At 55.8% G+C, this 213,258-nt stretch overlaps 60 protein-coding genes across 60 annotated transcripts in view; 38 read left to right on the forward strand and 22 right to left on the reverse strand.

Annotated features, from left to right (window-relative positions):
- Positions 1–79, forward strand: part of SPBR_00061 (CDC25 protein) — a gene marked incomplete at both ends in the record, with an annotated part of 4,030 nt that extends 3,951 nt beyond the window's left edge. The window contains one exon of the mRNA XM_040758381.1: positions 1–79. This exon is cut by the window's left edge and continues 12 nt beyond it. Coding sequence (XP_040618229.1) covers positions 1–79 — 79 coding nt within the window.
- Positions 80–737: 658 nt separating this feature from the next.
- Positions 738–2,171, forward strand: SPBR_00593 (uncharacterized protein; the record flags this gene model as incomplete). Its single annotated transcript, XM_040758912.1, has 1 exon — positions 738–2,171. The coding sequence occupies one exon, from the start codon at positions 738–740 to the stop codon at positions 2,169–2,171; it is 1,434 nt and encodes a 477-aa protein (XP_040618230.1).
- A 546-nt stretch (positions 2,172–2,717) lies between these two features.
- SPBR_00884 (ubiquitin-conjugating enzyme E2 H) lies at positions 2,718–3,659 on the reverse strand (the record flags this gene model as incomplete). Its single annotated transcript, XM_040759203.1, has 4 exons — positions 2,718–2,857; positions 2,924–3,258; positions 3,398–3,442; positions 3,619–3,659. The coding sequence occupies 4 exons, from the start codon at positions 3,657–3,659 to the stop codon at positions 2,718–2,720; spliced, it is 561 nt and encodes a 186-aa protein (XP_040618231.1).
- A 1,882-nt stretch (positions 3,660–5,541) lies between these two features.
- Positions 5,542–10,714, forward strand: SPBR_00029 (endoribonuclease Dicer; the record flags this gene model as incomplete). The annotated part of the gene is made up of 3 exons (XM_040758350.1): positions 5,542–6,127; positions 6,200–8,895; positions 8,969–10,714. The coding sequence occupies 3 exons, from the start codon at positions 5,542–5,544 to the stop codon at positions 10,712–10,714; spliced, it is 5,028 nt and encodes a 1,675-aa protein (XP_040618232.1).
- Positions 10,715–11,117: 403 nt separating this feature from the next.
- Positions 11,118–13,761, reverse strand: SPBR_09023 (uncharacterized protein; the record flags this gene model as incomplete). The annotated part of the gene is made up of 3 exons (XM_040767149.1): positions 11,118–12,334; positions 12,408–13,595; positions 13,653–13,761. The coding sequence occupies 3 exons, from the start codon at positions 13,759–13,761 to the stop codon at positions 11,118–11,120; spliced, it is 2,514 nt and encodes an 837-aa protein (XP_040618233.1).
- Positions 13,762–20,248: 6,487 nt separating this feature from the next.
- On the forward strand, positions 20,249–20,683 carry SPBR_09061 (uncharacterized protein; the record flags this gene model as incomplete). The annotated part of the gene is made up of 3 exons (XM_040767187.1): positions 20,249–20,333; positions 20,408–20,593; positions 20,667–20,683. 3 exons carry the CDS (start codon positions 20,249–20,251, stop codon positions 20,681–20,683), a joined length of 288 nt encoding a protein of 95 aa, XP_040618234.1.
- A 465-nt stretch (positions 20,684–21,148) lies between these two features.
- On the reverse strand, positions 21,149–21,943 carry SPBR_00955 (ubiquitin carboxyl-terminal hydrolase L3; the record flags this gene model as incomplete). Its single annotated transcript, XM_040759274.1, has 1 exon — positions 21,149–21,943. One exon carries the CDS (start codon positions 21,941–21,943, stop codon positions 21,149–21,151), a length of 795 nt encoding a protein of 264 aa, XP_040618235.1.
- Positions 21,944–24,988: 3,045 nt separating this feature from the next.
- On the forward strand, positions 24,989–26,917 carry SPBR_00370 (uncharacterized protein; the record flags this gene model as incomplete). The annotated part of the gene is made up of 1 exon (XM_040758689.1): positions 24,989–26,917. The coding sequence occupies one exon, from the start codon at positions 24,989–24,991 to the stop codon at positions 26,915–26,917; it is 1,929 nt and encodes a 642-aa protein (XP_040618236.1).
- Positions 26,918–27,342: 425 nt separating this feature from the next.
- SPBR_01165 (uncharacterized protein) lies at positions 27,343–27,570 on the forward strand (the record flags this gene model as incomplete). The annotated part of the gene is made up of 1 exon (XM_040759481.1): positions 27,343–27,570. The coding sequence occupies one exon, from the start codon at positions 27,343–27,345 to the stop codon at positions 27,568–27,570; it is 228 nt and encodes a 75-aa protein (XP_040618237.1).
- A 5,341-nt stretch (positions 27,571–32,911) lies between these two features.
- On the forward strand, positions 32,912–34,085 carry SPBR_00738 (chitinase; the record flags this gene model as incomplete). The annotated part of the gene is made up of 2 exons (XM_040759057.1): positions 32,912–33,085; positions 33,183–34,085. The coding sequence occupies 2 exons, from the start codon at positions 32,912–32,914 to the stop codon at positions 34,083–34,085; spliced, it is 1,077 nt and encodes a 358-aa protein (XP_040618238.1).
- Positions 34,086–36,540: 2,455 nt separating this feature from the next.
- SPBR_00174 (uncharacterized protein) lies at positions 36,541–39,335 on the forward strand (the record flags this gene model as incomplete). Its single annotated transcript, XM_040758494.1, has 2 exons — positions 36,541–36,583; positions 36,658–39,335. 2 exons carry the CDS (start codon positions 36,541–36,543, stop codon positions 39,333–39,335), a joined length of 2,721 nt encoding a protein of 906 aa, XP_040618239.1.
- A 952-nt stretch (positions 39,336–40,287) lies between these two features.
- Positions 40,288–42,528, forward strand: SPBR_00285 (heat shock 70kDa protein 1/8; the record flags this gene model as incomplete). Its single annotated transcript, XM_040758604.1, has 4 exons — positions 40,288–40,330; positions 40,489–40,666; positions 40,742–41,812; positions 41,976–42,528. The coding sequence occupies 4 exons, from the start codon at positions 40,288–40,290 to the stop codon at positions 42,526–42,528; spliced, it is 1,845 nt and encodes a 614-aa protein (XP_040618240.1).
- Positions 42,529–43,095: 567 nt separating this feature from the next.
- Positions 43,096–43,839, reverse strand: SPBR_00976 (uncharacterized protein; the record flags this gene model as incomplete). The annotated part of the gene is made up of 2 exons (XM_040759295.1): positions 43,096–43,733; positions 43,785–43,839. The coding sequence occupies 2 exons, from the start codon at positions 43,837–43,839 to the stop codon at positions 43,096–43,098; spliced, it is 693 nt and encodes a 230-aa protein (XP_040618241.1).
- Positions 43,840–45,387: 1,548 nt separating this feature from the next.
- SPBR_00092 (transcription elongation factor SPT5) lies at positions 45,388–48,968 on the reverse strand (the record flags this gene model as incomplete). The annotated part of the gene is made up of 3 exons (XM_040758412.1): positions 45,388–46,052; positions 46,128–48,399; positions 48,474–48,968. 3 exons carry the CDS (start codon positions 48,966–48,968, stop codon positions 45,388–45,390), a joined length of 3,432 nt encoding a protein of 1,143 aa, XP_040618242.1.
- A 1,034-nt stretch (positions 48,969–50,002) lies between these two features.
- Positions 50,003–52,939, forward strand: SPBR_00158 (uncharacterized protein; the record flags this gene model as incomplete). The annotated part of the gene is made up of 4 exons (XM_040758478.1): positions 50,003–50,861; positions 50,949–51,496; positions 51,995–52,768; positions 52,793–52,939. 4 exons carry the CDS (start codon positions 50,003–50,005, stop codon positions 52,937–52,939), a joined length of 2,328 nt encoding a protein of 775 aa, XP_040618243.1.
- A 1,051-nt stretch (positions 52,940–53,990) lies between these two features.
- SPBR_00468 (pyruvate kinase) lies at positions 53,991–55,680 on the reverse strand (the record flags this gene model as incomplete). Its single annotated transcript, XM_040758787.1, has 2 exons — positions 53,991–55,158; positions 55,265–55,680. The coding sequence occupies 2 exons, from the start codon at positions 55,678–55,680 to the stop codon at positions 53,991–53,993; spliced, it is 1,584 nt and encodes a 527-aa protein (XP_040618244.1).
- Positions 55,681–59,062: 3,382 nt separating this feature from the next.
- On the reverse strand, positions 59,063–61,363 carry SPBR_00272 (uncharacterized protein; the record flags this gene model as incomplete). Its single annotated transcript, XM_040758591.1, has 1 exon — positions 59,063–61,363. One exon carries the CDS (start codon positions 61,361–61,363, stop codon positions 59,063–59,065), a length of 2,301 nt encoding a protein of 766 aa, XP_040618245.1.
- A 784-nt stretch (positions 61,364–62,147) lies between these two features.
- On the forward strand, positions 62,148–66,024 carry SPBR_00069 (DNA mismatch repair protein MSH6; the record flags this gene model as incomplete). Its single annotated transcript, XM_040758389.1, has 3 exons — positions 62,148–62,576; positions 62,662–62,827; positions 62,891–66,024. 3 exons carry the CDS (start codon positions 62,148–62,150, stop codon positions 66,022–66,024), a joined length of 3,729 nt encoding a protein of 1,242 aa, XP_040618246.1.
- A 4,489-nt stretch (positions 66,025–70,513) lies between these two features.
- Positions 70,514–74,017, forward strand: SPBR_00101 (uncharacterized protein; the record flags this gene model as incomplete). Its single annotated transcript, XM_040758421.1, has 1 exon — positions 70,514–74,017. One exon carries the CDS (start codon positions 70,514–70,516, stop codon positions 74,015–74,017), a length of 3,504 nt encoding a protein of 1,167 aa, XP_040618247.1.
- A 2,873-nt stretch (positions 74,018–76,890) lies between these two features.
- Positions 76,891–78,732, forward strand: SPBR_00407 (Major Facilitator Superfamily protein; the record flags this gene model as incomplete). The annotated part of the gene is made up of 1 exon (XM_040758726.1): positions 76,891–78,732. The coding sequence occupies one exon, from the start codon at positions 76,891–76,893 to the stop codon at positions 78,730–78,732; it is 1,842 nt and encodes a 613-aa protein (XP_040618248.1).
- Positions 78,733–81,527: 2,795 nt separating this feature from the next.
- On the reverse strand, positions 81,528–84,715 carry SPBR_00127 (uncharacterized protein; the record flags this gene model as incomplete). Its single annotated transcript, XM_040758447.1, has 2 exons — positions 81,528–82,580; positions 83,015–84,715. 2 exons carry the CDS (start codon positions 84,713–84,715, stop codon positions 81,528–81,530), a joined length of 2,754 nt encoding a protein of 917 aa, XP_040618249.1.
- A 2,112-nt stretch (positions 84,716–86,827) lies between these two features.
- SPBR_00816 (4-hydroxyphenylpyruvate dioxygenase) lies at positions 86,828–87,871 on the forward strand (the record flags this gene model as incomplete). Its single annotated transcript, XM_040759135.1, has 1 exon — positions 86,828–87,871. The coding sequence occupies one exon, from the start codon at positions 86,828–86,830 to the stop codon at positions 87,869–87,871; it is 1,044 nt and encodes a 347-aa protein (XP_040618250.1).
- A 2,151-nt stretch (positions 87,872–90,022) lies between these two features.
- On the forward strand, positions 90,023–91,106 carry SPBR_00787 (uncharacterized protein; the record flags this gene model as incomplete). Its single annotated transcript, XM_040759106.1, has 2 exons — positions 90,023–90,041; positions 90,133–91,106. 2 exons carry the CDS (start codon positions 90,023–90,025, stop codon positions 91,104–91,106), a joined length of 993 nt encoding a protein of 330 aa, XP_040618251.1.
- Positions 91,107–91,284: 178 nt separating this feature from the next.
- Positions 91,285–92,592, reverse strand: SPBR_00658 (WD repeat protein; the record flags this gene model as incomplete). Its single annotated transcript, XM_040758977.1, has 1 exon — positions 91,285–92,592. One exon carries the CDS (start codon positions 92,590–92,592, stop codon positions 91,285–91,287), a length of 1,308 nt encoding a protein of 435 aa, XP_040618252.1.
- A 736-nt stretch (positions 92,593–93,328) lies between these two features.
- SPBR_00507 (uncharacterized protein) lies at positions 93,329–94,929 on the forward strand (the record flags this gene model as incomplete). The annotated part of the gene is made up of 2 exons (XM_040758826.1): positions 93,329–93,627; positions 93,711–94,929. The coding sequence occupies 2 exons, from the start codon at positions 93,329–93,331 to the stop codon at positions 94,927–94,929; spliced, it is 1,518 nt and encodes a 505-aa protein (XP_040618253.1).
- Positions 94,930–95,486: 557 nt separating this feature from the next.
- Positions 95,487–95,954, reverse strand: SPBR_01095 (uncharacterized protein; the record flags this gene model as incomplete). The annotated part of the gene is made up of 1 exon (XM_040759413.1): positions 95,487–95,954. The coding sequence occupies one exon, from the start codon at positions 95,952–95,954 to the stop codon at positions 95,487–95,489; it is 468 nt and encodes a 155-aa protein (XP_040618254.1).
- Positions 95,955–101,569: 5,615 nt separating this feature from the next.
- SPBR_00422 (nucleobase:cation symporter-2, NCS2 family) lies at positions 101,570–103,372 on the forward strand (the record flags this gene model as incomplete). Its single annotated transcript, XM_040758741.1, has 1 exon — positions 101,570–103,372. The coding sequence occupies one exon, from the start codon at positions 101,570–101,572 to the stop codon at positions 103,370–103,372; it is 1,803 nt and encodes a 600-aa protein (XP_040618255.1).
- A 719-nt stretch (positions 103,373–104,091) lies between these two features.
- SPBR_00844 (uncharacterized protein) lies at positions 104,092–105,087 on the forward strand (the record flags this gene model as incomplete). The annotated part of the gene is made up of 1 exon (XM_040759163.1): positions 104,092–105,087. One exon carries the CDS (start codon positions 104,092–104,094, stop codon positions 105,085–105,087), a length of 996 nt encoding a protein of 331 aa, XP_040618256.1.
- An 827-nt stretch (positions 105,088–105,914) lies between these two features.
- On the reverse strand, positions 105,915–106,731 carry SPBR_00939 (uncharacterized protein; the record flags this gene model as incomplete). Its single annotated transcript, XM_040759258.1, has 3 exons — positions 105,915–106,066; positions 106,128–106,328; positions 106,644–106,731. The coding sequence occupies 3 exons, from the start codon at positions 106,729–106,731 to the stop codon at positions 105,915–105,917; spliced, it is 441 nt and encodes a 146-aa protein (XP_040618257.1).
- A 58-nt stretch (positions 106,732–106,789) lies between these two features.
- On the forward strand, positions 106,790–109,948 carry SPBR_00131 (uncharacterized protein; the record flags this gene model as incomplete). Its single annotated transcript, XM_040758451.1, has 4 exons — positions 106,790–107,579; positions 107,647–107,742; positions 107,767–107,795; positions 108,143–109,948. 4 exons carry the CDS (start codon positions 106,790–106,792, stop codon positions 109,946–109,948), a joined length of 2,721 nt encoding a protein of 906 aa, XP_040618258.1.
- Positions 109,949–110,137: 189 nt separating this feature from the next.
- Positions 110,138–110,454, reverse strand: SPBR_01138 (uncharacterized protein; the record flags this gene model as incomplete). Its single annotated transcript, XM_040759455.1, has 2 exons — positions 110,138–110,332; positions 110,428–110,454. The coding sequence occupies 2 exons, from the start codon at positions 110,452–110,454 to the stop codon at positions 110,138–110,140; spliced, it is 222 nt and encodes a 73-aa protein (XP_040618259.1).
- Positions 110,455–111,321: 867 nt separating this feature from the next.
- SPBR_00532 (uncharacterized protein) lies at positions 111,322–112,864 on the reverse strand (the record flags this gene model as incomplete). The annotated part of the gene is made up of 2 exons (XM_040758851.1): positions 111,322–112,027; positions 112,059–112,864. The coding sequence occupies 2 exons, from the start codon at positions 112,862–112,864 to the stop codon at positions 111,322–111,324; spliced, it is 1,512 nt and encodes a 503-aa protein (XP_040618260.1).
- Positions 112,865–114,150: 1,286 nt separating this feature from the next.
- On the reverse strand, positions 114,151–116,106 carry SPBR_00365 (glucoamylase; the record flags this gene model as incomplete). Its single annotated transcript, XM_040758684.1, has 1 exon — positions 114,151–116,106. The coding sequence occupies one exon, from the start codon at positions 116,104–116,106 to the stop codon at positions 114,151–114,153; it is 1,956 nt and encodes a 651-aa protein (XP_040618261.1).
- A 2,472-nt stretch (positions 116,107–118,578) lies between these two features.
- SPBR_00404 (alpha-amylase) lies at positions 118,579–120,432 on the forward strand (the record flags this gene model as incomplete). Its single annotated transcript, XM_040758723.1, has 1 exon — positions 118,579–120,432. The coding sequence occupies one exon, from the start codon at positions 118,579–118,581 to the stop codon at positions 120,430–120,432; it is 1,854 nt and encodes a 617-aa protein (XP_040618262.1).
- A 192-nt stretch (positions 120,433–120,624) lies between these two features.
- SPBR_00877 (short chain dehydrogenase/reductase) lies at positions 120,625–121,570 on the reverse strand (the record flags this gene model as incomplete). Its single annotated transcript, XM_040759196.1, has 2 exons — positions 120,625–121,094; positions 121,159–121,570. 2 exons carry the CDS (start codon positions 121,568–121,570, stop codon positions 120,625–120,627), a joined length of 882 nt encoding a protein of 293 aa, XP_040618263.1.
- Positions 121,571–122,765: 1,195 nt separating this feature from the next.
- Positions 122,766–124,106, forward strand: SPBR_00646 (uncharacterized protein; the record flags this gene model as incomplete). Its single annotated transcript, XM_040758965.1, has 1 exon — positions 122,766–124,106. One exon carries the CDS (start codon positions 122,766–122,768, stop codon positions 124,104–124,106), a length of 1,341 nt encoding a protein of 446 aa, XP_040618264.1.
- A 1,150-nt stretch (positions 124,107–125,256) lies between these two features.
- SPBR_01148 (uncharacterized protein) lies at positions 125,257–125,547 on the forward strand (the record flags this gene model as incomplete). The annotated part of the gene is made up of 1 exon (XM_040759465.1): positions 125,257–125,547. One exon carries the CDS (start codon positions 125,257–125,259, stop codon positions 125,545–125,547), a length of 291 nt encoding a protein of 96 aa, XP_040618265.1.
- Positions 125,548–126,471: 924 nt separating this feature from the next.
- SPBR_00996 (uncharacterized protein) lies at positions 126,472–127,169 on the reverse strand (the record flags this gene model as incomplete). Its single annotated transcript, XM_040759315.1, has 2 exons — positions 126,472–127,050; positions 127,116–127,169. 2 exons carry the CDS (start codon positions 127,167–127,169, stop codon positions 126,472–126,474), a joined length of 633 nt encoding a protein of 210 aa, XP_040618266.1.
- Positions 127,170–129,135: 1,966 nt separating this feature from the next.
- Positions 129,136–129,945, forward strand: SPBR_00947 (esterase; the record flags this gene model as incomplete). Its single annotated transcript, XM_040759266.1, has 1 exon — positions 129,136–129,945. One exon carries the CDS (start codon positions 129,136–129,138, stop codon positions 129,943–129,945), a length of 810 nt encoding a protein of 269 aa, XP_040618267.1.
- A 3,027-nt stretch (positions 129,946–132,972) lies between these two features.
- On the reverse strand, positions 132,973–135,016 carry SPBR_00338 (Amidase family protein; the record flags this gene model as incomplete). Its single annotated transcript, XM_040758657.1, has 4 exons — positions 132,973–133,721; positions 133,899–134,755; positions 134,825–134,902; positions 134,961–135,016. The coding sequence occupies 4 exons, from the start codon at positions 135,014–135,016 to the stop codon at positions 132,973–132,975; spliced, it is 1,740 nt and encodes a 579-aa protein (XP_040618268.1).
- Positions 135,017–136,821: 1,805 nt separating this feature from the next.
- Positions 136,822–138,076, forward strand: SPBR_00690 (smr domain containing protein; the record flags this gene model as incomplete). The annotated part of the gene is made up of 2 exons (XM_040759009.1): positions 136,822–136,923; positions 136,988–138,076. 2 exons carry the CDS (start codon positions 136,822–136,824, stop codon positions 138,074–138,076), a joined length of 1,191 nt encoding a protein of 396 aa, XP_040618269.1.
- A 2,069-nt stretch (positions 138,077–140,145) lies between these two features.
- SPBR_00159 (C6 transcription factor) lies at positions 140,146–143,079 on the forward strand (the record flags this gene model as incomplete). The annotated part of the gene is made up of 3 exons (XM_040758479.1): positions 140,146–140,264; positions 140,438–142,823; positions 142,933–143,079. The coding sequence occupies 3 exons, from the start codon at positions 140,146–140,148 to the stop codon at positions 143,077–143,079; spliced, it is 2,652 nt and encodes an 883-aa protein (XP_040618270.1).
- Positions 143,080–146,058: 2,979 nt separating this feature from the next.
- Positions 146,059–147,063, forward strand: SPBR_00834 (uncharacterized protein; the record flags this gene model as incomplete). Its single annotated transcript, XM_040759153.1, has 1 exon — positions 146,059–147,063. One exon carries the CDS (start codon positions 146,059–146,061, stop codon positions 147,061–147,063), a length of 1,005 nt encoding a protein of 334 aa, XP_040618271.1.
- Positions 147,064–147,506: 443 nt separating this feature from the next.
- Positions 147,507–148,145, reverse strand: SPBR_01018 (uncharacterized protein; the record flags this gene model as incomplete). Its single annotated transcript, XM_040759337.1, has 1 exon — positions 147,507–148,145. One exon carries the CDS (start codon positions 148,143–148,145, stop codon positions 147,507–147,509), a length of 639 nt encoding a protein of 212 aa, XP_040618272.1.
- Positions 148,146–151,132: 2,987 nt separating this feature from the next.
- SPBR_00315 (uncharacterized protein) lies at positions 151,133–153,262 on the forward strand (the record flags this gene model as incomplete). Its single annotated transcript, XM_040758634.1, has 2 exons — positions 151,133–151,210; positions 151,319–153,262. 2 exons carry the CDS (start codon positions 151,133–151,135, stop codon positions 153,260–153,262), a joined length of 2,022 nt encoding a protein of 673 aa, XP_040618273.1.
- A 2,236-nt stretch (positions 153,263–155,498) lies between these two features.
- SPBR_00671 (branched-chain amino acid aminotransferase) lies at positions 155,499–156,779 on the forward strand (the record flags this gene model as incomplete). The annotated part of the gene is made up of 1 exon (XM_040758990.1): positions 155,499–156,779. The coding sequence occupies one exon, from the start codon at positions 155,499–155,501 to the stop codon at positions 156,777–156,779; it is 1,281 nt and encodes a 426-aa protein (XP_040618274.1).
- Positions 156,780–157,520: 741 nt separating this feature from the next.
- Positions 157,521–157,920, reverse strand: SPBR_01113 (NADH:ubiquinone oxidoreductase 11.6kD subunit; the record flags this gene model as incomplete). The annotated part of the gene is made up of 2 exons (XM_040759431.1): positions 157,521–157,605; positions 157,667–157,920. 2 exons carry the CDS (start codon positions 157,918–157,920, stop codon positions 157,521–157,523), a joined length of 339 nt encoding a protein of 112 aa, XP_040618275.1.
- A 1,204-nt stretch (positions 157,921–159,124) lies between these two features.
- SPBR_00627 (pantetheine-phosphate adenylyltransferase family protein) lies at positions 159,125–160,507 on the forward strand (the record flags this gene model as incomplete). The annotated part of the gene is made up of 1 exon (XM_040758946.1): positions 159,125–160,507. One exon carries the CDS (start codon positions 159,125–159,127, stop codon positions 160,505–160,507), a length of 1,383 nt encoding a protein of 460 aa, XP_040618276.1.
- A 513-nt stretch (positions 160,508–161,020) lies between these two features.
- SPBR_00015 (DNA replication ATP-dependent helicase Dna2) lies at positions 161,021–167,174 on the reverse strand (the record flags this gene model as incomplete). Its single annotated transcript, XM_040758336.1, has 5 exons — positions 161,021–164,074; positions 164,155–164,655; positions 164,723–164,818; positions 164,936–166,969; positions 167,034–167,174. The coding sequence occupies 5 exons, from the start codon at positions 167,172–167,174 to the stop codon at positions 161,021–161,023; spliced, it is 5,826 nt and encodes a 1,941-aa protein (XP_040618277.1).
- Positions 167,175–167,649: 475 nt separating this feature from the next.
- On the forward strand, positions 167,650–168,897 carry SPBR_00694 (uncharacterized protein; the record flags this gene model as incomplete). Its single annotated transcript, XM_040759013.1, has 1 exon — positions 167,650–168,897. One exon carries the CDS (start codon positions 167,650–167,652, stop codon positions 168,895–168,897), a length of 1,248 nt encoding a protein of 415 aa, XP_040618278.1.
- Positions 168,898–169,492: 595 nt separating this feature from the next.
- SPBR_00860 (2OG-Fe(II) oxygenase family oxidoreductase) lies at positions 169,493–170,467 on the forward strand (the record flags this gene model as incomplete). The annotated part of the gene is made up of 1 exon (XM_040759179.1): positions 169,493–170,467. One exon carries the CDS (start codon positions 169,493–169,495, stop codon positions 170,465–170,467), a length of 975 nt encoding a protein of 324 aa, XP_040618279.1.
- A 9,786-nt stretch (positions 170,468–180,253) lies between these two features.
- SPBR_00730 (uncharacterized protein) lies at positions 180,254–181,438 on the forward strand (the record flags this gene model as incomplete). Its single annotated transcript, XM_040759049.1, has 1 exon — positions 180,254–181,438. One exon carries the CDS (start codon positions 180,254–180,256, stop codon positions 181,436–181,438), a length of 1,185 nt encoding a protein of 394 aa, XP_040618280.1.
- A 3,024-nt stretch (positions 181,439–184,462) lies between these two features.
- On the forward strand, positions 184,463–186,649 carry SPBR_00297 (tyrosinase precursor; the record flags this gene model as incomplete). Its single annotated transcript, XM_040758616.1, has 4 exons — positions 184,463–184,686; positions 184,751–184,910; positions 184,976–185,398; positions 185,486–186,649. 4 exons carry the CDS (start codon positions 184,463–184,465, stop codon positions 186,647–186,649), a joined length of 1,971 nt encoding a protein of 656 aa, XP_040618281.1.
- A 5,881-nt stretch (positions 186,650–192,530) lies between these two features.
- On the forward strand, positions 192,531–192,932 carry SPBR_01112 (uncharacterized protein; the record flags this gene model as incomplete). The annotated part of the gene is made up of 1 exon (XM_040759430.1): positions 192,531–192,932. One exon carries the CDS (start codon positions 192,531–192,533, stop codon positions 192,930–192,932), a length of 402 nt encoding a protein of 133 aa, XP_040618282.1.
- A 712-nt stretch (positions 192,933–193,644) lies between these two features.
- Positions 193,645–195,525, forward strand: SPBR_00393 (c6 zinc finger domain containing protein; the record flags this gene model as incomplete). Its single annotated transcript, XM_040758712.1, has 1 exon — positions 193,645–195,525. The coding sequence occupies one exon, from the start codon at positions 193,645–193,647 to the stop codon at positions 195,523–195,525; it is 1,881 nt and encodes a 626-aa protein (XP_040618283.1).
- Positions 195,526–198,436: 2,911 nt separating this feature from the next.
- On the forward strand, positions 198,437–199,429 carry SPBR_00847 (uncharacterized protein; the record flags this gene model as incomplete). The annotated part of the gene is made up of 1 exon (XM_040759166.1): positions 198,437–199,429. One exon carries the CDS (start codon positions 198,437–198,439, stop codon positions 199,427–199,429), a length of 993 nt encoding a protein of 330 aa, XP_040618284.1.
- A 400-nt stretch (positions 199,430–199,829) lies between these two features.
- SPBR_00199 (mitochondrial ATP-dependent RNA helicase Suv3) lies at positions 199,830–202,470 on the reverse strand (the record flags this gene model as incomplete). The annotated part of the gene is made up of 2 exons (XM_040758519.1): positions 199,830–202,259; positions 202,417–202,470. 2 exons carry the CDS (start codon positions 202,468–202,470, stop codon positions 199,830–199,832), a joined length of 2,484 nt encoding a protein of 827 aa, XP_040618285.1.
- A 622-nt stretch (positions 202,471–203,092) lies between these two features.
- On the reverse strand, positions 203,093–204,746 carry SPBR_00483 (uncharacterized protein; the record flags this gene model as incomplete). The annotated part of the gene is made up of 5 exons (XM_040758802.1): positions 203,093–203,670; positions 203,738–204,050; positions 204,107–204,117; positions 204,353–204,532; positions 204,587–204,746. The coding sequence occupies 5 exons, from the start codon at positions 204,744–204,746 to the stop codon at positions 203,093–203,095; spliced, it is 1,242 nt and encodes a 413-aa protein (XP_040618286.1).
- A 1,679-nt stretch (positions 204,747–206,425) lies between these two features.
- Positions 206,426–209,503, forward strand: SPBR_00136 (fungal transcriptional regulatory protein; the record flags this gene model as incomplete). The annotated part of the gene is made up of 3 exons (XM_040758456.1): positions 206,426–207,021; positions 207,095–207,730; positions 207,805–209,503. 3 exons carry the CDS (start codon positions 206,426–206,428, stop codon positions 209,501–209,503), a joined length of 2,931 nt encoding a protein of 976 aa, XP_040618287.1.
- A 1,286-nt stretch (positions 209,504–210,789) lies between these two features.
- SPBR_00528 (glutamate-1-semialdehyde 2,1-aminomutase) lies at positions 210,790–212,338 on the forward strand (the record flags this gene model as incomplete). Its single annotated transcript, XM_040758847.1, has 2 exons — positions 210,790–211,590; positions 211,688–212,338. The coding sequence occupies 2 exons, from the start codon at positions 210,790–210,792 to the stop codon at positions 212,336–212,338; spliced, it is 1,452 nt and encodes a 483-aa protein (XP_040618288.1).
- Between the last annotated feature and the right edge of the window lie 920 nt (positions 212,339–213,258).

The raw sequence follows: 213,258 nt of genomic DNA on the forward strand, positions 1-213,258 counted from the left end.
TCTATACTCGTTGCCGGAGACGGACGAGTGGGGCATCGAGAGGAGAAAAAATGTACGCACGAGGGATGTGCAGATATGATGTTTTTATTGATACACATTTAGAGTTTTGCGATACCAGGATTTGGTTGGATTGAGTTTGGTTTCCGTATTTCTGTATTTCTGTATTTCTGTATTTCTCCATTTTTGATTTCTTCATTCTTGGTTTCTTCTTTCGGCATTTGATTTGACGTCGCTTTTCATCTGTTTCTTGACTTTGATCATTTTACGGTGACATTCTCTATACCGTGAAGGCTTGGCCTCAGCCGCGCCTACTCTCTTTCGAAATGTTCTGCTATTAAGGTTACGTATGGAGGTCACGGGCATGGGATAAGCGATAATATTTATTCATGTTCATCACATTAGGAGCGTCACCATCAATTCGTCGAATGCCAGACCTCGCCTCTATTGTCTGCGAATAGCTGACTAATATTTTTAGCGTCCTTCTATATCAAGCCTGCCAAATCGAGAGCGTCAGGCAGCCTGGCCCGTACTTCGTCGTTCTGCACTCTGTTACAACGGTTATCTTTTAACAGCACCGCATCGACGCGACGCACCACACACAACGGCCACCGCATGGAGCCGGATTGATCGAAACGACCTAGTTGGTTGGCGAGCGTGTTTCTGCTCGGGACGACGACCGCGACCATCACAACCAACCAGCCAAGCCGGCCGCGACAGCCTCACCCGCCACATCCATCATGCAGGGCTTCAACATGGGACGTTACGTCCCGCCCGACCAGGAGGGTATCGTCTCGGGCAACCGCCTTCTTGGCAACCGCGCGCAAAAGGCCAACGCAGCCGGCGTGCCTGTCGTGCGCTTCGAGATGCCCTTTGCAGTATGGTGCGACGGCTGTGAGGAGCGCACGATCGGCCGCGACGGCAAGACGCACCCCGTGCTCATCGGCCAGGGCGTCCGCTTCAATGCCGAGAAGCACAAGACGGGCAACTACTATTCGACGCCCATCTTTACGTTCCGCATGCGGCACCCGGCCTGTGGAAAATACATTGCCATTCGCACGGATCCGGCATCAACGTCGTACATTGTAGTCGAAGGGGGCCGCCGGCGGCGCGAGTACAGCGACGATGCAGACGAGGGCGGAGAGTTTCTGGACCCTGCTAGTGCTGCCGCGCGGTCGGCGGCCGCGTTGGCTGGTGTCGAGGGCGGCGATGCGGCCCACGGCAGTAGCAGCGAGCTGGACCGTCTCGACGCGTTTGACCGTCTTGAGCGGACCATTGTCCATCGCGCACCGGCTGCGCCAGGAAGTGCCAGCGACCCGGCACAGGGAGGGCCCATTAGCGGTCTCGATGCCGCTCGCCGCCTCGAGGCTCTGACGCGCAGCAATGCCCGCCAGTGGGACGACCCGTACGAACGCAACCGCGCCCTACGTGCGGCCTTCCGCGTCGGCCGCCATGCGCGCGAACAGGCCGCGGCCGACGACGAGGGCTTGCGGAAGCGGCTGGGCGGACTGAGCGAGGACCTGCATCTGCTGCCGGCCACGGAGGCAGACGCGCGGCATGCGGCGCTCATTGATTTTGGCAGCAAACCGACCGGCAGCGAGACGCCCAGTGCAGTAGCCGACCGGCGGACCCTGGCGCAGCCTCTCTTTGGGAACAAAGGAGGCGCCGCGGATGCGAAGAAGCAGCCGCGCGACCGTATCAGCAGCGCATCTGGCGGGTTGGCCCTTGTCAAATCAGCGTCGCTTTCCGCCTTGCCCTCGTCGGCTTCACCTGCACGGGCGTCCTCACGCAACCGGACCTATGCTCCGACCACAGAAGCGGCCAAGCGGCAGCGCTCGATCCGCGACCACCTGGCGTCCACGGTGCTGGCTAACACACGGCTGACGACGGATCCGTTTGTGGCCGCGCTGGCGGGCGGCAGCCAGAGCGATGCAGAAAAGACAAAACCGCCCATAAAAGGGCTCAAGGGCCTCAGGAAGAGCGCCACGGTGGCCGATCTCCGCCAAAGAGCAGAAACAGACTCAAAAACAGTGACAATGACTACTACACCGGAGAGCCAGCCGCCTCGACTAGGAGCAAAGAGGAAGCGTGGCGTGGAGGACGAGGAAGAGAAGGATGCTGAATCCAAGCCGAGCAAATTGGCAGCGGCGCTGGTGAGTTACGATTCAGATTAAGGGATGTAGCTCACGGTTTTACTGTATATAGAACACATATGATACCCTTATTATAGACAATTTGTTTTTGAAAGACATCTTTGGTGATTGTAATATGCTATCCTGAAAGAGGTCAACTATCTCAAGAAACACGAACCGACACAAAAAACAACATGCCAAAGACCGTATTTAGAGAGGCGATGGCGTAGATAAAATCAAACACAGGACAGCCAAACGAGGGAAAGCAGCGCCGCGAGCTGTCCTGGCGTCGCCTTTCCTGCCTGGGGCTGTACCTGTGAGACTTCTGGTTCAACACTAAAATCCTGCTGGTTCCCAATACCAGCACACATACGCCAGAAATATCAATCAAACAGAGGAGGAATAAACGCACAACACAATCAAAATGGAGAACAACAGGGGATGTGTAAATGTGGAATGGACAGTATACCGGCAAAACACCTGTTGACTGGAACAAAACAACGACAAAAGAACCAAAAACACGTCAATATGGGGTATTGGGCAAAGCTCGTCGGATGGATGCAACGACGCAGTAATATTTGATATTCATTATACGTCGTCCATCTGGCCGGCCGGCTCGTCTTCGTCGTCCTCGTCGAAGCTGCCGACCGAGGACATATCGTCGTCGTCTTCCGACTCGGCACCAGCCTCGTCAGCCGCCTCTTTACTAGCATACTTTTGGACATATTCTGGAAAAAGATGTTAGAAAGCCGTCCCGCTGCGGAATGACAGGTAGGTTTTGTTCCGCGACTCACCTTTCACCTTGATATCGTAGTTCTTGGGTTCCCGCATCAGCAGGGCAGCCGCTTCGCCGTTCAAAGGGTCTGTGGGGTTCGGGTACCGTAGCAGCTGCGGCAGGAACACCTCAAAAATGTTGATCATATCGTACATGGGCGACCACGTCTGGTTGATCACGTCCAAGCAGACGGAGCCCGACAGCTCGTCAATGTTCGGGTGGAAGATGCGGTTGACAAACCCGATGCTCGGCGACTTATACGGGTACTGGTCGGGAAGCTCGACATGCACCTTCCAAAGACCGCCTTCAAACGGCGTCTCCGCGGGACCCTTGAACCGGACATAGAACTCTTGCCTAGGGTGGGACGCACTCGGGTTAGAGAGGCAGATGTGAGACGAAATGAGGGGGATTATCGACGCTCGTGGCTCACACTAGACGCAGAAAACAAGGTTAGCAACTAGGAGCACAGGAACCAAAATCCAGGACCAAAGACGTACTGTTGTCATGCACCAGCGTGACTTCGTAGTCACTCATCAACCTTGGGTAGAATGTTAGTATATCGGAAACGTAGCAAAGGACCTAGCAAGGCGCTGGCGGAGAGGGTCGTGCGCACATCCTGTAGCGAAAGAGAGGTTCTGGTTAGCAAACGTCAAACAGGACAAAAAAAGAGAGGGCCGTATGCGAAGCTGTCGGACGGCCTGAGGGTGCACGAACTTCATGACATCCGTCTCGATGCGGCGGCGTGGACTACTCATCTTGGCGATTCGGCGGAACAACGGAAGAGCGAGGTGTGCGTGTGCGAGCGGGACTGGCTGGTGGAGTCTACGGAGGCCGGAAGCGTAAATCGTCGATCGGTTCGTGGATCACAGTCGTCGAGGAAGAGGCCGGAAAAGAGGCCGAGGAAGAGGTCGAAGAACAAAATGGTTGAGGAGAAGGCCGACGAGAAGGTCGAGGGAGCAACGCGAAATCGGATGTCGTGGGGAAGTGATTCAGATTACGTCCGTCGCCGGAGACATTCCACAAGACAAACGCAATGGGGATTGTGGCTCGAGTCGGGAGGCTGGCGTGTGCGGTGCAGAGAAAGATGCTGGGAGACCAAAAAGTTGAATCAAGTGAACAAATGTGTTGTAGAGGCGTTGGGAAACAAAGGTAATGTAGTGAGACGAAGTCACGCTGGCGAGAGGAAGGACCGGGTGGAGCAGGATAAGGCTCGAGGCGATAACGAGGGAAGGGGCGAAGGCTAGCTGGCGTTGTTGGATGATGCCACTCATGCGAGCACTGTACAGCAGGTGCGCTAATGCATAGTGGGGAGGGGTAGCGAGCGCAGCAGGATAATCACGGTTGAGAGACAGCACTGTGTCCAACTGGCGCGTGGGGCAATTTAGGCAGGAGTGCATCAGCTGGACAGCCTTTTCGGACGTCATTCAGTGGACCCACTCCTTCCACGTAAGGCAGTCCACGACACCTGTGCGGACACTGTGACAACACGGCGTTCAATAATCATGGCTTGGTGTGTCGTGACTGGGCTCTGTATGGATGACTCAGGTGGTATATACAGGATCAAACAAACAGGACGCAGACAATTTCATGCCGACAGTGTCGTTGGTTCATGTTTCGTGGAGAGGTCTTTCCTTTTCTGTTTGGCGATGTTTGCTGTTTGCTCTTTCCGCCAGAACATCAGAATTACGTCATTGCCGTTTCGGACGCGACAAACGGCTACTTCACGACTCGCAGGCTTTGGCAGGTAACGGTGACAAAGTGAAAGGCGGTAGACGGTTGAAAACACGGCAGAGTGAGAATGGTATCTTGGAGGCGGCAAAGTGAAGTATGACAGTTTGGGCTGTTGTAATTCAGTCGAGAGAAATATCAACAGCCATATTCTCTTTACGTCTTTTGGCAGGAGCGCACAGATGGTGTCGGGTCGCACTTTCTGTACCAACGACGGCACGTGCAAGTCACCGTATGACGGCGCAGCGCGTCACCATTCTGCATACAACCCGGTTGTAAAAGACAACGCCGGACATCGTGAGCTATCTTGCGGCCGGTTACACATTGACTCGGCTCAATATCTTGTCACGTAGCTGCGAGCTTCTGTTCACCGCAAAGTGGCGTCCAAAATCATTGGCGTCGCGACGCGGTTGTCACGCAGTTGCTGACAAGGCAGGTGCGACCGACAGCAGCTTGTTGTCGTTTGCTCCTGCTCACTTCAGCCTCTCACGGCTCTGACAAAGTGGCCGCTTCCTTCTGACATCCTGCGTCACGATTTCTTCAGTTCACACCAGAAAAGCTTCTGTAAACAAACGACCGCCTCCCATCGAGGCAAAGGGCAGGCCTTCATCGGCCTGCACTCTCGTCTCTCGCCTCCGAGGCCTGCTTCTTCAAACAGTGTTTGACAGGCAGGCCTCTAGTCTTTACTCTCAACTCATATGGTTCCCAAACCGAGCATCGGCAAACAGTCACAAAGCACACAAAACACACAAAGCACACAAAGCAGACAGTCTTGCATTCTCTCGATCCCTCGGTCTTGATATTTACAAACAGCTGCATAACCACGCCTGTCACTCTACCCCCAGTGAGCCTTCTGCGTTCTCGCCTCCTCAAACGACGCTCTTGGGTCGTACCTACAAACAAGGCGAGATGGCTCCCGCACCGCTGGGCAGTGGCGGCATCGACGATACCGGGACTTCAGACTTTTCGTTCGCATCGAGCTTCGTCTCCGACCAGCTCGCTCAGTTGGCAATGGCTGGGACGAAGCCCATGCCGAAGCCGCTGTCAGTCGTCTGCCCCAACATCATAGAAAGTGAGGATGCAGTCACGGCCAAACCGCTGCCGACCAATGCACACCATCCGCTGCCTGCGGATCTTGTGTCAGACGGAACCGCGTCCGGCGACGTTACCGACGACGACGAGGCGAACGGTGATGGGGAGGAGGAGGAGGAGGATCTGCCGGCCTTGGCGCCGGCTGCTGCGCAGGTGGCGTTCAGCCTCTCGCAGAAGAAGCGGGCCGACTACGATGCTTTCGACTCATGGCTGTCGCAGAATCGAGACAGCATCACCAAGACCACCAAAACAATGGCTGCGGCACTCTGCGACGAGGACAAGACGGCGGCTGCCCTCGTGCGCGAGTTTGAGAGCGCCAAGATCATCGAGAGTCCTCGCGACTACCAGATCGAGCTGTTTGAGAAGGCCAAGCAGAAGAACATCATCGCCGTTCTGGATACTGGTGAGTTGCAGTGTGCTCCGTTTGAATTTACTTTCTCTTGCATATTGGCTGGCCGCTAAATACCACACACAGGCTCCGGAAAGACGCTGATTGCGGCCCTTTTGCTTCGGCATATGATCGAACGCGAGCTTGACGACCGCGAAAACGGACGGCCCCATCGCGTTTCCTTCTTCCTGGTCGACAAGGTGGCCCTCGTCTTCCAGCAGCACGCCGTTCTCGAGTGCAACCTCAGCCAGCCCGTCGCCAAGTTTTCGGGCGACAAGTCAGATATGCGTTGGTCGTCCAAGGACTTTTGGGACGCGACACTCCAGGAGCACATGGTCATTGTGTGCACGGCTGACATTCTCCTCAAATGCCTCCACCACTCGTACATTTGCATGGACCAGATCAGCCTACTCATCTTTGACGAGGCCCACCATACAAAGAAGAACCACTCGTATGCGCGCATAATCAAGGACTTTTACCCCTTCCGGGACATCCCAGAGCGCGGCCGGCGGCCCAAGATCTTTGGCATGACCGCATCGCCTGTCGATGCGCGCACCAATGTCACGCAGGCTGCCCAAGAACTCGAAGCGTTGCTACATAGCGAGATTGCGACAATCGCCCATAACAATCTGCTGCACGACATTTCCAAGCCCAAGAAGGAGCGCATTGTGCACTACCACACGGCCCTGGTCCAACACGAGTCAAACCTCATGCGGCGGCTCCGGCAGCTCGTGGGCAACCACAAGCTCTTTGCTCGCAACTTCCAGTACGCGGACGCCAACCTCTCGGTGCTGGGGCCTTGGATCATCGACCGCTTTTGGCAGATCCTGTTCCGCACCGAGGAACTCGCTAAACAGGAGGCGAAGGCCGAGATTGAGAGGCAGCCCGACGCGGAGGGTGCGGGACGGAACCCCCTCAAGCTCGACGGTCTCGGCGACGAGCCCGTGCAGTACAACTCTAATGTGGTAGCTGTGCGGGACGCCAGTCGTTTCGTGGAGCTGTACCGCTTCATGCCGCCGAGTATGGCCCAGTTGTCGAACAAAGTTCAGCGGCTGCACGACGCCCTTTTTGACGTGTTCACGCGGTTCAGCGGTCAGAAGACGCGGTGCATCGTCTTTGTAGAGCAGCGCTACACAGCCACCCTTTTGGCTGACCTGTTCCAACAGGAGCAAATGAAGATCCCAAACCTTCGGACCGGCGTCTTGGTCGGCGGCGGATCCAAGGACATGGGCAAGAACACGTTCCGCACGCAGCTGCTGACCATCTCCAAGTTCAAGCGTGGCCAGGTCAACTGCCTCTTCGCGACATCCATTGCTGAGGAGGGCCTGGACATTCCAGACTGCAACCTTGTCATCCGCTTCGACCTATACCGCACCATGATCCAGTATATTCAGTCGCGCGGGCGAGCCCGGCACCAGGAGTCGACATACATCCACATGGCCGAGCTCGGCAACGTGGATCACCGCCGCCTGCTCGCGGAGAACAAGGCCAGCGAGAACAAGATGCGCGACTTTTGCAACGCGCTGCCGGAAAACCGCAAGCTGGAGGGAAATGATATTGACATGGACTACTTTTTGCGCGACAAGACAGACCAGCAAGTGTATGTTGTGCCGTCCACCCAGGCGAAGCTGACGTACCGGTCCAGTCTGGTCATCCTGGCCCAGTATGTGTCGACGCTCCCCGAGCCGAGCGAGGGAGTGCCGAAGCCCGAGTACTCTGTGTTTTGCACCGCCGACGGCTTCGTCTGCGAGGTGATGTTACCATCGTCTTCGCCCATCCGCCAGGCGACCGGCCGACCCCATAGCCGGAAGCAGGTCGCCAAGTGCGCGGCGGCCTTTGCCATGTGCCTCAAACTGTACGAAAAGAAGTACATTGACAAGCATCTGCACCCCATCTTTGCGTCCCGGCTGCCTGCCATGCGCAACGCGCGGCTGGCCGTCAGCTCCAAGAAGCAGGCCCAGTACACGATGCGCGTCAAGCCCGAGACATGGTCGGTCCTCGGCATGCCGACGCAGCTGTATGCTTCGATTCTCTCGCTCACCCACCCGGAATCCCTGGACCGTCCCTCACGCCCGCTCGTGTTCTTGTCTCGGCACAAGATGCCTCTGCTCCCCGAGTTCCCCTTGTTCTTTAGCAAAGGCCGGGCCTCGAAGGTCCGCTGCGTCCCCGTGGACATTCCTATGCAGCCTACCCCGAACGAGATGGAGGCGCTCGCTGCGTATACCCTTCGCGCATTCTATGATGTTTTCAGCAAGGAATACGAGGGCACGGCTAAGGACATGCCGTATTTCATTGCCCCGTACAGCGAGCCCACGCACGACGTCGTGCTGCGGGACAATAGCACCTGCCCTGATGGACGCTCGATCTTGGACTGGGCTAGCATCCACCACGTCGCCGCACAGATTGAGAGAATTACGTGCCAGGGCGACGAGCCCGATTCGTTTTTCGAAAACAAGTTTGTGTCGGACCCCTTTGACGGCTCGCGCAAGTTCTATTTGCGGCACGTGCGGCGCGATATGTCGGCGCTCGATCCGGTGCCCGAGGGTGCGCCGGCGCCAAAACACCGCGCTTGGAACCGGCCGGACACGGTGCGCAACATTTTAAACTACAGCGTGAGCCTGTGGTCCAAGTCGCGGGTCAACACGCCGATCCGGCAAGACCAGGTTGTTGTGGAGGCGGATATCATATACCAGCGCCGCAACCTGCTCGACGAGCGTGTGTTCCTCGACGATTTTGGACCTAGCCGGTGCTTTATTGTCCTGGATACACTTCGTATTTCGCCGGTATGTCCTTCCTGCCGCCCCTGCTGGCCGTGTAAGTTGTCTTTTTGTCGTTGTGCTTGTACTGACTCTATAGATCCCTGTTGATTCGATTTCCATGATTTTCAATTTGCCGCCCATCGTCCACCGCATTGAGTCGACGCTCATTGCGCTGGAGGCCGCGGCCGTGATTGGGTTGCCTAGTATCCACCCCGGCCTCGCACTGGAAGCGTGCACCAAAGACTGTGACGTTTCCGACGACGCGGGCGCGACCGAGACCGCCATTAACTTCCAGGCCGGCATGGGCCGCAACTACGAACGGCTCGAACTGCTGGGCGACTCGTTCCTAAAAATGGCCTCTACGATTGCACTCTACACGCTCGCCCCGGACAAGAATGAGTTTGAATACCACGTGGAGCGGATGTGCATGATCTGCAATAAGAACTTGTTCAACAATGCGCTCGAGATAGGGCTTGAGGAGTACATCCGCTCCAAAGAGTTTGACCGTGCTTGGTACCCGCCCGTTGTGGATGAGGCAGAGAAGCTAGCAGCAGAGGCGGCGGCCAAGACTGGCACACCCGACGAAAACGGCAAAACACCCACCGCACTGCACGGCTTGATTCTCAAGAAAGGAAGAAAGCAGCAAGAGGGTAGCTACCATGCGCTGAGTGACAAGAGCATTGCCGATGTGTGCGAGGCCATGATTGGCGCCGCCTACCTCACCACATACGAGGAGCGTGACTTTGATTTGGCCGTCCAGGCTGTGTCTGTTGTGGCCAAGAGCAAGTTCCACCCCATGAGAACCTACAAGGAGTACTTTGCAGCCTACGTCCTGCCGGAGTGGCAGACAGCACCCGCCACCGCCGCCCAGGTGCATATGGCCAAAGCCGTGGCGCGTGACGTTGGCTACACCTTTACGTACCCGCGCCTGCTGCGCTGCGCCGTCATGCATCCGTCGTACCCGCGCGTGTACGAGCAGCTGCCGAGCTACCAGCGCCTCGAATTCCTGGGCGACTCCCTTTTTGACATGGCCGCGGTCGATTACCTCTTCCACAAGTACCCGGACAAGGACCCGCAGTGGCTGACGGAGCACAAGATGGCCATGGTGTCGAACCAGTTCTTGGGGACGCTGAGCGTCACGCTCGGCTTCCACAAGCACCTGTTGTCGTTCACGGGCGACCTGCAGAAACAAATCATGGAATACGTGGCCAAGATCGAGGACGCGCGCGCGCGCGCCGAGGCCGAGGCCATCGCCGCCGGCAAGCCCAGCACCGCGTTTGCGCGCGACTACTGGGTGCACGTCACGCGGCCCATCAAGGTGCTGGCCGACGTGCTCGAGGCTTACATTGGCGCCATCTTTGTCGACTCGGGCTACGACTACTACGGCACCGTGCTGCCGTTTTTCCACCGCCACGTGCTGCCCTACTTTGAGGACATGGCGCTCTACGACACATTTGCCAACAAGCACCCCGTTACCTTTGCCGTCAATGTGCTGACGCAGCGCTTCGGCTGCCGTGACTGGCGCGCCGTCGTGCAAGAGACGCCCGACAACGAGGGCGATGGGTGCGTGACGTTTGCGACCAAGGTGGCCGCAGGCTTTCTGGTGCACGGCCGTGTGCTTGGCCACGGTATAGCAGAGAGTGGCCGGTACGCCAAGATTGCGGCTGCCAAGCAGGCACTGGCGAAACTGGACAGCCTGGGTGTCGAGGCGTTCCGGGCCCTGACTGGGTGCGACTGTCGTGTCGAGGCGGAAGCGGAAACCGTCGCCGAAGTCATGGCCCAGGAAGCTGAGGTCGGTGACAGTGACCGTGCTGCGGCAGCAGCAGCCTCTACTGCAGTGTGAGGAGGAAAGTGGTATGTTTTGAGAGAAGGGTAAAAGGTGGACGATCTGTTGTGCGAAAGCGATGCGCTGATTTTGAAGAGGAGGACTTATGTGTCGGTTTGGAAGCTGTTAAGATTAGGGAACAAGCAAAAGCAGCAAAAGCACGAAAAGCAGGAAAGAAAGCATGTAAAGCTTATATTCATAATATATCTCTAATAGGGGTATAGAAATGGCTAGCTGAACAATAACAGTGAAATCCAATACAAAGGAAATGTTGAGGGATGGGAAAACTCTAAAAGATGTCGTGAAAAAGAATAGAAAGTTGGCACATTAAACGAGTGTAGGCGTTTGTCGAAATCAAGCTGTGTCGTATGTCGTCATAAACCCACCCGCCTGCAAACCGCCAAGTACATGCAAGGACATGTCACTCGTCGTCGGAGTCGATGGCGTTCTCGTGGTAATCCGAGGCATCCACGACAAGCTCCGGAACGTTCGCAATGTCCAGCGCCGCATCGGAGTCCTCCCCGGTAGCGGTTGCAGGGACCACCTTCTGGCGCACGGCCTTGACATTGGCCTCCTGGACATTGGCCGTCGTCTTGTGGCTCTCGATGCTGATTGCCTTGACTCGGCCACGGCCACCGGTCTGCGAGACTATGCTTATCGTGGAGGCCCGCTTCTTGGATTTGGCATCCTTCCGCAGGCGAATGGCCGTCGCGACATCGACCTTTTCGAACCGCTCCTCCTCAATCACCTGCTCGCCCACGTTGTTACCGTGGCCGAGGTGGGGATTTGGGCGAGGGTTGTACATATGACTGTGGCTTCCGAGAGGTCCGTTGCCGTGGTGTGTATGGTTGGTCGTAGACGAGCCCAAGATTGCAGCCATACGTTTTGTCTCCACGCGCTTGGCAGGGCTCGCGGCCGGGCTCAACTCCTCGCGCGAGTGGGTCTTCCGGAGCCCAGTATCAGACGCTCCAGATGAGTGGCGCCTGCGTTGGCCGTGGTTGCTGTGGAGAGAGTCGTCGCTCGGCTTTTGCCGCAGATCATGCTTGCCGGCCGTCTGATGCGGTTCGCCGTATGCACGGAGGAAGTCCTCATTTTGCTTCAGAGAAATGAGGCGGGGACTCCGCACCAGAGCAATTGGTGCTGGGACCGCAAAGGCGTCCTCGAGACCAGGCAACTGGGTGCCCATTTTGCCATACCCGCCGCTGAAAAGAAGGTCCTCCTCGCTGCGTTTGGCCTGGCTGGCAATGAACGAGTCGTCGTCAGACGAGACGTAGTCGTCAATGTTGAACAGTGGCGACTGGAGAGCGACTAGAGGCTGGCTCTGGTTCGAATCGAGGTTTTGGCCCTGTCCCTTTCCAGCAGCGTCGCCGGTGGATGGTGGCCCAGTAGTGCTCAGGTCGATCGAGGTGCTCGTCGTGTGGCGCGACTGCGGGCGCCCGTACGTGGCCAAGCTCGAACTGGACGTTGTTGGGGCCGTTGATGTCATGGACCAATGGCGGATCGAGTTCGTCCGGGGGGTTTGGTCGTCCAGCTCGCCGGACTGGGACTGTGGCCGAGGTGTTGTGTTGCTGTTTGCAGGGGAGTATATCTCGCGAACACTTTCTCTGTTCATGCTGGGAGACCGGCTTCTTTTGATGACTTTCATTTGGGATTAGTATCAATTGTCACACAAATTCAACTGGACGCTACAGGTGCCTCTGCAGTGACTTACAAGGTGATGGGGCTGAATCACGGTTGATCAAGTCATCGTGCCAGTCCTCCTTGAAATTCCGCGCCTGTTCCTTGAGGTGATGCGGCAGGTTGGACAGATCTGGCGCGGTGTTGTGAGACTCAAGGGCTGGCTGCTGTGAACGTCGGACAGAGTGGCTGTTGTGCGCCGTTGCCGGGCGCTTGTTTGATGCCGTGAAAGCTGAGCTCGCCAATGACGCAGAAAGTCGAAACGACGTAGGTTGTGGCGAGAGAATTGGCTGGTTGTTGACTCCAAATCTGGGGCCGCCCTCAGCCTCACCCTGCTCGCTCTCCCATCCTGACACAAGGCCGTTTGCGTCCCGGGCGGACGCTGGCCGACTGCGCCTGTTCACTTTTCCATTCAGTAGTCGCTGGCTTTGGAGAGAGGCTTCGATATCAGCGAGGCTCGGGGTGCTGTACGTGCTGCCAGAGGATGCGTATGATGGGCGTTGCAAGGCGCGATTCTTTTCCGGAGACGCAGCAGACAGCCGAGGTGGAGAGTTTCCATGGCCAAGGACGGCCCGGTGCGAAGCATTTATGGGTTTGTACGAGAGTGCTGAGTTGAAGGAGCTTCGCTTCGTGATATGTGGCTCATGGGCACTGTCTTCGTCGCTTTCGTTGAACTTGGCCGAGCGATTCCAAGAAGAGAAAGGGCGGCGCCGATCGACCATGGAAATACGATACGCACTCTTCGGCCGGACTGCATAAAAGGCCTGCACCGGCTGGGAGTCTAGATCGCACCCGTTGACACCGATGTTGCGGTCTGCAACGTCCTCGCCATAGTCCCTTGTTCCCGCAGCCTTGACACGGGTGTGGAAATCGGCCGGCTTGAACTCGGACTGTGCATCCAGGAGATCGACGTGACCTTTCTGGCTGTTGTCGGTTCTTACTGATCTTGCAAGTTTGCTGCTGGAGACCGAGCTCTGCGGTCTGTGTGAGCGTGCCTGTGTTGGAATAGTCGTCCTGGGCGTGGCCGTTCGACTCGGGCTATCGTCGCTTCGGGAGCCCAAAACAACGGAAGCAGGTGCTGCACGATCCACGGAGAACGATGTCTGGGAGAGCGGCGATGAAGGATATTGACGCGGCCTCATGTCTCTTGAACCTGGGCTAGAGGCTGCATGGTTGCCATTGAGATTTGACGAGCTGACATTGGGAGACACGGTCCGCACATCTATTTGGCGTATTAGTAGAAAGACAAAACCTCATACAAAATAGAGTGTATACATACATCGAACGGGAGACTTTGATGAAACATTCCGCTCATATGTCGGAGCCCGTAGTTGCGGTTGATTCTTGTCAGAGTTGATTTTTCTGGCTAGCAAGGTCATGAAGCCCATGGCAGCGGTTGTTGGCCTGCCATAGGCGGCAGGCTGGCCAAGAGGGCAAGGTCACCGCTGCTCGCCGCTTCACTCGCCGGATCGATGTCACCAGGGAGCCAAGCGCTTCTGTGGGTGAGCGGTTCTAAGTGGTGAGAGCTGGAATGACCTGAGCTCTGGTAGGAAAAGAAATCAAATCAGTGCTGGCCAAATGACGAGAAGCGACAGAAAAGCTTGCGAAGTCCTGGAAATATATAACGATGACAAGTGAAGGTTAAAAAAAAAAAAAAAAAAAAAAAAAAAAAAAAAAAAAAAAATAAAAGAACCGAAAACATGAAGGCAAAAGAGTAAAGCAAGTGTGGGAGGGGGTGGGATAATAAATGGGAATATGTCAAAATGGGTGGGATCAACGACGGAAGTGGCTCTTTGGAACACTTACACGCAAGTGCTTCTCCATATGAAAAGGGCGTGGCTCTAGCCCCTGCTCAGCAAAAACAGCCGGGAAGCTGACTGGGAAAAAAGAAAGGGCGATTTGAATTAGTAGGCGGGTCAGTTTCTTCAGCTACGGAGTAGATTCCGTAGAGGGAGGGAACACTAGCTGACCGAAATGTGGGCAGGGTTAAGGAGAACCTCGAGCCAAGAATGTTGTAAAACGTTGGCGAGTCGAAGATGGTGTGCGGCCGAGGGGTCCATTGCGATGCAAGGTGTGTGCGTGCGCTGTTCTACTTCCAAACAATTTGGGCGCAGAGGTGGTGTAGGTCAAAAAGTCCGACTAGGATGCGTTGATTTGTCTCGCATCTGCACCTGTTGAACTTTGTACTGGAGCGAGGCATTTCGGCTATGGCAAAGGCCTCTCGCAGGTGTTGGCATCTGAGAAGAGAATACAAAATCAAACGCAAAGTACAAACGCCGGGCTGTCGACGACAGCGGCGGTATGGCCACTGGTAGATGCCCGAGAGCGTTTGAGAGCGTTTGTTGTCTCAGTGGCACCCCCGGATTCCCACCTCCCTATATAGAGTGGCTCCAGCTCATGTGGAGCGGCCAGGGCAGTGCAGCGTTGCTCGGTGTATGACGGCATGTTGTGTCGGCGCCAGCCAAAGCGCACGCGCATGCATGCAGATGCGCTCCACACCGGGATGATTTTCATTTCTTTCGTTTCCATGTTTGTTTGTCTTCCGTCCTGTCGTATTGCACCGGATCCATCTCGTCGGCGACAAGGACGTGTCTTCTGTGAACAAACGTCGAGGATACTCGCCCACCGCCTTGACCTGGTTTTCACCGCTGGTCTTGTTGCCCTTGTTGCCCTTGCAAGTATCTTAGTTGTTTCTTTTTCCCTTCGCGTCGCAGCTGTGGGAGCACACGGGATGAGCTTCCCGTTCGCGTAAACCAAACAAAGCACCAGCAAACGAGCAACCTCTGGCGAGGATAGGAATAGCCGCCATGTTCAACAAGATGGCCTCCTGCTCGCCAACACAGACTGAGTATAGGATACACACGCTTGTCATCGCGCTCAAATGCTGCGTGCAAATGTTTCCCAGGCCACAGATGCGAGATGACTTGGTACCAAGCGTGCACGTCTCGTTTGTTGCTGTACGGAGTGCTGACTCTTCTTTTTCTCGATGCTGACTGCCTCCCATTGGCGATGCACATGAATGTCAGCTCCGACGATTGGTATATTGTAATAATTCGTACAGGGCACATTTCTGTGTCGACGACAGTGTCATAAAGTACTTGGTTCGATTGCGTCCGGCGTTTCTTCTTTTTATTGCCCCCTTGACTTCTTTGTGCTCTGTCCCATTCCGTCAAGGATTGCAAACAGGGATCACCTGGCTTGGCGATAGCAGATAAGACGCTCAGGCACCGTATTTTTCTTGTCCTCTTTTTCTCCGTCCCGCTTTTCTTGTAGGCGGCTTAAGATTCTTTCATTTGCTCGTCTCTTCGTCTCAGGGTCTTTTTTTGGTCGAATCGGCAACTCGGGGAGGGCAAACCTTTTCCTATGTAGGAAAAAAGGAAGACGCAAACACCATGAAGGCAGAACACCCCCTGGCGTGCCCGACTCATAGGTCTCGCCGGCGAAAGAGAGTTAGGCCGACGACGATGCAGAAAAGGGGCACGAGCGTTGCTTTTCGTGTCCTTTGCTCGTTTTGGCCAAGCCGCTTGCCCGCCATCGCTCTTATGGGAAAGTCGATGACAAGAACTGCGGCCGTGCGGCCGCCAACTTGGGTCAGACGACGGCGACACTCTGACTGAAATGGGCCCCAACTGAGACAGGGCGACAAGTCGGAGGTTTGTCGAAAGCCAGGGACAATGCCGCGTGTGAGGAGACGAGAGACCTGTCGTGGCCCGGTGGAACACAGATGACGACGATCGTTTGGTGTTTCTGCGCTGAGTGCTTTGTGCACTGACAACCGCAAAATCCTCCGTGTATTACCAAGAGTGCATGGTCTGTCTCCTGTCTCGTCGCTTTGACAAACTTTGACTGGGGCACGGCTAGAGCTGTTTTGCCGTTCGCTCTTGCTAGGACTACGCATCGTGCCTTCTCCTTGACTTCCCTCCTCACCAAACGGGTTCTTTCCCTTTCTTTCACCTCTTTCATGTTCTCATGTCGTCTACGAATTACATGTACTCAACATATCCGCGCCTTCCCTGCCCCTGTCGGCCCCACTTCGTAGGATTTGTCTGCCCCAAATAGGCAATGGCGACCCAGCTGAGAGGTTGCTCGTTCCCAGGAAAAAAAGAAAGCTGAACACTAAATTCCGCTCGATCTTCAGCACTTGTTCCTTTTTGACGTTGTAGGCGAAATTGGAACAGTTCGATCCAAATGTGCCAACACAAACGTCGTTTGGACGTCGGTTGCCGATGCTCCGAATTGGCTCCGCCCAGATTCATACGTCGTTCTTTCCCTGTACGCAATCAACGTAGCATGCGGGAGGAACAGGGGCTTCCCCCATCCCTGTACGCATCCGAGTCTGGAGTGCCAATGGGCCTAGAATGGCAGTAATAACTGTGATTTAGGCGCGGCTGTTTCTTGTTCGGGTTGCGACTGCTTTTTTTGTCAACGCAGTTCTTGCGAGGAAGGCAGCAGGAGCGTATTGATATGTTTGCGTAGGTCCTTCCTGTTCTGTCTCTGACTTTGCTCTTGGAGGCCTGGACCTCTGTTAGCACTGCTAAACCGGACCTTTGCACCATTGACCAGGTCAAGATAAACCGGCTCAACTGGGTAAGCAAGGAATAGAATGGGAATAACAAATAAGTGGGTGATACAGGGCTTCGTTGCCAACTATTGTCAGCCCGAATTCGCACTCTGCACTGTTGTGCTTCTTTCCTGAAGTAGGAGGTAGCGTGCTGGGGATGGAGTGGGCCCCCAAGTACGCTAATAGTGTTCCGTGTATGCGGTAAGAGCGATGCAGAACAGCCATTGGTTGGTTCAAAAGGGAAGTACAGAGAACGAAGGTAGCCAGGAACGATGTATCTCTTCGGATCGAACAGAACGCTCACTAAAACGAAGATCGTTCAGGGGCATAAAAAGAAAGATCTAGGCAGGCAATGAGGCAATGATGAATTCCATCTCGATGAAGAGGAGCGCGCTAGGAGAACACAACACCCCGTGGCAAAAGGAACAGTTCGAATATTGGAGTATTTCTCTTTCCAACGAAAAAGCAATTACCGGAATTTGTAATGTTGACGCCAGAGAAGCAGCGGAGACAGGCGGAGAGAGGCGGAGACAGTGGGAGACTGTGCCTTCTAGAAAGAGCTTCTTTTCAATTCATCATCATCTTCTTCCACGACTGGCTGTGCCAATTTTCTACGACGTGTTTTTGCGCCTTCCCAGCATTGGCTTCCATGCAGAAGGGGGTTGAAGCTAATGCACTCCCCTCAACAGCGCATGGCCAGGTGGTAGTGGCCTGTATGGGGGTTCGTTCCTGCTACGATGTGACTGGACGCCGTGTGCGCTTTCCTCCCCTGCATTGGTGCCACATCTCGAAGAGGCAGGACCGGAAAGGTGTGGCGTTTCTACGCATAGCTCAAAGGGCAGTAAGGGGAACGCCGCGCCAGCTTGGGAAGGAGTTCAGCGAAAGACATGAGCAAAATGTCGGTACCATGACACCTCTCGACGGTCCAGGAAGGACATGCCCGTGTAGACTCAGCTCCATATCCATGTTCCCTCCCTGCATCTGCAGGGACAGGGCGAAAGCCACGGCTGAAAAGTGACCAGTTCTGCTGCGATGCGTGCTGCACCTGTTCCTTTTGACCGTCATCAATTTCGAAGGGAGCATATCAAGTCAACTAAGTCGCCCATCGACGCCCCTTGCCGAGAGCTTAATAGACGAGCGAGAAGAAGCTCACGATTTCAGTATACCCAATATCAAGCCGTGCCATGGCGGTATTTTTCATGCAAGGGACAGACATCCTGCAGGGTTTCAGCCGCAGCAACCTCTGCTGACCGAGCGGCCCAGCATGAACTGATATTCCCATGCGCGAGTCGACAAAGCAGGGACGATGGTCGAACGGCAGACGACCAGACGAGAGCCTGTCTCATCTAGGCTATTGAGACGTTCACGACAGCGGCGCGTCTCGGACAAACTCGTACGTGTGCGCAAAGCCATGTACGTGCGGTTCTCCGTTCCGATCGACTGGTCGGCTGGTCGGTAGTATGATCGCTTTTACACCCTGTTGATAGAGGCAGATCTGCCGTAGTGGATAAACTGCGAGAGACAGAGATGTGAAACGACAACTGAATTGGCAGCGGTACGAAAGGATAGAGCCCTCTTCTTAGAGCTGGTCTACGCGAAAAGAAACAAACGAACGAACAACCGAACAACCGAACAAGCGCAACTCGACATTGACGGGCTTCTTGAAGGCTGGTATCAGCGAGACTCGAACCAAGGCTACGATCCCGTCTGCAATACAACTCTGTCTGACCACCTCGCCGACCCGGTTCGTTAAATTGCACGACATTCGGTCCCTAATGCTTCCCAAACGGCAAGCTCTCCAAAAGGTCAGGGACTCCACCGTCGGTTCTCCCATCCATCCACTCGTGAGCTGGTGCACAAACAGATCCTCTGTGCGACAGCACATCGTCATACAGGGGGCTTCCTTGGTGTTATTGCATCGCTTGGGCCGTAAACGGACCCTGCCCCACGAAAGGGCGCCCCGAGCAAAGCCGTGGCCGGTTTTTGTATGTGCACGGTAGGATGGTCACCAGATCCATCCTTTCAACATTTCAACAAAATGTCTCTCTGTTTTATTTCTTCCCACCAACGGCTCTGCACGTTCGGACATCCTGCCTAGGCCCAGGTCCGTGCTAGTGTAGCAACTACCTGCATGCTTTCGACACTTCGAACCGGTCTGTTCTCTCCCCGTATAACATTTCACCATAGAGACACAAGAGATGGAGAGGCACTCGATTGGCATCTCAAATATATGGGCAGTCGACCAAAGCGAATGACCGGTTGGGGGAGACTGATCTTTTGCATGCCGGCACTCCAAGAAAGACACAAACGCCGCAAGAAGCTGCACAGGCCTGACCTACAGCCGAGCCGAGGCAGGTTCCCTGCGAACAAGAGCGGTCGCCGATATACAGGGAATGGACGTGCATCTTGTGGAGTACAAGAAATGGTGAGGAATGGTCGTGTTCCGGTCCTCTGGTGCATTTTCGACCTCTTGTTGACCGCTCACCGTATCCCATACGCCCGTCTTTTTCTCGTCCCGGTGGCTCGTTTTCGCGGGGCAATGCCGTGCCACCATACTGTTGGGTTTCGGGCAGGAGCCGTGGTACGAAGAGTCATGTGGCGCCTGTGCTGCTGACAATTGTCCGTGGTGGGCGGTGTTGTGTTTCTTGTATGATTCGAGACCAGGAAGTGTGTCCATTGAATCTGCCTGAGATACCAAAGGCCTGGCTCCAGCCATGCGAGAATGATGACCAGACGCTGCTCCTGAAAGGACCACCTGGCGAGGAAAGAGACGTAACCATGACTTCAGGAAGGAGCTGATGCCAATGGCTTATGACGTGATGCGAGTTGTCGTCGCGGGCCCTAACGTTCCTGCCAATTCAATATCGAACTCGACTGCCTAATAGAGAATATCTACATCAACAACGCCCAGAACAGAAGGTTAACAGAAGTCGATGGGAAGGAGAGACTGGCATTGTATCGGAAGGACAACAACAAGGTATGCAAGTAGCAGCTCGCGTTGTTTGTTTACAAGTTATAATTATGCTGGGAAGGACGCCTTGTCGGGTGACATCCAAGGTACTGGGCCTGCTCAAAGAATGATTTCCCTTTCGACACATATGCTCTCGACTTGTTTCCTTCATTTATTCTCTTTACCATCTGTTCCAGCTATCCCTTCTCGACCTTTTCATTTTCTCACTCGCAGTTACAGCAGACCTAAAGCGTTACGACTAACCCGCTTGCTGGCTCATTTCTCTCGGCCATCTTTTGTTTTCTTTCTCATTTTAATCTCGGGGCAGCACTCTACCGGGACTACTCGCCAAACTACCGCCAAGATGAGTTCCATCTCGCAGCTTGACGGCACTTGCTCGGCCACAGGTTGCAACTCCGATGGCCCTTCGGACGAGCCGTGCGACCAGTGTATGCGATTCTGTTTAGCTTGCCACTCTGCCACTCCCTATCATCAGCCGTACCATTCTAACAAATCCGTAAAGGCACAGCTGCTGTGCAGGCGCAGCCATCAATCAGCACCCCCGAAGATAAGGCCGTCGTCGAGACCAATCTTGAGTCTCCGAACGAGCCTGAGCCTCTTCCCACAAAGGTCGGAGGTATCCCTGACGAGCCCGCGGCCAAGAAGCTCAAGACCATAGCGAAGCAGTTTATGTTGAAGAAGACAAACTGTGCGTGGCTCTACAATACGCTGCAACGTCTGCTCCGCTTCTTGTTTGTGTCTTCCATACTAATGTCGTTCAGATTTTGGAACCTCTTGAGCGGCTGCAACGATCCTTTGAGCATACAGGGCTTCCGCGTGAGCTCAAGCGAGCGTGCCTTTGAATCTTGAAACAATGGAGGTGATACTCAATTGGGGAGAGATATGGATGAGACGAAGACGAGCAAAAAACCAGCAATGGCTGTCATCGTCAGTGCGACTGGGTCTGGTGGGCTGTGTGTCGGAAATGTCATTCCTTCATTTTCATGCATATTCTTGAAAGTCTCGCCACTTTGGCAGAACGAGTTCCTGTACCTAATAAACCGAATATCCCTTGCGCCGCAATAAAACCAAGCTGACTGGAGTCCGGCCGTGTCCTCGTCGATTTTGCTGCCGACATACATTTGCTGTGTTTTGCTTCCCTTTTCAGTCGACACATCCACGTCGTCAGCAACGCATCCCTGGTGCAAAGTTGCGTGTCCTTGGTCGCAACACTTGTTCCGTCGTTTGTTTCCTCTGTGCATCTCTAATCCAAGCTAGGGCCAAGAGCCACACAGCTGAAGCGCAAGTCGGCCGACTCGCGGGCCAAGAAGGCCAGCGGGCCCCACTCAAGGGCCTTCTCGGACAGCACATCGTCGTCGGCGCCGAGCTTGCCGCGTGAGATGGGGCCCTTGCGGCGGCCGTCGAGTTCCCACAAAGTACCATCGGCAGTACGGACAAAACAGACGTAGTGAAGGTCGATATCGTCACGCGCATCGGGAGCTGCGGTGGCACCGCCCGAAGCCGCCGTATGGTGCGCGTTGGCCAGCGCCTTGTCGGTCTCCAGCAGCTTGGAGCGCGCCGGCGGGTCCAGGTCGACCGCACGCTTCAGCAACGCATCCAGCGGCGTGCCGGCACCCACAAAATCACGCGCGGGGCCGTTGGCCGTCGCGTGCAGCAGGCCCATGACGCCGCACGCGTTGCGAATTGTCTGCCGGAACCACAGGACCGGCTCTTGGCTGCCGCGGCCCGTGTACACCTCGCGATCCGCATCCTCGGCCACGCGGTGCTTCTCGTATGCCTCTGAGATTGGGAACACCAGCAGCAGCGCCATGGCCGGCCGCGGCACAAACGCCAGCATGTCGGGCTCCGTCAAGCTAAACACGTCGTGCACGGCCAGCGTAGGGGCGACGCCGAGGTTGTGTAGAAGCTCCGTCATCAGCGGGGGGTTGGCCTCGAGCGGAATAAAGGCGTTTGGCGCATCGGGGCGCGTATCCGGCTCGTACGGCTCGGCGGGCACCGCGGGCGCAGGGGCAGCAGTCTGTCCGGTCTGGTCGGCCATGACGTCTGTTTTTGTCGAGAAGGGCACTGTTTTGGAGATGGAGATGTCGGGCCCGACTAACGCCGCTAGGTCGGCTAAGGTTCTAGCCGGGATATCGATAGAGATTGAAAGTGCAGATGTGTCTGGTATCGAGCAAGGAATGCTTTGTCGTGGATCTGTTTTTCGAGAATGTAGATGGCCGAGTGTGAGGCGTGAGGTCTCGGTGACGTTTGCAGGCGGTCGTTTAGCGAGGGTGGGGTTCAAGAAGCTGTTTGTAGGGCGTAGCGTGGTGTATGACCTCACATTCACAGGGCAGTCATATGGAGAACACACTTACCTCGTCAACGGCGCGGAAGCCTAGCCCAGGCTGCCCCAGCTTTTTGGACGTCACGCCGCTGCCCGTTACGCTGTGCTTTCCCCCAATCTTCTCCTTCCTGTTTGTGCATAATAAACCGTGGTCCTTGCTCTTTCCTTTAATGCGCTTCTTATGGACAGAAAAGGCAACCATGACGGGAAAGCACAAAGGGACACTTTTTTAAAAAAGGGGCAATCCACGAGGTTAATAAACCCAAACAATCGCGACAACCTTCAATCACACGAAGCAACTCGCCCAACGTGCCATCTGCATTGCATCTGCAGCCAGCCGTCACTTCAATTCCGGTATGCAGACGTTTTCCAGCATGTGATCTAAGGCGTGACCAAAAAGATGCACCCATCTTCCAGCTAGCAACCAGCACAGACACCTTCTTCTGGCCATGTCAAAAGGATGCGAAATCGTCATTCCGGGTCCAAACAAGATATGACCATGTGCAAACTGGAGGCCGCCGTGTATGTCGTATACGACAGCTATTTTGCTGTGGCAGAATCCAAGACAAAGACGCAACACGATAACGCGGTTGAAACAAAGAAACAGGCCTCCTTTCCTCTTGCATTTACGGCCACGGCGCGTTTCGCGTGTTCACGCAGTGGCCGACGTGCCAGGTTGCTACTTTGCCAGCCTCTCCCGAGACTTGCCTCCACTTGGCACGGCAAGGAAACGAATCCACCCATCCGTCAGCAAGAGGGTCCTTTGATTTTGATTTCCGCACCCAAAGATTTTCGACTCTGGCAAGGATCCTTTGTGGTCCGAGATGCTCATAGCGAGAGGCATCGAGGCATCCTTGTTGACATCCCTGTCAGCAATGTCTCGTAGGGCTTTTTCGGCCGTTGTCACGCTTTCAACTTCGTTCCTCGCCAAAATAATGTCGCAGCAAAATAGTGGTGCAAGGAATATTTACAACATATCGAGGCAGAGGGCGAATATCTATGTTGCGGACGAGCTCATTTTCTCCCTCCCCCCCTCCTCTCTCTCTCACACACACTGTCTGTTTCTCTACGGCTTACCCTTTTGATGTGGCTATTGTCCCGAAGCATAGTATCTTGTTCGTGGCAAGTATTGCGCTACCATACCGACTTTGCGGCGAGTGCTGTACTCCTTACGCAAATGACCCTTTGCTTCTGCAAAATTGTCCACTCGTACTCACCCAGCATACGTCCATTCGGGTTGATCGTACTCTGTGTGGGCCGCCGTTTACGTCTCGATGAAACACACTGTTTGCCGCCTCTCCTCTCTCCTAATTTGTCTTTTGGCCCCCTGCTACCATATTGCTGATCCGCCCTTCGTGACCAGCCCATGAGGTCGAATTGCAGAAAAAGTTGGAAATACCGCCTTGGCTCTTGTCGCTGGACATCATCAACGAGTGTCTTCGGGCTCACAAGCGCACAAGCAAAAGCTTAAGATATACGAAGTGGGTGTCCAGAGTGTTGTTAGTCGACTTCTTTATTTTATTTTTCGCCTTCTCAGCCCTAGGAAGCGGGAAGGGCAACAAGCGCACGCAGTGCCAAGGTCGAAGAATAGAGCCAGCCAAGTGAGCCGCGCCTCTGTCCCATCACCAAGGCCATAGACGCCATGTCGCAAACGCTGGAGCCGCTGGAGACGCTGGTGGTCGGCCAGGCCTTGTTCGATGCTTCGCCCAAAAGTGCCTCCCGCCAGTATTTTATTTTTATCCCACAGGATGGGGGCCACCAAGCTTGCATGTGTGGTGTGGGAACATTGCAGGAGTGGCTGAGTATTATTCTACTTCGTACTCCTTAACAAGTATGCTGCATACGTTTGACCATCTCATTTTGGCACTCTAAAATGAGGCTGGGGTCGGCTGGTCGGTTACTCTTGTGAAGAGAAAGGCCTGGCAGGCTCGCCAATGGTCCGAACGGCTTCGCGCTAACGATACGACAGATACGTTAAGGCACGTTCAAGCGGATCATTTCCGTTATGACCCAGGGAGTTGGCCGGGCCAAGGAAACACGCCGGTGACACGCTGCGCTGACGGTTTTTCAGCCCCAAATCCCAAATGCCAGACCTGTTTGCGAGAAATGGGGATCTGAACGTTTTCCACAAAGGCACTTTCAAATGTTCTCCGCTACTTTCGTCTACACTTAGATTTGTGCCATCTTTTTCCACTTTCCCCCCAGTCATTGTGAGTCTTGATTTGATTTTCTTTCTCCGACCCTGGCCCCCCGGCCAAGAAAAGAAAAGAAAACAGAAAAGATGTGTCCGCACATAACTCTTTTGGCACTCTAACAGTACCGGGATCCCGACCAAAACGTTGTACGGTGTATGTAGTATGCACGTTTTTTGTTTGCCAGGGGGGTCTGGACCGATGGGTCCAGGAGTGAGAATTTGGCGCGACTTTGTTGCATGGGAGTGGCCCTGGAAAATAGCCCGGGGCGATGCTTGTCGTGCACATCTGTTCGGTGTTGGGTTTGCCGATTTTGGTCTTCGCCTCTGCTTGTTTCCCTCGTTGCAACCCTACTGTGAGGGTCGGGGCCGGGACCGGGACCATGGTGTGCAAGGCTGCTCTGTCGAGTATCTTGTACGCCTGTGGGTTGAATCTGAGTTAAAAGGGAGGTGATGCCCATACATCCCATCGGGATGCGTGCAGTCTTTCGAACCTCGCCTCAAGCGTTTTCTCTTCCCCCCTCCCTGGCTCCCGTCTGACTCTCGACGAGCTCGCTACTTTCATCATCATGGCTGACACTTTCTACGGCTGGACGCCACCAGATGTAGATGCTGCACTGTTCAACGACTCAAACTGTGGCATCGCTGCACAATGGCTGTCCGCTGTTATCAACTCGCGCTACAACGACACCGACCTGAGCGACCCGCCACTTATGGCCACGTACCAATACATCACAGCGTTGGTTCCGAGCGGCGGCGAGCTGCCGACCTTTGGGCAGGTGGCCCAGTGGCTCGCTGTCGGTTCGGATAATTCGACTCTGTACGAAGCCATGGTGCAGTTCCCCTACGGCTACTGTCCCGCAGAAATGTGTGAGAAGCTCGTGTGGGATGGCGATGGCGACCTGGCGGGTGTTGGCGTCTTGGTGGTCTACTACTTGGCGGCGATGTTTTCCACCCTGTACTTTGTCTTGATTTCGTCGGACCAGTTTGAGCCATTCCGGGCGCTCGAGTACCACCACCGGCGCTGGAACTGGATCGTCGCCGCGTTTCACGAGACCGTGCAAGCGTTCCTCGACACTGGCCTCATCTTTAGCATCGCGATGCTGATAGCCAGCGTCTACCGGCACGGCTCGTCCCGCATGCACCCGGACAAGTCCCACTCCATCTACCAGCTCACCAACGCGACATACATTGGTATTTTCTCCATTTTCCCGCCGGTGCTGCTGCAGATTGTGTCGCCCAACCGGCGTCGGCGCCGCATCCGCGCGTTTCTGTGGCTTGTCGCCATCGTTTTGGCTGTCGTCCTCACGGCGCTCTACTACAGCCTGGAAACGAATGCGGACAAGGTCCTGAACCTGCTCGACCGCGAATCGGCCGTATCGGACTTTATTTGGGAGCTCAACTGCGAGCCGCTGGACCTGCGGCAAGGCCTGGACGATGCCTTGATCACGGCCCTCGTCATTCTGATTGTCAACTTCCTGCCCTGGGCCTACCACATCTTTGTGCCCCGCACGGTGCGCCACAGCATCCGCGACCGCTCTTGCATCGGCCGCCTCAACACGACCAAGCCGGGCCGCCACGGCCGCGACTGGTGGAAGTACGTGTTGACGATTGTGCGCACAACGGACGGCGCCATCTGCTGCTCGATGATGTGGGCGCTGTTGGGCCTCTTCACCAAGTACCGGAGCGTGGTGCTCAGCGTCATGGGCCCCGAGAACGCCAACACGGAGTGGAGCTTCGCACAGGTCTTTGCACTGGCGACGTGGGTGCCGGTGGCGATTGACCTGTGCACAATCTACATTTATGGCGCCAAGGAGGGCCTCGAGGGCAAGGTGTCGGAAAACTTCAAGGTGGTTGCGAACGACAACAACGACCGCAAGAGCTCGAACGGCGGCGGCGGCGGCGGCATCGATGGGCCCAACGACGTCGACTACAGCAACCTGGACCCGTATCAGATCGTGCCGGCGCAGACCAAAAGTGCTGCGACCAGCCACTACGACGCGGTCAGCAACGACACGCAGATGCAGTATGTTGGGTCGGGCGGCCAGTTTGCCGACGGCCAGTACAACAATGGGGTGTTTAGTAGCAACGACAACAGCAACAACAGCAACAACAGCAACAACACGGTGCCGTACGGCGGCAACATGAGCTACGACACCACACACTATGGTGCCGGCGGTGCGGGCAACGTCGTCGGGCAGTTCGCCCCGCAGCAGTACGCGCCACAGCAGTTCGCGCCGCAGTACGACCAGAGCATGACCAAGGAACCCATGGAAGAGGTTCAGCTGATGGGGCAGTATGTGCAGCCGATGCAGGCAGGGCAGCCAGTCCAGCAGGTGCAGCAAGTGCATCAAGTGCAGCAGGTGCAACCAGAGCAGTACCGCAGCAACACTGTGAGCTCGGTGCAGACGCACGGCAGTGGGCAGAGCACCCAGCCGGTGACGTATGAGTACATGCCCCAGGACCCGGCAGCGATGCACGGCGGCGTGCAGCAGTAGAGGGTATGTCGAGTCTCGATGCGTTCGCTGTTAACTGGACGCGTTCGTTTGTGCCAGGCGTTGCCATCATTTTTTGTTTACCTTGAGCCTTTCTCTTGTTCATAATACCCCCAATACACGAGCATCGATGCTTTTGCAACGGACATTGTTGAACGTGACGTGATGTCGACGGATACGACAGCATTCCGGAGACAGCGAAGACGCATATAAAGACGACGAGAGAGCTCCCGGGTTCCGTGTGAAATACAGTCAACGAGAACATTTATTTATTTTTACATTCAATCACGTTTGAAATCGGCCCGGCTCACGCCTTTCGATGACCTCTCCGTCCTCGGTTTCTTCCCGAGGTATATCGGCAGTGATGCTTGTCATGCCATCCGATCCCAACCACACGGCAGACGCCATAATACGTCGCAACGCATATCATGAAAATTATGGGCCTTTCACTGCGAGTTCGCCGAGGGAATTCAACGGCCGCGGGCGACTTTGAACGTGGTTTTAAGTATCACACGGCCTCGCGCTTTGGGCAGTCTACTGCCGGCGGCTGCATCGCCACGAAGCAACACATTGACGACGTCCACGGCGAGGCTCCGGCTTGGCCGGCAGCAAAAGCCAGTCTCGCTTTTGTCTTCACCCAGGCAAGCTGCTCGTAGCCTCGTTTCCTTCCTCTCCTGTCGCATTCTGCCATCGAAAACCTGGCTGGCCTGGATCGTTTCTTTCTGCCATGGCTGCTTGTGTTAATATTGAGTATACGTCGTACGCAGTGCTCGTCTTCCTAGGCTTTCGTGGGCCTCCCCTTCTTGTCGTTCTTTTTCATATTCTGCTCGAAACCCAGGCCCTGTCTTCTGCAGTCTATCTGTATCTAGAAAACACTGACGCCCGACACCCCTGACTGATGCTGTGATACTGACACCCATTTCCGTTTTCTTTCCGAACGTCGAGCTCCGCAGAATCTCCTGTTATGTCCATTCCTTGTTGTTTTTACGCCCCGAGCTCCCTTCATCCCGTATTTTCCTTGCCGTCTTCGTCCACGGCTTCTTTCGTCGCCTTCGATCTCTCCCTGTTGACATTTCGGTTTATATCTCTCGAGTCACCGTTGGCTTTCAGTTGTGTTTGAAGCATTCATCCCGGATCGATCCAGTACCTCGCTCGAGATCAATCTGGTCGAACAAGTCCGACGAGTCTTCCGATCAAATGCTCCCTTATACATCATCTCTGTTCTCATTGTGCAACTCTGTCCATCCTGACCTCAATATCCTGACCCGGCCCTTAAAACTGTCTCCGTCCCAGCCCCGGACAATGACTGCCTGATGAACGAAGAACGCACTCGGCACCGTTACACCGTGCTCGTGCCATGTCTCGTCACACCAATCTCCTGTCACCCAGTCCATCCCACTCTGTAGTTCGTCACACTCACTTTTGTCTCATCACACTGGATCCCAGTTCGTTCCGGCATCGTGAGCAACATGGTGCATGACTCGATGGGGAAATGGTGGCCAAGTCCAAAGGATCACGACGTATTGTTTTTTGCGGAGAATGGTGTTTGAACGTCCGTTTCTGTTTCTGTAATTCATCTTTATTTATTTTCACGTTATTTCTTTCTCATTCCCCGTCGTTCACCCCACGCTTCTGCTCACGTGCATACATTCCCCATGGGGCAGAATATATCCAGTTGGCAATGTTGACGAAGGAGTATTGTTTACATCACAGCTTGCAACGCAACTACAACGTTTTGGCATGTGGCGTGTTGGCGTCTTTCTTTTTATTTTATTTTATTTTATTTTATTTTATTTTATTTTATTTTATTTTATTTTATTTTATTTTATTTTATTTTATTTTATTTTGGTTGGCGGCACCGTGCTCGCGATGCTACGTCATGGCGCACCAATCGATCGGGGCGACCAGCCGAGATGTGTCCGTCCCAAACCAAAAAGGAATAATATAAAATAACAAAATAAAATAAGACATAACATAATAGGAAGGCGGATGCGAGAAAGTCTCCAAGACAGCGCTATGCCGCCGTCTGGTTTACAAAGCTGATTTTCTTCTACAAGACTGCTTCTCCCGTTACGTCGTGCCGTCTCAGTGGCTTGTCCATGCATGCCATCCCGCACTATGAAAGTTGGGGGCTAAAACGGAACGTTGTCGAAGAAAAAAGTGAGACAGGTAAAAAGAAAAAGAAAGAAAGGAAGAAGAAAAGAAGAAAAGAGCGGGGTTGGTCCGGCTCAATACAACAGCATGGGACAGCAAAGGGGCAGACAGGGACACGGACAGGGACTCGGCGGGGGGTCAGGTCCGACCGGCCCTTTTTTCTTTCGATTTGCGCCTATGCGCTGTTGCGTCAGAGGGAGGGGAGTGGAAAGTTTTTAGGCGTCAGAATCTCTCACTCTCTCTCTCTTATTTTATTTTATTTTATTTTAGTCCCTTTTTTCCATTACTATTCCTTCTTTCCTTTGCATCGTGGATTTCTCTGCTATTACCGAGAATGTTCTTGATTTCTAAAAGAGGTGTGATGTTTTCATTCCCGTTTACCTTTGCATCGTTCCTTGATTCTCCCGCAACGGTTTGACCCTTTTGTCTTCATCCCACCTCTTTGGCCTCCAAACCGACTAATGCAAAGCTTTGCCAACGCATCGGCGTCCATGCAGCCAATATGCAGCCAGCATGCAAGACGTCTGCAGCAGCAGATGCTGCAGCTAAATTCAAATAAGAATTGGCCCCCAGACCATATCCGTGGCAGCCTCCGCGACGTGCATAGGTCGGAGAAATGAAGTGCTCATAGGCTACAATTTTGTTTATGTTTATGTTTTTTTTTTTCCTTTTTTCTTAGGAAGAATAATAAAGAAACAAATAACAGCGCGGCAGCAGCCAACACAGAGATCGCGTATGACAACAAAACCGTGGTCGGTCATGCCGTGACTCCGCACTGTCCGTGCCTCTGGGTTAACGGTTGGAGAACTCTGAAGAGAAACGGGAAAAAAGAAGAAAAGAAATCACGAATCAAAATCGAAACACATGTGACATCGTGACAACACACCGCGGGATAATGCCACTGCTCGGCAACTTGACCGAAGACAAGTCTGGGCAACAGGGCCGTAAAAGAAAAGGACGAGAGACACAAAAAAAATAGTAGTCTTGAGCCTTGATCTTCCTCCTTTATTTGTTTTTATCTTCTTCTTGTCTTTTTGTCGCTCTCCTTTTTACCACCCCTCGTATTCCCTCTACTTGTCCTTTTCGTTGAGTGGCTGATCCCGCGTGTGCTTGTTGTGGTGTCGTGCCTTGTGGTGTCGTGCCTTGTGGTGTCGTTGGGTGGTGCCAAGTGTTCAAGACGCCCTTGCTTTCCCTTGGACCGTGCTGCCGAACCCGGCCACGACAAACAAACGCAACCCGGCAGGTGCCGCGATAGACGTAGAGCGCGGGACGAACTGGCCATGGGGCGTGCTGTTTGGGCAAATGGTAACACAAGACAAAGCAAAAGAATTGTGCACAGGTGGAAGACGTAGGACGCAAGGAAGAAGGACTGATTTAAAACGGCTTGGGAACGGGATCTGACCTGGGATCTGCAGTGGAGGAACATGTAGCGGTCAGAGTTGTACTGGCGGAGAAGATTAATTCGAACGGCTCGACTGAAGAGGCATTTTCCTTTTTTAATTTTTTTTGTTTTTCTTTCCATCCTTCTCGCTTCTTCTGTCTCACCATTCCGCGCCCGATCCACATGCCCCCGATGCCTGCCCAGTGGTTTCTTCCCAAACAACGACGGCGTCGGTGGATCGCATGGTCCGGGATCACTAGCGACCGTTGGGATGCTGGGACCGTCGAAAAAACACACGAGAAACTGCCCGTTAGCGGGATAGCGGGCCTTGGATGGACCAAGTTGGGTTCGTCTTTTGACCACACCTCGCCGCTCACCGACAAAACGGACAAGGACAGGGGAGCGAGAGAAAAGGCAAACGACACCAAGAACAAGGAAGACAATCAAGAAAATACGAAACAAAATAGACGTCGTCTTTAGGCAATTCATTCAAGGGGGCCGTAAAGGGCCCGCAGAGGCCCGCAGAGGCCCGCCAACAGCTGCGAGCAACACCATGTCACCATGTGGCCATTGCTCACGAGCGGCCTGTCAAAGTCCATTCATGTTGGCCGCGGCAGACGACGCGGCAGGCGACGTCTCGGCCACGGGTTGGCATTTGTACGAACAGAAGAGGGACAAGACGCCAAGCGGCGAGACGGCGGCAATGAATGCAACTGCAGCCTGTTCTTGGGCCGTGCGAGCCGAAGGCAGGCGGGCAGACAAGGCAGAAGAGGGGCAGGGAGAAGGAACGGAAAAGAGACACAAAAAAGAAGCATGGACAAGAGGCACAAAATAGAGGACGACAGCCCAAGACGCAGCGCGGGAAAATGACGGAAAGGCTGCCACGGTAGCATCCATGTCGTGTATGCTTCTATGCTTCTCTTTGTTGTATTTGTTTGTGTCCTCGTCATCGTGCAATCTGGCCTGTATCTGGCCTGTCCGTTGTTACGTGCATGTGAGGTGCATGCAGCAGAGTCTTGGGTTTCTTTGTGTTTTTTTTTTTTTTTTTTTTTTTTTTTTTTTTTTTTTTTCCGCATTGCTTATTTTGTCTTTCCTGTCCTTCTCTTGCTTTGCTCCGTCTGCGCAATGACATGCAGGGCCCACTACCCCGCCCGTTTACGACGTGGTGCGCGTTAGTGGGTTGGCCGCATCGTGCAGGCGTGAAGGAAAAGATAACCTTTGCCGTTATATGGAGCAATTACTGTCTTTCTACTCTGGACAAAAAATAAGAATAACCCGAACAAATCAAACCGAACCAAACTTTCGACCTTTAGTAGTTTGCCACGCGAGGATTGAAAGCTGTCAAACCGAGGCGGGTAAAAAATCGATAAAAATCGATAAAAAGAATAAAAACAAGTAAAAAACAATAAAAGAGAAATAAAAAAACAGAAATAAAAAAACAGAAATAAAAAAGGAGAGTGGACAGCTCACTCCTCAACGCAACCTAGCGCGTTAATAACTTGTTCGCAATCACTCACAACGCGAACACCTGCCTTTCTCCGGGCCCCCCTCCTCAAAGAACGGACTCTCAGATCCTCCGTGCATCTGTCCTTTGCGTCTCATACTGATATCCTCTTCCATGACCACTTTTTTCGTTCTTTTTTTCCTTGCTCCCCATTCCATAACCGTGGCATTTAGACAGTGTTTTCCGACGTATGGCCCTGTGCCCCATCATCGCGCCAAAGTCCAAAGCTCCACCAGAAGGACGGTCACCAAAACAATGTAATAAATTAGAGTCATTTTTTAATATTCATGTACTCTAGTTTTAATCCGTCTCGGTACCTCCACCGCGAGGCGACGTAGGCCCGGCTCCACCGTCTCGTCTCGTCCGCCAGCCGTCCTCGTGCCTTTTTGTCTGCCAGCCTGCTGTTTGTACCTGTGTGTCCTCGTCCCATTCGTCCAACTTCGTTTCGTATTTCCGTAACGGGCCATTTCCTGTGTAAGTGCTTTTTTCTTCTCTCTCTGTTCCTCTCTCTTCCCACCCCTCCACGGCCGCGAAACATCCACCCCTTCCCTTCCTGTCGTTTTTTATTTTTATTTTTTTATTTTATTTCCTCGTCTCTTCCTCCTGCGTTTTAAACTCTTTCGTTTCTCTTTCTCCGTTTCCTTCTCTCTCTTCCCTGCATTTTTATTTCCTGTTTCTCTTTTTTTAGTCTCAAACATCAACCCAACGGCCACCATGTGTTGGCGCAGCCCCCTGTCCGTCCGTTCCTTTTCTCTTCAGACCTTGCCGTACCGCGGCCTCGGGTAAGGGGACTGCATCTCTGCTCACCGACTGGGTGAGATACAAGGATATACAAGACCTGAAATAGAATATAAATACGAATACATACGATAAAGACGCATCACTTTGCATTCGACTCGAACTCGCCTCAACTTGCATCGATTCCGCATTCCTTCGCCAGACACCCCAACTGTTCACCATGTCCTCGTCTCGCAGACATCGGCCGAGCCGGTCGAACATTATGTTCACCAACGCCGTCTACTTTCCCAACTACGCGATCTATAACGGCGACACGCCCGCCCAGCTCAACTACAGCTGCATCAGCCTGGTCTACTACGCCTTTGCCAAAGTCAACGAGGCCGGGCATATCATGGTAGGTCTTGTCTTCCATCTGTTGTTTTGTTCCTTTTTTTAAAAAAAAAAATAAAAAATAAAAAGAACAAAAAAAAAGCTGACAATGTCGTGTCCAGCTGGGTGATGAATGGGCCGATGCCACGGTCGCTTGTGACGGCGCACACGGCGCTGTCGGCTCGTTGCTGCACCTCAAACAGCAACACCCTCACCTTCAGGTCGTTCTCTCCGTCGGCGGCAACGCCTCCACGCCCTTTTACCCGTCCGTCGCCGCCAGCCCCGTGTTACGAGACAACTTTGCCCGCTCTGCCCTCGGCCTGATCGAAGCCTCGGGCCTCGACGGCATCGACATCAGCTGGACCTTTCCGTCGGATCCCCAGCAGGCCGCCGACTTTGTGTCGCTGCTCGCCCAGATCCGCATGCACTTTGGCGAAGACCGCTACTACCTGACGGCCACGCTGCCCGCCAGCACCAACGACCTGGCCGCCTACGACCTCGTCCAGATCGCCAACTGCGTCGACCTCGTCAACCTCGCCGCCTACGACCTCTACGGCAGCTGGTCCCCCCGCGCCGGCCACCATGCGCAGCTGTATGCGGTCGGCAAGGACGAGCCCTCGGGCGCCTCGTCGGTGCAGTTCCTCATGGCCAACGGCATGCCCGCCAAGAAAATCCTCGTGGGTGTGCCCATGTACGGCCGCTCCTTTGTCGGGCCCAACACCACGGGTCCCGGCCACAAGTTTGTCAGCGTCGCCCCGGAGGGCAGCGACGGCACGTTTGAGTATCGCGACCTCCCGCGCCCGCAAACGCGCGAACACGTCGACAAACGCGTTGTGGCCGCCCAGTGCGTGGGCGGCGACGGCGGCTTTGTCAGCTACGACAACCCGGACACGGTGCGCATCAAGGCCGCCTTTTGCAAGCAAAAGTCGCTCGGCGGCATGTTTTACTGGGGCGCCCCGTTTGACAGCAAGGACAGCAAACGGAGTCTCATTGCGACGGGTTTCCGAACGCTTCATGGGTCGTGACGAAGTGGTGGGCTGGAAACATTATACATCTATAACAACGGAGCATGGGGTGTTGCATTTGGACTGGATAGCATTAGCATTTTTGGATTTATGTCCTTTTTTGGCATTTATTTGTTTTTTACAGAAGTCACATTACATTTTAACGACATTATGACCACTCTTTCTATTTCATAGCACTCCATAGCATTACATATCTTTGCATAGCAGCCATGGCATGAGCATACACGGGTGGATTGGGTTAGCACATATCTATCGTTTACGTTCCTATGTTGGGTGGTTGGTCAAATACATGTGCTTTTGCTCCTCTTCGTTTTCAGTCCTCTTTGCCTATTTTCCATTTGCGGACATGACAGCTGCGGGATGACGCCATAACCAACCAGCACCCCGAGACACTGGATCTCGCTCAGCGAATCGCTTACTGGAACGTCTTGTTTTTTTGTTGTGTTGATTTTACAGCATCTTACGATCGTGGCCATTTTCTTGTCGTTTTTCTTTTTCTTTTTCATTTACCGCGCCAGGCTCTGTTTGGCAGATCGAAAGACATTCGATGACAGACAAACGAGAATCTGACAACACATCGGCGGTGGCCAGTTGGGAGGGGGAACTTGATTTTGTTGGCAAGTCGCCGATATGAGCCGACAAAATGCCCCTCGTTTGCCAGGTTCGTTGGCAGGTTGCAGAAAAGGATGCGTCGCGGGATAAAATGGCTGGCAGGCTGGCTTGCACACTTGATCGGGCATATCTGCAGTCATCTCTGCGCTGCGCAATGTCCGTCCAGCTAGCGAGGCTAGCTACGAACTGCTACTACCACCCCTGGGCAGCCTAGGCAAGCATGTATGGTGTGCAGCGGGAAGTCTGACGCCGAGAAGGGAGGGGTGTAGAAACGAAAAAAAGAACAAAATAAAAAGTGAGGAAGTGCGTTGGCAGAAGAATACTTTTCTTTTGATGCCTGGTTCAACGGCCGATTAATTACCACGTCGGGCAACACGAGTCTCAGACAGGGTCAATCTTGGGCTTTTGTTTTCCTTGTCCTCTCAGAGCACAGAGCCTTTTCCTTTTCCTTTTTCCGTCTCACGTCGACGGGCGCAAACCTCGACCGCTCTTTTGAATTATGGTCACAGGACGAACGCTGCCTGTCTGTGCTCCGGAGCGACTACGGACACTACAGGGACTACTGTCGCTAATAGATGCAGCAGGTCGACGGCGTTTGCGTTTGCGTGCGCCTCGCGTCTGCGCGCCTGCGCTTTGAGCGGTGGGTTTGAGGTGGGTGTGGAGAACAAACGGCTGGGTGAAGACAGGAGAATCGGAGGAAGAGTCGGAAGAAGCAAAGGCGTTCGAGACAAAATCAGGCGAATTTCAACTGAAAAACAGCCCGGGCCGTTGTGTCTTCTTGTCTCTTCACTTCGCAGAGGAGACCATGTTCTTCTCTAGAATAGAGCTCTTGGATGGACCAGGACCAGCCTCCTTTGATTACTTTTAGGGAAAATAAATGAAAATACGGTGAAGACAGGACACGTAAAACAAGGCGCGACATCGATAACTTGGCGGTGGCTGCAATTTAGCGATTTAGTGTCGGAGTACGATTTATACCCGCCAAGGACAACTTCCTAAACAGGAAACTCTAGTTGTTCGTTGGGGACAAGCAGAGCTGCATCGAAAGAGTACAATGATTCCCTGTAGCGAACATCCTGTGGACTCTTGCGGTATAATGCGACTTAAGAAAGACAGCTGCGATGTTGTACGTTGCTTCTAACTTTCATGTATATTAATCTTTAATTGTATTTTAATTACAGCACAAAATAAACTATCCAAATTCAAAACGTAAACAATACAGCAATAAGCTGGTACTTGGTGGCAACATAATACTAGATAAATAATTAAGTAATTAACTACGCATGAGTTATCCTCTGGTGGCATGAGCAGAACTAAACCTGCCATAATGTCGTTGTTAGTTGTCAACTGGAGTCAATAACTTACACCGCCGGCCCACGTGATCCACCAGAATTGTGGCGTTCTGGGCCACCGCCTTCCCGTTTCAACAACACCCCTAAAGCTCTAGCAGTACGACATACCGTTGGCGGCAGGCGCGAAACACCGTCGTGGCTTCTGCGGCAGGTACGCCATCCGCGCCTTCCGTCCAAGAGCTCCAGACAGCTGCTTCGGACCACAGATCAACACATCCACGCATTCTGGCATCACTCTGGCATCATTCTGGTATCTACGACACAAGCAACGCCGGCAATCGCTGACAACTCGCCTTCCTATTCATCCGACGGCCTCGGCTACTGCTGCCCATCCGTCGTCCCTGGCACCTTACTCCCATTCCCGACCGCCGGCATCTCCACGCACCCGAGTCTCAAGCAGTGACGCTGGCCTTGATCACAGGCGAGCGGCAGTTGGCGCGGCCTCAAGTTGAAGGGGAAGGGCCAGGGCCCTTTCTGCACAACCGCCCACCATGAGCGGAAGCACAGCGGTCGAGCCGTCGTCACTCGACGCAGGTGAGTTGCTGCACGGCCACCGCACACCTCATCCAGTACTAAGCTGGGCTAACCTTTTTTTTTCTTGACCACAGCCGACTACGACCCGGTCGACCACCTCAACATGCTCTTCAGCCATCCGTCGACGCTCGGCTCGCTGTCGGCCGTGTCCCGGCGGCTCCGCACCCACAACGCTGACCTGGCCAGCACCATCGCCGCGCTCGAAACGGCCCAGGCTTACGCGCCGAACTCGTCGCTCGACCGCATGCAAACCGCCCAGGCCGAGCTGGCGTCGGTGTTTGCGCGCATCGAGGACGTCCGCCGCCGTGCCGTCCAGACCGAAGAGGACATCACCCACATGACAGCCGACATCAAGCGCCTCGACGGCACAAAACGCAACCTCACCGTGTCCATGACCGCCCTCAAGCGCCTGCAGATGCTCACCACCGCCTACGAGCAGCTGCGCACCCTCGCCCGCAGCCGCCAGTACCGCGAGTGCGCCGGCCTCCTGCAGGCCGTGCTGCAGCTCATGCGCCACTTTAACAGCTACCGGTCCATTGAACAGATCGCGGTGCTGAGTCGCGGCGTCGGCGATCTGCAGCGCGACCTTCTCGAGCAAGTCTGCGAGGACTTTGAGATGGCCTTTACCAAGGGCGAGGTGAGCGCCCGCCGCGGCATGCTCGTCGAGGCGTGCCTGGTCATGGACGCGCTCGGCGACCAGGCCCGCGCACGGCTCGTGACGTGGTATGTGAACACCGAGCTGCGCGAGTACCGCCAGGTCTTTCGCGGCAACGACGAGGCCGGCAACCTCGACAACATTGGCCGCCGCTACGCCTGGTTCCGCCGCATGATTGCCACCCACGAGGAGGAGCACGCCGCGCTCTTCCCGCCACACTGGCGCGTCAACGAGACGCTGGCCTCGAGTTTCTGCGACGGCACGCGCGACGACTTCAAAGGCATCTTGGAGAGGAGCATGCGCCGCCCCGACGGCGCCGGCAAGATTGATGTCAACCTGCTGCTGAGCTGCCTCCAAGAAACCCTTGATTTTGAGCAGTGGCTCGAGCGCCGCTTCGCCGCGCCGGCGGCCACCAGCGACAAGCAGCCGCGCGCGAGCATCGACACCCTGAGCTCCGCCGACGAGCGCACGCAGACGTTTATGGGGTCGATATCGGCGGCCTTTGAGCCCTATCTGAGCCTCTGGGTCGACTCGCAGGACCGCAGCCTCGCCGCCCTCATCCCGCGCTACCGCAGCCAGAGCCTGGTCGCTGCCGACGAAGAGTTTACGCCCGAGAGCATTGCGCCCTCCGCCCTCGACCTGTTCCACGTCTACAAGGTCACCCTGTCCCAGTGTGCCAAGCTCTCCACGGGCGAGCGGCTTCTGGACCTGTCCAAAATCCTGTCCAAATACTTGGACGAGTACGCCCAACAGGTGCTGCTGCACGCGCTGCGCTTGCCGACACAGGCGCCGCCGGCCGCCACCACCGCGCACCAGCAGCAGCAGCAGCACGCGGCCCTGCTCGCCGCGGCCGTGGCCGCGCCGCTCCACGATGTCGTGGTCGTGATGAACACGGCGGATTTCTGGAACAAGAACACGACGCAGCTCGAAGAGAACATCCGCAAGCGCATTGACGCCGAGCTGGCCGACCGCGTCGACCTGTCGGCGCAGGCGGACGCCTTCCTGGGCGTCGCCAGCAACGCCGTCCAGGCGCTCGTGCGCAAGGTCGAGGCCGACTGCGAGCCCGCGTGGCGCGAGATGCGCAACACCAACTGGAGCCGCATGGAGGGCGTCAGCGACCACAGCTCCTACGCATCCGAGCTCATCAAGATTGTCAACGAGCGCGCCAAGGCCATCCTGGGCGTCGTCGCCAAGCCCCAGTACGCCCGCGCCTTTTGCGACCACCTCGTCGAGTCGCTGGCGACTGCGTTTCTCGCCAACATTGTCCAGTGCCGGCCCGTCTCCGAGGTCGCCGCCGAGCAGATGCTGCTGGACAAGTACACGCTGACAAAGTCCTTTGAGAATCTGCTGGCCCACTTCCACACGTCGTCCGCCGGCACCCACAGCGCCGCCTCGGCCAGCTTCGCCAAGCGTGTCAGCACCACCATGGGCCGCGTCGACCCCCTGCTCAAGACGCTGCAGGTCCAGCCCTCGCCGCCCGAGGGTCTGGTCCAGGCCTACCTGATCCATGTGGCCGACCGCTCCGACTCCAACTTCCGCAAGATCCTCGACATCAAGGGCGTCCGCAAGCAGGACCAGCCCCACCTTCTCGAGCTCTTTGTCATCCACCGGGACAGCCCCAGCGCCACCGGCCGCCAGCTCGTGGCCAGCTCGGCGTTGTTGACGCCCCTGCTGAACCAGTCCGGCTTTGGCGGCTTTGGCGCCGGCGGCGCAGCATCGTCGTCTCTTCCTGCCGCCGCTGGCGCCTCCTCGGCTGTGGGTGTGGGCGGTGCCGCCACGCGCTTCGACGCGACCAGCCTCGGCGAGAAGCTGCTCAACGCCGCCCGCGACGCTGGTTCCAGCTCCGGTCTGGGCCTCGGCATTGTCAGCGGGGCCAACGGGCCCGCCACCGCTGGCGGCAGCAGTGGCAGTGGCCATGGTCTGACCGTCGCCAGCCCGTCAGACGGCGGGGCCCCTGAAAAGGCCACCATCAACGAAAACCTCAAAAACATTGGCAAGTTTTTCCGCCGCGACATTGGCGGCATCGGCGGTCTGGGCGCGCGCTTTGGCAAGCGGGACATTACACCCACCGGCCAGAGCGAGGATGGATCTAGGTAGCCTAGGTAGGCATCCGGGACAGCTAGGCGGTGCCTTTGTCGGTTCTTTTTGTATTGTATCAGTATCCAGCAAGCATAGAGCGTCTGTTTGAAATACCAATGGTTTACGAGACGGCGAAGCGGCCAACAAGGTGGAAGTGTGGCCTTGACGCGATATCACGTGATACGGACATGCGGTAGAGATCATCGCAACGGTTCAAAGTTGATGCCAGGACAAGCCATTTGACGATCATCGGTGTGTTGTAAGATATCAGTTCTCTAGCCGCTCACAAACGCCGACAAAGGCTCGTCGTGGTACTATTTGCGCAGCGCTCCGGGATCACGATTGAGATGCTGGTTTCGAATGCTCTTGGCACAATCACGTGCCGCCGCGTCGAGGGCGGTGAGGCTCACGGCTGTTGAAACAGTGGTACCCTGATGATGCCGTTCGCTCCTGCCACGATGGACAGGACCCCTACAAGCCAATCAGCGTCGGGTCGTGTCGGCCCATGGCCCGGCATTCGGACCTGAGCGTCTCTCTTTTTGCTCCCAACTCAGAAGGAACATTATTCTGCCGAGCACCGGCAGAAAAGCAGTGGGCGGTCAGGCTCAAACATTTTTTTGCCCCACGTTGCGGGACGAGAATGCAGAGAAAAAAACTGCTTTAGCTCCAAAAAGACAAAAGACGAAAAAAAAAAATTTGGAGGCGGCAAAGGACATTTGGTTTTGCTGGGCAACAAGCCAAAACGACAGAGAAAAAAAAGTTTCTGCTCTCCGCCAACCATCTTTTTGCACCCAGCAGAAACAGCAGGCAGTCTCAATTCCGTCCCCTCCCCCAGGTCCGACTTTTCATTCGGTTGATTCCTCCCTTTTTCTCACTCTTCTGATTTCTCCCTTCTTTCTCTCTCCCCTTCACCTCTCTTTTTTTTCCTTACTGAATTTCTCATCCAAATTCCTCTCAACCTCAAATCAAGATGGCCGAAGAAGTCTACGACGGTGCGATCGGTATCGATCTGGGTATGTTGTTTTTTGTTCTTGTCGTCGTCGCCACCGCTTTTCTCCCATCGTCGTCATCGACGACCCCAACCTCGTCCTGGACATCGACGTCTTGGTTGATATCGCTGGCAGGCATCCTCTCCGTCGTCGCTCGTCCACATCTAACTCGCTCTCCACAGGCACCACCTACTCGTGCGTTGCCACCTACGAGGGCAGCAATGTCGAGATCATTGCCAACGAGCAGGGTAGCTTCACCACCCCTTCGTTCGTGTCCTTCACCGAGGAGGAGCGCCTGATCGGCGAGGCCGCCAAGAACCAGGCGGCCATGAACCCGGCCAACACGGTCTTCGATGTCAAGTAGGTTCACACTGGATGCGGGTCGGTGGGGTATGCTGCTGTCCTGCCATCACATCCGCTAACACCCTGATTCAGGCGCCTGATCGGCCGGAGATTCGACGACCCGACCGTCAAGAAGGACGTTGAGTCGTGGCCTTTCAAGGTCATCGACGAGGAGGGCAACCCCAAGGTGCAGGTCGAGTACCTGGGCAGCACGCACACGTTCTCGCCGCAGGAGATCTCGGCCATGGTCCTGACCAAGATGAAGGAGATTGCCGAGGTCAAGATCGGCAAGAAGGTCGAGAAGGCTGTCATCACGGTCCCGGCCTACTTCAACGACAACCAGCGCCAGTCGACCAAGGACGCCGGTGCCATTGCGGGCCTCAACGTCCTGCGCATCATCAACGAGCCCACCGCCGCTGCCATTGCCTACGGTCTGGGCTCGGGCAAGTCCGCCAAGGAGCGCAACGTCCTGATCTACGATCTGGGCGGCGGCACGTTCGATGTCTCGCTGCTGAACATCCAGGGCGGCGTCTTCACCGTCAAGGCCACGGCGGGCGACACCCACCTGGGTGGCCAGGACTTTGACACCAACCTGCTCGACCACTGCAAGAAGGACTTTACGCGCAAGACGAAGAAGGACCTGGGCGGCGACGCCCGCGCCCTGCGCCGTCTGCGCACGGCGTGCGAGCGTGCCAAGCGCACGCTGTCCAGCGGCACCCAGGCCACCATCGAGATCGACTCGCTCTTTGACGGCGAGGACTTCTCGCTGCAGATCACCCGCGCCCGCTTCGAGGAGCTGAACAGCACCGCCTTCAAGGGCACCCTCGACCCCGTCGCCCAGGTCCTCAAGGACGCCGCCATCGAGAAGGGCGCCGTCGACGAGCTTGTCCTGGTCGGTGGCTCCACCCGCATCCCCCGCATCCAGAAGCTGCTGAGCGACTTCTTCAACGGCAAGAAGCTCGAGAAGAGCATCAACCCCGACGAGGCCGTCGCCTACGGCGCCGCCGTCCAGGCCGGCATCCTGTCGGGCAAGGCCACCTCGGCCGACACCGCCGACCTGCTGCTGCTCGATGTCGTCCCCCTGTCGCTGGGTGTCGCCATGGAGGGCAACATCTTTGCGCCCGTCGTGCCCCGCGGTACCACCGTGCCTACCCTGAAGAAGCGGTAAGTTCCTGCCTTTTCCTGTTCCCCCGTCCATGACCCACTTTTATCCGAAGTGACCCACTTTTCTATTTTGCAGCATAGCATCACGAATTTTGGGTTTTTTGCAATTCTGTCGACATTCCCCAGCTCCTTTCGTCGTTTCTAACTGCTTACAAATCAAAAGGTCATTCACTACGGTCTCAGACAACCAGGGACAAGTGAATTTCCCTGTCTATCAAGGCGAGCGCGTCAATTGCGAGGACAACACGTCGCTGGGCGAGTTTACGCTGGCGCCCATCCCGCCGATGCGCGCCGGTGAGCCGGCCCTGGAGGTCGTCTTCGAGGTGGACGTCAACGGTATCCTCAAGGTGACGGCCACGGAGAAGACGTCGGGCCGCAGTGCCAACATCACGATCAGCAACTCGGTTGGCAAGCTGTCGTCGACGGAGATTGAGAAGATGATTGGCGAGGCCGAGGAGTTCAAGACCAAGGACGAGGCGTTCAGCAAGCGCTTCGAGGCCAAGCAGCAGCTGGAGTCGTACATTAGCCGCGTCGAGGACATCGTCTCGGACCCGACCCTGTCGCTGAAGCTGCGGCGCGGCCAGAAGGACAAGATCGAGCAGTCCCTGAGCGAGGCCATGGCCCAGCTCGAGATTGAGGACTCGTCCGCCGAGGACCTGAAGAAGAAGGAGCTGGCCCTCAAGAGACTCGTCACCAAGGCCATGTCCCAGCGCTAAGCGCCGGGCCTTTGGAGCCTTTGTTGTAGAGTCGGACGGGGGCGTTGGAAGCAGTTGAAAGAAAAAAACAATGGCAAGAGGCAACAACCAGTGGACCGAAACGAAACGAACTTGGTGTTTTTTTTTTTTTTTTAGAATGGGAACCAAAATCCACACAAAAACGGAGCCAACTGATTTTTTTTACTAATGGCAAGTACCCAGGCCTGCACGGGAGAGGAAGACCAGAGACCAAGTCGGTTGGGGGACCGTCCGTGCGGTGCAAAAAGAAAGAAGAAAAAGAGGGAGTCGAAAAAAAAGTTGACCATGACTGGGCACAAACCACGACTGGAAAACATGTATCTTATGTCGGACACGTCTTTTTTTCTGTCTCATTTTCTTTTATATACGTCGGTGTGGGATATTTATTTGAATTTACACGCCTTACCTGTTGACTCGTGTATTGACGTGATTATATTGAATGATATTTGAATGATATTTGAATGATATTTGAATAATACACTTAGACTTAATGTTCGCTCATGAAGATATAGTCTCGTTCTTAAGGAAGTAACCAGGACCAATCCCCCCCTAACACGTCAGAGGTGCCGGGCCGGGAGGCTTGTAGTTTGTGGGTATCGGGTAGTAAATGTTGACCACCAGTCCGGGGTCGGTCGGCTTGTAGACGCCCGGAATCGACTGCAGCCCCGTCGGCACCGACCCGCTGCCGCCCGACACCGTGAGCTGAGCGCACGAAATGTACAGCTGCGCGCCGCCCACGGCACTTGCGCTGTGCAGGCCAATGTGCTCGACCCGCAGCAGATAGTCGCCGCTCGGGATGCACTTGGGAATCGTCACGTCCAGCACGGACTTGCCCTGCGACGGCCACGTCAGGGCGGTGCCCACGGTCGGGTAGTCCTGGTAGATCTTGAACCAGACCGGGCCCGCGCCGGTCATGGACGACGCCGTCTCGCCCTCGGGTGCCTTGGCCATCCAGAACGACAGCGGGCCCGGATGCGTCACGGACGTGGTGGCGACGTAGCTGAGCTTCTGGCCGGCGGTGACGTTGTATGTCTTGGCGCCCTCGCTGCCGGCGGCCAGCTGGTAGCAGGTCATGGCGGCCGAGGTGACGTCGGTGACGGGCCCATTGTTCTGGAAGTTGGTCGTCTTGCGGACGTTGACCCAGTCGCCGGTCTTGACGCCGTCGATGATGGTGTTTTTGAAAACATCTGCAATGTTAGCTGCAAGTCCGATCTCAGGCGCCTATGGTGCTGACGTACAGTGAGCCTCTGCGGCGACAGACGCCAGGAGGACGAGGGCTGCGGTGACCTTCATCGTTGCTGCTTCTGCGTCTTGACGAGAAAAAATGCGGACAAAATAAGAAAAGAGGATACGGCGACCGGACGACGTCAGATGCAGAGAAGAGAAAGGGGAAACGGTGGGCAGGAGGTACGGTTGGACTGATATTTAAATGAGAGGATACGAGAGTGCTCGGGCTGTGACCAGGATATTTTGCATATTGGTGGCTGAATCGCGGCCGCTTTCCTCCTCTTGGCCGACCCAGGAAAGAAAAGAAAAGAAAAAGAATAAATAAAGAGCCACTATGTACCGGATACTCTGGATAGGACGGCGTCATGGGACAGACAACAGTTCACCAGAGCCAGACTATATTAACTGTCATCCCCCAGGACTCGAGGTCGGACGTGATATAAAGAAACGGGATACAAGAAAGACGTGTCCGACATAAGATACATGTTTTCCAGTCGTGGTTTGTGCCCAGTCATGGTCAACTTTTTTTTCGACTCCCTCTTTTCAAGGACTCCGACACCGTGTGAAGGTTTTGAAATCTTTTGCAAATGGTTTGAAGGGGACATTGCCTCCACGATCCTCCGCGGACCCGTAAAGTAATATGGAGAGTCTGCCACGCACGCGAGAGCCTTGTTTATTTCGCCATGGGGACGGGTGTTGAGCAAATAATAATAAAGATAAGTAAATAAAATACACGGCAGATGGACCGGGGTAAAAGAAGGGTGCAAGAGGGCGCACCGCTCAGATGCTTTTGAAAACGGAGACCTACTATAGCCGGCTAAAAAGAAACGGAGCAAACTCGATATATCGATGGGGAACAGGAAGGGAACGAGAGTACGCGTGGTTTCGTGTCGTCTATGTGCGGAAGAGAGTACCGAATAAAGAAGTGTGACCAGAATATAAAAGAAACTGGAAGAGAGGCATACCCGTCATATAGTACTTTTTTCCAGGAGAGTATTCCTACGTGGGGTGAAGAACTACATGATCCCGGGGTAAATGATAGAGGCAGCAGACAGAAAAACGGATGTGGATAAACGAGCAAACCACAAACGAAAGAGCCAAGACGAAATCTCGGAACTCGGAACACTGAGTGCGTAATCAAATCGGGACAAACAGTTGACCCTGCATTATTCTCATAGAGACTGTGACAGAGTAGGTAATTCTATTTTCTATTCAGTTGTTTCGGTGCGTGATGCATTTTGGTGCACCTTTCCTTTTTTTCCTCCTTGAGACGGCACCGCCCTGTGCCCTTTGATAGAAGAGGGCAAGTAAATAAGTACAACGATAAAGCAATATGAATAAACGCCAGAGCTTTGAGAGAGAAGACAAGGAAAAAAAAGAGGAGGTGATGCAAAAACAGAGAAGAAAAAGATAAGTAAAGAAGAAAGCGGCGAGACCAACATTAAAAACGCAACGAAAAAGTAGAGACGCCCACTCAGCATACAAGCCACATTATCCTCCGTTCCGCTATCATCCCATTCACACAAGACCCATTTTATTGTCCCCTTCCACCCTCCCACCACGCGCGCCAATGCGCTACGCAGTCGTCTGCCACTCGCGTGCCGGCAACGCGCTCTAGTCGTCGTCGGCGTACCGCGGGCCGCTTGCAGCCGGCGTCTCGGGCGCGCCGCCATATGCGGCCGGCGTTGGCGCACCGTAGTAGCCGCCCCCAGCAGCGGGCGTCGGCGCACCCGCCGCGGGTGTGGGCGCCGAGTCTGCACCCCAGCCGCCCGCCCAGCCGCCGCCAGGCGTCGGTGCACTGAGAGCCGCACCCGGCGTAGGCGCACTGTAGGCACCGGGCGTCGGCGCGTTGAGCGCCCCGGGTGTCGGCGCACTCAAACCGGCACCAGGCGTCGGCGCATCGTATCCCGCGCCGGCGGACCCGCTGGCACCAGGGGTGTAGCCCCAGGAGTCGTTGCCGCTCGCGCCGGGCGTGGGTGCGGACACACCGTAGGCCGGCGTCTTGGAGCCCGAGCCCCATGCGTCGCTGCTGCTGCCGCCCCCGCTGCCGCTGCCGCCCCACGCAGGTGTCTTGGAACCATGGCCGAAGCCGTCATACGCCGGCGTCTTCGCACCCGAGTTCCAGGCAGGTGTGCGCGAGCCTGAGCCGTAGGCTGTCCGGCTGCCGTCGTACGGGTTGACCGTCCGCGAACCGTCGGCGGCCCAGGCGGGTGTGCGCGCACCAGCCGCGTCGTTGCGGTTCCATGCCGGTGTGTGTGAAGAAGCTGTCGTCATGTTAGCTGCCGGTGACGAGAACAACAGTGCAATTATACGAGTACAGCAAAATTCAGTAGCATGGTGTTTGCAAGACTTACCCTTGGCCATGCCCCAGGCCGGCGTCCGGTCGCCGAGACCGCCAGCCGCCGGTGTACGTCCGCCGCTCTCCCATGCCGGTGCAGGCAAGCCGTTTCTGCTGCTGCTGCCGCCGCGACCGAAGCCGCCCGCAGCACCGCCCCGGCCACCGCGGCTGTTGATATCAATGGCACGGCCCGTCAACTTGTCCTTGAAAATCAGGTCGGCCTTGGGCACCGTCACGATCTTGCTCTTGGTGTGCAGCTCCACGCGCGCGTGCAGGTCTGTCGTGTCCTTGACGATGCCCAGCAGGCCCTTGTAGCCGCCGCGGCGGATCGTCACGGTCTGGCCGAGCGCACGGTCACGGCCCATGACGCGCTGCGGCGCCTGCATGCTGCCGGGGCCGCCCTGGCCGTTGCGCTTCATCGCCGGGTTCATCGTGCTCAGGTCGGGCCCGCCGGCCGTCGCGCTCACACGGCCGCCCTTGGCCGCGACCGTGCTGACATTGCTGGCGCGCGCGACAAACACGCCGGCATCTTCCGTGGTCGAGTTGCTGTGCATAAACAGGTACGAGCGGTGGATGTGGATGATCTTGCCCTGGCGCTGCATGCCGCCGTACTCCTTGACGACATCGTCGAGGCGGATCTCGGAGCCGTTGCGGTCCGCCGCCACCGCCATCTTGTTCTTTGGCAGCAAGTTGCTAATCTGCGACGGCATAATCGTGCGCTTGTCGCCGTTCTGGTCGAGCGCCACCAGCGACTCCCGGTCGATCTTGATGATGCAGCCGACCGTCGACAGGTCCAGCTGCACGAGGTCCAGCAGCGAGTACTGGCCCAGCGCGCCCTGGCCGCCCGTGTCGCTGGCCTCGCGCAGGTCCTTGCTGAAGACGGTGATTTCCGTGTTGCTCTGGTCCGTCAGCAGCGTGACGCGGTCCTCGTCAATCTTGACCACCATGCCGACGTCGTCGCGGAAGCGCCCGCCAATGACCTTGACGTGGTCGCCCGCGCGGAACCGCTTGCGCAGGCCCTTGGTCGGCGCCTCGATCGTCGTGCCGCGCAGCTCGCCGTCCGTCACGTCAATCGTGACAATGTCGCCCACAATGTTGGCGGCGCGGCCGATGACGCCCTTTTGCTCGCCCTCGTAGACCTCGACGACGTCGCCCGGCACGTACGTCACGTTGGCGTTGCTGTCCTTGAGACTGGCGGCGAGCGCCTTGAGGTCCAGGTTCTCGGTGCCGTCCTCGGCGCCCAGCGCAAACTTGGTCACCTCCTCGAGCGTCGGGTTGACGTCCTTGACGACCAGCATCTGGAGCTTGACGTCCTTGGTCAGGAAGCCGTTCTCAAAGTAGTCGCCGTTGTACGTCCACGTGTTGGGCTGCGCGTGCGCCATGATGTTCTTGGGCCCGCGCTTGCGCGCCTCGACTTCGCTGAATAGCCGCTGCGGCGGGCGCGGGCCGGGCACGCCGGGGGGCCGCCGCGCCGCCTTACCGCCGTTGGCGCCCTTGACCGCCGCCAGCTGCTCGTCGCGCACGCCGTAGTCGAGGCGCGGAATGAAGCGCACGCGCGCCTCGAGGCCGTTCTCGGTGACGTCGAGCACCTGCGCCAGGTCGCCCGAGTACTTGAGCGGCCGCCGCAGACGCACCCACGCGCCGGGCTCGAGCGTCGGCGTCTTGGTCACGCGGAACAGGTCGGGCATGTCCTTGATCTCGACCAGGATCAGGTTGTTGCGCGGGTACACGTTGAGCATGCCGTCGAGCGCCGTCATAATGTCCGTCTGGCGCAGGGCTTCCACGTAAATGTAGCCCTTCATGACGGACTGCGCGCCGCCGCGCTCAAACGCCGCCGTGATGCCCAGCTCGTCCTTGGTGCCGAGGCGCTCCTCGATGCGCTTCATGATGGAGAAGACCACCTCGCGCTCCTTGCCTTCCTTGCACCGCACGGCCCAGATGCTCGGGTCTTCGACGCTCGGCAGGAGCAGGCGGCGCGGCACGACGGCAGAGTCGCCCAGGCCCTTGGCCGGGCGGCGGTTGCCGTAGCGCTGGCGCAGGATCTCGGCCTGCTTCTCGGCGTCCAGGCTCTGCTCGAGCTCGCGGCGGCGGTCGAGCTCGCGGTGGCGGCGGTCGTCGTTCATGCGGCCGCGCTCCTCGACGTCGTCGGGGTGGGCATTGTCGATGAAGTCTCCTATCTCTTCGCCCTCCTTTTCGTCGTCCTCGCCCTCGTCCTCGTCGTCGACCTCGGCTTCGATATCGAAGAAGGCGGCCCGGCTGTCGCGCTTATGACGCTTGCGGCGGTGCCTCTGGAGACAAAAAACACGTCAGCACTACTCGTTCCGTCATCTGCCGCTTTTCTTCCGCCCAGAGCATGTCTTACCGATGACTGGACATCGTCCTCGTCGTCCTCGTCTTCGTCTTCGTCTTCCTCGTCCTCTTCCTCATCCACCTCGTCATCCTCCTCGTCGTCGTCGTCGTCGTTGCGACTCCGCTTCTTTTCTCTCATGTCCGCGCCTTCGTCCTCGTCGTCGTCGTCGTCGTTGTCGTTGTCGTCGACGGATCGCCGCCGTGCACCAGGGTCTGCCTTGGCGTCGTCGCCGTCTGCTTTGACGCTGTTTCCATCGTTTTCTTCATCATCGTCGTCGTCCTGCCGGCGGCGTCGCCGCACATTACTGTCCTCTTCGTCTTCGTCGTCGTCATCCACCGCGCGCCGTGACGAGGATCCGTGGCGTGGTGCCGGGCTGGAGCTGCCAGCCTTGGGCTCAACGTCGCCGTCGTCGTCGCCCTCCTCGTCAGACATGTCGGCCGGCGCTGGGTTGAAGTTGTCGTCGTCCGACTCGGAGTCGCCGCCGTAGAGCAAGTCGCGGGTCGACATGGCGATGGCGTTGGTGTGGGAAGAACTGGAAGAACTGGAAGAAAGAAGAGGTCGAGGTAGAGAGGGTTCTCGGTGGCAGCGATGATGCAGAGGAAAGCATAAAAACTAAACAACGCTCAAAAGTGGCGGCAGGGAGAGACGAAAGTAGCTTGGGAAGAGAGACAAAATGGACCAATGTGGCCACAAAGTGGATGATATGAACAGGGCCGTGTCATCGACGGAAAGGGAAGACAAGGAGCGTCAATGAAGAAAACGGACGCGTCGCCTGATGAAAGCGTCGGCTCGTCCGCGGCTGTTGGCTGTCAGGTTCCTTTCAACGTTCTTTTCCGTTGCTGGCCTTTTGCTGTTTGGTAGTGTTTGTTTCCTCGAATGTGAGGTTGCCTCAAAGGCCTGGGCCGCAGCAGGAGCAGACTTTGGCGCGCCGCCCTGCACGCCTTCCCAGGGACGCTAGCGCAAGCTGTTGGTTGCTCCTGCCTCCCGGCTTCGACGAGAACGGCGCGGCATTAACGTTCTGCCGGGGCATCCGCCAGCCAATTAGAGTGGGTCCATCGCCAACGAGGAGCTGGCCTATGCATACATAAGCACAGTTGCAATTTTGCAGCGGCGTTCGGCTCTGTTACATAATCACGCCAAGACCTGCGAATGCCATGCCAGCCGCCAGCAACTGTTCCCTGTAATAACTACCCCACCAAAATAGGAAGCTTCCTGGTTGACAAAAGTGTCGGCCGGCTGCAGTGAACTGAGTCGACGACGTCGCATCTTGCGTCTCCACGAACGTATTTTCAGCGACTTGCGACGACCGCGGCGGCCATACTGCGGACTTTGTCGACCGGCTGCTTCTGTTGGGCCACGGGCAAGAGCCCCCCATTCGGCGACGGACGTTGGCGACGTTTTGATTTAACTCGGGACATTCTTTTGTCAGCATTTTCTCGACGACCATTGCTACGAAGCAGCTGTTTGCCATTCTCGATTCTGGTCGCCATCTTGGCACCTTTTCCCTTCTCTCCTCCTCCCCGCCCCTCACAGCCGCCACGATGAACGCGTCCGTTCCCAACGTGCTGCGGCCGGGCGGCTCCCGCAACACGCCGCTCGGTCTCGCAGACATTCGGCCGCGCGCCGACTCGAGCCTGTCGGACGGGTTCCCTGGTGGCTATGACCAGGCCAACGCCCAGCCGGGCAGCAGCAACTACCTGGCACCGTGGGCGCTGTATGCATTCGACTGGTGCAAGTGGCCATCGACGGGCAACGGCGCCGGCAAGCTGGCCATTGGCAGCTACCTCGAGGACGGGCACAACTTCATCCAGATCCTGGACACGCACGTCAGCCAGGCGCCGGCCGAGTCGTACCAGCCAGGCACGTCCAAGTACCAGCTGGAATTCACCAAGGTGGCCGAGGCCACGCACACGTATCCCGTGACGCGGCTGCTCTGGGAGCCGCCGTCTTCGCAGAAACAGTCCACCGACCTGTTGGCGACGTCGGGCGACCACCTGCGGCTGTGGTCGCTGCCCTCGGACACGCCGACGTCGGCGACCAGCAGCACGATTGGGCGGCGGGACGCGGGCACCACCAAGCTGACGCCGCTGGCGCTGCTGTCCAACTCCAAGACGCCCGATCACACGGCGCCGCTGACGTCGCTGGACTGGAACACGGTGTCGCCGAGCCTGATTATCACGTCGAGCATCGACACGACGTGCACCATCTGGGACATTCCGTCGCTCACCGCCAAGACGCAGCTGATTGCGCACGACAAGGAGGTGTACGACGTGCGCTTCTGCGCCGGCAGCATGGACGTGTTTGTCAGCTGCGGCCAGGACGGCAGCGTGCGCATGTTTGACTTGCGTAGTCTGGAGCACAGTACTATCATCTACGAGCCCACAGGCAAGGATGACCGCGGTAGGTGACTTCATTATGCTGGCTCTCTCAGGGATTTTTTTTTTTTTTTCTTTTTCTGGCATTGTTGCTAACTACGGCGACATGCAGACGCCCAAGGCGGTAGGATAAGTCCGACACTCGCCCAGCAGACCATGTCCAACCCGCCGCCGCTGCTGCGCCTCGCCACCTCGCCCCACGACACCCATCTGCTCGCCACGTTCGCCCAAGACTCGGACGTCATTCGCATCCTGGACGTCCGGCAACCTGGCCAGGCCCTGCTCGAGCTGCGCGGCCACGGCGGCTCGGTCAACTGCGTCGAGTGGTCGCCGCACCGCCGCGGGACGCTGGCGTCTGGCGGCGACGACTGCCAGGTGCTCATCTGGGACTTGCTGACCAACAACAGCTCGTTGCTGGCCGGCAGCAGCCTGGGCACCGGGGGCGGCAGCGGCGGCGGCAGCGGCAGCGGCAGCGGCACCATCAGCAGCAACAGCGCCGCCCCCGGTGCTCCTGGGAGCGGTGCGGCGCCGCCTGCGAACGGCGCGACACCGGCCGAGAACGCGCGGGCGCCCGTGGCGGCATGGCAGTGCGACTATGAGGTCGGCAACCTGGGCTGGGTCCCGCGGCTGGCCAACAGTGACGCCGGCGAGTGGCTGGGAGTGAGTGGCGGACGGGGCATCTGGGGTGTGCGCTTCTAAGAGGTCGGACGGCCGAACGTTTTGCATGTACGCGGCAAAATGGGGTGCGGGCGTTGTATAAGCGCAGCCCCCAATGGGAACCTCGGCGCGTGCTTTTCCTTTCCCGCCATTTTCTTTTCCTTTTTTGTTTTATTCTTAGATCAGAGCCTCTGTTTTTTTTCTGCCTAAACAACATTTTAAAAGCTGCAAACGGTCTTCAGCGTAGACGTGCATGATTGCTATCTATGTGCAGTTACATATGTACATACAGAGGACGCCAGTGCAAAGGCTACCTGCACCAGCCTACAGTCTCGCCTTGCCCGAGTCCTTGTCGTCGGCGCCGTCCACATCGACAATCGCCTTGCCCCAGACCCGCCTGTTGGCAATGTCCTGCAGCGCATCCGCCACCGCGCCCAGCCCCCGATACGGCCGATTATAGACCACTGGCTGAATCGTCCCCGCGGCAATGATGCCTTCTAGGCCGCGCCAGATCTGCTGGTTCTCGTCTGGGTCCCGCCGCAGCGACTCGCCGTACCGGTAGCCGATGATCGTCGCCTGCTTGAGGAGGACGCGGTTCATGGCCACCTGCTCGAGCGTCGTGTCGTCGCGCGCCGCAAATCCCACCACCAACACGCGGCCCCGGTGCGCCAGACACTTGAGACTCTCGCTCACGCGACCGACCGAGTCAAAGACCACATCGACCCCGCGAGCATCGGGCGTCGCGTCCAGCACACGCGCCCACCACGGCTTGCCCGACGCCGTGTCGGACGTGTCAATGACCACGTCGGCGACACAACGCTATGCCACGGCACACTTTTCCGGGCTCGATGCGACGGCAATGACGCGGCAGCGGCCATAGCCGCCGTTGGCGGGGACAGCGCGCGCGGCAATCTGGACGGCCATGCAGCCCAAGCCACCGGCGGCGCCGAGCACGAGCACCGTCTCGCCGGCATGCAGCTGGGCGCGCGTCACCAGGGCCCCGTAGGACACCGGAAGTGTGGCAGCCATGCCTGCGGCGGCGGTGTAGCTCCAGCCGTGCGGGATCGCGCTGAGTGCAGAGGCAGGGACGGCGATCTGCTCTGCATAGGCGCCGAGGGACGAGCCGAAGACGCGGTCACCGAGCCGGAAGGCGGCGCCAGGGCCGGTGCGCGGCGCATACATGACGGTGCCGGTGAACTCGAGGCCAAGGGTGAACGGCGGCGTCACATGGCGGCGGTTATTTTGGTGCCTCCCACGGGCCTAGAAGGAGACAGTGTCAGGTCTGCAGAGGAACCTTAGGAGCTGAACAAGGAGAAGGGAGCCTACATAGAGAGTGTCGACAAAGTTGACGCCGGCGGCTTTCACCTGCACGACCACCTCGTCCTCTTTGGGCACGGGCGGCGCTACGTCGGAGACGGCGACGTCGCCGAGGCTCTTAACTGTTAGACGGAAGACGACAAGACAGGGAGAGCTTTCTGGGGCAACGACGGTATCAACTAGCTCACGGACTTTGAGAAATTCGCGGATCTGGACCGCCTTCATGGTTGCTGTCGTGTGTTGGTCATGGGCGTCATCGTCGTCGGAAGGAATAAAAATCAATAATAAGGAAAGTAACTAAACAGGATCAGAGCCAAAGAGGGACAAGTCAACGGCCACGCGACAAAGGATGTTGACTTTCCGCGCTCGTGGAGTTCGACGTCAGGAAGCTCGGCTATCAATTTCCTCCGCACACATGACGCAGGGCCCAAGTCACTAACACGGCGACCATCACCGGCTATTCGCGCTACTGACACGCTGCAATAGATCGTATCAATAGCGAAATCGCCATGATTCTGTCCACCGCTTTGCATTGCACAAGTTTTCCAAAGACGAACACAGAACAACATTCACAACAACTTTTTAATTTTGCGCATCTCATATCTAGTCTAAAGGACGGAATCGGTAAGCATGCAAAGAGGCCACGACGCACACATATACGCATCTCCCGTGGAATGGGCCAGCCTGACTGGTCGTGTCGTCCCGACAGCAGCGGCAAGGGTTTTTTATGGGTTGTGTTTTGAATAAGAGGTAAATGAAATGCCGGCAGGACATAAGAACATGGGAAACAAGACAGCACAAAACAGGAAAATAGGAATATGGGAAATAGGAAAATAGGAACAAATGCAAGCCTTTCATCCCACCTCTTGACCCACGCGAGATACCAAGCAGAAAATGGCACTTCAAACATGTCAACAGCTTGACGGCATGACAGCATGACAACATAAAAGCCCCGACAATGACAAGGCGAACGGAACGGCACCATGGCAGCAGCCAGTCAGACATTGGACCGACAATCGGCGTCCGACGCGCGATGGAGTGGAAAGGCAACGGCAGTGGTTCGAGAGGCTCGAGCCATGGTGTACACCCTGTCAGGAAAGCACGATGAGGACGGCTCCAGGCTCATTCTCACCGCGGCACATCACATCAGTGTCTTTCCCATCCGATGTTGATGTTGCCTTCACTCCTGGCCAATGCCGAGGTGCTCAACGTCGGCCTTGACGATGCGCAGCGTGTTGGTGTTGCCGACACCGCCCTTCCAGCCCTGCACAACGACCACGGTGTCGCCCTTGGTCAGGACGTTGAGCTCAATGGCACGCTGCACGCCCCACTTGATGCGGCGGTCCACGTCCTCCTGCCAGTTGACCTCCTTGAAGTCAGGCTTGGCCTCCGGGAAGTAGAACGGGTACACGCCGCGGTACAGATGGCTGTACCGGGACGCAGACGGCTGGCGCGTCACCATGAAGATGGGGCACACGGGGCGGAACTTGGACAGCAGGCGTGCAGAGTCGCCCGACGTCGACAGAACGATAATGCCGCCGGCGTTCAGGTCCAGCGACGCCCGAACCGCGGCCATGGCGCACGACTCGGCAATGCTGACGGGGCGCTTGACAATCTGGCACAGCTCCTCAAAGTGGCTGACGTACGGGATCGTGTTCTCGGCCTTGAGGCAGGTGTCGCTCATCTCGCGCACCGCCTCCTGGGGGTAGCTGCCCTTGGCCGTCTCGCCCGACAGCATGACACAGTCGGCACCGTCCGTGACGGCGTTGCCGACGTCGCTGATCTCGGCGCGCGTCGGGCGGGGGTTCTTGATCATCGACTCCAGCATCTGCGTGGCGCAGATGACAGGCTTGCCGGCCATGTTGCACATGGCAATCAGCTTCTTCTGGGCCGCGAACACCTCGGCGGCGGGGATCTCGATACCCAGGTCACCACGGGCCACCATGACGCCGTCGGTCTCGGCCAGAATCTCGGGGAAGTTGTTCAAGCCCTGGCGGTTCTCGATCTTGGCAATGATCTGGATGTGCTTGCCATCGGGGCCAAGGACCTCGCGGATGTCCTTGATGTCCTGGGCGCGGCGAATAAACGACGCAAACACCATGTCGACGTTGTTCTTCACGCCGAAGCGCAGATCGTTCTTGTCCTTCTCGGACAGCGCTGGCAGGTCCACATCGGTGTTGGGCAGGTTGACACCCTTCTTGGACGAGATGAAGCCGTTGTTGCGCGCCTTGACCTTGATGGTCTTGTCGTCCACAACCTCCAGCACGTCAAAGGCCAGGACACCGTCGTCCACGTAGATCCTGCGGCCGGGCTTGACGACCTTGGTGATGTTCTTGTAGTCGACGTACCTGTATATTGTGGAGGGTGGGGGTCAGCCAGAGAACTGGTGGGGGTGCGTGACAAAATCGGACGAAGCTGGCGGGGAGGTCCCGCAAGCAGGAATGCATAGCTTACATGTTGGCCGTGTCACAGGCAGTGGCGTACTTGTCATCGGTGGTGAAGTTCATGACAGTGCCGGCGCTCAGTGGGAGGTCCTCGTCGTTCTTGGTGTTGCCAGTGCGGATCTCAGGACCCTTGGTGTCGAGGGCGATGGCAATCTGGCGGCCCGGCTGGCTGGCCTCGGCGGCGCGGGCATTGTCGATGACAGACTGGTGGTACTCGTAGCTGCCGTGAGAGAAGTTCATGCGAACGACGTTCAGGCCGGCCGAGCGCAGGCCGTTGATGGCCTCGACGGAGTTGGTCTTGGGGCCAATCGTGCAGATGATGGACGTCCGGCGGTAGTTCTTCTCAGGCTTGGCATCGGTGTTCAGACTGGCGAGCCAGTCAATGCGGCCGCCAAGCGACAGGTGGTCAAGAGCGCTGGCAACCATGGTTATGTTGGGCGCTTTGAAGGGAGCGGAAAAGGTGTTGATCTTGGTTTGGAAGACGAGAAAAAGGGCAGCGAAAAGAGGCACGACACGGTGGAAAGAGCGTCTTGCCGATTGCTTGTCTGTTGAAAAGGGGTAGAGCTTTTGTCAGTCGTTGAACTGCGCAGGACAGGAACAGTAGGGACGAATTTTTTTGCTGAGCTTTTTTTACTTTTTTTCTTCGTAATTAAGACGACGGCGGAGGGGTCAGCTAATCGCCAAGATCCACACCGCTGCAAGTAGCTAGTTTAGTTGCGGGAAGCTGCGTCAAGCGACAAAAGGCCCGTTTGGGGTGAGGGGAATTGGAGACTCACAGAATGCTGTTTGTGTTGGAATAGGAGGCGGAATAGGAGAGTGAGGAGAGAAAGGGAAGATGAAGCAAAAGAGGGAGAAGTGAGGGAAGAAAAGCAGGAGATGCGAAACATGAGGATAATCAGAAACGAGACAAGGCAGGAAGGCAATTGCCTGTTCGATAGAGGGATAAAAAAAGCATTGGGGAAAGTGCCTCAAGTCGCAGTGCAATCTCTCTGTCGCACCTTCCCCATCGCTCAATCCCTCGTTGTTGCTATTTCCCCATTCGGTGATTCGCCAGCCCTGCACCGAATTTCTTTTGCACGACGTCCGTGGTCCACAGATTACAACGGAGCTGTTCACCGTCGCTCCTTCCTCGTCCCGCTCATGATGACAGCCACTCAGCTGTCTTGCTTCACGACACTTGTTCGTTCTTGCCCTGCCAACTGGCTGTTGCCGGGCTCCAGGACTCATGGAGGGAAGGTCCGACCAGCCGCATTTGTTCTGCTGTGTCTCGCTCGCGGCCACTATTGTCTGGGCATTTGCCTCTGAAACCCGTCTTAGGCTTGATAAACAACGGTCCAAGGCGGCGTGGGCCGCTCGCGCCTGCGAAACACGCAGCAACGATTGGACAAATGGCAGGAGCTCGCTGGAAAACGCGGCGAAAATAATAACCCCTCAGTGCCGGCCGCACCTAATCAGGCAAGGCGTAGCGTCCAGCGCCTCAATGATCAGGACCTTTAGCAGTGTGTCCGAAGTAACTCGCGATACGATTTGGGAAAGAGCGAGCGCTTGCCAGTCCTCCAAGGCATTTGTTGAAAAGCACACAACAGACGCTGAACAGCGCTGGCGACCTCTCTGATTGACAGCGGAGGATCTGACATGGAGAAACAGTGTGGAGAATGCGCCAGACACCAACTGTGCACCTAAAAGGATCGATTAGAAGTGTTTGGCCTGGTATGAGGGGCATTCTGATAAGGCAGGAGACCAGGGGAGATAAGGGGGACTGATCAGGAACCAACCTGTTATCGTTGTATCGTCACGTGATGCTGCGCCACATTCTCCCCAGCCATTTCTTCGGTTCGGCCACTGCAGGAATGTCTCGTGCCTGTCTTAATAGTGGCTGCCTTCCCCTCCTCGGTTTCGCTGCCCGTTCCGATCTCTCCATCCTGCATCGCTCTTCCCCGATCTAAAGCAAGACGCACGGCGTTCGACTTACGTTTCTTGGCCGACAATAGAAGAGGCAGAAAAAAAGACAAATCGAGAAGGAACGCAAAATCTCCGAAAAGGAAGTAACGCTCGGAATCGCGAATTTGCGAAATTTCCAATCGCCAAACAAACCGAAAACACAAATCCTTGTGATCGCACGAGCAACCGCCTCAACTCGCTTGACCGACCTGTATTCGAATTTTCAAAGCCTTGTCCGCTCGCCCACCTGCAAAGATGGTGAGTTCCCACACCATGCTGTTGTCGACCCTTTCTTTTTTGCTTTTTTTGGCAGAAAAGGCAAAGCGCGGATTCGTGTTTCGGCTCTTCCGCCTTTTTGTTTTTTTGCTCTGCCGTCCCCGTGTCCGAAAGAGACGTCAAGAAAGCTTGCCTGGAACCTTTTCGCGGTCCTCTCGGGTTCTTCTTCTCTCTCACACTTTTCTTTTCTAGCTCCTCGACTTGCTGACGTTTGGTTTGTGGTCAAAGTTTGGCCGCCTCACCCATTACGCATTCGATGCGGTTCTCAGTACGTTTTGGTCCCGGGGCCGCCCCAGAACCCCAGAGGGAGGAGAGACAAAGGAAAGAAGGCGAGTGGACAGAGTACTTACCATTTTGACAGTTTCTGCCTTCCTGGCCGGCATGAAGCGCTCGACCGGCTTGACGTAAGCGAAGCACGACAGCTTTCCTTTTTCCTTTTTCCTTTTTGCGAAGATCCGTCGAGATCACAGTTGACTAACTTGTGTCCCTCTTCTTTCTGGGGGTCGCACTAGGCCCAGTATCAAGACGGACAAGATTGCTGGCGACAACAAGGAGATGAACAAGTGGATCAACAAGTACCTGGGCGTCGGTGAATGGGTCATGGACCAGTCCGTGGCGCTGGCCGGTTCGAGCAGCTGGTTCGAGCGGACACGGTAGATGTCCTTGAGACATATCGTGGGTGGTGGTGGTGCCGGACCTCCGATGACAGATAAAAAAAGAACGAACCAAACGACGATAACGATGGAATGCTGGAATGCTTTCTGATGCTCCCTTTTTTGTACTTCTTCGCCAGGGTTATGTCTGCATATTTGTTTCTCTTGCTCCCGCATACCGTTTTCTTTCTCTTCTCTCTTCTCTCTTCTCTCTTCTCTCTATTGTGATTTCCTGGTCGGTTTCGTGTGCCCGTCGTGGCTGGTGTGTTTCATCCTGTCACGGGACTTCCATTCGTCTCTGCTCATACCTTATTTTTTTGACCGAAGCCGCGCGGCCGTGGTTTTCCAATCCCCTCGAATTCTATTTTTTTGTTCTCCGTGTATAGGAACTGTGACAATATATTGAAATTGTAGCGGTTAATGACAAGTCTTTCGAAATATGAAATGTGTGCCTCTTGTGTTTGATCTTTAAGAAGGGGACAATATCGTGCGCCAACAACGACAAATTAGAGCGGGAAATGTGCATGAGATGAAGAACGAGTGCAAGAATGTTGCTTTCGTCGAGCAGATGGCATGTGGGCGTGTCATTTGTGGGCGCGTTCCTGGACTTTACCGAGCAGCAGCCGGCGCTGGACCCTTTTTTTGTTCCTTTTTGTCACCGTTACTTTCACGTGTAAGTCGGCACTAGACACAAAATCCACTGCGGAGTATGACAACTAATCGTCTCAATTTTGCAGATAAGTAGAAGATAAGTATCGCGAGCCGACTCAACGGCCTCCAACAGTTCTCATTAATATAAGTATATATCATAATACCGCCATGAAATCCAAAGATACCATCCAATGAAGAAATACAAATCCAAAACTCCATGCCAAATGGTCACAATAATAGACAGTTTAATCCTCCAAATAAGCTCGGGGTATACCGTCCTGCGACCGCTATGGCTCGTTATCATCGTCTGGGTGATGTTCTGATAGAAACTCGGGTGGAATCTCGTTCTCGCTGCTATCATCCTTGTCGTTGTGGCGGCTCTGGCTTCCGTTTGCGCTGTTCGATTCTTCGTCATGATCCTGCCCATGCTCTTCCGGAATAAGCAGCCCCGGCGGAACATCGTTGTCGTCGCTCTCCGACGCCGTATGGTAGCCGTCGCGATCATCGCCACCTCTTGCTGCCACAGCCGATCCATCGCTTACAGAGCGGGCCAGCCGGGGCGTGGCCGAGCTGTCCTCGAGGCCGTCCAGGACGAACCCCGGCGGCGTTGCAGACTTTGTCGTGCTTGGGCCAAGAGTGGCAATGAGCTGGCTATTGTCGGTGCTGGTCTGGTGATCTCCATCATCCTCTTCGTCCTCAATATCAAGGCCAGCATCGCGCAGCGACTGTCGCAGCAGATTTCGCGCCTCCTGAAAGGCCTCAAGCTCAGCCCCAATTGCGCAGATGAGTAGATTCCAGCCCTTGTCCTCCGCTCTCTCCACATGGCCACGCAGGCCCTTGATCACCGTCGCCATTGTCTGCAGCTGTTTTCGCATGCGCTCTTCCGGTGTCGGCGTTCTTGTCTTGCCCTTATCGGCGCCAACATCATCCTCGTCTATGTCGCTCGCCATTTCCCGGCGCAGATTGGCCTCAAAGTCGGACACGAGCTGGACAGCTTCCTGCCAGACTGCGCCACCTTCTTCGAGAGCAGCACGTTCCGACTCGACCTCGGCCTTGCGTCGCCCCAGAAGCCGGACCTCATTCTCCCACCAAAAACGTGCCATCTCGGCTGTGCGTCTCTCGGGGAGAAGGCGTAGAAATTCCAATCCGGCAGAAGCATCGATGTCTTCGTTGGTGTCGCCGTCGCCAAGCACATTGTCTCGCTCCTCTAGCCGGATACCGCCTTCTTGCGGGCGTTCGCTGTTCCCAGCATGTGCACCCAACGCGTCAATGTCGAGCGGTTGGATGGGCGGCCGGCGCAGCACTGCCGTCAGCTGTGCGTCCACGTCCTTGAGCGCACCGCGGTAGCCGCTGAGCCCGGACTCACGCTGGTTCACAGCGTCCTCAATGCGTCCCTCCAATGTTCTCTTGCGCTGCCGCAGCATGGTCAGCTGGTCCTCGAGCTCAGTGATCTGTTGGGTGGTGCTGGCATGTGCACTGCGCAAGGTGGCAAGCTCGCGCGTCAGTGGCTCGGCGTCGTCCGTCTCCAAGGACTGCAGCTCGCGTGCAATGTCGCTGCGGCGACTCGCTAGGCGGCGCAGATGGGCCAGAGCGCGCTTCCGTGCTTGCAGCGCCATCGTAAGCGACTCATCCTCTTCCGCCTTGAGGTCGGCCAGCAGCGAGATGCTGCGGGCGAGCCCTGCCCGCGCCGCCCGGAGGCCCAGCTTGCGTGGCTTGGGCTGGCGAACCGGTATGACGGCACCGGTCGGCGCGGCACGCTCGGTGGGCAGGCGGAGAGACCGGCCGGCAATGGACTCTGCAGTAGGCGTGTTGCTTCTGGTGTTGCTTCTGCTGCCTCTGCTACGCCCCCCACCGCCGCTTGAAGGGTCAGGGCTGGGACGCGGGTTTAGCGGTCCGCGGCCCAGTCCCGCCGACAGGCCCGACGACTGGACGTCCAAGAAGTGCTGTATCTCATTTTGGAGGGCACGCTCGCGGCGCTGCAGTATTGTCCATGTAGAGTCGCCGTCAAATTGCGTGCCATCGCGTCTGCGCTGCCTATTCCCGGCTGTCGTTTGTCGAGGTTCCAAGAGGACCGTGCTTGTTGGAAGCCGAATGGAAGACGCCGCTGTGGCGGTCTCTGCGCTGAGTTTGTTTCTGCTGTTGCCGCCACCGTGGCGCCGACCGTATTCAAGGGCGGATCCGCTGCTGCCTTCGACATCACGGAACATGAGAACGGATGTAGCAATGGGCGGCGGCGGACCCGCAAAGAGCGGGGGTTGCGTCGCCCGGCTGGCCGTTTGATCCTCGGCGTAGTCGTAGTTGCGCGGCCGGCGGGATGAAGCCCGCGATGAGGACGGCTGATCTCGGCAAGCATCCCGGTAGGCGAAAGCGACGGACGATGGGCCGGACTTGGAGGGGGGAGATCTGGGGAAGAAGTCGGGTGGTTCAGGATCAGATGCGGAGAAGAGGACAGACTGCGACGGGCGTGGTGAGAGCTGTTCGAGGTCGTACTCGCTTGGCTTGTGGCGCAGCGGTTTTGTGTGCAGTGGAAGCACGGGCGAGTCGTCGCGGGACAGCGAGAAGCGGGAGAGGAAAGACGAGTTAGCCATCTTGGTGTGCGAGTCGTCAACTTCAAGATAAAAAGGTGCGGTCGGAAAAGGACGCTGAAAATGAAACTGGTGATGTCAAGGTCGATTCTAACAACACACTTGCATGGACGGGGGCAGGAACAACAGGCACAGCGGCCGCCGTGTTGTGTCTGAAAATATGTTCTAAAACAACGCCATGCAATAACAAATGTTGGGTGTCCGCAGAGTGTACGACATAGTATTGTTGTCGTTCGTCCAGATGTGCTCAGATGATACCGTTGCCTGATGCAGGTGTCTCACAAGAGCACCTGCCATGTGCCAAAAGCTACACTCAGCACATGTTGCTGGGCACGGCAGGAGCTCTTGCGGGGCCTGTCCACAGCGGACGCGGGAAAGACCAAGTGGCAGGGGCTGGCCAGGCCCATATTTCATGTGACCACCCGCGAACGTGGTTTAAGTGCTGTCGCCCAGCGCGTTTGGTGGGGCCGAGCTTCACGCGTCGTTTTCTGCTCCGCTCAGGGACTGGAGATCCTCGACCGCGTCGTGTTTCCTCCACCCTTTTGACTTTCCCGACCAGCTGGCACACGACAGGACGAGCTGTGCCGTTGGTGACTTTGTTCTATCCATTCCTTCAAGACGAGCTGTTCAATCGAGCCAGCTTGTCGTTGTTCCTTCTTTTGCCGTTCTCATTTTCCTCGGATTTCTGTATCCTGTTTTCTTTCTTTCGTTTCTTTCATTCCATTCTTCAGATTGTCGTTCGCCGTTCTACACAGAATCCCCTTCACGCCCATCCGCCACCTCCAGCATGGCGGACGCTCGCACGCCGGCACGGCCGCCTGCCCGTAAGGCGGTGGCGCCGTCGACCGGCAAGCAACAGAGCATCCTCGGCTTCTTTGCAAAGACACCCTCGACTGTCCGCCCTTCGGCATCGAAGCCGCCTCGCAGTGCCACGGCTACCGCCGACGACGAAAACGAGGGCACGGCTCTCTCCTCGCCCTGCCTGCGTGAGACTAAGGCCAACCCTCGTGTGTCCTCGCGTGCCGCCCAGATCACGCCGCTGCCCAGCAGCGATCCTGCCGAGCCATCGAGCTCCCAGGAAAACGCGACCACCCCGTTGGACGCCTCGACCAAGGTACCCAAGACCGACGCCCTTCCGTCTCCATTTGCACCTGCTGAGACGGCACAGAAGTCGGCCAACCGTCTTGCAGTCCCGACTAGCAGTCCGACACGCAAGGTAGGTCAAGCGACGGAATTAGGATTTTATGTTTTATATTTTTTTATATTTTATTTTGGCTTTGGAACTCCTCTAACCCTCCCAGGCCCGGAAACAAATCAGTTATGCAGAGTCATCCGACGAAGACGATGATGTCTTTGTGGCCATGACTGCCAACCAACGGCGCAACCGCAATCGCACGCGGACGGTGGCAGACGACGACGAGGACTATGCGTCCGGCGGTGTTGAAGACGTTGCTGCAGATGAGGATGGTGTGTTATATTTGCTTCTGGCTTCTCAAAGTCAAAACCAAAGCCAACTGACAACTTTTTCAGATGATATGGCCGATTTTGTCGTATCCGATGAGGAATCGGATGCCCCGTCCAAGGCCAAGAAGCGCAAGCGGCCATCCAAGGCTGACGCGCCCCGAAAACGGCCAACACCCACGCCGACACCCGTCAAGGACGAGAATTACGATGATTTCGACGAGGAGCTCTTCAACGAGGTGCCCTCGACATCCACGGCACAGAAATGGCGCTTCGACCCCGACAATGTGCAGGCATCTGAGCCTGGGTCAACCGCAACAGCTTCTGCGCGCACGTCGACCACTGCAGCCTCGACTGCCAAGGCTGGTAAGGAGAAGGCGCACACCAAGGAGCCCGAGGACCGCTACACATGGCTCGCCAACGTCCGCGATATGGACAAGAACGAGCCGGGCCACCCCGACTTCGACAAAGGCACCATCTACATTCCGCCTAATGCGTGGCACAAATTTTCGCCTTTTGAGAAACAGTATTGGGAGATCAAGCAGAAGTTGTATGATACCATCCTCTTCTTCAAGAAGGGCAAGTTCTACGAGCTGTACGAGAATGACGCTACGATCGGCCACCAGCTGTTTGACTTTAAGATGACTGATCGCGTCAATATGCGAATGGTCGGTGTGCCTGAGAGCTCGCTCGACATCTGGGTCAATCAGTTCGTCTCCAAGGGCTACAAAGTCGCGCGTGTGGACCAGATGGAGTCCGCCCTCGGCAAGGAGATGCGCGAGCGCGGCGCCTCGTCCGTCCCAAAGAGCAAGCAGGACAAAATCATCCGCCGCGAGCTGGCCTGCGTCCTGACGCGTGGAACGCTTGTTGACGGCAGCATGCTGCAGGACGACATGGCCACCTATTGCGCTGCCATCAAGCAGTGCATGGTCGACGACAAACCCGTGTTTGGTGTTGCTTTTGTTGACGCTGCCACCGGCCAGTTCTTCTTGTCCGAGTTCGAGGACGACGTCGACCTAACCAAGTTCGAGACGTTTGTCGCCCAGACCGCGCCGCAGGAGCTGCTTCTCGAAAAGTCGCACCTGTCCACCAAGGCTCTGCGCATCCTCAAGAACAACACGACGCCCATGACCATTTGGAACTACCGCAAACCGGGTGCCGAGTTCTGGGACGACGAGATGACGCGACGTGAGCTCGAGAGCGGCGACTACTTTGTCGATGAAGAGGGCGCGGCCAAGGCACCCGCCGACTGGCCACAGAAGATGCAAGAGATGCGCGAGAAGCCCTTCCTCATGTCTGCCTTTGGTGCGCTGGTCAACTACCTGCGCGGCCTCAAGCTCGAACGCAACCTGCTGTCCCAGTCCAATTTTGAGTGGTACAATCCCATCCATCGTAACGGGACGTTGATCCTGGACGGCCAGACGCTCATCAACTTGGAGATTTTCGCCAACACCGTCAATGGCGGACCCGAGGGCACGCTCTTCAACCTGCTCAACCGGTGTATCACGCCGTTTGGCAAGCGCCTGTTCCGCAAGTGGGTATGCCACCCTCTGTGCAACATCCAGAAGATCAACGAGCGTCTCGACGCCGTCGACATGCTCAACGCCGACCGCACCCTACGTGACCAGTTCTCGGCCGAAATGAGCAAGATGCCCGACCTCGAGCGCCTCGGCTCGCGCATCCATGCAGGGGCTGTTCGCCCTGAGGACTTTGTGCGCGTCCTTGAAGGCTACGAGCACATTGAGTACACGACCAGCCTGCTGCGCGCCTTTAGTGGCGGCAACAGCATCGTGGACCAGCTTGTGGCCGCCATGCCTGACCTCAACGAACCGCTTGCGTACTGGAAGACGGCCTTTGACCGCAAGCGCGCCCGTGAGGAGAAGGTTCTGATCCCCGAACGTGGTATCGACGAGGACTTTGACACGTGCTGTGACACGATTGAGCGCATCAAAGGCGACCTGCACACTCTGCTCGACGAGCAAAAGAGCATGCTCAAGTGCCGCTCGCTCAAGTTCACCGATGTTGGCAAGGAAATCTACCAAGTCGAAGTGCCCAAGTCGATCAAGGTGCCCAAGACGTGGCGGCAGATGTCGGCCACGAGCGCGGTCAAGCGCTACTACTTTAATGAGCTGACGGATCTGGTGCGCGAGCTGCAGGAGGCCGAGGAGACGCGCCTGCAGATGGTCCGCGAGGTTGCGCTGCGCTTCTGTGCCCGTTTCGATGCCGACGCCGACATCTGGCTCGAGGCGACGCGCATCATTGCCCAGCTCGACTGCCTCATCAGCCTGGCCAAGGCTTCGTCCTCCATGGGCCAGCCGAGCTGCCGGCCCGTGTTCGTGGACGAGGATCGCAGCGTGGTCGAGTTTGAGGAGCTGCGCCACCCGTGCATGATCAACGCCGTCGACGACTTCATTCCCAACGACGTACGCCTCGGTGGTGACGCCGCCAAGATCAATCTGCTGACGGGTGCCAACGCGGCCGGCAAGTCGACCATTTTGAGAATGTCGTGCATTGCCGTCATTATGGCCCAGATCGGATGCTACGTCCCTGCCGTCGCCGCCCGCCTCACGCCCGTCGACCGCATCATGTCGCGCCTCGGCGCCAACGACAACATCTTTGCCGCGCAGTCCACGTTCTTTGTCGAGCTGTCTGAGACCAAGAAGATTCTGAGCGAGGCCACCCCGCGCTCGCTCGTCATTCTGGACGAGCTCGGCCGCGGCACGTCCTCTTACGACGGCGTCGCGGTTGCGCAGGCCGTGCTGCACCACGTTGCCAGCCACATTGGCTGTGTCGGCTTCTTCGCGACGCACTACCACTCGCTGGCCACCGAGTTCGAAAACCACCCGGAAATCCGCGCCAAGCGCATGCAGATCCATGTCGACGACGCCAACCGCCAGGTGACTTTCCTGTACAAGCTCGAAGACGGCGTCGCCGAGGGCTCGTTTGGTATGCACTGCGCTGCCATGTGCGGCATCCCCACCAAGGTCATCACGGACGCCGAGGTGGCCGCACGTGAGTGGGAGCATACGAGCCGCCTCAAGGACAGCTTGGACCGGGCCAAGACGGGCTGCTATATCCCGCTGGGCATCCTGAGCGACGTGGCGGCGCTGCTGCGGCCGGACGGCGAGGCGGCAGGGGCCAACGACAGGGCCATGGATCGGAACAGCGTTGAAGTGCTGCTGCAGGCCATTGAGGCTTTGTAAAGGTACAAGGGAAGTACTTGTTGTGTTATTATTATGGCGTTTTATATTCGGCACTCTGTGTCTTTATCACGTGGCGTTAACGGGCCCACAAGAGCGATTTGTTGTTTTATTTACTTTCATGGCGTCCTGTTGTTCATTTTTTCGCTGTCTAGCTACAGTGTGTTGTTGAGAGCAGTTGTCGTAAAAGGAGATTTAATGAAGAGCCTCATAAACAGCAAGCATTGGCAGTACCAGTTAAGCATTTGATATCATGACAGATTGTCCATATTGTAAATTCTCGCGTTACGAAGCATGATCTTGCTTGTTTTGATTTACTGTACTTTTTATGATTCCACGGTGACTTTCTTTTTTTTAAAAAAAAAAAAATTGCAACGTTCTAAAATGCTCTTAAATAACTCGCCTCCTGGTTTTGTCCCGAATCAATAAATTGTGTACAAATATGCACTAGGCGAACGAAGTAAAAACAACAATAACAGATAATCAAACAAGAATCAAAGCAATTATTCTCCCCACCTAACTACATGCTGCTTTAAGGCGTCCTAGATGTTCTCAACGAACGCCATGCTTTTTGTATTTTTGTACCCCGAAACTTTCCCAAGGCTGGGGCCCTGCTTTTGGCCAAGCCAGCCAGGCCTCCATGACCTTGATTATTGGTAGTGGACACAAAAGCCGTGGTCGGTGGTCAATCTTCGGCAATTCCCGGCAGCGACCGTGCTTAGATATGGAGTAGATCCTCCACAGACTGGGACTCTAGGCCAGGACCAGGTCATAGATTTGTCCCAGGCCTGTATGACGCGCACATGGAGAAGAGAAATCGAAGAAGGAACCCCTGGAGCCTGGACGAGGGACGTACGATTCCTAGAAATGAAGAGGATTGACTTGGGCCATTCTGTGTCAAGGAGTCCAGGGTGTAGTGACACCTTTCTCTGTCCCAGCCCGGTCTCGACTTGATTCTGGCAACGTAATCACCCGTATTTATGAACTTGCATGACGAAAATGCACTGCCTATTTCATGTGTATTGTATTTACTCCGTCCTGCCACGAAAGTTGAGATGCAATAAGATCGAGCCATTTCCACCGAATAAAAAACCCTCTCACTCTTCTCCTTTTCTTCGGTAAAACGAAGGAACTGTTCAAGCCAGCATTCTCTGGCCAGCTTAATGCGCGAAACATGGCCGCATTGAGGACGGCATAACTGTTTGTTAGTATCAGATTCTTTACCTAAGAGGTATTGGAGGTCTCTAGTTCAGACTATCGTGGGCCACGGCACTGACGATAGAGGATGGACAGCTTCATCGCACTTTTTATGACTACACCATATGATTCGTTATTTCCGTCTTTTGCCCCCGATGCTCCAACTGAGCACAAAGTTGTGGAAATCAGGCACACTATGAAGATATCAAAGTCAATTGTAAACCTATTCTAACATTGCCTCACGTCAAATGACACCTTCCTTCAATACAATGATGTCGTGAGCACCTTCCCGTATTGCATCCACTTCCTTCTCTTTTCTCTACGTGCATTCTTTCCCTATGTTCATTCTCATTGTGTCTCCTTCCCATTTCAACAGCTAAGTGGGGTCTTGAATGATGCCCCTGGTTGCTTCAGGAAAGTGCCAGTTGCAGAGTGTCGTTTGCTGCCTCGCTCCTTCTCTGTTAGATATGGTAAACCCCTTTCTTTTATCTTATCGCCCTGAATTTTCTCACTTCCCATGGTGTTCGTGTTTGTATTGCCGTTCTCCGTCTGTCGACAACATCGCCATTCGTCCGTCTTCTCGCCCCTTGCACCATCCGCTGCTCCCCTAACACGATAGCCAAACGGAGATATTCCCAACAAGGGATAACCAACGCCTTAACGCTTGGCGGCGGACGACCGTTCTCCCGGCGGCAACGGCAATGAAAACAAAGGTACGAACTACATGCACAGACATAGCCAACAGGTATGGTTTAGACACAATATTACAGACCTCATGCCACCAGTCTGACTGACAAGCATACTTTGGTACTCTTGTTGGCAGCTTGTCAATGCCAAGAAAGCTGATAGATCAACAAAGACATTGTCGACCTCGAATTTCTGTCACGGAGATATTTATTCGAAGGGAGACCTCGACTGCCACGACCAGCTGGAAGATCTGCTGGAACTGAAAGGGGTGAGGTGAGCGGGTGACTGGTATAAGCTGGCTCGGCTACGCCGCTGACCGCCGCGTATGATTACCGGCGTTATCAGAAGGAAGCAAAAAGAAAACATCGACACCAAGACGTGCAAAAACAGAAGCCACAAAATGAAAAGAAAGCAATTGACGACCGGCATTGGCCCGTGAGACATGCCTGATGAGGATGGTCCATTGCGGTGATGAACCACCAACTCTTCTCGCTTTTTGCTGCCCTTTGCCCATGGCATAGTCTGTTATCTGCCCAATGAGCGAGGCTGTCCCCAGCTTGTCGATAATGTGATTTGGGCTGCAGTTCGATTACAGCTTTGAATTGGAAAACAGCGACAGGGGCCTCACATTGGCCAGATCCGCCCATCTCAACGTCCTTATCGCAAACCACCCCCATAGCCTGCCCTTGTTGACCACGCTAGACAGGGGTCGTTTCCGTTTTGGCATCCACCGTCATGGGCACTAACACGGAATCCCAAGGCATCAAGCTCGAGTCCGGTTTGGTAGCTTGATGTGGGAACCTCTGATATGCACCTCACGCCCCACGAGTCTCTCTTATCACGTTGCGAAACATACCATGTACCTTCCTGTAAGTCAACCGCGACATCCCGGCAACACAGGCCAGACTTTCACATCTTGTCAGTCGTTTTTAGTTCTTTTCACAACCCCTGCGTCTGGAGTCTGGAGTCCGGAGATGTTGCGGTTTTTGCTCGTCGTCATTTTGCTTGACTCTCTTGAAATTTGTTTTTGTTTCGGGCGTTGCGGCTTCTAACGTCACGCGTGCCTCGATCCGCCTCTTTTTGCACTTACTTTCACGAGAATCACAAGTACTAACATAAACTGGTCCCTTCAGAGGCAGATCACGAAAACTTGCCTCATTATTGTCCACTTTTTATGTTTGAGACACGTAAGATATCTCTGATTTCACAACACGACATTACGGAGACACAACAATGACAACAGACTTACAGTCTTATGGCTGATATGCTTGCAGCTCGCTCGTGATCCTGAAAGATCAATCAGATACATATATCTTTCCTTTTCCCTTTCTCGAGGCTCAAGTTGTCGAGACACGGACGAGTGACGCGCTATCCAAGTCAACTACCGGTGACCTCAACTGAACTCGGTATCCGCAGCCGGCCGCAGACTCTTTCTAGACTTTAGGGGTATCGATACTCTTGCAGTAGCCCACTGTAAGGGGACGCAACCAAGCCAACGGAACACAACCCTGTCGACGCGAGTTCCCTGCGAAACACCTTGTGCGTTTCTGGAAAACCTCTGTGTTCCGTGAAGTAGTGGACAACCGACTTTCGTTCCTATTCCTCGAGCTCAGGTGTTGAATTTCACCACCTATTGGAGACTGTCCGACCACAAAACTTTGGATTGTGTACGCTGCATCTTTTCAGTACAACGGTTTTTGTGCTTGTGGTGCATCGAGAGGTAAGATTTCATTCTCCCAAACCAAGGCAACTCTCGTGCTTTTTCATCTCCCTAAAACATTGCTTGTCCATAACGTTGCTTTCTTTTTCCCTCCTTTCATTTTCTTGTCACAACACGCCCACACAAAACAGATTATACGCCCCTTGTCATGGACGACAGAGCTATTATTGGCCCCTGCCTACACTACCTGATCCATGCTGGACCCAAACAAACGAGTTTGCACTTTTCACCCCCCCAGATGAGACGAGAAGAAGACAAAAGCCTCCGTTTATTTACACAGTCTATGTATTTTGCGTCTCCACACACACTTGGACCCTACAAATGTACCCCCCACCATCTCCCTTTTCTCCTTGGGTCACTTGGCTGTGTTTGAGCACACCAATTTACGTGCAGGTCTTGCAACACCGTATGGTCTCTGAGGCTGATCTCGTCTTGAACCATACAAGCTTCTGTCATCGTTAAGGTCCCTAACGGTCGTTCTCGAAACTAGCAGTTTCCTTTTATTGTCCTAATTCCGCAACTCGCTTGTCGATCTCTCTTCACTTTCATACAGTCTGTACCACATTGCTCATGTCTGGCCTGACACTCGCTCACGAGCACCAGCACAGAATCTTCATTTGATACTGATACCGTGTTTAAAGACACAGAAGAGCATCCTTCTCAAAAATTCGCTTCCAACGCGGTTCTTCTTCGACAACACAAACACCACATAGCTGAGAAAGCCGCCCACCGGGTTTGCAGCATAACTCGGCCACCATGTCGGGTAGAAGCGCATATGTGCGCAAAAAGATCACGGAGACGAAGGCCAATGAAAAAAATACCATAGGCCGAGGCCGTGCACGGTCAACAACAAGTTCTGAAGATACGGCTACATTAAGTGACTACAACATGCCCATGCGGCAGAATACGGGAATCGGAACAACAAATGGGCGTTTTCTCAAATTCTCAGAGCCGATCCGTGCAAGCGAGCCGGTGGACTTCAGCCACATAGGTTACGGCCAACCTAGTACGGGCAGTCAGAACGGCAGCAGCGGGGACGACCGGAGAGACGGTGGGCAAGGACCACCGCTGCCGCGGCCACTGGACGATTTCGCCTATGCTCGCGCCCGGCGACCCAACATTCGAACGGAAGACGTTTCGGGCATCGAAAAGTCCGGTTTGCGCTCGGCCGTGGACAAAAAGAGCGACGACGTGCGCCGTGGACTTGTCAAGGCGTTTACTTTCGGCAAAAAGAACAAGAGCAATGACGAGAAAAATGGCAACCAATTCCGACCACCGTCAGCGGCCACCGTTCGGCCGCCCATGGGTAGCAGTGTCAACGAGAGCGACCTTGACCTGGCCATCGACGCCCACGACATGGGTCCTCGCGAAATGGGTCATCGGGATATGGGTCCTCGTGAGATGGGTAACAACGTCGGCAGCCTACATCAACAGATACAGCAACAACATCAACAAATGATGATGATGCAGGAGCGACACCGCCACCAGCAGCTACCACAGTCTCCAGTCGACAGTCAACCAGGAGGATGGGAAGGAGGGAGCCACCTATCACCTCCCCCGTCTAGTAAACTGCCTCCGCTTCCGCCAGCGTCTAACTCGGTTCCGATCAAGCGCTGGATAGGTTCTGGGCGGCCCGTCCAACGTTGGAACAAGCTGCGCAAAGACCCCGAGCTCTGGGACCCCAATGGTGATGTGCTTGTCTTCTTTGGTTACAAGGGCCAGCAACCGCGCCCTAACCCATCTTTCCGCCTGTCATCACACATCATTGAGGCGACCGAGTCCCGATTTCTCATCACACTTCTACGGGAAGGCTCGACAGAGGAAGACATCCAGCTGCCTCCATCACCTATTGGCGCGCCTCCCATGCTGCAACGGCACATGGCCAGTGGGGGAGGATCTGGAGGGCATCTCGGACCACATAGCCACGGACGCGGTCACGGCCAAGGCGGGTACGGCATGGGCCAGCCGACCCCACCAATATCTGAAGATGCTAGCTTGGTTGATGTTGACGGGCAAATTAGTTACGAGATGTACTTTCCGACACCACCCAACATGAACAAGGTCGACCAGCTACGGCACCACATCACAACGAGGAATATTTTTGCGCTCTTGTACCACGCTTCGCTTGTCGGCTTGTCGCTGTACCAGGCGCTTGCGGATCTCCACGCACGGCTAGAAGCGTACATGCCCCCAGAAATGGACAATGTTGGCACAATCATCAACTATCTTGGAGCGCGCGGCATCGACGACATTCGGAATGACCCGGAGAGCGCCATCTCACTTCTGGCTTGGTCCGAGAGCCCAGACGTGCGATGGGAAGAGGGCTGGCGTGAGAGCTTCCTACACAGCACGGGCATGTACGCAAGCCTCGAGAGCTGTGTCGACTTCAAGAACGTCACTCCGATTACGCGGGCACTCTTGGAGCGAGCCTGCCTGGAGACGCAGCTGCGGGTTCAAGCAGCGGAAGAGCGTCTAGCCGAGTTCCAGTTCGCTGATATGTGGCCACCTGCGCTAGCGATGACGGCCAGCTCCAGCGGCCCCGTCCAACCGAGCCCAGCAAAGGCTGCGGGCGACCGATTGCAAAAGTTCTTGCTGCAACATTACACACGGACGTACGGCCGCTGGCCACCGCTACCGCCATCCCCCACCGTAGCATCGCTGGGCGTCCCCGTGGATGCCGAAGACGATATTTGGCTTACACGAACAATAGCTCACGCCCTCCAAAAGGACTTTGCAGCATTGTACGACTACCTCGTGGATCGCGACATCGTTTGGGACGGCTCCGAAGCGCGGTCGGGTCGCAAGTGGATGCTTGTGTCGCAAAGCGGCAATAAGGCCTTCGAAGCCGACACATTGGATTTGCCGATGACCGACATGCTTGTTGAGTTCGACAACAAGCTGCGCTTCCCGCACATCCCACATCCGTTCCCGCTCGTGCCTGACTCCATCCCACCGAGTGCTCCGTCTTCAGGAAAAGAAAAAGGCAAAAAGGGCGATGCCACATCGACAGGGACGGGCAATCGGGCTGGCTCCGTCGAGCGGCGCGTGCAGCTCGCCTACACAGTGGCCACAAACATGTTGATTCTGGGCTCGGACTTTAATCAGTCGGACCTGATCGACGCCTTTTCCAAATTTGAAAAGATTGACCGCGTGGGTGAGGTAGACCCATTGACGGCCCGCCGCGGCCGCTGGGTGCTCATCTACGGCATTCTGCAGACACTTGCCTCTGTGTCAGTCGACGCGCTCAACATGCGCTACCGTGATGGCGTGTCATACCATTTGTCGCCGCGGCTCAAGGGCGCCAAGATGCCACCGTGGCGGACAACAGGTGGTGGTGGACTCGTCGGTTCGAGCGACGAAGCGGCACATGAACTATCGCACTGCTGGATCGTGCCACGTACGTGGAACACGGGCCACCAAGATAACCACGGTGGCCACAGCTCGGCTCATCAGAGCGGCAATGACGAGAGTTCGGCCGCCTCCTCAAGTGCATCGGGCAATAACAGTCCTGTTCGGCGGAACAGCATCATATTTGGCAGTAGCAACAGCAACGCTGGTGGTGGTTTCAACTTCCCGCGACCGCCTCCGGCGGACACACTCACGGTCCGCAGCGGCTCATCCGCGGGCTTTCACACTCCGCATGGCGGCCGGTCGGTGCGGTCCAGTACTTCACTTGGTCCGTCGAGCAATGCTGGTGGTGATGGTCTCGGCAGCGACTTGGCGCCTCCCTTTGGCGCTTTTGGCACCTACACGCAGTCGTCCCATGGCGGCGCGGCGACTGTTGTGTCGAGTACGAGCGCCATGTCCGATCTCTCCAGCAATACGCGACCGCGTAAGGGCAACGGACCCTCGTCCAAGATGGCCACAAGCCGCAGTGGCGTCAATGCAGGCGGCAGCGGCGGCGTCTATGGCGGCGCTAACCCCAACGTCAACATGAGCCTCAACATGGGCATGGGCATTGGTATCCCGACGGTCGAGGAGGCGGGGTGGCCTATGACCATAAGCAGTGGTGAGGCTACAGCGAGCAGTGGCAGTGGACGGCGCAACGCTCATGGCGGACCCCCTGTGCTGCCTGGTCTGAAGGGTATCCCCCACATGGCATCGTCTGGCAATGGTGGATTTATGCTGATGGACGAGTCTCAAGACGAGTCACACAGCAACTATACGACAGAAGGAAGCGGTAGCGAGCGGCGGCGGCGGCGACGACAAGACAAAGGTGGCCGCGAGGGACGAGATGGGCGCGACAGACGTGAAGGCTGGGGAGGAAGCAGCACACGCAGCAAGACCCGCACGCAGAGGCCACTCATGAACCAGGGCGACGAAGTTGGCAGCGTGGCGCCCGTGATCCGAGACTTTGATGCTCTGGATGTAATTGATGACCACGAGCCGTAGGTACGACGTCGATGATGTAGGCGATTGAAGTGAGGACATGGGATTTTTGACGCACTTTGGAAAGCTCTCTGATTTAGATCCCTTGGGAACAACTTTTACAGATTTTTGGTTTACACCTTTTGGATATATCTTATTTTCACCTGCTACATTTTGGATATTACTGATTTCTAAGAATGTGTGCCGTCACCAATTTCCTACTAACAGTCTCCTTAGCCAAAGTCAAATGCAAGAAGACCATCTCGAGCACAAGCCGAGCCGACCGCAGGAAGCACCGCATTGTGGCACGACATACAAACTCGAATGGAGATCGCAAAATCCTTTTAAAGTTAGTACAATTGGAATGATAATAGTTTCGTCAAGTATACTTTTAAATGTTCTACCTGAAATTAAACTAAAATTATTATTAATGACATATAAATTAAGTAATCCTATAACACAAGAACAAATGGATTTTATATTAGATTACCGGGTTAATTCTAGAAGCGCTCGGGATTATGGACTTATAGGTAGAGATATTCTGCAGATTCTTAGAGAAAGTGCTCTAGATGTAAATCGTGCTATGTGAAGAATTTATCATAAAAGTGTAAATGATCTACCTAGTTCGAGCCTTTGCATGCCCCCTGCTCTCACTACAGGCACGTCTTGTTGTTTCCTTGTTGGTCCCCAATCTGTTTCAGCTTCCCATCGCTTTTTCTTTCTCTGCCACGTCTTGGCAAGAAGAAGGCTGCTTTTGAGGTCCTCAAGCAAATGGCGAGGTCTTGCGGTGTCTTTCCCAAAGTAGAATTCGGCCGCCGGTTATCGCTCCCAACAGAGCCACCGCGAGTGTCAGCGGCATTTCTGGGCTCCCATGCTGTTTATTGTTCCTGGTTCTGACCTTTGATTTGCACAGCCCCCGATTCTCGACTATTCGCCTAGATTTTGCCAGACATGTTTGCCGTCTCGTGCATTGACTTTTGAGGACAAGCGAGGCCAACGACGAGTCATCGAGACACTCTCCATTCTCGTGTGGCCCAAGACCCATTCCCGATTTGAGTGAGAGGCCACGAATTTCACGAAATACTCCAACTGCCGCGCTCTTCCCACAGCTCAGTTGCCTCAAATTGTCTTCTGCACCTCTTTGCCGATCCACGGTCAGTCGGCCTTTCCAAATTCCCGACAGCCAGGTTTAGTACGACATACTCCGCATTCCTTGTGGGTGGTTCCCAAACTTGGACTACACTGTCATACCCTGTCGCATGCTTTCTTTGTGCCGCTGTGCCACACTGTCACCGATACTGGGTACTGCTGGGATCCTCCACTAATCGGCCACGATGGCTGGGTGTCATTCTCAAGACTTTCGGCTAGTTCCTTTCGCTCTTTTCGCCCTTTTCGCTCTTCCGTGTCTTGGCTGATACAGCCATGCACACCTTGCACAATGTTATTTTACATTTTCGGTGTTCATCGTCCGTTGTTCAGCGTCCGCTGTTCGGCCGTGTTCTGCTGGACAGAATTCAACCGAAATTAGGCGCTCCTGTAGTCTCCTGCTGGAGCAACTCGCGTGGGTCTGGCGCGCCCCTACTGCTCATGCTCATGAATCACGCTGCGGCGTCTGAACACTGACGCTACATTAACACTCAGTCACACACAGACGACTTTCACAACCCAAACTCGAAAGCAGCAAAGATAGGCGGCGACCGTCGTCCGTACTCCTCTGCCGCCGTAGGATTAGTGGTGAGCAAAAGACGGTGATAAACCAGAGCCGTCTCCTCATCTCGCATATCTCCTATTTCCCCACTCGGTATCCACCCGGATGCCCAGTTGCCGATGTGAATGACTCGTGGTTTTGGGGTCAACTTAGGGTGCTGATGGTTGAGTTGTGCACGAGTGGATACGAATTGTGCAGGACCTGGTCAACGGGTGGACCCTTTTTGTGCACAATTCATAACCCAGACTAACAGAGAACAGTGCACACGAAACGAACGAGGCCAAGCGACGTCTGGGCAAACAACCCCGAACTAATACGATTCGAAGAAGATGAAATCAAAACCGCGTCAAAAAGACACTTTACCCCAACGGCTGCTGTCTGTCTTCAGAAGTCAGCGGGACACCGGAGAGGCGGTTATGGCGGGACAACCTGCCATCATGCCCCTGTTTTCACTCTCTCATGTCTCTCGGGTGACGTTTTCGCTGGATTCATGTCCATTTCTCCTGTGAAATTTTACTGACTCGTCTCATGGCCGTGATGTTTGGGCATTTGTATCGCGGCGGGGACGATGTACCTGGGTGATCCGTTGCCTGGCGATTTGTTCCATTTTGTTTTCTTTTTCTTTTCCGTCTTTCCCCTTCTGTCTTCCTATCCGTTTGTTTCCCCTTTCGTGCTCTTATTTATCTCCTCCGCCTGCTTTGCACACTGGCCACCGTTCACATCTCGTCATTTCGGTAAGTTTCTCTCCGATGAAAATACTCCCTCTGTACGAAATACACATCCAGAAACACCCAGCTCGGACTTATTCCCCAGTCCTTTTTTTCTTGGTCCCTGGCACCTTCTGTCATCCCCCCCACCCCAGACTCTTCACTCAATCCGGCCGACAGTACTCGTGGTTTTGAACGTACTTATTCGCGGTGGTCCCCTTTAGTTCTCCGTGTCCCTTTCCGTCTACTTGACCTCTGTTTTGCCCTTTCAATTGCTTATTTTGGACCTGCCCTGGTTTTACCTTTCTTTGTTGTTCCTTTGACGCCGGACTTTTGGACCTTTGGACATTGGACATTTGTTTTTGATCTCGAGTAACCAGGTACTGGAACCGTTCGTGTACGTTATTAGCCTGCATAGCCTGTTTATGGCTTATATTATTGCGTGTTTACCATGTCGATTGCTAACAGCCACAGCCTTACCCATGGCTGAAGCAAGAGGTGCCGCCTCGCTGGCGAGTGACGACACAGCAGCGGCGCCACACACATTAGCACAAGCAGAGACTGCGTCGTCGAAATCGAGCAGCGCACTCGACAAAGAGACGGAAGCCGAAAAGGAGACTAGCCAAGATGACGAAAGAGACGAGGACAAACGCCGTGCACAAGAAATACGCGACCAGGAACTCGAGCAGCAGGCCGTCGACGAAGGCCACGACGCCGACATCCCCTCGAGCATAGGCTATGTCCTGGACGAGCGTGGCGAGGCGAAGCGCCGCAAGTCGATTGCCGACCGGAGCCGCCCGACGACAGCCAAGGGCGCATCCAAAGAGACGGCAACAGCTGTTGCTGACGCGGACGTGGAAAAGGGCTTGGCCGGTGACGCAAAGCCAGACGGCGACGCAAGCGGACAAGACGAAGAACAAGAACACGACCCGAACGTGGTCTGGTGGGACGGCCCCGACGACCCTCAGAATCCCTTCAACTGGCCCACCTGGCACAAGGCGCTCAACTGCACGCTCATCAGCGCGCTCACATTCGTCACGCCGCTCGCGTCGTCCATCTTTGCGCCGGGCGTGCCGGCCCTCATGGCCGAGTTCCACAGCGACAGCAACGAGCTGGCCGCCTTTGTCGTGTCCGTGTACGTGCTGGGCTTTGCCTTTGGCCCGCTGCTGATTGCGCCGCTGTCGGAGATTTACGGGCGCAACATTGTCTACCACGTCTGCAACGTGTGCTTCATTGCCTTTGTGGTCGGCTGCGCGCTGGCGCCGTCGCTCAACACCCTGATTGCATTCCGCTTTCTTTCCGGCGTCTTTGGCTCGTGCCCGCTCACCAACGGCGGCGGCTCCATTGCCGACATGGTCTCCCAAGAGCACCGCGGCGCCGCCATGGCCAGCTTCGCCGTCGGCCCGCTGCTGGGCCCCATCATCGGCCCCGTGGCCGGCGGGTTCCTGGCGAGTGCCAAGGGCTGGCGCTGGGTGTTTTGGCTGCTTGTCATACTCTCGGGCTTTCTGTCGGTCGTCTTCTTCTTCTCCATGCGCGAGACGTACGCGCCGCTGCTGCTCGAGCGCAAGGCCCGCCGTCTGCGCAAGGAGACGGGCAACCCGCTGCTGCGCAGCAAGCTCGATGCCGGGCTCACGTCGGCAGACTACTTTCAGCGCGGCATCTTCCGCCCGCTCAAGATGCTGGCCTTTTCGCCGATTGTGCTCATCTTTGCGCTGTACATGGCCGTCGTCTATGGGTACCTGTACCTCATGTTTACGTCCGTCACCGAAGTCTTCCAGTCCACCTACGGCTTCGGCACCAACACGGTCGGTCTCGTGTATCTGGGCCTCGGCGTGGGCTCCATGGCCGGCATGGTCTTTTTCAGCGCCATGTCCGACCGCTATACGCGGCGCATGGCCGCCAAGGAGGGCCAGGGCATGAAGCCCGAGTACCGCCTGCAGATGCTGCCCCTGGCGGCCGTTCTGCTGCCCATCGGTTTCTTCATTTACGGCTGGACCGCCGAGTACCACAAGCACTGGATCGCGCCCATTCTGGGCATGGTCGTCATTGGCTTTGCCAACCTGGTCATCTTTATGAGCCTGCAGCTGTACCTGGTGGACGCCTTCACCATCTACGCCGCCTCCGCCCTCGCCGCCAACACGGTTGTGCGCTCCATCGCCGGTGCCGTGTTGCCGCTGGCCGGCCTGCAAATGTACGCCAAACTGGGCCTGGGATGGGGCAACAGTCTGCTGGGGTTCATTGCCCTGGCTCTGGTGCCGGCGCCGTTCTTCATCAACAAGTACGGCGAGTACCTGCGCAAGCGCTTTGAGATTAAGGACTTGTAGTGGGCGGGGGGCCAGCCCATTCCTGTATTGCCATTCCTGCATTGCCTAGTTTCTCTTTGTCCGATTCCATCGTCGTCATGTTCTGTCTTTGATTGCATTGTTTGCGCATATACACCAGATAGACAGCATGGGACATAAAAAGCATGCATATTGTTTCATCGGCCTTTCGCCAGCTTTTCGTCAGATCCGCGTCGTCTCCTCCAGTGGCAGGCGCCCATATGTCTTATGCCTTGCGCCCCGACCGTCGATCTCTGGACTGAACAAATTCCGGTAAAATAAAATCAAGGGCTGAGTGATGGGCACCAGCAAATGGGCGATCGTAGCTGATGTGCGACTGGCCTATGCTCTCCAGAGTCGACGGAGAACGAGAAACCATGAGATCCGGGTCGACAAGTAAAGATGTAAAGATGCTGCACTGAAACATCTGGCAGGATCATCATCAGTGGAGTCCAACCGAAGAGCAACAAATGAGCAAGGTGTTTCTGCCACGTTCAGTGGATGTCTGTTTTGTTTGCACATCAATGTAAACAAGACGCGAAACTTTTGCCAACTCACAATCCCATGATCTGCTTTCTCTTTTATGGTGACGACGGTCACTTTTTTATCGTAGTTGAAAGATGGCCACCACGAAAGATAACACGTATTTATAGGATAAAAAGGACAAGACGGCACATGATGCAAGATGGGAGACTCTGAGGAAGAAAGGTAGCATAAGAAAAGACGAAATAAGCATTGCAAATATGGGCAGTCGTCATTTCGTCATTTCTCCAGAAACGTTGCTTCTTTTTGCGCCATTGTTATGCGCTTTTCGTCTTGTCCCGCGACCTTGTTCGCTCCTTTGATCTCGACAACACAACGGACTGCCGTTGACCGCCGTCTCAGTCTGTGTCTCGGATCGTGTTTGATCGGTGCCGTGGATGGCTCTTTTGGTTGTTGATCGACACGTGCCACTCGATTTGTGGCTTGGCGGGGTTTAGGGCGTGGCTGAATTCAGCAGGACTCGCCCAAGCTCACTTATACGGGTGCAGCCGCCGCTACGGTAGTCCGCCCGCGCGACGGGCCCTGTCGCCACTTGCGGCAGGCACTGTTGATGACCACCTACCAACTTTCGAAAGCCAGATTTGCTCCCTGACTTAAGCTTGTTTTGTTTTTAACCAGATTTTAAACCAGAATTCGACTGATTTTTGTATCCGCTGGCTGCTCCCTCCGCCGTCTTCCGCCAAGTCAATCGTTCTGGACCGAGAGGGGGAAAACCTTCCTAATTGTATTCACCCCCATTCAAGACAGCCAAAATGGCAGGCTTAGAAATGTCACATGTTCATAAAGCGACGCCGTATTGTACTCGCTTTCCCCATACTAGCACAAAAGCACTACGTGTCGTGTACGATTGCCACCTTACCATCGTTCTAGAAGGCCAGCATGGACTCATTGGCTCTGCTCCAAGCAACTTCTGCAGCTGCAACATTAGACGGCGTCTGCGATTTCCGTAGGCGAGGACGGGCCTCTTGCCGATTTATCAAAACACATCTTGACTCGGCCACTCTTGCACACTTTCCCCGTATTCTGCAACCTCACCTCTTCGGCTCAACCTTCTCTTGTTTCTCCGGCCCCTGTCATTGTGTCTGCATTGGCCACTTCAAGCACGTCGTCTCCCCCCTCCCCTGCTTGGCGTTCCTGAAACTGACATTAAAAGACAGCAGAGCACGTAATCATCTGACCAAAAGGTGCATGGGTGCCTCTCCAGCAGCCATTTACGTTTTAGCCAAGAAATGTAGTCATTAGTGTTGTGAGCTCCGTCTTTTTCATACTTTTTGTTCTTTAAACTCTTTGTCGGGCATGCTCTGCAGGTTATTTTATTTGCTATGTGTGCCTCGGTCTATGACTACAACATCGCAGCCACTGTACTGTCCTCGCCTACATATTCCAAAATCACGTCACAGTAAGCCGTCCGACACGGCAGGACACGCCTCCCCGTTTTCTGATGAGCCGTAATTGCACTCTGCACTCTGCATTCGGCTGTCTCAGTGGTCCAGATCGCGCAGCCTTGATGTCTGCGCTTTCCGGGTTGTTGGTACAGGCAGTCTGGGCCGTGTTTTAGCCTCACACCCCCTGGGCTGGGCCGCGCTCAGAGAGCCTCATTGTGCCTCTTTGGGTCGCACTGAACCGAATCGGGATGGCAAAGACGCAACATGCATTTCTGCCCCCCTTTGCCATGCTCTTCCGCCGGTCTTCCGATGTCAAAAAATCCAAAACCCAAAACCATCCCCTCCTTGACACACGCCCCGTTTTCTCTTTCTTTTTCATCCCAAGCGAAGCCCGCCAGCGATATCCCTGACGCTAGTCCAGGCTGCTGGCATTCGTCAAAAACAACACAAAAAACAGTCCAAAGTCAATCGTATGATCGTCATCCCACGGGGCTGTCGGTAATTCGGCTGTACTTGCGAAAACGGCCCCTGTCTTTCATTGTCGTGACCCATCCTGTCGTTTCCCTTTTGGGTTTCTCTTTGCCGCCAGCGTCAACTGCCTCGTCCACCATGGCGTTCGTGAGAAAACCAGTACTGTATATAAAGGTCATTTACCCGGCCATCATGTCTGCTCGTCTTTTTTGTTTTGTACCTCGTCTTCCTCAGCAACAACTTCTCTTTCACTTCAGTCTTTACCATAGTTCTGCGAACTAGTTTCCTTCTCTTCTTTAGTCGTTCTTTTCAACTTTTTGTCTGTACTTTACACTCTTCCCACCGCGAGCCGGTCTCTTCATTCTTTTACGCTTCTCGTTTAGTTTTATTCAAAATGCACTACCAGACATTGTTTGTGGCGGCCCTCGTGGCTGCCGCCGAGGCCCGCTTCGGCGAGGAATCGCGCCCTGTCGCCGCCATCGCCGCCCTTACCAACCGCGGCAAGCCCGGTGATGCCGGCACGCTCTCAGGCCAGGTGCCGGGCGTGTTGCTTGCGGGTGCCAACGCTTGCGCCAAGCTCACCCTGGCCGACACCATCATCACTACCCTGGGCAGCACGGCCGATGTGGTTTCCGCCGCCGCCGCACTCGTGGCCGCCGAGAAGAACTTCAACCCTTTCGCCGTGTCGATCCCTTCGCTGTGCTCCGACGTGACGCTCCCGGTCACCGAGGTCCTGCGCGGCATTGTCCCGCTGATCGACCCGGCCGTTGTCGGCAGCGACATTGAGAACGCCAATTCAGCCTCGTCGCTGCTCAACCCCTTTGCCGCCGGCGGTCTCAGTGTCGCCGATGTCGTTGCCGCTAATGGCTTCGCCAACTTTTCGACGCAGGCTGTCGATGGCTCGACGGGCGCCGCTGCCGTGTCAGTCACCGCCGCGTTGGTCACTGCGGCCTCGACCGCCACTGCCTCGGCCGCTGCCACTACCCTGGTGACGTCCGTCGTTGCTGCCTCGGCTTCCTCGGTTGCCTCCGTCGGCGCCGCAGGTGCTGCTTCGTCCACGGGCGCTGCTGGTCCCGTTGTCAACGGCGTGCAGCAGTCGACCATTGCCGGCCTCGACTTCGGCCTGTGCGTGCCCACAATCAAGTTCGAGGCTGGTCTCGACGGCCGCAAGGCCACCGAGTTCACCTTCCAGGCCATCGATCCTCTCGTCAACAAGGGCCAGGAGGAGGCACTGAACCCCAACATCATCACGAAGCGCATCTCGGACCAGCTGACCAACGTGTGCAACGCGAACCAGGCGGCCAAGGATGCGGCCAAGGCGGCCGTGGCGCAGATTTCGGCGCTGGGCACCAAGGACCAGTCGACGGCCGATGCCTGGAACACGGCCCTGGGCTTCGCGGGCACCAACACCAACCCCGACAATGCGCCCCAGCCTGGTCTGGTCGGCCACACCTAAACGAGTTGTTGAACGAATCGTGGCGGCTCGGTGTGAAGCGGGTTATGGCGTTTGGTTGGAGAGTTAGGGCAGGGTCTGCCGTGTTCTGTACTAGTACTGCGTCTCGCGTCTTGTGCCTCTTTGCGTGGTTTGACGACTTATGCCTCCCGAGAGCTCTGTACTTGTTCCGTTTCCTATGATGACTGGGGATATCGCGTTGACGGGCGTCTTTGTTTCGGCGTTTTTCTGCAGGGTTTTTGACTTCTTTCTTTTTTTTTCTTTTTTTCTTTCTTTTTTTTCTGTCTCTTAGAAATAACAGCAAATGGATATTCTTTGGATAGATCTCTTCGTCGCAAATGCTCTATTTGCACGACTAACCACGTAAATGAGCCAACCGTCTCTCCTCGGCGTGCTCTCGTGTCCTCGTCTGCTTCTCAATAATGGAGCATACTCTCATCAAGGACGCCTCATCGTACTTTCGGGCGATCGCTGAAACACCGTAAGGTACATTGGGCCCCGTCGCAACGAGCCGCCCTGTGTCATTGCGCTGAACTTTCGGGGAGTCGCGGTATCCGAGTGGCAAGGTAATTTGCGGGTGGCCCTCGCAAGCAGCAAAATAGTTGACGGCACTGGCGTTGGTAGGGAGCAGCAAAATGTCAACAGGTTCGTGGGTGTTGAAACCATGGGGCCGATCGGGCCCACCTTTGATGCCATCCAGTGCACCCTGAATGCCGCCCGGACCAGCGAAATAGGCCGCATTGGTCTTGGCAGCTTCAAATGCCGCGGAGTCGCGAGTGACGGCCTGGGTCTGCTCAAGACGCTCAATATTGCGGCGAGGAGGGCCGACGTCGTGGACAGCCTCCTCGACGATATTTTCTGGCTCCTCTTCTGTAGTGTCACCTGCCGAGTCGTCTCTCTTTTCGTCTGTCTCCTCATTCTCGCCATATTCCTCCTCCGGCGTCGACTTAATGAATGCGCACAGTGCCTTTACGCCATCAATATGATGCGGGTTGGCCGTCAGTGCGGCCAAGTATGCCGGCAGCGCATCATGAAACTCGCCTGCCATGTAGTTGGTCTTCTCCACGAGCGACAAGTTCTTGAAGCGGAGGAGGCCCGGCATTGTACAGTCGACGATTGTGACACCCTCTCGGGCCCGCAACGGAGCGACCACGCGGGTTTCGAACGCCTCGAGGATCGCAGACTTGATGCCCTGGAGTGCATCACGCGGAATTCCGATTCGGAGAGAGAGTGGCGCGTCTTCTTCAACGGCAGTAAGTTTTGGATGAAGTGGTGACTGCAGCCGTGCCTCGGGAATCTCGGCCGTCTTGGGATCATGCTCGTCGCGGCCCATCATCACATCCAGCATCAGTGCTGCGTCAGCCAAGGTCCGCGTCATCGGGCCCAGCGTATCCTGCTGCGGCGAGATAGGAACGACGGCGTCGCGCGACACCAGACCCGTTGTTGGCTTCAGGCCAACAATGTTGTTTTGCGTGGCCGGGCTGATAATGCTGCCGGACGTCTCTGTGCCCACGGCTAGCACGCAGTACCCCATGTCGACGGCCACGGCAGAGCCGCTGCTGCTCCCAGAGGGATCCTGTCTGGCATGGTACGCGCCGTACGTCTGCCCACCGCGGGCACTCCAGCCGCTGTCCGACGGTCGAGACCGGAAGTTGGCCCACTCAGAGCAGTTGGTCGTGCCCAGCAGCACGCACCCCGCATCGCGCAGACGAGTGACGGCCCTGTTTTCGCGCACGGGCTTGGCTCCCAGGAGGGCCAGCGACCCGGCTGTGGCTTCGAGTGCCGGCTCCGCAGTGGCGACATTGTCCTTGACGAGCAATGGGACGCCATGGAGAGGGCGCATCTTTTTCTCGCGCGCTGGGCCATCCAGGCCAGCCAGTTCCGCGTCGAGGTCTCGCGCAATGTTGAGTGCATTGGGGTTGATCTGCAGCACGGCGTGCAGTTCGCTGTCGAAACGAGCAATCTGGTTCAGATGGGCCTGGACGAGCTGCTCTGTCGTAAACGTGGCGGCGGAAAGGCCATCCAGAACCTGTTGGATCGTAAGGGACTTGAGCGGCGGGATATTGGCAGGTGATGGTCGGGCCAGGACAAGCGGTACAGAGGGCGCGGACCCCACGGATGTGGCGGCAGACATGATTGAGGAACAAGAGACAGAAAATAGAAAAATGAGAGTATGACAAGCGGGTGGCAGATGCCGTGTGTCCGTTCAAAGTGCTGCCGCACGCCGAGGCCCTGTGTCGTGCTATGGGCTTATCAGAGGCCGCGATGTCGTGAGAGACAAATATCTGTGCGTCTTACTGGACGACGATGAGCGTCTGACCGTTCGTCGTGATGCTGTGTTCCGTGAAGTGGTGGAAGTGTATGAAAAGTTGGGCTCCAGAGTTTGTTGGAGATGGTGGGTGAGTCGATGTCGTGACCAAGAGGGGTCGAGGTTGTTGAATTGTGAAGGGTCTGTGGCACACCGCCAAAGACAGCTCCGATCGGGCCGTCGTTGTACAGGCAGAGGTTGTATCACAAGAGGGAGCAATAAAGGAGGCCGAAGACGGGGACGTGAAAAGGGGAAAAAGGGACAAATCGACGGCGGCCCAACAAAAGACAAACTACACGAGCGGGACCGATAAGATCGGCAGGAGACAAAAGAGGAAGGCGTACGTTGCTGTGTACCGTTTATCGTCGGCGCATTGGGAAAGTACCATCCACGGACGGATGCCATTCAAGCGCAAAATATGGCAAGAAACATGCTAAATTTGGCGTTCCTGGCGCGGTGCCGCAGAAGGTGCAACCCGAGGGGCAGCCCAATACTTTCAAGTTTTAGTTGTTTCGGAAGTGGAAATGGGCTGGTCGCACAACACGGCAGGAACGAACGACATGCGGCAGAAACGCATGGAGGCAGACTTGGAGGCAGACTTGGAGGCAGACACAACGGAAGGTACGGCAGAAATTACAGTGGGTCACTATGCTGGTAACTACAGCAGGCAGTGCCGCTTTATGGGCGACCTCTTTGTCAGACATGCCAACAATTGAGATACATTTTGAGACGAACGCCTGGTAAACAAAGCGTTCACAGGATTCGCGACTGTTAATGGCCTGTCAAAATATGCAAGTAGCCTGTGGTACAGTGACTGCTGGTAGATTTTACACACGTCTATGATTGTGTACCATAGGATGCATTACACAAAAACGGCCGAAGGACGGACGGAATGCGTTGCAATGAAGAATTTTCACAGTATTGTTTTTACGGGTAGATCTAGTCGTCGTATCATTTATTCTATGACGAATATCAGGATAGATTCTCCTGTCTTTGATATTTTTAGATACTTCGCTTGGTGACTTGGCAATTTGAATTTCTTTCGTGGGTGATACTTTGTGCAACATCGTCATACTGTTTTCTTTTTGTCCATATATTTCTGCTTGTTGTATTCGACACGTTGTGTCCAAATTTCACTCGCCATGATAATTATTCAGCTCAAGATCAGAGCGTAGTTTGACGTACTTCTTACAGAAGTTTTGACCCATCTTTCCTGCTCCAAGTGCAAACAACCGCGTTGCTTGCAGGAAGGTAATGTTTCAATAACGAATCGACGGTTGAATAGTCTAACATCTGTACTTTTCCCCGTCTCTTTTCATGAGTTTTTTTTTAAAAAAAATAATAATAATGAGCATCTACATATTATTCTAGTACCTTCGGCTGCTCTTGCCTAACGCTGCACGCCATGTCGGTGCGCCGTCGCGCCTTCCTCATGTAGCCATCCAAGATGGGACGTGTTACATGCTGATAGACGGAAGGACAGGCACAACATACCTGCAAGGCAGGAACGATGCAGCATGAACGTCACGGGAACGTGGGCGAGGCAAAAAAGGGGTAACAGACCGGCTAAAAGAAGGGAACAGAAGCATCGGGTCCTGACCACAACGTCAACTCCACGCTGTGCCACAAAGCAAGTTATCTTTCACCGTCCGCGACGAGTTACCCTGACGATATTGCTGTCCAAAGAGGTAGGCCCACTCTCGTCGACAGTGTGTTCCGTTGACATCGATGGTGCTTTGCATCGTTGGTCGACATTGGTATATATTCAGAGATGCTCTCTTCTTTGATGCTGATTTTCTTTTCCGTTCCACACCTGCTCCTAATAGTCTCATGAGGTGCTCTCACTACCTTGGTCACCGAGTAGCTCAGACTAACCTATCCCCTCTCCCAGAGCCACAAAACAATATGGGTACCAGACAAGAGCTCCCCTCGTCCAAGATGCCTTGCCGTCTGTCCATCAGCACCTTGTCGCTGGGCCAAAGCTATGCAGGCCACTCGCTGGAGCAGCGGCTGGACCAGGCGTCACAACACGGCTACCAGGGCATTGAGCTGTTCTACGATGACCTGGAGTACATCGCCCAGACTCTGCCTCTGGTACCTCCGTCGTCGTTTACGACAGCTGACTCGACCGATATCCCGACCACGATTCTCATGGCGGCTCCTACGACGGCGCCGACCGACAGCCAACTGGTGCGTGCGGCAGCCCTCGTGCGGGCCCTGTGCGCCGAGCGCCGCCTGGCGGTCATCTGCCTGCAGCCCTTTCGCCACTTTGAAGGACTTGTCAGCCGAGACGCGCGTGCCCATCGGCTGGCGCAGCTGCGTCTTTGGTGCCGCCTTGCCGGGATTCTGCGGACGGACCTGATTCTCATTCCGTCCAACTTTTTGCCGGCCGGCCAGGTGACGGGCGAATTCAAGTTTATTGTGCAGGACCTGCGCGAGGCCGCCGAGATTGCCGCCGCCGCTACGCCACCGGTGCGGCTCTGCTATGAGGCTCTGGCATGGGGCACGCACATTGACACGTGGCAGGCCAGCTGGGAGGTCGCCCAGCAGGTCGACCGGCCCAACTTTGGGCTGTGCCTCGACACGTTCAACATTGCCGCGCGCGTCTACGCAGACCCGGCTGTTTCCGGCGGTGTGCAGCCCGACGGTCCGCTACGGTTGTCAGAGTCCATGAAAGAGCTCGCCGCCACCGTCAGCGTCGACCGTGTGTTTCTCGTGCAGATCGCCGACGGCGCCCGGCTGGCTGCGCCGCTCGTGCCGGGCCATCCGCTCTACGACGCAGATTCGCCGGCGCGCATGACGTGGTCGCGGCAGCACCGGTTGTTTTATGGCGAAGACGACCGCAGCGGATACCTGCCCGTCGACCAAGTGCTGGCCGCCATTCTGGGCGACCTCGGCTATCGCGGGTGGCTGAGCTTCGAACTCTTCAATCGGCGGACAAGCGGCACAGACGCGAGCGTGCCGGCAGAAATGGCGTGGTGAGGTGCGGCGTCATGGGCCAAACTGGTCGAGGACTTTGACCTGGAAACAGGCGGCAAGAGCAAAACGGGAACCCAGACGCTCAAGGAAGCCAAAGTTGTAGAGGAGAGCAGTGCGACCAAGAGCAAGGAAGGGGGTGCTGACGAATCCCCATCAAGCCGCAGTGGCAGTCAGCGCAAGTCGGTGATGCGGTTGTTGACTCTGTGTGGCCTGTGTCGGCCGGGCTGCGAAGAGTGATGCGGCCAAGAGGAGAGACAACATGCGTTGTTCTTTTATGGAATGATTATCGCGAGTAATACAAAACGGTGAAGACATGATACGGCATAATGTCGACGGTGGGATGGCAGTTGCATCACAGAAGTTGGACGTCAGTATTCAAAAATAACACTCCGCGTTCGGATCACATTTTGTTTCCTCCGCGTTTTGCTTCGGTTTTTTCGTTTCCTCGATGATCAAAGGAAACTGGGGGCAGAACAGCAAGTCATCTGTCATCTGGATTCCACAAAATGGGGGGTTGGGCCTTGCCAGGGTTGGTTCAAAGTGACGCTATATTGATGCGGCCTATAGCGGAACTTCCGCCATTGTTCCCGCCTTTCCATGCCCACGGCCGTGGCAACTTCTTGGGGCTCCAAGCCTTGCTCGCATTGTCTCTTTGTGTCCCTGTGTCTCTGTGTCTCTGTTGTTGGAGACACATGGTATGCTGGAAGGCGGACTGGACAGGGGCCCTGTGTGACCGGTCTGTTGGACAGAATTTTCTCGTGAATATGTTCACCGTAGGTCCCGGGAAACATGGACTCAAATGTTGAAAATGCGAGGATATAACATATTATTTCGAGGGACGGGATGATGCCAGAGGAGCACGAAAGACAAGAGCCGACCAAGGAGGAGGATGAACGGAAGGATTCTGCGTCTTCAAACCAGGTAAAAGAGACACCGGAAACGACGGGCGGTGTCGAATGAGATGTACGTAAAAATCAGAAACAAAAATGCAACCTCTTGTCCTTACTTCCTATCTTTTTTTGTCTTGTTCCAGCTCTTCGTTCACATGCTCAGTTTGATGTAGTATTGGGTCCTTCGCCTGCCCCTCCCCCTCCACGAACCAGAGAACCAGATAGAAAAGGGCGCGGACGCACATAATGTCATCTTGGGAGCGGAAAATGCAACGGTAAATTACCACATTGATCGGCGAGTTGATTTCAGTTGTCGAGACTTTGTATTCTCCGTTCACCACGGTATATATGGAGATCGTATGGAATCAACGTAAGAAATGCGCCATACAAAATGTTTCTGACTACAAGCAGCACTGATGACATCTGTTTGCTTGAGATCTGCCTCTGTTTCCGTCCCACCCTGCAGCTGTCCCTTCGCAGCCTAGTGCCGGTGGCCCGCGGATTCGGCCGGGAACAGACAATTTACAGACAATTCCATTGTCTGACGTTCTGACGACTGCTTTTGTCCCCAGGCGGTTCCCTGTTGCATCTCTTAGCAGACAAACGCAATAATGTGACGGTATATGCACAAGCATTACAAGCTACTCCTAGTTGGATCACCAGGAGCGGAGACGCGGCCGACTGGTGTTGGGGTCACAGCTTTGTTTCTCGTTCGGGCAACGCTTTTCGTGAAAAAGAGGGACGGTGTGGGCGAAGCGGAGAATGTAAGGTCAAGACAGGAAGAGGATGGCAAGGGTAGTCCGACATAGGAGAAGTCCGTAAGGGCGTGGGAACATGCAATGTGCTCGTCGTCTCCAGTTTTCTTCCGTTTTGCCTTTGCTTCGTTTTCTGCTCGTATTTCTTGGCTCAATGGGTTTCTGTCCCTCAGAATCCTTCCATTTCAAACTACATCACCAAGTGTCCCACTGCCGATACGGGCCTTTTCCAACTTCCACTTCTCCTCGTTGACTGGGTTTGCCCTTTGTTTCCATAGACACCGCCCTAGTCGCATACTCGATCTCACACTGGATCTCACATCGACTCATCGAGTCGCCTGTTTCCTCAATATCCACCCCGGATCGAGCCAAGATCAGCACTACCTCTGAGTGCGTGAATCCCCGGTGACAATCGTCGTCGACCAACGCGAGGCGGCACTTCCGCCGGGGAACATCAACCTCTCGGTTTAGAAGAAGGAGAGCACACGGTGCTTGACAATCCAGCAATCATGGCGACTGCTATTAAAGGTGCGTGCTTGCGTGCTGTGTCTGTGGACGTGGATGGACTCGAAAGCAAGTTTGTGCCGCATGGCCCTCACATATTCACACTCTCCTCCAGAAAATACACCACGCCCGCCGCCATCGGCGCCTGCACAGCCTTCCCTGCCGTCGCCCTTCAAATCAGCCGCCATGTCGCTCTATCCGCTGAACCACAGCGAGCTCTCCGCCGAGATCGAGCGCCTCGAGTGGAACCACCACAACGTGTTTGTCCCCATGTCGGGCAACACCGTCGTCGCACCCGAGGTCGACGCCTACTTGCAGGGCCTGGTCACGGCCCGCGCAGATGACCCTGCCTTTACTGGCCGGCCTCCCGTGTCAGTTGCTGACATCGGCACCGGAACCGGTGTCTGGCTCGTGGACCTGGCCAGCTCACTGCCACCAACGGCTCGCCTCGACGGATTCGACTTCAACACGTCCAAGTTCCGTCCGGCCGCGTCCCGCCCGCCCAATGTGCAGCTGCTCGAGGCGAACGCTACCGAGCCCTTTGCCGCTGAGCTCCAGGACAAGTACGACCTCGTGCACGTGCGCCTGCTGGTGCTTGGTCTCAAATCGTCCGACTGGCAGCCCCTCGCCGCCAACCTGCGCACGCTGTTGCGGCCTGGCGGCTACCTGGTGTGGGAGGAGATTGACGTCGAGCACTTTGCCGGGTTTCCGGAAGACTCGGAGCTGGCCGACGCGATGAGGCAGATGCTGCGTTTCTACAAGGCACGCAGCCACCAAGGCGGCAGCGCTACGTACCCCATCGGGCTGGACACGCTGCTGACGTCCGAGAACTTTGAGGACGCCCGCCAGGACGTGTTCAAGGCGTCTGACTTCTGGGACCACCCGACGCTGTTTGGCACAACAATGACGTCGCTGCACACCATTGCTGCGTCGTACATGCAGGGCATGGTGCACACGGGCGGCTTCGAGGATGTCCAGACCAAGGAGGACGCCGTGCGCAAGTCGGCTGCCGTCAAGGCAGCGCTGGATGCGAAGACGGCCAAGGCAGACTTTTGGTTCTGGCGCACAACGGCCCGGAAGCCGTTGTAGACGAGGCGTTTGTGAGGAGAAATTGTTGGGTATCATGTCGTTTTGGTATTGGAGTGGCATTGTCCGTCTCCTGCATATACATGCATAGACCTTGTATACAATGCATTTTATGACCCTCGTGCTCTTGATCGTGCTTGTTCCCGCTCGCGTACTCATCCCCATCGTACTAGCCGCGTACTCAATCCAGGCCGGGGAATGAGGCACGCTTTGCCTGTGGCTTGGCCTTACGGCCCTTCTTGTTCTTCTTCTTGCGACGCTTCGTCGGCTCACGATCCGAATCGTCGCTGTCCGAATCATCGTCGTCGTCGCTGTTGCTGTCGCTGTCGGCTGCGCGCTTTTTGTTGTTCTTGGGCTTGTCCTCGGCATCGCTACCGTCCGCCTCGTCGCCGTCTTTTTCGTCGTCCTCATCGTCATCATCGTCGCTTCCACCACCAACCCCACCGCCGTTGGCGTCCTTGTTCTCCTGCCAGATGCCCACGGTGTGCCCGCCCGACGTGACCAGCCGGCCCAGGCTGTCAAACCCCACAGCCGTCACGCCCTCCACCTCGTCGTGCATCAGCACCTGCCGCACCTCGCGGCTCCGCAGGTCCACTATGCTCACCGTGCCGTCGCCCGCGCCCACCACAACCGTCTGCCCGTTGCTCCACGGCACGCTGTCGGGCACCCGCACCACGGCGTCCAGGCTCTCACCGTCCTTTTGCTTGCGTCCGCCGGCCACGTAGAACCGCTCCTGCTGGTCGTCCCACGCACCCTTGTCCCACAGCGTCAGCACGCCGTCGCCCGTGCCCACGGCCACAACAGGGTTGCCGCGCAGGTTCTTGGGACCCAGCCCCCGCGGGATCATGGTCGAGCAGAGCAGCTCCGTGTCCTGGTCCTCGGACCGCGCGACAATGCCTGCGCGCAGGTCCGTCACGGCCAGCGTGCCGGCGCCAGTGCTGACCCACTGCTTGGGGTACCCCGAGGTGCTCTCGGCCGAGGGCGGCAGGGGCGTGATCGAGGTCACGTAGTCGTCGTGCGGCTTGTGTGTGCGGCTGGGCTTCGGCGCCACAGAGCCGTCCACCTTCAAATCGTAAATGTACAGGCACCCGTCGTCGGTGCCCAGCAGCAGCGTCTGCGGCGACAGGATGTGCATAATGGCAGGCGGGTCGAGACCGCCGTCGTGGCGTGGGGGAATGGCAAACTTGGACACGACCTTGCCGGTGAGCGGATCAAAGTGCTTGACGACGGCGTCGGCGCCCGCCGAGTACACCCACTTGCCGTCGACGCTGCACGCCAGGCTGCGGCAGCTGCCCTTGTGGCGCTTGGTCGTCCACAGCGGCTTGATCACGCCGGCCTTCTGGCCATTGTTGCCCGCACCTGCGTCGGGCAGCCGGTAGCACTCGACGCGGCCGTTGGAGAGGCCGACGGTCAAGAGTGGCTCGGTCGGGTGCAGCACTTGCGCGAACACATCTGCCGACAGCGGCAGCATGCAAAGGTTTTCGAGCATGTTGGGGGCGGGTAGTGTCGAGGATATATTATTGAGGCGAGGTTGGAGGACTCGAGGGTCGAGAGGACAATATGGTGACAGGGAAAAGAAGAAGAAAGGAGAAGAACAAAAAGAAAAAGAAATAAGAGGAACTGGCAAGAGCAACAACAAGGCAAGAGCTTTGGGCGTGGAGAGCCGCAGAAATTTCATTTGCCAATGGAGAGCATGTGACCCACTTATTCGCTAACGCTGTCGAACTGGGCAGCCACGATGAGTGAGCTGTATTTTCAGGTACAACAAGCTACGGCCACGACAAGCGCCAACAGACGGTGCGGGGATCGCCTGTCCCGTTACGGTGTAATACAGTACGACATACATAAGTAGTACAATTACCTTTGGGACGATTGGTTTGTATGGCTGGTATGACATAGTTGTGATTAGAAACGGTCTGAGAACGACGCTCTACATACGGCAGGCGCTGGCTGACGCGCGCCTTCCCTGTTGAACCGCGGCGTCCCCATAGTGGCGCGCATCTAGGACAACAGGGCAGGAACTTGGTTTGCTGCTGTTCGCGCCTTCCCGACAAGGTGAGACACCACCCACTGCCCTTCAACTCCAACACGCCATCTCCAACCCCAGAGTCGTTCCTTCCATCCAATGTGTCCGATGGAGTGTCGGTGGAGCCAGCCTCCAAAACATCGGACGCCGTCGCTTTCACTTTCACGTTAACCTACTAGACGCGCGTCTACAGAGCACAATGGAACAAATTACGCGGCACGGAGAGCCCAAGGTGACCTGGGAGGATACGGTGACTGATCGACTGATGCAAACAGAACCGGGACGTCTCGACGACCCTTTTATTGACGTGGCTGTCGAATCAGCTGCCCACACTCGCCACAGCATCCAAGAAGAAGCATCGCATCGGCCATCTACTTTCTCGCGCGGCACCATCATGTTTCTCAGTTTCTTTGCCGTTTTCCAGGTTCTGGCATTGCTGGCACGCGTGGGATCGGGCAAGGGGGTGCCGGAGCTGCGCAACGTGATGTACCTGACGGGGTGCGTGTTGGCTGCTCGTTTTTTTTTTTTTTTTTTGTCTTTTGCCCTTTGTGGGCTTGGTGGCATAGCTGACCCAAACATAGGCAGCATCCAAACATGCCGGTGCACTTGGCCGAGCAGCAGTCCATCACGCACGTGGCGCTGGCGTTTATGCCGTCGGGCCTGTTCAACCGCGACGACGACGACAGCGACCCGGACCGACCAGTGGAGTGGCCGCTCTTTACAACGGTCGACGCCACCCGCCGTCTGGTCAGCCCGACCACGAAAGTGCTCGTGGCCATTGGCGGCTGGGGCGACACGGCCGGGTTCGCACAGGCGGCACGCACAGCATCGGGCCGGCGGCGGTTCGCGCGCAATGTGGCGGCCATGGTAGCAGCGACGGGCGCCGACGGCGTGGACGTGGACTGGGAGTACCCCGGCGGCAACGGCGAAGACTACCGGCAGGTGCCCAACGACGAAAAAGCGTGGGAGATTGGCGCATACCCGCTCCTGCTCGGCGCGATACGGGCGGCCCTGGGCCCGGACAAGTTGCTGACGGCGGCTGTCCCTGGCAAGCCGGACGACATGCTGGCGTTTACGGCCGACACGGTCCCCGACATTCTGGCGAGCGTCGACTTCTTGAACGTCATGACATACGACCTGATGAACCGGCGCGACACGGTGGTGAAGCACCATTCGGGTGTGGCAGACAGCCTGGCGGCCGTAGACGCGTACGTGGCGGCCGGGTGCGACGCGTCGCAGATCAACCTGGGGCTGGCATACTATGTCAAGTACTACCGCACGGAGCATGCGGCGTGCGTGGAGCAGGTACACAAGACAGGCAGCGCGGTCGGGTGCCCCACGTTGTTGATGGAGGACCCGGACACGGGGGCCGATTTGGGTCGCGCGGGTGCGTTCTCATGGCACGACAAGGTGCCGGAAGACGTCAAAGACTCGTTCTCGCGGGCGCGGGCGCATGGGCACTACACGGAAGCAGGCGGTGGCGGGTTCGGGTACTGGGACGACGAGGAGGACCTGTGGTGGTCGTTTGACACGGCCGACACGATTGTGCAGCACAAGTTTCCACAGGTGCTGCAATCGCGGCAGCTCGGCGGGGTGTTTGCGTGGGGGCTGGGCGAGGATGGGCCCCAGTTCGACCGGTTTGCGGCGACATCTCGAGCGTGGAACAAGGTGCGCAACGGCGGGTGGGATGTCGACGTCGGTGGGAGTCCGCAAGACGCGCACGCGCGTAAGGGTAATGACAAGAAGAGCAAGAAGCGCAACGGCAACAGCAACAGCGGCGTGACTCGCGACGAGCTGTAGAACGGATCGTTTCCGGCGCTCGATCGGGTGACTGAGGGCGTGGACAAGCTGGTTGCGAGCGGGCGACAGCTGGTGACGTTTGTTGAGTGCACGTACCGCTCGATTGTGGACGTTATGGCGCGGACATCACGGTGAGAGCATGGGTTTCAACGGGTGGAATACGTGTGTATTGACTGCATATTAAGGCGTCCAAGGTTCTAGGTGTTAATGGTAAAGGTAATAAGGGTGGGCAAGGATAGTCAAAAAGGAACGTCGGGTATCGAAGAATTTAAAAACATGACATGCTCTTTAAGCAGACGCAAAGAGAGGAGAGAATGACGGACAAGGAGTGAAGCAACGCAGCAAACAAGAAACAGACAGCTCAAGCAAATCCAAAGAAATCAACAAATTCATAAATTAAACAGGGTATTCTGAAAAGTAGTTTGCCATCATAGTATTCGTTCCCATCGTCCAACAATCGGCTTCCTGTCTACCGCCGTCCGTCATCGGTGTTTTGTAAATGTCGTCAGTCAATTTTGCTTGTGCGTAGGTCGCCGTCCATTTATGCATTTATGCATTTAAACGCGTGCTGCGATGCCGCCCGTCTTGACGGTGTGGCCGCGCGAGCGCAGCGACTCGATGGTGTCCACGACGACCAGGACGCCGAACAGCGCCCACAGAAAGAAGCCAAAGGCAATTGCGGCCTCGAGGGAGCCGCAGTAGTGGTTGCCGCCGCAGTTCACAGGCCCCCCGACGTCGACGGCCAGGGCAATGCTGCCGGCGAACCAGAAGATCATGGTGATCCATTCGAGGGCGAGCGAGGCGAGGCGGTGGAAGACGCGGGTGAAGTAGAGCGGGGTGACGCCGACGTAGAGCAGGACGAGAATGGACCAGATGGCGTTGAAGAGCATAAAGTTGAGGATGGAGGGCGAGGTGGAGTAGCCGTCATGGTCAAAGAAGGAAACGAGGTACGCGGTGAGGCCGAGCTCGATGACGCCAAAGACAATGGCCGCGATGTGGACGATGCCAACGAAACCGTAAGCCATTTTGTCGGTGTTGAGTGTGTGTTGAGTGTTGAGTTGTGCGGAGTTGTGTAGACAGAAAGACAAAGAAATCTGGTTAAGTTGCAGACTGTTGAGGCGACTGGAGTTGGGAGTGAACAAAATCAGACACAGAAAAGGGAGCGACACCCAATCTACTTAAATTGTTCGCTGCGACGAACGTCCCTCACGTCACTCTCTGTGATTTTCACCGCAAACAAGGCCTTCATTTCGTCACACTCCTGTTTTGCAGGTTTGGTTGACGTCGTGGGTCGTCCACTGCCGATGACGTGGGTTATATGCAGCTTAATTCTGCATGTGGACGTGGTCTGTGCGCCTCTGGCCGCCAAAATAGAGTGGCCCCCATCGTAAAGTCACGACACGGCCCAATCCTGCTTTTTGGCGGTCGACAGAGTTGTCGTTATAGAGGGCGGGCTGAACTGCCGCTGGCCAACTGATCAACGGCTTAGAGTCTTAGTTGAATGTACAGAGCAAAGACTAAGTATTGACGTCTTACGTTGTCTCGTTGGTCGGTATTTTGATTTCTTTGGTTCCTACAACTTGCGGGCCTTCCCCTGCCTACCGGCCGTTTCACTCTGTTCTCATCGCATCCAATGAAAAGCAAATCGTAGCCAGTCTCTGAGTCTCTCTTACTTGCCTTGCGGTGTCCTGCAGGGGCTGCTGTCAATTTGAGGGCCGGCGGTGAGAATTGACTTCTGGCTGTGAGGTTCGCGATGCCCATCTTTCGTTGTTAGTATCCTGTTAAATGAGGACGACTGGCGACTTTTCGTAAGAAACGGTGATCAACACGCAAATCGAGATCTAGGGCGGCCTCAGGGCCTGTCTTCCTTCATCTTGTCTGCCTGACCACATGCATGACCGCCTGCATGAAAACCCAGTAGTAACCCTGGTGGAACCCACGTTGCAGCCTGACGTCATCACACCAATTTTCATCACAAAACCCAACCCAACCAATTTCCACCCATGATGCTTAACGAAACGCCACACCATAATGCAAGAAACGTGGGCATTGTGTGGCGGGCGTGTGCAGGCGGGCATGTGTAAATTAATTGCAAAGACAGATAGCAGTGTCAAGATCAGTGCCACCGCCCAGATCTGCGGATATGAGGACGGTGCATTGGCAGTAGGTGTCAAACAGCCTGATGGGAATGTATGAAACGCAAGAAAACATTTGTGCCACCTTTTTATGAATGTCGGATATGAAAGTTGAGCAAAATAATATAGTAGGCAATGTAGATTGAGTATAATCACAAAAGTTCATGATTAAATAAGGGAAGAAATGAGAGTACGAACATTAAATTGATTTCCTAAGCAGGCCACGGCCGCCTCTAAGCTGATTGCCCCTTGCCAAGGATGAAGGGCCATGTCGCCTGGGAGGATGTCGAGCAGTTTTGAATTACGCTTGCTTGAGCTATCTAGAGTTTAAGAAAGATGATTCGCTCGCTCCCATTTTATATTTGCATCTTTCTCGTAACTTTCTGTCCTGCTTGTCTCCTCGCAGATAGCTTCGCACAGCTTGGGAATGCTGCGTTAGTGACACTGGGTATCACTCAAGGGAGGAAGGGGAGCCATGAAGACTCACTTTGTCAAATGGTGTAACAGGCAGTGTATCTACCTTGGAGGGGGCACCTACCCTGTGGATGGCTGGCAAGGAAATTCGGGATATTCCACAGCTGGACCCGTTTTGTTTCGCCTGAAAATGCCTCCCAACGTTGCTGACAAGCTCCGGTATTCACAGCGTTTGCCGAAGCTGAGCTACCAAAGGTGCATATTATAACGGCCAACGACAAAAGGTTCAACAGTAATTAACGGGCAGCGAACACCGACGAGGATCACGTTTAAAAGGTACGACGGCAAATACGGGGTAGGAGTACTCATTCGTCCCGCTCGATGCAACTGTGCAACTGCTTTAAGGTTATCAACTAGACTCTTTACTTCTAACATGCCTCGGCTATTGATCTAAGCGTCTTTAGTGGGATCAGCAAATATAAATACGTCGTACAGCCATGCAGTATCAACACATGTTTGATCCTGGCAAACATTTGTCTAAGCAAGTTTACTTGAAGCCAAAATCGCCCCATATAACAAAGTTCGACCTATATGAAATCATGGTGTTGCATCTCAAAATATTCCGTACCGGAGAATACACGGGATCAAATTATGAGCCAACAATCGAGACATTATGACGATTATGATGAATTTACTGAGGATGCTGTGTTGGACACCGTTGCGGATCTGATGCGGTGGCCCAGCTTCTACATAAACTCTACACTAGTACCTCATGGTTGCACTCCTTCTATCGTGGCCAATACTCGTAGATCAAAGATAAAAGACAAAATATGATCATATATCATGACTCGCAAACATCTTACTTTACCATCGGTAGGCTCAAGTGAGAATAGAGATGGCAAACATGAAATTGCAAATGATAAAACAGCTCTTACCACCCCTCCCCCGGTTGGTATCCTCTTACAGACGGGGGATCACGCGACGTCAGAGGCTGACGATGATGTTTTTCTTCTTGGTCAGCATTTCCATTGTCCATGCTTCGCTAATACGACTCACAAACTTCTTCCAATCGCGAATATCTGCCAGTAGTTGTAAAGACATAGTATTTTTATAGATACCCCGAGCGGCTGGAGACGGGCTATGCATGTCTTACATGTGGAATGTATTCCCCCCTTCAACACAAGTCACGCAGGTGCCAACTCTGGTCGCACATAATAGGGGCAGTATTCGATGCTTTGCAGAATAAGATGGAAACAACAAAATTTGAAAGAATTGGAATGACTCTACCTTTGCATCCTTTATTCGTCCTAGTTTTACGTCCACTACATCGAGGGAAGAGCTTCATCTAGGACTTGACCAAAGCCATCAGTCCGGCACGCGACCACGCGCAATTTTCGTTCCGGTGCTTCTCGCCGCGAGTGCCGCAGATAGAAAAGCATGAACACTGCGCCGTACTGCAGCGTATTACGCCGTGAGACGACAATAGACGAAACCTACCTAACCCCGCGCGCCTGGAAAGGACTACTTATGCATTCGGCACCACACCATGTTTTTCGTGCCAACACAAACCCCTCTCCCCTCCGCAGATCCCACGCAGCTAGAGAACCGCTGCTGAGGGGAAAGGGGCGGAGGCGGCCAATGCCGTTATTCGAGTCGCGCAAGCGGCCGGTCCCCGACAGCTATTTTGTCTGCTTCTCTGCGTCGAAGGAACGTGCGCGGCAGGCTGAGGCGGTGATCAATTCTTTTGAGAGGAGACAACAGGGGTGATGGGTGGCAGGGACAGCTTTCAGAGCTATGGAGGTGAAGACGATGATATGAAGGAAAGGTCGAGAATGGACGAGACAATGTACATAACGGCGAGGTGCATCTCCAGGCGTAGCTGAAAGACAAAACGGGTTGATAATCTCCAATGTTAGCCGGCACCCGCAAGCCCGCCTTATGGCTTATCGTGTGGATTAAGACGGAGACCAGGAGAGCGAACGTGAAGAGGAGACATTGAAAAGTGCACTAACACATGGCACTGAACAGAGCTCCAAACGCCCCTTTTGCCAATGGTGGCGCCCGGATGTCGCTTGCTTAGCCTTATCTATGGGGAATGAGAGTCCAACCAGACAGCTCCACCCTCTCTCTTCCAACGGCGGGGGACCATACCCGACGAACGGAGTCGATGCAAAGATAGAATTTTTAATCAATGTATCTTATCTCGACCCTTTTTTGTGGGTGGGCGTTGTCCCAGTTCAGCATGGAGCGACTTGTGGTCCTGTTCTTATCAGTGGTATCTGACCGCAATGGTCTCCATGCTTGTAGTCTCGGCGTTTTGAGATTCTGCATTAGAGTTCACCTAAAGCGTGTCGTCACTGTGTGTTTTAGAGGAAAGAAGACCATAACATAGATGGCATTTTCAACATAATTATTTGTTATTGGCAACGAGCATGATATCCCTCGTCCTGGACTTTCGGTTGCCCACTTTGTTGTCAAACCTTGTCGGGGCGAGACGGCTGCAAGACAAATACACAAAGTTATTTCTTCTGTGCACACGCAGCGTGAATTTCTTGTCGTCGTAGTGCCCATGTCTCGAAGGCTTCACACTTTGTTGCGTGGGTATCCGCCAACGTGGACGATTTTGCTACCGCTCTCCATGTTTCCGTCTCTCTTTAATCGGGACGTTGTAGTGTTCATCACATTACTCGATCGTATCGAGTCAAGAATATAAATCAAAACGAAAAGAGGCTAGTAGCCCTGGCCGTACCCACACACACCAAAACAGAAAACGAAAGCGACTGAGACGGGGAACCCAGCGCTCCAGCTCACCTGCGGAGTATGTCGTAGACCCCGACTTTGTTGACATTGGTCCTAGACAGCATGCTGGGGCTTCAGCTTATATTTAGAGTCTCCCAGAAAATCATGCCGCGTCTAGTCCCTCTGCAGACAGCCACACGACGCTGAATGAACGACATGGCCGACTTCCGTACCACATAGCAGGTAATATGGCGCGTTTTCCGCCAGAGACGGCGATCATCAACTGTATGCCAAGGCTAGACGGTAAACAAACTTGGCCACCACGCCGTGCGGGAAAGAACAACGACGACCAAGCCATGACAATACTTTTGCGAGAGATGATTCGAGGTCACTTATACAACGAGGACACGTGACGGGTGAACAATCTGATGGACTGCAAAACAGTCGACAGCAAAGTCGAAAATACTCCGTTCTCAGAAGGAGAAGCCGGCACCCGGTTTCAATGCATTCTGTCCGGGGCCGTGCTTGTGCAATCCGCTCACCTCCTCCAGCGCGAGGCTGCACCCCATCACCATCTTCTTGTTGTCCTGTCGTTTGCTCTTGTGCTAGCGTTTTGCTCAGTCGTTTGTATGTGTAATTGTTTTGAGTCCGTTTTGACTCTGTAGGCCCCATTCTTTCTGATAGAGAAGTGGAGACCGCCCGTTCCTTCCGTTATGTGTGTGGCAAGTGCGACCCGACTGCCCTCCGGCCCCAGGGCAGTCGCCCCGCAAGTCCAAGCCTTTAGCTTCTTTCCTTTCTTGTGCTTTGGTTTGCTGGTGATAATGACACATGCTTGTGAGAATGAAAAACCTTGGCCCATTGACGCTTGGCAGATCATAAAATCTGGAGGACCTCGCGACGAGACCGAGCACCATCTAGAGTCCCAGCTCAATTCAATCCGTTGCATCCCGGATTGCCATTGTCGTCTTGCGTCGCACATATAAAACACGCTCCTGGCCGCCGCCTCTTGACGAAAGGCGGAAACCGGAAGGCACGACGATCGTCTCTCTCATTAACAAGCATCGCTCCTTCCCCGCATCCGTCGGCCCTGAATCGAGCGCCACGTTCACACATTTACACCCTGATATCCTCGCTTTCCTAATCGGGTCATTCCTCGGTCGTTCCTACTTTCGACTCGTTCTCGCACGTCCCTCTTCGTCTCTTTCCGGTTCTTCTTCTCGTCTTCTCTTTCCTTTTCAGATCCTCTTCTTCTCCTTCCCTTTCCTCTTCCTCTTCTCTTCTCCTCTTTCCTTTCCCGTCCTCATCCTTCTTTCTCCATCACACATCACCAATTTCACCCAACAAACTTCACAATGGATGAAGATCAGGGCCCGTCCCAAATCGCGCCGACCGAGGGCCGCCGCGGTGTCGGCGCAAAGATCAGCAGTGCCGCCCGCACCGCCAAGCACACCCTCTTCACACGCGATGGCCTGCTCGGCGACTACGACTATGCATTTCTCTTCCGGCCCAACCTGCCCTTTATGAAGAGGTCCAAAATGGCCTCGCCCTTCTTCGGCCTCCACGACAGAATGCCCGTTGTGCTCGCCGTCCTGCTTGGCCTGCAGCACTCCTTGGCCATGCTGGCTGGTGTCATCACGCCGCCTATCATCATGGCCGGTGCCGCCGGCGGCAACTTGGTCGCCGAGCAGCAGCAGTACCTCGTCTCGACCGCCCTCATTGTGTCCGGCATTCTGTCGCTCGTCCAAATCACCCGCTTCAAGGTCCGCGGCACGCCCTACTACATCGGCACCGGCTTGATCTCGGTCGTCGGCATCTCCTTTGCCATCATCCCCGTCGCCGAGGGCGCCTTCAAGCAGATGTACGCCAACGGCTTCTGCCCGTCTGCCGAGGACGGCACCCCGTTGCCCTGCCCCGATGGCTACGGCGCCCTCCTCGGCACGGCTGCCATCACCGCCCTTATCGAGATCCTCATTTCTTTCATTCCCTCCAAGACCATGCTGCGCATCTTCCCACCCATCGTCACCGGCCCCACCGTCATGCTCATCGGCATCTCTCTGATTCAGTCGGCCTTCCAGGGCTGGGCTGGCGGCTCGGGTCTCTGCAGCGCCGCCGACCCCATCGACTTTTACAAGCTGTGCCCCGACATCACCGCCCCCCACGCCTTGCCCTGGGGCAGCGCCGAGTATATCGGCCTCGGCTTCTCTGTCTTTGTCAGCATCATTCTGTGCGAGCGCTTCGGCTCGCCCATCATGAAGTCCACCTCGGTCGTCTGGGGCCTGCTTGTCGGCTGCATCATCGCCGCCGCCTGCGGCTACTTTGACCGCTCCGGCGTCGACGCGGCCCCCGTCGCCTCGTTTGTGTGGGTCCACACCTTCAAGCTGCAGCTCTACGCCCCGCTCGTCCTGCCCATGCTCGCCGTCTACATCATCTGCGCCTGCGAGGCCATTGGCGACGTGACGGCGTCGTGTGACGTCTCGCGCATCGAGGTGTCTGGCCCCATCTACGAGAGCCGCATCCAGGGCGGCGTCTTGGCGGATGGCCTGAACGGCGTGCTGGCCGCGCTCATGACCATTACCCCCGTCACCACGTTTGCCCAGAACAACGGCGTCATTGCTCTGACGCGCTGCGCCAACCGCAAGGCCGGCTACTGCTGCTGCGCGTTCCTCGTCATCATGGGCGTCTTCTCCAAGTTTGCCGCCGCCCTCGTCGCCATTCCCAGCTCCGTCATTGGCGGCATGACGACCTTTTTGTTCTGCTCCGTCGCCGTCTCCGGTATCGCCATCATCACCCGCGGCGTGCCCTTCAACCGCCGCAACCGCTTCGTTCTGACCACCGGCCTGGCGCTGGGCTACGGCGCCACCCTCGTGCCCACCTGGTTCTCCAACGTCTTCACTTACTCCGGCGGCAACAAGTCGCTCACCTCCTTCCTCGACGCCATCGTCCTCGTCCTGGAGACTGGATTTGCCGTCACCGCCCTCGTCTGCATGCTGCTCAACCTGATCCTGCCCGAGGAGATTGACGATGTGAACGAGAGCCACATCCCTGCGGACATGCCCGAGCCGGAGGTCGTCATTGCCGCCGTCCACCACCCGACCCCTTCGGCCTCGGGCCACAACAATGCCACGACTACAAAGGGCGACGAGAAGCAGGCCTAAAATCAGCGAAATTTCCTTTTTGGTTGCTGTTTTTTGTTTCATTTTGCATAGTTTGGATGACATGATTGTTTTTGAAGAGTTTGAGTTCGCTGGTGACCTCCTCTGACATGAACGTTTGTTTTGGTTACGATTGTTTGGCCGTTTTCATTTTCTGGGAGATACCTTTTTGTGTGAAAACAAGATTTGCGCGTTTGGAACTGGACCTGTTGACCTTTTGGACTTTTAACTTCATACACATGCTAGCTTGCAAACTTATTTATTCATCTGTTGTGTACGGTGCACGGAGTCTTTTTGGTGGTTACCACAGAGCGATCTTAATTTTCACCGGGTTTAATTGGCCTTGGCGCCACTGTTGCGGCGCAAAGTTAGAGCCAGGGGACAAGAGGGCTCTCTGCCTCAACGGCGCACCATCGTCGTGAGAAGTCTCGAAAAAAAGCCAATGAAGACAGACGCACTGCAATACCTCCTTATCTTTTTTTTTCGACGCTGGATAAATCCCGGACATTCAGGCAGTCTTCTTTTTCAACAAAACAAACGTAAGGCTTGGTCCCAATTTAAACGCATCCTACGCCAAGATCGTTTTTGCCCACCCATACTTGGCGTGTCAGAGCCGACCCCTTTGTCGGCCAAGCTGTATTATGACTGTTGTTGTCATTCCCCCGAACGCCCACCACACTTTAAACTGGACAAACATCTTTTTTCGGAAGACGACGTACATCATGCGGTTCTCGCCAATATCAATATCACCAGTGATGTTGTTCGCCGTCCTCACAGGCCTCGCCGGTTTGGTCGGCACCGCCCAAGCCAGTGTGTCCAACCGCACTGTCCAACCCGTTCAGCCCGCCCAGCCCGTTGACATCACCCTTGCCTACCCGCGCAGCGAGGCATACAACACCCTTGGCCGTATCCCCATTGTCTTCTCCATCTCCAATCCGCAGTACGCCATCTGGCTCAACCCGCGCATCGACTTTGCCATTGGCAAGTACGGCGGTGACTATCCATTCGAGGGCCAGTGTCCCGTCTACGCCGACACCCGCAACTTTACCGTCGACCTCTCCAGAGTCAACCTGACGGACCCGGCTACGCCCGACCCCTTGTACGTCTACGCCTTTTGGGAGTGCCTTGACTACGAGGTCGGCGAGTGGTACTTTTCCTGGACCGTCCGCACAGGCCGTGCCCCCGACAATGCCACCGACTTCCAGTACAACAACAGCGTCACCGACACGGGCGGGTTTGTGTTTGCCACCGTGCACAGCGGCGGGCGCACCATGGACCTCGTCGAGAACACGAGCAACACGTCTTGCGACAGTGTGCCCTACGAGCACGACTTTCTCGTCGCGGCCATCGCCGAGGGCTCCTGCAACGGATCCATCACAGATTGGCCGGGCTGCGCCGTGGTCGCCAACGACACGGGCGCGTCCATTGCGGCCGCTGTGCCCCCACCTCCGTCCAGCAGCATCTGTGGCGGCAGCATCAGTGCGTCCATTGCCGAGACGATCAACAACACGCCGCGGTTTATGGGCACGTGCCCCGTGCTGCCCATTGCTCACATCGATTGCCCGCCCTCGTTGACAGTCCAGGACATGGGCACGGCAGCGCTGCCGTCGGCAACCCAGCCCGGAAGCAAATCGGGCGCCGTACCAAGAATGCCGCTAGACGTCCTCGGTACAATGGCGGTTGCCGTCGTAGCGGTTGCTCTCCGTGAGGCTGTATAGTAGGTTAGAATTGTGTGGTGCGGTGTACATAATAGACCAAAAGTCTCTAATGTTAGTACATGATCAAATGTACGTTTACGGACATGCTTTTCCCTCAAAGTAAGAGTCTGTACATTTGACACAATACGTCGTACATGGCAGCGCCATTAGATGGATCTCACCAAATATCCTTCCGTCATACCGCTCTGATCATTCGTATTCTTTGATTTCCCGAGTCCTCGAACCGCTGATGCTTACCAGTCTCGCCGCGAGTTGCAGGTTCTGTGAGGAGTGACATTCCCACTATCAGACGGTTGGGTGCCGGTGCGGAGTCTCCGTGAAGGAGGTGTTGATAGTGAAGGGGATAGAGAGATGGAGAAAGATTAGAAGCATAGGTGAGAAGACAATGAGTGTTACAAATACAGGAGGATTGTATCGATGAACGTGTTGCAAACGGAAAGAACGAGAGTGTCTTACGTCAACAAACAGAGTCAAGAAGGGAAAGAACGAACGCTACGGAGTTCGTGTACCAATTGGGCTGCACATATTTATTCACCCGTCCCTCTCCTTGCCATCCATACATTGGGATACCAATTTAGATATAAAGCCAAAAAAGAAGAAAAAAAGAATTTAATAAATACCATTTGGACTTGAAATAATAAAAAGAATTATCTTTGTTGGCTTTCAATGTCGACACGTGATTAACAAAATTGGCTGGAAAAAGCTTAGTGAGAGTCAGGGGTAGGCGCAATCCGCGGTTGCGAGAAAGAGCGACCGCGTTCTGCGAAACGCGTCCGTCGAAAGCCGCTCACTTTGGCTTCACAATTCGCTGACCTCACTCTCAACAACTATCCAGCCTCCTTAGCCTCCACCTTGCCCTGCGCCCAACGCTGCAACAGGCGTTGCAGGCCTCGCACCAAACTAAGCCGCATCGCTTTGTCTGCATGCGTTGCACTGCCGTTGGACTGCACTGGCGGCGCCAGCAGCTTGCAGTGTTCAGCTGCGGATTAACAAACAGTCAGAGACAACGGCTGTTCCGACGCCTGTTTCGATGTCTCTACTAACGCCAGCCTCTATACACGTCCCGATGCCAGAGTTGCCGCGAACAACTGCCCCAGCGACAGCATCGGCCTCCGCGGGCGTAATGGACAGTGTGCTGCCGGCCTTGAGCGACCGACGATCCTCGACATCGACCGTCCTCAAACATCCCTCCCCAGTTGCATCAGCCTCTAAACCAGCCACGCTGCCCGCTACCCATCTAGCTGGGCACGCTGTCACAGGGCCAGCTGTCACAGGGCAAGCACAAACAATGGCAGCACCAAGCAGTGCCACCTCCACCAGCCACACACGTCATCGCGTACCTTTGCCTTCCGATGCAGCAAGCAATGCCCCAAGCGGACATGGAGTCGCCCATCCCCCCATGGGCCTGTTCAAACACGCGGCCATACCACATACGGACGAACCTCAACAGCTAGAAGCCGCTACCACCACACGTCCGGCTGTACTACCACTCAAAGACCCGGCCGCTGAAAAGGAGGTGCATAAGAATCCTCTTCCGCAGAACAAACAGAGCACACTCCGCGTCACGACTGTATCACCAGCTGCACCCCCGGTTCTGGCATCCTTGACCAAGGCGAGCCCGTCTCCCATATCCCCCAGTGCCATCTCCTCTGGTCTCCAGTCTGCAAGTAATGGCCATGCCAGCCCACGCCTCGCATATAAAATGAAGCGAACCGGCCGCCCTGGCATTCTACCGCCCAATTTAATGTACTCGACTGGATCGAGGACACCCCCTACGTCTTCGGGCTCGACGCCCACGCGCACACCTACGGACACGCCGCCAAAATCGTTCCGAGACGGCCTTGGTATCAAGACACAGCCACCGCCGCTGCCGCAATCAAGACTGTCTGCGCCCACCGACCCCAAGCCGGCTTTTGTTGAGAGTGACCTGGTATCCAATGCATCGAGTCCACCACGTCGTGTAGCTCGACAGCAGAATAATGCCGCAGAATTTCTGGATGGCCCAACCAATCGGACTGGGGTCAACGGGCTTAGGCGGCGCCGAGAGTCGGCCGTGGAGCCGGCAGAGCCTCCACAGAAACGTGCCAAGTCTGCCCACAGCTCCTCTTCCAGATCCAACTCTCGGAGGCCATCGTCAGACTCGGAGGATCTCGTCGAGACTGCGCCTACGTTGACAATCTCGCTCTCCTCGGGCCCGGACTCCCCAAAATCTTCTGAGCTTTTGGTTGACAATGTCAACTCCACGGATTCTTCTGACAGTGACATTGAAGAAGTCAGCGGCCAGGCAGATGTTGCTGACGTCGAAGCAGACAAGGACATCGTCAACCTGAGTTCCGGGCAAGACTCGGATGCAGGAGGCAGCTCTTCTGATGAGGACGACCTCTCCGACTCTATCGACGTCGGCCCCGAGGACGCTGCTACCGTGTTGTCGTCTGAATCCCCAGCATCGTACTCGTTGACGCCCAGCGGCCGCGCTTATAACAAATATCTGGGTAACTTGCTACAGTACGACTTGTCGAACCGCGCTATTGCGTATCGCTAACACTTTGTTCATTTCAGACAAGGACGGAACCATGCATGGGACAAAAGGAGCTCTCATCCCCGATGGCTACGAGCTGTGGCGAAACCGAACGACACCGTGGATCTGCCCCGTCCGTACGTGCCGGAAACTCTTTCCAGAACTGGTCAGCATGGGTGGCCATTTTTCGGTACGTTGCAGAATACAGATTTGCTTCTTTTTCGTGTCAACCAGTCAACTGACCGTGTTTGTATTGGTGTCCGGCTCCAGCGAGGGCATAGAGCAACCAATTTGAACGACAATCTGGACGTCACATTGACTGTAGTTAAGCAAGTGTCAACCAAATCCGAACGCCTCGGTGCCCGCGTTGTCTCGCGAGAGGCGCCCACAAAGCTTGAACCCCTGGCCAAACCCTTGGTGTCGGAATCAGCTAAGAGAAGTAGGTTTGGCAGAGAAAAGGTTTCAGCAACGAAAGCTCACCACAAGGAGACACTCGATAGTGAGGTGGCTGTTTTATCAAACGGTATCGCCGCGCAGCGACCGTCAAAGAAGTCACCGACGGCGCCGGCAAAGCGTCCAACAACGGAGCTTCTGGTGTCAGCGTCTGGCCGGGAGTACGCCAAAACCATAGATGGTGACCTTGGTTTTGGCGTACTCTTTCCGGATGGTTACTCCAAGAGCTCTGTTCCGGATATGCCGTGGCTGTGTCCGGTCCGTGACTGTCAACGTGTTTTTCAGAAGATTGTCAACCTGGGGGGACATTTTACGCGGAAACACCGGCATACGCTCTTCAACGACAACAGAGACGGCACACTGTCCAAGGTTGGCGTCCATACCCATATGAGAGCGTTTATTGTGTCCACCAATAAGCGACCTGCGGTCGAACTGGAGCCTCTGGCGCCGCAGGTACCCGCGGGCGCTCAGGCCAAGACCGATGCCTTTGCTCTGTCGCACTCTTTGCCATCCAAATCCCCGAGACTAAGTGTCCTTTCCAAAAGCGCGGTCCGAACCGACGGTCCACCTCCGGGGCCCGACGATTTTGCGATTCCGCGTCCGGTCGACCCGCAGGCGACATGGGAGTACCTGCAGCCCTTTCTGGCGCCGGCGCTCCGACACCCTGCACCGCCCAAATCGGGCTACAGCAGCCTATTTCTGGCGGCCCAGCGGGTGCGCGACATTAAGTGGAACGAGCGGCGTGTTGTGCCCGTGGGCGGACACACGACGGCGAGCATTGCGTCGGCGTTGATCCAAATGAGCGGTGACTGGGTGCCCAACCCGTGCGACTACTGCCGGTCGGGCCAGGGACTCTATGACGGCTGCATTATTGCGAGCAGCAAGGGCACGGCGGACATGAATGTGGCCTTTTCCAAGTGTGCCAACTGTGTTGAGCGGCGCAACAAAATGCCGTGCAGCTTGCGCCCGACTTTCCAGCCGCGGTTCGCCAAGCTGTTTCCGCACCTCGACTACGACGCGGCATATCGCTATGCGCGGTCGGGCAATTTCGGATTCAGCGAGACCATGGCGGTGTCGCAGCCGCAGCGCTTGAAGGCGGACACGGCGGGCATTGTGCGCCGTGAGAGGGGGTTGGCGACCAAGGCAGGCGGCGGCGGCGGCGGCGGCGGAGCGGACAGCGGTCCTGACCCGGCGTCGAGTGATGACGAACCTCTGGCGCGTGGGGTGCCCCACCGCGCTGGACAAACGGCGCCGCCTGCACGAGTGGCCGGTTTCCAGCAGCACGAGCCAAACCAGCTTCGACTCGACCGCCGCGACCGCCGCCGCTCGGGCCACGTTGCCGATAAGGAGGTCGACGTGTTGCCAACAGGGCAAACAGCAACGTCGTCGTCGTCGTCATTGTCTTCGTCGTCAACGGCTCTGTCCCGACCGCACACGAACACCGCCAGCAGTAGCAGACTCGCGACGACCAGCAGCGACTCGGCGTTGATGGTTGCCGGCAACGTGCAGCCGGGTGGACCCGACGCACTGGAGATGGAGGACTGGGAGGTGGCGCCCGGGCGGGTGCAGAGCAAGGCGCACGAGAACATTGCCTTTTCCAATGCGTACCTGACGTCAAACCAGATGGTCCCGATCGACCACAACATGTCGTACCGCGTGGAGGTAGTGCGGCCGGGGCAGTTGGTATCGTTCAACGCCGACGAGAGGGCGATACGGATGTGCATGTTGGCAGCAGGCAAGCTGCGCGTGGTGGTGGGCGACGACCGCTTTGTCATGGGTCCCAACGGTATGTTTCGGGTCAAGCCGGGCACGTCGTTTGGCGTGGAGAACCGGCAGTACATTGACGCGTATCTGCATATTACGGCGTGGAACAACATTGCAGATGCATAAGCTATTTTGATGGGTGGTCTGAGACAGGGGAAGTGGTCCATTGATTGAGCCAATGGAGCATGAGATATACCCCTTATGGCGTGGCATGGTGTAATGACGTTTTTCATTTACAATGCACGACATCGTTTACAGCTCTGGCGTTTCAAGGACTGCAATTATTTTATTATTTATCAAAGTCTGTGTTGGCGACTACCTCTCCCTACTTTGTATTCTCGCCGACACTCGCCTTCGTTTCGACCCAGCCGTCGCCGAGGCCGCAGAGTCGGCACGCAGCGACGCGGCCAGGGCGTCGCCCTTCTCCATGTCCCGGTCGCCGACGAAAAGATGAGCGCCGGCCGTGTAGGCCATCGTGACAAAAGCGCCGCCAATGCCCTGTGCGCCGTCCTGATGTGTCAGTCGGCGGCGTCATACTATTTCCTGAGATTTTGTTATCCACATACCGGTCAGAACAATGCCTTGCCCTTGATCTTGGCCAGGACCTCGTCTGGCACGGTGATGTCGGCCATCGTTGCTGAGGTCGGTTCGATGGTGTGTAGGACAGGGATGTGTATATATAAGCGGACGACGGCAGTTGAGGCAGCGGCTGAGGCAACTGGCGTAGACTGTGTACAACGTGTGACGGAGAAACAAGAAGGGCGGCACAACTCGAGATCAGCAGCTGGGCACGCCTGTCATCTGTGATATAGGATCGACACCAACCTCATCTCCTGCCCGCCTTCGTCTGTCAATCCATTTCTCCAAAAGCCGCGGGCAGTCTACATCCTGTGCCGTCCAAAGCTGTCCCAGAGGTGGGATCATGCGGCCTCATAGACGGTACTCTGCAGCCTGGAAGTTCGGAGTTGTGTCTTCCCCAGGGACATTCCAGGAATTCCATCGTTGGGGCCAAGGCTGGTCTGCTGGTAATGAGATCCTCAAGAAAGGGGCAAACGGAGGAACGGGGAGCAAAGACACCATTGGCCGTCCGGCGCCGACTAGTCATGTCTGGGGAAGTGTGAGGAGGGGCGGGCGAGTCGACGCTTGGCGAAGATATGACGATTGTCTGGCGATTCTCCTGCTTCGATCTTTCGCCTTCCTCCTGCTGTGACCGACGGTTCTCCGTACTCCACTTACCCGCAATATGTATGCCTACTTCTGTCATAATCGGAGATGCAATAATGCGAATGAACACCAACACAATTCTAAACGGCAGTCACGACGCGTCAGGCAGGAACGCTTGTAAACGACGGCAAACTATAAGAAGGTAAGGGGAAAGAACGAATGGCTTGTTTAGCTGCTCTTTCTGTATTCGGCCAATCTGCATTCTGGGCCAAATTATGTTGTTTTTCGTCTCAAAACACCGCCAACTATCAAAAACAATCCATTGCCATCAACGATCAACGGTCCGAGTTCAGATCAAGAGAGACGAGGGAGCGTATCATGACATCGACGGACATATAGGTTTTCCCGCTCATTGCGCTTGTCGTACCATCGCCACCGTTTTTGCTTTCATCCAAAACTCCGTCTTCGAACCGACTGTTCAACAGCCCGTCACCAATATCCTCATCATCCCCGTCGTTGTCTCTGTTTCCGTCATCGACGTTGTCCCCTGCAACAGTCTGTGTGATTGCCGTCGCTGAATCCGCCTGCCAAAACGGTCGCCGTCCCCGCCGCTCTCGGATCTGCTCGATGGCGTCCTTGCGCACGTCCTCAATGAACCGGTTCAGCAGCGTCTGCTGCTCTTTGAAGCCCGGATGGGCGACACCGCCCACCAGCAGCGGTGGGCCCCATTTGAGATACACCTTGTTGTGGCAGTCCGGCACGACGGGCCGCAGCGGGTGGTGCCGGAAGTACAAGTGACAACAGTAGCAGGCGGCCTTGCTGCAGCCAATGTAGCGGTCGCCGTTGTCTGCCCAGACCAGTCGCTGGGCATGGAAATGCTCGAGAACCTGAACCTCGGAATGGACGCCCGGTGCTTTGAACGATTCGTCGTCCAGCTGCATCCGCTGAGTGAGCTGGTGCTTCTGCTCCAGCTTCTGGAGGCCGGCTGTGAGCTCGGCGAGCAGCTCCGTGTCGTCACTTTTGCACATGCGCACGGCAATGCTTTCCAGAAGCGAGCGGTGTGTGGCAGGACCGGCCCGAGATGGAGGTGGGAGAGGCCCGGTATGGGGCGCTATCGCCAACCGGCAGCGCTTGAATGTGGAATGGGTTGAGCAACATGTCCTCGACATCCATCACGCCGACGACAAGCCGGGCGTGGACACGGATGTGGTTTGCCAGGCGACCTATGTAATGGTACGCCTGGGAAAAGCACTGGAGGGACGATTGCGCCGAATGCGGCTGGTCCTGCTGCATCTGTGCAAGCGCCTTGAGTGTCTGCATTTCGGCCGATTTGCGCTTGTCGTACGCCAGACGGCACAAGTCCAGACCGGCAACGACAGCACCGAGCGCGCCAGTCGACTGATTGAACTGCTGCAGCCACCCGGCGAGAGCCTTTTCTTGCCCGGAAAAAGTACCGCCCACCAAACTCGTCGTGCAGTTGTTGATGGCGCTGCGCAGCAGTGCGCATGTCTTCTTGATCTTGGACAGTGCGTTGGCTGTGCAGTATGCGGTGATCTCTTTAGAAGCTGTCTCCAACAGGGCTGTGCTGCTGTTGCCCGAACTGACAGTGCACGCATCGCCTCCCTTTTCGTGCTCGCACAAAAATGCAAGATCATCGCGAAACTGCCGGTGGATGTGCTGTGTTGTGATTGGCGAGGGCAGGGCGGCAGATGCCGTTTGTCCCCCGCGGACGGGATCGAGGGCGTGTAAGAGCTTGAGCGGCTCGTACATTCGATTGATGAGCTTTTCATACGGGCCAGCATGCGCCCTAGGCCCGACACCGGCCAGATTCTGCGACGATCCGGACCGGACTCTCCGGGTATTCGTTCTGGGAGGCATAATGGAATTGGTACAAAAAGTTGGCCGATTGAAGAAAACAGCAGCAAACTCCATTCGACATCTATTCCGGACTATATATATTTGTCGACAAACCAATTTTTGTCGACGGGGACAAGGCTTCCTATCGACTACATTCAATCGAGTGCGGCCCCTTGGCAGCGCGCCCGTCGAGTACAGTCGCCTCCATGGAGCAGCCTTGCCATCAGGTCGCTGCGTTACTGTGAGGATCTCGGTGTTTGGTTCATGTCGATCGCTCCTTTTTGATATAAACAACAACCGGCGGTGCTCCAGGCCTGCAGTTGGCTCAGACACAGTGTCCAGCTGGCATCCAGTTTGACCAGGTCTGCCTACCCCTCGAAGGTGGCCGTTTCGCCGGGCGCCAAATTCGTGCCCGCGGCCACAAGGCTGCGATGTGAGACGAGGTTGAGCAGAGGCGTCAGGCCATGCATGCGTTTATGCACAAGCGACATGTGACATGTGGCGCGATTCTGTTGGTATTCGCTCATTGACAGGCAAATATTCTGCTTCTTTGGCACACCTTCTCACTATTCTCTTCGCGACGTACGAGTGTCCCTGTCTGTCGACGCCACTTTCTCTTGCAGTTCCTGGTGCTAAGGCTGTCCTGCTTCGTACACGTCCCACGTTCTCTGGCAAGTGACCAGCTTACTGCTCTAAGAACCTTCATATACGAGCCGGAGCTGCCTCGGCCAAGTATCGTGTTGTTCCCAAAGGTCTACCAGTGCAGGTCGATGTGTAACGCACCCGGGCCGGCCGTACAAACTGCCACAGATACCTGCCCTGATAGCGCCTTCCCTGGCCCCTTGTTTGTCGCACTACCTTTTTGTTTACTTTTGCCCCTTTTTTATTACAACAATGTCATGTGCTACGCGAAGATTTTCACCTATTGGCTCGTTCACGTCAAAATGACAGAAATTGTTCTGCGACACCGCGACACTGCGACACACGCATCTATGTCCATGGCATGTGAATGAAATGCACAATATATTGGAAATATGTACAATCGAAGCGAAGTACCCCGATGACAAACAGCCACGAAGAGAAATGAGTCAAGAAAAGAAAGAAGACTCCAAGACAAGTTGAAAGGAAGGAAAACAGAAAACAGAAAGATAAAAAGCAGGCCCAAAGAAACGTAAAAAAGCACAACACAATCTCACCCACCTTTTGGTATTTCCCATCGCTCTCCAGCACCACTTCACGCCATTATCATTTCCCACATTTATCCTTGTCCGCACATTTTCCTCAATACAAATCCACCCATCCAATGTTCATCGCCAAGTGTCGTTTTCCGTGGCCGTGGCGGTGTTGCAGCCCTTGGGCACGGTGTAGGAGCGGTTAGGGTCGCTCTCCCAGACAACAGAGCCGTCGGCCTCCTTGCGGATGTACTTGTACTGGAACGTGGTGCCGGCGGGCAGGTTGAGGGTGACGAACCACTTGTGGTCGCTCGACGTGTAGTCGGCCGCGCTCAAGGCAATGGCGCTGCTGGTGTCCCAGTTGCCGAGGGCAGAGAGGGAGCCCGTCAAGAAGACGCTCTCGCCGTAGCTCGTGGTGGCGATCTCGTTGAAGGTGACGGCGACAGCCGTCGGGGTGGTACAAGCAGTGGTGGAAGTGGTCGAGGTGGCACCGCCCGTGCCGGACGACGTCACGGTGCCGCTGGTCAGGCTGGACGGCCACGATCCGACGGCGGCCGTGCTGTACGAGCCAGACACCGACGTCGCAGAGCAGACAGAGGGCACGCCGGAGGCAGACGTCTCGCCCCAGGGCGGCGGGACGACGGAGTCGCGGCGCATTTTGGCCGTCAGCAGCGCGGCGTAGGACCAGGTCAGGTCGCGGGCGGACAGCGGCGAGCCGGACGACTTGTCGTACTGCTCCGACAAGGACCCGTTGGCCATGGCGTACGTTTCCACGATACTGACGTAGCCGTCGGCGTAGGTCTTGGCAGCAGCAACAATGGAGGCATAGGCGGTGGACGTGGCGCCGTAGGTGCCGACGGCAGCGCTGCTGTAGAGGTCCTTGAAGAAGGCGAGCGAGGTGCTGTCGATCGTCAGGGAGCCGATGCGGTTCCAGGTGTACAGGGCGTCGTACAGCTGCTCCGCGGCAGCGAGCGTGGTCAGGTACCAGGGGTTGCCGTTGTAGTACGAGTCCTCGGGATAGCGGCCGACGGCAACAGCAACACCCTCAGCCTTGCCAGAGTTGAGCGCGTAGACGGAGCGGAACGAGTCGGTGTAGACCTTGTGGTTGGCAAGAGCGCGCGAGGAGCAGGGCTGGAAGGTGGCGTCGTCGCAGGCGGCGGTCGGGTCGAAGGCGTGGATGCTGGCGAGGACCGTGTTGGCATCCTTACCGGTGCGGCCGCCACCAACGTTGGCGTTCATGTAGCTGCCGGTCCAGAAGGACTGCATATAGCACAGAATCTGGGGCGCAATGGCGGTGCAGCTCGTGCACGAGGACCCGACGCGGGTGGCAAAGGCGCTGCCCTCGACCAGAGCGCGGTGCTGGGCGGACACGGTGAAGAAGGACGAGCCGCTGACCTCCTCCCAGAGATCGTAGCCGGTCTGGTTCCAGTACTGGGCGACGTAGGCCAGATCGTTGCGAACGACGGGCCAGACATTGGCAGCAGCATAGCTGGCGTAGCCGTTGTCGAGCAGCCAGTTGCCAAAGCCGACGAGCGCAGTGGCACGCAGGGCAGGGCCGTCACGCTGGGGGCGGCCCCAGGAACCAGTGAAGGCGGTCTCGTCGACGTTGAACTTGGGCTCGCCAAGACCGGAGCCGTCGGACAACTGGCCCGACGGGTTGGAGACGGTCTGGAGGGTCGCCTGGCTGTCGATGTAGTGCGTAATGGCGGACTGGACGCTGGCGTCGCCGTTGCGGAAGAGCTCGGTAAGCGTCTTCATGACAAGTGCAGCATCACGACTCCACGTGTAGTAGTCTGTAGAGAACGGCGGAGGCATTAGCAGAGGGACAAGTACGTGATCAACAAGGGGAGGCGGCGGTGACATACAGTCGGGGTTGGACGTGCTCGGCGAGGCAATGACAATGCCCGACTTGGCGCTGGCGGCGTACTGGCCAGAACTGCCAATGTTGCTAAGAATGCGTTCGACGGCGACGGCGGCCTCGGAGTCCAGCCAGGTGCCGACGTCTGCGCGGGGGTCAACGCGCGGCGGGGCACCTAGGACGGTCCGAGCGAGGGTCAAGGCCGCCACGGCCCAGGAACGGAGGGACGGCATTGCGAGCGTGGGGGCCGAGGAAACGGGAGAGCAGTCAAAGACAAGAAGGCAGCTGAGGGCAAACAAAAGAAGGAGGGCGCAAAGAGAAACGCGCTTTGCACGGCGGAGGCCAACGACGAGCGTTGGTGGTGCGAGGGGAGCGAATGAAAGTGGTGAGGCGGATGGGGGTGGAGAGAATGGGTGGTGAAGCGATCGACCATGGCCGTCTGCCTCCTTTATAGAAATCATGACATCTTGGGACGCTGCTGTTGGCAGGGGGAAGCTGTCAGCTCGCGATGACGCCGGTGGGTTTGACGGGCTCTTGCCCAATGTGGCAGACGAGTGCAATGCAGGTGCTTGGGAAGGCGCGCGGCACACGATGCGTGGTCTGTGAGGAAAGAGCGCCGGGGTAAGTACCGTGGCGTCAAAGGAAGGATCGAACTTGAGCGCACTGGGCTATTGACGACATCACGGCACCGAAGACGGGCCTTTCCCCACACGTTCCACACCACCTCGAGGAAAGACCGGCCCTACCAGACTCCGCACTTGCCCTCTGCACTCCGCACTTTGTGGAGAGCAGCGAACGCAGTTCCTGCATTTTCACGTGTTTTGCATCGGACGAAAAGTAAAAAAAGAAAAAAAGAAAAAAAAAAAATATAGACGACAACAAAAGGCATAATGGCTGGTACGGGCTGCCCCAGATGGAATCTGCCGGCTGTCTGTACCGTCACTGGCATCTGCTCTGCCCTGGCTAGCGGTGGAGATTGGTGGTGTGGACATTGTTATTTTGATTGTATTTCTGTCTCTTTGTCCCCTTTCTTTGCTAAGGAGCATAATGCATAATGCCTCATGTACTCCGTAGAGTTGTATCTCTACTTTATCCTTGTCCATATTAGCATGTATTCTATATATTCTTGGTCTCCAGACGTGGTCCATGGGGTAGTATTCCGTGCATTTATTGTTCGTTTACTTTTTTTTGCATTTTGTTTCTCTGCTTTCCTAAATTCTCTCTTATTATTTCCACTTCGTCCATAGCCCTCCTTCATCATCTACTTCTTTCGGGCCGTTCGTGGACCGATCGAAAAGGCAGCAAGACCCCTGTCTTCTCGTCCGCATTTATCACGGCCCACTCGTCTTTCATCTTGCAAGACTGCCAAAGTAGACAAAGCCGTGGAAATAGTCGAAATAGGAATAGGCAAAGTACGTCATATTGCCGTAGTCAGATAGCGCATGTTGGCTGTCGATCCCCGATTCATCTCGTACGGCCGGCGCTATTGTGGCCACCGTCGCTCTGGACCTCCGGGTGCTTCGCGTGAAGCGCTCGTTTGCACGTACTCTGCAGTTTGCAGTCCTGACTTATCCCCTCTCGCTAAGCGGTCGACTGCATCTGTCAGCGGCGCATCATGCAGCGACTGCCGGCGTCACCGCGGCGCCGAACCGGCCGATGCAGATGCGGAGGAAGGCTCAGGAGGGTGTCTTGGGGCAGACGCTTCCCATGTCTCAGGTCCCCAGGTCCAAGATTAACACGTGCATGTGGAGTATTGCCTCTGTACGTTGCATGTCGCCTTTTTGACCCAAATGAGGTTCATCCCGGGGTAGCATCAAGAGATGGCAAAGTACGGCCGGTGCCGTTCACCGTTTTGAATATGGTGCTTGAAAACCGCGCACCATTCATGTGCAGGGCGAGGAACGACGTGCGCCGTACATGTACGTCGTTCTTCCGTATTCGCACAAAGTTTGAAGCGACCCCGGCCTGCGACGTACATATCCGTCCAAGGGCCGACACTACGAAATGCTGCCGAGGCGATGCGACTCTACGGCTGCACGTCGCAGTGGCCCAACCAAAAAAGCATGGGCCAAAAGCGAGCAATGGTTCAAGATGGGCAGCGTGTCATGCAGAGTGCAATCTACAAAGGCGTGGTTTGGCCTTTCTTTTTCCTTTGTCTATTTGTCTATTTGTCTATTTGTCTATTTGCGCTGTATGCCACAATTCAACCTTCCCTGTATTCTGGCAGGCGCTGTCACTTGTGCATAAACTTCGGCCAATTGTGCCTGTCAACAGACCAGTCTCGCCGAGGCGCTGGCGACTGTTTGTGACGATCACAGCAGGACTGACCAATGGCCTTACAAATATCCCTGGCCACCTGGTTAGTGCGGCCGATTGCAGACGATCGAGGGACCACAGTGAGCTCTCAGTGGCTTCAGACGACTGCTGTTGACTTGAAACAAAGTTTCGACGGTGGGGCCCGCCGTCCTGTAACCTCCGTCATTTTCTGTACAACATACTGAGTGGTTGTGCCTCGTCTCTTTCTCTTTCCTATTAAGGAGAGGCCTTGGCGGCTATTGTCGACTTACACTACGATGTACTTATTAACCTATAAATCTTATACTGACTTATAGCTCTGTCGTCTTTGGGAATCCACTGCAAAGTCGAAATATCGACTTTGTTTTCCTCTCTCTTCCACATCACCCTTCTACTCCACCCCCATCAGCATGAAATTCTCCATTGCGTCCCTTCTCTTGCTGGGTCTCTTCCGTGGCGCCGCTGGCCTGTCGCCGGCCGAATGGCGCCAGCAGTCCATCTATTTTCTGCTGACGGACCGGTTCGCGCGCACCGACCAGAGCACGACGGCGGCGTGCGACACGAGCGCCCGCGTCTACTGCGGCGGCAGCTGGCAGGGCGTGGTCAGCCAGCTGGACTACATCCAGGGCATGGGCTTCACGGCGGTGTGGATCACGCCCGTGACGGGGCAGTTCTACGAGGACACGGGCGACGGCACGTCGTACCACGGCTACTGGCAGCAGGACATTTACGCGCTCAATCCCAACTACGGGACCGCCGCCGACCTCAGGGCGCTGTCCGACGCGCTGCACGCGCGCGGCATGTACCTGATGGTGGACGTCGTGGCCAACCACATGGGCTACGACGGGGCCGGCACGGGCGTCGACTACAGCGTGTTCACGCCCTTTGACAGCGCGAGCTACTTCCACGCGTACTGCGAGATTTCCAACTACGACGACCAGGCCAATGTCGAGGACTGCTGGCTGGGCGACACCACCGTCGCGCTGCCGGACCTCGACACCACGCTCCCGAGCGTGCAGACGCTGTGGTACGACTGGGTCCGGGGCCTGGTGGCCAACTACACCATCGACGGCCTGCGCATCGACACCGTCAAGCACGTCCAGACGTCCTTCTGGCCCGGGTACAACGACGCAGCCGGCGTCTACTGCGTCGGCGAGGTGTTTGACGGCGATCCGGCCTACACGTGCCCCTACCAGGCGGTGCTGGACGGCGTCCTCAACTACCCGCTGTACTACCCGCTGCTGGCGGCGTTCCAGTCGGCGTCGTCCTCCGGCATCGGCGCCCTCTACAGCATGATCTCCTCCATTGCTGCCGACTGCGCCGACCCGACGCTGCTGGGCAACTTTGTCGAGAACCACGACAACCCGCGCTTCGCGTCCTACACGAGCGACTATGCGCTGGCCCAGAACGCGCTCTCGTTCCTGTTCCTGGCCGACGGCATCCCCATCGTCTACGCCGGCCAGGAGCAGCACTACAGCGGCGGCGGCGACCCGGCGAACCGCGAGGCGACGTGGCTGTCGGGCTACGCGCAGACGTCGACGCTCTACAAGCACATTGCCACCACGAACGCCATCCGCGCGCTGCTCATCAGCGCCTCGTCCGGCAGCTGGGCCACGACGGCCAACAAGGCCGTCTATCAAGACAGCACCACCATCGGCATGGTCAAGGGCGGCGTGCTGACGGTGCTGAGCAATCTGGGCGCGTCGGGCGCGTCGTACACGCTGACGGTGACCGGCACGGGCTTGGCGGCCGGCACAGCGCTCGTCGAGCTGTACTCGTGTGCCACCGCGACGGTCAGCAGCTCCGGCAGCGTTGCCGTGCCAATGGCGTCGGGCCAGCCGCGCGTTCTCGTGCCAGCGTCGTGGGTGAGCAGTGGTAGCCTGTGTGGTGGGACGGGCACCAAGACGACGACGGCATCGACCACGACCACGGCGAGCTGCACCGCCGCCACGGCCCTCTCCGTCGTTTTTGACGAGCTCGTCGCCACGTCCTACGGCGAAGCCGTGTTCTTGTCTGGCTCCATTGCGCAGCTCGGCGGCTGGGACACGTCGAGTGCCGTCGCCCTTAGCGCCAGTGCCTATACGTCGTCTAACCCGCTGTGGGCCACGACCGTCAGCCTGCCGGTGGGAACGACGTTTCAATACAAGTTTGTCAAGAAGGAGTCGGACGGCAGCGTCGTCTGGGAGAGCGACCCGAACCGGTCGTACACGGTGCCGGCCGGTTGTGCAGGGGGGACTGTGACTGTGTCGACAAGCTGGAGATAGTCTGCATCGGCATGGTGTGGGACGAGTTTATTTTCTTTCTTTTGTTCATGTATGACGATTTCTGATTTCATTTCGGGGCCTTTTCTTGTAGGTCGTCCGTTCTTGTCTTCTCATGTACTTATTTGTCCAACGTTTGTATATACACACCAGATTGACTGCTTTCTGCGCACATCGTCGCCACTAGCGATTCGTCTAGGCATAGCCCAGATTCCAGAAATTGTTAATGTTGGCCTCCGAATCCGCGTCGACAAACTCGGGTGCCGCCCGGAACGTCACGTTCTCGCCGTGAATCTCGGCCACGCCGCCGGACAGCTCGCTCCCTGTCAAAATCTCGTTCACGCCCTTGGTCAGGGTCGTCATCGGCGTCATCTTCATCGCCTTGAAGAGGTCCTTGTTCGGCGCAATGTTCGTCTCGAGCACGGCGGGCGCCAGCCCAAAGATCTCAATGGCCGCCCGTTCGAGCGGCTGTGCCAAGGAGCGCACAAGGCCAATGACGCCGTTCTTGCTGGCGGCATAGATGGGGGCAACGGGGAACGGGTACAGACCGGCATTCGATGCCGTGCAAATAATGCGCCCGCGGGAGGCGGCCCAGCGCTTGCCGTAGACGGCAGGTGTGTTTTTCTTCATGTAATGTGTCGCGAGTTTGATGGCTCCATTGTTTCCTTTGTTAGCAAGTTCAACGAGGGCTATTTTTCCGCCACGCGCGCATCCTCGCCCCGCACGTACTAAAAATGGTGCCGACCAGATTCACATTCAACGTTCGCATCGATGGTTCCGAGGGCTCGCCCGGCTCGTCCTCGTCCTCGTCCTTCATGGCTTCTGCCACCAACGGCGACTCGCCGTTCTCCGAGATGCCCGCGTTGGCCATGACCACGTCGATGCGGCCGCCACACGCGTCGTACACGTGCCGGAACGCCGCCGCCTGGCTGACCCACGAGGCAACGTCGCATTCGAGAAACGACACCTGCGTCGAGCCAGAACTGGCCGCCTTGAGCTCGGCAACGGCTTCGCCGCCACTCGTCTTGTTGACATCCAGCACGGCCACGTGCCCGTACTGCTGGTCGACAAAGTAGCGTGCCATGGCCCGGCCGATGCCGCTGGCGCCGCCAGTGACGACGGCAACCCGGGAGGTGTTCATAGGGAGGACTGGGGAGGACGGGGGAGGGAGGTCGTTGGTGGTCGGCCTCTGAGGTTTGCAATAGACGAAATCGAAGTCGATGTTTTTCAAACGAAGGAAGAACCAGTGCTGAATGGTAGGATCAGGAGAGGAAGGAGCAAAGGAGCAATTGACAAACAGGGACGCGAAACAATTAAAGGAAAGAGCGCAATATGAAAGACGAGGAAGCTGCGAGCGGCGATTTTACACAACGTGTCTCTGCTGCTCGAATGACCTCCTCACTCCTTTGCTGCAGTGTTTTACACCCGTATTCCTGCCTCCGATGCAGCGACTACAGTGCTAATTCATCTGCCGTTGGCGCTAGCGACTGTATAAGTGGTTTTTGCGGGGCAGTGGTCGGCTATTCAGTGCTGTCAAGGCAAATGTCGTCTTTCACATTTGTTTTCTCTCGCAGACAACGACAAAGTTATACCACTACAGCGGCCATGACGCGCAGGCGGAAGAGAATCTTCATAAGATAATAAGATGACAAGTGTTTTTTATCATATAGTTTGGTTTTATTTGCCATATAAGATCCTCAAATTCCTTGATGTGTATCCAATAGTTGGCCTGAAAAGAAAGTGTGGGCAGCTGTATTAACAACTGTTTGTTCCCATTTCTGCGTTGTAGCTTGGTCTGGCTGTGAGGCCTAGAAACCTCAGTTTAACAAAGCTCAGGGCCTTTTATTGTAATTGTCCCTTTATGTCCCGCAGTACGCCAGAAAGCTTGTGTGACTGCATGTCACGTCGTCTCGAAACCAGCAGTCCCATATCGTAAGATAGGAAGCAACCGTTGGTACAGTCGTAGCCGTTAAGAAGAAATGGTCCCTTATCACTGTCAACCTGCCAATTGAAAGGCATATACTATTTATTGTCTTAGTTTAGTTACTGCACGGTTATCTGGAAGAACACTTTTGTCGCAACAGCGTGCCGCGTCTTACGTTTTTTTTTTTTGTTCAGGCACATTCGAGACAATCCTACCCGGTTTCTGGGTTGCCTGGATCCACGTTTTCGCGGCAGAGATCGCACGGGATGTCTTCCTGTGGTTGAGTTTCATTTTTGCCTTGTTCTTCTCATCTCTCCGCTATTCCAGTCGGTGCCTTCCTTCTCTGGCCCTCGTTCAGCTGAACCGCCGCTCCTTCCTCGTTTCTCGTCGTTTATGCCCCCTCTGTCCCAAAATGGAACACGTTACATTGGCGAGGCAGTCGCGCCTGCAAGCACGACTGTCAGCCGTTACGAGCACGCCGACAGCAGCTTCCTCGCCGTCTCACTCCGCACTTGCCTTATGCAATGCAACGTCTACGCCCATTCCTCGCACCACAAAAGACGCCGGCGATGGTCCAAGCGACGATCGTCAGAACCAGAACCACGGCGAGGACAGGCACACAGCCTCCACCCCAAGCGCCACGTCTCTGCCGTCGACGGCGGGGACGACGACATCGCCTGACATGGTCCGCCAACCTCGACGAGAGGCATTAACCATTAAAGACGACGATGGCCGGTTGAGACGAAAGGGAGGCCCGGCGCCAGTGGCTGCTTCGACGACACAACGCGCATTCTTGGTCCTGGGCCTCCCTCTGCGCATCCCACACCGACAGAGCCGGATTCTCCGCATGGCCTTCTTCTCACTGGCGGCCGTCTGGGCCCTGTGGTCGCTGCTTTTGCTGTTGTCCGGCCGGCAACAAGCACTGGCTATTCCAACACAAGGACACAGTGACGACCACCACAGTCACGGCCACGACAGCCACAAATTCTACACGACTCGTCCGTGCAAGGCGGCCACGTTTGCCAGCGTCCTGCCCAGCTTCGCCGCTGTCGAGCGTGTCGACACAGTCGCGGCCAACGGCAACTACGGCGAGGGTGCAGCCGACCTGGGCTTTCCCAGCAACGCCACTCTGCTTCCGCCTCTCTGCGCCGTCACCGTTGCCGTGCACAACGGCTCGTCCAACTATCGTCTCGCCCTCTTCTTGCCAACGGCCACCAACTGGAACGGCCGGCTGATGACGATTGGCAGCTACTCGTTTGCGGGCGGCATCAACTGGCCCAACATGGGCGAGGCGCCGCACTACGGGTTTGCGACGCTGGCGACCGACGGTGGACACAACTCGTCGCAGAGCGATCTGGACTGGGCGCCGACGACACCGGCGAAGCTGGCCGACTGGGGCTACCGGGCCTTGCACGGGACGGTCGCCCTCGGCAAGATTTTGGTCGAGACCTACTATAGCGACACTCGCATCGCGTACTCGTACTACAGTGGGTGCTCCACCGGCGGCCGACAGGGCCTCAAAGAAATCCAAATCAGCCCGGACAGCTTTGACGGCGCGCTTGTGGGCGCGCCGGCCTGGGGCACGTCACGGCTGATGCCGTGGCTGACCCGTATTGGCGCTGCAAACTTGCCCGACGACGGCGCCAACCACATCGACCTGTCCGACTTTGCGGTGCTGGCGGCGGCCGCACTGAAGCAGTGCGACCACCTGGATGGGCACAACGACTCCATCATCAGCCGGCCCGAGGCGTGAGTGCTGGACTGGGCACCCATCACCTGTGGCAATGCCGCCGTACCGCCCGGCGAGCCGTGCCTCACGCCGGCTCAGGTCAAGACGGCGCGGTACCTGTATGCAGACGCCTTCACGGCACCGGGCGACTTCATCCACAGCGGCTACTCGCTGGGGTCGGAGGACCAGTGGTACGTCTACCTGGCCTTTGGCGACGCGAGCGACTTTGACACACGCTACGAGCGCTTCTGGCTTTACAACGACACCACCTGGAATTGGACCCTATACAGCGACCAGGTATTTTACGATTCGCTCCGGCTCAACCTGGGCAATGCCTCGGCCGACGACTACGACATCTCGGCCTACCGCAACCGAGGCGGCAAGGTGCTGATGTACCAGGGGCTAGCAGACGGCATCATTATGCCACGCATGACCACATATTACTACAATCAGACGATGAAGGCGATGAACTTGACGTTGGCGACGGCGTTGGACAGACGAGACGAGACGGGTGAGACAGGTGACCGCCACCCACACCACAAGGACACAAATCCTCCCATCCAGGACTTCTTCCGCTACATCCAGGTCCCGGGCATGCAGCACTGCTTCGCCTCCCCGGACGAGGTGGCCGCCCCATGGATGTTTGCCGGTCCGGGCCAGGCCACCCTCTTGTCCCAGGATTACAGCTTCGGCCCGGGATGGGGCGTCCCCAACCAGCCGGCCAGTGCCGCCCACGACGCTGTCCTGGCCCTCATGGCCTGGGTGGAGAATGCAGTCGCGCCGACGAGTATTGTGGCCAGCGTCTGGAACCCAGACGGAACCGTCAACCGGACCCGTCCACTCTGTGTGTACCCGCAGGAAGCCGTGTACGGCGGAAAGGGGAGTCTTAATGTGGCAGCCAACTGGAGCTGCAAGTGAGAGAAAGCAGGGAACAAGAAAGAATCTGAAGATACGTGAATGATAATGATCGGAATCGTTACTAATGAACATGCATTGGGTTGCTTACATTCTTCGCGAACCTCTGCAGGCGATTGCACATTGTTTCCTCGTCCTCGCTCTGATGCACCCTCGCACTTAGCCCACAGTCATTGCATAGCTCCGTGTTGCCGACGACCACGAGGTCCAGCTGTGCCCGTCCGAGTAGCCCATCCGGAATTCGTATGTCGTGTGCCCAATGACAGTCTCGACCGTCGCCGTCTCGCCCGCCGGCACATCTGGTATGAGTGTCGTCACAGTCTGTGTCGTAACCATTGTCACCACTGTGGCTGGGATCCACATCGGGTGTGTTACAGACGTCTGTGTGGAGGACCAGACGACGGTGTGTATTGCCGGTATGCCTGCGGTTGCGGGAGTCACTGACTCGACAGCGGTTTCGACGGCCGTGACGGCCGGTCCTGGGTTGGGGTGGCCGGTTACGATGGCCAGGCTGGCCAAGAGCAAGAAGAGGGGGCTGCTAGGTGTGTAATGCATAGTGAATGTTGGCGTGCAATGGACTGTTGGTTTTATACGAAAACAGCACTGGACACGGCCGAGGGCAGAAAGAAAATGAAATTCTTTGGTATACGCAGAACATTACGAAGATGTCGACGAGGCGACACGGAACTTTTAAGCCAATCTCCTACAACTGGGTATCTCTTAATTAAGAGATCCTGCGGTTAAGTGAACGGATATACAAGCAGCGTCATACGTGGTCATTGATGGTCTGTAGTATCCAGGATTGATGAATTTACCCGGTACAACCTGCCTCATTAGGATGCGTAATAGGATGGTCTAGATACCTTGTATTAATCACCGCTTGTGAACTATTGAATCAGTCGTCTCTCGCGTAAGAGAAACTATCGTGATTTAAATATAGTGCTCATGGTGACGTTGATGGCGTCGCGAGTGTTGGCATTTTGACACTTGCGTTGGCCTTGGAGGTGGCAATTCAACTGTTACAGTTTCTTTGACATTTAAAAGGGCATATTCACATAGTCAACTGCATCAACAAGTATCCTATCAGGTCGGTCACCATTGCGGTGACGTCTCATTGCGATATCTATGACCATAATCCTCCCAATGTTCCTTGCAGCGCACTGCCAAATATCACGAAACCAAAAACGCAAAAATAAAAAAGCCACACAGCAAAAAACCAACAATAATACAAAATATATCCCACTCACAAAGACCAATCCAAGCCAAAATAGCAAACAAATTTCGTCAAATCATACTTACATGGAACTTCGTTATGTTGCGTCTGCGTCTCCACTAAGAAACAACCGCCGCCATGACGCTTCAAACTGGCGTCTGCTGTTTAAAGACATTCGATTTCCTCTTCTTTGTTCGCACTTTTCATCTGTCACCCACTTGTCTGACCTTGCGGCTCTGTTCCTCGCCCTTCAATCCCTCCTCAAACGTACATCCGCTGGTGCGAGTGCGAGCTGCGCCGGCTGTGGCCGCTTCCACTCCGCGGGCGCGACCCGCCACGGCTGCGGTGGCGGCGCACGGTCGTCGTCTCCGTCACCACACGCCGGTCGTGCTCCTTGCGGCTCAGCTTGCCACCGTGCATCCAGGCGAGGACGGCAGTGAAGAAGAAGAAGACAATGTTCATGATGCCCAGGGCAAAGCTGGTCTTGAGCACGGCGCAGGGCGTGTTGGAGCCCAGGACATTGATGCCCTGGCTGGTCAGCGTCAGCAGGCTGCGGGCGTGCTTGAGCCATTCGTCGGTGCTCGCGACGTGGTAGCAGTTGGCGTCGGTGATGAAGCGCAGCTGGTAGACAGCGCCAATGAGCGCTCCCACAAACGCGAGGTCGACGAGCGAGACAAAGTGGGAGTTGCTGCTGCTGCGGTGGTAGCTGAAAAGCGTGACAATGGTCCAGACGACGCCGAGAACGGACACGATAAAGAGGACGAGGATGTAGTTGGGGGTGAGTTCGTTTTCGTTGATGTAGGCGTGGATGAACCAGGACAGCATGCCCATGATGGGAATCTACAACAAACAATTAGACGGGAATGGCAACCATCACTATGCCATTGTCAGGATGCAAAACTCACCAGAGTGAGAATCTGTGCAAAGCGCCAAAAGGCGAAGAAGATGGCGAACAACATGGTGACACAGGCCGATGCGGCAAGGCGACGAGCTCACGGCGTGTAAAGCGCACAAGAGAACGAAATGTCGATTCTGCTACGCAGACCTGCGGGTCAGATGGGATGCGACGCGTGATCCTGCAGCGAGCTGCGACGGGAGGTCACACACTCTCAATCGTTGGAACTTGTCGTTTGTTGTATTTTGTTGTCTTTTATATCTCGTCAACGAAAGGAATGCGGGTACGGGGTATTAGAGGCAAGGTTATCGATCGGGCGGGAAGAGGAATGTGCGCCGTTGAGCGGATCGGAATGGTGGCCAGCGAGCGAGTTGCGGTTGAAGGTGAAGAATCGACCGTTGGAGAAGTAAAGAGTTGCAGGAGAGAGAGAAGAGGGTGAAGATTTCGAGGTACACCAAAAAAGGCCTGTAACACTTGACGCCAAGATGACGAAGGTCTATCCACAGTTCCTTCCTGTTTTCGCTCGATAGGGTGGCTGGGAGGGGAAAGAGCGACCCGGATACGGGCGGGAGACGATGGACGGTGTACAAAGTAAAGTGCGCAAGGTCGCCTCTTCGCTCCTGCCCCCCAAAACGACCCCAAGGAAGCAAGGAAACGGCCTCGATCCAGCCACCTTCGCACCTTCCCAATATTACGCCTATTATGCAGCCATCTTTGCACCCCGTGACAGTGCCCAATAATACGTGCAGCCTGCGCACTTGGGTGCATAAGTGCTTGCAGAAGCTTACACGACGGCCGAGAGGAGGGGGGCCTGACGACGCTTTCCGCAAAACGGCAGCATGTTTTGATTCCCACGTGTGCTGCGTCTGCACTTGTCAGTGCACGTTTGGAGGGGTGGCTGGGCTGGCTGGACAACGGCAGGTGGGGGTTTTCAGTCGAGAGACCTGGCCAATCAGGTGTGACTATGTGGGGTTGCCTTTTACGGACGAGGGAAGGTCCGGTCCACAAGCAGAAGCCCGACAGAGTGGCCCGTGCAGCCGATAAGATAAGCTTGAAGCCTCCAATTCTTCCCGATGACAAACAAGCCGACAGCAGATCGGAAAAGCCGACACCAATTGGTCAGTATGGTCGGCGGCCGAATTGTCGACGGCACAAGATACCATGGCTCCGGGTGAGCTGCAAACGTACAAGGTGCGGCGGCTGGACGAGATACGACAGATGTAATAGCACTGCCTTTGCGTGTCCTGTTTCTAAAAAATCTACGGCTTTAATTTTGCGTGATTTTTAAAATTTAAAGGAACAGGACCGTCAAAAAAATCGGCAAAATAAGCGAAATCCGTCGTATTAGTATTCTCTGGTTCTTCTAATGGTTTCAAGAATCGACAATTGGATACCGATCCTAACAGCCTTCCTTCCCGATGCTATCGAGCCGCCACTGACAAACCGTCGGATTTGGAGTTAACGCCGCTGGTACTTTGTAACAAGGATGACAAAAAAGGAAACTGGGTTGAGCAGAATCCCGCAGGATTGACCCATCGACTTACATCAGTCGTTGGCGTCGGGAATGGCGTTAAACCAGGGGCTTAACGACGGCCTTCGACGATGCCACCAAAAAAGTCTTACCAAATCTCAACGGGAGCTCTAGGAACACTAAAAGCACTGCCATGGGGATCTCGAGTTAGCCCTGTCGGAGTTGAGGTTGTCGGAGTTGAGGCAGCAGCTGAGGGTCAAGCAACACGGCAGCAAACTGACAAAGACGGGCGATGTCTGACCAACGGGGGCAGAGACCCATGTGTATGTTGACAATGGTTCAGTTCTTCCCACGGAATTATTTGCCACGGACTTTGCTTATCGACGGGATTCTTTGGTATAAAAGAAGGAGGATGTCGAGGTCGAGCTGAGTACGAAAAGACTCATGTCATCAACACACTCGAGCACTCTCTCCATCAACATTCCAGAAATTCAATCAGACACCCCTTTCTCTTCAGATCTGTGCAATCCTCACATTGCCTTTCAACCAACGCTTCAACATGGCCTTGTCCGAGTGCTGCGTCAAGAGTTTCGTTTGGGAAGGCACCCCTGAGGGCCGCGTTGGCAAGATCGCAGGCGGCCAATACAATGCCTACATCGCCGGCAAGAGCTCTTCTGCTGCCGTCCTCTTCATCCACGACGTCTATGGCTGGGAAAACCCCAACGCCCGTCTCATGGCCGACCACTATGCCCGGCAGACTGGCGTGACCGTCTATGTGCCCGACTTCTTCCACGGCGAGGTCCTCCGCCGCTCCGACCACCCAGAGCTCGCGGACGCCGAGTTCCTGAAGCAGCATGTCCTGCCGTTCGTCGGCCGCCACCCTCGTGACGCCCGCGACAAGGACGTCTTTACCGTGGCCCGCGCCCTGCGCCGTGAGCACGGCCACGACAGACTCGCCGCCATTGGTTTCTGTTATGGCGGCTGGGCCGTGATGCGTCTGGGCGCCAAGCCCGAGGACCAGCCCGAGGACGAGGACAAGGATGCCAAGCCCATTGAGGGGCCCCTCGTCCAAGCCGTGTCCACGGCGCACCCGTCGCTCGTCACCGAGCGGGACCTGGCCGGCGTGGCTGTGCCCCTGCAGATTTTGGCGCCCGAGATCGATCAGTTGTACACCCCGGCCCTGAAGCAGTTCACCTTTGACGTGACGGCCAAAAACGGCATCCCTCTGGACTACCTGCACTTCCCTGGCGTCGCACACGGCAGTCTGATGCGCAGCAACCAGAAGTCCCCCGAAGCGCGCAAGGTTGTGGAGCGCGCACAGCACGCCGCCATCAACTTCTTTAAACTGAACCTGGGCCTGATCCATTAAGTGGACAGTGGGGGGTTAGTATTCTTCCAATCAGCCTAATCAACCATTGGTAGTTGTAGACGCTGTGGGAAGCGGAGGCTAGGAGGGGACGCTATACTGTTCAGTACCTGACGGATAAACGTTCCATGTCTGGATGAATGCCTTGGGGAGTATTGCTAGAGTTCGGTTTTAATTTCTCATAATATCGTCATTTCATTGCGAGACTTGATAAACAAAATAGTCAATAAATCCCTTTCAAATACAATTCTAAACTCACTTGGCAAGAACATGACAAAGCCACCATGGCGATTGGAATTGGTAGCCACGGTTTGCCGAAAGCCTATGTTTTGGTGGCTGTTTTGAGTCAAGTGTTCGGTGTAAAGGCAGACACAAGAAAATGCTGGAAAGATACACCGTGCGATAGTCGCTTTGATGAGACGCCATTTCCTGGACCGTGGGAGGACAATATTCTCGCCGCGGCAACACGCACAATCACTCCAAGATCGGTCGTCGAGACACTGACAAAAACAGTGAACGGTGACGTAATACCGGCTTCGCGTGCGCCTTACGACCCGACCAAGGTGCCTCTCGTACTCGCCGGCAATGGCTCACAGGTTGTCTTTGATTTCGGTCAAGAGGTCGGTGGTCTGGTGACGTTGATATACACCGTTAGCAGAAATGACGAAATAAACATTGGGGGTGACGACGACGACGACGACGACGACGCGGAGAACCGGGATCACAGAACGCGCAACGCACCACAATCACGCAAAGCACGCATCGGCCTTGCATTTTCCGAGTCGAGCACCTTCATCGGCCAGTGGTCCGACGCTTCAAACGGCGCATTTCAAGGGCCCGATGGTGCGATTTATGCCGAAATTGATGAACCGGGCGAGACCACTTACAACATGCCAGACGCCTCACTCCGGGGCGGATTCCGGTACCTCACCGTGTTTCTCGAGGCCGAAGGTGATGGCAACGCCGACCTTGTGGTTGCTTTCCACAACGTCACGCTTGACATCGCATTCCAACCCACCTGGTCCAACCTGCGCGCCTACCAGGGCTATTTTGACTGTGACGACCCGCTTCTCAACCGCATTTGGTATGCCGGCGCGTACACGCTGCAGACCAACGCCGTGCCGCCGACGACAGGGCGTCGTGTACCCTTTTTGAAAACAGGGTGGGCCAACGACGGCCTGTTGGGACCTGGTCATACCATCTTGGTGGACGGCGCCAAGAGAGACCGCGCTGTGTGGCCCGGCGACATGGGCGTGGCGGTGCCGTCACTATTTGTGAGCACTGGCGATATGGAGTGAGTCTTACGTGCAGTGGTTGGCAGCCAGAATCGGAGTGCTCCATCCAGCTAATGCAACTAGGAGCGTCAAGAATGCCCTGCAAACCATGTATGACAATCAGGTAAGAGCATAACGTCCTCTAGCCTCCATTTTGTGCATCTTGGACAGACTGACAAGGAGTACAGAACCCCGACGGCTCGTTCCCTGAGGCCGGCCCGCCGCTGCTACAACAAGGAAGCGATACGTACCATATGTGGACCATGATCGGGACGTACAACTATCTTTTGTACACCAACGACACGACTTTCTTGGCACGTAACTGGGCAGGCTACCAGCGGGCTATGTCGTTCATCACGGCGAAGCAGGTCCAGGTTGACGGCAAACGGGGGCTGCTGAATGTCACTGGCGTGCGTGACTGGGCGCGACTCAACGTCGGCGGCAACATGACGGAGGCACAAGTGATTCTGTACCAGACGCTGACGACGGGCGCACAGCTGGGAACTTGGCTGGGGACGAATGCAACTGCAAACACGAGCACTGTCTGGACAGCCGCCGCTGAGCATCTTCGAAACATAACTCTGGCTACCTGCTACGACCCACAGGTCGGCCTTTTCCGCGACAATGCTTTACCCTGCTCGAAAATTTATCCACAGGATGCCAATGCACTGGCCCTTGCGTTCGGTATGACCAGCAGCAGTGTCCCGGCCGTTTCCTACAACGTGGACACATTCTCGGTGAACATTTCCAACAACCTTGTCCGCAACTGGCGACCTGCTGCCAATTCGTATCCCGTCACGCCCGAGCTTCCTGGTCATGTGTCGCCGTTTATCTCATCATGGGAGGTTCGCGGTCACTTCCTGGCGCGTGAGACAGACCGCGCCTTAAAACTGGTGCGCTCTGTTTGGGGTGGCTACCTCGACCGGCTCGACGGCAGCCAGAGTTCTTTAGTCGAGGGTCTTGTGATAGATCCTGGAAGCGAGGGACTCTCTTTTGGTTATCGATGGAACCGCGGGTACGGCGGCGCACACAATGACACTGCCGTCGCAGCGAGCTATACGAGCCACAGCCACGGCTGGTCGGCCGGACCGACAAGTGCACTCACCGAATTTGTGCTGGGTTTGTCTGTGACGGGCGTTGCAGGATTGACGTGGCAGTTTGCGCCCCAGATGAGCGGTCGTGGCAGCGGGACGAAGGGAATCGGTCGCGCAGAAGGCGGGTTCATCACGCCGCTGGGAAAGTTCCAGGCGAGTTGGGTGTGCAGCTGTTTCGCCAGCGGCACTTGTGATGATATTGGGAAGAGCGACAACTCCTTTGAGGCAACTGTAAACACACCACAAAATACGTCGGGCATCATCATCCTTCCAATTACTGGAATCGTCGAGGAAGATGCAATGAAAAGTGGAGCTGCCGTCAGAGTGGTTTTAAATAACTTTGTGATACAAAACCCTCAGATAGAAGATGTGGGAAACAGGGGGAAAGGCAAAGCGAGCGTGGCTGTTCTGCACGTTCAAGGGGGAAGTAACACTGTAAAGATATCTCGGGTATTAGATTAACACAAAATAGACAACGTTGGAGAAGACCGTCTTTGTCTATCTTTAGCCAAGGCGGGCTTGAACAGTTGGCAACGAACGAAAATAAACAGAAAATCATCGAGAGCAAATAAAAGCAGTTGTCTTGCATGGGATATCTCCGACCTCTTATCCGCCAACTTCGGGTATCGTTCGTTTGAATTTCCAAACCGTCGGAGGATAGTTCACTCGCTGGCGTTGGACTTGGATTTCTGCGCCGTGCCAATGACGTCCACCCAGTTAGGGGCCCGTACATTGCGTTCCGCTGAAATGACCTCGGCATCCAAGCCGAGCCGCAGCAGGTCTGTCTCAGTGGCCCACTCACTCGTGGCCATAATACCGACCGGCACCTTGCCCACGACATCGGGGCCGGCGATGGTACCCGCATTTGGCTGGCCCTCCGGAACAGCATAGCCGGCCGGGAAGCTAATCGACGGAAGACCGCAAAAGTTGGCGAGCCAGACGTACTCCATGGTGCGGATTGTCGTGTCGCCGTCGCTAATACCCCAGTGGTTCTCGTTGGTGTTTCGGACTGGCCAGCCAGCGCAGCTTGTCGTCGGCGTCATGATGACCATGCCAGGGTATTTGTGCCACAGGTGGGAGAGGTGATTGACAAGCAAGCGGCGTAGTTTTTGAGCAAGCAGGTGGTCCGTGGACGGTGTCGTCCGGCCGAGCGCGAGGAGAATTCGGTTGGCCGTGGTCAAGTTGCCGTACTCGGGCAAAAGGCCGGCAGCGTCAGTCAGCACAGTTAAGGCGTGCGCTGTTTGACCCTCGATAAGGTAAGGGATCTCAATGTCCACTGTCTCGTAGCCGTGCTCCCGGACCAAGCGGTCAATGTAGCTCAGACAGAGTTCGCGCACAACAGAATCGGCACGCTCGAACCATGCGCGAGGAATGCCCAAAGTGCGCTGAGATGTCGCAGAAGAATGCACGACTGATAGTGAAGAGGGATATGACGGTTGGGCACGGTCAAGAAGAACAGATGGCGGTGGCACCGGTGGAAAAATGGACGTAGGGTGTGGTTGGCCCAGGACAGAATAAACAGTCGCCAGTGTTCGCAAATCTCCGGCGAGGGGTCCAAGACACGCGCACGTCATGCAGTGATTCTGACCAGGTTTGAAGGATAGGCGACCGTGGGTCGGCTTGAGACCGTACACGGAGCAGAAAGAGGCTGGAATCCGGATGCTTCCGCCGCCGTCGCTGCCGAGAGCGAAGGGGATGAGACCGGACGCTACGGCATATCCACAGCCAGACGAACTGCCGCCAGTGTAGTACTTGGGGTTGTAAGGATTCGGTGGTGTGCCGTAGTTGGTGTTGTTACCTGGTGTGTCCAGCCCAAACTCGACCATGTGCAGAGACCCAATAATGACACAGCCGGCCTCTTTTAACTTGCGGACCGACCAACAGTCAATACTTCCGTCTTCGAATTGGTCGCTCGTGTAGTCGTTGACGGAACCGAGGCACGATTTGTACCCGTCCATATCGTACTCGTTCTTGACGGCGGTCGGCACGCCGTCGAGAGGGCCGAGGGACTTCTTCTTGCGGTACCGGAGCGTGGAGGCTTCGGCAGCTTTGAGAACGAGCTCCTCTCTCGATTGGAAAAAGGCAACCTGGTGCGGTCCAGGCTCCTCGCCGGCAGAACTTTCCTTTTTGCGAATCAGTGGCAACAGGCTCCGAGCCACGTCTGTCGGAGTCAGCTTTCCAGAGAGGTAGAGATTGTGGTAGTCCTCCGCCGTGTAGTATCTTGTAGACGGGTACTTGTCTGCGGCCGGGACGGGAAGAGATGCTGGCAAAGTCAAGTCAAGGCGGCTATCTTTTGTCCATTCTGGCGCGCCCGGGTCCGGCAAAGGCACAATAGTTGGCTCATAAAAGGGCTCGTAGTCTTGAATATCCGCAAAGATCTTTCTGAGCGAGCCAAAGCCAGCATTCAACCAGACAAAATAGCGCACAAAGCCGAGCCATTCCATGCTGCAATTGGTTGTCAGTTTTATGTCGTGAACAGTGGGAGGTTACAAGTACGTGAGCACTGGTTCTTACATGTAAGCGCAGACGACCAAGATCGGGCCCCGAAGCGCGGGATTGGATTTTCGACCATTGAAGTAGGGCACATCCGGGCTTGAAGAGCGTTTAGTACAGATCCCATATCATGATCTTGGTAGGGGCCAAAACATACCCTTTGATCGGCTCCGGGTAGTTGAAATAGCCCCGGCGTTTACTGTCGGGATCCATGATAGGGCTAGTTGCTGGTCACCGGCGGCGGTTAAAGTTCTGGGCGATCGATGAGAACTGTCAAAAGGCCACAAACTACTGTAGCAAAATCGAGAGTTGTGAGAAACGAGAGTGGTGGGAGAAATGCCCTGGACAGTATTTGAAAGAAAGTGGGAAGTGGGAAATGGAGGCAGATAAATATCACGCGGTGGATGCAGGGCTGTGGAGGGCCAGTGGCCGAGCGATTGCGGTGACAATCTCTCGCGGCAATCCCTGGCCAAGGGCGCTCTGCTGTGCGAAAAAGAAAAAAACGAGATGGCGACGATATGAAGTGTAAAAAGGAGGAGTAAAGCGATCCGCAAAAAGATGCACAGAAGAGCTGCAGTTGACTTCCTGCCTCGTATGACACACGTGTTAAAGAGGGCAAGAACGATCATGTACTCAAGCTGGCAGTTTTGGTATGCGCGAGGGGAAGGTGGCTTCGTGCACGTCGTAGCAACGTGCATTCCTTCCGGTACCGCCAATCTGGTGGAGCAAAGCGATATGGCGCCTGCCCTGTGAGCATATTGAGTCTGCTTGCGGCTCTGGTGAGGCAAGTGCGATCAAGCGGTGACGAGTGGCCACCAGTACGAGCATCAAGTGAGCTCCAGTGAAGGTGGACTCCATTGGAGCCTGGCAGCAAATACATGGGTAGCTGAAAGCTGAGCTTTGAGCTGCTGATGTTCCTTGTTTTACGTTACCGTTGCAGATCTGCTTCTGCGAGCCGAACAAACCAAAGCGCCGTGGAGCGGCTTGGGCCTCTACAGATTTTGTACTTTTAAACAAGCAGCCATTTTGCTTCATTGCTCTTTCCGTTTGCAACATCCTTCCCTTCTCCGACCGCTACTTGCTGGCTCCCTGGTGCTGTCGAACGCCGGAACAGCCGGCACTGTAACTGTAAGCAGTAATCTTAGCACTGGACGTTCTGTGTCCACTGCTTTGCACACTACACTTAAAGCGCACTGCATGTAAGGCTAGGCTGTTCTCCAGACTGCCGCTTTCACATGCATCCACTTCGGCAGTCTGCTGCTGTCCCAATTCGCGGTCAGGGGTGAAAACAAGGCGGCAGAGGTTCCGAAAATGCTGCCTTGAGTGGCTGCGACGTAGGAAGGCCGCTGAAAGGAGGCGGTTGTTTTACAAACCCGAGAGGCCGACGACTCTTGGCTGCAGTGACAAAACTGTAAGATAGGTAAGGTCTGTTCTCTGCGATGCACTAAAGAAACCCCGCTATGCCTTTGTAGCGACCGTAATCCACTGAAATGGAGACACGCCTTTAACGGCTCGGCTTGTCAACAAGTTTACGCTGCCCCATTTGCAAGATGGTTTAATGTCTGTTTGTGTTTGGGGGATGGGGGCGTATTACTACACCATTCACCAACAGGACCGAATGACAGGAGTGGATCCAAGAGAGCTGGTCGAGGGTGCTGTTTGAGGACCTCCGTTGTTGGTGAGAACAGAATCGACTACACGTTTGCACGTGACTCTCTGCAAACAAATTAGGCAAACCCCCGCCTAAACAAACTTCAGCCTTGTGCATCGTCGTCCATCCAATATTGCACTTCGCACCAACAGAACCGGATCTTCGTTTGTCAGAGGACACCTGGTTTTTATACGCCCGCACTCATTATTATTTTTACCTAGCAGCTTTATTTCGTCAAGATGTCTATTACGCCGACTACACGCGACCAGCACCACGTTCCAGAAACCCCTTAAATACCTGTCTTGTCCAGTCTGACTTTTGATAAGAGGCTGCTTGTGACTGCGCGGTCGGATAACTCCCAGACTCCATGGCTAGACAGAAGAAGAAAAAGAAGAGCCCCCCGGCTCTACCACCTGCACAACCTGAGCTTGTGGAGAAATCGCCTGCCGAACTTCAAGCAGAGCTTGTGGTATGCTGCTGCTGCTCTATTTCCGTTTTCGACAAACTGCAATTTCACGCTGACGCACGTATAGGAAAAATACAGCGAGTTTTTAGACGAATCGCTCATCATTCTGATTTTCAACGAGCAGGGCTTCGAAAAGGCAGACAAGGCTCTTGCTTCCCTTGCAGAAAATGTCTTTGCCGAGGAAGCCACCGGCTTCGACTCGAGCGGCCTTCAGGGCATAGCCGCCATCGACGAGACCCATGACACCTCCGGAGCTTCGTCTTACCACACGACGGCTGAGGACCCGAGCCCGCCGAGCCAAGTGACGTCCGTATTTGGCAACGGGTCTGGTTCCATGTCCGACTCACAATCCACTCCGCTGTCGCCTGACAGCGGTGCGCTCGACGACTGGCGTGCCGTTGCCAACGACTTGCCCGCCGATGGAACGAGCACGCTCACTGTCCTTCGAGATGCGTTCCCGACGGTAAAGGAATCGGATATCAGGAAAGCCCTCAAGGAAAGCGGCGATGACGTGGACAGAGCGTCCGATGTCCTGCTCAACTTGGAGCATCTCATTGAGACAGGCCAGCGTCCCAAGGGGATCGATGCCTTCGCCGTCGACGACGTTGCCGCCGAGTGGAACCAGAACAAGAAGAGCAAGAAGCGGGACGCGAACTTCGCGTGGCCAAAGAACAGTCACGAGAAACGGCTACACGTTAACTACAAGCTCACGCCGGCGGGCTTCGACGGCGTGTATGAAATCGACGACGGGAAAACGGCCGCTCCGAAGCGCGGCTCATCCAAGCCGTTCTGGGACACCACGGCACGCGAACGACGCCAAGGAGATGACGAGCGCGCACTCTATGACAAAATAGTTGACGAACAAAGCAAGGGCGATAATATCGTCGATCTCCACAATGTTCCTGTGAAGCATGGCATTCACATCGCCCTGGAACGCACCCGCTATTGGTGGGCGCATTTGGGCGAAGACCGCATCCGCAAGGCGCAAGACCACCCGTTTCGCATCGTCACGGGCATCGGGCTGCACAGCCCCGAAGGTTATTCTCGGATGTACAGCGACGTCGAGAGAGCTCTCAAGAACGAGGGCTGGAAGTTCAATGACGGCTATGGCTACTACGATATCAGAGGCAAAACGGCCAAAGAAAGGGCGTCGTAGAGCAGACGAACTTGTTGATTCCGTTTCTGCATGCTGACGATACTGACGACGTCATGTAATAAACGACCTTGATTTTGTTTTGTCAAGCGAGTTGGAGAGCAAACTGGAGCATTGCAATGCGTTGTTTCCAGAGACCGCGGACCAGGGCTTTTTATACCACTAAGCGAAGCCGTCATCACCCAGCGTGTTGTCCTGTCTTGTGTGTTCTAGGTTTTTTCCACATGTTATCTGGTCTCGGATTTAAGCAGGACAACATATACCATCCATCTTTCAGCAAAAACTCAAGCAGATGCCATACCAAGACAACATACATAAATAAATTCGTGTAGTAAAAAGCTTGGTTTCGTCACGTGGACCGCAGGCGAGGCCGCTAACGCCCGATTTGACCCCTATCAGCACTAAAGGTGCAACATTAGAACGAAAAGTGACTCACAGTTTTATTGCGGGGCAATCCTCCTTTGCGGAGTTCTGGATTATTAACACTGCAAAACAGCCAAAAAACGGCCAAAAACGGCCCAAAAAAGCGCCGACTGGGCCTGTGCCAACGTCATAACCCTGTTTTTAAGCTTTGCTGTGACCTGTAACACGGGGATGCCCACTGAGCCGCTCCTTCCATTCCCCACCACCACCGCCCACCGTCGACACCAAAGACAGACTTCCTATTTTGGTCTGAAAGGGCAACGTGGGCCTGGATGCCTGGCGAGCCAAGAGCGCTGGCTACCTGGGTCGTGCTTACCTTGTCACGGTGCATCGCAGTATCTTGGTTTAACAGTGCGTCGGTGGTAGCGGTCGCGGCTTCTGTGCAAGCCCCCTTTCTGCCAAATCCTCGGCCGAGGAAGTGGTGCATTCCCACTGTTCGCACCTGCCACCTACCATGCCACCCCGTAGGACTTTACGCGTGTCGATGGCTGTGTGATGCGAGGGAAGGAACGCCCAAGATAAGACGGCCAGTCAGCACAGCATGACCTAATTATCTGGGCGCTTCCAGGCTGTCGTTCATTTTCTAGTTGTTGTTAGTGCCATTCTGTCGCTTCCTTCTCTTGTCTCCAGTTAAGTCCGACCCTTTGACGTCGTATGCCCGTCGAGACGAAGGAAGAGAGAAGGCGAGACGATCGCAGCTGCCACCGCCAGATCAGGAAAATTCCTTCTTGTTCTTGCCCTTTTTGGTTCTTTCCAATTCTTTCGCCTTTTCACCAACTCTCCTTCCTCGTTTTCCATCGTCTTCCGTCAATCGAACTGTTTCCTTTGTCGATTCTTCGACCCGCCTCTACCGCGCCTTCCTCGCTACGACCACCGCTAAAACCAACGACCTCCGATTTCTTCTGAACCCCATCAGCATTGTCGGCATCCTCCCTCCTCAGCATTTCGCACCCTACATTCCGCATTCCTCTTTTCTTAGAAATATTTGTATTTTCTTGGACTTTTTTCGTATTCTTCGCATTCTCCATCCTGCCTTTGCACGCGCAGTCAATTGCGCATCGTTGCATCGTTTGCATCGCATCTTCGTGAGCGCGGGGTTTGGCCCTGACGTTTCATAAGCTGTTCAAACTCTCCACGTTTGGCCAAGTTAACTTTCTCTCGTCTTCACGACTTCTTTGTTCTTCGCATCGTGCGTTTTGACCCAAGTACATCGCCTTTCTCAATTCTTAACACTTCGACCCTTCGCCGTTACGCTTCCATTTCGCTGCATACCCGGACTGATTCGTCGCGCAAATCCTTGCGCGTAATCAAGACTGCTGTCGATAGGGAAATTGTCCGGGACGACGACGAACGACCTATACGCAGTACTCGAAATACCTTTGGTGTCGCTGGGCGTGCTCTGGGAAGCGAGCTCGCCTAGTTTCTTCAGTCCAAGGCAGAGCTCTCTCGCGTCTGCCTGCCCCGTGGCAAGCCCGCCTGGTTTGGCTTTGCAATCTTTTCCAAGAAATATCGCAGAGCAGACCTCGTTGCATGAGAAACGAGAGACCGTCACACCGCATCAAGTGGAGGTAGAATCCTTTCCGCATAACAAATTCCTCGCGCCTTGACGATATTTCCACCACACCAGACGCACCGCCAACCCGACAATCATGTCTCCCACCTCTCAGTCGACCCCTTCGTCGAGCGGTCGGTCACCCGAAGAGCAGTTCCGGGTTGTGCGCAAGAGAAATCGGGTACCCCTGAGCTGCTACCCGTGCCGAACCAAGAAGTATGTACCCATGTGCTTGATTTGTCTTGCTTTTCTATTTTTATTTTTTGGTGTTGCTGTTCATATTGACTGAATCAATGCTGACCAGATTCTTAGATTGTAATTATATTTTTTTTTCCAGTTTATCGTGTGTGGCATAGCCGATGTGCCGGAAAGACTAACAGCTAGTGTAGGAAGTGTGATAGAGGTCACCCGTGCAGCAATTGCGTTAAGCGCGATGGCGACAGCGCGTCGACATGCACTTACGCGGCGCCCGTGAATCGCAAGAAGAATCAGGCTGCATCAGCAAGCCCGGACGACATGCAGAACCGCATTGACAGACTAGAAAATTTAGTCTTGTCTTTGATGCACACTGGAAACGGAGTGGACGCAGCGACTGCCGCATCTGCAGCTAGCATTGTCCCAGGTGTCAGCGCTGCGAACTCAGTATCACGCACCGACAGCATATCATCAGCACCCAAGGACACGGGCAGCAGCCAGCCACAAGACGATATGGACGATGAGAGCGACGTGGACGATGGCCTGGCGACCTCGCTTGGTGTCCTGAAGGTCGACACAGATCGTGGCAAGTCCATGTACATCGGCCAGGAGCACTGGCACACGATTCTGTCCGACATTGCTGAGGTAAAGAACTACTTTGTCATGCACCGCAAAGATCTCGAGAAGAGCTACGAGCGGGTGCTCCAGAGCAAACCCGCCACCGCCAGAGAAGCACCGACATTCTTACTTGGAGCTGAGGCAACGACGGAGGGTGATCTCCGCGCAGAGCTACCCCCAAAATCGACCGTTCTCACCCTCTGCGGCCGTTACTTCAACTCGATGGACAACGCCGTGAACATCATCCACGCGCCTACTTTCAATGCACAGCTACGCAGCCACTGGCAGAATCCCTCAAAAACGCCAATCATGTGGCTCGGCCTATTATATTCAGTCATGTGCCTGGCCATGCTGAGCTACCACAAGGTGGGCGACGAGCCACCTGAGTGGAAGGGCCACGCTATGGAGCTCGCCTCGCTGTTCCGTGTGCGCACGGTCCAGTGTCTTACGACGGCGGACTACACCAAGCCTGTCGAGTATACGGTAGAGACCATGATTCTCTATGTGTTCGGCGAGTACTCCTCCCGCTGGGACGCTGATCTCGGCCTCTGGCTGATCGGCTCTCTGATTACGAGAGTGGCTTTCCGCATGGGATACCACCGGGACGCCAAATGGTTCCCATCCATTACGCCCTTCCAAGCCGAAATGCGCAGAAGGACATGGGCCCTGGTGCGGATGTGCGACGTTATGTTCTCCCACCAAGTGTCGCTGCCCAACATGATCTACGATCACGATTGTGACACGCAGCTCCCACTGAACATTTTCGACGAGGAGTTTGGTCCTAACACCAAAGTGCTCCCACCTTCCCGACCCAACTCGGAGCCCACACCCATTGCCTACATGATTGCCAAGGTCAAGCTGTGTCTGGAGCTGGGTAACATTCTCCAGGCAACGACGCGCGTTGGCAAGCCCGTTCCGTACGAAGAAATTCTCCGGTACGACGCCCGCCTCCGTGAGATCAAGGAAGAGATTCCCTCTCACCTCAAGCTGCAGCCCCTGGAGGGCTCGCAAGACCCTCTGACTCTCATCATTGCTCGGTTCAACATTGATAGTCTGTACCAGAAGATCATGTGTCTGCTGCATCGCAAATACCTATCTCGGGCGAGACAGAATCCACGGTATGCCCACTCGAGACGGAGCGCGATCGAAGCCTCGATGGAAACACTGCACCACCTGCAAACACTCAACAAGGAGTCGCAGGCCAACGGACGGCTGCGGTCTATCAAGTGGTATGTCGCGTCCATTGCGACCAAGGACTTCCTGTTGCCAGCTATGCTTGTAGCACTGGAGGTTCGTTACGACAACCTGGCCAGCAAGGACGGCCAAGAAGAAGACGGTTTCTGGACGCGCGAACAGCGCGCCGACATGATTAACATGCTCACCTCGACCAAAGAAATTTGGCGGCCTCTGGCCGATGGCTCGATGGAGGCCTACAAAGCCTACAACATCATCCGCATCGTCTTGGAGAAGATTGGAACGACGCCAACGACAGGCCCGCGTCCTACAGAAGCATTTGTGACGTCCGGCGTCTGCTCCGTCGATCCCCCTTCGGCCACCAAGTCCACTCCGTCCGACAACTCCGTACAGGTCGACACCCCCCTCACCGATCCGGTCATGGACCAGACTGACATGATGGCCCCGCTGAACATGATGTCTGGGACGATTCCCGGTTTCGAGAGTGCGTCTACGACGACCTCCCCATCCACCGCTGCCAATACGGCTGCTATCAACACGGCTGCCACCAATTCCATGTTTGGTTCGATGCCAGCGCCTGGTGGAACGGCGTTCAACACCATTGACCCGACGCTCTCGGCAGCCATCGATGGTGGCTTGACCGCGACCGATCTGAATGGAGACATGATGAGCTCCATGGCTGGCTTTAACATGTTCAGCCAGGCGATGGGCAGTGGTGTGCCAAACATTATGGATGACGCCATGGACTTTACGACCAACTTTGACTGGGTAAGCAAGACTTGATTAAATCAGAATACCTTGTTGCCTGCCCCAGCTGTTACTTTCTTGGCCATCGTCACTAACTTCATGATAGGATACACTTCAATCATACGCACAGAGCGGTCCATTTGCCGCTGGCGACCAGACCTTCCAGTTCTTCAGCAGCACGGATCAGCCTCTTGGAACGAACGTGGCTAGCGACGGCACCGGAAACACCTTTAACTACAGCGGCACCGACATGCCGGGCTCCGGTCCGTCTACGTGAGAGCATTCTTTGACTGGGGGCTATGGCGAATGCCGGGCTACAGACAGCATGGGTAGGGTCACAAGTGCTCTAGAGCCCATGGCTGTAGGTTTGTTTGTTATGTCTGTATTGGCCCAATGGGCTTGATATTTAATTTTGGGTCTTGGATTGAACTACATTGGTCTGGTTGACCTTGCGAGATACAAAAAAGACACTTGCACCGGACGGTATGCCAAGTGGCACAAGTTTGGCTTTGGGATCATTTATATTTCACGTTTGCTTTTTTTTTTTTGGACATCACCCCCAGTGTATTATTGGGAACTCTTGGATTGTTATGTATGAGTCAATGGGTTATTTGTTACGAGGATTGCACGGTGGGCAATAAAACAACAGCCCACCACGACGAAATAGCCTTACATTCTCAACTCAATTCAGTTTATAAGCTGCTCACAGCCGATACCAGTCCCATGTCCACACTTTATTCACTGTCGTCTTCGATCCGAGTCTTGGGCCCGACTCTCACAATCTAGCTCATCCTCTACTTTTATATATAGCTCACCTGCGAGCGAGACGCACAAGATGATGTTTGCAGCAAAGCATCTCGACCTTCTTCATCATATGCGTGTCCTGTGCCAAGGATGGGTCATCTGGCAATTCTGCTGCGAATCCCAAAATCATTACTCGACGACACAAGGCATTTGTTCTGTCATTGTTGGTCTCATCTCTCGGGAAAAAAACCCACATTTCCGCGGCTCGGCAGCTACCAGTCCGCCTAGCTTTCTACCTTTCCCCTCGCCTCAGCCGTTGACCTCGCCGCATATGGTAGGCTACACTTACCCGCTTCCCCTTTCTGTCATCCCATTTTGTCCAATTTGTGGTTTCAATATCTATCGGAACATTCACCGTCAGATCCGCTCGCAAGAGCCTGCTCTCCTTGCTTTTCAGGGAATATTAGCAAAGAGTCGTCGATACGACGTCAAGACCAAGGCCTTAGCCAGACAAGGTGATCGGTCCCAGACCTTTCCAGATATTTGTTATTTCTCCCCAGGCAATCCCAAATCCAACCGCCTCTCTCCGCAGTGCATAACTTTGCTTTACTTTCTACCCGTCTTTTCTCATTGTTCCGCCAGAGATGGACAATCGAGGAAATAATCCGCAATATTACTACACGTGTGCTATCATATCCGAGCAAAATATTCCGGTACCCATTTGTCCGCATCTTGGTCAATGCTTAGCATGGACCATCAGCGAAAAATATTGTCGACGATCGACGACTACTACCTACTCACGTGGAAGTGCGACCTGAACCGAAATGCCAACGGAGCAAGCAATGATCGGCAGAGAGTCAAAGGACATTGTGCTGGTTTTGGCAATTTGCCTGCTCCTATTAATATCCAAAGGCTCCATCGTTCTCCTCCGTGCACGGTGCACTAGGCAAAGATCTCTTTTGTAACTCCCGGATTTCCGTTCCACTAACAAATACTTCCCCAGTTCAGGTCATAATGATCGAGAGAGATTAACCCCACAGCTACGCAATCTCAACCGAGGGGTGCAGCAAGAGGACATGGTGTGGCACAAAGATCATCTAGCCGAGAGGGCATCAATTCCGTGTCGGCAGAATACACATCCCGAACGATGTCGTCTGCTTGTTCAGTGCCAGCACCAAGCAGAAAATCACAAAGAAGCCGTTTCTTCCAGTGCAAGTAAGTTCCATTTCCTCCCTTGACCATCACGAGCAAGTCCAATGCGAATAGCAAGAAGCGATACTAATGCCATGTCTACCTCTTCACGCTTCTGGACATACCCTTGTCGCTGCTGCTAGTAGATACAGCCTTTTCCCACCACAATCGAGACGAGGTAACCGCCTGTCTGGTAGCGGCAGGCCAGGTTGCCAGTCCGTATGCAGGCAGGCCACCCTCCAAGGCCTCCTTCGTGGCACACCCCTTTCACAATCGGTGTCGTTGTTATCCAACTGCATGTACAATGGAAGCCTGCTCACCGTGCTGGCTAGAGCTTTCAAATACGGTGTGTGATTGCTTTGTTTGCCTCCCCAAATTCGACAACTTTCTCTTTTATGATTTGCATTCGTGCAACGTGCAAACAGAAATCGAAAACGCTCCTCCCACCAAGCACGTACCGGAATGGAGGGCATGGAGGCTTTTAGCCTTCTCCTGTTTCGGTATGTTGCTCCTGCTCTGTCATTCTTTAACACTCCCTCTATTCCACTCACTTTCTGCCCTAGCCCAGCGGTATATTTATCTCGGCAATCTATCACTTATTGACGTCTTGGTTCCTTCCTGCCCCCCTCAATTGTTCCGTCTTGGGCCCAATATGAGAATTGTTGGCTCCGTGCTTCTAAGTTCGACGCAGTTGGCCGCGGGTTCTCTCGGCCAACGACGTCAATTAACGTGCCCCTGCACAGCGGTCTCTTTCTCTTTCTTTTTTAATCCATTGTATACTTGAACATGCAGCCGAGGGAATGGAGAGGGGGTGCTGGTGACAGGGGCCAGGCAAGCAAGAAAGCAGCTCATCTACAATACTTTGGCCCAGTGATAACTAGGCTGTAGACGTCTTCATCTGGCTGACATCATGCCGATAGACTCGGCATGCTTTCTCCCACCCTGTCTTTCTTTTGGTGTTTTTATTCTGTCCCCTGCCTCTTCCCTTTCTTTTTCCTCATCCTCTCCTGATCCCCCCGGCCTCTCTCACTCTTCTTCTGTGTACTTTAATTCTGTGATTCTTTGCCTCGTCCCGTCGCTTCGGTTTAAAATTCCCGTTGCATCCAGTCTTTTCTGCATCTCTCCTTGCCTGCTAGCATCAACTAGTTGTGCTGCCTTGATCTGCAGTTTGGTATCAGTGCGGATCAAGTGTTGTTGTTTTTTCTTTCTTTCCTTTATTTTTTGAGTGGACTTTCCTCTGGACTCTGCTCTGGACTCTGCTCTTGAATCCACCGTCTTTTGTTACCGGAACGTCTGCCATTCCTTTAAAACCACCATCACGATGCGGTGGACCTCATTCACTCTCGGTGCCACCCTGGCACTTTCTGGCACGGTGTACGGCAGCTATGGCTCCAACATGATGCTCGATGGAGCAGTTGGTGGCATGTTCCAGCGTCATGACGCCGGCCAGCCGGATGCCGCTTCGGTTCTCGAGGGCCGCCAGGCCGCCGCGGGCCGCTGTGGTGCCGACGGCGGCAACGCCAAGTGCCCGACAGGCCAGTGCTGCTCGCAGTGGGGCTACTGTGGTGTGGGTGGCGAGTTCTGCAACCCGATTGCACTCTGCCAGTCCGCCTTTGGCTCGTGCCTCGGTGCCTCGCAGTCGGCCACGGCCGCTCCACCGCCTGTGACGACCACAAAGCCGGCATCCCCGCCGCCTGTGACGACCACGAGTGCGGCATCTCCGCCGCCCGTGACGACCACGAGTGCGGCTCCTCCGCCACCCAAGACGACGACGACCCCGGCCAGCCCGCCGCCGTCGACCAGTGCGAAGCCGCCGCCACCGGCCTCGACGTCGCCCGTGCCGCCCGGCACACTGGTGCCCAGTACCAACGGCATGTGCGGCAACAGCACGACTTGCGCGGGTTCGGGACACGGGTCGTGCTGCAGCCAGTTCTTCTACTGCGGCGACGGCATCGACTTCTGCGGCACGGGCTGCCAGTCCAAGTTTGGACTGTGCTTTGGCGGCGTCGCGCCGCCGGTCTCGTCCGCAAGCAGCGTCGCGGGCAGGCCGACGACGAGCGCCTCGGCCACGCCCAAGCCCAGCGCCACAAGCGCCACAAGCTCTGCGGCCGCCGCGCCACCGGCCTCGTCGACGTCTGCTGCGGCCCTGCCGCCCGGCGTGTCGGTGACGACCGACGGCTCGTGTGGCAATGGCAAGACGTGCAAGGGCTCGACGTTTGGGGAGTGCTGTTCGCAGTTTGGCTTCTGCGGCACGGGCGACCAGTTTTGTCCTGCCATTGTGGCCTGCCAACCGGAATGGGGTCGCTGCGACCCAGCGACGGCCTAGGCAGTATTACGATACTGAAGGTTCAGGATTTGCGTGAACGTTTTGCGATATAGAGGAGAGGCAACAAGGGGATATGCAGTGGTTGGTATCAAAGAGCAAGGGCGGTTGTTTGAATGGGCTCATCGGCCATTAAAGGAAGACAAATATTGTGTGCCACTGCTTATTTACAAGGAATACAAGTCAAGTTCAGGGTAGAGAAGCGTCTCTGCAAAGTTTAATGCAATTCGTATTTTCTTTTGATACGTTTTGATATGTTTTGTAATTTCAAGTGCGCTTTTCTAGAAATAAACTTGGCTTTGTAGCAAAGGGGGGAAAATAAATGAGACAAATACACCGTCAGGTGTGGAAGAAGTGAAAAAGTGTAGAAGTGAAATAGGTATAAAAATACAACAGAATGAAAATAATGGCAACTGTCTAAAGCAGTGCAATCTCTTTACCGCCTCCTATAAGCCAAACGCTTTCTGTGCAGTGTGCCAGTAATCCAGGCGTTCGCTCGTCATGGGGGCACCCACACAGCCCATGTAAGCAACGAAGCCGTCGTCCGTGTTTGTCTGCAGCTGGCTGCGGATGCCGGCGCACTGGCTCGACAGAAACCAGGCGCCGGAGCCGAAGTTGTAGTCGTCGACGGTCAGGAGAGCCAGGACGGCGTCTGGGTCACCGTTGGCCGCGGCCACGCCCGATGCCAGCTCGGGGATCGCGGCGGCGTACTTGGCATTGTAGGCAGGGGACTGCATGTTGCTGGTGCCTTTGCCCGCGACCTTGGGGAACTCGGAGTGACGGTAGCGGAGCTCACCCGACTCCACGGCGACGAGGGCAAGGACGGCGGCAATTTCGGGGGCGGTGGTGATGCCCCACTTGACCATGGCACTGATAAAGTACGGCGCGGCTTGGACGTTGGTGGCGCACTGGTCCGAATAGTCGGCGTTGGCGCACGACAACGACTTGGGCATGACGGAGCCGACGATGGAGGCGGCAGTGGCATCGCGCCGGATGAAGCTGTGCACACCGGGGTCGGGGGTGGGAAGAGCAGCAACAAGGCCGGCGCAGAACGCCGCGAAGACGGTAAGGCGTGAGACGATCATATTTGCGTGGCTGTAGAATGTGAGATCAGATGAGGCGAGGCAAAGTGAAAGATGACAGATGGGCCAAGCGCGAAAAGATGTAAGAATCGAGACTGGGTATCAAAATGCGTTTCCGCGTTCGGGAAAGATGTGATGTAGGTCGCACGGTCGTAGGTCGTAAATATGGGATGCTAAGGTGATGGTGAACAAAGATGGGTGTTCGTGATGTTTGTTCTTTCTGTCTGTCAGTGGCAAAGTGGCCAGCAAATAGGAAGACCAGTGAATAATGAATTGATAGGACGACCAGCGAAAATTCGAGCAGTGAAGCAAAGAGTGAAAAAGGTGCAACGACGGGCAAAGAACCTATTGTTGCGTCAAGCTGGTGAACCAAGTGTTGTATCAAACAAAAATGAAGGGAAGACGGCACGAGACCAGCGTTGAATAAAGTGAATGAGAAGTAGAATGCACAAAGAAGATGACCGAGCTGGCGACAGAAGAGAGTAAAGAGAGAAGAAAAGAAAGAAAATACGCAAAGAAGAGCAGACGGCCGAGAATAAGAGGACGAGAGCGTACGGCCATTCAAGGCGAAACGAAACAAAAAGGACGTGCCCCTGTCGTCTGTTCTTTTGTCGCCATTCTTTGTCTTTTCCCCGGTAGGGATCGCCAGTGTCGTGTCCTCCTCTCTCCTGCCTATGTTCCTTTGTTTCTCTGGTGTGCCTTGCATAGACTTGCAGGCTTTTCTGCGAGGACGTCCTCACCCCTGGCCAGATTGTCCGCAGCAAATGGAGTCCTCAATGCATGACTGGCCAGACAGCTGAATGGACGCCCCCGTATTACCCGTTTTGGCACCGGCCTGGTCACCCGTGCCATTTTGTGCCGCCTCTCTTTGCGCTGTCCTGCTTTTGTTTCTTGTGTTTCTTGTTTCTTTTGTTTCCTTGCTCTTCTCTCTGCCGTCCGTTGTTTGTGTTAAGAATCCAAGGAAGATGGACGAAACTGAGGAGCTGACGAGACCATAATAGCTCCAAGAAACCAAGGAAACCAGGCGGCGCCAAAGCTCACCGACTCTGCGAGACCTGTGCCAGACAACAAAACGATGCGGACAGCAAGAGACGAGATGGGGTAGAGACGGGCCAGACAAAGGACGCTGCTCGTATTGTCCGTCGAATTGACAGGTCAGTCGTTGCGCCGCCGTCTCTTCTGCCCTGTCGTCCCACTGCCCATTCACAGGCCGTCGCTCGTCTCCCCACAAACATCGCTTCTCCATCGCTCACCATTCTCCGCTGTCTGGTTCCTTGTCGATCATCGTCGACCAACCAGCCCTGCAGGAACAAGCTTTGCGCAGGGGGTGAATGGAGGGAGGCGTTTGTGTGTCTTTTGCGTGTATGCGGCCTCCCATAGGCCGGCGCTGGCCTCTGTCTTGGGTGGTAGTGCGTTTCAACTTTTATGTCTTGGTCTGCAGACACGGCGCGAATGTGTTTCGAAGCAATTGCCATCAGCCCCTATTCTTTACAGGCCGCTCTTGCCTACTTACCCCCTGAAGCCACTCCTTCCTAAACAAGTCGCTCTGCGTGCCAGTAGCCCCTGAGTTCTGGGTCCTGAGTGGTCCGTCTTTTAGGGCGTGGTGCCCTGCTAGTGACCTGAGGTCAGCGCCTCCTGCCTCGTCTTGACGCTGTGTTCTGGTGGCCTTCCCGTTTCGGAAAGAGCCGCAAACAGAAGCAACTACGGATGGTAGCAAATACTTCGTACAACATACATTCGTACAATAGCAAGGATATCCGCGAGTGTGACATGACAAGAAGGCAATTCGCGAGACGCAGTAAGCTTATTTGGAGTGAATAAAAGACGTATTCGTCGAGTTGATTGTGCGAGTTATTTGCATGCTGTTGGCCGTCTCAGTTTTGGCAGGCGGTGAACTACGGTAGCTCCTTCCCTAGCTTTAAATCGTGACCCCACTCATTTTCCAGCAAAAGCAGTCCCAATGGAACCTTCAAAATTTCACTCTTTTCCTTCCTTTCTTTCTTCTTCCTATTTTTTCTCCCTCACGGCAAGAAACGCAAAACCATCACCAAAAATGACAACCCGAGTTTACCTTCAACCCCGTGACACCTAAGCGAGACAAAAGCGTGCCTTCGACAAGCAATGTTTTATTTGGACGACCGCAAACCGAGCCGGGCAGTAAAAGAGAAGACAAACGACCACGAGACAATACGCGAATGACGACGCAAAATTGGTCATACGGAGACTCGCGGAGTGACAGCCGATGCCAGGATGTCAGGATGCTATCTGCTCGCCCATCCATTGCTTTCGGCCCGCGTCAGATCCAATTGTCTTCTGTCGCGGGGGAACAAGGCTTCCCCTGTTTTGCCAAGAGAGTGTGGTCTGGTTTTCCTTCTGGTGTTCCTTTTTCATTTTGCCTGGTTTCGGTCGGTCTCTCGTTACGCTCATCTCTCTGCGGTCTCGCCCTCGACTTGGTATCCTGCCCTTGTCTCGCGCGTCGTTGGGAGTGGCCGAGTTCCTTGTTGGTTTTGCTTCTTGCTGCAATACCGCCAGCGTCCCCCACCGGCTTCGGCCGACTGGGGACAACCCTCACAAAGGGGGAGTGCTTTTGTTCTTCACAAAAAGTTGACTCTTCCGACGGCTGGCGCAGATCAGACCTTATTCCTCATCCATTCTCGTTTTGAGAACGAGGAGCCTTCTACCCGTTGCTGGGCGCCCGACCGTGACATGAGATCGTTTTGCATCTTGCCTGATCGGTCGGGAATCAGTTGTGGTTACATTCTTGCAAACTGTGACAAGCGGTGACGATGGTGCGACGATGCCGTGTAAACGATGATGCCACGATTGTGAATAGGACTGCAAATTGTGTGTGAAGCAAAAACGCTTGACAACGCTTGACAACGCTTGCGAATATGCAAAGTCTATAACCCAAACGTACTGTCCCAATGTCCCTACCCTACAGCAAACTCTCGTACTTGTCGAGGCCCGTCTTGCCTGGCTGCGTCGCCATCATGCCATTTGTGTTGTTGCTGCTGTTGGCATTGGCCATGGAGTTCATGGAGTTCATCCCCATCCCTACCCCGTTCTTGGTATTTGACGACATCATGCTGTTCATACTACCCATGCTGCCCGTGGTGTTCATAGACCCCATCGAGTTCATGCTACCCAGGCCCGGACGGTTGTAGTTGGGCGTGTAGTTGGGCGTCGACGCGGTCGTCGTGGTCGGTGTCATGGATGCCATCGAGCCCATGCCTGGTGGTGGCGGCAGACTAAATCCGGAGCTCGGCGGCTTGGCCGCTGCAGACGATGCACCCGTCCCGGGCGGTGGCGACAGGGAGAAGCTGGACGAGGTCGTCGCCGCGGGTGAGCTCCATGCGTTGCCACTGTTCATGCTGCCGCTGCCGGCGCCCCAGCTGATGCCGCTCGTCGTAGCAGGAGGTGATGTCGTGGCGGGCAGCGACGGCGTCATGGCCGACCATGCGGGTGCACTGTTGATGGCCGTGCTGCCGGCCGAGGTCGTGGTTGGGTTCAAGGGCCGGGCCGGCAGCGCTTTCGAGAACTGTGTCGACGAGGGCGTCATGGCAGCAAAGCTATTGAGGTCCGGCGTCACGGTGCGGAACGCCGGCTGCTGTTGTGGTTTTGGGGCTGGTGGTGCTTGTGCGGTTGTCGGCGTCGGCGTGGGTGTGGACCACGAAAACGCGGGTGCTGTGGAGGCAGCGGCCGACGCAGTGGCCCGTGGTGTCGTGCTTCGGTTACCGCCGAGGTTCGGCGACGGTCGTCTGGCGCTCGCTGCTGGTGCCGCGTCCCAGCCGCCGTCCATCAAGGCATCGCCAACCAGGCCACCTGTCTTGCCCTTGACCAGCCGCTCAAAGTCGTCTTCCACATCGCCGCCGCCGCCGCCGCCGACGTCAAAGGCGGAACCGCCGATCCCGGCACCAAACGACGAGAACTCGTCCATGAGGGCAGCGTTGCCGTTCAAAGAGGAGTGGGCGGCAGCCGCGTCGACGCCTGACAGTTCCTGCAGCTTGCGCACCTGCTCGTCCTCGACGCGTGACGACAGCGTCTTGATCAGCTTCATAAACGCCTGGAACTGCTTCAGGTTCAGGAGCGGGCCCAGGCTCATGGTCCACAGCACAGGCAAAAGCTCAAACGCGACAAAGTCGGCGTCGACGATGCCCCCAACGACACGCAAGACGTTCAGAGCCTCCATCATCACGGCCGGCTCTTTGGTCTTGATGCCCTTGATCAGTGGCACAATCTTTTCCTGCATGGTGTACTTGTCGAGCGCCGTCGACGTGGACGTGCCGCGCTTGGGCTCGCTGCCGCTCAGCCCGTCGAGGCCGTCGCCGCCGCCCAGCTCTGTGCTGTCGGGCGAACCGCCACACAGAATGACAAATGCCTGCAGACCGCGGATTTTAATAGCCAGGCTGCTCGTCTTGCTAAAGATGGCAGCCACGACGGGGAACAGCTCGTGCTTGATCGTGCTAAAGTCAAGCACGGGGAGCATGGCCGGCACACTGCGCAGCGCCGCGTCAACAACCGCCGGCGTGGGCGAGTCGAGCGCCGTCGCAACGATGGGCAAGACGTCGTCTTTGAATTCCTTGCCGGTCGTGTTGTCTGTGATGATCGCCAGCCGGTCCAGCACGACCATGAGGCTTGCATCGCGCGACGGGTCGCGCTCTTGCGCTGTGTTCTTGTGGTTGGCGTTGCCGCCGGCGGCGGCGGCCGCCGCCGCTCCAGGCACCAAAAAGTGCTCCTTGAGACACGGCAGCACGCGGTCGGAAAAGACGCGCTTGGCCGACGGCAGCAGCTCCACAATCCTAAACACATTCTGCAAAATCTGTGGCGCCAGCTCGCGGTCCTTCATCTCGTCGAGCAGGGCAGGCAGCACCTTCTTTTCCATGACCGACTTGGGGAACGACGGCAGCACCTTGTTGAGCCCGCGCATAAACGACGACTTTTCACCGTGCGTCTTGGCCGGAAAGGCGTCCAGGAACCGAATGGTCGACACCAGGATGTTGTCAAAGTACTCGCTCGTCTGGAACTCCTTTGCCGTGAGACGCTGCGCGGGTCGCCGTGCAATCAGGCGCGGCAGCACGTGCACAGCCAGCTCGCGTGGCAGCGGTCGTGACGACAGGTAGTTGTTGGTATTGGAGGGCACACCGCCCGCGGACGCGAAGGCGCGCTTGTACGAGGAGACACTCGCGTGCGCCTCGATGGGTGAACGGTGCGGCGAGTTGTAGAGCGCGACGCACAACAGGCCCAGCGAGAACATGTCGGCCGAGGGCGTCAGGTTGTTGTCGAGCACGAGGTCGGGCGATGCGTAGTCGAGGTTCAGCTGGACCGACTTGGGCAGCCGAGCATCCATGTTGAGGATCTCGTGCACGCTGACGGGCGGAAACGACGCCGACGGCCCTGCGGCGCCAATCTCGGCCGGCCCGCAAAACGCCAGCCCGCTGATCTTCCAGTCCGACTTGGCGTTGACCAGCACGGCGTCGGGTGTCAGGTTGCCGTGCACGAGCCCGGCGTTTTCGTGCAAGAATTCGAGTGCCTTGCCCAGCTGCAGCAGGCCCTTTTGGATCTCGAGCTCGTCAATTTCGATTTCCCGCCGCCGCCGCACGCCGTCGGCGTCTTCTGTGACGTACCGGCTGGCGCGGGACCGCCCGCTGCTGCCGTGTGCGCCCTCCTGCTCGTCCTTTTCTTGCAGCAGGCTGGTGAGCGACGCTGTCACGGCCTCGGTGGCGAACTGCAGCCCGCCGCCGCGCGTGTCCTCGACGGGCTCGACCAGCTCCAGGATGCTCGGGTGCCGTAAACGCGCCAGCGAAGACGCTTCCCGTTTCAGTCGCTCGACCACCTCGTCGGCCGCCTTCTTGAAAGCGGCGGCCCCCGAGCGGCCAAGCGAGCTGGCGTGTGCGTCGAGAGACTTGCGGTCAAAGACAAAGACCGAGTAGGCCTTGCCAGTTGACTTTTTCTTGGCATCGTAGATCTTCCACGGGCCGGCGGCCGAAGTGGGCGTGGCAGCGACGGTATAGCCGCTGTTGATTGTCGACGAGATCGACTTGAAGGCCGAGGTGAACATTGCGGCTGCGAGTGTGTTTTGCGTGTTCGTGTGTCTATGTGAGTCGTCTACTAAAGAAGCGGATGCGGTCAGAGCAGAGATGTTATGATACGGCGCGGTCGACGTGCGGGCCCGTCATGACGGGGGCCGATGGAGGAGGAGCTGGAAGTGTCGAGAGCGTATCGTGTGCGATGATCTGGATCAATCAGGGCAGCTTGCGAGCGAGAGTGCGGCCGTCGTTGTGGTCCGACGACGGCAATCGAAGACGAACGTCGAAATGTCGAAATGTCGATCGAAGCTCGGATGATATGCAGGACAGGGGTTAGGCTGGGCTGTGTGGAGCGCGACGGGAGAGGCAATTGTTGTTCGAGGACGACGGAGGGCCACTGGGAGAATGAATGTACGAAGGCTTGCGACGGCACGGCGGAGTATGTGTCGGGGGAGCTCGAGGCGTGAGGTTACGCGTCGAAAATGCAAAAGTTCAAAGAGCAACGTTGAGGTTGGAGAAGCTGATGAAACTGTGGATCTGGAGACGGGACGAAAGCGTAAGGTGCGAACGTGCTAGTGGGTCGAATTAGGGAAGGAGCATGGCAGAAACGCTGCTACCTAATTTGGGTGCGTGTCTAGGCCGTCGACAGCGTTGGCATTGAATGTGCACAGTTGTCTGGAACGAGAGAACGAAGAATATAAAGCAGACCTTCATAAATCCGCAAGGATAACGCTATCAGCTCCAAGTCCATCCTTTCTTCGCTATGAGCAGTGCTTGATGCGCCTTGCCGTGTCTCGCCGTGCCGCCTGTTGAGTCCCACGTGATGACACACGTGACCATAAGTCCGACAGGCGCCTAGACCCCTGACTGCCCTGAACCGGCGGCACTGGTCCCCTGTATGACTCCGATCAGGCTCCGATGGCCGCTCCAACGGTGGGGAAGAATCGAAAGGCGTGAGAAGAGCGAGCGCGAAAGCCGCACACAGACATTCGGGGCGAGATATGTTGCTCCGAACGCCAGGCCGCCTCTGACTCCCCCTCCATCTGGTATCTCTTGCTCGTGCCTTCGGTCTCAGACGGCTTGTTGCGGATCAATTGCAGTCGACTCATTCTTAGACCGAGTTTCTTGGCTGCTCTACTTTCGTTTTTTTTTTTTTTTCTTTTTTTCTTTTTTTTTTTCTTTTCCGTATATTATCTTCCCCACGTCGTCTCTCACATTTGTTTCGTCTCCCGACCCTCTCTCCCAGCTCCCAGGACCTCAGACGCTCCGGACTCTTTCAGACCATCTCCCCTCTTGCCATCTCCTCTCCTCCATTCTCTTTACATTCACAATGATGCGTCCAGCACTTCGCCGGCTTGGCTTCGCCTCGGCGTCCATCTCTGCCGCCTCGTCGTCCTCGGCTCGGCCATTACTCTCCCGCACCGCCGCCCGGCCACTTCCACTTCTCCTTCAGCAGAGACAGTACGGCTTCAAGCCGTCCGCAGCCTCGACGTCGCAGCCGCAAGATGTGGACCCGGCCAGCCTTACCATCACCGAGACCACGACGCCTGGTCAGCTCGAAAAGCCCGAGGACCTCGTGTTCGGTCGTGCCTTTTCCGACCACATGCTCACGATGGAGTGGAACAAGGACGACGGCTGGCTGGCGCCGCAGATCACGCCGTACCAGAACCTGTCGCTCGACCCGGCCACGTGTGTGTTCCACTACGCCTTTGAGTGCTTCGAGGGCATGAAGGCCTACAAGGACAGCCAGGGCCGCGTCCGCCTCTTCCGGCCGGACAAGAACATGGAGCGCTTCAACAAGTCGGCCGCGCGCATCGCCCTGCCCACCTTCTCGCCGACGGCGCTGATCGAGCTGATTGCCCGCTACGCCAAGCTGGAGTCGCGCTTCATCCCGGCCGCGCGCGGCTACTCGCTGTACCTGCGCCCGACCATGATCGGCACGCAGAAGACGCTCGGTGTCGGCCCGCCCGGCTCCGCCCTGCTCTACGTGATTGCCTCGCCCGTCGGGCCCTACTACCCGACGGGCTTCAAGGCCATCTCGCTCGAGGCGACCGACTATGCCGTGCGCGCGTGGCCCGGCGGCGTCGGCGACAAGAAGCTGGGCGCCAACTACGCGCCGTGCATTGTGCCGCAGCGCGAGGCCATGAGCCGCGGCTTCCAGCAGAACCTGTGGCTGTTTGGCGAGGAGGAGTACGTCACCGAGGTCGGCACCATGAACTTTTTCGTGGCGCTGCGCAACAAGGAGACGGGCGCCAAGGAGCTCGTGACGGCGCCGCTGGACGGCACCATCCTGGAGGGCGTGACGCGCGACTCGGTGCTGGCGCTGGCGCGCGAGCGCCTGCAGCCCGAGGGCTGGACCGTCTCGGAGCGCAAGTACACGATGCAGGAGCTGGCGACGGCGTCGGCCGAGGGCCGCCTGATTGAGGCCTTTGGCGCGGGCACGGCGGCCATTGTGAGCCCCGTGCGGTCCATCAGCTGGCACGGCCAGCTGGTCGACTGCGGCCTCAAGGACCACGAGGAGTCGGGCGCCGTGACCACGCGCATGAAGAACTGGATCGAGGGCATCCAGTACGGCGAGGAGGAGCACGAGTGGAGCTATCTTTGCGAGTAGTGCGAGCCTGGTTGGTGGCGATGCGATGCGTTGGGATGATCATTTTATAGCGTTCACAGCCACGTTGATAGAGAATGAAAGTATAGTACATGATGAATGTAAAGACAAGTCTCCGTGGGTGACGACTGTTTTAAATGGTGTAATCGACACAACAGAACAGCCCACCGCGGAGACATGGAGTGACACGGCATAAGCACGGTCGTGTCTCACCCAATTGTGACTACATCGGCGAGAGAGCATGGAGATATAAACACGGCTGACAATGCACAGCGCGCACAGTTGACGTCGATGGCGATGGTGTTAAAGCGAAATGTAAATGAGATGATAAAAGACAACATGAAACGTCAAATATACACACGTTGGCAGCCATTCACTGTCGATGGCCACGTCTCTTTCCGGCAGGAAATAACAAAAGAAAGAAACAACGCATATATATGCAAAGATGCCTCCGAGGGAAGAGAGAGGTAGAGAGAGAGAAAGAGAAAGAGAGCAAGATCCGGTAAGAGCAAATCTAATCTCATTCGTCGTCTTTCCCCCAGCCCTTTGCCTGTCCTGTTCCAATGGCCCTATTGTCCTCCTCTAAAATGGTTGGTAGGTGTGGAAAACGAAAAGCAGGTTCTAAAGTCTTTGTTTTGTTGTTTGATTATCGGTCACGGCCGCGAGCCGCAGCGTAACCGCCTCGCGATTCACAGGCGCCCCGGGCGGTGACACGTCCTTCTTCACCGTTCCTCTTTACAGGCTTTACTTGGCCCGCGGGAACGGATCCTGCAGGATGCCCTCGGCCTCTAACCGCCGCCGCGCCTCCTCGAGCGCCCAGGTTTGTATCCTAGCAAAAGGGTTAGCGTGGCACTCGCATTCGCGGACGTATCGTGGGCCGGGAGACATACGAGGTGTCCGGCTTGAAGGGCACGATGCATGCAAACACCAGCAGGCTACCGCAGAAGCCCCAGAACATGGGCTTCTCCCACCCCTCGTTCTTGTACTTCTCGCCCGGCTTGACGCCAAACAGCCACCCGCCCGGCGGGTCGTACTGCGAGCCGTGGCCGCCCGGTCGCCGCGCCGTGCTGGCAAACGTCCGCCGTGCTGTTGTAGAAGCTGTGGAAGCGACGGCGCGCTTGGCCGCGCCGGCTGCGAACGACATCGTCTATGTATGTGTGTGTCGAAGCCGTATCAGAACGAATGAACTCGGAGACGCCGTTTTGCCGTCAATGGTCAGACCGTGCGTGCTGTCGGAGTCGATGGGGGTAGACGTGAGGTGATGAGGGTTTTTCGCTTTTCCGGTGTCGGTGAGCCGGATTGAGGCGTCGGAAAGTGTCAAACAACAACGAATGAGCGGAGATGGTATGCAAGGCGGTCAATTGAATGACTGCAGCGCGGGGACGGTGTGGTGTTGCGTCGTTGGCAAAGGGGACGGAGCCGTGAAGGGATGGTGGATGCTCAGATGCCTCTGCTTTGCCGAAGACGAGGAGAAACCAAAGAGGCGAGGTAGTCACTTTTGGCGGTGCTCGAAAAAACCGCTATGCTCCTGGCTCTAGGCTCTGTAGTGCTGAGGGGGCAGGTACGAAGTGCTCCTGCTCGCGGGAATCTTCGGAACCAATGTCGGGCCGGACGTGTCAATCTTGACCCACACGTGATATCGGCTCCAGCGAATCAAATCAGTTATATTTGCCAGCGCCCATGGTCACGTGTGAAGCGAACTACTTCTGCCTCAGGCAGTCTCTACTCATATAACCAAGGGATAGAAAGGAAGAGGCGAGGAGCATTTCTGAACACACGAAATACATCCAGTCTGAGAAATGCGAGTCGATCAGATCTTGCGTTTCTGGTTTCCACCTGCAACATACCAGCAGTGACCTGTTGTTGCGTGGGCTGACGCCTCCAAAACGCAAATCGAGCCAACCAAATGCAGCCAATCCAACGACTATATCCAACTAACAACAGACGGAGTGCAAGCTAACCCCGTCATAGACACCGTTGCGTACCCACTCAGTCCGACCTCCGTTGTCGATCATCGACGAGCAAGCAGCGCGAGGTCAGACATCCCGAAGCATCACGCCTCATCCCGCAGCAACGCGAGACGAGATGTCAGAAGGGCAAAGCAGCCAAGAAACGACAAGAAAGGACATCCAAACAAGCGCTGAGCAGCCACTGCATACCGTCGGTGGCTATTGTGGCGCGTGCACTGCACACTCTGCCACGATTTGACCCTTGGCAGTCGCTCATTCCATTGCTCTCCGACTTGCTAGAGTTTGGACTGTTTTCAGTAGTGCATCGTCACTTGTCATATACCCTCGTCATTGACATTTCATCGTTGCCTCGACACAGTGCAACAAAGTACCGCCGCCATGGCGCACAGCAACCTTCCGTCGCTGCTGCTACTGCCGTCGCCACCCGAGCCGGCCAGCCAGGCTGCTCTGGGCGCCGCGTATCGGCCGCCGCTCGAGATGGCCCTGGCCAAGACCAAGAGCGCCGCCCGGGCGACCACGCTCATCGTCGCCGTCGCCTTTCCGTTCGTGGGCGGGCCCTCGCAAGACAGCAAGCGGTTCGCCTGGCCGGATGCCCAGTCGCTTCTGGCCGGCCTGTACACAATCGTGGCCGTGCTGTGCGAGAAGCTGCGCATTGGAACCGACGTCGACGGCGGGCCTGGCTCGGTGGACACGCGCGTGGTGCTGCTGGACCACGACCGCGAGCGGCGGTTCCCCGAGTACATGCCCATCATTGAGCCGAACAACACGGTGCTCGTGGACCTGCCCTCGTTCGCCTCGGCGTATCACCCCTGGAACAAGATTTTCTACCCGCAAAGCGAGGCCGGCCTGCACTTGAGCAACCAGTACCTCAAGTTTGCGCAGCTGGTGCACAAGACGACCGACGACCAGGTTGTTCCGGTGGACGGCGGCCTGACGCTGCGTGTTGGCGCCACCACGGCGAGGACGGGGACGTCGTCCGGCCTCACGTCGGGCACCATCACACCGTCGCACATTATCCACATCCCCACGCCCCTGCACAAGACGGTGTGCCTCGGCGGGACGTTTGACTACCTGCACCCGGGGCACAAGCTGCTCTTGACGGCCGGCGCGCTGCTGCTGGACGTTCCGCTGCCCATGTCGAGCGGACCGTGCGAGTACATCATCGGCGTCACGGGCGACGAGCTGCTCAAGAACAAAAAGTTCGCCGAGTACGTGCAGCCGTGGGACGAGCGCGCGCGCAACGTCATCAACTTCTTGGCGACCGTCTTGAACCTGTCACGCGACGGCTGGGAGGAGAAGATTGGGCCCGAGATCGACGAAAAGGACGGCACCTTCACGGCCACCTTCCGCAACGAGTCCATTGTCGTGCAGTGTGTGCGCATCCACGACGCGTTTGGGCCGACGGTGGAACGGCAGGACATTACGAGCCTCGTGGTGTCGGGCGAGACGCGGTCGGGCGGCCGGGCCGTCAACGAGAAGCGCGCAGCGCGGGGCTGGCTACCGCTGGAGACGTTTGTGGTGGACGTGCTGAGTGCGGACGAGGCCGTGGCCGAGATGGCCGCTGCGGCCGACGAGTCGGCGTCCGGAAGGGAAGCAACCGCTGCCGCCGAGAACTTTGACTCCAAGATCAGCAGTACCGCTATACGGCAGCAGAGAGCCGAGGCCGCCGCCGCCGCCGCCGTGATCGCAACAACCACAGCGGCTGCAGTGGTGGCTACGGCAGAGACTACGGCGCAGACAGCAGCATCACAGACCGCATGAATGATGAGAAAAGATGCTCAACCCGCAAACACATGTTTGATTTCTTGGCTGTTTTTGACCCAAAATGTTTACGCTTACGATTCAACGAAATTGGCACTTCAATCCTATGGGAATACGCTGCAAAATTGTATATAGTTAATGATGAGCTCAAAATGATACACGACACTGTGACGTTCACAAACGACTCAAGAACTGGGCCAGTCTTGTATACGACGTCGTAATGCCTTTCGGCGCGATCAGTGGAGTCTCTTTACGACGGCTTTAGGCACTCTACTCATCCGACACTGACGAAGCATGCATCTTTACAGCTGTTGTGTCAATATATGGCTTTGTTTTCCAAAATAAGGCTAATCCAGACTGAAGAAACATACTCAAACCGACAAATGAACGCCATCCAATCCTGTGCAATGCTGAACCGTCCGTTTGTGCCTCTGCCCATGATTTGTTTACTTTGCCAAGAAGAAATAAAAACGAAAAGAAAAAGCCCACAGCACAATAGAGCACCGATCCCAATCATGTTGGATGCTTTCCGCCCATCATGTCATTCAGAATGCCCTGCAGCACGGGCCGTCCTTTCAGCAGGGCCTCTTTATCCCTGCCGACCCGCTTGCCGGGCTGCAGAAGCCCTGGTCGCGCGTTTTCTTTGCCGGCGGACGGAACGATGCCCTGCCGACTTGGTGGTTTTGCGGTCGCCGGACCGACCTTTTTGAACGGTTTCTGTGCTTGTATCCGCGCCACAGGTTGCGGCGGCACAGACCGCGTCGTCTGGTTGTAGTTGTCGTCCTTGCCGGGGAAGCGCGCGCCGCCGCCATAGCCCATCATGCCCTTCTCGGCTCCAAGGGACGCGCCCAGAGAGGCCGATGCCGCCTGGGTCGCCGGCAGCTCTTCAAACAGGTGGTTGTCGAGCGCGTCGGCAGGCAGGTCGTAGATCCAGCGGCGCTCTTCCATCAGACGCACAAAGCGCGCCAGCATCTCCTCGCCGGTCTCGCCATTGTGCAAGTCTCTGTCCATCCGCTCCTTCTTGTCTTTCCTGTCCCTCTCCACACAGCCGGTGCCCTGGAGCGTGCTGCGGCTGCCGACGACCAGCAGCTTGGTCTTGGCCCGCGTAAACGCCACATTGACGCGGCGCCAGTCCTTGAGCAGATCGCCGATGCTGCAGGACTCGTTGCTGCGCACGAGCGAGAGGACAATGACCTCCTTGTCGCGGCCCTGGAACCGGTCGGCCGTGTGCATTTCAATGTCGCTGCCCCTGGCCTTGACGCCGCGCAGCTGGTGCTTCAGCAGGGCCAGCTGCGAGCGGTAGTGCGTCATCACACCAATCTCCGACGCAGGGACCCCGACCGTCAGCAGCGCCTCGACGAGCTGCGTCACCAGGCGCGCCTCGCACGGGTTGACAATGCGATTGCCCTTGGCCTCTTCGCGGCTGCCGTCGATCGAGTCCGTATTGACAAAGGCCACGCGCGTCTCCGGCCGCACGAGATCGCGCAGCCAGCAGGCCGCGCTGCCGCCCATGGCGCAAAAGCTGCTGCCGGGCGTCAGGCGCGCCATGGAGCTGGCGTTGTGATGGTGCTGGTGCAGGCGCGCCATGTCGGGCACATGCAGGGTGCGCGTCCGCAGCGCCTCGGTGCCGCACTTGAGGCGCCCCTGGTAGATCAGCGTGTTGCTCAGCGCCATAATGTCTTCGCTCATGCGGTACTGGTGCTCCAGATTCACCACCGAGTCGGGGTGCGTGTCCGACAGCAGCTTGAACAGCGAAATGTCCAGCCCGCCCACGCGCGCCTCCTCGTTCTGCACCAGCGGCGGCAGCTGGTTGTGGTCGCCCACGAGCACAAACGTGCGCGCCATGCGGATGGGGCCCAGGCAGATGGGCAGCGTAATCTGGCTGGCCTCGTCGACAATGCAGTAGTCGAACATGCGCTCGTTGAAGAGGGCGTGCCCAATACCCAGGCACGACGTCGCCACGATCGGCGTGTCGTGCCACGCCGCGCGGATGTCTTCGAGACTCGCCTTGGGCTCGGCCGCCAGGATGGCAAAGTCGCGCACGTCGGGGTGCACCTTGGACGGGGCGCCGAGGCGCAGGATGGGCGTCTGCGCGTGGCGCAGTTTCAGCAAGATGTTGTCGACGGCCGTGTGCGTGTACGAGGTCAGCAGCACGCTCTTGCCCTGGCTGACGAGGGCGCGTATAATGTGTGCAATCGTCGTCGTCTTGCCCGTGCCCGGCATGCCCAGCACGAGGGCGTAGTCCTGGGCGCTCATGACCTTGGCTATGGCGCGCTTCTGGTCAACGTTGAGCGCATCGGTGCCGTCGCCGTCGTCCAGCACGTACTGTGTAGGGGCCGCTTTGAAGCGCGGCGGAACGAGGTCGACAACGAGCTGGCGAATCTCGCGCAGGCCGACGCGGTGGCCCGCCATGATCTGCACAATGTTGTTGCGCACGGTGGACATGCCTTGGCTGAACTCGTCCTTGTCCACGCGGTAGCGGACGGCATGCGCATTGTTGCTGCCGTTGCGGTCGTTGCCCAGCCGCGAGCGCCCGCCATAGTTCTCCTCGATACCGATTCGCTTCCTTGGCCCGGCGCCCGCCTCCATGATCCCCGCAAAGACTTGGTTCATCTTCTCGTTGAAGCCGGCTTCACGGATGCGGGCGTTGTGTAGGCGGCGGTCGACGGCGACGTCCATGCGCTGCTTGCGAATGGCCATGACAAACCCAATGGCGAGCGCAAAGTGGCCGTCCTCGTCCGATACAACAATGGGGTCACCGACGGCCAGCTGCGAGTCCATAAACGAAAAGCCCGGCGTCGGGTGCTCCTTGACCAATGTGTAGTGGAACCGGTTGACCTTGCTGCTGCCGGCCTCCTCGTACGCGGAGCCCTGCTCAATGATGACGTCGGCAAAGCAGCGCCCGAGCTTCTCGCGCTCGGCGCTGACCATGGTCCACAGCTCGCGGCGGACCTTGAGGCCGACCATTTCCTCTTTGGTGAGCAGGTCTTCCCACTTCAAGAAGAAGTCGCGGTGCTTCGGCGTGAGGTGGCCGACAATCTCGTTGAACTTGTCCCCCATGCCGCTGGTCTCGGCGGTGCCTTCGTCGGCGAGCTTGTGGTAGACGAAGCACGAGGTCTGGGCGAAACAGCGGCCGCAGGCGTTGCGATTGCGCAGCATGTCCGGCAACTGGACGCTGCTCTCGCGGATGTGGCAGGCAAGCTCGTTGCGCTTCATGATCATGTGGCGCAGTTCGTTGCGGACGGCCGGGATACGCATCATCTGCGAGTTTTCTGTATAGTAAAGAATGCCGTACACAATCTCAATGTCATAGCGGTCGGACAGCAACAGGTTGTACAGCACGGTCTGTGCCTGGTGCGCCGCCGTGGCGTTGCGGCCCGTCTTGAGCTCAAAGGGCACCGTGAGGGTCTTGCTGTCACTGCCGGCGTTCATGGTGACTTGGACGGTGGCATCGATGTTGCCCTTGAGGCCGTACATGGGCGACCAGACGTGCTCCTCGACATCTAGCAGCTTGCTCACACACATGTTAACTTTTTCGCCATTACGGCCTGCAGCATTTGCACCGGGCTGTCACGAGTTAGATTGGTCTCGTAATCAAATTCCGCGCCGTATTTCCTCACATTCACACAGGCACAGGCACGACGTACCTTTGGCTTCGGTGCCACAAAGAGCTCGGCCCAGCACTGCAGCTCGCGGGTGCGGGTTAAGAGATACTCGCGGGCCGTGGGCACGTCAAGCTTGACAATGTAGAGATCCTCGAGGTGCTTTTGGATGGCGGAGTCGATGGCAGTGCGCAAAAAGGGGCCCGTCCACTGGTTGCTCATGAGTGCCTCCTGGAAGATCTCGTGCAGCAGCGTGCCGTAGACGAGGGGCGGGCTGGCGTCGCTGGCCGACTTGACGCGGTCCTTGAGGACGGCACGACGCGTGCAGTCAAAGGACTCGGCAACGTTGGTGGCAGAAACAAGCTGGTCCGGGTGCAGGATGAGCATACCGTGGTCGTTGTCGACAACGCACATGCCGGTCGCGTCAAACTCGCCGAGGACATGGACGTAGGCCTTGACGGCGGCCGGTGTGTCAAACCAGTCGCCGCGCAGATGCACGGCGCGCATCGAGCCTGACCGGTCACCGTCTGCCTGCACAACGAGTATCTGAAAGTGTCAGCGCGGGTCGGAAGACGCAAGTAGGGTTTTCAGGTGTTTCAGCAAGGCCAGGTACCTTTTCTTGGCATAGCCTCTCTCGCTCGTCATGGTACGACGAAATGAGCACGTTGGTTACAAGATATCGCTGAATGGCCTTGCGCTTGTGGCTGGACTACAGAGAGAGAGAGAGAGACAGGTCTTAGTACACAGGACGTAAGAAAGAACCAAAGCAGTCATTCCATCATATCCATATACTCTATCGGGCCATTCTATGAGGGTGGCATCATACGCTTTGTGTGTTGGCCCAGGGCGTAACGGCTGTGGACGCTGGGCCGGCGCGGCTGGCTGCTTGGGTGGCAGCAAGTTCAGCGGCCTCGAAATCAAAGTCTTCCCCAAAGTCGTCGCCGCCAAACATGTCCTCCATGTCAGCCACTCCTGGTTGGGCTGAAGGCGCAGCGGCAGGCGCCGGCTTGGTGTAGGCGGCATTGGTGTCGACGGTGTCGTCGGCCCGGGGTATTGAGCTTGTGAGGTCAATGGGTTGTTGCTGTTGGTTCTTCTTGGTCGTAGCGTTCTCTGCAGCGGCCACGGCGGTAAATACGTCGTCATCGAGGCCGTCGCCCAGGTCGCCAAACTCGTCCTCAGCACCGGTATCGGCCATTCTTGCGGCAACTACCTTCGTTTCCGTATCGGATCGCTTGGGGGGCGCCAGACTAGCATCGATCTCGGCCAGCATGTCGTCGTCAAAGAGGTTGTCATCAAGGTCGTCAAAGTCGTCAAAGACATCGTTGCCGTAGTCGGACACGTTGTCTTTGGTCTTGGTTTCTGTCCATTTTGTCATTTCTCTTGCGTCCGTTGTTTCTGTTGGTTCAGTTGTGGCAGGCTTGCCGTTGGACTCTGTATCTGGAATACTGGGATCTTTCTCCCGAGAAGCGTCGTCGTTGACAGTAAGGGAAAGCCGGTGAAGAGACACGGGTGAGGCAGGCCTGACAGGTGGCTCTGCGTCGACCATATCGACCGTATCGACCTGGTCTGCCAGCTCGTCTTCTGCCAGTGCCTCTTCTTGCCGTGATGGAGGCGGTGGTGCTGATACTTGTTGCCGGCTCGGTGGGCGTGATTCTTGTGGTACGGATGGTTGCCGTGGTTGTGGAATCGTCCCGCGTGGGCTTGGCGCAGCACCCAGGTCGTTGCCGTCTGTCTTTCGCCGCTTTGTTGTTGGTGTCGTCAACGTGTTACAGCTCATGGAGCGTCGCAAGCCGGCCGCAGTTCGTGGTGATGGTCCGTTTGCTGCAGGCTGGTTGGCCGGCCGTTCCAGCCCAATTCTTGACGAGTCAGCGCCCGGGGTCTCGCTACGCACAGTCAATCGCCCGACCTCGGTCCGGTGCCGTGCCAGCCCGTTGCGTCTCTGCGGGAAGCGGGCCTCGAGTGCCAGGTTGGCCGTCGTGGCCGAAGCCATCACCTCCTTGAACTTTTGCACATTCTCGGCAACCCTTTTGGAGCGCGAGTTGGTGGGCGACGAGGGCGGGCTGCAGCTGCGCGGACGCTTGGTGCCCTGCTTCTGTTTGGCGGCAGCGACGGCGGCAGCGACAGGAGAGGGATCATGGTTCTGGCCGGTCACCCAGGACAGCTTGGCGTCGGGCGAGATACCGAGAGACTCGCGGATCTTGGGGGTGTCGGGCGTGCCAACGAGCTCCTGCCAAGCAAAGCGGGCCCGGGGTGTGCGGACGTGGATGCTCAAGAACTCGGGCGTGGCAGCAACCGTGGGCGTGATTTTGCTCGGCTGTGTGCTGGGGAGGTCACCGGTGGCTGAGGCCGTGGCCCCGTTGGTCGTACCATCCTTGCCATCTTTTGCAATGGCGTTTTCCTTGTCCAAGTCTGGCGGTGTGGATGTTGCTACCGATGCCGCGTCTCCTGGTCGTATCGAACTGGGCTTTGTCTGGCTTGCTTGTCGCGGCTGGCTCCCCTTCCGGCTGTCTCGCTGGCTATCTCGCCGGCCTGCCTTCTGGCTGGCCTTCTTCGAGGCCGTATCTGGCGCCATCGCGGCAGCTTGGATCTCGTCAACCTCTATCGCCTGCACGGGGTCTCCTTTCGTGTTGGCTGCGTTGATGACGGGCTTGTCGACGTCGACAGACTTCTCTGCAGCCGTCTTCGCTTTCGCCGTCTTCTTTTTCTTCTCACGAAACTGGAACTTCTTCAGCTTGTTCTTGGTCGTCTCGGACACCTCAATGGGCGGCGGAGGTGGTAGTGGCAACGGCGGAGGATATGGAGGAGGATTCGGCCGTGGAGCGTGCGAGACTCGATTCCATGGCCGGTTGCCGTAGTGTTTCTGTCGGTTAGTTTAGTCCCCATGCGTGTGGTCGTCCAGTCGATTCTCAAACCAATCCACTCACATAAGGTCTGTTCATGTATGGCAACAAAGCTCGCTGGACAAAGCAGCGGACTCGCCAGGCAGCATTGGTCGGACGGGAGGCTGGATTGGTGGGCCGTGTGAGGTCGGCATGCGGTAGTGCGTGTTGTGGTGGATGCAGCATGGCCTCTGCTATTCGCCCACGGTGTGATTGTGTGGGCTGCGACTGTGTGGATTGTGTGGCCGTGTGCATTTTGCCGTACAAATACAGAGAACGACAGTGGAACGCGATTCGACGCGTCGGTGTTGCCAGGGAGCTGTGTGTCCGTACCCCACAACGCGTCGATGTCGCGGTGGGTCCTTCCTGACACAGACGTTGACAGCCGTTGTGTGACCGTGGCTGGTGCTTGTGGCGCGCTCGCACGTGATGCGAAATGCTTTCGCCGGAGCTGAGGGAGTGTAGCTGGACGGGAATGATCTCATCACCCCGCTAGCTAATGCCAGCTTTTTAGAGCTCTTTAGTGATCGCCACCTGTTTCTCAGCTTCAACACCTGCGTGCGCATTCGACGCCAACTCCTCTCACACCCACCACCAGCACCTCTTCCAACTCAATTGGCAACGGCTGGCTAGTCTCCAGCTACGGTCACTCCCACCCACAATGGCCAACAACCGCAGCGGAGAGGGCCCCGTCGACCTCAATGCCGACCCCAACGCCCTCGGCAGCATCCACGTCAAATCCGTCAAGGAGGCCGCCGCGCTCTCGCAGTACCTCCCCATCCGCTGGGACGAGCTGCCTAAGCTTCCGTTTTATAGCAGGCTGGTCGGCTACGACGACAGCTGGTACCGGGCCACGATTGCCATGTCCGTGATCGGCATGCGCTCGCGTGCCCAGCGCATGCTCAGCCAGGAGGAGGTGCAGATCCTCGCCAACATGACGGCCGGGCTGACAACGACAATGTCCTACGAGTTCCCCGTGATGCTGGGCACCTCCATATTCCTAGAACGCCGCACGCGGCCGACGTTTGGCTTCCCCTTTTACAAGCCGAAAGAAGGGTTCGACCCCAATGTGTTCCCGACCAAGACGTCGCGCCTCATCGAGGGCCCGATGGCGCGGACGGCCTGGCACGTGTTCCGCTTCAGTATGTATGCTGCGGCGTCGCACTTTATGCTGCGCACGGCCTTCTTTGCGTACGGCACGGTGGCCAACTCGTACGTCTTTGACAGGGACCCGCGGTTGGCGAATTTGCGGACGAGCCTCAAGTCCGCGCTCGCTGCGAAACGAGGTCCGGATTCCATCCTCAAGACCGCAGAGCGCGCCGCAAGCGCTACGGCGGGGGCGCGCCAGGCTCTTGAGACGCGCGGGCGGGATCAGGAAGCGCAGCAGCGCGGCGTGCTGCCAGACCAGCAGCAGCAGCAGTACCAGCAATACCAGCAATACCAGCAATACCAGAGTCCGCCACAGCAGCAGCAACAGCAACAACCGCAGACACAAAGCTACGACGACTATAGCGCCGGTCCCGACGACGACTTTTACGACGACGCTTCGCCCGTGTCACCGGCCGAGCAGCGCCGCAGGAGCAGCTGGAAGCAGCAGCCGACGTCGGGGACGGGCGAAGGCACCGCCTGGGACCGCCTGCGCTCACCGGGACATGCGGGTGAGAAGCCCACGGCCATTTCGCAGTCGCCGCCGGGACAGTACGGTTGGGAGGCGTTGCGCAAGGGCAAATCGCCGCCACAGCCTCCGAGCAAACAAGACAACAGCAACCGGCCGACGACGGGCGACTACACGTTCAACGAAGACGAAGAGGAGAAGTCGTATGCGCGCAATCAGGCGCAGAAGGACTTTGACGCCATGCTAGAGAAGGAGCGTCAGGGTGAGAGCGACAGGCCTAGTCGACGGTGGTAGGGAACGGTAGCAGGCCGTTCGGTGTTGGGTGTCTCACAACTCAGTCAATTTGTCAGTCCAGCCAGAGTGCTGGCGAATCATCGTTGTACGGTAAACGTGCCGTTGTATAGCAGAATTGTATGAGTATCGTCAAATAGTTTCACTGGTGGTGCATCCGACCTGTGTAATATTCAAGTGTCTCAAGGGAACACAACATGTAAAGCCGAGAAATCAGCGAAATATCGGCAGCCTCCGCCAACTGATAAGCGCCAAGCCATCACGGCTATTGGCTGGCTGCAGTAGTGGCCTCTCCGCAAGGGGCCGTCTTACACGGATAAGGGTACTTGTACGTCGTTTTATCTTCAACATCGAGCGTTGTGCACGAACGTGAACGGGACGCCAACCACCCGACGACATCTTGAAATGGTCGCATGGCCTCTACTAGCACGGGCAGGTTCGGCATCACAAGCAGTCTTATCTTCCCAAAACGTTAGGTGTCGTCGGCGGTGGCCACCACGAGCGCCTCCGGGACTAGGTACAAAAGACAACGAAGATCAATCAACTTTATATACAAAGGAAAAGGGGACAACTTTCGCAATCGTTAGCTCGAAACAAAATGCCTTTCCATATCCCTACCATCGATATTGCGCCGTTCCTGGCGGATCCCACGTCCGAGGCCTCCGCCCAGGTCGTCGCCGACGTACGCACCGCCTGCATGGCCACCGGCTTCTTCTCCCTCGTCGGCCATAATGTGCCCCGCGACCTGCAGCAGAGACTTCTCGCCGCTTCGGCCAAGTTGTTTGCCCTCCCGCTGGAGACAAAAAAGACACTGCGGCCGCCAATCGGGTCGGCGCTGCTCAACCGCGGCTACGAACTCATCGGCGCTCAAGTGCTGCAGGAAGGCGCCCTGCCCGACCTGAAAGAGGGTTTCTTTATTGGCCAAGACATTCCGTATGGCGATCCCCGCGCCCACAAGCACCCGCTCCTCATGGGCGCCAATGTCTTTCCCGCCGACGCCGATAATTTTGACGAGGCCACGTTGCGCGAGCCGGCCGAGGCATACTACACGGCCGTCCTGCGGCTGGCGCGCACCGTACTCGCCGTTCTGGCCCGCGGCCTGCCCTACGGCGACGACGTATTCGCCGAGTTCGTGGCCAATGACCCGGTGTGCAACCTGCGCCTGCTGCACTACCCGCCACAGCGCAGCGAGGACGCCCGGCAGCTGGGTGCTGGCGCACACACCGACTTTGGCGCCGTGACGCTGCTCTACCAGGACGGATCAGGCGGCCTCGAGGTACTCGACGCAGCGACGGGTGACTGGGTGGCGGTGGCGCCCAACGCGGATGCGTACGTGGTCAACGTGGGCGACATGCTGAGCCTCTGGACCAAGAACGTCTACAAGAGCAATGTGCACCGGGTGATCAACCGGGGCTCGACAGACCGCTACTCGATTCCCTTTTTCGTCGACGGCAACCTCGACACAAAACTGGCTCCGTTGGACGGCAGTGCGCCGCTAGATGGCGGCGATGTGCTGACAGCAGAGCAGCACCTGCTGAAGCGGCTGGGCAAAAGCTACAGCATAACGGTATAGAAGTAATGCAGCTTGAATCATTTTTGTGTTTTTCGTGAGGGGATAGGGTATCACATACTTCTAATGAAGATCACCTTTGAGGCCCGTCTTGTGAGAGATGTTGAAAATCACAGGGTCTCGAATACCTGCGAGTCAGTAAATGCAATCTAACTTTCCCACTAAACTTCCGATCCAAAGTGTATTGGTTATCGAATATGAAGCCGACACATTTGCGAATAGTTTCTGCAGGGCAGAACAAGTGATGCAACATCGGGATGTCCTGGCCGACAACGGACTACATGGATTATTGCCTTTGCCGCTTGTCGCGAGAGTCGTTTGTAATTACCGGAAACGCAGGAGATGCTCCCAGCGCAGAAAAAAGAGGAGAGGTCGTCTTCCGTTGCGTGGTTTCGACCACGTAATGAGAATCAGACTGCCCTGCGATGCCGGCACGCGTCACCGTACCTGATCGTACAGGGGAGACGAAAATCAAGACAATAAAGTGCCGAAAGAAATGCCAAACAACAACTATCCCAGAAAGGGACAACAGTTTAGGAGAGGTCGGTGATTTAGGGTGATTGGAGAGGAAGAAAAGTCGCAGTTTGGTTGATGTTCAGGGGTATTTTGTCATGTCATATTTTGGGTCGGTCGCTCTTTCTGTACTTTACAATCTTTTCTACCCAGTCGTTGCTGCCGTCTGTCCAAATGCTCTTGCCCTTTCCGCTTTTTCATTTTTGTCTTCGTTGCCCCTGTTTGGACACTCTCGACTGTCTTCCGTTTTAGGAAAGAGCGGGCATGACTCTCTCCAACGACCCCCATTCTCACCTTAACCGTCTCTGCTTCTCTCGCCACCTTTCTGATTTGCCAACCTTTCTCTCGTCGTCCACCCCCACGAGAGGCAAATTATCGTCACTTCACGCCGACGAAGACGCCGTATGCAGGTGCGCGCGCATCCTGAGTGGCTGCATTCTTCCGAAGACCTCACCGGCGTGACCAGACCCAAGCTACCCACGTTTTTCATATGTAAGTCATCACAGTCGACTCTTACGTACTCGCTTCACACCCCGAGCAACTAGGCCAGGGAATCTCTAACACAGCTGTGAGCCTCCCCCAATCCACCCGAAGAGGCTAGACGCACATTCCAACCAGGTCGAAGGGCGGGCGACACATACCGCTTCAGTGAGCGGCTTGGTGGCGTCGGCAACGTACTTTGCTCAGGGCACATCCTTCTCAAGCTTCTGGTGTCGTGGTTTGTGGCAAACATCCGTGGGGGAAACTCAGGAAGTTTCGGGAAAGAAGGATCCAGCCTTGACAATGGCTTTCTTTGGCATTCTAGTTGGGGGGGGGGGGGCTTGACGGCGACATGAGGGCTGGTTGACGCCGTTCAAAACGGAGGTGAAGTCGATCATCGTGGAATGAGCGAGATGTTTACTTCTGCTATCATAAACAGCTTCATCAGCGTCGACCGCTTCCCATGGGCAGCCCTCTTTCATCCCTCGGGATGTCAGCTTGACAATCGACAAGTCCACCACTGGCCACTTTCCGTGTATCGACGTTAGTGTTGACCACCATCCGACCTACACCCCAAGCTGTTTCGTCTGGATCCGGCAACCGCACCAGCCAGCGGCATCTCTCTCCGCCCGCTTTGCTAATCCCACACCCTTCTATCACGCTGGTCCTTCGGGTCAGGCTGTGCGTTGAGCCAAACCTCGGGCCAGCGTCCAGTGTCTAAAGTGGCCAAAATCTCCGAACGACACAATGTCTGCCGACACAGTGTCTCTGTCGCGTGACCACCATCGACTTCCGATCTCAGTGTCATCCCAGCCACGATCGCCACCATAGGTCGGATACATGCTCGCTCATAATCTGTGTTATGCTTTTACTTACACGGCACACCTACCGATCGACAGATGCAGGACCAGAGGCAGGTGATGCGACTGTACATGTACGCCGCCCGCGAAGATCATGTCGATGTTGTGCATGGCGGGGGCTCAATCGCTGATATGGTCGAGCGCCATCCATGCTCTGCAGCCCTCTCTGTCTCTCGACTTTGACGCGAGGAGCCAGCACTCGCATGCTTCTCGGAGACTCGCCATGTCCTCCAGCTATCCCTCCTGGCGCCGTCTCTTTGCCACTTTGCCACTCAAGCCAACTCGACCAATACCATCGAGTCTAAGGCAGGTACTCCATGACATGGACACATTGCAACCTGTTTGACACGACCACGCTGCGACGAATGTACATTCAATACAAAGTATATCAATATTTCGTGCCCAAGCCGCGTCTCGGGCCCATCCGTTCTTGTGTGGCAGCCACGAGATTTGTGATATGCCCAAGAAGGAACAACGACATATACCGGCGTGTTCACGGCTGGCCGGTTCGTTCTCGTTCTACAGCATTTTTGGGGAAATTCTTGGTTCCCATGCATTGCAGAGTTCGCCTTCATTTCCCTAAAGGCGTGGAGACGGACGTCTGGTGATGTCTTGCTGCAACCAACACGTGTTGTGTGCAGTCTGGCTAGTTGTGGGAGTGCATCGGATGAAGTTTTGGTAGAACCGGGCGTTGTCCTCGTCGTTATGAGAGAACTGACTTTTGCGTATGCAGTCTCACTCAACGTCCGAACCACAAGGCTCAACTTGAAGCTCCTCATGATCCTCTCGCTCCTCTCGCTCCTCTCGCTCCTCTTACTTCCCTCGCACCTCACATCCACCCAAGCAACCATCATCAGTACGCCAGCGCATTGCGATACATCCACGCCCCTAGGCAATATTCGGGCAGACCTCCTCGGGGCCCGACGACCCTCCTGTCGACGACAGAAGCCAAGCCCATAGCGAACCCCTCGTCAGCAGTTCGTACCTTGTACGTCGTAAGTCGTAGCGTCAGGAGGGCAGGTCCAGATTGCGGGGTGCAGGACAAGCGTGCACTTGCGTGCATGAGGGGGATGCCAACCCAAGTGGTGTCCACAAGAGGGAATGGAAGGGACGAAGTAGGCAAAATATGAGGGATGGGAGGTAGCGAAGAGGCGGCTGCGCGATTACGGATACATGGTGCCTTTCGAAGTGCACCACGCTGGACGCAACTGGGACAGGTATAAGGAACAGGTGGCCATGGCACCACTCTCGCCGGTATAATCGGGAGAAGCTGTTAACAGTTTATTGTCTTTGTGTGCGGTTTCTCCGAGACCAGGCCAGCCGGGAAGCATACAGAGACAGGGTGTTTTCTTGGGTCGGTCGATATCCGATCGTGTCACCGGATGTGGGTATATTGAGTATGGTCCTTGTCAGGAGGCCTGGATGAGAACACTTTTTAGGATGGACCTGGACTGCGCAAACCCGTTACTATTTCCATCTGGCGAAGTCTGGAATCCGTGACCTTTTTTTTTCAAAGCGTTCTCGTGTCCCCATTTGAAGCGGACCTGCGGCGCAGTAGTAATAAAAGGACGTTATAAGCATCACGAGATTCGCAAACTTTGAACCCATTGATTGCTCTTAGTTAGTCTGACGCATCCTCCTTCCTCGCCCATCTTCCATAATCCATCAAATCCATCAGCTCTCTTGAACGGCGTCTTTCGAGCGGAAGTAACAAATCTACTACATACGTGGGTGGTTAATGTAAAAAATGCAATGGTGGAGGGGCGGGAAATGGAAAGGGAAAAAGGACATCAGTCAACCTTCTTCATTTCCCGGACGTGGGGAAACGAAAATCTGGGGCAGCACCCGGTAAAGAAAGAGGGGTTGTGCGAGACGCTTGTCGTGACATATGATAACGCGTCTAATGCACAACGTTGTTGCGTCCTGCCTTGGTCAGACACGCTTCCGACAATACCAAGAGACTAATGTCGAGAGCGTCTCCTTCACGTTTGATAGATTGCAGCCGCAGTCAATACCTATTTTGAGAGCGAGTCCTTCAAAGCTTGCAGGATGCAGGATCACAAGAAAGGAGGGCCGAATTCATGATGACGGATGGAAACGGAAGTCGACAGCGTCGATCTCGGGCATCATGGTGGCTTGGAGAAAGGTTTGTCGAATTCAGCTGCAGCTGGCCAGCTTTAGCCGGAGGAAGCATAACGAGGATATACAGGAAAGTCAGAAAAGTCGGGGGTAGTATCACCACGAACGAAGTAAAAACAGCCGCCAGGAAATGTCAAAGGAAGTCAGACAACAAAACTCGGCCTAATACGAAGTCGATCGGAGACGTGCAGGAGCGAGCCTAATATTACAACATTCCCCATACATCGATGCATCGACATATGTACATCGTTGACTGGTCCAGGCGTGAATGGAGTCCTGGTCTGCTTGTCTTCTTTGTCCTCTCCATGACTCTTGGTCGTTGGCGGCCAGAGTCGTGTTCGATGGCCGTTGTAACCCAATATCGGATAGCCGCGACTTGCGTCGTAACAGTTGGGCACACACGAAGAGTGTCGACAAAAAAAGAGTCAAAATCAAACAGTCAGACAATGGATGGATACTGCAAGGAATCACGCGTGAAACATAAAGTGGATGGGGATACATGTGGAGTGAGATGTGTGCAAAGCAAAAAAAGCTGGAGCAGAACAACGCTGTCACTCTCCACCATTTACATCTTGCTGTGGTTTTTTCTGTTCACTATTTCCAATCTCGGCCCGTTCGCGTAACTGTAGCCGACATCTGCCTACCATATGACAAGAAGGGGAAGTCTATCTAAAAAAAAAAGTGCAAACGTCAAAAGGGGAAATCATATCGTTGAGAGTCAAATTCGTCGAAAGAGGGGTTTCGGGTGCAGATGGGCTCGCTTCGAGGCCAGTGGAGGCTCAGGCACACGAGACAGTGGTCATCTTCCCCATCCTATCGGATCCCTGTCACATTTGGAACAAAAAAAAAACACGAAAAGCTCCCGGCTGGGAGGCAAACAGTGCCAAAATAGTGTGGGGGTTAGGCCCATTGGAGAGCTTGGAGATGACAGGGATGAGACAGGGAGACAGGGAACAATAATCAAAGGCAGCCTGTGTTTCCGCCTCTTGTGGTTCGAGCTTTGAATACTTGGTATCTTCTGTTGCATTGACCGAAGGAGAGGACGAAGACATTCGCAATGTTGTAGAACATCGCTTTTTCCTTTCCCTATTTTACCCGTTCGTTGTATTTTTTTTTTTTTTTTTTTTTTTTTTGTTCGTCTCGAAATGCCCCGTGCAAGCATGTCTACTGGCTGTACAGATACTGTCACGCGCTCGACAATCCACATAAATTCTGCTTCTCCATAAAAGCAAACGTACACTATCTGTCGTGGACCCTAAGTTACTGAACCTATGAGCGAGCTGATATTTAAAAGGAAATCTTGCAAAGTAATGCCCTGGCGGTCTGCCACATTACCTCCGCCAATCCCAACTTTCCCCGATGCCCCTGTCAGTTTAGAAAGCAGAGAAGCTGACCCCCGCATAGCTCAAAAGAAAAGTCTGGTGTCTGTGCTCACTACACCCTTTCTGGACAAGATGAGAGGCACGTCAGGCATTGTAACGGTGATACAACGTCTGGTCTGAAGTTTCGTTTTCTGATTTAAGCCCACTGCAATTTTACAGGAAAGCTGGGCACGGCCATCGCACCCAGAAAAGAACCAGAGAAAATATTTAGGGAAACCTCCCAAGCAAGAAAGGGGGACGGTGTGTGGCAAATCCAGGACCATGACCTTGGGACTGGGATGCCTGAAAATAAGAAACGATTTTTTTTTAAAAAAAAAAATAAGACATAAAAAAAAGGGCTTAGATCAAAGTACCGACGCAGACTGGGGCTTTGCCTCCTTGTTTGTGACATGTTTTCTTGCATTTTCTTTTTTCCACCACTGACACGATTGTTCCAGAGTAAGTTGTACGACTGTTGTCTTCTTCTGTTTTCGTTGTCCTTCACGGCAAACTCCGACTCGTCTTAAAAAAAGTTACTGCAGTGGGTAGTTTTGCTACTTTAGCCTTTTGCCCTACTGCACTCTATACATTCCACCCTCGCAAGCTTCGAAGACAGCGAACAAAGGTTCGTCATGGCTGGATTTTTTTTTTCTTTGTATTATATATATATATATATATATATATATGTGTGTGTGTGTGTGTGTGTGTAAACAGAGCAGTCCATCTGTCTCCGGAGATACACCGGGTTAGAGTAGCAAGCACAAACAAGTACCCATCTGATGGTCTCTCATTTTCCGTTTGCGGAGCCCTCTTGGGTCTGTTTCCGAGGGGCGTTTACTTCATGGGGCTTAATGGGACATTTTGGCGATCGGACTCGCTGTTGAGAGGCACAAGAAAACAAAGGTAAGAAAAGGGGTGAAAGTGGACGGAAAAGGTACAGGGCGAGTTCCGCGAGTCCATGATATTCATAACTGTTTCCAAACACAATTTGACTCCACAGTCGGAAAGCGTATGTGGGCAAGTAAATAACCAAAAGTGGTCACCGGGCCTCTCATTACCAGAGTAAGCGGAACGCCTCGCCATTGTGCGGAGCACATTAGGACGTATCCGACAAAAGAAAGCGGCCCAGGCCACTTAACGATGTGTCTGAATCTTCTCCGGTCTGCTCTTCAAACGTTCTCATGAAGAAGCTTAGTCCGATACGTAGCGGTGGTGTACGTTAAGACGAAGGAAATAGTAATAAATAAAGTAGAAAATAAAAACAAGGCCATGTTAATATCAAACTCGATGTGGCTTTGACCGGTTCAATAATACATCGTACAACGTATCTTACTCGCTCACTGCTTCTATGATTATCTTTTCTTTTTCCAGACAAGTATTTGCACGAGTGCCCGAATGCAGACCTCATATTTGTGTTTTTTTCTGCTTCTTTAAGTATGCTTTCTTTTTCCTACTCCGATGTATCACTGTGTCTCCTGTAAGAAGCGGTGTACAGGGGGCCGTGACAGACTAACAAAATGACGCCCGGTCCATGCTTTTATGTCAAAAATGCTTCTTCCTGATCGGACAAGGTTGGGCCTTGCGGAACGAAAGTGCCACGTTGTGCTTACACGCCCCATACTGAAGCGAATTTCAAGTATATATACATGACAAGGCTTGTAGAATGAAACTGAAGCTTGCATTGTTGACGACTTGATACGACAAACCAGAAGCGTCGATAAGAATAGCACGATTATGGGATGGGAGAAAAGGGAAGGCAATTCTTCTAGTGATACAACAGAGTACAACATACAAGTACTCTAGAAGCCACCAGCGTCCTGTCTATCTTGACCCTGGTTCAAATGCCGGCATCCAGTCCCTGTCCCCAACGTTGTTCATGGGTCTGCGAGTAATGAGAATGGCAGCCTTCGGATGATCATCTTGTTTCTGCCTTCTTCTCCTTATCCGTCAACTGTGGCCGCGTCTGCCGCATACGTCGTACACATTTGCGCATAACCCTGGTCGCGTTTTCCTCAACCGACCACCGGGTTGTGTGCAAGAGAAAAGAACAAAGACAACGGACGGCAACATTTATGCTCCTAGAAGAGAACTGCGAACTGCACATTGCGTAGAAAAACAGACCCAACTGTGCCCGTTTGTTTCACGACATAAGTGGTTCTTTCCCATTTTGATAAACGTAGCACTTTCCTTTCTACTTTTTCGGAGCCCTCTTCTTTCTGTTGGCGGCCTCGTTCCTGCCAATTTCGTCACATGGCCATGCCCTGATGGGCTTGGCACACGCGTCTCGGCGGCGTCGGGCAGGCAAACACACGATCCTGCAGGCCTTTCCTTCTTTTTCCTTTCCTATTTTTGTTTCTTTTCTTCTTCTTTTTTCCCCCTTCATTTCTTTCGCGTTTTTTTGTGATCGTTCCCCAAGCCGTAAAGTATTTCGTACTTGCCTTGCTCTGATCCGTTCCCTTCCAGGGCTGGTCTTTCCCATTCTCATGGCTTATTGTGTCCAAGGAAAGAGCCAGAAACAACAGGTCCAACAAGGAGGAAAGAGCGAACAGAACAAGTCGAATTTATTTCCCCTCCTGGGCTAGCGTTGGTAACATGAACATGACCAATGTTGGTTCCTTCCCAATTCTGCCAAAACAAAAACGCAACACTTATTTCGTGCGTCATCTGCAACTGCCACTATCATCTTTCGTGACCCTTCGCTCCTGCATCTTGTTGTTCATTGCTCCTGAAGTTTTCTTCCGATGGTCAATTCCGAAAACAAACCCGTATTTTCCTCCCTTTCCTCCCCTTCCTCCATTTCCCCTCCTCCGTCGATCCGATGTTCCTTTTACTTTTCCGCCTCCTTTTCTGACCATTTTCGCTTCAATTCAATTCCACAGCATCTGGGTTCTCGCACGCCCCGTCGCCTCGCATTGCCCCGGTATTGTCGTCTTCGCATCATATGGCCACGCTAACCCCCACACAGAACCACATTAATTCTGTCCTGGGCCTCGCCCCTGTCGCCTCCAATATCCACTCTCCAGAGGACCTCTTGGACGGTTCCGCTTCAATGAGACAGACGCAACAGGAGGCTGTCCTGTCCTGCTCTCAGCCAGCTAGACCAATACGAGCTCTGGACTGCACTCCGCCGCCAGCTACTTCTTCTGCTCATCGCCTTGCCCGGTGCCGAATGAACACTTCCTCGAAACAACACACCCACTCATTCCACCTAGTCCAACCTCCTTCGCAAAGCCCCAAAATTTTGTCCTCCTGACACACTCTTACACCGGCTTTGCATTCTTGTGTGTTTGTTTTCAGCGCCTTCACGCACACTCACTCGATAATCTGGCCTGTCATGTCGTCATACGTGCAAAACAACCCGAGGACAACCCGGAAGAAAACAGGACGAAAACGAAGGCGAAAGACCAACGAGCAGACGACAAGGTGACCAGTAACAAGAGCCACAGCATCGCCCTCGTCACCGCTTGTCCTCTCTTCCAAGCATCGCGTCCCACAGCTGTCCCTCGTTGTCCGCTATTGCTGCCTCTCCTTTCAACTCCCCTCTGCCACCCCCATCTACACCCCATTTGACCAACGGTACCCCTGGCTTCATCTTGATCACCGCCCTCCTTCTTATCCAACGTTGCTTCACCAGCTTGTCTGTTTTAGGCCAAGCTCTGACCCTTAATCGGAGACACTGACGAGTCAAAAACCTCGACATGAATATAATCACCGAAAAGACACAGGGCAGGAAGAAAATATTGCAAGACTGTCCGCGTGGTTTGCCGATTCATCATCCATCCTGTCCCAAACCCGGGCGGCGGATCCACAGGGCTGGGAGAGAGGTGCGCCAGTGCCACGACCAGTTCTTCGAGGCCTGGCCATGATTTGGGATCCCTTTTTGCAAATCTTGATTTGTTTTTATGTCGGACTCTAATATGTTTTTTTTCTTCTCTTTTTTCATGGTCCTACTGCGCTACTGCGCTACTGCGCCTTTCGTTTGGATTTCTCCATCGTCTTTTTCTGCCCACTTTTCTTCTTTCCACTTCCTCTCTCCTTACAAGCACCAGTTATCGACAAGCGTCAGTTGCTAGTTTCGTACTCTTGTTCCATACACACCCCCCCCCCCCCCTTCGGCTGGGCCACACGTCTCTTCTTCCCTCGTTGCTATTTTATTTATATTTATGTCTTTCTTTGTCTACTCAATTTAAACTGCGCTACCTTCTACTTCCTCTCTCGTCACTTGCACGAGTAGTCCAAGTATTTATCTTGAACACATCCCCCATCACTCTCTCTTTGAAACACTCGTCGTCCACTTTCACTTTTCTATCTCCCCCGAGTGCATTCGAGATACACATCAATTTTCCAAGAACAAAGCTCTCCGTTCTCCTTTTTCCTCCTCCTCTCATCCCCCTCATCTCGTTACCATCTCTCTTCCATATTCACACGCAAGCATCATGTCACCTCACAACGATGCTCCCTCGCCAGCTGGCAGTTACACAGCTGGCTTTACTCGCTTCGGTCCACGGATCCCGGCTGCGGTAGCATCATCTGGCCTGCGGCTAAGTGGCTTCGTGGACTCAACTGCTACCAACTCGTCGCCACTCAGCAGCTCCTTTGACAGCCGATCGTCTCTCGATGACGGCGACGTTGTTGTTGACAACTTTCACAACAGCAAGCGCCGCTTGTTGCCGGGCGTCTACGTCCCCACTATGTGCTTCTTCGACCCAGTCACCGAGAATGTTGACACGGACACCATCGCACAGCACGCTGTGCGTCTTGCACGGACTGGTGTCATGGGCCTGGCCACCCAGGGTTCCAATGGCGAGGCCGTGCACTTAACCCACGCGGAGCGCCGCCTCGTCACGAAGACTACCCGTGTGGCGCTTGACTCGGCTGGATTTGCACACATGCCCATCATTGTGGGTTGCGGTACGCAGAGCACGCGAGAGACCATTGAGCTGTGCCGGGATGCCTGGGCCTCAGGCGGCGACTTCGCCCTGGTGCTGCCACCATCCTACTACGCCCCGCTCTTTGCACCATCGTCACAGACCATTCTGGACTACTTCTGCGCCGTTGCGGACGCGTCGCCGATCCCCTTGCTGATTTACAACTTCCCCGGTGCCGTCAATGGCATGGATCTGTCTTCCGACATTATTGTGAAACTCGCCGCGCACCCCAACATCGTGGGCGTCAAGCTGACGTGCGGCAACACGGGCAAGCTGAACCGAGTGGCCGCGGCGACGCGGAAGATGTTCCCTAAGAAGGAGGGTTCCGGGAGCGATGACGCTCCCGAGTTCCTTGTTCTTGGCGGCTCGGCCGACTTCACCGTCCAGACACTGGTTGCTGGTGGCCACGGCATCCTGGCCGGCCTGGCAAACATTGCGCCCAAGGCCTGCGTCAAGACCATCGAACTGTTCAACAAGGGCCGTCTGGCCGAGGCTCAGGCCATGCAAGAGACTCTGTCGCAGGGCGACTGGACGGCAATCCAGGGCGGTGTTGTCGGTGTCAAGGCCGGTCTCGAGGCATGGAGCGGGTACGGCGGCTATGCGCGTAGCCCACTGCCGAAGCCCACAGCAGACCAGTCCAAGCAGTGGAAAGAGGGCTTCCGGGACCTGGTGCTGCTAGAGAAGTCTCTGTAGAGCGGACGCTATGGGGCGACAAAAAAGCTTGAAAAGGTGAATGATATGATGATTGAAGATATGCAAAGGAGCTTTCACTGCTGCGACCGAAAATTGATGGGATTGAAACGACAACACGATAGACGCGACTTATACAGTTTGGTTTTGGTACACGAAGGAGTTATCAGGATACAAGAGCCGTCCTGGCTCTTATGACGTTTTGTTCTGGCATCATACCATGATACTTACTTTTTACATTCCTAATATTATTTTGTACAATTTTGGATACGACCTGCTTGCCATCCTCTTTGAAACAAGAACTTTTATTGTCCCCCTTAAACCGATTGCTGCCCTGAAAGTTGCTCGATTATCATTGCCATAATAGCCGTCCATTTAAAAGGCCATTATCTTTCCTTTGAGAGTCTCCCCTTTCAGTGCATTCTGCACCTCCCTCGACTTGCTTCTGTGCCACGTCCCACAACAGTCGCACAACCGTCGAGTACGAATCGGATCTCTATGCTGGACTCTTCATCGGGTGTGTCCTCTTTTTGTCTCTTTTCCTCAATCTTGTTTTCTCGTTCGATTACAACCTTAATATGGTCCCGACCGAACATGGTCACCGAGACAAGGCGGGAACAGAGCAGCTCGGAAAGATCCAAAGCAAGACAAGGCGGGCACTCCGTTCAATACATTTGCCAGGCCACTGAATGGATTTCAAAGGGCCTCTGGGCTTGCCTTCTCACCCTCTTGCACTTTTCTTGGAACCCACTCACTCGCATACGTTCATGAACTGACTTCAGATGAAAGAGAACGAGAAAGCCACAGGTGAGTGCCACGTCTCCTCGGTTCGCCTCTTTTGTACCGTTTTGTCCCTTGAAGGTTGCCAACTGTCATCCAATTTGTTGTCGGTGTCCACCGCGTCTGTGGCGTCCTGCAAACGACGTTTTGTGTTGCTGCTTCCAATCTCTCTGACGATGGCCCTCGAATGGCCTGGAAAAAACTGCCGCCAATGTTCAGCCTCACGGAGAAGGACAATCAGTGGTGTACAAAAGAACAGGGAGAGACAATTGCTCTCGAAATCCGGCTCTTGTTTCTATTTTGGTCGTTCTAGGAGCAAACTAGAGAGACAAAAGACCAGGCACAAGACCAAGAAAATGACAAGGACATGGGCGATAATGAGAGACGAAACAACGCACACGGCTTCCAGGATGACGCCTGCTTTCCTTGCGTGTTCCAGACCAGGGGCAGACAACAACAATGCGGCGCGTATCTCTGTCTTCTGCTGTCGCCCGTTCCGTATCCAAATACGGCGGTCGTACAACGCCAGTTTCACAACATAAAGGTTGGAGAACAACAGAGGCAAGACACAGAAGAAGCTGAAGCATCGAGCACAATTCTTGTGTCGAGCCCAATAGGGGAATGGTTCGTATTCCAATGCATTTCCCACCCTCCGTTTCCAAGTCCCATTTTGCTTTTCACACAGTCAGCTTGTGTCTTCCAGAGTGCTTCTTTTCATCTTTCCACCATACCTTTGCATGGATATTAGGGAGCAAAACGAAAACTAAATATGACAGCTAATTGTAACTGGTTAGGATAGAAGACATACTTCTAAATAGGCACGCTCGAGGATGAGAGCATTGGCAACTTGGCTTCTCTCGCATTCCTTGCACAATGCCTTGTACCTTTATTCTATGATTAATTTGTCCTACACCGGGGAGCATATATACAGAGGTAGTGCATTGCAATGTGGCGTTTTTATGCGCTGTCCCATATCAAGGCGATGTAAGTTGAGGTCACAGAGATACGCCTTCGAGACAGACTCAGGTATGAGACAGACCAGGACAGGTCAGAGACAAAACCACAGAGAGGAGACGGAGACAAAAAATCCACGAGCGACGATTTTGACTAGAGAAAGGTTGTCGGAAAATAACGCCCTGGATCCGTCCATGAGTATGAGGTTCGAGATTGTTCGAGAGCTTAGAGAGCTTCTAGAACATCCTGCTGAGATCGGCAGCTGCTTGTTGACTTTGTCAATGTCGAGTTACGTCTTTTCATCCAGCCAATTCCTACAATTTTGGAGCTCTTTCTCGCTCAGTCCACTGTCGACCGCCTCCGCCACCATACATATCGGCAGATACGCATTTTGTTATGCTCTAGCTTTGTATTCCACACCATTTCTGGCTGCAACCCCATACAATCTACTACCACCGAAACCACCAGTATGCAGCTGCAGAGTCCATCTGCACATGCTGCGAGTGTTTTGTGCGTAAAGCGTAATGCGGATGGACGCAGGACGCAGGACGCAGGAGCACAGCAAGTATGCAGGACACTTCAAAGAGCACACAGGAACACATGGAACGGGCCGTCTCCAAGCACAGGGACGCCGTGTTTCTGGTCTCAGTGGCTTTCAGTTGAGCAAGATGGCAGAGTGTTGCCTGGCCTGCGTATTCCTGGGCTGGGTGTAACGAGCCGAAGAGGAGCCTCACTTTTGGAGTTTGGAGAGCCTGTCGTTTGTCTTTGGTGTTTTTTTTTCGGTGTGTTGCCGTGTGGTCGGTCGTATTGACTCTGTACAATCCCCTGGAAGCCACAGGGTAGTCAATATTGAATAAAGTTTGTATTCCCACTTGTGGTGACGCAAGACGGGGATTACAACATGAAGCATGAAAAGAGCAATTAGACCACCGCTGAAGCTGAACAAAGCGGGCTGGAGACATGTAAAGGAAAGACAAACGATGGCCGGAAGTGCTTGTATGCGAAGACGGGCAATATGCATATATAAAACACATAAAGCATCTAAAACCTATAAATCATATAAATATACAAGTACGCCGTCGACAGTCGTGTCCCTCGAGTTTGTCTTTGGGCCAGATGAGCAGATGGAGGGAGAGCTTTGAACGACAAACCGGTCCGCACCTAGTCACTCGTTTTTTGTCCCCGTCTTCAATCACCGTCTCTCTCCTCTTTCCTCTCTCTCCACGGAACTCTCGTTCATGTCCAACTAACGTGTAACGTGTCGTCCCTTTGCTTGTTGGCCCAACCACCACCATGCGTCTTCCGTCCATCTCCATCTCGTCATTCGGGCGGCCGCTCTTGGCAGTGGCCCTTTCATCCTGGCTGTTGTCTGAGCTTCTGCCAGCGGCAACGGCGCAGTCCTCAGCCACGCCTCCGGGCATCGTCGTCGGCGTCTCAAACGGCATCAACAACAGCACAGGCCAGAGACCCTCACGCATCAACATCAACGACCTCTACAATGAAGCAGGTCCACATTGGTTAGTTGGGAGGGAAACGCTGGCATCGGTGTCGTCGAATGTTGACCGCTGACCGACTCGATAGGGATCTCTACGTCCAGGCGTTGGACATGTTCCAGCGGGACGACATGACCGAGATCGAGTCGTACTACCAGATAGCAGGCATCCACGGACTCCCATTCCTGCCATGGAACGGCGTCAACCAGACCACCGGTGGTGCCAACTCGGGATATTGTCCCCATGGCGTATGTTGTATCTCTCCCCATTCGTCCTCGTCGTTCATTGCAGCCAGGGCCACTGACGTGCACAGCAAACAACCTTCATTAGCTGGCACCGCCCCTACCTCGCCCTTTTTGAACAGATCCTCGCCCGCCATGTCCTCAAGGCCGCCAAGCAGTACCCAGTCGAGACCGTCGACGCCTACACGGCCGCCGCCCAGACGTTCCGCATCCCCTACTGGGACTGGGCCCAGGACGCCAGCCTGCCGCCCGCCGTGGTGGGCCCGACCGTCAACTTTAACGGCCCCGCGGGTCCAGCCACCATGCGCAACCCCCTCGTCAGTTTCCAGTTCCCTAATTTCCCGTTCCACGGCGGCGGCTTCGGCGGGTCGCTGGCGCAGTTTAACGAGACGAAGCGGTGCACGACGGTGTCGGGCGCGGCGGCGGGTGTGAGCGACGAGGACCAGGCGAATAGTGTGATGGGGATTGACGGCGGACAGTTGCAAGATAAAGTGGTGAGTAGTTCAGCGAGTGGGATCCGGAGCGAAGCGAGGACTAAGAAGCAGGGGACAGAAGCGAGAAACACAGCTGACGTTCTCTAGTATGCCGTCTTTACACACAGCACGACATTCGAGGCAATGGCGACCATGTCCAACGCAGGCGCCAGCTTCGAGGAGCCGCACAACGTGGTGCACAACGACATTGCCTGCTTCTCCGTGGCCGGCCACTCGGGCCACATGGGCGACCTCAACTGGTCGGGCTTCGACCCCATCTTCATGCTGCACCATGCCAACGTAGACCGCCTCTACGCCATGTGGCAGGCCATTAACTTCAACGACCCCGTCTTCACCACCAGCCAGCACGGCAACGCCCTGTACGGCACGCCCAGCGGGCCCGTGACAGCCAACAGCCCACTGAAGCCGTTCATGGGTCCGTCTGTTGCGGGCGACAGCAGCAGTCCGTTGGTTTTCTATACCAGCAGATCCGTCGAGGCCATGGCCGTTTTTGGGTACACCTATCCAGAAATCGACGATTGGTCGCTGGCGCCTGCCGACCTGGCCAACTCGGTGCGCAGTTCCGTCAACAACTTGTACGGGCCGGGGGCGAGCGGTGTTGCGGCGAGTAGGAAATCGAAGAGAGAGGCAGCGAGCGCTAGTCGTCTCGGGTGGTGGAAACTGCCGCATATCCGCCGGGTGCGTGCCGCCACGAACGACAACAAGGGCAGCACCATCGATCCCACCGCCGCCGTCACTACCGCTGCAGCCGCTGCTTTGCACCCGGCCACCGTCATCCCCAATGCCCGCGCCCTCAGCACGAACGACTACAGCATCGAAGTCAGCGTCGACCGCGCCCAGCTGCCGTTGCCCTGCACCATCGAGCTGCACCTCAATGGCCAAGGTGGCGGCAAAACCAAAGCCGGCCACCACCGCGACACCACCCGCATCGGCAGCACCAGCATCCTGTCCATGCCCCAAACCGGCACCAGCTACTCGGTGACGCCGGTACGTCGCACGCTTGTCCACGAGGCCACGCGGCGGACGCCGCCTGCAGTCTTCAACAACAACGACGATGTCCTCGCCAGACTCCGCGGCATCAGTGTCGTCATTAAGACGCCCGAAGGCCGCGCCGTGCTCGTGTCCTCGGTCCCAAGTCTGAACATAATCGTGCAGCAGCGCAGCTACACACCCATGTCGGCCGACAATCTGTTCCCAAAGTACGGGCCCGTGACATCCTACTCGGTGAAGCCGCTAGATCTGGAGGTGTAGGCGGGTAGGGTGGCGCCGCGGTCTTCATGAGAAATCCATTTGGTTTTGTTCGTAAATTGTGCCTCGTTACCTATGGATTGATCATCGTTCTGCTTTGTTGTATGGTAGTTCCTTTTCTTATATCCAATGTGTGTTCGTCATTTTCTTTTGTCGATATCGTCATAGGTTGCCGATGATATGCACTAAACTTGTCAAGTAAAACAAAGGGCGGTATGAACTGTTGTATAAATTGCAAGGCTCGTTGTTCTTAAGTACCACTTGGCTGAGGTTGGTCGCCGATTACCATCGTATCCAGCTTGGATAGATGGTAATATGGATTCAAGTCAGGTTTTGCTGCATCTTCATTGACCCGAGAAATGACACACTGGCAACTAAACTGGTCGTAATGGCGATGCCTTCACTGGTTGACGACTCGTGTCTGAACCAAAAATATAATAGAGCAAGTGCACGCCGACATCGAGAGAGATCTTGGGGGCTGCTCGACGTTTTGTATTAAGCCTGAACAGGTCCGGCTTAGACAAAAGAGGGGCAGCCAGGCAGAAGAAAAGAGACAATACCGACGTCGAAGAAAAACTGTCTGAAAAGGGGGCACGAGACCTTCTCTAGCCAGCCACGATGCCGACGAAGTGCACGGGCACGGCATAGCTGACGAGACGAAGCGAGGGGTGGGCTGGGACAGACACGATCTCGCATGTCTTGTCTGCCACGATGTTGGACGCAGGCCGTTGGCGGGTACCTACGGTCAGCCAAACCGAAGCATCGTGACCTTCTCCTCTTTCCCCTCACGCACGGCATGTCTCTCGCTCGCCTCCTCTCTTCCTCCCACGTGGAGCCGTACACGCGGGGGTCCCCAGGAACAGAATTAGCGTCCACTTGGGAGCGTGCGGCGAAAAATGAAACTAGACAAGCCAAAAAAAAAAGAGAAACGAAAGAAAAACAAGTAAACACACAAGACGCAAGCACGAGACCAGATACACGAACCGGTGTCAATCGGCCGCATCCAGTATTGGCCATTGCTCGGCCATCTGCACAACGTCAACTCACGTGCGTGGTCGTGCATGCCATTCCTGGTCGATGTGCAGTGCCATTGGGCTCAGCAGTGCTCTGCGTCTTGTCGCCCACCCTCTCGGCCTCGGAGCTCCGTCCTTCTCACCGTCTCAACCGATGCGGCTCGTATCTTATCTCGGGCATGGGAAGACGTTCGTCTTTCTTCTTTGTCATGCCCTTGAGAAACGCTTCATTGACAACTGGGGCCGACTGACAAATCGACTTGCCTCGATAAACTCGACTTGGCAGCGCAATTAAAAATTGACGTGTCGAGCCAAATGCAGGCCAGGTGGTTCGCCAGAAACCGCAGTTCCCTGCCATTGCATGCGTTTTGCATTTGCAGGACGGGCTGCGAGACCAGTCTTCGACACCTTTTTTTCGTTCTTTTTTTCCATTTCTTGTCGAGCCTGACGTCTGCATTCGGGTTAATGGGCAACGCTGCGTCCGTATCCATCTCGACAACAGCCTCTCTCCCGAAACATTGCCGCAACGGCCACTCCTTCGCCCACCAGTCTACCTTTTAGTCGGTCCCCCACTGCATAAAAAGGGTGTGTCGGCCTTGCTTCACGACTGGAGACCCCACAGTCCCACCGCTACCCCCGTTTTCCCATTTGCCTCTTCTGCTTCCAAGCTGCCCGGCGACAGTGCGGCACTCTAACTGGGCGACAGAAGGAGCACTTGCGTTGGCCCGAACCAGGAATATACCTTCATTCTCCGTTCTGTACAGCGCACCGGTGCACGTTATTCGAGTCAACGTTGCTGATCAGCTCACCTTTCGCTTGTCACGACAGCCGCAGGTATTTTTCCGTGGCTTTTCTGCAAATTCAGGGGTTGTATCTAGTCGCGGACTGCTCCGGTCATACTTTCGGATTCTCGTTCGTGTGTTCTTGTCGTCGTGAAGCGGTATTGTTGCCTCTCGCTGGCAATTTGCTTGTTGTGCACACGACAAATTGGCCCCTGTCGCCTGGAGAATCCACGCCCGTTTTCCCCACCACTGTCTTTCCCTCTTGCACGTGCGCAAAAGGCCCGCTATGATGTCAATAAATCTGGTCCATCCAGAAGGCTGCGATTACGGTGCATGACTAGACCCCTCCTTCCCTTTTCTGCGCCGCGGCGTGTCGTGCGCTGTGACTCGCTGCGTGCCTTGCGGCTCGCACTTTCCTTACGTTAAATCGTTTGGTTGTCGAAATGGGTCCCGCCTACAGATAAACATGCTGCTGGAGGAAGGAGCCAGGGAGCGAATGCGTCGCTCGCGCATGCTGTCCTTCCTTAGCATTTTATGTGGTAATAGTCCCTGGGTAGTGCCTGCCGTCATAGCGAAGAGCTGACCCGCCCTTTGGGTTGGAAGCGCAGCGATACATCTATTCGTGCGTGTGTTCCACACAGCATAAAGTACCACGCTAGACCGTGTCATACTAACGGGCTCCGCAACAAGAGTGCAACCACGGCCGGGAAATCAGGGTATTCCATTGCCTGCAGGGGCGCAACTGCCTGCAGTTTGTCTGCACTTTTGGCTGCACTTGCCTTCGCTGGCCTCCCTGGGGGCAATCCCAGGGAAGCTGCTACCCGCAACTTTCCGGACGCAGAATTGTTCGCCATAATGTCGTGCCTCCGGTGCACTGCAATAATGTCGTGTGTCCCATGCTGTCCGTACCGGACTTGCGGGCTTAACAGTTTGGTATTTGGTCGGCGGTGCCCAGCCTACCCCGGAGTTTAGGTGCTGCAGAGCATCTGAACGCGGAGGTCGAGAGCAACAGAGGTATTACGGAGTAGAGTCACAGCCAAGGCTCTTGCCTTTGCGCCGTCCAATAAGAGGCCGTCCTTTCCCAATTAACGTCAGTTTCGGGCTCTTTCCAACGCTTTTGTGACGCTGCCAGGCAGTTGGCTCTTTCCCCATATTGCCCCTCCGAGCACCCTCCTGGTTTCCTATTATGTATTTCTTGATGCTCACAAAACGCGATAAGACCCGTTTTTCTTTCTTTTCTGTTATGTTTGCATTTCATCCCTTATCAGTACCAAGACTCGCAAGACACTAACAACGGACGACGGACCCAGACCAGGGGCCCCTGTCGCACCTGCCTCGCTGCCATATCCAGCGTGCGACCAGACTCAGCACAGCCGCGCAAGGAAGGAGCGTTTGCCATCTCAATCAATACTGTGCGTATGTCGCTGGGCATCGATCACGGAAGGTGCCACCAGTGTGCCTGTGTACAGAATACTCGTACGGCTGTCTTTTATTATCACGTAATATCTTCTCTTTTCACAAGGTAGCAGCAAAGGGCGCGCTTGCCAAAAAAGGGTTGTTGCAAGAACAAAGGACGGGCAGGAAGCCAGCCTCGGATGACTTCCCCAAGAAAGAGGGGACCGGCTACAACTTAGCATCAAAAAACACAACCACCACATTGTCATCCAAAGGACTTCTTACTGCGTTACTTGCAAGAATTATCACGACCCCTGCGACAAACCTCACAGCATCTCCGCCCCCCCGAAACAATCGACGTTGCCCAGATATCTCTCAAGCCGTGCAAAACAGCCGCGCTAGCTTCGGGTCTGTTTGTCCACAGGCCCCACACTGACGAAAAAGAAAGAGGCTGCCACGCCCTACAACGACAACCCCCAAAAAAGGTTCAAGGGATGAAATGGGCGGAAAACACGAGAGGCACTCGAGAGGCAGTTTGCAAACAGAAGAAAAGCAAGGCACGGCCAGTGTCCCAGTCGACGTCACGAGAGGATCCCCATCGACTGACAACGGTGGTCTGACCCGGCGGATCTGACTCAACTCCAAGATCCAAAGGCGTCACCCACCACCGGCGCGACAGTCCCAGTGCCTTTGCTGCCATCAAACTTTCCCCAGGACAAAAGGACTAAAGAGAGGAGAGGGCAAAAGGCACCAACACGGCCACTACCCGTTCGCACTACCAGATCTCTGGACCAATCCAAGAACCGGCATCTCGCTTTCTAGATTGCTGGATCTGCTTATTTCTGACAAGTCTGTTCGCCGCCGGCCCTATTTTTTTGTCCTTGTCAACCTGCATTGCGCATCTTCATCCCCAACCCTCTTTCTTTCTTCAAGTGTTCCTATTCTGACAAAACCCTCGTTGTCCCCGGGTCTCCAACTGCTTCATCCCCCGTCTTGTACTCCTTTCACACCCCTCTCCCATTGCTCCCCACCTTTTGCAGTTTCTACTTCCCATCCGGTACGATATCGCTATCTTTGCTTTTTTTTTTTCTCGTCTCATTTCGGTGGCCGTTGTGCTTTATGTTTTTGCTCGTCTCGTCTACAACGTCGTTCATTCGTCAGCTCCTTGGCCCTGGTCATCAGCTTCAATGAGGGCGTAGGACACCTTCCCACCAACAAAACACCTTTGCTGTTCGAGACGCATTCCGTTATTCTTTGATATCACCCACAGCCAAATGACGCCGATAAGCCAAGCTTATCTCGTCCTCGCCTCCATCGTCACCTAACTGGCCCTCTCCTGCCCGCCGCCACTCTTCCTGTTGTCATCGTTTCACCGTCTCTTGGATATTCATCACCAAACGGCATCTTGTCACGGCCTCCTTTATCTCTCTTGCTGGCTCCTACGTCATTCGCACTGTTTCTTTAAGAGACACTTGTCCAATTCAACCGTACATTCACCGTCCCACCCCCGCGGGTGCCTCTTCGTTTTCGGGTCCTCCGTAGCTTTCATCACGACCACGACAAATTGCCGTTGGTCAACTTCCTATCTATCCCCACGGGTGAAAGAGACGAAGGCACATCGCGCAGGGACGTCCCAGGGACGTTTTAATCGAAGCTGCGACGAGGCCCGATCCAGGTACTCAACGGTGTTCCGCTCACCCGCCATTCGACCAGCAAAAAACGAGAGAGGGACGCTATCTACAACCTACAAAATCACACACGCCCGTGGGTTCCACAGTGCTCTCATCTCCTTTCACGACTATCCATCAAGTTGCACTGACGCACGGCCACCTTCGCATTAACTCTTTGCTCTGAGCCACTCACGTCTCTTTCTTGGACCGGGGCCCTTATCTCTCACCACCCGGGGTGCGGTGCACGACACAGTAGGCGAGTCAGCGGCAGCTTTCTTTTCGTTTGATCTGTACAAGTCTTATCATCTGCCGCAAGTGGATTGGACCACAGCCTGTCCACCTTCTTTCTGGTCTTCCCCATACGGACAGGTCTACTTGCCTCATTGGGGTCAGAAGAGGCACACATAGTGCACTTATGTTCACGGAACCAGCCGCACCCCCAGCCTTTGCATCTCTCTTCGTCTTGTTCGATTCAGCAGCTTTTGCTGTCCAGCAAAGCACTTGAACGTTACGCCCGGCTTCATTGTATAAGGCAGCCGAATGTCACTTGTCCGTTGTACGTGAATACCAGCAGAAAGACTCAGCACCCTGTACGACATTCAAGCAGGCGAAGAGACACAAAACCAGGGTGTGAGCCCAAGATTGGAGCACTTCCGTCCCTTTATCACTGTTGATCTAGGGTGTATTACTGTCTTCTGCTGTCCTTATCAGTTGGGCCTGGACGCATCGACACCATCCCCTATCTACACACCCCTTATCCCATATTCCATCCCATCCAACCCCAACACTCTGGGAGAAGCCACCGTTTTCACAATTGAAGCCTTTGTTCGGGATCGCCTCCAGGCCTCCCTTCAAAGCACAAAGCACACTTTATTACCCACACCACCTTTACGAACCGCCCCCTTTCCCCGTCTTGCGCGGACGACATATCGCCGTTCGCTTCAGTGCTTTTACGGGGTAAACCGGCTGTATCTGGGTCTGAGTCCCGCGTATCTTAACTCCTAAGACCTCTTTTACTGGCACCATGTCCAACCCAAGCGCCATGGCCAGGACGGCGCCAATTCCCATTGCTCCAAAACCGTCCTCTTCTTCTACAACTTCCGATACTGTCGGCCGTGCCACAGGCTTCTCTGGTCTGCGCCGCTCTCTGCCCCCTAGCCGCCAAGGCAGCATCAACGTCGACTCCTATCCGGCCAGCCTCGCCGGCCTAGACTCGCCGGACTCCGACTCACCCCGGAACAACTACGCCACCATCCCGTGCGAGGCCTGCCAACGACGGAGGATCCGGTGCGTCATGAGCGAAGACGATGACGTATGCATCTCGTGCCAGGTCAACAGCATCGAATGCTCCCACACCGGAAGTCCCCAGCCTCGCAAGAGAAAACTGGGTGGAGATTTAGACGATATCAGTAGCAAACGAGGGTAAGTCAGAAGTGTCTTTGAATATCGAACTTGAATAACTCGTCACCCTCGTCCCACCGTTCCTTTCCACGTCTGCCATTACAGGCAAGGAGGCTCGTGCAAAATCTCATACCGGATTAAGGAGGGCTTGCCCCTTTCATATCCCCTACTTGTGGTCTTGAGAAGTCCGGCCCCCTATCACTGAAGAAACCCCCATTCAAACCCTCAAATGCGTCCCCCCCCCCCCCCCCCCCGTCCCTCGCCCCTCCCCCACCCCAGTAGCCTTGTCTTGTATTTTGCGGATTCCTCCATGTCAAGTACAGAACATGACTCCGCGCGAGAGATACGTTTGTTTTATTTTTACAATTTGTGCCACGTCTTCGTATTGCATTTTTTATTTGCAAACGAATTCGCGTTTCCTCTTCAACTCTGTCGTTTTGTGGCTCCGTGCGGTCAGATTTGGCTGCATCTGCGTCCCACCAAAAAACGCGCGCTTTATAGGCGGTTATAGTGGACAGGTGGACACGTCTGTTGGTACAGCGTCGGCGTGGCAGAGTTCTCGTCATTCGCAATGTCGATGGAGTAGTACAGGATGTATACAGGCTCCTTTATGACGTACGGAACATATATACTGACGATATCTGTTGGCAATTAGGTCAGGAAGATATGATAACAGACGGCGTCGCCAACACGGCAGTCTGTCCAGCACCGCCGTGAGCAACTCGCTCATCGAGGACATGGCCAACTTTGGCGACGTGACCATGCTTAAACGCACGCTTGGTCTGCAGCAAGACCGTTACTCCCAGTACATTGGACCAACCACCGACTTTGAGCCCTCACTCATCAATCTCTCTTCTTTTGATCCTCACGATGAGAGTCTGTTGTCGCGTGGCACTCTGCGAAAGGTTAGCGATGTCGAGACTTTCCTGTTGTTACCCGACCAGAATACACCAGGATTCGAGCACATCAACGAAGATATCGACGAGATCGAGCGTATCGTCGCACCAAACGGTCGGCGACTCGTCGACCTCTACTTCCGCGTCGTTCATCCGAGCTTTCCGATCATCCAAAAGACGGTGTTTTACGAAAAGTACGAAAACGCACTTCGCGACATACAACCGGCCCTTCTTGCTGCTATCTATATCCTCGCAATCAACTGGTGGGATCTGGACGAGGAGCTGTCCAACCAGGTCCGCCCCGATGTCCCTGAACTCGAGCGGCTTGTCCGCACAACACTGGCCGACTCGATGTTCCGCCCCAAGCTGTCCACGGTGCAGGCTGGCCTGTTGCTGTCACAGCGGCCCGAGGGTGACCAATGGGCGCCGACAGCCCAGCTGGTGGCGATTGCCCAGGAGCTCGGTCTGCACTTGGACTGCACGAACTGGAAGATCCCGCCCTGGGAGCGCGGGTCGCGGAAACGACTTGCGTGGGCGCTGTATATGCAGGACAAATGGGGTGCACTCGTCCACGGCCGACCGTCGCACATTTTTGCCAACAACTGGGCCGTGAAGCAGCTGCTGCCCAACGATTTCCAGGATGTTGAGTGGGACGAAGACGATACGGAGGAGCGCATCGAGATCGAGCGCGGTCGCACGTTGTTTGTGCAAATGGTGCAGCTGACACAGGTCATGGCGGAGATCCTCGATACGTTTTATACGCTGCAGGCGATGGAGAGCGTGACGGCTGCCGGCCCACAGGGCACGCAGCTCGTGTTGACACTCGCCAAGCCGATCCAGTTGAAGTTGAAGGAATGGTACTCGGCGCTGCCGGCGGCCGTGCGCATGGACTCGTCGGTGTCCGCAGGCGGATCGACAAACATCAGCGGGCTCCGCCTGTCCAGCATTGGCTACCTCCACTTGGCGTACTTTGCAGCCGAGATTACCCTGCATCGCCGCATCATCCGATCCATGACGTCGCCGGTCGACTCGCAGTCCAGCACACCGCAACTGGCTTCGTCTCCGACTATGCTGTCGAACAGCAGCAGCGCCGCTAATCTGACGGCGAGTGTCGGCGGTGCTGAGCCGTACGTGCAGCACATCTGTCGCTCGGCCGCCAAAGCACGCCTCATCTCGGCCATGGATTTTGTCAACCGTCTCACCCCAAGCCATCTACGTGCGTTCTGGTACTTTGCTTCCAAGACCAACTTTGCTCTGATCGGTACCTTTGGTAGTTTGCTATGGGCCACGTCTCCGGGCCGCGAAGAGGCCGACTGGTATCGCCGGCGGCTAGGCGAGTACCGGTGGACGTTGTCCGTCAGCTCCAAGCCTGGCGAGGGCAAGGGTCTGACCAACTTTGCCATGGGCATGCTCGATATCAGCACCGGCCTGCTTAAGACGCTTCCCGAGAAGCCGAGTTTCAGCCGCAGCGCCAGCGTTGTCGATATGGACGCGGCCCGCCGCCAGAGCATCCTGGCTCTGGGTGTCGGCACGGGCGGTCTCGGCAGCGGTGCAACAAGTAGTTCGTTTGGCGGCGGTGGCGGATACGGCAACAGCTTCAGCGGTCTCCACAGCACGGACGCGAGCAACGCGCAAAGCCCCAAGAGCTCCGATGATGATAGCAGCGACGAGGGCGACTACGCCAATTTTGGCCCGTCGGGTATGGCGAACATTGCCGAGTAACCGCGGGCTTGCGTTGGCGCTGGCAAATCGTGCGACAACGACAACGACTACTTCTACGATGATGAAATGAACCACGGCCGTTTTCTTATTTTCTTTTTCTTTTCTTTCTTTCTTTTTTCTTTTTGGACAGACACATCTCCTTTGGATACAATTCGTGCGGTGCATGTGACTTGTCACGGCCGCCAGGGGAGGAACCTTTATGGTTTTATTGGTTTTATGTTGGCATGTTTTCCTTCTCTTTCTATTTGGCGGCTGGATTGTTTTCAAAGATATCCCACGTAGTGTTTCTTGGCACTGGCTTCTGACATTTTTCGTTTCTCTCGATACCAAAAGATGCATAGACAGTTGGGACTCTGGGACTTTGGACTATTTTGTTTTGCTTTGGATATTGACATATTTCACTGTGACTGCTCTGTGCAGTTCTCTCACTTCCACTCGCTATTACTATATTCTGCCAATTTTGATATTCTTTACTTCTACATATGGAAACCTAGTCAAGTGGTTTCCGAGAAAGGACGGCATCTCAGAATGGATTGCACGAATGTTGGGATATGTTAGCTAACCGAGACACCGCAGAAAAATACAGTACCATGCGGCTTGAGGCGCGACACGGAAGAACCGGCTCCTCACCACGTCCCACCCGTTTCTCTCGCCAATAAATCAAAAAGCGTTGCTGTCTGGAATGCCATCATGGCGTAGGATGTAAATGAGCGCCTCCCCAAGCAAACACGACAGAACGGTTGACCTCTTTATCGACGGCATTCCTAAATCGCCACCCAAAACTTTGGCGGGCGCCTTTTCCCGCCCGGGTACGTCTTGGACACCGCTTTCACAATTTGCCTTACCCTGCCGTGCAGATACGCGATACATCATTTGCGGCAGAGATGGCCGTTGTGGCGTTGTGGCGTTTGCTTGTTCTTGCAAGAGCGTTCCGCCTCATCCGCCTTAGGTAGCCTCGTCCACGGGCGTGTCGATCGACGTTGCCGATGAGTTGAAAAGGCATATCAAAGATGTGCAATGATGTGCAGTGGATCTGCACTTGCGCACGTCCCCTGCTCTTTTTTTTTTTGTTCCTTTCTCGACTTTTGCTTTTCTTTGTTTCCGTCTCGTCTCCCTTTGACGAAATGTCGGCGGCCCAGAATGAGTGAGTAGAGTGATTTGCCCCTACCAAAACCACGTTCTATTCTTGGCCATATTTTTTCTACGCCATCCAATATCGCTTGCTAACAAATCATAACACCGCTCAGGGGTGCAGCAACGCCGTCCAGTCCAAACATTTGAAAATAACAAAGGCAAGCTCTGCGAGGAAATAATCGTACGACATGGGTGCATATCTTGGCATGAGCCGCATCTTACCTCTCCCAATGACCCAAAGCGTGCCCTTCCGTTGGACGGCCTCAAGTCGCGTTTTGTGTTTCTTGGTATTGGCCTCAATTTTAAAAAAAAAAAAAAATTTAGCCACATCGCAGGACCGAACTAGCGCAGGAACACTCGCATTGACCGACTCTGCCCAAGGGAACCTTCTGCGCCCGTTCTGCCCGGCATCCCTTGCGAATGACGATGGGATCGCGCCTTGTGTTTCTTTCGCCTCAAAATTTTACTGAAGAAAGCAGGGTGCGTATGAGGTCGTTATGCTTGTCTTGACCCCTGCAGACGATTGCCCAAGCCCTGGCCCCCTCGTGGCGGAACGGCTGGTGCCTGGCCCCATTCTGGAGATGTGCACGCTCTTTTCCCTCTTCTGGGTCATGTCAGCCGAGCCTGCAGGTCGTATTCTCTTGATCCAAGGTAATGGGCATTCAGCTTTGCTGCTATGGTTGAGGTGGTCCGTCATCTCCGTGAGCAGAAAATACGAACAGCGCAAAGCACACAAACGCCCAGACTCCAGACTCGTCGCGGAAACGCGTCTTTCTCCACCTGTGCCATTGAGCCCATTGGCAAGAGTTTCTGTGCCTGACAGGAGCTGGCCGTTGGAAGCATACCGTGTACGTCTGACTTATGCCCAAGCCTTGCATCAATTTCAGGGGTGTCGTGTCATGTGTTATTTGTTTGCCCTGCACCTGCCGGTCGACATGGGGCGAGACGGTCTAGACTTTGTGGTTCCAGGCTATCCGATTTACTCGGGCCCCCCTGTCGCATTTTGCGCTTTATTGGCGGTTAGTCCCAGGTACAATCAAAGGTCTGGCCAATCGCGTGTGCCACATCTCAGCCGCTCGTGCCTCAAAGCAGTTAAGAAGGGAAATAGGAGACTGCAACGACACCCAAAGAGGCAATAATATGGAGAGCGAGGGGCGGGCGGGACGCGAATGAGGAAAGGGGGAAAGCGAAGACTCACCAGCCAGGAACAGGAACCAGAGCAAAAGGCATTGGGGTGTCAGAGCGTGACATGTTGCCAATGCGCGAACCTCCACAGCCTGCCACGGCGTTCCAGGCCTCTGAAGGGAGACAAGGGAGACAAGGGAGACAAGGGAGAGCCGAAGAGCACTGGTAGGGACCACGATGCAAGGGCAGTGGCACGAGAACGTGCCGTCCCAGCTCCGTCGTGACGAAGAACGACGATGCTGCAGAAGCTCGGGCCGCAGCTGTCGTCTTTCCTTTTCTTCCTGGCTCTCCCCTTCTCTTCCCTTTTGTTTCCCCTCTCTTTCTTCTCTTCCCCGTTGTATATCACACCGTCTCGGCCTCGTCCGTGACATTCACTCTTTTGTATCGTCTCGACTGGTCTTTTCACTTTCGCTCGTGGACCATTTCTTGATTTCATGTTTTAACACCTACACACAATCACTCTTTCTGTGTGTCTTTAGTCGACTCTGTCGACGTTCCGTTCCTTTGTATTCTCACGCTCCTTTTTTATTTTCTTTGATTTTCTTTGATTTTCTTTGACTCCGGCAGCGCCTCCCCGCACAGACTTACCAAGATGCCGTCAACCTTTCTCTCGCAGGTGCTGGTCCTGCTCGCGGCCCTCGCCTTCCACCAGGCCGCCGCCTCCCCGCTCTTCTACCGCTCGATTCTCGCTTCCCGCTCCAGCGTCGGCGTCGTCGGCAACATCCGCATTCCGACCGGCTACAAGACAACGCTCTTCTCCGACGGATTTGCCGGCACCGCCGGCTCGCTGCCGTCGACCGACCGCTGGACCATCGACACCGGCACCGCCTACCCCGGCGGCGCCTCCCACTGGGGCACCGGCGAGGTCGAGACGTACACCAAGACCGCGTCCAACCTGCAAATCACATCGTCCGGCACCCTGCTCATCACGCCCGTCAAGACGACGGTGAGCGGCAAGACGACCTGGACGTCGGGCCGCATCGAGACCGTCAAGGCCTGGGACTTTTCGTGCGCCGTCGGCAAGAAGGTGCGCATCGAGTCGCGCCTCAAGCTGGGCGCCAACTCGGCCGCGTCGCAGCTCGGCATCTGGGCCGCCTTCTGGTCGCTGGGCTCCGCCTACCGCGGCAACTACAACAACTGGCCCGCCGTCGGCGAGGTCGACATTCTCGAGTCCATCAACGGCCAGGCCAAGTCGTACCAGACCGTGCACTGCGGCACGGCCAACGGCGGCCCCTGCAATGAGCCGACGGGCATCTCGAGCACGTACGGCTTCGCGCGCAACGCTTGGTACACGGTGGCGGTCGTCATCGACCGGTCCTCGTCCACGTCGGCATCGACCTGGAAGTCGGAGACCATCACGTGGCTGCTCAACGAGCGGGTCGTCTTCACGGTCAAGGCGTCGACCGTCAACAACCAGGCCGCCTGGGTCGCCCTGGCCCAGAACACCAAGTATCTGCTGCTCAACGTGGCCGTCGGCGGCGCGTTCCCGACCGCTGTGGCCGGCACGACGACGCCGACCACCGCCACCGTCGGCGGTACGGGCTCCGGCATGGAGGTCGACTACGTCGCCGTCTTCACGTCATAGGCGCGCAGTGATGCAGGCCGTATTGTTTGTTTTGGGTTGTTTTTTTTTCTCTTTTCAAAATTTTAGATTCTCCCTCCACATTGTCTGCTTTCTTCAATACTCCTTTAGACTAATTTTGTATTCTACACGGAGTACCTTATAGTTTTTCAACAACACCCACTGCAGGCGACCATTTCCCCAAGATATGCTTATCATGTTCCCATTCTTCAGCCGTTGCCATCAAGTTTGAACGCTTCGTGATGTACATTTTTTCATATCTATTATGATCCAGTGTTTAAACTGTAAAGTGAAATGTATCGTACAATGTTGCCCTTTTTTCCGGACGTGCCCAGAGTGCAACGAAAATCCTTGTTGCGTCACACCCAAAACGCCATGAATATCCAGCCGTACCAATACTTTTCTAGCGACCCGCCGCCGACGCCGTGTTCACTGGGCTGGCCGGCGCCTCGTCGCTCGCGACCTCCGCCGCAAACGCCTCGTCGCCGTCCTCCATCAGCAGTCGCTTGTCGCCGTCGTGCTTCTCGCGCAAGTCGGCCATCTTGCGCAGCGTCTCGATGCGCTTCCGGCGCCGCTCGGGCACAAACGTCAGGTTGTCGAGATAGTCCTTGATCTTGGCCTCGACGAGCCCCTTGACGTGGAACGCGAGCTGCTGGCTGCTGAACACGCCCACGTAGCGGTAGCTCAGCCACAGATACAGCGTAATGGCCTTGTGCAGGGCCTCGGCACCCAGCAGGTACTTGCTGGGGCCGCCTGGATAGTCGTTGGCGTCGGTCACGTCCAAGATCTCGAGGTTGATCTCGGGAATGTCGAGCAACTCGCCGCCGCTGTTTTCGGAGACACAGCGCGCAAATGCCTGCAAAACCTCCTTTTGGCCCGGATCGCGCAGCGACGTCGGCGCCGCCATAAAGATGCAGCGGTCGTAGATGGTCATGCGGAAGGGCTGGATGATGTCGGCAACCTCAATCATCTCCTTGGGGCCACACATCTGGAAGAGATCAGACACCTGCGCAAGCTCGCGCATGCGCGTCAGGATGAAGCTGAAGGGCGTGTCCGGCGGGAAGTAGCGCGCAAACTGCTCAATGGCAAACGTCGGAGGCTGGATGCCGGCCCATTGCAGTGGCGGCGCCTCGTCCTGGAACGCTGCCGACACAATCGGCAGGTCTTCGTCTTCGAGCGTCGTCACGAACCCGGGCGTGCCCCATTTCTGCACCGCACCAGCGGCAGGCGTTTCGGGCGTCGTGGTTTTGGCGTCGCTGTCCTTGTTCTCGCTGGCCGCATCGCTCCTGATCGCCGCCGCCGCCGTCCGGTACCGGCCCGCACGTCCGCCAATCTGCTTGACCTCGGGCACGGACAGCCGCCGGAAGTTGATGCCGTCGTGCTTGGTGGACGTCTCGAAGATGATGCGCTTGACCTCGAGGTTCAGGCCCATGCCGATGGCGTCACTGGCCACCAAAAAGTCGTAGTCGTTGTCCGGGTCGTTGAACAACGCCGCCTGCTGTGCGCGCGTCTCCGGTGGCAGCGAGCCGTACACAATCGCGCACCGCCGACCCGTGCTGCTCTCGATGCCGGCCTTGAGAGTATGCAGGGCCACACGCGAAAACGACACGACGGCATCGCCCTTGCGCAGATTGCTAAAGTCGCCCTTTAAACTCTCCTTCATCGTCTGCAGCCCGCTGAGGCGCTTGTACCTGTGCACGATGCACTTGTCGCCGATGCGCGCACACAGCGCCTGGATCAGGTTGACGGCGCGCTCCTCGCCGCACAGATGCACCTCGCGCGCCTGCACACCCAGGAACGCCTGCGTCCACGCCCACCCCCGATCCGGGTCGGCGATCATCTGGATCTCGTCAATGACAGCCACATCGACGAGCTTGTTCAGCGGCGTCATCTCGACCGTGCAGCTCTGAAAGTACGTGTCCGCCGCGCCGCCGCCGCCCATGGCCGCGACCCCACTCGCCGGGTCTGCCGGGTCCATGGGCGTGCCGTCGGTGCTGGGAAACCGCTGCTCCTCGCCCGTGATCAGCGCGCAAGGCCGGCCTTTGGCTACGAAGCGCGCATAGATCTCGTGGGCCAGCAGCCGCAACGGACCCGCGTAGATGCCCGTCTGCGCGTTTTCGAGCGCCAGCAGCGCGCGGTACGTCTTTCCCGAGTTGGTGGGGCCCACGTGCAGGTGGATGGTGCGCTGCATGGTGCGAGTGGATGGGTACCACTCGTAGGGGAAGCGGAAATCGGCAATGCTTTCCTGCAGCGTGTTGACGGCCGGGGCGAGGCTCGGGCGCAGAATAAAGCTCTGGAAGGCGTAGCGCAGCTCCTTGTGCAGGCCAGCCGTGTCGCCGCGCACAAAGGCGTTGCGCAGGCTCCAGAAGAGCGGGTTGTCGAGGCGGCTCACGACGCCGCGGGTGCTGGCCAGCTGCATGCTCTGGGCCAGCGCTGTGCGGAACAGCTTGGCCTGGCGGTCGAGCTCGCCTTGGCTGTGCAGGCCAAACGCGTGCATTTCGCGGTTGTCGGCCGACCAAGGCCCCAGGCTCTTCAACACGTAGCCAAAGCGGCTGTCGACGAGGGCTTCGAATAGACGGTACTTGCGCGGGTCACCTTTGAGTGTGACCTGCCGGTTGGCCCGCCCAGTGGGCATAAAGGCTGAAAGGTTCCGGCGGAAGTCGTGTCTGCCTCGATCGTTACCACGTCGTGACCTGGTGTCGCTGCTGTCTCTCCTGTCTCTGTTATCCCTACTAGAATCGCTGTGTCTTCTCCCAGATCCCTCGTTTCTGTCCATGTCGGCACCGTATTCGAGATCGCGTCGTATGCCAGTAATTTCGTGCGGCCGTATTCTCTGTGGACATTCCACACAGTTAGCTGGCTGTCTTGCAGTCGCATTGTCGGATGTTCATTATATAACAACAGCGTCTCGGCTCCGCACAGTTTTCTCCAGTACGTACCGCTGGATGCCTTGTTATTAGTCCGTCGAGAGAAGTGCTGTAGGCGCGCACCAGGCGCAGGGCGCAGGGCGACCTCGCCCGCACCGCGTCAAAGAGGGCGTTCATCGCCGGAGGAGCAGAGGAGTGTGTCGGAAGCGGATTTGGTATCCAGTCATGTCGAGTGTCGAGTCGAGTGTCGAGAGACAATCTGGGTGAGTGGAAGAAAGGAGAGTCGTGGAGAAGGTTTGTGGACGAGTGTCGTGACTGACTCAATCCACCTTCCTGTTTTGTCGCCTGCTTGTTTTGTCTTCTAACGTGGGAAGTTGCCAGACGTATCGAGTCGTTGGCGAGGAAAGAACGATGCAGTTGACCAGTCTGATATTTTTAGTGGGCCCAGGTTGGAGTTCCCTACCACGCCTGGAGACAGTGGACCAATCACAGGCTGCACACGACAATTGTGTGGGGCCATACTACAGGACGCAACATCAACTTTCAACGTCAACTTACAACATTTTTTCGTTGACCATCTTCCAAGCTATCCCAGGATTTATATTTTATTGATTCTACCGTATTTTAGGATACTTCTAGGCTGCGTAGTGCTTTACCAATGACTCTCTCTAAATTTATTAAAGTCTATTTCTCTATTTGCAATTAAACCTGGTTTTATGCTTTCGTTTAGAGTGTTTAAAAAAGAAGAAAGAATAAGAAAACACGCTTTTCGTGCCAATGTAAGTACTCTATACTCTTTTCAAGTCACTTCAGCTTTCTCGCCCACAACGTTCGATGCTCTTCTCTGATAAAGCTTAGCTCCACAGAGGCACATGCTGGACAGCACGAAGAGTGCACCACAGAATCCAATGGAGATGGCATACGCTTCCGCCTCGTCCTTGTGCAGATGCGTTCGCGCATAGGTCAGCAGTCCAATGGCAGACGGGCTCGAAAAGGCCGCGGACGGAGCCACGACCAGCCAGAACATGGCCAATGCCGAACCCGACCGGCCTGTGCCCACGATTTCGACCGTGACGGGCGCGGCAGCCACCCAGACGGCACCACCCGTGCAGCCTTGGACGAGAGCAAAGACCGCCATGAGCGCAAAGGAGCGTGCGGGCAGCCACAGGGCCCAACAGGACACACCAGCTGCTATGTTGAGAAGAATAGCCACATTGATGCGGCCGCCAACGTCAAGGAGGAGGCCTGTCAAAGGTCTCCCGACGAGAAACCCGACGGCTAACAACGACTGCAGAGCAGCAGCCTGGGTCTGTGAGAGACCGAGGCCGCCACTGGCGTAGGACGCGATGGTATACATGGCGATGCAGTAACTCATGACTAGACGTGTTAGCGGTGGCTGCGATGACGGTTCCACTGGCACATAAAGAGGGGGAGGGACGCGTACGTGCTGAGAACCCCCATGTCCAGACCCAGATGTAGCCTGGGTGGTACAGCCAACGGAGCTGTGGAAGCTCCAATCGGCGGCTGGTGTCCATCGGCCCGCGCCGGAGGAGACAGAGGCAAGGGATGAGAACGGCGGCTGAAATGGCGCCATTCACAATGAGGGCCTTTTTCAAGGACAGTGTTTCGATGAGGAGCCTCGTCGTGTTGGACAGGACCAGCCCGCCCAAGCCGGAGCCAGCATTGGCAAGGCCCTGTGCCAGGCCGAGTCGTCGGTCAAACCACTGGACGAGAATGATTTGCGAAGGGAGAAGGATCTATTCTGTTAGTGAGTGCATGGTCTGGGGATGACTGATTATTCGGAGGCACGCACTGCACCGAGGCCTAAACGTGTTAGAAGTATGCGGGGGGAAAACAAAACACTGTAGTCTACAGGAACATTGTATGGCGGCAAACGTACCAATGCTGAAGACAAGGCCTTGGCAAACGAGATAGGCACCAAATGATGTGCAAAGGCCAGCAAGGCATTGGCCAAGAACGACGCATACAATTCCTAGTGTGGAACATGAGTACTCGGCTCCGTTCAGCGGTCTGGCGTATTGGCCGATAGCAGACATACCAAGGACAAAGGGCACGCGGAAGCCGAATTTGTTGATCAGAAAATGCATCAGAGGCGCCGAGAGCAGGGCACCAGCAATCGAAAGTCCGCCGACGAAGCCATAGCGTAGCGGGGTCCCTCCCGGGATGTAGTCATGCTCAATTAGGAATGATACGTAGACCCCAAAGGTTGTATTAATTCCTGTCTCGTGGTTAGCAGTTAGCAGCATAAAGTCGAATAACTGTGGCCACTCACCCCATGATACTGAATACGAAGCTAGGATGGCCCCAACAATGACCCAAGCGTATCCCCCATCGGCTCCCTGGACTGTCTTGTGGCTGTTCTGCTCCGAATCTGAACCTGCATTAGGGAAATCATCTGGATGTGGTTGGGTAGGTGCTTCCGGAACGGCCATAACGATCAAACAAAGAATTATTGGACAAGATAAGAGTTCAAGTGGCCTCGTTGTCGATATGTATTGGCGGGAGGTAATTAAAATAAGGCGTATTCTGGAATCCTGTCCATGGAAGTGATATAGCAAAACATAAAGAACTACAGGCTTCATTCATATAGCATCCAGATAATTGTCTTTTCTGGCAATATCCATTGTATGCCCCTTGCTGGTAGCTATACGCCGTTCACACAGTTTGAAAAAAAAATTAATGAGTTACGATGTGGTAATAATTATCCTCGTGAAGTATTTCCACATATTTTGGATGACATGTCGACAATAATCATGACTGATGAAACTCGATGACGGGCTCCGATTCCTGCGGAGCACGAGCTCGTCGCCGTCTTACATATGGCAGAGCAAAAATGGCACGTCGTTCCCGTTGTTAACGCACAGCAAATTTGAGCCAAGCCTGCATCGACAAGAAAATGGCCAATATGTGTCACCAAGCCGCCTAGCAGCCGCCGACAGCCGGGCGCTCCGAAGTAGAACCCGGGGCCAGGAGACGGCGATATAGACAATAAAATCCAAACATGATCCGAGACGACGGACATCCCTTTCTTGTGTTTCGTCTGACACTCTCATGGCGTGTTTAGGCCCTGCTTGTGAAAGACGGCGACTTTATGTTCTTCATGAAACGTCATGATGGAAAACGTCAACTTACATCAAGTGCCCAAGTTTGTTCACTTACACATTCGATGCATCCATCTATTGGACGCCGTCTACCAGAAGTCCCTGAAGTCCATGTCGTAGTCTCCTCGAAAACAGTAAGAGCTTGGGCGACTATGACGTTAAAAGCAGGCCAACGGCACGTGAAGGACAAGACTATAGTCATATTTTCAATTCGAGTACTATCCTTGGCACTTCAGAGGATTTTATGAATTATCAGACGTTTGCTGGAGACCGGTTTGGTGGCGGCTCGTACAGGCTATTTACACTGTACTTTCCCAGTGCAGCCGTTGTCGCTGCCTCACAAATTTGAAGTCTGACTGTGCACTTAGTCGTACTTTTGTCGGCCTAGTCCTCGGAAGAAGCTGGTCAATTAAAGTGGGTCTCGAGCGCAAAGATAGCTACTCGTTGTCGGTGTTGGAATAAACGCCGTTCTTAAGCAGGAGCGACCAAAGAGGTCCTGGTCGTTCTTTCCCCCCATCCCACGCAAAGCACCACCGTGCCACCACACTCAGAAAGAACGCCCATGCTGGTTGCGACCAAACGATATTAGCAAGCCACCTGCTCCTCCTTCTTTCGCGCAATTTGCGGATCATTAACCACAGCCTCCCCTCGCCGTCCTTCGTTCTTTCCCGGGCCTTGGCACCGTTTTCTGTCGTACGCTCTTTCCCATCGCGTCTCGCTGAACGGCGCAAATCCAAGACGGCGTTTTCCATTCCACTGCCGAATCCGACCGTTCAGCGCGCACACTGCCATCGTATTCCCTGTGGCAAAGAAGGACACAACAAGTGTTCTGGCCTGGCCCAAGCGGCCTGACCCTCCCCAGCCGCGCGGTCCATCCTTGCCTTAGCATAGGGCGGGGGAGAACGGCCGTGACCAGTACTGGGCCGAGCCCGGGCCAACCTCCTCTGCTCCTTCCCGCCTTTGACGGGCTGACGGGTGCGCGCCTTCCCTGGGTGTGTCGCACCTGCAGCATGACCAGCACCAACAACAACGGCAATAACGGAAGCAGCAACCCCGTGTACTCGCGGGTGCGCGGCAAGCCCCTGCCACAGACGAACATACTGCAAACATCGTCTCAACCACAACAACAACAACAACAACAACAACAACAACAACTACAAACACCGTCGTCACAGCAGCAAACCATCCACGATGCACGGCAGCCACCGCCGCCGACTACGCCTCAGCTAAGGCCAGGACCACACGAGAGCCACCAGGCACTGCTGCCACGGCCATCGGTCGACAGCCGTCCCCGCGATGGTCGCCGTGAATCCCGTGCCGAGACGGTCGACGACGGTGGCCACGACAACGCCGATGAGATGCCGCCCCGGAACGACGCCGGTGACGATGCAGAGGCTACCGGTGCAGCTGGACCCTCTGGGGGTACAGCAGCGACCGGGACTGTGGCCGGTGCGGGCACGGCCAAGCCGGTAACGGCCTGCTTCAACTGCCGAGCATTGCGCCAAAAGTGCGATCGGAAGATGCCCTGCTCACGCTGCACCCTGCGCCACCGGCCGTGTCGATACCCGTCGGGCTCCAATCGTGGCCGCAAGCACGGCAACTCGTTGTAGGTCCATGGTCTCCCTTTTCCTTGTGGCGTCTTGTCCTTGTCCGCATTGACTAACCCCTCTCCTCCCCAGCCTTCACAACACAAACTCGGCCACTGTCGATCGTCTTTTGTCCCGCATCGGCGAGACGGCCGAACGCGACCAGGTCGTCGCCGCCCTGCTCAACTTTGCTGGTGCCAACCGCCACACACAGTCCCAGTCCCAGTCCCAGTCCCACCACGATTCGTCCGCCGTGGCGGGGGCTGGCTCCTCGTCTTTATCGCCGTCTTCTCTGGCGTCTCTCGCATCGCCTCCACTGGGCACGCGGCCCTCGACGACTGCCGGTGACGGCAGCATCGCCACGACGACGACCACCGGCTCCAACACCGTCAACGCCGCCAACGCCGTCGCCATGGCCGAGCCCGAGTTCCTGGCCTCGCTTGTCTCGCCCCTGCACATCATGGCCGCCGCGATCACTGCTGACACGGCCCCGTACCATCTAAGCCCCAACTCGCCCATGGCGCAGTCGTTCCTGGGCAACAAGGCTCGCAAAAACATCATCGACGAGCGCCTCTCACGCTACTTCGCAACGCAGACGACGCACCAGCGGGACTGGCAGGTGTTGGCCACGCAGCCCATTGATAGCCCTCTGAAACTCGAGACCACTACCTGTGACCCAGTCGCTGCGCGCATCATCGACCAGGACGATGTCGTGTGGTACTTTAAACTGTAGGTTGAGTTTGTTTTTCTCGGCAGATTTCTCGTTAGTCTGATACTCGGATTTTTACTAACCCGCTGTGCAGCTTTTTCAAATACCGCAGCCCGCTTGTCGGCCTGCTGGACCCCATCCTGCACACGCCCGAGTACGTCCGGGCCACCTCCTTTGTTCTCTTCTCCGCGCTCTGTGCGCTCGGCTGTGCCGTCTCGGATCGTCCGCGCGACCGCGTCGTCTACCCAGCTTTGCTGTCGCTCGCCGAGGGCAACATGAAGTGGGCCATTGCCGTCTGCGTCAAGTCGCTCGAGACCATCCAGGCCATCATCGTTATGCAGTACTGGGCCCCCGTCAGCCAGCGCCAGTCCGACGACCCGTACTGGCTACGCCTCAGCCACGCCGTCCAGCTCGGCCGCGAGCTCGGCATCCACCGCCCGGCCACCATTGCCGAGCAGGTCAACAACGAGGTGGCCCAGATCCCCGGTGGCGCCACACCCGAGTTTCGTGAGCGCCTGTTTCGCAACTTTGAGCGCACCTGGCTCTACACGTTTATTTCCGACAAGAGCTTTGGAATCATCACAGGCCGCTCCATGGGCGTGGCCTGGAAAGAGATGCCTGCATACGCGTCCGAGTGGTGGCGCAAGCCCATGACAGGGCCCGTCGACCGCATTGTGAGCGGCATCATTGAGATGCGCGGCCTCTTTCTGGCTGCCATGGAGCAGCGGAAACGCGTTGCCAACACCCTGGCTGCCGTCGAGCAGTGGCATGCTCAGACGTACCGTGTCCTCGAGCAGACCCGCAACGCGCGCTGCGCCCCCTCGCCCCACTGCCCTTATTTGTCGGTTCTCGCCTTTTACATGGACCACAGCATCATGGTGCTCAATGCCCAGGCCCTGCGCGACATGAGCTCCATTGACCTGACCGGCACGTCCCCGGAGCTGCTGCACCTGTCGGCCATGAACGTCGACATTGCCAGCCGCCTGCTTGACACCATGCTGCACGACCCTGTGCTGCTCGAGCTCATGGTCGGGTTCCACAACAACCAATTCATCATGGTTTGCCACGCTGCCACCGAGATTCTATATGCCATCCAGCGCGGCGGACTCTCGCTCGTGAAAGTCGACCAGGCTGCGTCGAAAGTGCGCGCGATCCCGGGTCACCTGGACCGCATCGCTGCGCGCCTGCCCACGACGTCGGCTGCACACCTGTACGCGAGCCTGTCGGCATTTTTCGTGGCCCAGCTCGACAAGGTTGTGCGCAACAATGCAGAGCGGTATGGCGCGGTCGTTTCCGGCTCGGCTGCTGGCGCCAGCAGCGTCAACAACACCGACGACCGCAGCATAGCCGCCGACTCGGACGACGAGGACGACGAGGACGGTGGCGAGGCAGATGGCGGCGAAGGTACGACTCCGCAACCACTTTTACAGCATCAGACACAACAACAACAGCAACAACAACAGCAACAACAGGCACAGCAGCAGCAAGTACAACTACAACAGCTCTTGCAGCAGCAGCAACCACAGCAGCAACAGCCACTGCACCCGCAACAGCACGGCTCCACAACCTCATCATCACTGCGTGCCCTCGACCGCGTCATCGAACCCGACCAGGACTCGTTGCTGGCCGACTGGTGGAAGACGGTCGACGGCGGGCTGCTGGACTCGACTACCTGGATGGACATGGGCTTTTTGAGCTCCGAGCAGCCCATCCTGGGATCTTTGTCGGCCACGGGCGGCAACAGTGCCGACGCACCGGACGGTGTCGGTTTCAACCAAAGCATGTTTCAGTAAGTTGGAGGTGGGGTTGGGGAAGGGCGAAGGCACGATGGAGGTTTTACAGAGGCCTACATTAGTAATGTGCACGATTGCATTTGATGTGTGTGATGCGTGATGTAACGCGATGTATTTTTATTGATATCAAAGGTTTCAGAATTGTATCCTGTGGATAATTTGCGAATTTCCGTTTTTGAATCTTGAGTGAACTGCTGTTAGCGATTGCGATGTGAAGTTAATGCCCTTAGAATCCCTTACCTCTACGGCTCTCTGTCAAACGAGCCGATTCTCGGGCCGCTTAGCGGTCCGCTCTTTGCGTTTGAACCCCCGAAATGACTGTCCACCGGAAGAATTCCGGTGTCACAGTTGTACAACGAGAAGAGAGAAGAAATGCACAAAATAAGGTATGGTATCACAATAATATGGCAAATGAATTCCAAACATGACGGCAGCCAATAGGCGTCATGAACTTATACGATGGTTGTTATCATAGAGAACGCACGAACCAGTGAAAAAGAGGGCCAAAGAGGTCCCATCGGACGCCGTCCGCCAAGACGGCGTCTTACCACTACGCTTTTATTCACTTACACGGAGCCAGCGAGAAAGGGCGTTCAACGACACACAGACGATAAGCTAGGCGAAGACGGCGAATTCACCCCTTCGTCCTCTTTTCTTCTCCCTCGCCTTTGACACCCGCTATTCCTCCCTCTCCTTCTATCCTGCTCTCACACTGTTCCTTTTGTCCAGTTTGTTATCTCTCAGCCTCGCGTCGTTTTCTATCAAGACACATGCAACCGCCCGGATATTCGCCGTTTTCGTGGTTCCGTTATCAGCAGCGACCAAGGGATAACGAGATACCGAAGGAGTCACCAACGACAATGTACCCACGAGCTGTGTGTGCTCCAGAGGCGAACGGCGGCCCTTCGGTAGCGGCCAAGGACTCGCGAGAGTACGGAACGACGACACCACCATGGAAGGTCCCGATAAAACGACCGACAGAAGACGGCCGACAGGCGCATGAGACTGGAGAACGGTGTTACAGCAACTGCCATGTCTCTATCGGTAGACAAAGCCCAACTGACTGACTGATCTGGTCCCTTTGTCGAAAATATAATACGGGACATGGATTCCCATATATCTTAAGCTTCCCTCGTTGAGATAACAAGAGGGGCAGCATCCTCAAGGACGATTGCCATCATAAAGAACACCGGGAAATCATCTGGACGTACCTATTCTTTGCGTTGAGAGTCGCATCAACGATTTTGCCGTTCAGACCACACCAACCCACCCACCACATCACCGATATGGCACCCGGCGCAGTACTCGAGACAGCTGCCGTCATCCCGTCTGTGACGGCAGGCCGCCTCAAGACAGACGTCGCCACGGCGACGGTAACAGTCGAGGAAAAGACGACGCCACTCACGGCCCAAGACGCACTCGATGCTGCGATTCGCCGCTACACGGCGGCCAACCCCCGCTCCTACGCACTGCACCAGCTCGCCACCGAGAGCATGCCCGGCGGCAACACACGCACCCAGCTGCACACGGCGCCGTTCCCGCTGTGCATGCAGTCCGGCCAGGACTACCAACTAACGTCCGAGGACGGCGCGACGTACACGGACTTTGTCGGCGAGCTGACGGCGGCCGTTTACGGCCACTCGCACCCGGTTATTGTGGCGTCGCTGCTGAAAACGGTGACCACCGTGGGCCTCAATCTAGGTGCCACCATTGCGCAGGAGCACGTTCACGCGTCGGCCATGTGCGCCAGGTTCGGCCTGGAGCGCGTGCGGTTCACCAACTGCGGGACGGAGGCCAACCTGCACGCGCTGGCCGGGGCGCGGGCGTTCACAGGCAAGCGCAAGGTGGTGGTGTTTGCGGGTGGGTACCACGGAGGCGTGTTCATGTTCGGCGGCGGCCAGCCGGCGGCCAACAATGTGGACCGGGACGACTTTGTGGTGGCGCGCTACAACGACGTGGCCAGTGCGCAGGCGGCGATTGCGCAAGAGGGCGTGGCAGCGGTGCTGGTGGAGGGCATGCAGGGCGGACCCGGTGCGGTGCCAGGTACGCGGGCGTTTCTCACGGGTATTGAGGCGGCCGCCAAGGAGGTGCGTAACCGGCAACAGACTTTGTGCTTGCGGTGCTCGTGGTGCTCGTGGTGCTCGTGGTGCTTGTGTCTTGTTTCAACTTGCTGACCTGCTTTAGGCTGGTGTTGTCTTCATTCTCGACGAAGTCATGACATCGCGCGTGGCACCCGGCGGAATTGCAGAGCTCCACGACCTGCACCCCGACATGAAGACGTTTGGCAAGTACCTGGGCGGTGGCCTGGCCTTCGGTGCGTTTGGCGGCCGCAGCGATATTATGGCGTCGTACGACCCGCGGCCGCAGCCGCTGCCAACGAAAACGACAGCCGCAGGTTCGCCAGCCGCACCGTTCCTCACGCACCACGGCACGTTCAACAACAACACGCTCGCCATGTACGTCGGCCACGCCGGCCTGACCGAGGTCTACACGCCCGAGGTGTGCACGGCCTTCAATGCCCAGGGCACGGACCTGCTGCGCCAGCTCGCGGCCGTGACGGCTGGCACCAAGATGTGCTTCACGGGCGTGGGCACGGTGCTGGGGTCGCACTTTACGGCGGCCGGCCTGCAGACGATTGAGCGCGAGACGGCCGAGGACTGGACGCTCAAGGAGCTCTTCTGGTTCGAGATGATGGAGGACGGGTTTTGGACGACGCGGCGCGGAAGCATTGCGCTGTGCCTGGGCACACCTGCGAGCGAGCTGCAGCGGTTTGTGGCGTGCGTGGCAGCGTTCCTCAAGCGACACGCGCCGTTGGTGGCTGTCGATGCCAAATAGACGACAAGACGACATGTCAAAGCAGCCAGCAGGCCGAGCGAAGTGTCACGAGGACGTACTCGGCCAGGCCGCGATGTCGTGATGCGACCTTGGCCCGATTTCGAGGGATGTCCAGGCTTGGTGCCAATGGATGGCGTTTCCTTGTGTCTGATTTGCTTCTAGTTTTTCTCATCTTGTCCGTTTTGTCGGAAACGAATCGAGTTAGCTGATTGAGTTCTGACATCCTCCTTGTCAGGCAACGAAATGACAACCATCCCCGATCGTCTTCATTTTGGCGTGCGCTGTGCCTAACCTCTTTCTTTGTGCATCACACGCCCCGACCTGGCCTCGTCGGCGCCGTGCCAGCACGACTGCCGCTGTGGCGTTATTGCTCCATCGACCCTAGTATGAAGCAATCTCTCGACTGCTCCAACAGGGGCATTCCCTGCGTTTTTGGCTGCTCTTCTATTGGAGGGTCATTCCACTGCCAAGATCGTGCTTGAAGGTAGGCGAAAGGCAAACAAAGAAACCCCAACAGAAAAGGGAAATGAGACGAAGGGGGGTTTTGGAGGTTCGCAAAAGACGCCCAAAAAACAAAAACAAAAGAACAAAAAGAACAAAAAGAAGAAGCTCCAACTTGCCGCCAATGGCACCAATAACGCAGTTCGTGGTGCGTTGCCAAACAGGGTAAGAGCTAGTGAGCCAGCGAAAGCTTAAGAGCGGGAAAGAACCACCCGACCTGCGACTTCCTGGAACGCGCCTTCCTGACAGGTCTCGCACGGCTGCCACTAAAGTGAATGGCCCCAGCGCATGGGGGTCCAATAAGGCGTCATCGCGCATTTACGTAATACCCTTTGGTCGCCTGCCAAAAGGTGCCCTAGCGGCCCTAGCCAATGGCAGCAGCCGCCGATGACGAGCCTTGACGGGCTGGCCGCTAGGCA

This window comes from Sporothrix brasiliensis (assembly GCF_000820605.1).
Source record: "Sporothrix brasiliensis 5110 chromosome Unknown Cont19, whole genome shotgun sequence".
Taxonomy (NCBI): Eukaryota; Fungi; Ascomycota; class Sordariomycetes; order Ophiostomatales; family Ophiostomataceae; genus Sporothrix; species Sporothrix brasiliensis.